This window comes from Colossoma macropomum, unplaced genomic scaffold, assembly GCF_904425465.1.
Source record: "Colossoma macropomum unplaced genomic scaffold, Colossoma_macropomum, whole genome shotgun sequence".
In the NCBI taxonomy this organism is placed as follows: domain Eukaryota; kingdom Metazoa; phylum Chordata; class Actinopteri; order Characiformes; family Serrasalmidae; genus Colossoma; species Colossoma macropomum.
The window spans coordinates 23,726,546-24,014,903 of record NW_023494802.1 but is presented as its reverse complement, the minus strand read 5'-3'; the positions used below and the strand labels follow the sequence as shown (position 1 = coordinate 24,014,903).

Below are 288,358 nucleotides of genomic sequence, written 5' to 3'. Positions count from 1 at the left end.
GGGGTTTCTGGTTGCTGTGGTTGTGCTGGTCTCCACAAGTAGTGAATTTTCTGGCTAGTGGCTCAAGCTTCAAACCGATTGGCTCTTTTATTGAATAATGAGGAAAACTCCAGCCAACAATCTGTCCAATCATCTAATCACACTGTTGGATAAAGATCTCTGAGCTGAAGACGAGAAGCTCATCTAAACTGACTAGATGTCATTCACATTCACACAGCTGTGTAACTTTCACACTCTTTTCAGTTTATTTCAGCTGTTTTTGATCTGTTTGTACTGAAGAGTTTCTGGATTTTCAGTTATATTATCAATGCCTACACATTCCTTTTGTTGTGTTTACAGTGATTAGCTGTTTGTAAATAAAGTGCTGAAACGACTGTTTCCATTTTTTTGGGGGGTTTTTAAAGAGTAGTGTAGAAGTAAATTAATGAGTAGTGAGATGGGACTGACAACTACCTGGAAGACCTGGTAGACACCAAAACTGTCCCCATCAGATAAACAGCAAGTAAAGCTTTCATCTTTGAGAGAGGAGGAAATCAATCTGCTTCAGATCTGAAAACATCCACAGGTGTTTCTGTCCATTCTTCCACTGTGAGAAGACAACTCAGCGCTATGGGTCTGAAAGGATGTATAGCTGTCAAGAAGCCTCACTGAGAAAAGGAGACCGACTCATCAAACTAAGAAGCTGAACAATGGACTGACCACCCCAGAGTCCAGACCTCAACATCACTGAATGTGTTTGATTACTTCAGAAAATGACCAACCAACTTCTAAGACTAAACTTTGGAGGTGTGTCTGCAGATTTCTTTGAGAAACTGAAAGTGAGTCTCTTGAAAAGAATGGAAGCTGGAATGAAGGCCTGTGTGTGAAATCACCCCTGGTGTTCAGGGGGTCCCATGTTATAGTTTCTAGGCTATGAAGGACCGACTGGGTGAACCAGTCTGTTACAGCGCCACCCTGAGGCAGAGCAGTGCTGCAGCTCTAGTTAATTAAGAACACCAAAGACAGAAGCTAATTGTGGGTAAAACAAATAAACAATAGGCTTCACTCAATCTATACTTCAGCACCTGTATCTTCCAAATGGACATCATAACGTCATAAGGAGTTTATTTTCAGGGACCTCCAGAATTTAGATTTTGAGACATTCAGGGGGTCCAAGAAGTTAATTAGGAAGTCCTGGACCCTAAAGTGTGAATACACTACATACTGAAACATCTGATGTTATATTTATCTGTTAAGGATTCTTGACAGCTAAATATGATCCTGTGTCAATTTCTATATAGTATGTATATCTGCTTTTTTCCTAATGCTGATAAACCAGTAAATTTACTGTATCTGAGATACATTTGTAGAGTAACCGGTAGCTTAGCTTTGCTAACTATTTTAAATATCACAGTCCTGTAATGATTTTACATTAACACCCCACACCATTAAACACCCGTCAGCCACTCACACTCCACGTGTAATTGCTTTTTCCTCTCATAACACACACACACACACACACACACACACACACACACACTCACACAAACACTCACACACAGACACGATCAGTACAAAATCAATTAAGCAGAAGGTTTTCACTCCCCACAGAGAGCGAGGCATGGGGGGGGGGCTGGGTGGGGCTAGAGGGGGGTGTAGAGACCCTACAGCAAGGAAATTCACATACACAGCTGGAGGACAGCACACTCAGACAGGTTACACATACAGCAGAACCTGGGGAACAGTTTAGAATGAACTGCTGACACGTTATAGTGTCAACAGCACTGACATAACAGGAGAACGATATAGAACTGATTAACTGTAACTGTGTATAACAATACTGTTGATCATTCTCCCTCTCTCTCTCTCTCTCTCTCTCTTTCTTACTCTCTCTCTCTTTCTTACCGAGCTGTAATACAGTCAGGGATGATGCTGTGATCATCCACTGAGATCTACAGGTTTATTATACATTTATTACACATGCTATTAATTAATTACTTTATTGTTTTGTATTGATGTAAGAGATTTTAGATGTTCTTATTACACCATGAGAGAGAGAGAAATAAAAGAAAGTGAAAGAGAGAGAGAAAGACAAAAAGTGAAAAGAAAGAGGAGAGAGTGAGGAGAAAGTGAAAAGTGAGAGAGAAAATTAGTGAGAGAGAACGAAAAGAGAGTGCAAAGAAAGATGAAAGAATGTATGTCAGACAGACAGACGGGTGTGGCAGCAGACAGGGCGGGTGCTGTGTGTGTGTGCTGTGTGTGTGTGTGTGTGTGTGTGTGAGGTGTGTGTGGGGGCGGTTGGGGGTGTTTTGTGTTTTGACTGCAGTAAAAACACACTCAAAGTGTGTGTGTGTGTGTGTGTGTGTGTGTATGTTAACCTGGTGTTTGCAAACATACAAGAAACACATCACATTCAGTTAATGAGAGCGGTTACCATGGTTACGGCATCCCGCTGAGACACAGTCTACAGCACAGAGAGAGAGAGAGAGACAGAGAGAGAGAGAGGGCAGTCAGGGAACTGTGTGTATATATGTGCCTGAGCATTATTACAATAAATATATTACAATACCAACTCATATTAACATTTAAATAAATAAATTATATTAATAGAACAGTCTGATTTATTGTAATAATAATTTGTAATAAAAGTATTATAACACAGGTACATATGGGGTATCTGTCGAGCACATGGCTGATGGACTGGAGGAGAACCACATTCTTTGAAGTGATGAATCAGCTCCACCCTCTGACGGTCTGACAGGAGAACCTGTGTTTGGTGATGCAGGGGAACACGAGCTCCTTGAGTGCAGAGTTCTGTAAAGTTTGATGGAGGTGGAAGGATGGGCCTGGCTGATCTTTAGGATTCCAGTGCAGGGAAATCTTAATGCTGCAGCGTACAGTCACAATCTAGAGAACTGTGTTCTTCCAGCTCAGGGAAGACCCAAGACCCTTCCCTATTCCAGCAGGACAATGATCCTGCCCCCCCCCCCACCACCACCACCAAAACAAGAAATGGTTTGGTGAGTTTGGTGTGGAAGAACTTAACTGACCTTCACATAGTAGATAAGCAATGAGCTTCAATGAATCTGGATTTGAGTGTCTGTTTTTCTCTAACAAACAGCATTCAGGGGGTCCAAGAAATTAATTAGGAGGTCCTGGACACCCCTATATTTTGCACTTTGAATGTAATGCTTATGTCTGATGATCCCATGTTTGGTAAAGTGATGCCATTTGTAAGAGTGTATTAATGAATTACATGACATTTCTCTGAACACAAAGAAAACAGAGGGATCATTTCACAAGCACAGGAATGGGCAAGCTGGCACATAAAGAAAGCCCCCTCTCTCTCTTTCTCTCTAACACCTTTTATATTTTGTACGCTCTGGGATGATCAGTGTGCGTGTGGTTTGTTGTTTGTACGTTAATAAACCCACTGATAGTGTGAAACAGCTCTGTCGTTAATTACAGACTAATATCACAAACATCAAACCCACATCAGAGATTCTCCCGACCATAAACAGCAGCTGCCACTCAGCGGGAGCTGCTTTGTTAAAAACATGCAGGAAGTCATGAATTATGTGTGTTTATGATGAGGTGGAGTGCTCACACTCAGGATCTGTGCAGTAAAGAGAGAAACACCTGCAGGCAGAAGCTCTGCAGCATGAACACGGCCTTCACTACTTCAACTCTGAGTTCAATGCTGTTCAATTCAGATTTATTTGTGCAGAGCTTTTTAGAACAGGTCCAAGATCTTCTGAGTAGAACAAAGACTTAAAAGGAGAGACTACAAAAAAGCATGAGGAGAACCACTAATAGGAACTGTGTCACAAACAAAGAAAGTCACTAAGACCATGAGAAGAAAGCACTGAGAGGAACCAAGACTTAAAAGGAGAACCTCCCGAAGAGCATGAGGAAGAACCACTGAGAGGAACCAAGACTTAAAAGAACAACCTCTATAAGTGCAAGAGGAAGAACCACTGAGAGTAAACAAGACTCAAATGGAGAACCTCCCGAAGTGCATGAGTAAGAACCACTGAGAGGAACCAAGACTCAAATGGAGAACCTCCTGATGAGCATGAGGAAGAACCACTGAGAGGAACCATGACTCAATCAGAGAAATTCCTACATTTCTCCTGAAAAGAATGGAAGCTGTCACAAGGGTTCAGAGTGACATTGAACACTCAAACAGCTGAGATTAGATTTGACTGTTGTGCAATTTTCTGTGAAATACGAGTTTTCTGCTTTTTTCAGATGCTCAAAAATTAAAAAAAAAAAGCTTATTCTTATTAGCCGTTTGACTGGAAATTAAATAATGAAGGGGGTCTCTGACTTTTGCACAGCTCAGTCCAACATAATATATACAGTTTTGTCCTTGGCCATGAAAACAGAACAGAATTAAATTTTTGTCTCATTTATGTTTCTTTTCTGCCACTGTGTTGGACTTTTTCCATCCTGCAGGATTCCTGATGTCCACCTTTTCCACTCCTGCTCCATGAAGCGCAGAAATCAATTATCGTTGCTGTCTAAGAGCAGGCAGGTCATCTCGCTGCCCATACATCCCTCTGCTGCTTCTTATCTGCCTGCTTCTGCTCTTTTCTTATCTGCTCTTTCTATTCACTGTATATTTTTGTCCTCAGGATTCGGGGCGACTTACCCCTCCACTTGTCCCTCCGCCTCTCCATTCCAGCCTGTGTGTGTGTGTGTGTGTGTGTATTCGTTCGATTAAACACTTTTATTATTCTGTCCACATCAGCGGCTCTGCAGCAGCTTTCACCCTTAAATTAGATAATCATACAGCAGGAGAGACACACTTCAGCAGAGCTGCTGCTGAAACAGTAACCGTGGCAACTCTTCTAGCCATCAATGTCCAAACCCAAAATATCACCCACCCCTCAGCCTGTCTTTCTCTTGCTTAAAGACACATATCCAGTGATTAGTTCAATACACTCCATCAATAAATGCTCAGATACTGTAGAATAGGAGATATTAGTCCTTAAATTACTTCAATAAATACTCATATATGCTATTAAAGGAGATGCCAATCCATAAATGATCTTAATAAGTGCTCCTTTATGCCACAAAGGCGATATTAGTCCATAAGCAACCTTAATAAGCGCCCCTCTATAGTATAAAAGGAGATATTAGTCCATAAACTAACTTAATAAACACTCCTCTATGGTATAAAAGGAGATATTAGTCTATAAACAAAATTAATAAGCACACTTCTTTGGTATAAAAGGAGATATCAGTCCATAAATAACCTCAAAAAATGCTCCTACAGACTATAAAAGGAGATATCTGTCCCTAAATGACCTCAACAAAGGTTCCTCTGTGCTAGAACAGGAGATATTAGTCCATAAGGGACATTAATAAATGCTCCTACAGCTAATATTGGATATATTAGTCCATAAATGACATTAAGAAACACTCCTGTGCACTAGAGTAGAAGATATTTGTCCATAAACAACTTCAAAAAACACTCCTATACGGTAGAATAGGAGATATTTTACCAAAAACAACCTTGAAAAACGCTCCTATACACTAGAATAGGAGATATTAGTCCATAAACAACTCAATAAATGCTCATATATGCTACAAAGAGATATTAGTCCATAAACAACCTCAATAAATGCTCCTATATGCTTGAATAGGAGATATTAATCCCTAAACAACCTCAATAAATGCTCCTATATGGTAGAATAGGAGATATTAGTCCATAAACAACCTCAATAAACACTCCTGCATGCTACAATAGGAGATATTAGTCCATAAACTACCTCAATAAATGCTCCTCTATGCTAAAATAGGAGACATTAGTCCATAAACAACCTCAATAAATGCTCCTATACGCTAGAATATGAGATATTGGTCCATGAACAAACTCAATAAACACTCCTATGCTAGAATAGGAGATACTAGTTCAAAAACAACCTCAAGAAAAGCTCCTATACACTAAAATAGGAAATATTAGCCATAATTGACCTCAATATATGCTCCCACATACCAGAATAATAGATATGAATCCATAAACAACTCTAATAGACATTCCTATATGCTAGAATAGACCATAGACAACCTCAATAAACATTCCTACATGCTAGAATAGGAGATATTAGTTCATAAAGAACGTCAATAAACACTCCTATACTCTAGAATCTCCAAGTGAAATGTTGCTGAGAGTGATGTTTGCACTTGTGATCATCTCACTCAAACAGCTATAATGTGGTCCAAACACTGGAAGACAGAAGACTGAAGATAGAGAAGCATCTCTTACCTGGAACATGACTCTGCAGTGCTCCTCAGGCTTCTGCACTACACACATGTTACACCCCATCCTGAAAGTTCACCTTCAGCCTCACACAGTCCAAACGTCTCCCTGTGTCTCTCTGTCTGCCCTCCTCTCTCACAGGGCTGATTATAGGGGTTAATTCCGTGGATAAAAACCAACAATCAAAAATCTCCACAAGCACAAAATGAGGTCACAATGTCTCAGGAGAATCCATCTCAGCACTAAAGCTTCTCATAGGTCTGGAATTACATCATCTGTTCAGTCCGGCATCCAGCCAAAGGAGCTCCAACCTGCAGGAAAGTTCACCTGCAGCTGAAGTTTGTAAATCCATCTGATTTTTGTTCTGGAGCAGTTTGGTACAGTCTGCAGTTATGTTCACAGTTTGCTTATCTTCTTCTGCTTCTCACGTCCAGCTGATGTATATGTGGTTTACGCTGCAGGTAAGAAAACGTTCAGAATGTTCCTGAGCCTGTTTGAGAATGTGGATGGAGGAGCAGCTCTGGTAACTCTGGTGGACTTAGGAATGATTCCAGACTTGTCGAAGCATTTGGTCTCCAAAAGATCTCAGCACTGCTTAAACTGTCAAAACCTGTTCTCCTAAAGAAAGTCTCGTGTGGTGATGTTGCTCATTTTTCACTTTATTTTGTTTTTAGTTTTACGGAATATTTTTAGTTTACCGATCTTTTATGATTTTGTTTTTATATGTGCTTAATCTTTGAGCTGGATTTTAATATCCTAAAGGTGCTGTATAAATAAATAATTAACTAATTAATTATGCAGCAAGTAAAGGCCACATTTCATGCACATAATCCCCTTAAAGTGAACATTTTTCCCACTTTTCACATTCTGATCTTCTCTTGAGCAAATTAAAAATCTGTTCTCTCAGTCATCCTTTAAATCCCCGTCTTATGTCCTAAGCAGGTCTGGCACTAGAACTAAATCATGATTGGACCATCCGAAAAACCAGAACAAATCAACAGGAGAGCCACATTAACACCAAATTACAAAAAAAAACCCCACCCCTTTAGGACCTCCTTCGACTGATTTTGCTTGAGGCTTGTAGTAGAAGTTTGGACCTGCCAGCACCTCCTGGCCAATTAAAGGGTTATTTTTAAGGGGTTAATTTCTCCTAATTAACACTCACACTAGTTGAGTCCAAAGACTCCTTTTTCTACCTTCCCTTTATCTCTCTATCTCTACCTTTCTGTTTCTCTTTCCAATGTCTTTTTTCTCAGTGTCTGGACTTTCTCAGTGTCTGGACTAATGCACCCAAATAAGCAGAATAAATCATAAACTTAACGTGAGCTGCTGATTCACTGTCTGTCTGTGGTCATCACCTTTCCAGGCTACAAATAACAGACAAACATGTTGTTTACTGCACTAACTGTGCTAAAGCTAAGTTTCAAGTGCAGTTAGCTTATTAGCTTAGCTCGTCTTTCACAGTTCTAATCGGATTAGAGATGATTTGTAATGAAGTTTGTGCTTCGTTGGTTATTATTGATCTGTTTCAGAAGCTGTGGATCATAATTAAATTACACCATTAGCACTGACTAGGATGTTCATGCTCTGCTGAAACAGATCAATAACTAATTCAATACACGTTCAATAAGCAGCATGTAGCCCCATGTGTGCATAGATCGAATACTTGCGTCAAAATAAACCGAAAATGTCGCCTCCACATGAAATAAGTTGCGATTTGTTGTTTTGTTTGTGCTCGACATCCTGTAGCTATGCTAATCTCAAAGAACTTTGTAATTGCCTAATCAATAAGAATAATCTTTATATATTTATACAGCACTTTAGATTAGCAAAAGATAAACACAGCCAAGCTGCAAATTAACAAGTTTTGTTGTGCTAATGCTAAATATTCAGTGCATTCGCTTATTAGCTTATTAGCTTTTCACAGTTATAACCAGTTTTGCAGTGAAGTTACTGTATCGTTAATATCATTAGTGGTTATGCTGTTTACCCAATTAGTTATTATAATATTTATTTACATAGCGCCTTTCTTTAATTAGAAAATACAATTAGCAAAGCTAGCTACCATTTTTATCAGAATGTATAAAACAGCACAGTTATGAAACACACAGTACAAAGTAAAAGAGGCTTGCTAAACTTAGTATTATGCTAGACTGAACAAATATGTTTTAATCTGGATTTATAAACATCACTCATTGCTAATGTTTTCTGTGATGGTTTGAGAGTTTTTGTTCCAGAGTTTGGGAACCAAACTCCTCCAGTGTTTTAATTTCTTTTTAGTTCTCACATCGCAGAATGTTTACAAAGCTCTCTCTCTCTCTCTCTCTCTCTCTCTCTCTCTCTCTCTCTCTCCTTTTTCTATCACTGTAACCCCTTCTGTGGATGCTGGTTTATCTAAAGGTTATTATCTGGTGAAGATGCTCTTTTTTCTGGTTTTATTTTTTCAGTGTTGGTTTTGTTCTCTTTATCTCAACCTCCTCTTTCTTTCTCTCCCTCTTTCTTCTCTCTCTCTTTCTTATTTATCTCTACTTATCTTTTTCCTCTTTTTCTCTATCTCACTTTCTTTTCCCTGTTTTTCTTTCTTTGTTTTTCCTCCTCCTTTTCCTTCTCTTTTTTTATCTTTACTTCGTTCTCTTCTCTTTCACTTTCACTCTTTCTGTTCCCTCCTTTTCTTTCTTTCTTTCTTTCTTTCTTTCTTTCTTTCTTTCTCTCTTTTTATCTTTCTTTCTTTTGTTCTTTCTCTCTTTCTTTCTACTTTATTTCTACTTCTTTTTCCTCTCGTTTTTCTTTCTTTTTCTCTTTTTCTCACTTTTTATCTTTACTCTTCTCCTTTCTTTCTCACTTTTTTATGTCTTTCTTTCTTTCTTTCTTTCTTTCTTTCTTTCTTTCTCTTTCTTTCTTTCTACCTCTCTACTTTTTGTTTTCCCCCTCTCCCCCTACTGTCTCTCTATTTTATCTTCTTCTTCTCCTTCCTCTTCTTTCCTTTCCACTTCTCTTTCTTCTCTTTCTTGCTTCCTTCCTTTCTTTCTTTCTTTCTTTCTTTCTTTCTTTCTTTCTTTCTTTCTTTCTCTCTACCTCTCCCTCCTTCTCTGTCTCTGTTTTCTCTTCGTTTTTTTATCTCTCTCTTTTTTCCCTCTCTCTGAGATGCTGTAGTTCAGTGCAGGTGTTCAGAGGAGATGAAAGTCGAGATGTTTTGCTTTTGAGCTGCTGGTGCGACAGTTTAGTGTGAGACAGAAGCTGAAGCTGCTCTCACCGCCCTGCCCTTCAACACAAAGACCACCACACTGCAGAGAGGGGGGGAGAGAGAGAGAGAGAGAGAGAGAGAGAGAGAGAGAGAGAGAGAGCATGCTGAGAAACACTACAATTAGCATCCAAATCCTGCCAACTTCTAATCTGATCTGACTGCAAACAAACAAACAAACAAACAAACAGACAGACAGACTGAAGAGTGTTCAGACTCACAGCTCAGCCGGAGTTCAGCTCAGAGAGAAATCAGAGAAACTGAGAGAAGATCAGAAGTCAGGTGTGGAAGAGAGAAGTGTTATCCCTCCATCAGTTAGTCTTTCTGTCTTTCTCTTTCTTTCTCTCTCTCTCTCTCTCTCTCGCTCTCTCTCAGTTTAATCCGTGCAGCAGTAAAATCCATAAAACAGTGTTAATCCGACTGCAGCCTCCAGAGAACAAGTGTAATAACAGTGTAATAACACAGGTGAGGGAGTGAACCCCCCGCCGTCTGCTCTCCTCCCTCGCCCGTCTGAGTGTGTGTGAAGCTGAGCACGCTACTGCAGAGCACACACACATACACACACACACAGATGGGCGAGCAAGTCTCCTCCCTCTACTGAACACTCACAATACACCACATAATCACATCCTCTCTCTCTCTCCCTCTGTCTCTCTGTTTCCTTTTCTCTCTCTCTCCTGTTTCCTTCTCTCTTTCTTTATTTTTATGCATTCTACCTTTCCTTCATTCTTTCTCTCTCTCCTCTTTCCCACTCTCCTTTCTTACTTTCTCTCACTGCAGGGTGTGGTGGTGGTCCTCATTTTCTCCCAACACCTTCTTATCTATATACATCCCTCTCTGCCTGTCTCTCTCTCACTCTCTCTCTCTCTCTCTCTCTCTCTTTACTACACATACACAAATGATATTTCAGTGTATAAATATAAAGAGTGATTAATGTGATTAGGGCTTTAATTCTGATGCACTCAGTGTTTCTGTAAACAGTGTGAGCTCTACAGGATACAATGTGATCCAATCACTGCACTACAGAGAGAGAGAGAGAGAGAGAGAGAGAGAGAGAAGAAAGAAGAGAAAAGAGAAGAGAGAAGAAAAGAAAGAGGAGAGAAAAGGAGAGAGAGAAGAAGGGAAAGAGGAGAGACAAGGAGAGAGAGAACAAGGGAAAGAAGAGAGACAAGGGAGAAGAAAGGAAAAATGAGAGAAGAGAGAGTTGAAAGGGAAGATGAGAGAAGAAATAAAACAGGCAGGAAAGAGGAGAGAAAAAATAGAAAGGAAATAGGAGAGAGAGAAAAGATGAGAGAGAAGAAAGGAAAGAGGAGAAAGAAAAGATGAGAGAGATAGAAGAAAGAAGAGAGAAAGGAAGGAACAGAGAGAGAGAGCCAAAAGGAAAGCTGAAAAAGAGATGAGAAAGAAGAAAGGAAAGAGGAGACAGAGGGGAAAGGAGAGAGAGAGAGAGAAAAGAGGAGAGAGGGAAGAAAGGAAAGAGAAGGGTACGAAAGAGAAAGAGGTGTATGCGGATAACAGGTGTGAGACTGGGATGAAAACTGACAAAGTGCCAACACACATAATGTAATTTGTGTGCGTGTGTGTAGAAACTGAGCAGTGGTCCGGATGGGGGGTGTTCTGGTGATACAGGGAGATTTACTGTTCTCTCTCTCTCTCAGAGCTGAACAAGGAAATGAGTGTGTGGTGTGTGTGCATATGTGTGTGTGTGTGGGTGTGTGTGTGTGTGTGTGTGTGTGTGTGTAGAGGACAGAAGAAGGTGAGAACAGTGTGAAGAATTTTGCATGCACACACACACACACACACACACACACACACACACACGCACACACACACACACAGCAATCTGGGGAAGCTAAGATGGACTCTAAAGAGGGGGAGCTGAATCTGCAGAGGAAGCTGGGACAGAGAAGAACCCGGGAACCAGCAGACTGGATAGGAACTGCGACTGAGATGATAACAGGAAAAGGGATGGTTAAAGTAACTGGGACAGGGATGCAAACATACATGGTGACACTGACTGGGACCTGAACAGTAATGGGCACTGAAGCAGGACTGGGGGCAGGACATGGGATGGACACTGGAAAAGAAGAGACCAGGCTGACACCAGGGCAGGAGATGGGATGGATTTGGAGGCAAGTGTGGCAGAGAACAGGGAGGCTGGCTGAGCAAGAAACTGTATTAGGGTGGCCAAGTGAGACAGCGGGACCACTGATAGCTGGGCGGGACCTGGATAAAGGCTAGAACAAGAATGGAGTTAGACTAGGCAACAGAAGCCAATTTAATGACAACAGAAGCTGGACTCAATGGCTTCAAGTCTGGCAGGTCAGGAGACTCGGAGGTGGAATATCAGGTGACTGGGAGGAGGTAGGTCAAGAGAAAGGGAGACCGGCAGGTCATGAGACTCGGAGGCCAGCCTGTCAGGAAACTCAGAAGCTGGTAGGTCAGGAGACTCAGAGACAGCAGATCAGCAAACTTGGAGGCTGGCAGGTCAGGAGCCTCAGAGGTGGCAGGTCTGGAGACTCAGAGGCAGCAGATCAGAAGACTTGGAGGTGGTAGGTCCAGGGGCTGGGCTTGGAGGTCAGCATGACCAGCGCAACGGAGGCTGGAAGGGTAGCAAAACCATCATGAGCCAGCAGGGCAGCAAAAATGTCTAAGGCTGCTGATGGTATTTTGGGACACTGACAGGCCAGTGATGACATATTTAAGAGCAGGTGGGCCTGCAGGGAGGGTTGCACCAACGTCTTTGGGAACAGGAAAGGCTGAAGACATGGCTGCATGTATGTTGTGCAGTCACAATCAGAGGCCTTAGACAAGTAAGGTCTGCATGATGGCTGGAAAAATCTTGTTTTTAACAACTGAAAAAATCCCTCAAAAAACATTTCTATCTATAATACTTAAAGCCTCAACCCTGAGAGAAGTCTTCAAGGACAGTGTTTTAACTATATCAGGTGGTTTGGGGCTCTTTACATGCCCAATGGTAATGTCTGTACTGTGGAGAGTGGAGAGCAGGTCCATATCTCTTTCCTGGGAAAGAATCCACCTTGCTGCATCCTTGTGGGGCTTAGCATTCTGTGACAAAAGATGAGCAGGAGAGGAAGCAGGATACATGGATTGATTTTATTGAAATCCATTGAAACAAGAGAGAAAACAGACAATGAAAGTGAGAACAGGGAATCCATGAAAACAACAAAGAGAAAAAAATAATTAGACTGGGAAAATGCTAAACAAGGCAAGCTAACAGAACTAACAAACACAAAGAACAACAGTGTTCCACTGGGTGCCACACAGGCCCAAAGGATAACAGTTTGCATAGTGTTCCTTTCACCAGATGCTACTCCTTTTTTCTCCAAAAATACTTTTACTTTATCAGTCCACAGAACTTGTTTTCAGAATGCCTCTGGATGATCTAGATGTCATTTTGAAGGCTTCTGATAGTGACCTTCGTCTTGTTTGTGTGAGCAGTGCTGCTCAGTAAAATGGGGCTCCACCACTCCTGTATCAGCTAAACATTCTTTCTGTCCAACATATGAGCAGCTCTATCTAAGGTTTTCCTGGTCTTCCAGATCTCACCTTGACTTCAACAGTTCCTCTTAACTGCCATTTTTGAATGGCATGTCACACAGTGGAGACTGCAAGCTGGAAGTGCTTTGATCTCTTTATATCCTTCTCCTGCTCTGTACACTGTTAGACATAAAGGTACTGTGCAGGTGCATTTCTCGTTCATCAGGGTACAAACAATGTAAATGTCCCCTCAAAGGTACAACAGTGGTTTTAAAGTCCAATAGTGAACCTTACATAAGTTTTTCCAGGTGAAAAGTATGTATTTGTACCTTTTCATAACCTAATGTTTTAAAACAGAACAATAAGATAAAAAGCCTGGAGACGAGACAGGGTGTGTGGAGTCAATACCACTTAGAAAATATCATTTCAGTACAGTTATGTTACCTGACTAAAGGTACTGAGATGTACCCTTGAGGGTACCACCCCAGTGACAAGAGGGGTACTGCTCCAGTGACAATTTCATACCCTTATTTTCTGAGAGTGTAGGCATCAGTTAGCTTCATTTCACATCCTCATCCAGCTGCTCAGAGGAGCTCAGAGTTGTTGAGTGTCAGCAGGTTTGAAGAGTCAGAGAATTAATTAAGCTTATCAGCTGACAATTCTGAATCTGCCTTACCAGTGTACATATACCAGAGTATATCCGAAAACAGCGATATATATATAAATATATATATATATATATATATATATATATATATATAGCGATATGAGCCGAGCAGAACTCTCAGATCAATAGGAACTAGTCAGTTAGTCCTGCTGAAGGTGAAGACTAAACATGGAGGAGGAGCATTTAGCTACTATGCTGCTCTTAAATGGACACAGTTCACAGAGACATTAGAAGCCCTGACACTGGACACTTTTAAATCAGCCTGAAAACTTTCCTATTTGAGCAGCTTTCAGCTCAGTTTAAACACTGTTAGCATTTCTAAACCGTTTTCCTTGATAATGGCACTCTTTTATCCACATCTAACTTAGCTTAGATTTAGCTTAGATTTTTTAGCTATCCTAATTTAACTTCTAATTAGATTTTTAATGTAATGATTTTCTCTTTTAAATCTATCATTTTAATCATGTTTTTAATTTCTATTCTTCTTTATCTCTGTATTTTCTGACTGTATTTTCTCATCTGTAAAGCACTTTGAATGACAGCAGTGTATGAAAGGTGCTATATAAATAAACTTGACTTGCTTTGCATTAATTGTGGTAGAAAATGCGACAGGCTGTATATAATTTGCTGCAGAGGTCGTGTTTACTTATATTCACTTCAACAAAATAGATTATTTAGCCAGAAGTGCCCAAACTGTACACACACACACATAGTGAGAGTGTTTTTTGTGTGTCTGTGTGATTTAGAGAGAATGTATTATGTGTGTGTGTCTGTGTGTGATTTAGTGTGTGTGTCTGTGTGTGTGTGAGTGTGGTGTAGTGTGTGTGGTGTAGTGAAGGCTGTAACAGGATTATGAGGCTTTTCTGTGCTTTCTTGGCAGAACGATGCGGTTTACAGACAGCAGTCTAGACAGACAGATCTCACCCAGAACAGCGCTGTGTATTGTGACACAGGCCAGGAGAAATGACCTCTGTATGAACACAAAAACATCACAGCCGCACATCTGATAGACCTTTGTGTCAGTTCGAATAGTTTGTCAAATCTGAGTGCTCATGGAAGCTGTAGTCATTTACTCATTGCCAGTTTGTGGGGTGTTGTTGAGACTGAGAGCAGCAGACACCACGACAGACTGGTAGAAGCTGGTTCAGCAGCCCTGTCAGGCACTTTCAAACCAAGTGTTACATGAATGAAGTGATGTGTCCGTGCTCCAGTGGGGGAGGTGGAGGTGAGCAGAGGCTGGAGGGAGCCAGCGACTGAGTTTCTGCCAATCCTCCGGTAGGTTCTGTGCGTAGCCATGAAGGAGATGTCAGTCTGCAAGAAAAAAAAGAGGAAAAACAAACAGTATTAATGTGTACTCCGTGTGGAGCTCTAACACTCACCCCACTGAGCAGAGAGTGGTGTTTTCATTGCGACCGTAGGCAGCCGGGTGAATGCCAGTGGGATAATCACTCGACACCTGCCATACACTGTTTCCCAGCTCGGGCCTTGAGCCGTGCTGCTTCTGTTGTCCTAAAATGAAATGCCCTTGCTTGGCACCTTGACCACTACTCCGCTGGCATGGAGGCTCAGATGGTTTGAGTTTTATCTGGCAAGAGTCCCTCCACATGAATATTCCTAAGCTATTCTCACTACGTGGTGAGTGTAATATCAAACATTTCCCCACTGCCCAAACTAACTCCTTAGCTCAGTCGAGTGCAGCAATGCAGGTTCAGTTTTGGAGTGTATGGTAGTTGTAGTCCATCAGGTAATATGAACACTGGAGAACAAATCCAGACATTTGTAAACAAAGGGCCTCACAAGGTACAAAACGCTGAAAACCTGTTTAGTTTGGAGCTGTAATGTCATATTTAAAACCAGCCTCAATTTAAGGTTTTATGAGGTTTTATTAAAAAAATAAAAACAAAAAAAAACATCATCCTAAAGCGTCTCTGGAAAGCGTATATAGTATGTGTAGGGTATGTACTATCTTTAGCCTGTTTTGTAGAATAAACCGATTAAATTAAACTCCACATGTTTAATAACACTGAGCCTTACCTTTAGATGATAAACTATTTTGTTTTTTCATTTTCAAATTTATGATCACTCCCATAAGTGCATACCTGCTTTTGTGGGTTTCCTCAAACTCATAGATTCAGAAAAATGCTCTTTGAGTGCAAATAGTGCCCTCTTGTGGGGAATCTGAATCATTGTGGTGGCAGGAAATACCCTGGACAGGTCACCAGTCCATTGCTGGGCAGACAGACAAACACATACATTCACTCACATACTCACACTTAGGGGCAATTTAGCGTGTCCAATTGGCCTGACTGCATGTCTTTGGACCGTGGGAGGAAACCAGAGAACGCAGAGGAAACCCACGCAGACACAGGGAGAACATGCAAACTTCCACACAGAAAAACCCTGGTTGCCCTGGCCGGGGAATCGAACCCAGGCCTTTCTTGCTGTGAGGCGACAACACTGCTAAATAAACATTAAAATGCAAACCTTTCATGTTAACAACATGAAGGAAAACACAAACAAGTGATTTTACTGTAAAAATCTGAGCTATCATGCAAAAAAACAAAACAAAAAAAATAAATACATATTAAAATACAATTTTTTGTAAATACATATTTTTACTCAATGGAATAGTTTTGATAGACATGTGTTCGCTAGATACTTCACCCAGACTGGATTTATCAGATTTTCCTAAAGGAGCAATAAATGATGTTTACAGAAAAAAAAAACCTTATGTATGAATGTGATTTGTGATTTGTTACTTTCTTTCTTTCTTCTGCGTGTAAAGAGCAGCGATGGTCATCGGGCCAATGTGTGGACCTGTGATCATTTGTGATAAAATGCTTGACATACAAGCCTATAAAGTAATTTGGGTCTTTGTCTCAGGCGAGTCTACATTATGAATGTAGACTCGCCTGAGACAAAGACCCAAATTACTTTATAGGCTTGTATGTCAAGCATTTTATCACAAATGATCACAGGTCCACACACTGGCGATGCCATGTTTCGATCATGTGACAACAGCCAGGCAAACTTGCAGCAGAAGAAAATCGGTAAAAATGCTAAAGGTCCGCTAGTCGCTTTCTCACAGGTTGTTTAAAGCAGAACCTGACAGGTGAGCTGTGTGTTGCTGAGTATTAAATGGGAAAAATGATCATAGATGACCATCGCTGCTCTTTACACTCAGAAGAAAGAAAGAAAGTAACGTTAGGCTGTATAAATAATGAAAAATAACAGAAGGAAGAAAGAGATCAGCGTGAGCAAAGAAACAAATCCAGGGTGACCATCAGCGGTGCTGTTTTCTAATCAGAAAGCCTTCATGAAGGAGAGAGGACTTCTGAGTGATGCTGAAGCTATTTGTTTTCTGCTGACCCTGATGGGTCATATTCTGTATTTGTTGTGAAGAACGGTCAACATGACCAAAGGTTTATGCTGTTAAATATTTAAGGTATTAATATTTTACCTTTATAATAATATTATAAATATTATTTTAGTGCTAGCATACATGTTAACAGCATTTCTGCTAAATACAGAGTGAATGCAAGTAACTGATCTAAAAATGTAAGCGATTCAAATGACTCAGTGTTGATGTAATAGTGCCCGGTCTACATCAGGGAGAGTGAATAACTGGCTAAGCTGCGCTGCTGTCAATCTGATATGTGTTTGAAGTCAGAAATAGCTCAAACATTGTAAAACGCTGCTCAATGTGTTTGGTGGCTGTTGTGAGTTACTTACACAGATAACTGGTACTGTCTAAACAGTTACTGACCAGAAAAACAAACATTTCTTACAGTCTCAGTAACTGACTTCTGACCCTGACACTGATAACAAAGCCGTGACAGTTGTTCTGCTCTGTAATGAGAAGGGGCCGACTGCCTCTCCACAAAACCAGGGGGCAGTACAGACACTTTGCATCACCCACACTGACAGGTAAACAGTGTCAGTATACAGTTCCTAGAACACGGCCATACTGGTTGCTTTATAAGGCAAAGAAGAAAGTCGCTCACCTTTGAAAGTTAGTTAGCTAATGCTAGGCTCCTAGCTAAATGTATGTATGTTGGCTCAACGTACTGCTCTGCTCCCTCTCTCTCTCTCTCTCTCTCTCCTGAGAGTTTGCAGAGTGATTAAAGTAATGTGTAAGTAATTTTGTGAGTTCGGTCACTAATATTTAGATACTGTCCAAACGTGCAGTGCTGCTTTTATTTGCAGCTCGATTTACATTCAGATGTTTATGAAATTTTACATGAATTTTAAATTATGCAATGCTTTGAACTAAATCTACATTTGTCAACCCACTGTGTAAATCTCACTCTGAAAAACTCCTCACAGCGAGCAAAGTAGGAAACTACTTTTGTACATGTGTTTCCTCTCAGACAGATAAGGCCCACTGTGACATCACTGTGCAAGCTATCAGAAATAAAGGAAAATCCTCCAGGAACAGAAGTGCCCAGATTTTTGACTCTCACTATTAATAACTATAACCATTAATGACCATTCCTCAGCATCCTCACTATGAGTTGAGTCATCCCCCTGATATTAGGATGTGCTGCTCAACAAACAGAAAAATGGTCACAAACAGGCTATTTGTGGAGTTACAATAATCCCAAATATCACCCACATATTTCAGGGAAAAACAGATTCTTTAACCAAGGTTACAGTCTGGAGTCTGTTTATATTTCCTAACACTGACTGCAGAGCTGCACAAGCTGTTGATACCTCCAAATTCTTAGTTTACAACATGTTTCTTGTGCTCTCTTTCTCTTACATTTTGGTGTTTAAATGAGTAAAGATGACATAAAAAAGACAGCCTCAAATAATCACTAGATTATGAGAATGTATACTCCAATTATGAGTTTACTTGAGGTCGTATTTGAGAATCTGAGAAAAATATAGCCTCTCTAGGTGTGTGTTGCCATATCAACCATATATTTTTAGAAAAATGTCCTACATTTTGGAAGCTGCCTACCGAGTTGAATTGCAGTGAAGATGGTTCACTGCTCGAAAGTTCTTTTCTCTGAGTAACCCTCAGCTCCTGCCAAACACCTCCTCACCTGTGTACTGCATGACTAACAAGTGAAATGTGCCAAAATGCTCCTGAAGTGCTTTAAAGCTCAGTCGATTTATATTCTCTCCTTCATGCACTCAACTTCTATCCCCCCTACACTCATCCCAGAAACACATAATAACACACTGTGTCTGTTTGTCTGTATACATAGTCCTCATTACTGCATCCTGGCACGGGTAGGTGGTCTTTACACGAGGCACAAGGCAGCCACTTAGGGCCCCCATGAAAATACAAATATACTGCACATGCTGATGTTAAATAACCTATTGTAAAATATATACACATTTTCGAAATAGCTGTTAGTTGCAAATGTAGTGATTATTTCCTTTTTTTTCTTACCATTTCCTTCTTTTCGTAAACAACAGTCACATTTAACAAAAACATGGTTGCCAGATGGCAAACAGCCTACAAATTAGAATACAATACAAGTGTTCTAGGTTTATATATATATAACCTAGAACACTATATATAACCTATATATATATATATATATATATATCCAACCCCATTTCCAAAAAGTTGTGACACTGTGCAGAATGTAAATAAAAATAGGATGCAATAATATTTTTAAAGGAAAATACTACAAAGACAACGTATCAAAACTGAGAAATGTTATTGTTTTTTTTTTAACTATATGCCCATTTTGGATTTGATGCCAACAACACATTCCGAAAAAGTTGGGACGGGGGTATGTAACCACTGTGTTTCATCACCTCTTCTTTTAATGTTATTACGTACCATAGATAATGAAAAACAAAAGCTCTTTGCTATTTTACATTGAGAATCATTATTCTTGAATTGTTGCACTATTTGCCCGAGCAGTCTTTCACAGAGTGGTGAACCCCTCCTCATCTTTACTTCTGAAAGACTTTGCCTCTCTGGGATGTACCCAATCATGTTACTAATGTTTTTAGCATTACACAACTTTACTAGCCTTTTGTTGCCCCCGTCCCAACTTTTCTTGGAACGTGTTGTCGATGTCAAATTCACCCCCCCCCCCGGGTCAGGGTTTTAATGGATTGTGCCATGTTGTTACATGATGACACAGCTGTGTAAAGATGGACTAGCATGAAGAAGGTGCCAAGATATTTTTTACAGCGTTGCCCACTCAGGAGCCCAGAACCTCAACTAATTTAAAAATGTGCATCCAGGGGGCTAAGGGATAATTTTAATTTAATATAGAGGACTTTTTAAACAATTATTTTAATAAAACTATTATTTTAATCCTAATTAATAAATTATTACAATAATAATGAATCATATTATATTATATCAATATTGTATGTCTCTCTCTGTGTATGTGTGGTTTTCTACCGGTGAGAGTGTGCCAGTGTGTGACCATAAGAATGTTGCAGGTGATGAGTGATGTGTGCTAAGTAAATTTTTCCCAGGGGAGGCACACACTTGATGACACCTGCTTATTCTTTATAAGTATTAATGACACCTGCTTATTCTTTATCAGTATTAAAGACATCTGCTTATTCCTTAACAGTATTAAGATGTCTCTAAGGGGGAGAACACACATACATAGAGAGACTAAGTTGTAAGGTCAAGGCCTTGGCCTGCAGCTATTTTTAAAAATATGTTACTTTTGGGTTTAGAAATATTGGGGGGAATTTTCACGAAGATAATGGTGGCAAATCAGAAAAGAGATGACAAAACTGGGAGGGGCAAGGGGGGAGGCAGGTGCAGGGCTCCCTTGCCCAGAAGAAGTATAAAAATTGTAACTTTTTGCGAGTTGGTCAGTTGCGGCCTCGGGCAACTCAGGTTAATGTTTTCATTTGTGAGGCCTTAATCTTTAACAAGAGATTGTACTTTTCCCTGCAATTCTTGGTGTTTAACTGTTTTCTGTTTTGTATTAGCTGAAGTTTATTTTTTAAATAGAAGCATGCCGTTTTAGCCACGACAGGGCGCCATTCCTCTCTTTTGCCTAGAGCCCCAGAATCACTAACTCCGCCCCTGCAGCCTGATTTATGATGCTTTGTGAAGTCCACTATCCTGTGATGAAGAACCTGCAGGAATTCTTGCAGCATGCTAAACATGACCTCCACCTACAGACAAGAGTATTTCAAACAATCTTCATTTGGTTATTCGGATGACGAAGTGAAGGTTTCAGAAGTGTTAGCTGAAGTTCTGAGGAAGGACCTCCAGAATACAATGCCACAGTGCATCCTAAAAAAACAAAAACTCATGATATTTAGACACAGGACCCATGGGCCAGATCAGGCCTAAGACACAATCCTTTTAGTATTAACCCATTTCACAATGAGCTGCACTACAACATAATGTGCACTCCCACCCCCAAACCCAGCAACAATCTATGGGACAGCACTTGCACACAATTCTACACAATTCGACACCAGTCACATCACCAAACACACCAGCTGAGTTTCAGCTGCAGTTCAACATTATAAACACTATAAACACTATAAACACTCTGATCACAAGAATGAATAAAGTTACAGATGAAAAAAATGAAATGAAAACAGTTGTTCTCTGGCCCACTGATTTGTGGAGATTTTTTAATTTGGCCCTTTTAGTGGTTGATTTTGACACCCCTGATCTAGCTGTAGGTATTGTGATATAAACTGTCTGTTTAAATAAGTCTGTTCTACAGTTTCTCATAAGGTTGAATAAATAACTGGCTTTAAATCCCATAGGTCAAACACAAAGCCTGCTGGCCAGATTAGGCCCAAGTCACAATCCTATCTGGCCCACAAAATTATTTTAATTTCCTATTAATGTTAGCCTTTTTCAAAATGAGCTACACTACAATCCCCAGCATGCACTCCAAGGCAATATTGATGCACATTTAGTCTCAATGGTTGTGTACTGTTTTGCTACAGTTTCTGGGTAAAGCGACATGTTTTGTGGAATTTACGTGAAACAGTGTGCATGTATATGAACTTTGCTGTATCAAAAAGGCAGCATACACAGTGAAGTCTAATAAAGTCCTCTATAAATGCGGGTGCATAGTGTAACTTTTTTTAACTCTGTATTGCATGATGTTGCCTCAGGACAATAAACTAATTTTCCTCACTTTACAATAACATTTTACAAATTTAAAGACAACAGCAGGGTTAACAACAAAGGGAGGAGTTTGAGTGAGTCAATAAAAAGCACATACTTGGTCATACTATGTTTTAATGGATGCGTTTAAACCTCTTTTTTAACGTTCAGTATTCATTTTCTTTGTTATGAGAAAGGCAACACACTCCAAAAAGACCCATACACACATTATTATTATTTTGAATTTAATATTCAGGTCCATCAAGGACCATTTCATGCAAGAAAGGTGAACTGAACATTGTTTTTTTTAAATTGCTCTCATAATGTGTGCAAGTAATTTGAACTTACTGCATGGGGTATTGCATGCATAGGTTTCCACACTCTTTATTTCATTTTTTTTGAAAGCATTTTAATATATAGTTTTTTTTATATAATTAGCTTCATTCATTTACTTGAAGGTAGGAAGTCCTTTATTAATGATATTGAGCAATAACTTCACTCTCAAACATGGAGAAAAATGGAAGAAAAAGGACAGATGAGAAAGAGGACAGACTAATTTAATAATAAATCAAAATAAATTGCTAATCATTTTTGTGTTATTTAAAGGCTGTGTCAGAATATGCCAAGAAATGGGTGCTCATAAGTAGGTCAGTTGATCAATAGCTGCACTACTACACCAGATCCTAGGATTCCCCACCTGCCAAATCCCACGTTTACCACTGGTGATCGGCAGTGATAAGGGTGAAGAGATGGAGGAGATGGTGGAGAGAGTCCACCGTAAAACCTCCTCTTTAAAATGTTAATTGAAAAAATTATGTATGCATGACAGGGACATTAAAACAGAGGGCTGAGCGAGAGGAAGAAAGGGAAGAAAAGAGGGATGGAGAGAATTAAACGAGGGGAGAGGAGAGATTAAAAATGAGGGACTCCAGTTGATAAAATATTCAGCGGCCACACTGTCAGGATTTAGAGGTGTCGCTGCACACTTTCCCCAAAGGCTTCACCAGCAGGTTAACATTCAGGGTAGAGACACAGAGACCTTTAAACCTTCAACTGAGAGAGAGAGAGAGAGAAAGAGAGAGGGAGAGGGAGCAGTACCAGCAGAATTTTAACAATGTTCTCATCATTTATTTACTGCTCCAGGGGACGAGACCATCAGTAAATAATCCACTTCACACCGCAGTGAGTGTGTATGTGTGTGTGTGTGTGTGTGTGTGTGTGTGAGTGTGTGAGTGTATGTGTGTGTGTGTGTGTGTGTGTACACCTGGTTGTTAGATAAAGCTGTAATATCTGATTTTGCAGTTGCCAGCATTAAAGCTGCACTGCGTAATAATTTTTGTTAACAAAATCCTACATATTGTTGCTTTAACAGGCTGTTGAAAAAGATGGTTCTTCAATGATTATTTAGTAAGAAAAAAGGGTCTATATAGAACCACGAACACTCATAGAACCCCATTTACATGATTAAAGGGTTATTTGCATCGTGAAGTGTTCTTCAGATTGATGGAAAATATGCTGTATATGGTTTTATATAGTATTTTATTGTATTACTGAGTTTGGAGAAAAAAGAACACACTGAAATATGGTGAGCGTGCACCGGTGTGAGTCACCCTGTAAAGCCTGAAATAAACATTTAAAAGTCAGAGGTACTGGGATGCAGGAAGTGGGGGTGCCACACCTCTAGATTTCAGGACTGCAACTGCTAATCCTTTATACAGGATTTTGGAGTGTGTGTGTGGGAATTTGTGCCCATTCATCCCGAAGAGCATTTGTGAGGTCAGACACCGATGTTGGACGGGAGGGCCTGGCTCACAATCTCCATTCTAGTTCATCTCAAAGATGTTTGATGGGGTTGAGGTCAGGTCTCTGTGAGGGCCAGTCAAGTTCTTCCACACCAACCTCACCCATGACTTTATGGACCTTGCTTTGTGCACTCAGTCACAGTCATGCTGGAACAGAAAAGGGTCTTCCCCAAACTGTTCCCACAAAGTTGGAAGCATACAATTGTCCAAAATGTCTTGATATGCTGAAGCATTAAGGTTTCCCTTCACTCGAACTAAGGGGCTTAGGCCAACCCCTGAAAAACAACCTAATAGCATTATTCCTCCTCCACCAAACTTCACAGTTGGCACAATGCAGTCAGGCAGGTAACGTTCTGGCATTTGCCAAACCCAGACTCATCCATCAGACTGCCAGATAGAGATGTTGTATGCCATAAGAGGTTTGAACTCTGCAGTTATTGCAGTCAGCAGAGTGTTGGCGACTTTTAGGCACTATGCTCTGTAACTTTACATGGTCTGATACTTCGTGGCTGGGTTGCTGTGGTTCCTAAACGCCTCATCTTTTCAATAATACCACCCACAGTTGAGGGTAAATGCTAATATCCATGGCATGTTGTCCCGGAAGGTCCCCAGTTTGACATGCTTGGATTATAGCAAAAAGTTGTTTAAAATTTAAGTTAAAAAATAGGTATTCTCTGGCCCACAGATCTGTTGAGATTTTTTTAATATGGCCCTTTTAGTGGTTGAGTTTGACACTCCTGGTTTAAATTAATGAGCCAAATCATTTCCTTTGCCAACTGCTATCCCCTTTTGGGGGCGTGTTGCTAAATTTTACACAATTTGCATTGCAAAAAGTGAGAGTGTGTGCAGAGTTAGAGGCCAGTTCTAAACCCCAAAGCAGGTTAGCAGGTTAGCATTGCTTTTAAAACAAATAATCTAATGTTCCAGTCCAGTTCCAGTCGATTGACTGTGAGTGTGACACGATCGGTTACTGTATCACAGATCAACAATCTAATCAGAACGAGAGAGCAGAGAAGTGATGTGCGTCAGTTATATGTGTATATTGCTATAGTGTCTCTCGCCTCATTATAGCATCTTATGACATGCTCTGTTTGATGTAATTTAGCAAAAGAATTCACTTAAAAACAGGCAAATAATTTTATTTGACGTCAGCGCTTACATCACATTTACACTGCTTAAAATTTTTGCAACCTCAGCTTAAAACAACTCAATAAATAAAATAAAAGGAAAAGTCTGTCTCCCCACCCTGCTCGCACTGTCCTCATTCTGAGACAACTAACCAGCAGCACACCAAGCTTACCCAAAACCTAACCCTAAACCTGGCCCTAACCCTAACCCTAATCTTAACCTCAGCTCAAAACCTAATCCTTAACCCTCAATCTGGCCCTAATCCTGACCCCAACATTAACATTAACCTCAACCCAAAATTTAATCCTAACCCTCACCCTGGCCCTAATCTCAACCGTAACCTTAACATCAACTCAAAATTTAATCCTAAACCTTAACCTGGCCCTCATCTTAACCGTAGCCTCACCCCAAAAACCCATTCCTAAATCCTCATCCTGGTCCTAATCCTAACCCTAACTTTACCTTATCTCAAAACCTAATCCTAACCCTCATCCTGACCCTAATCCTAATGCTAAGCATACAGTGAAGCTCCAGGTACAGAATGGTGTCAGTAGGTCTATAACAGCTTGTTGACGATGTTGATGGTCTGCCTGTTACATGTTCAGGTCCTCTCAGGTTAAACATATATAGATCTGAAATTCGACCCAAAATAAAGTGAGAAACAGCTGAATTCAGCAGATTATAAACACATTTTATTTATGCAGTTAATTAAAGGTCTCTTGATCACCTACTGAATGTATTTACTGCTGCTACATTATTGATGTGTTGTTGATGGTACTGAGAGTCTGTGTTTATTTAATCTAAAAAAGGATCTCTCAAAATAAATTGCCAACCTGTTTAAGGTACACTTAAAGACCTTAAACCCATACAGTTCCTTCGCTGCATATAGAGGTTCCCCTCTTTCGAAACAGTCCGTTTCCTGAAACAAGCCCAATATCAGCAAACCTTGGCATCATAATCAATGTCAAAATAGTCATCTCCCAAATAATATTGGGACAGATCTGTGCGGTGGGGGTGGGGGAGCTGGTAAACTGTACAATAACAGATTGGCTAATCTGTGGCTAGAGTTACCACCTGTCCAGGATTTCCCTAGATCGTCCAGGGAACGGACTTTGGACTTTGTTTGTCTGTCCAGTAAAAATGTATTCCACCCAACAGGGTGGTCAACATTCCCAGTCCTGGTCTGGAAGTGGGTGTGCTGGCCGCAGAGAAAACAGGTTACAGTCCTGTGTATTCTCACTCAGCTAAAACAGCATTAGCATTAGCAGAAAGCTAAGCAGTACAGCAGTAAAGGCCGTTGCCAATTACCGAGACATTGATCCACCATCCAGTTAACAGTGTCTGTATTGGTCAGTCGGGGCGAACCGAGGGTCATTATCTGCTCTGGAGGAAAACAAATTACCGCTGACAATGTTTATATCTGTATCATTTCCACAATAAACAGGACATACAGAGAAATTACAGATAGAGAGAGTGAGAGAGAAAAAGAATAAAGGGAGAGAGAGAGAGAGAAAGGATAAAAGTAAAGAGATTAAAAAGAGAGAAATAGGATAAAGGGAGAGAGAGAAAGTGAAACAGAAAGAGAGTAAAGGGAGAGAGATAAAAAAAGAAAAAGAGAGAATAAAGGGGGAGCGAGAAAAAGAATAAAGGGTAAGAGAGTATAAGGGGAGAAAGAGAGAGAGAATAAAGAGAATATGAAAGGAAAAAGGGAGAGTGAGAGAACAAAGGTGGAGAGAGTATAAGAAGAGAGAGAGAGAGAGAGAGAGAGAGAGAGAGAGAGAGACAGAGGTTAATTGGGTTTGAAATGCAGTCCTTGATGGTTAAAGGTGTGAAGCTGGTGAGTTGATGAAGGAAAGAGGGTTTATTGAAGGTGAACATGGTAAGATGGTATTGACCTACACAGGAGAGGAGATGCAGGTCCAGAGAGGAGCGAGAGAGTACAAATGCCACTGGTTGAGCACTGCTAGGCCATGCATGCCCTAGTCTGGTCATGGAGGAACTCCTCACGTTATACAGAGCCCCAGCTACTGCGAAGGGCAGGCTGTTTGGTGTGGCGAGCTGCACATGAGATCCCCAGTGTTAACCCCTCCTGTACCGACTTCTCGAACACCAAATATGCCCACCGAACCTTCACACTCTGCACTGCTGCAGCTCCCCTGTCTGCTCTTCAGGAAGCAGCCAATCACGCTGCTCTGTCTGCAGGTCCTCGCAGCCACACAGAAAAACCTGGTGGAGCACAATAAACTGTAGCGCAGCAGCTTACTCGTCAATGAAACTGCACTCACACAAACCTGATCCAAACACAAACGCACTCCTTCAATGAAATCACACATTCACAGATTAACGTCACATGGTGCAGGAGTTAGTGGAAGTGGAGACAGGAATATGAGTGATGAGATAACGATTTTAGATCTCACAAAACCTTGTTTTACAGCATTGCATTAGAAATTCACAGTTATCTAGCAGTGTACGATCATTGTGGTCTGCAACTACATATCCAAACAACATATCAGATCAGGGGCATTAGGAATAACGTGCCTTCTAATAATGCAGAATGACTCACCAGTAGAGATGAAACGGTTACCGGTTTCACGGTAAACCGCGGTAAAATTAATGACGGTTAGTAGTACCGTTTGAACTTTACAGTATCGTTAAAACCGCGGTCGATTACCGCGGTGTGAAAAACTCGGAGATTCGGAGATATTTCAGCCTTCTAAGAAGACCATCTGACGTTTGGTCATATTTTGGGTTTTATAAGAATGCAGAAGGAAAGTTGATTGAAAATGACCACCCTGTCTGCAGAACAGGCCGAAAGAAAATAGCGGCGAAAGGGGGCAACACATCAAACCTTACGAGTCATTTCGCGACCACCACCCGCTACTTTTTAGAGAAGGCAAGGTTAACTTTAACGTAGAAGTCTGTGGGGACTTCGAAATAGAAGAAATGTCACGGTTTGTGTGGTTTAACTTTTGCTTATGGTTCGTTAATAATGTTAAATGAAGCTTTTAGCGTCAAAAAAAGAAAAAAAAGAAAAAAACAATCGGCGACTCAGCTGTGAATCGAAACTAAGGCTTGTAACACACATTTCTGTGGAGCAGAGTCTCCGAAATGAGCTCTGAGTTAACAGTCACACAAGCTCCGGAACGAGACGCTGCAAAAGTTCTGCACAGCTCCCCTTTCTCGTCTCGCGTGCAGTGTTTACTGTCTGAGAGGAGAATAACACCGTCTCAAATCACTCAATGTCCCCTACGTAGTGCGCTACTTTTCAAACAAACACGATCATCATTAACAAGCAGCTGAGTTTTAAATAGGGAGTTTGTAACCTGTTGTTAATGTTGATTATAGATGACTGACTCGAACATTTCCTGCACTCGTTGGGTGAAGGATTTGCTATTTCATGATCCACGAAGTGCACTGCGTAGGGAACATAGTGTGCTTTGAGACGGGACCTCGCGAGTAAACGCTGTGTGCCGCTTTTAGGAAAAGCAGAGTTTCAGAGATTAAACTTTAGGAGTGTTGCTGCCGCAGCTCAGATGCGCGTTAATTTTAAGTTATGTTTTAGTTTTAAAATGCTTTTAGAGAAGCAGCTCCACAGGTGAAGACACGCTGTGTGAGTTCTACACTGTCTGCAGCTCACAGCGCGGTCACGCAATTCCTCTGTGATTTTGGCTGTTTTTCCTGGTGCACTGTGTTGATTAGGGGTACAGCGCCACAACGGCACAATAATGCTGCAAATGCAGTTCGGACATCCCCCGAGTGCAACACTTCTTAGAAGTAGTCATTTTCCATTAAGACCCATCTCAGAGTTGGTCGAGATTTAATTCTCTATGCAGGGAAATCCCTAATTATTGTAATTATTACTACTACTACTACTACTACTACTACTACTAATAATAATAATAATAATTACAACAGTAATAATAATAAGAATAAGAATAAGAATAGTAATAATAATAATAACAGTAATAATAATACATTTGCTATTCTTTTGTTTACAGAGTATTACAAGTATTGTAAGTAATACAAAAGTAATACTAAAATTGTATTGACCTTATTTTTTAATGTTTATGCAAACAAAAAGTGCATATTGCTGCCAATTCTATTTGTGTTAATATAAAAGTTGGTTAAACGAGTTTCAGTTTGTGTATCAGTATTTATTTTTTATTTATTTTACTTTTCAACACGTGAACAATATCGCGATAATACAGATAATCGTGATAATTTTGGTCATGATAATCGTGATATGAAATTTTAATATCGTTTCATCTCTACTCACCAGAGACGTTCACTGCTCGAAAAGAAAAGATGCATGACGATCTTTCATGTGGGCAAACTTGTCAAAAACTTTTCTTTTTTTCCTCTCAAAGTTCACCAATCCATGAATAAATTCAAGTGATACTATAGCAAGGGCAGGCAAGGAAAGCAGAAGAGTGTTTTTTAGATACACTCGCAGTTCGCCATGTTTTTCTCTTGAACCTCTCTGGACTGAATGAGCAGGTTTTATCCTTGTCCAGATTGAATGATGTTGAAGTCGTCTGGCTCCTAATGTTTAATTTCTAATTTCTGCTCTAATGGCAGGGTATCTAATTTAACTTATATGACATTTTTGACTTGACTCATTATATTGCCTTGCTATTATGAGTGTCAGCTACAACTGATGGGGAACAATAGCTAGCTGTGTATCAACGCCCATACCTACATTTACTAAACATCTGGACATATGTGAATTTATTATGTTTGATTGGCTGCTTTCAGCATGGGGCCAACGTGATCATGCCCCACAACTGGTTATCACTGCTCACTTGGTTAGACAAACGCTGACAGGCCGCCCCCACGCTCACCAAACGAAGACTGCTAGGAGAAGTAGGTAGCCTACTGGCATTTACACAACAGGTACAGGAACATACTTGGAATGTATCAGACAGCCCTACCACTGTCATAAGTAATAAATGCACTGCAGTGTTAGGTATGAAAATATATATATATATATATATATATATATATATATATATATATATATATATATATATTAGTTATCCTGAATTATTGATTGTGTAGTGCACTGCTCCACAGAGACATCTGGTAGGGCCGGGCCCCTAATGTGGAGACGCCACTGGTAATACTAGATTAATGATATTCTATAAAAGAGAAAATGGATCACAAACCAGACAGTTAGCATCTGTAACACACTCAGAGAACAGAACAGCACACATACATTACGTAAAACAAGTAAAACTGTAAAGAAACAGGCAGATTTATCCTATTCTTACAACAACTTCATAATGAGAAATATTAGATATATTGGCTACATTTAAGATGTTTATACTGGCTAAGATTTATTTTTTTTTTTTGCAGTGTGCTCACTAAAGGAAAAGGAGAACAGTGGAATTAAAAGGGGATAAAGGAAAGGGGAGCGAGAGAATAAAGAGAATGTAGCATGAGAGAAAAAGAAAGACACAAAGAGATTGAGAGAAAGATGCAGAATAAAGAGTGTAAAAAAGAAAGAGACAGAGAGCAGAGAGAGAGAGAGAGCAGTAGTAGCTGAGAGTAGTTGCGGTGATGATACGTGCTATGTGTGATTACAGGGTTCAGATTCTGAGGACATGAACAGTCGAGTGAAGATTTACAGAGCAGCAGATACTCATGGCTCATGGGTCAATTTCTTCATATAACTGCACTGACCAGACAGAGAGAGAGAGAGGGAGAGAAAGAGGGAAATAAAGAGGTTTGACGAGTTTGGTGTGGAAGAACACGACTGGCCCACACAGAGCCCTGACCACAACTCCATCAAACACCTTTGGGATGAACTAGAATGGAGATTGTGAGTCAGGCCCTCTCGTCCAACATCAGTGTCTGACCTCACAAATGCTCTTCTGAATGACTGAGCACAAAATTACAGAATTAAAAAAATGCCAACTGACCTTTACAATGCGACAAAATTTCATGATAAACGGACCAACAGAAATGCTCCAGAAGTACTTGGAAAAAAATCTAGTAACATCGAATTAACTGTCATTCAAACTTAAGAACGTTTTTTCTTTCTCCTGTAAAGTTAACGTTTTGGAGATACAAGGTTTATGAATAATCAGTATTAGAGGGCTGAAATCTGACTGTGTGCAGTGTGTTGGTGATTCTGTACAGGACTCTGTCTCTGATGTGGTGGTGTTTCTGGTATCGATGCACTCCTCTTTAATATGCCTGCTCCATTTCCATTTCTCCAGAGAGTGCAGGATGAGACGCTCTTTGATAACACTGAGAGCAGCTCATGTAATCCTGCACACAGACCACATAAAGACTGCAAATGGCCTTTCAGACAGAAATGAAAGTCTCTGTCTGCTTCTTTATGCTGCTGTGTCTCCGCTGATCAGCATCTCGTGTGTGTAAGAAACTCAGACTCAACTAAAGCCAGTTATGTAATTATAATATTCACTTATCTTAGTGCATTACGATTCTGCAATGTGTGTGTGTGGTGTTTACATTTCCTCATGCTTAGATTTATTTTGTGATCGATGTTGGAGTGGAGGTGGGGGGTTATAGGGGATCATTCCTGATAAATGGACAGAGGACTCAGGACTGTTTGGTAGTCTGATGGTGTTTGGGCCAACATGCAGTATAGATCTTTTCATCCCTATATGCCCATCTACCCCATTACTGCTTTAAACGCTTATTCAGGAGGAAGACCCCCAGGGGCTGCGGCATCAACAGGTTCTAACTAAGACTGTCTTAACTATGAAGTCGGTTGTAGCTTAGACTAGTTTTCAGAGAGGACTTTAGGCTGTTGCACCAACCAAAGTTAGCTGCTACTAATGCTGCCTTCACATGTTAGCGGTTGATGTATGATGGCAAATTGAATTTTTATTTGTTTTTAATGAAGCCACAATGGGAATTTCTGCCAGTGGTAATCTGAGAGTTCTGTCAGTTCAACTTTCCCAAATTTTGCCATCAGCCGTGAAGATGTAATGAAGCGGATGTTGTTGTTTTTTTGTAGCCATGGATGCATGGCAAACATCTCACTGTTGAAATCGACGATTACCCAGTACTGAAAAATAAAAAAAATCAATAAAATAATAAAAATAAATAAAATATACATGAAAAATAAATAAAAATACAGATAAAAGAAATAAATAAAACAAATAAATAAGTAAATAAGAGCATTTGTCTTAATTTTATTTTACCTTAAATAAAGAATTAACACTGCTAAACTCTCATCTTATTGGCCAGTAACACTGTCACCATGGCAACGTTTCCATTCCTATGTGGTGCCGTCAGTCGCCTGAGGCACAGAGCAACAGTCTTTTCAATGGCAACATGTGAATGTAGCATAGGACCAGCCTTATGCTGCATTCACATTTGCATTGAAAAGCACGTTGTAAAAATAACGGCATGAAGCCACCAAATGTCAGCATGGTGATAGATTACCAGCAAAAATGGCCAAGCAGTGTTGCTGATTTATTTAAGAAAGGCAGGAGGACGTTCTGTACTCTTTAATTTTGTGTTGTGTATTGCTGGCTCCACCTGGAGTTCAACATCAAGGCATTTGGCATCCACAGCCTACAAAAAAATCTGTTATTGCTAAATAGCATTAACAGCTGTTTACTTACCAGTCTAGAAGAAATGTTGCGAGTTCAGCATCAAACTTCCTCCCTTTACTCGCCAAGAGCTCCATTCTCCAGCAGTGGAAAGCAGTGCCAATGTTAACTCTCGTTTTGCTTCTATTTATGTTGCTTTTTTCTTTGCTGCTGAACGTGGTTTCTTGCCATGAGTGGCCGGCAGCATTGGTGTAAAGGTCGCCTGCCGAGGTACTATCACCTCTTGAAGTACAAAGTGGAATAACGAGACAGGATGGGCTGGGGCTAGCTGGTTAGCATGCTAACTTATATATCTCTGTAATACGATATAAAGACATCTTTGACAATGTCAAATTCTGTAGATAATTTTAGTTAATTTTGGAATGTTTCAAACTAAAGCACCTTTAAAGTCGCATGGATCAATAATAATCTTAACAGCTTAAATTAAAAAAGAAAAAAAAAACAGTATCAGAATCAGATTTAGTTTAAGGATCAGTACCAGAATCAGTATTAGAATCAGTGGCAAAAGCACAATTAGAATCAGTATCAGTATTAGAGTCAGTAGCGGAATCAGTAATAGTATTAGAATCAGTAGTAGAAGCAGAAGCAGTGTCAGAATCAGTATCAATATTAAAATCAGTATCAGAATCAATATTAGAATCAGTATCAGTACCACATTTAGAATCTGCAGCAAAAGCAGAATCAGTATTAGAATCAATATTAGAATCAATATCATTATCAGAAATAGTATTAGAATGAGTAGGAGATTCAGAATCAGTATTAGAATCAGTATCAGTATTAGAATCAGTATCAGAATCAGCACCAGAATCAGATTCAGTATCAGCACCAGAATCAGTAGCAGAAGCAGAATCAGTATTAGAATCAGTATCTGAATACGTTCTGAGTCAGAGACGGAATCAGATATCAGCTAGAAGCTGTGGAGGAGCTGAGCTCAGTCTGAATATAGTGCAGGTTCACCATAAATCAAAGCCTCATTAATCAAAGCCTCTCACATAATGAGATCCTCATTCATTCATTCATTCTGTCGTCCCACTGCCACAGGAAGTGTTTATATTGACATCACACACACATTAAATACATTTACACACATACCCACACACACACACACACGCACGCACACACACACAAATACACTCACACAACCAGACCACATTCTGCTTCCAGCCTGGAGGATACACACCTTACATACAAATACAGTCTCATACACACATACCTCTCTTGCTCTCTCTCTCTCTGTCTGTTTTTCTCTCACACTCTCTCCCTCAGTGTGAGCAGAATTTGCCCTGGGGCTGCATCAGATCAATATGTTGTTAGCCCCTCTCTCTCTCTCTCTCTCTCTCTCTCTCTCTCTCTCTCTCTCTCTCCATCCATCTCTTCAGCAGTTCCCTGCCTAGATCAGCACTATTAACTCTCCCCACCCCCACAGCACAGGCTTTATGCTTTATTGTACAGATATTGGTGTGTAGTTGTGAAATTAGTGTGTATTAATATGTCATAGCAACACAGGTACATTGTAGTGATATAAACATGTAGTAGTGATGAATGTGTAATAATAGGGATATGAGCATGTAGCAGTGATATGAGTGTGTAATAGGGATATGAGCATGTAGTAGTGTGTAGTAGTGATATGAATGTGTACAATTAATTTGTAATAGTAATATGAGTGTGTAATAATAAAATGAGTGTGTATTAGTGATATAAGTGTGCAATAGTGCTGTAAGTATTTGAATCTGCGTGTGTAATGATGATAGGAGTGTGTAATAGTGGTATGTGTATAAAACTAATTAGTGTGTAAGTAGTGATATGAGTGTGTATAATAATTGAGTGTGTAATATTGATATGTGTGTTTACAATGCATATGTAATAGTAATATAAGTATAAAATGTTGCAGTGATATGAGTGTGTAATAGTGACATTAGCATGTAAAATAAGTGAACCTGCACTGTTTACCCATTTCACACACAACCCCTACAAAGATGTGTGGTGATAAAGTGTGGAGATGATGCTGTACGGATGTTTACAGTGTTACAGTGTTACAGTGAGCAGTGCAGTGACTCAGAAGCTGGATATCCTGCTGTTAGTCCGCCAGTTTTCCCGCTGAACTGTGTCTCTGTGTGGAAGCTGTAGTGATTCAGCAGCGTCTGGTTCTCTCTCTGCTGGAGGCCACGCCCATCACACATGCTGATCAATAACTTGCTCACGCCTCCCTGCAGGAAAACACACAGCAACCAAAAACCCTCTCTCTTTCTTTCTCTCTCTCGCTCTCTCTCTCTCTCTCTCTCTCACTCTCTCTCTCTCTCTCTCAGTCTGTTCAGTGTTCAGCAGATCTTCAGTGTGGTTGGTGGTTAATGGTGAGGTTCTGTAAAGTGGAATAAATGGATGTTTTAATTAGTCAGAGCAGATCAGAGCCGTTTGTCTTTGGTGTGATTTTAATCATCAGGTGATTATAAACACATTCAAATCTTTCTCCAGAATGTTCCAGAATCCAGAATGAGATATGCCGTGGCGTACTTTAGTCCATGTTTGAAGATAACAGAATGTCAGAAACCACACAATCAAGCCTATTAGAGATACTGATCCAACCTCCTGATCCTGGTTTTTTAAATAATTAACTACTCCTGATGTCAAGCTTGAACCCTTTTTTGGTGCAATATAGAACCATATACAACACATTCTCCATCAATTTGAAGAACCATTTCAACCATTTAATCATAATTCTTGATTCTTGATGATTCATGATGATTCTTTGAGTGTTCACGGTTCAGTATAGAACCATTGTCTTTGCTAAAGAACCCCTGGAGAACTGTCTTTTTTAAAAGTGTACTTTAACACCTCCACATGGTTTGAGGCCATAATGTGATCGTTCAGATCTCTGTGTTATTAAAAAAATTAAATAATGTATTATATGTTATTATTGTTTTTATTATTGTGTATAGAAATTGCTTTCTTGAATTCAGCCCCCCCCCCCCACTTTCCACATCCCACATCCCACTTCCCTGGTTAGCACCGTGCTAATTGGTGAGGCTCCCATTGATCATTAGCTACATTAGCCTAATAGCTTCAGTGCTAAACCACACGTCTCTGCTTTTATTCTCTCTCTCTCTCTCGCTCTTGCTCTCTCTTTCTCTCTCTATTCTCTTTCTCCTTTCCCTTATTCTTATAAAGTAAGACAGGGGAGGTCATGATTTCACCATGAGAAATGCTTTTATTAAACACCAGGGCAAAAAGACACATACAGAAACCTAGCGCCAGCCAGTAGCAGGTTGCCACAATTAGATAATATTACTCAAACAAGTACAAATGTCTAGAGATAAGAAATAATCTCATAATATTCTTAACTATCTCAAAATTAGAAATATTAGTTATATTCACTCAATTTAAGTTGTTTTTCGCTTTCTAATTTGTAATTTTTTGCAGTGTGTAATGAAATTTCTTTGAACAGGTAAAAAAAGTTGCAAGCGTAGCAGCACAGAATAAAAACTGTAGCACTGAGATAAAAAATGGCATAATAAAACATCTAGAAAGTGTTAATTGCAAGAGATGGATCAATCTGTCATTTTACCTGTGGAAAAACACAGAAGCAGCATGTAAAAGATTGCAAACATGGTGGTTCTATTAGCACTCAAATAGTGTTTTTGTTGAATTTATAAGCCCTTTTCACACATAAAACCCTGGGATATTATCAGGACATCTTTATGCTGAGAATGTTTGGATTTTGTGTGATGCAAATGCAGTTTTTGTTGTGTTTAATCATTCTTACCTGTCATAAAAAAACTTAGTCAACAGGAGGAGACAATCTCAGCATTAACAGCTCCATCGTTTCTAAATCGTGTATAGAATAGCAGCCATGCAAGCACACAGTGTACACTTCTACTGCTTCTCTCTAGAATCATAAACTCCTGAGATGTTTTCACTCTCAAAACTATACTAATAAACTGAAGCATCACTGAGACAGTTTTGTTGGCTGTAATCTAGATGGCTGGGTATTTCATGGTTCTGTATCAGCGTCTGTTCATATGCGCCCTCTCGGTAAGTTGTGCTGATTAACTGTCATGTCAACTTTAATGAGATTTTGACTCTGGCTGACGCTGAACCTCTCCCTGTTTAAATATGGTTAGATTCCCGAATAAAAGTGCATGTGTGAACTTGCACCCACAGCAACTGGAGCTCACCAATGCATATATGGTTGAAGGCACAACATTCGAGTGATCCTAAAAAAGTCATATCTTCTTCTCAAAATTTCCTTTTCTAGTTATAAGGTGTTATTAGGTGAATCTGCCTAGACAACTTCGTTCATCAACTATCCATCCCCCTAAGTATTTATACAGTCTGTTCTGCAACAATTGAGGGGTATTCCACAAACGCACGCACACACACACTCAGAGGTCAGTGTGCGGTGAGTCGGAGCTGAACAGTCGAGTTAAATTCTTAGCTGATTTCATGCAGAGCTTCAGCCGCATTCACCGTATAATACAGCAAAGAGAGAAAAATACAACCATTAAACTCCCTCTCTCCTTTTATTCTCCCTCTCTCCTTTTATTCTCTCTCTATCCCTTTATTCGCTCTCTCCTTTTATTCTCTCTCCCTTTATTCTTTCTTTAATCTCACTCTCCCTTTATTCTCTCTCCTTTTCATTCTGTCTCTTCCTTTATTCTCTCCGTTTTATTGTTTCTTTCTCCCTTTATTCTCTCTCCTTTTATCCTCTCATTTTTTCCTTTTTATTCTCTCTCTCTTTTGCTATCTCTCTCTCTTTATTCTTTCTCTCTCTTCATTTATTCTCTCTCTCCTTTTTTGCTATCTCTCTCTGTAACGATCTGACAGAAACCAGACGCTCGCAGATTGAAAAGATCACAGCAGTTTTAGTCACACAAGGCAAAAACGTGGTTGAGTAACAGGCGTGGGTTGAATCCAAAAAACAAAAGAAAGGTGATCATAACACCAAGCGAACAAACCAACAGGCCAAAGGGTTCAAAAACACAGATCAGTCGAGACGGGCAAAAGTACAAAAAGGGTTAGGCAAAAAGCCAGAATCCAAATACACAAAGCAGTGGTCAAAAACAGAGTACCGGTAATCAGAATGTAAACGCTCAGTAGTTCACCGGGAAACAATACCTCACAACTATTCTACCTAAAGCCTGGGCTTTTAAACTGAACAACACGAGTCATATGACAACATACGAAGGTGCGACATATTAGTATTCAGAGGATTGAGATCTCTGATAGGAACGCATCCGAGAGTCGGAGGTCACATGAGTTCCCCTAGAACTCTGGGTAATGGAGTCCGTGTCGGCCTCCGGCTCTGACGGAAGTTGTGCAGTGACGTGATCTCTGATAGGAACGCGTCCGAGAGTCGGAGGTCACATGAGTTCCCCTAGGACTCTGGGAGATGGAGTCCGTTTCCTTTTGACAGCTTGCCAAATGCGCGACACTCTCCCTTTATTTTCTCTCTCTCTTCCTTTATTCTCTCTCTCCTTTTATTCTATCTCTCTACCTTTATCCTTTCTCTCTCTTCCTTTATTCTCTCATTCCATTCTCTCTCCTTTTATTCTCTATCCCCCTTTCTTTCGTTCTATTTTTCTTATCCCTCCCTATCTCTCTTTATTTTCTCTCTACCCTTATTCTCCCTTTCTCTCTCTCTTTCTCTCTCCCTTTATTCTATCCCTCTCTATTTTACTCTCTCGCTTTATTCTCTCTAGTTCAAGTTCAAGTTTGCTTTATTGACAAATGTACATTTGTATTGTCAAAGCACTACAAAAATGATCTATATATAGTTTATAAAAATAATACAAAAACAAGATTAATATATAACAATACAACCATTAAGAAGAGGAAATGTTAATCAATTAATAATATAAAAGTATATGCAACAATTAAACAAAATCTATTTAGTGTGTGTATGTAGTATATGGGAAAAGAAGAAAAGAAAAAGAAAAAAAAACACATCTATATTATATATATATGCATATAGAACAGAGAGTAAAAGAGAGGGTTGAGGTGTGGTGGTCACTCACTGTCCCGGAGTGTATGACACTCGTCCAGTGGAGTAGACACTGATGGACCCTGTCCTAATATAATTACTAATTTATCTTTATCTCTCAAATTCCTGAAGTTACTCTCTCTCTTTATACTCTCTCTCTATCTTTTTCTCTCACTTTATACTCTCCCTTCTCTCTCTCTCTCTCTCTGCAGAGTGAGAATACTAATATAAAGCCATTCCTCTGATGTGTGTTTAGTTCTGAGTGGTTGAGTGTCAGTGAGTGTCAAAGCTCTGATTTCTCTCCTGTTGTGAGATAAACAGTCTGAGTGTGTTTACAGCTTTGTTATCGTGTCTGATGTCTGGATTTTTTGCTTTATTCCATTTACACTGCAGTGTCTCCAGTGTGAGCGGATGATGCTGATGAGTAAAAGCACATTAACACATCTGTTGCTTCTGTTTCAGTTCTACTTACTTTTCCTGCTGCTGCTGTACGAATTCACAATCTTAGCTTGGACTCCTTCATCATTCAACTGGGTAACTGTATGCTGATATGGAGAACGCTGTGAATGTGGCTGAGATCTGTCTCTGTTTACCTATGTAAATATATACATATATGCGGTACAGTCAGAGAGCTCACTCTCATATATTTAGCAATTAGTAAAAACAGTAAAATGATCCGTTTTCCAGCATCTGAAAAAATCTACAAAACATATTTACCAGAAAATCACAGAAAAGCCTCAACAGCTAAATCTAATCTCAGCTGTTTGAGTGATCAGTGTGTCATTCTTTACCTTTATTACAGCTTCCATTCTTTTCAGGGGACTCACTTTCAGGTTCTCAAAGAAATCTGCAGACATGGTTCATTCCTAATCAAACACATTCAGTGATGTTGAGGTCTGGACTCAACGAGGTCTGGATGGTGGTCAGTCCATTGTTCAGCTTCTTTGTTTGATGTCTCCTTTTCTCAGAGAGGCTTCTTGACAGCTACACATCCTTTCAGACCCATAGCGCTGAGTTGTCTTCTCACAGTGGAAGGATGGACAGAAACACCTGTGGATGTTTTTCGGATCTGAAGCAGCTTGAGCATCTCCTCTCTCTCAAAGACGAAAGGTTTAAGTGCTGTTTATCTGATGGGAGCAATTTTGGTTTCTTCCAGGTGGTTGTTAGGAGTTTAATTTTCTCTGTAGCTTTCAACTGCTGCTTTGGAACTCACTTTTTTTTCACTGTCTTATATTTAACCTGCTCATCAACATCTCCTGAAAAATCAGTAACTTCTACTTAATGGCTGTTTTGACTGGAAATGAAATAAATGAAGGTGCTCTCTGACTTTCACTCAGAAATGTAATTAGTTTTACAGAAGTAAGAAAAGTGCCTTGATTATTTTTAAAAAGGTCGGACATTTTTGTTGTGGGGGTGTATCTGCTGTATCGTGGTTAACTTTACCAACTGGAGTGTGTTGATGGAGTGAAGCTTATTTTGTCTGCGCTCCCTCAGAGACTGTCTAACAGCGGCTTATCAGCCGACTGCACTCACCCACAAACCCACTGTTTTAATGGCATTATCTTTCAGCTGCAGAATTCCTGCCAAATAAACCCAGCTGTGTTTATAAACTATGATTTTATTATTGACGGTACACTCACCCACACCCCCTCCACAATACCACATGGCCTCATTAGGATCAGCGCTGAAGGGTAAAATTAGCAGAGGGAGGGGTGAGGGCGTGTGCAGCAGGTCAGGGGTATTATGGGTAAAGTTAATGCGTGTCTGAAGGTCTCTCAGCGGGAGGTGTACATTATCACACTACACAGATTAATTAGTAAAGCACTACAGCTTCCCTTTGTGCAGTCATTATAGACCTGATCTCCTCACAGCGCTCTGTTACAGAGGCGCTGCAGATGGTCATTCTTCATTCTGGATTCTTTACAGAAAAACTGTCCCATGAGTGATTTTTATTAGCATGTATTTTTTAATCTGAATTACACACAATGTGGGCAAACATAATTAAAAAAACGAATAATCATAATATTAATAATAGTAATAATAATTAGAGGTGGGAAGAAGTCACAAAGCTGCAAGTAACAAGTCTCAAGCCTTCACACTCGTGTCCCGAGTCAAGATAGTCAAGTCCCGAGTCAGTGAACGCGAGTCTATAGTCGAGCCCCAAGTCAACAGTCCTGATCTTCGAGTCCTAAACAGCTAATTTAAGGCCACAACACTGAATAATGATAACAGTACTATAGCCTTCTAATAACAGCATGGCAGTAGTGTATGGCTGTATATTAATTTTTTTTTTTACCCCTGTAACTAAAATACAAAATCCATGGTACACAAATAACCATGAGATGCATTCTGTATACACACAGAATAGTGCAACTACACATAAAAAGAATTTTAAAAGTACTACTGGACATATATATATATATATATATATAGTAAAATGATGGTGAATGTATGAAATGTATGAAGCTGAAGTTGACTTTTTTCGCCGGATTCTTATTTGAATTTTCCTTTACACTTTGAATAGTGCAGCAATCTGGCGCCAGAATGTAACTGCTATACCACTTAACGTGGAACGGCAAATTCCAAAATGAAGCTGGTGAATAAAAAGTCAACTTCAGCCTTGCGGCGAGTGCTGCACTTGTTTTACCTGCAAAAGCTGTTAAAATTGGTCGAATAGAGAGAGCTGTGTTTCTTTTGTTTTGCTATCATGAGGAAAATGGTCAGGTTGCCTGGTGAGTTTCTCCAGTCAGACTGCATGAGTTTAGTGCCGAGTGAGGGCGCATTGATGCGGTTGATGCTTTGCTTGTTTCCAGCTTATGGAGGCGAACTTGACCTCTAACACTACACTTGTCTTCCGAAATAAAATAAACTGAGTATAAGCACAGTGATGGACATTTGACAACATTGCTGTTTATTCAATTTACGGCAGGAAACAAATCCATTCACATGAAAAGTAAGCAGCTGTGTAGAGTCCCGTCTGCAGTCAAGACTCTCAAAATCTCTTCCACTTTGGGTCTCGATTCTTTCTGAGTCATGGCGCTTAAGAGTCAGAGTCACTGGTCAAGTCAAAGTTGAGTCCCAAGTCTTTCTTGATTTTCTCAAAAATCAATAAAAAGTCATCAAATTCGTGACTCGAGTCGCACTAGGGTCCAAGTCATAAGACTCAAGCCCACACATCTAATAATAATAATCTAGCACCCAGGTACTGGCTGGCGCTGGCCTCCACGGAGAACTTTGTCATCTTCTAGACGTTCATGACGAAGAAGATGATGCTGCATGGCTCCATGGAGAAGACAGCCTGGTGAGGGTTGATGGTGAGACCAGCGCAGTATGGCTTGAGCCAGGGGCTCAAAGGTGGCACCATCGAAGGCCCCAGCACAGGAGTGCTATGGTGACCAGAGGAGCAGTTGGAGAGCCGGCATTGTGGAGACAGGGGGGACCCTGCACTGTGCAGCACCACCGAGAGCTTCAGTGGCAGCTGCAGGCTATGGTTTGTTTGCAGTGTGCAGAGCAGACGGCTCATGGCCCTCACCATCGCGGCTTGCCGATAACCGCACTGTGACCAGCAATGCTTGTGGACACTGAGAGAGGCACAGCAAATGGCTCCCAGCTCAGTTCAGTCCCATTCATGTCAGCTTTGATGGCACAGTGGGCAGCAGAGAAAGTGGATGTTGGTGGTTATACCACTACTGCTATATTCCCTACACACTTGAGGACAAGATGAGGGTTTATTGGGTGTGTTCTTTCACCTTCCCTTGTGTCGCCTAAATTTCTCAACTTTTGTGGTTCAAACAGATCAGTACTGATCTAAAATCAGTGATGAAAGAAATGAGTTACTAAATTTTTTTATGCTAGGTCTGTTTTTTGCTGTGGCTTAATGCTGTAGAGGCTACATCTGTATTCTTGACTATACTGTCAAGTATAGTGTGGTGGTCTGTCGTGATATTAAGGTGGACAAGACCTTGATACAAAAGTCTATGATTATATCTTTGCAAAACAATAAATTACAACATGAATTTATCAAAGTAATAACCTAGTAAAGAATTTAATTTACAATTACTTGATTATATTGAGTTAGAACAGCTTAAACCTAAGTCCACAGTACTCAATCGTTTTAATATCAACAAAACAAATGGAGTTAGTACAGTTTACTCAATTTACTTACGTGTAAATGGGTTATTGAACTTAAAACATTAAACATCAGTTTCCTCAAATCATTTGAGTTGACGTAACTCATCAGGTTTTACAGTGTAGTTTTGAAAGTGAAAATGTTTTTTATTCTTGCTTGATACAGGATTTCAGCTGCTCAACAGTTCAGAGTCTCCTTTGTCATATTTTTTTGTTTCATATTGCGTCAAATGTCAGGTCTGGACTGCAGGCAAGTGAGTTTAGCACCGAGACTCTTTTACTACAGAGCCATGCTTTTGAAATACACGCAGAATGTGGTTTGACATCGTCTTGCTGAAATAAGCAAGGCCTTTCCTAAAGAATACGGATTTTGATTCATTGGACCACAGAATACTTTTCCAGTTCACCTCAGTCCATTTTAAATGAGCTCTGGCCCAGAGAAAGGCAGCAGTGTTTCTGAATCCTGTTTATATATAGTTTCATCTGTGCATGGTAGATTTTTAACTTGTATTTGTGGATGCAGCGACAAACTGTGTTAACAGGCAATGGTTTTCAGTGATTTCCACTACAGAATCATGTCTGTTTTTAATGCAGTGCCATCTGAGGGCCTAAAGATCACAGCCAGGCAGTATTGGTTTTTGGCATTGTCCCTTGCATTTTCTGAATCTTTCAATGATAATATGTACTGCAGATGATGAAATCTCCAAGCTCTTTGCTATTTTATGTTGAGAAATGTTTTTCTTGAATTGTTGCACTATTTGCCCGCGTAGGTTTCACAGAGTGGTTAACCCCTCCCCATCTTGAGACTAAGCCTCTCTGGGATGCTCTTTATACCCAATCATGTTACTGACCTGTTGTCAGTTAACCACCAGGTGTTTTTAGCATTTAACAACTTTACCAGTTTTTGCTGCCCCTGTCCTAACTTTTTCTTAAATGTTTTGCTGGCATCAATTAATCATCATTTTTCAAAAACAACACATTTTCTCAGTTTCAACCTTTAGATATTGTCTCTGTACTACTTCCAATTAAACATAGAGTTTACATGATTTGCATATCATTGCATTCTGTTTTAAAACTCAAGTGTGCTTATTTTGTGGTAAGAAAAAACTCAAATAAACCAGTACTGAGAGTAAGGGGGTGGAGTCACCCAGAATTCCTATGAGGTTCACTGAAAAAATGACTTCATGTGGTAACAAGTTAATTAACTAGTTTTAGCCAATCTAAATGAATACTACAAGTGAATGATTTTTATAATCAAAGTAATTTGTTGAGTTGAGGAAAATTTGTTTAACTGCTTGTTACCACATGAAGTCATTTTTAAAATTGGATTATGAAACACTTTTACCATGCAGTTTTTCTTTCAGATGTTGTTTTCAAACAAACAACATATTCACATGTGTATGGGTTAAATTTAAATTTGGATGCACTTTACATGTTTTTGGATCCTATTCATGAGTGTGTTAGTGTCTCTGCTGTGTCATCAGTTTGGACTTTTTTCCAAAGCATTACAGTATGTAACTTCAAAAATACTCTTTGGAAGAATTGTTTTGAACATCTCAGTTTGTGATCATTATCAATTTGTCAGTGATGTAAAAATGAACAAACTAAACAACACAATAGTTACTGCAACTATAAATCTCAAGAATTTAAACCATTTAAAAAACTTTATTAATTTGAGGCATCTGGTTTCCTCTAAAAGTTTGAGTAAATTGAAGCTTTTAAGGTTTACAGTGGACGGTTAGTGTATTTTAATGTGTATGTTGTTAAAATGTGATGAGTCACCCTAACCACGTTTTAATTATGAAATCATATAAACTGCATTGACATTCAAATGACAGCAGTTTTAGGTATGTGGTTAGTGCCCTCTGCTGGCTAAGCATCTTTACTGCAGCCTTTCCTCTCCTTTCAGAGCTTTTATTTCAAATATAAAACTAAATTGTTAAAAACTTTCCTTCTTAAATTAGATACAACAAAATTTCAAATTCCATGTTGAAACAAAGCCTGGTATGCAAAAACCTGGGGTAAAGCACAATCAATTCTGTATGCTGCATTCATGAATATCCAGCGTCTTGTAGAGATCCAGGTCAAGTGAACTTACGATTTTCTGGGGAACAAAGGAGGCACAAAATGCTGATAAAACCTGTAAATCAGTAATGCAGTGTTAACACTGACATTATGACAGAGATTAAAACAAAAGGGAGAACAGAGTTCTCTTAAAAAGAAGAAAAAAATTTAAACAAATGCAATCTGTGACATCACCATAACTCTACCCCTCCAATATCTTCGTATTTCCATACACCAAACCCACTACTGCAAATTTATCAAATTTCTTTTATATGACTCCAACTTTCCTCAATAACAACAACTTCATAAGGATGACTAACACAATCAAATTGTCCTATGGATCTCCAGTCTTGTTAGGCAGTTTACTAATCTCCTTCCACACTTTTATCCAATTCAGATTACTCTCCTTCCGCACTTTTACTCATTTCAGACTGCTTTCTACACTTTTACGCAACATGGATTACTCTTCCACACTTTCACTCATTTCAGACTGCTCTCCTTCCACACTTTTACTCAGTTCAGATCATTTTCCTTCCACATTTAACTCCATTCACACCACTCTCCTTCCACATTTTACTCCATTCAGACCACTCTCCTTCCACACTTTTGTCCAATTCAGATCACTCTCCTTCCACACCGTTACACAGTTCAGATCACTCTCCTTCCACACTTTTGTCCAATTCAGATCACTCTCCTTCCACACTTTTGTCCAATTCAGATCACTCTCCTTCCACACCGTTACACAGTTCAGATCACTCTCCTTCCACACTTTTATCAAACTCAGATTGTTTACCTATCTTGCATTAGTCAAATACACATTTTACACAAATCAAATTACACTCCTTCCACACTTTTACCCCATTCAGATCATTTTCCTTTCACACTTTTACAGCATTCAGATCACTTTCCTTCCACACTTTTATCCAATTCAGATTACTCTCCTTCCGCACTTTTACTCATTTCAGACTGCTTTCTACACTTTTACGCAACATGGATTACTCTTCCACACTTTCACTCATTTCAGACTGCTCTCCTTCCACACTTTTACTCAGTTCAGATCATTTTCCTTCCACATTTAACTCCATTCACACCACTCTCCTTCCACATTTTACTCCATTCAGACCACTCTCCTTCCACACTTTTGTCCAATTCAGATCACTCTCCTTCCACACCGTTACACAGTTCAGATCACTCTCCTTCCACACTTTTGTCCAATTCAGATCACTCTCCTTCCACACTTTTGTCCAATTCAGATCACTCTCCTTCCACACCGTTACACAGTTCAGATCACTCTCCTTCCACACTTTTATCAAACTCAGATTGTTTACCTATCTTGCATTAGTCAAATACACATTTTACACAAATCAAATTACACTCCTTCCACACTTTTACCCCATTCAGATCATTTTCCTTTCACACTTTTACAGCATTCAGATCACTTTCCTTCCACACTTTTACCCCATTCAGATCACTTTCCTTCCACACTTTTAACCAATTCGGGTTGTTCTCCTATCTTGCTTTACTAAATTACACACTTTTACGCAATGAAAATTACTGTCCCTCCATGCCTTTAACCACCTCGGATTACACTCTTTCCATGCTTTTAACCATCTCAGATTACTCTCCTTCCAAACTTTTGCTGGATTCAGTCTGCTCTCCTCTCTCAGAAATTTTTTCATGGTACAATATTCAAGCACATCTACCACCTTGTAGATTGCAGAACAATTGAATTTCTGATTTTCTGGGGGCCAAAGTAGGCAAATATCACCACTAGATACCTCATAGTCAAAGTCAGAATTCATTAATATAGAACTTTTTACAACATTGTCAAAGCAGCTAATAAATGAGCAATGAACTACAATAACATGACCAAGAAGCAAATGCGGTCTGTGACATCACCATGACCCCACCTCTCCAAAGCCTTCACATCACCATATACCACACCCACTACTGCAAAGTCATAAGATTTTCTTTTGTGTGACTCTTCCTTTCCCGAATAGTGCCATCACAACAACTTTGTAAGGATGACTAACACAATCAAATTGTCCCAAGGATCACAAGTCTTGTTAGGCAGTTTTTGTGCCGAAAATAAAATTAACCATGACTTAGTCAGGCAGAGCGGATATCGTGAGATTTAAGCTCTTGGTCAGACTCCTTATAAGCAGTGGGAGGAAGCTCACTCCAGAGGTCACACACTGAGTGTTAATCACTCCACCCTGAACCTTGGGGAAGGTCTGAGACAGGAGCCAATCGCTGTCCTTGCAGGGCATCACCTGATCCAGGTGAGTGAGTACCCAGAGAAGCTGGGCCTCAGTGGAGTGTCTTCATAAGAGAAGTCAGTTAGTGTGATTAAGCAGCACAGCTGATGGATATGACTCCACTGGCTTGGAAATGCTCATGGCTGGCAGCAGAGTTCAATGTGTGAGCTGGAGTTCGGCTCCAGAACCCAATTCAGACTACTCTCCTTCCACTCTTTTACTCAGTTCAGATTTCTCTACTTCCACACTTTTACCCAATTCAGACTGCTCCCTTTCCACTCTTTATCCATTTCAGATTACTGTACTTCCATGCTTTTACCCAATTCAGTTCACTCTCCTTCTACACTTTTACTAGAATACGACCGTTTTCCTTTCACACTTTTACTCGATAAGACCCATCTTCTGCCACACTTTTACTCGATTCAGACTACTCTCTGTCCACACTTTAACCCAATTCAGCTTACTCTACTTTCATATGTTCAACTTATTCAAATTGCTGCCTTTCTACACTTTTACGCAATATGGATTACTCTCCTTCCACACCTTTACTTCATTTAGAGCTATGAATCTTTTTACTCCATTCAGACTACTCTCCTTTCACACTTTTTTTTTAATCAGTGTGATCACCTATTAATTGCAGTGTTACTGAGCTCTGCTAAAGCCTGAGTAGATTGATAAATCAATGTGATCAGTTATCAACCTAAGTATCACTGAGCTCTGCTAAAGCCTGAGTAGACTGCTCCAGAACCCAATTCAGGCTACTCTCCTTCCACACTTTTATCCAATTCAGATTACTCTCCTTCCGCACTTTTACTCATTTCAGACTGCTCTCCTTCCACACTTTTACTCAGTTCAGATCATTTTCCTTCCACATTTTACTCCATTCAGATCACTCTCCTTCCACATTTTTGTCCAATTCAGATCACTCTCCTTCCACACATTTACACAGTTCAGATCACTCTCCTTCCACACTTTTATCAAACTCGGATTGTTTATCTATCTTGCATTAGTCAATTACACATTTTTACACAAATCAAATTACACTCCTTCCCTGCTTTTAACCAACTCTATTTACTTTTCTTCCATGCTTTTACCCAATTCAGATCACTCTCCTTCCACACTTTTACCCCATTCAGATCATTTTCCTTTCACACTTTTACAGCATTCAGATCACTTTCCTTCCACACTTTTACAGCATTCAGATCACTTTCCTTCCACACTTTTAACCAATTCGGGTTGTTCTCCTATCTTGCTTTACTAAATTACACACTTTTACGCAATGAAAATTACTGTCCCTCCATGCCTTTAACCACCTCGGATTACACTCTTTCCATGCTTTTAACCATCTCAGATTACTCTCCTTCCAAACTTTTGCTGGATTCAGTCTGCTCTCCTCTCTCAGAAATTTTTTCATGGTACAATATTCAAGCACATCTACCACCTTGTAGATTGCAGAACAATTGAATTTCTGATTTTCTGGGGGCCAAAGTAGGCAAATATCACCACTAGATACCTCATAGTCAAAGTCAGAATTCATTAATATAGAACTTTTTACAACATTGTCAAAGCAGCTAATAAATGAGCAATGAACTACAATAACATGACCAAGAAGCAAATGCGGTCTGTGACATCACCATGACCCCACCTCTCCAAAGCCTTCACATCACCATATACCACACCCACTACTGCAAAGTCATAAGATTTTCTTTTGTGTGACTCTTCCTTTCCCGAATAGTGCCATCACAACAACTTTGTAAGGATGACTAACACAATCAAATTGTCCCAAGGATCACAAGTCTTGTTAGGCAGTTTTTGTGCCGAAAATAAAATTAACCATGACTTAGTCAGGCAGAGCGGATATCGTGAGATTTAAGCTCTTGGTCAGACTCCTTATAAGCAGTGGGAGGAAGCTCACTCCAGAGGTCACACACTGAGTGTTAATCACTCCACCCTGAACCTTGGGGAAGGTCTGAGACAGGAGCCAATCACTGTCCTTGCAGAGCATCACCTGATCCAGGTGAGTGAGTACCCAGAGAAGCTGGGCCTCAGTGGAGTGTCTTCATAAGAGAAGTCAGTTAGTGTGATTAAGCAGCACAGCTGATGGATATGACTCCACTGGCTTGGAAATGCTCATGGCTGGCAGCAGAGTTCAATGTGTGAGCTGGAGTTCGGCTCCAGAACCCAATTCAGACTACTCTCCTTCCACTCTTTTACTCAGTTCAGATTTCTCTACTTCCACACTTTTACCCAATTCAGACTGCTCCCTTTCCACTCTTTATCCATTTCAGATTACTGTACTTCCATGCTTTTACCCAATTCAGTTCACTCTCCTTCTACACTTTTACTAAAATATGACCGTTTTCCTTTCACACTTTTACTCGATAAGACCCATCTTCTGCCACACTTTTACTCGATTCAGACTACTCTCTGTCCACACTTTAACCCAATTCAGCTTACTCTACTTTCATATGTTCAACTTATTCAAATTGCTGCCTTTCTACACTTTTACGCAATATGGATTACTCTCCTTCCACACCTTTACTTCATTTAGAGCTATGAATCTTTTTACTCCATTCAGACTACCCTCCTTTCACACTTTTTTTTTTTAATCAGTGTGATCACCTATTAATTGCAGTGTTACTGAGCTCTGCTAAAGCCTGAGTAGATTGATAAATCAATGTGATCAGTTATCAACCTAAGTATCACTGAGCTCTGCTAAAGCCTGAGTAGACTGCTCCAGAACCCAATTCAGGCTACTCTCCTTCCACACTTTTATCCAATTCAGATTACTCTCCTTCCGCACTTTTACTCATTTCAGACTGCTCTCCTTCCACACTTTTACTCAGTTCAGATCATTTTCCTTCCACATTTTACTCCATTCAGATCACTCTCCTTCCACATTTTTGTCCAATTCAGATCACTCTCCTTCCACACATTTACACAGTTCAGATCACTCTCCTTCCACACTTTTATCAAACTCGGATTGTTTATCTATCTTGCATTAGTCAATTACACATTTTTACACAAATCAAATTACACTCCTTCCCTGCTTTTAACCAACTCTATTTACTTTTCTTCCATGCTTTTACCCAATTCAGATCACTTTCCTTCCACACTTTTACCCCATTCAGATCATCTTTCACACTTTTACCCCATTCAGATCACTTTCCTTTTACACTTTTACAGCATTCAGATCACTTTCCTTCCACACTTTTAACCAATTCGGGTTGTTCTCCTATCTATTGCTTTACTAAATTACACACTTTTACGCAATGAAAATTACTGTCCCTCCATGCCTTTAACCACCTCGGATTACACTCTTTCCATGCTTTTAACCATCTCAGATTACTCTCCTTCCAAACTTTTGCTGGATTCAGTCTGCTCTCCTCTCTCAGAAATTTTTTCATGGTACAATATTCAAGCACATCTACCACCTTGTAGATTGCAGAACAATTGAATTTCTGATTTTCTGGGGGCCAAAGTAGGCAAATATCACCACTAGATACCTCATAGTCAAAGTCAGAATTCATTAATATAGAACTTTTTACAACATTGTCAAAGCAGCTAATAAATGAGCAATGAACTACAATAACATGACCAAGAAGCAAATGCGGTCTGTGACATCACCATGACCCCACCTCTCCAAAGCCTTCACATCACCATATACCACACCCACTACTGCAAAGTCATAAGATTTTCTTTTGTGTGACTCTTCCTTTCCCGAATAGTGCCATCACAACAACTTTGTAAGGATGACTAACACAATCAAATTGTCCCAAGGATCACAAGTCTTGTTAGGCAGTTTTTGTGCCGAAAATAAAATTAACCATGACTTAGTCAGGCAGAGCGGATATCGTGAGATTTAAGCTCTTGGTCAGACTCCTTATAAGCAGTGGGAGGAAGCTCACTCCAGAGGTCACACACTGAGTGTTAATCACTCCACCCTGAACCTTGGGGAAGGTCTGAGACAGGAGCCAATCACTGTCCTTGCAGGGCATCACCTGATCCAGGTGAGTGAGTACCCAGAGAAGCTGGGCCTCAGTGGAGTGTCTTCATAAGAGAAGTCAGTTAGTGTGATTAAGCAGCACAGCTGATGGATATGACTCCACTGGCTTGGAAATGCTCATGGCTGGCAGCAGAGTTCAATGTGTGAGCTGGAGTTCAGCTCCAGAACCCAATTCAGACTACTCTCCTTCTACTCTTTTTTTTTCAATTCAGATTACGCTCCTTACACTTTTTTTTTTTCAAATTCAGACTACTCACTGTTCACACCTTTACTCATTTCAGACTGCTCTGCTTCCTCATGTCAGTCCAATTCGGATTACTGTCTTTCTGCAGTTTAACCCCAATTCTGTTCACTCTCCTCCCACAATTTTACTCGAATATGACTGTTTTCCCTCCCCACTTTTACTCAATAAGACTGATTTTTTGCCACACTTTTACTCGATTCAGACTGTTCTCTGTCCACACTTTAACCCAATTCAGATTACTCCACTTTCACGTGTTTAATTTTGTCAATTGCTGCCTTTTGTTCGGTTTTACGCAGTACGAATGACTCTTCCACACCTTTACTACATTTAGACTTATGAAAATGTTTTACTCGATGTAAATAACCAATTCAGACTATTTTCCTTCACCTATATTTACACACTAAATAAATTATAAATCTTTTAAATAAAAAGAAGCCTGAGTAGACTGATTAATCAGTGTGATCATTTATTAATCTCAGCATTACTGAGCTCTGCTAAACCCTGAGTAGACTGATAAATCCATGTGACCATTTTTTTAATCTCAGTGTTACTGAGCTCTTTTGAGGGATGATCAAGTTAATAATCTCAGTAGTATACACGTTTCTGAGTGAACATCTGTGATGTACTGAACTTCCTTTACATGGTAAGTGAATTTTTCATGAAACCTATTAAAAATTTAAGAAATTTTACGAAAACTCCCAACCGCTAATAGCAAGGAACATTGTGAAGTTTAAAAAGTTTTTGCCATTTGTTTTCTAAATGTATTCTAAATGTTTTCTGAATTTAGTCAACGTCCAATGAAAAAAAGGATCTCTGATTTTTTTTTTTTATTTTTACATAGTTTGAACACAGCAGTTGTCCTTTACATTGTGTGAAACTTTTTTGAAGAATGGGCCAACAAAAATAATCCAAATGTAGCCCGTGTGTACGAGTTACTATGTTTGGGACTCAGTAAAGAAGGATAATGCTTGTCCTAGGTTCGTGGGAGGGGTTTGAATCACTCACAATAATACAGGACTTAATATAGGCTTAACTTGCACATTTGCCAAGATAGCACTATGGACATAAAAGTAATGGGTTCAACGACTAACAATAAACAAACAAAAGGCAACTGGAAATCAAAGAATAATCTTGCATGAAAAACACAGCTCCGATTGGTCTACATGAGTCCTCTCATGTGATTATACAACCTGAACTATGTTTCTCTTATTTGGCTGGTAATCAAATTCATTAAGAGTATTTATTGCTGTATTAAACCCTTCAAATAGGACTTGGGCAAAGGAGATCAGTGGCTTTCCTAATAATGGATAATGAAAACTCCTGGGAGCTTGTCTAGATCGTTCAGATCTCCTTACATTATTGTATGCCCCTTCTGACTGATTCAGTCCATCTGGCATTTCTTCTGCTTGAGCAGGGTCCATTTCATCTAGATCACTCAAGTCTAACAAGGGGACATAATCATCACTTGAGACTTCTCCATCAGGTTTCTTGAGCACTCCTTCCTCCTCCATGGCTTCATCCAATATCTCACTAACTCTTTGTGCTTGATCTTTTTCCTCTACAGGTTTCCCAATAGACGTTCCCTCATCAAGATTGGATTCAGGGAGTAGGCCCTCAGCAGGTAGGTTAGGTTCATCAGGTAGGTTCAGGTCTTGATTCTTATTACTAGGGACGTGATAGATTTGGGTAAATCTCTCTTCAACAGCAGGGACAGTGTTGCCATCAGTGAATACAGGACAATCATCCTCAGACTCTGAATTCTCATCTTCACTTCGGGGAATGGGGTTCTGTCTTGTTTGAGGTCTGGGGTTGGACCTGGGCGTGGTAGAAGCTTGTTCATCCTCTGCAGACAAGAACCCACAGGGCAGCAGTAGATCTCTATGCAGAGTCCTTACCGGGCCATCTTCAGTCTCAGGCTTTACGCTGTAAACTGGTAAGTCTCCCATTTTCTTAACTACTACATAGACAATTCCCTCCAAGCGATCAGCTAGCTTGTGCTTACTTCCTAACCTGAGGTTCCTCACTAGAACTCTATCACCGATGTCTAATGTAGACTCTCTGACCTTTTCATCTAATCTCTTCTTATTCCGAGCCATTATTTTCTGAGCATTTTCATTGGCTATCTGGTAGCTTTCTTCTAAATGAGCTTTTAAGTTACGCACATACTGAGAATGAGACTGGAATTGTTTGTTTCTGACTGGCAGTCCAAAAGCAATGTCTACAAGTAGCCTAGGCTGCATACCAAACATCAATTCATAAGGAGAAAACCGTGTGACTTCATTTCTCGTACAGTCATATGCATGTGTTAAGGGCTTGACATAGTTACGCTGCTGGCTCTTTTCTTTATTCCTCAAGGTGCCTAACATGCTTAAAAGAGTACGGTTAAATCTCTCTACTGGGTTCCCTCTGGGGTGGTATGGACTGGTTCTCCCTTTGCGAATGCCAGCAATGCCACAGAGTTCTTTAATTATCTGAGCTTCAAAATCCCATCCCTGATCGCTATGTAAACGTTCCGGAAAGCCATAATGGACTAGAAAGTGTTCCCATAAACACTTAGCCACAGTGATAGCCTTTTGATCCTAGGTCAGTACAGCCACAGCATATTTTGTGAAATGATCAGTAATTACAAGGATGTCTTTAGTATTATGATCATCAGGCTCCAAAGACAAGAAATCCATACAAATTAATTCCATTGGCCTGGTAGTCTGAATATTGACTAATGGCGCTGCTTTTTCTGGTTGAGCTATTCGTCGGACAGAGCGCCCACAGCTCTCAATCTTCTGCTCAACATCTACCATCATCCTTGGCCAATAAAACCTGGATCTGATTAAATCGAGTGTATGATCAAATCCCATATGTCCCATATCATCACGAAGGGATTTCAGGGCTGTAGACTTCAAGGACTCAGGCAATACCAACTGATAGACTATCTGATCATCACACTGTCGCTTGCGGAAGAGGAGACCATCCTTCAATTCTAATCGATTCCACTCTTTTAGCATGAGCTTGAAGTTGAGACATACGCCTTTCAGATTGCGTAAGGGTGGTTCTTCAGCATTCATCTGGGCTAAGACTTTGCTGATAACTGGATCAGCATGCTGTTGCTGCATCAATTCAGTTGCAGTGTAAATCGGAACTGTGAGGTGCCCATCACTTTGTTCCTCTGCCTCAAAGATGGTTGACACTCCTTCTGATTGGAGAGATAATGATTCAACCAGGACAAGAGAGGGAGAATCTTTACTGGCATAAACTAACTGGTGTCTCTGGCACACAGCAGTGACAACATCAGAACTGAGAAATTTGGAATCGTCACAGGAAGGTGATGGGAAGTGAACTGGCTAAAATGCTCACTCTCTCCTTGTGATTCAATGTCATTAAGCAAAGGACTATGAGGGCGTCTAGACAACCCATCCGCATCCTGATTTTCTTTACCAGCTCTATACTTAATGCTGAAAGTGAAAGTAGACAACGCAGCTAACCAGCGATAGCCGGCAGCATCTAACTTGGCGGAGGTGAGAATATAGGTAAGTGGGTTGTTGTCAGTTACCACTTCGAAAGTAATACCATACAGGTAGTCATGAAACTTATCAACAATGGCCCATTTTAGGGCTAGGAATTTTAATTTGTGGGCTGGGTATCTAGACTCACTGCGGGATAGACCTCGACTTGCATAAGCAATAACCCGGTTCTTTCCATCTTGGACTTGGTATAATGCAGCTCCAAGTCCAGTTGTGCTGGCATCCGTGTGCAGCGTGTAAGGTGACTTGGGGTCTGCAAAACCTAATACTGGAGCTGTTGTCAGCCTCTCTATGATGGTGTCAAAGGCTTGCTGGCATGTTGGGGTCCATCGATCTGCAAAAGGCTCTTTCAAGTTGTAATATTTACCTGGACTTGCTGTCACTTTAGCTCCTTTCCTGAGAGGAGGATAGCCTGCTGTTAAGTCATTTAGCGGCTTAACAATTTTAGAATAGTTTTTTACAAAGCGCCTATAATAACCTGAAAATCCTAAAAAGGCCCCGAGTTCTTTCAGGTTTTGTGGCTTTGGCCAGGTTTTCAGGGCACGAATCTTTTCAGGATCAGTCTGGACTCCTTCTCAGGACACGACATGCCCAAGGTACTGCACCGATGTCTGGAAGAAAGTACACTTCTGAGGGGATAATTTGAGGCCATATTCTCTGAGGCGAGTGAGTACATGCAAGAGCCTTGCTTCATGTTCCTCCAGGGTCTGTGAAAATACTATTAAATTATCAAGGAACACAAGTACCTCCTTCAAAATTATATCACCCATGCACTTCTCCATCAAACGTTGAAAAGTACTTGGGGCATTCGTTACTCCCTGAGGCATCCGCTTAAATTCCCAGAACCCTAGAGGTGTCACAAAGGCTGTTTTGGGTTTATCTTCCTCTTCCATCTCTGTTTGATAATATCCAGACTTTAAGTCCATCACCAAAAAACATTGTGAGCCAGTGAGAGCAGTGAATGACTCCTCTAGATAAGGTAATGCATATGCATCTCTGACTGTTTGCAAGTTCAATTTCCTATAATCCACACACAATCTTACATCTCCGTTCTTCTTCCTAACAACTACTATAGGAGAAGAGAAAGGTGACTCAGACTCACGTATAACGCCTGCCTCGAGTAATGTCTGAAGATGCTTCCGGACAGCTTCATAATCACTGGGGTGAATAGGCCTTGCTCTTTGTTTAAAAGGAGTCTCATTTTTCAGTTTTATGTGATGTTTAACCTTTGTGGCATGTCCAAAGTCGAGATTATGTTGTGCAAATACATCAGCAAAGGATCTTAACTTCTCAGTGATTCTGGTTTTCCATTTCTCTGGCAAAGGAGAACTCCCAGAATGGAAACTAAGGCCTTCACTCTCAGTACTGTTTGTCTGACTAGTTGATGTGCTACCACAGTGAACTGCGTGTGAGGAAATGCCTTCTTTCTCTGAGCTACTAAGAACTTGCTGAGGGACACTGAGCTCAGCAATGATACAGCAAGTAGGTAAAGTTATATCTTGGTCAGTCTCATTTCGCATCGTTACAAAGATTTTGTGTGCATACTGCCTTGGCAAAGTTACCAGACAAGAATCAACAAAGATTCCACCAGGCATGACTGAAGTGCTTGGCTGCTCTAGTAGGGCCCATTCCGAAGCAATGACAGAAGTGACATTCACAAAGCCTTCAGTAAGACTCTTCTGGCCTGCAGGAATAACTTCAGGCTGTTTACTCCTCAGCCTTACAAGACCAATCTTCCCACTTTTCATTTGCTTACTTCTCAGCTTCAGAGTTTTCAGAATCTGACTATAACCATAGACAGATGTATTGTGAGGGGAAATTTCTTGTTCACAGTACTGGTCATAAAGCACATCAAGAGCGTTAGTACCTATAAGAAGAGGCAAATGACTATTGCAAGGGGTGTCAGGTACTACTAAGGCGAGGGTAGTGATTTCTGGCTTGGTATTAACAAGGTTTTCTGGGAAAGTAATACTAACCTCTACGTAATCTAAATATGGGACTGATAGACCATTGGCTCCTTCCACTTCCAATAACTGACTGACAGCGTTGATAGGCTGGTTAGACAAATGATCTTGATAAAACTTCCATGACACTGTTGTGACTTGTGAACCGGTATCAAGCAAGCAGTTACAGTCTATGCCTGATACAGTTACATTGGATGTACATTTCTGACCAATTAAGCCTTTGGGTAATTTCATGTGACTTTCTCCTTCCTGCTTGAGGTTTACTGTTTTTGACCAAGAGCTCAGCATGGGGCATGTCTTATTGTCTTCAGTTCCCATTAGCCCCGCAATGGGAACATTTTTCGGTTTAAAGAAGAATCAGTGGCATTCTGTTCATCCCAAATGCGTTGTTTCTTTCGCAACTCTCCTTTCTTAGCATTCACAAGAACAGAATTTGGCTCGCTACTGCAGGAGGACGCTATGTGCCCGTCTTCTCCACAGTTAAAACAGTACCACGGCTTAGGTCTCTGCCTGTTGCTTTTTCCTGCATTAGGCTGTGACTGATTGTTACTAGCATCTTTTGGTTTGCTTTTCCTCTCTTGGCTTTTGCTCACCTTATTGATGACTTGAGCTGGAGGTGGTTTCTCAGAGGCTTTGAGGTCAGCTAACTGAGCTTGAAGGGCTGCAATTTGCTTCATCATCATTTTGGTTTCTGAGGACAGCTCTTTAGTTTCAACCAAAAGTGCCTGGGACCCATGCAAACTTCCCTCTGAATCATACACCGCTTGAAAGTGACTGTGGACTTTAGACTTGGGAATGCCAAGATGATGCTTCATATGATCTGACTTTGAAGCTTGTTTGTCTTCTTGTGTACGGAGAAGCAACAGAAACTCAGGAAATGAAGGGGGCTTGTCTTTCTTTTGTTCCAGCTGAAGAGAAGAAATAAGACTATTGTTCCAACAGCCTCCGCAGAACTGCTTCAACAACTGGTTGTCAAAATCTCCAGCAGGTACGCCACCTCTCCTCACCACACTGTTTAAAGCAGACTGGAGCCTGTGCAAGTAAGACGAAGCCTTCTCGTCCGCATTTTGAGATTTAAGAAATTTGGCGAATAATTCATCCGTCTTCCAGAGTGCCATATGCAGAATCAAGCACATTTAAATATGCACTGGGTGCTGAATGAGGCCCTAGATACTTGATAAGATCAGCTGCAGGCGGCAGCAAACTCTCAACAATTCTGCGAACAGCTTGTTGGTTGGAGAGACCAGGATCAGCAAGATAAAATTCAATACTGCTTTGCCATATGTCGTAATCAACCTCATGACCTGGGCACGGGGACCTGCCTGAGAATGGTCGCAGCTTAGCACCAGAATGTGATGGAGAGACTATTTCACTACTTTTTACAATGTGTACCACCACCACCCGATGCACTTCTGGACTGCAGAGTTGATCAGGAGGTAATGGGTAAGTAGGATTCTTCTTGTGAAATCCTGCTCTAGGCTCAGTGGACATTGTTGAGCATGATCATCTGCAGCGGGGCAATTCGGAGCTTCCCCTGCTGTGGGTGAAGGACAACAATCATCTTTATCTGTTCCTACAGGAGCTCTTTCACACTGGAGTGAAGTCTTTGCCACTTAATTTTGCCACATCTTGAAGCTCAGCAAGGTTAGATTTTGTTGCACTACTGCCCACCCAACTGCTATAGACACCTGCTAAGGTTTGAATATAATGACTCATATGTGGTTTCGAGCTGGTCCTGCAGTAAGGTAAGCAGCTCTGCATGGCTTGGAAAATAAAAATAAAAATAAAGAGTAAAATAAAGGTTGAGAGTTCACTATATCAAAATAAAGGAATCAAACATTTTTTTCCTTTGTGTGTGTGTGTATCCAAGTCCATCTACCCGGGTAGTTTGTTATGAATGTATATCTTATCTGGTTCCAAAAAGTCTTGGATGCACTGAAGATGAAGTTCAGTCCGCTCGTATCGCAAGGTTCCAGGTCTCTTCGTTCAAGTCCAGGGCTAGGCTCACCATCCAAAATCGTCAGTACAAAAACCAATCTGCGCTCGATAATGCAAACAATTACAAATTTCAACACAAAAAGAGAGGTGAAACTCAAATCTCGCTATGAGAATTCAGCAAAACCAACTACTGGCACAGTTCCAAGTAGCCTACATGCACAACTGCACATGCATTTTAGCTCAATTAAAATTTCTGCATTCTCTACTTACAAAAGCAATCAAAGTTTCCACAATTGTTCACTTAAACGTATCTACATGAATTAACCTGCAGCTGAAATAGACAGCTTACCAAGAATACAATTAAAATATTGTGTTTTTAACCACTCAATAGGCTTAACTTGCACATTTGCCAAGATAGCACTATGGACATAAAAGTAATGGGTTCAACGACTAACAATAAACAAACAAAAGGCAACTGGAAATCAAAGAATAATCTTGCATGAAAAACACAGCTCCGATTGGTTTTCTTAGCTTCCATTATCCTGAACTTAGGGTAACAACTGAATTCGTGAGTTAGCCATAGAAACAACATAAGGAAATCAACTCACCGGAGTTCTCGTGTTCAATGGAATAATTCAGAAGTACATTCGAAAGCTTGATAAAATAGAAAGGGTACTATTCACTTCAGGTGCATAAATAACTCAAAATGTGTAAATTATTCCAGTATTTCACAGTTAACATTGGTTTTCTTTCCAGTTAACTCAACAGCCGGTTCTTAACACGTTGTTGGAAAATGGAGACTCTCTCTTCTTTAGGCGGAGCCTTGTTTACTTAGCTGGTGATGCAAGAGCGCACCGTACTGGTTAGTTAGGATAAAAAAACTTTATTAAATAACCAAAATAATGTATAGGGGTTACACAAAGTTACATGAAATAAAATTTGTTTGCACTGCATTACTTTGAGTGTTTACATGCACCTAATAATCCAATACCTGCAGAAAATCAGATTGTGTTAGTAACTGGTTCCATGTATTTACACTTAACAATCTGATAACTGCATTAAATCAGATTATGTGAGTAACTGTAACCAGTGTGTGTACACTTAATATCTGATAACTACAGAAAATCAGATTGTTTCAGTAACTGGTTCAGTATATTTACAATTAATAATCTGAGAAAATCAGATTGTGTCAGTGATTGGTTCAGTGTGTTTACTTGCTTTTAATAATCAGATGACTGCAGAAAATCAGATTGTGTCAGTTACTGGTTCAGTGTGTTTACACTTAATAATCTGATAACTGCAGAGAATCAGATCATGTCAGTAACTGGTTCAGATAATGGGGAAACTCCAGGTCCACATGAATCAGGCAGTAATCGGACTTCTGCTTTACAACCGGCCACAAACTCACAGAATAAGACGTGACGTACGGTTAACATAAAACTTGTTTTCCAGTCACTTTAGCAGGAAATATGAACATACATCATGTATGTATTGTATTGTACTATGTATTGTAATGAAATATGTTATTGAAAACATTTAGGGCAGTTTGTTCAGTATTCAGCCATTGTAACACTGCACAAGCACAAGAAGACGCTCGTGGATCTTAAAAACAAAAGTTGCACGTGATTGGAGGAATTGGTGACATCATAGGGACTGGAATTATGGGAAATGGAGTCCTGGAGCGTGCTAAGCAAGGAAGGAGAACCCGGAAGCGTGACAGTACTCCCCCCCCCAAAAAGTCTGAGACAGCTCGCGAATGAGGACGACCACGATGACCAGCCCCCACCCGGATGGGAACCCCAGCAGGAGGGCCACCCGAGCTGCCACGACTCCGGACAGATCCACTGGAGCGCCTGTGACCTTGAGAAGTACCTAGGGACCGGAGCTTGGGACGGCCTCGCCGACGACCACTGGGAGGACTGGAAGACCACGGGGATGACCACGGGGACGCGGTACGGGGCGTGATGGATGACTCCGATGGAATTCCTCCAACAAAGCCGGATCCAACACATCCTCCGCCGGTACCCAACTCCTCTCCTCCGGTCCGAACCCCTTCCAGTCTACAAGGTACTGCAAGCCTCCTCCGCGCCGCCGAGAGTCCAAGAGCCGGCAAACAGCGTAGATGGGTGCACCCCCCACGATCACAGGTGGCAGGGAGCTGGCGTCAGGCGTGACCTCATCCAGCGGACCAGACACCACGGGCTTAAACAAAGACACATGGAAAGTATTACAAACACGATACTGAGCAGGTAAATCCAACTTGTAGGTAACATCATTAACTTTCTTTAAAATCTTGAAAGGACCTATATACTTGGGCAACAGTTTTTTACTTCCCTCAGAAACCTGAAAGTCTCTGGTCGAGAGCCATACTCTGTCTCCGATGGCATAAGTCCACGTCGCCGATCAGCGTGACGCTTCTGTCTCTGGAGTATGGCTTCAATCTGTTGGTGGGTCTCCTCCCAAACCCGTTCGCTGCGAGACATCCAGGCCTCCACAGCAGGGATATCTGAAGGATTAGCTGTCCATGGCATAAGAGGGAGTTGGTAACCATACATACACTGAAAAGGTGTGAGATTAGTAGTTGAACTGATGAGAGAATTTTGTGTGATCTCAGCCCATGGTAAGTATCTGTGCCAGTCATGCTGATTGTTATAACAATAAAGTCTCAGAAACTTGACTAGTTCTTGGTTTGCTCTCTCACATTGACCATTAGACTAGGGATGGTAACCAGAAGTTAGACTAACTGTGACCCCCAGTCTCTCCATGAATGCTCTCCACACCTGAGAAGTGAATTGAGCGCCTCTATCAGAAACAATGTCTTCAGGGATACCAAACAGGCGAAATACACGATTGAACACACATTCAGCGGTTTGTAAAGCATTAGGTAATTGGGTGAAAGGAACAAAACGTACACCTTTGGAAAATCTATCAACCACAGTCAGAATAACAGTGTATCCAACAGATACAGGCAAATCAGTGACAAAATCCAAAGCAATATGCGACCAGGGGCGAGAAGGTATGGGCAAAGGCATTGTGCATTGTGAACAAATAGAACAGGATGCTACAAACTGATGAATATCAGCGACCATACTTTCCCACCAGTATTTTGACGACAATAACTGGTGAGTACGAGTCTCCCCCGGATGCCCCGAGGTGAGTGAGGAATGAGCCCAGGTAATAAGACGGTCTCAAAATGGAGTAGACACAAACCTTTTATCACTGGGGCATGAGGGGGGCGGAGCATTGCGGTTATTGTACTCATCGATATCAGAATCTATTTCCCAACGGATAGGAGCGAGTATTATTTTGGGTTCTAAAACTGATTCTGGTGCACCAGATTCTGTAACCTCACTATCATAGATAAGAGATAAAGCATCTGCTTTCGTATTGCGTGAGCCTGGACGATAAGTGATTGTGAACTGGAACCTAGAGAAAAACAGTGACCACCGCGCCTGCCGTGAGTTTAAGTGTTTGACGGAGCGCAGGTATTCAAGGTTTTTATGGTCAGTTAGCACCAGGACCGGATGTTGAGCGCCCTCTAGCCAATGCCGCCATTCTTCAAAAGCCAATTTCATGGCCAATAATTCCCCGATCTCTATGAACCTGCGATAAAAGTTAGCGAAACCAAGAAATCTTTGCAGTTCTTTCACAGTGGTAGGTACAGGGCAGTCAACCACCGCAGCCACCTTCTTGTCGTCCATGAAGACACCCTCGGCGCTTATGACATAACTTAGGAAGGAAGTTTCTAACAGATGAAATTCACATTTTTCACCTTTAACATATAACTGATTCTCCAGCAGACCTGGCAAACCTGTTGGACATGGGTAGTGAAGTCAGGCGAATAGATCAAAATGTCATCAATATAGGCAATCACAAATTTTCCCAACATGTCTCTGATTACATCATTAATAAAAGATTGGAACACAGAGGGGGCGTTTCAGAGGCCGAACGGCATAACAAGGTACTCATAGTGCCCCCTAGTGGTGAGAAAAGCCGTCTTCCACTCATCACCCATTTTAATCCTAACCAGATTGTAGGCACTGCGTAAATCCAGTTTGGTAAAAATCTTGGCCCCCCGCAACTGCTCAAGGGCGACAGGTACTAAAGGAAGTGGATAAGGATAGGCTTTAGTGATGTTATTCAACCCTCTATAGTCAATACAAGGACGAAGCCCTCCATCCTTCTTTTGCACAAAGAAAAATCCTGCAGCTGCCGGGGATGTGGAGGGACGAATGAACCCTTGGTCCAGGGCTTCTTGTACATACTCCTCCATGGCTGCCTCTTCAGCTTGAGTAAGAGGATAGACACGAGACTTGGGGGTAATTGATTATCAATGAGTTCAATAGCACAGTCATAGTCTCTATGAGGTGGCAATTTCATGGCATTAACCTTGTTAAAAACCTCAGCGAGATCAACATATTCAGGTGGAATGTTAACTGGGGTGTCCACAACAGGACTCTCCACAGAAGTTGAATTTGCACTAATGGTGGGGATTTGCAAACAGTTCTCAAAACAATAGGAGGACCAAGACAAGATTTCTCTGTGGGACCAGGAGCTATTAGGATCGTGTGTTTTCAACCAGGAGAGACCTAAAATCACAGCATAGTCAGTAGTATCGACCACAAAAAAACAAATGTCCTCAGCATGGAGAGCACTAATGTTCATTTTAACAGGTCGTGTTTTGTGAGTCACACTTCCTGGTCCGATAGGTCCACCATCCACAGCCGAAAGACGTAACGGTGTTGTCAGTGTCCATCTCTATTCCCAGCTTGTTCATCAGATCTGCTTGGATGAAACTGCCTTGGGCCCCTGAGTTGATTAAGGCTGAAACGACAATAGAAGAATCGCGACAGAACAAGGTAACAGGAATCAAAAAGGATTTACTAATCATGGTAAGTTTATGACCACTCACTGCATTAGCATGCTGGGACTGGCGCCTGAGGTCTGTTCAGACGGTGGCGACAATCACGTAGCACATGACCCGCTTCTCCGCAAGCACAGACCCCCAGAAAGCCTGCGTAAGCGTTCCTCCTTGGACAGACGGGAGGTGTCCACCTGCATAGGCTCAGCAACTGGGACATCGCGTTTCACAGGTTTGGGTGATGGGCCAGTTCGTTGAGCGGTATGAAGTGAGGTGAGACGATGTACTTTGGGTTTTGAACTCTGCTTTAACTGATCCAAACGAATAGCAAGAGCAATGAGATCATCCAATGACAGTCCATCATCCTTACAGGCCAGTTCAGTCAAAATCTCAGAATTAAGTCCATTTCGGAATGTCACAATCAGCGCTGGCTCATTCCAGCCACTTCCGGCTGCTAATGTTCTAAATTCTACAGAATAATCCGCTACAGATCGTGCACCCTGGCGAATGTGTGATAACAATTCACCTTGAGAACGACCCTCATGACGGTGATCAAAAACAGCCCTAAAGCTCTTTAAAAATTCTGCATAAGTGCTCTGTTCAATGGATGGCCATACTGCTGTAGCCCAATCTAGGGCTTTACCAGTAAGTCTGGAAATCAGAAATGCAATACACCTGCTGTCAGAACTAGCTGGGGAATTAGAAAAATATAACGAGCACTACAACAGAAATCCCTTGCACAATTTAGGACTCCCGTCATATTTATCCGGTTTGCTTACCGAGAAATGTTCATCACGGTTGGGAGCCGGTGCAGGTGCTGTGCATTTCCTACAGGAGTTGAGGGAGTCAAGGGTTTAACAACTAACTGACTCAACTGGGCAGACAGAGATTTGATGTCAGAAGCAATTTGTAGAAGCTGATTGTGTTGTTCCAGTTGTTGATGAGTGAGTGTCCCCACAGTCCCAGACAGTGAATCAAAAAGCTGGTTATGTTGTGCCAACAACTGACCTTGATTGGTGACAGTACCGTGGAGCTCTCTCAGATCCGCCATCTTGGTTGTGGCAAGGTATTCTGTAACACTGCACAAGCACAAGAAGACACTCACGGATCTTAAAAACAAAAGGCTGTTTAATGAGAGAGGTAAAGATGGAAAGGCAGTTTCAGGGCAAATCCAAAATCAAGATCCAAAAACCAGGCAAGAGTCAAAAACCAGAAAAGACAAAAAACATACAGGCAACCAGATCAGAAGGGCAAATACAAAAAGCAAAATCCACAAAACAGGCAAAGAGTTCAAAACACAAGTCAAAAGATCAGAATAACAATGCTCAGTAAACCAGGGAAATGGCAATACCTCGCAATGAGGGGAGCAAACCAAAGACTATTTAAAGTCTGAAACAAACAGACACAGGTGAATCGCATTAAAACTCAGGTGACTGAGAACGAGGCAGTTGCACGTGATTGGAGGAATTGGTGACATCATAGGGACTGGAATTATGGGAAATGGAGTCCTGGAGCGTGCTAGGCAAGGAAGGAGAACCCGGAAGGGTGACAGCCATCACTACTTTTTCAATGTATTCTGCCCAACGCTGTGAAAATATGAACGTGTTCAAATGAAGTGATTACAAATATCTAAACAAAAAAGCATTTTTAAAAAAGAGGCAACATCAGTAGCTTTCAGTCGAATGGACATCAGATACACATGTAAGTTAACTAGTTTCAATTCTGCAGATAATCCAGACTTTTTATGATGATGGAACAATGGATTTTTTAATGCTATGATATGAACTGATCAAGCTGCCGCTTTGTTGATTTCCGGGCCTCATTATTCTGTTTTTCTCAGCCCTGATTGGCTGAAGCATTTCACAAATTAAATAGGGAATTAATGTAAATGTAGGTGCCAGTTTACAATGTGTTAAACTGGTCATTGTGTTTCATAATCTGGGGGAACCTTTTCAGCATCAGGTGAGTTAAAAGATTTCTGCAATCAAAAAGCTGTTAACCACAAATCAGCAAAACATTTTTATTCATATTTTTCAGTACAGTCATTCACAAATAAATTATCGAAAATGTTGCAATACAGACACCTGATTTCCTTGACAGAAAGTGTTTTAAGCATGAATAAACTTTGTGATTAATAAAAGGAAAGTTTCAGTCTTAATCAGAAGAGATGTGTAATTCTCAAAGTGTTTATATATGTACCAGAAAAGAAAAGTAAAAAAAAATTAAATCTTGTATATCTTGACAGTATAAATGAAATGGTATATGAATAACCAAACTAAAAGTTTCTTAGCCACTTGTTTCTTTGTTTACAGAACTAGCTCACACATATGCGTATGGTCTGGTCTACACACTAATTAATTATTATATAGCACCACTTCAGGCATGTGGTGGTCACGCTCTCTACACTTTAGCCAAGATGCAACAAAGTCTTAATTACATGAATGCAAATATAGTTTCACATTTTATGAAAAACCTGAATTTTTTGAAGTGCTCATCTGAGCCACACACATGCTAATGCTAACACCACCATGCCTCAGTTATTACTTTAAACTCCACAGTTATTACGACGCTCCAGAATTAAATGTCTCTGTTAAACAAATATCAACAGCTGCATTAAAAGCCAATGTTGCTGTGAGATCATTTTTTTCTCCTTAAAGCAACTCTTGACTATAAAATTCAAAACCGTCCAAAGTAGTCAGAGGAGCTGAAGGCTCAGGCACGGGCGCGAAGGGCAGGAAATGTGGGGTGGATATTAATCCAGTGGTATTTGGCAGTTTCTGGGATTATGGAATTTTGAAGACTAGGACATTTTAGGAATAAGGCATTTTAGGCATTAGAATATTTTTGACATTATGGTATTTCGCAGATTAGGGCATTTTGGAATTACAGCATTTTATGGATTAGGGCATTTTGGGATCAGGGCATTTTGTGGATTAGTGTGCATTGTGGATGAATATGTTTTGTAAATTAGGTCATTCTGGAGATTACAGTGTAGATTAGGATATTTTGTAGATTAGAGCAGGATTAGGATATTTTTGCATTATAGTATTTTGGGCATTGTGCATTTTAAGGAATGAGCCATTTTGTGGATTAGGGTATTTTGGGGATGCAGATGTTGCATATTAAGGTATTTTTAGAAATAGGATATTTTGTGGATTAAAGCAGTCTGAGATTAGGGCAATTTGGGATTAGGGCATCTTGGAATTAGGGCATGTTGTGGATTAGGGAATTTCATCATTAGGGTGTTTTGGGATTAGGGCATTTTGAGAATAAAACAGTTTGTGACTAGAGCACTTTGGGATTAAAGCAGTTTGGGATTAGGGCATTTTGTGATTAGGGCAGAGGGGACACACTGAGTCTGTGGTGAGATCTGGGGCTGGAGGGCTCAGGCGTTGAGGCGGGTGAGACTTCCAAGACGTCTTCTCTGAATAAAGGGGAGGACGGACTCTCTGGAGACTCCGGGGGTTCAGAGCGATCAGATCTGGCCTGGATTATCTCCTCTGGGGTCTTCAGAAACCTACCAGAGAGAAAGAGACAGAGAGAGAGAGAGATAGAAAGAGAGAGAGAGAGAGAGAGAGAGAGAGAGAGAATCGAACATTTGATTCAGTGATTCACTGATTCACATTCATTTATTCATTTGATTCATCTGAGTGATTCTCTTTTTTCTCCTCTAGATAAAGAGGCTGCATGTTATTTTCTATAGAAAGAACATATAAACGTATTCAAAGAGGTCATTCTTAATGGCTACAAAGTGGTGTTTTGTGATTTTTATTACATGGACATAAACATTGCGCAGATGCTACGAAAAAAGTTTTAGTTGTACTTTAGACCGATGACCCAAAAGTAACTGATTCAAATGACGTAGTAGTGAATGAGTGTAATAGGGCTGCTCTGACTTAGAGAATCGGGTTTCGGTTGGTCCCCCACCTGAAGAGCAGTCTCTGTCCGGACTCTTTTTTGATGATGTTGAGTTTGTAGTAGTGACGCAGCGCTCGTGACATTTTCTCATACGTCATATTGGCTCTGTTCTGAAAAGCAGAGGAGGAACGTTATTGAAATGATGAAAGAATCAGACAATAAATCATGAACCGCCCCACCTCTGTGCCCCCCCCCCACTGACCTTATGGTTCCCCCACAGCCGTGCCAGTCCGTTAGGATCCACCACTCTGAACACCATGGAGTCTGGATCCTCCCAGCGGATGTAGGACTCGTACCGGCGGTCCAGCAGCAGGTGGTACACATAGTCCCACAGCAGCCTGCAGTCTAGAGAGAATAAACACACGGTTACTCAGAAGAACCCACAAATTTAACACGTAAAAAAGACAGCACAGGTGCTGTCACCAGGCTTACTGAATTTGTGTTGCCAGGTCTACTGTACTGCTCATGGGAGGTGCGCACCCTCTGGAAAAGGGAGTTTTTATTGTTGTTAATGTGGTGTTCTGTTAGTTTAAAATGTGTGTACATGTTATCTGTGTAACTGTGTGTTGGGCAGTTTGCTTAGGTAGGCTGAAAGTTTGCGTAGGTGGGCTGAAAGTTTACTGTGAAGCAGAGATGTACGACTGGTGATGAACTCCTCACTATTCGTGCTGTTATTATTTGCCTTTGTGCCTAGGTCAGCACTTTCACACAGGCTGCACATGCAAAGTGAAAGAGTCCCAGACTTTGCACTGAAGCGCTGCGGTGTTTATAGAATAGACCAGAAGCTGTTTTTTTCCATGCGCTGCGTACATTGCGTGGCAAAATACACTGAAATAAGCCATGAAAATCAATAAAAATTAAACAAAAGACTGTATACAAACTTAAAACACAATTTTTAAATTCAATTTAATTCATTATGAAGTGCTAGGTAAGGGGGGGTTGCATTAGCAAGTTAAATGTCTCTTACAGCCCACCAAATGTTCAGAAACAGCCCTGAAACCACAATATAACCATCTCTACATCTGTTCTCTAGCTGTAGATATAATACTACCCTCTAATAATAATAATAATAATAATAATAATAACCTCTACAAATCATTCACATACAGACAAATCATAGACGTAAAAGGCCAATATTTGAGAATTTTTTACAATCAAATCATTAGACTGTTTCCTTAGCGAGCAGCAGCAGTAATATGACAGACACTGTGTTGTCTTTATAATAACCAAGACTCCTTCATGTTCACACTAGAGAACTGACACGAGCAAATTCAGCATTTAGCCTTTTGGAGCTTTGAGATGAAGCATCATCATTGTTGTACCTGCAATCTTTCCATCAGCCTCAGAGGTTTCTGTGGAGTTCCTGGTCGCTTCTGGTCTGTTGGACAAGTTCAGCGGCTCGTCTTTACTGCTGAGGAGCGAGGGCCGGATGAGGGCTGGAGGGCTCACCTCTTCAGAACCAAACAAAGAAGAACCAAGAGTTTCAATTGTGCTTGGGGTAACATTTTGACTTTAGTGTACAAGAATCAAACTCTAACATTGTTTCAAAATGACTAATGAGCATTTGAGATACTTTGATAAAAATAATTACGCAGTTCTGTTTATCCAGTATTGGCAGCAAAAACTTAAACAGTTGCCACTTCTGTGCACTAGGTGTCAGTGTTTCCCCTTTGCTTTCTAGACTGAGAGGGGTAAGAAGTGTAGCTGTTTCAAATACCACTTTTTTGCTTTAAAGAAACAAATGGCTTTTATTTCTACAAGTTTCAAAGTATCCCAAACCTAATTCAAATACTACTCCTAATACTATGCTAATTTGAAGACATTACCCTGCTAGTAAAACCAGCGTAGACTAGCTTGGCTGGTCACTAGAAAAACTAGCATATGTTGTGTTTTGTTGCTGGTATGCGGGTGAACCAGCATGACTATGCTGGGGTGACCAGCTACACTAAAACCAGACCATCATGAAATTCTTGCTGGTCTGTGCTGTGTTTTTCAGCAGGGTTGGAAATTATACCTCAATAAATGCAGTTAATAGTAACAGATAATTACTGATATTAAATCAAATGGAAATCTAAACTGTGTCCTCCAATAAAAATTGCAGTCACTGTTATGCAGATGTATTTCTGGTAGCCCTGTTTGGTTGCTGACCTGAGTGTGTGTGCAGTGTGAGACTGGAGTGTTCTCTGGTTTCCAGGTTGTGGTCAGTATCCGGCACAACTGAAGTTCGAGCATTCGGATTCACTGGACAGATGGGGACGGATCTGTTAGCAGCAACACAGGGACCTGCAACAATCAGATAAGCTCAGACAGCTCAGAGGAACGTTCAGTAATGAGGGTGGTAAAGGTTCTGCAGAGAGCCATTAGCATTAGCATTAGCTCTGTTCATTTCAGTGGGATTAGCTCAGTGTGGCATGGACCATCATGGGGGCTTCCTTCTGGCACCAAAATCTGAACTAACTAAACTAACTAAAATCCGACACAAGTTGTAGGTATAATGACTGACCACATTATCAGCCTTAATACACTCACAAAAATGAAATGTTGAACTTACTCAAAAATATTATGTCAAAAGCTTCCACAAAACTGTGATAACACCTTCATTCTGTTGTCATCACCTACATGGATGAAGGTGTACCTGTACCTGTACTTAACATTGATTGATTTGTAGAAGAGTGAGCATCTGACTTCAGTTTTTACGGCAAGCCGTTTTAGCTTTAATTCTACTTTTCTTGATATTAGGAATTCAATTCACGTGTGAACATTGAATTTATACTAGTAAAAATTGAATTCTTGATATCAATTTTTTTCACCAGTACAAATTGATAGTAACAATTTAATTTGTACTAGTAAAAATGTGTTTTTTGAGATCAAGAATCCAATTTTTACTAGTAAAAATTACATTTTTGATGTCATGAAATTAATTTCTGCTAGTAAAAATTTTTCTAGTAAAATTGTATTTTCTACTAGTAAAAATGACATTTTTGATATCAACAATTGAATTCTGCTGCTGTAGAGTTACAACTCTCACTCACAGCCAAAGTGGCTCAGCAGTTCACTGTGGAGCTTAAGAAAGATGCACACCAAAGGAAAAGTAGGGCAGCAGAAAAGACAACATGAAGAGGATGAATAGATAGCAGGAGCCAACAGGAAAGATGCTGAGTTTTACTCACCAAAATTACACTGACCAAAAAAACACTTATGAAATAACTTACTGAAGTTCACTGAAAGAACACAACTGAACAGTCACATAAAAGTGAAGTGTCTAAACACACATAGCATCACAAAGCACTAAAAAGGGTTCTGCTATTGTTATGATGTCAGTCTTGTAAACAATAGAAGAACCCTTTTTGGTGCTTAATAAAACCCTTTTTCATAACACTTTACTTGGAGTGGTCCTTTGCAGATGATTAATAAACTCTTAACAGATTATCAGTAACACATTAACAACATATCAATGAAGTAGCAGTAGTGCAGCATCTGAATACACTGTAGTAAATATCTTGTAGATATCTTGTAGATACATTACTTACGTTAAGTAGAAGTATTGTTAATACATTACTTCCATTATGCAAAACCTAATCTTACCCAACCTTACCAAAACCTAACCCTAACCCTGGCCATAATCCTAACCCTAACCTTGACCTCAACCCAAAAACTAATCCAAACCCTCACCCTGGCCCTAATCTTAACCCCAACCTTAACCTCAACGCAAAACCTAATCCTAACCCTCGTATGTTTTTGACATGTTACTGAGAGTCCGTTGAGTGTGTGTTTCATTTAAAAGGACCACTCAAAATAAAGTGTCACCCCCTGTTCAAACTGGTTCTATGTAGAACCATATGTGACAGATTCTCCATTAACTACCATGCAAAGAAAATTTAATTATGCAAAGGGTTCTTTGAGTCTTCATGGTTCTATATCGATCCATTGTCTTCACAAAAAAACTTTGAAGAACCATCTTTAAAGTCCTGTTACTGCTGTAAGTGAAAGCAAAGTTTATAAAAAAAACCTTAAATCTGTGTAATTTATCTAAATTTGAGGCATATGATTTCAGTATGTTGGCAAATAATTTGCCTTGTTGTGTTCTGCCAGTTAGAAATCATTTCACCCAATAAAATAATTTTAAACACGCAAACAGCATCTACAAATGAGAACAATAACCTCATAATATTAGCACAGCCATCTAAAAATGAGAGATTTAGATTAGATTTAAGATGATTTCTCTTGTTAAGATGTCATTTTTTGCAGTGTGGGGTGTGAAGAGAACACTGATTGGCTGATGGCTTTGTTTTTAGCTTTAACAGCCTGTTACTTTGAGCTCCTGCATGAGTGATAAGAGTCAAAAACAATATGCAGTTTTTTAAAGTGTCATTAAAACAAACTGTAACTGGAAAAAGAAGTAGTGTAAGAAACCAGAGACAAGGACACTGAAAAATCACTTGTAAAAAAAACAGATAATGTCACAAAAAGAAGGTCATTTTGAACGGAAGTCTATAGAGAAACATACTTTGTTACTGCAGGCAGGAATTCTACTATTTGGCCACGAGGAGGAGCCGGGTACATAAGACCATATTTCATTTAGTTTCATTTTATTTTAACGCAATTCTATTATTGTTTTTATTCATTTATTTTTATTACTCTTTATGATCCTTTTACTTGACTGTGTTAAATTTTAGTTTGCTTATTTATCCTTTTATGTTGAAAACGTATTCATTGGTTTATTATCTTGGTTTTATTTTAGATTTCTCCTTCTTAATCAAATCTTAATTGTTCTCTTTATTCTTATGCCATTTATCTTCTCTTTTTCAGTTCATTTGTTTATGTTGGTTTAATCTAATTAAATTCCATTTTAATTTCTTTTTCAATCCTTTTAATGTTGTAAATCACTGCTGTCAGAAGAAAACCTTGTATCTCCATTTTTGATGTTTTTCACCTTTTGACAGAATTTGTTGCCCTTTACATTGTATGTAAATTTTATGATGAATGGACTAAAAGAAATGACCCAAAATGACTTGGAAAAAAGTCTGTTTCCATTGACTTACATTTAAAGTAAAGTAGAGTTTTTCCTTCTCCTGTAAAGTTATCATTTTGGAGCTACAAACTTTTTTTTTCCGACAACAGCGAAATGCTCAGCTGTACTGAATGAGGATCACTTTTAATGTATTTCTGAGTGAAAATAAGTTGATTGATAATTCAGCTTTCATTATCCATGTAAATATGCATATATAATGTTTTTTTAAGAAACAGCTCAGATGAAGTGCTCTGGACTGGAGAGACTTGCTAACACTTCCTAAGAACACTGTATTAATGCATTTATAATATGCTATATGGTGTACAACGCAGCTGATTTTCTAGCACTACTTACTCTTGCCGTAATCCTGCACAAGTAAGTAGTTACAAGTAGTTATTTTAATAGGCATAACAAATGGAGAGTGTATGACCTTCTACATTCAGGTTTCATAACACATTATAACCTCATAAGAACCAAAGGCCTCTGGTTCAGTTGCAGTAAATACGGTTCAATGTTTAACAAAGCGCTTTTTTTTTTTTTCAGAGAACACAGAAAGGTGAGTTTCTACTGGACGTGTCGGGGAAGCACCTGGACCTGAGAGTGAAAGGCTGCATTCAACACTCATTTACCAGGAGCAGATAAACCACACCTACTGGCAACGACTCAACACCAAACCAACCAGCAGGTCACAGTGAAGAGCGTTTAGACACCAAACTGCAGAAGTTTCTCAACAGAAAGTTCACAAAACAGCCGAATGTGAAAAGTATTTTGAAAGGTGAATCGACACTCTGCCATGCAGTGACCCTGGCTTTATAGGTGCCCACTGTTTCCTTTCAGCTCCTTTGAAGGAAGATTACGTTAATAACCGCAGCGCAGAAGGAAGAGTTTTATTTCCTTTCTCTCTTAGGCACGGTGAGATCATTACCTGCCCATACATGCCTCAAACTTGCTGTTCATCAAAATTCTGGCATCTGTACAACTAGGAAGCTTTCAATAAACCAGCAGACAAGGAAATAAATGAGATTCGACTGTACTGAAAATCCTCACAGCATCTAACCTCACTCTGCATCCTTTAACTATTGGACAAGTCAAATATCCATCCATCCATCATCTAAACCGCTTATCCTTCTGGGTCGCGGTGACAAGTCAAATATATCATATATATATTTCTGCAGTGTATGAAAATGGCCAAAAAATGTATTTGTTAAATATATTTTAAAAAGCATTTATTTATATTGGTTATTATATTTGTTCAGTTGTGTGTAGTTGTTACAAATGCTACAGATGTAACTAAACGGTACTGACTTCTGTTACGCTGCAATAACATGTGGCTCAAATGCGTCTCAGTTCACCTCCTGAAGTGGTCTGAGTGATCAGATTTTTATCTGTCTTAAATTCATCTTTGGTGCGTTAACACTTGCATGTTTATGTGTCTTGGCCTCATCCAGATATAATCCTGATACTCAAAACGCATGAAGTGACCAGGCGTAAACAGGGTCTATGTGTAGATCAGGAAGAACTGAGAAAGAGTCTGACGGCTGAGAGACGTCGTGAGGCTAGAGCGAACTGTTAGAAAAGATGTATACATACAGAAGAACAGATATAAAGGCAAATGCAAATGAAAAGCCATTATTATACCAAAAACATCACTGCCAAAAGCACAAGGGCGCAGGCTGTTACTGAAACCACAATAGCAACAAAATGAAGTGCAATATAAACAGCCTCAGCTTGGCTAGGGCTGGACCTGAATCTTAGACTACTTGGAACTGCAGAACACTATACTGTTCAGGATTCTCGGGAGAAACTCAGATGACTCATGGTTTCGGTCCATAACACAGATTTATGTGCTTTCAACTTGAGTATTGGACACAGATTCTCTTTAGACTTTCACTGTATGCCCCCCCCGCATAACACATCTACATGCAAAGTGCATCCGCTACACCACGAATACCTGTAACTGAGTAAAAAGAGCACACCTGTGGTTCCAGTCTCACCTGCAGCGCTGACCGAGGTGTGTATGTGCTGGCTGAGGGGGGGTGCTGAGGACGTGCAGGCCAGACTGCGTCTCTGCTGCTTCACATGCTGTAGGAGCTCATAGAGGACATCTCCTAAACATCAAACATGACATCAGTACACAGATCCAGGTCATCTGTAAGCTACACTCTCCAAACATATCCCTACTTTCAGATATTACTGCTGAAAAAACAACAACAGAGAAACCATTAAGTGTGTCTGTTGGTTTCTGATGATTTCAAAATTACAGTCTGAGAAAAAATTACAAATTTACAAAATTATACAGCTTATATGTCTGAGAAAGGCTTCTGCTGACTGAATCATGACTCACACTGTTATCTGTAAACATGGACTACAGTACCTACAAAATGCTACTACTGTGTTTAGCTATGCTAACATACTTCAGTCCATGTTTATAGATTACAGTGAGTCAGAAAACATAATCAAATCTATTAGAGATACTGAACACCTCCACACGCTTTGAGATGAGTGTAGTTACAGTTAGCATGCTAACTGGTGGGGTATAAGTTTCTATTACTCATAGCTCCAGTGCTAAAAGTAAAGAAGCAAACTTCAGACACTGAATATGTTTGGATGATTGAATACATTTGGGAAAAATTGGGAAAATCTGTTTTTTGGCTGAACTATCAGTTTAAATGGTGTTTATTTGTGTGTAATGTTGAACCTGAGCCCGGACAGCGGAGTCTGAAGTCCTCTTTGGTCAGCAGACACAGCGCTTTACCATTCATCTCAAACTTTTCATGATCAGCACGGCGTAAGGAGAACTCCCTCTGAGCCCAGCGCAGCCACAGATTAACATCATCCTTATCCCACAGAGATGGGTTAATACCTACAAAACAACACCAGCACAGGCAAAGTCAAATATAAAACTGCAGTAGATAACAAATCTAACAAATACATACACCCTGTCTGTCTGAAAGTTTATAGACACCTGCTGATCCAACGTTTCTTCTAAAATCAAGGGTATTAATCCTCTGAGGTCATTCTCTCGATTTGTGCATATCCTTTTAAATTCTCCTTTAAAGGCTTTTCATAGAACATGACACTCATATGTTTCATATCAAAATGCTCCGTTATCTTCATCACTACTTTCCAAAACTGCAACTTTAGCAACTGTAAACTGCACACCACTTCACATGTGTCTCCGATGTGGACTGAATGAAGAATGAAGGGTTTTTGACATGATGGGTCAGTCCTTAGTGATTTCCAGAGTGTCCGTTGGTCAGTTTCACACAGAATGTAGACGGACACACGAATCCACCAGTTCCACATGGTGAGAGGCAGATGACGTCTGTCTCAGCCCCTCTTCATAGCCTCATAACTCCGTATGTGAGTCACGTACAATCTCGTGATAAAATGGAATTGAAAGGGCGACTCTACAGATTCAGGAAATATTTGTACTGTATTTCTGTGCTGGATTATCACAAAAAGAGAAACAGATATAGAAACAGAGAATTTGATGCACAGATGAGTTTGTAGATCCCAGAGGATTAATAGGGAGTTTGTTTCACCTTTGCTGCAGTCTTTTCACTTTGTACTTATAAAGATGAACAAAAAAGTATGTATTTATAAGCACAAACAAAGACGAGTTTAAAAACAGCAAAGTAAAGAAGTCACAAATTAATGACATTAGTACTTTGTTACAAAGCCATTGGCAATTACAGCTTTAAACATCTGTAATTTGCTTTTTGCAGTGCTGTGGTTCAGTTTTGGTCTGTTCTTTATGGCAAACCTTCAAATCTTCAGTTCCCCTGAAGGTTGTGAGGGTCTGATTGTGATTTGTCTATAAACTGTTCATAAATTTTCAGTGAGATTAAAGTCGGAAGACTGGCTAGACCGTGCAGCACCTTCACCTTCTTTAGAAACTAGAGTTGAGTTATTCTGGCTGCATGACTGAGGTCGTAGTCTTGTTGAAATGTCCATCTTCTCCCCAGATTCATTTTCCTGGCTGATAAGATTAAATTCTTCTCTAATATCTCCCGCTACATTCATGTTTCCTTTGATGGCGTGTGATCTTACAGTGTTTACAGAGAAGCAGCTCTAGATCATGTTGCTCCTACCACCATACTTCACTGGGGGAGCTTTCAGGCTTTGTTCCTTCTGATCAGAGAACATTGTTCCAGAAGAGTTCAGATTTGTCTCAGTGCTTGTTTGCAAACTTTGGATGATCATCTCTTAGCTTGTTTTTTAGCAAAGTAGTTTAGCAGGATATAATTCCTGTGCTTATTGTTCTCGGTGTGGCTTTTCTGCTGCTTTCAGGTCCTGCAGCTCTTTTCTATTGATTGCTGAAATTTGATCTGTTTGGGGACAATCAGTTGTGGTTCCATGAATTTTCCACTTGCATATTATCTAACCAGTTGTATGGACAGAGATGTTTAAGATCTTTGCTAAGATTCTGTACCTTTTACATTCGAGTGCTGTTAAATAATGTTTCTTCAGAGAACTTAGGAAGAGCCTTCATCTTCACCGTGACTGCAAATGGCAACCAATGGCAGGGTCTTTTGTGATGACTCCAGGTGCAATTTGAATGAGAACATTTATATTTTTTTATACACACAAAAATGTCTGAATACTTTTTTTCTCATTGTATATTAAGTTTCTCAGCAGCTTTAGTGTGCCTCCACACTAGAAGCTGATGTTGCCTCCAAAAGATGCAGCTCATTCAGTGTATTTCAGTCCAGATGCTGCCGGCATAGAAACCAAAATTGAAAATGTTCAAACCATTTCAGCTTTTGCTGCAACAGTTGTTGACAGTGGAACCACCATGATTCCTGCTTGAATTTGGACAATGCAAACCCCATCCCTGCCCCACATTGCATAGATGGATGAGATCTGCATGTATTTTCATCTGCTGTCTTGCTTTGTCTGGTGTGTAAGAACTTTAGTCTTCTCCTGCAGCACTGCTGATAATGCCATTACAGTGAAATCACTGTAACGCACAGCTCAATGGATTACCGCTTTATGAGACACTAACAATATACAATTTGATAAAATACACAAATAGATAATTTGATGTTAATAAGTAGTCCTCTTAATTATACTCAATGATATATTAGTTAAATCACGTACGTAATCTTCCTGGGAGTTTACAGAGCTCATCTGGAGGTTCAGGGTAGACGGAGGGCAGGGGGGCCGGAGCTGCTGAACACACAGGGGTCCGAACTTCACTGGAGTCCTGCACACACACACGCACACACACACACACACACACAAACACACGCACACACACACACACACGCACACATCATAAAATTAAATTCATGAATATAATCACATTAACCCCTTAAACTCTAAATGTTTGTATGTGAGTCCACATAGCTCTCGGTCATAATAGATACTGAATAGTTCACAGTAGATACTGAATAGTTCATAGTAGCTACTGAATAATTCATAGTGGATACTGAATAAGTCATAGTCGTCACTGAATAATTCATAGTGGATACTGAATAATTCATAGTAGTTACTGAATAAGTCATAGTCGTCACTGAATAATTCATAGTGGATACTGAATAATTCATAGTAGTTACTGAGTAATTCATAGTAGTCACTGAATAATTCATAGTGGATACTGAATAATTCATAGTAGTTACTGAATGATTCATAGCAGATACTGAATGATTCAAAGTAGATACTGAATGATTCACAGTAGATGCTGAATGATTCATAGTGGACACTGAATGATTCATAGCGGACCCTGAATAGTTCATAGTAGATACTGAATAATTCATAGCAGTCACTGAATAATTCATAGCAGATACTGAATAATTCATAGTAGTCACTGAATAATTCATAGTGGATACTGAATGATTCATAGTATTCACTGAATAATTCATAGTGGATACTGAATGATTCATAGTAGATACTGAATAATTCATAGTAGTCACTGAATAATTCATAGTGGATACTGAATGATTCATAGTAGATACTGAATAATTCATAGTAGTCACTGAATAATTCATAGTGGATACTGAATAATTCATAGTATTCACTGAATAATTCATAGTGGATACTGAATGATTCATAGTAGATGCTGAATAGTTCATAGTAGATACTAAATGATTCATAGTAGATACTGAATAATTCATAGTAGATGCTGATTCATAGTAGATGCTGAATGATTCATAGTAGCTACTGAATAATTCATGATTCATAGTGGACACTGAATGATTCATAGCGGACACTGAATAATTCATAGTAGATACTGAATGATTCATAGCAGTCACTGAATGATTCATAGCAGATACTGAATAATTCATAGTAGTCACTGAATAATTCATAGTGGATACTGAATAATTCATAGCATTCACTGAATAATTCATAGTGGATACTGAATGATTCATAGTAGATACTGAATAATTCATAGTAGTCACTGAATAATTCATAGTGGATACTGAATAATTCATAGTATTCACTGAATAATTCATAGTGGATACTGAATGATTCATAGTAGATACTGAATGATTCATAGTAGATGCTGATTTATAGTAGATGCTGAATGATTCATAGTAGCTACCGAATAATTCATAGTAGTCACTGAATAATTCATAGTGGATACGGAATAATTCATAGCATTCACTGAATAATTCATAGTGGATACTGAATGATTCATAGTAGATACTGAATAATTCATAGTAGTCACTGAATAATTCATAGTGGATACTGAATAATTCATAGTATTCACTGAATAGTTCAAAGTGGATACTAAATGATTCATAGCAGATACTGAATGATTCATAGTAGATGCTGATTTATAGTAGATGCTGAATGATTCATAGTAGCTACCGAATAATTCATAGTAGATACTGAATAATTCATAGTAGAAACCGAATGATTCATAGTAGTAGATACTAAATGATTCATAGCAGATACTGAATGATTCATAGTAGAGGCGGAATGATTCAGAGTAGCTATTGAATAATTCATAGTAGATACTGAATAATTCATAGTAGATACGGAATAATTCATAGTACATACTGGATAATTTGTAGTGGATCAGAAATCATTTAACATTACAGTTCTCAAATTTCTTTTACATTGTGATTATTGATATAAAGATGATATAAAGGTTGATTCACTGTGAAGAATGAAGTTATTTATCTATGATATTATCAATGCAAAGTTGTGAGTGAGTGTGTGTGTGTGTGTGTGTGTGTGTGTGTGTGTGAGTGTGTGAAGCTCTGCTGGCTGTGTGTTTTCCTGCACTGTTTCAAACCGAAAGAATCCTGAAGACAAAAGTGAAAGCAAAATATGGCATGAAGCTGTTGGGCAATGTTTACTTTTAAATTTAATTTTGAAACAGTCAGTAAACTCAATTTGTTTTATTGTGATCGAAAGCTCGATTTTCTCCTGGTAACGCGGTCTGAGATTGAGCTGGACACTGAGGTCCACTGTGAGCGGATGGAGAAGTGAACGCAGTGGTAGCTGCAGTTCAGTGAGATATGAAGCGCATTCAGTGAGTGTCAGTCTGAGTTTACAGTGAAGGAGGTTAAAGGGTGATTAGCTCAGTAGAGTTAGTGGTCAGTATTGAGAAAGCTCACCTGCATCTCAGCTGGGCCGGACGTGTTGGTCATTATTCTGTCCAGACTGTTTTACTGTGACATTTCCTCTTCAGTTACTGAGACGATGGCGCAGCGAGTCTCACACACACACACACACACACACAAACACACGCACACACACACACACACAATCCTTCCGGGAAGCGAAAGTGAAAGGATCTTCAGGAAAGAGCAGCACATTAAACAGTCTAAACTTAAAAGGCCAGTTTACTGAGTCGAGAGCTGCCCAAAGTGTCACCCTCCCAAAAAAGACTGCCACCCCCCCCCACCCCCACCCCACACCGAAAGAACAAACACATTTTATACTCTACTGCACTTTTAAACTCTTCTTTTGTCTTTTAAATTGTTATTTTGAAGTGTTATAACTATTAAATGTAGTTCAATGGTATACAACACAGTTTTAAAACTCCACCCTCTTTCTTTATTGTTCTGTCTTTTTGGCCCTTTGCCCCTCAAAAACTCTGTACTTCAAACCCTCAAAACCAGTATGTTAAAGATCACACTGAGGCAGAGCAGAGCTGCAGCTCTAGTTAGTTAAGAACACCAAAGACAGAAGCTGATTGTAGGTGAAGCCGATAAACAATGATCTTCACTCAATCTGGATTTAAGTGTCAACAGATAGCAGAACATCATATTTTATTTTCAGGGACCCCCAGACATTTAGGGGGTCCATGAGGTTAATTATGGGGTCCTGGACCCCCCAGGACCTCCTGTGTTTTGCACAGACAAAAAGTCTGAGGACCCGAGCCTAGACTTAAAATCCTTTCAATCAAGAATCAGCATTAGCACTGCAGTTCAGTCTAAGACCAAGTTTAATCCCAGTTTGTTACAATAATAATAATAATAATAATAATAATAATAATAATATATGTATATTATATATATTATTATTGTAACAGACATTAGTGTCATTAGTTTAGTTTATTAGTGTGTGTATTAGTATGTGTATTAATTTATTGTGTATTAATGTATATTAGCATGTGTTAGTGTTTAATTGTGTGCATTAGTGTGTGTTAGAGTGCAGCGCTGCCCCCTGCTGGCTGCTGAAGTATGATCAGCTTTTTAAGCTTTCAATTCAGTTTCCTGAAATGTTATTGTTATTATGTTATTAACCCTTGTTAACTTATTTTAAAAAATAAATTATATATATATATATATATATATATATATATATATATATATATATATATATATATTTCACTTTGTAAATCTATTTCTGACATGTTAAATTGTACCTTTTACTAGTAATTATGTTTCAGCATGTAAGATTTTAGTTGTCCACAAAAACACAATTAATATTTGCTTAGTTAATATCAATGAGACAAACAGTTTTTCAGGTATGAATTCAATTTAAAGATATGGAAAACTCTTTACTGTTAAGAGTGCAGTCGAGGCTTTACGTCCTTGTTGCCAGTGATAGAAACAAACGAATGTACCTTTTACCTTTCATTCATCTCTCACATCTTTAGGTCGGCCCTGTTCCAAATAAGGACCACTGTTACTTCTGATGGCTCTTGGCTCCTGTGGTGGGCTGAACCCTGTTGAGTGTTCAGGTGTGGGAACCAGTCCACTGGCAGGCTCATGCTCCTGGACCCAGGTGTGGACATCATGTGGCAGGACCTGTAGCAGCTACGATAATCCCTCTGATCTGCTCCATACTGTCCAATTCCAGCTTCATCCAGCGGCAGTAAAGTCCTTCCAACTTGTGAAAGGTCTCTTTTGGTGTCTCCTCAGTTGATCTTCCTGAGACAGCTTAAGAACTTCAACCTGCCACAGAGCCTGATGGCCCAGTTCTACACAGCGATCATCGAGTACATCCTCACATCATCCATAACCATCTGGTTTGGTTCCTAAGCCTCACAAGAATGAGCAAAACTCCAGCGCATAATCAGGACAGAGGAGAGGATCATTGGATGTATATGCCACACTTTGAGACATGTACAACAGCAGAGCGCCGGCAAAATTACAGCTGACTCCTTTCATCTTGGACATCACCTCTTCCAGACTCTCCCCTCTGGTAGAAGATTCAGGACCATCAAAACCAGCACAGCCAGACATGCTAAAAGCTTTTTTCCCAGAGCTGTAGATCATTAACCAGAGTGGACACCTCAGACTTTACACTTAAACTGACTATCAAACCTCCTCACTGTACTACAGTAACTCCTCTGGAACAGAACGATTATTTACTTGTGAGGAGTATATAAGTATGTGGGCTGTATTTTGTTCTTTTCTGTGATTTGCCCTCTGCGGGAGTCAGGTCTGTGGGGTGGTGGGTATTATTGTAGTGGTAACCAATCGGATGCGTTGTTAACTCTGCGAGACGAAGCTACAGAACAAGAGAAAAGAGGTGCCGATGTAGTTCGGAGAGCAGCACAATTACACAGGTTTTTTTTTGTTTCCTTACTAACCTAGCTCGCTGATTTTAAGCTGCAAAAAGCCTTTTAACTTTAAGCATACATCTGGGAAGGGAGTTGAGGTGTTCTAGGAACTCGTTTGAGCAATTTCGCGGGAGATTCGAGTGAAAGAACCGGCTCCAAAGACGGCTGCGTGGAGTATGTGAAATGGCGGACATGATAAACTTTGTCATGGACTGAGAAAAAGTTCAGAGCTCCGTCAGTGCAGTGAACCGAGCTGAGGACATTCAGTATTACTGTTATGCAAACCCCGCTACAAAAGTGGCGTCACGAACAGGATTTTACTAGGTGTATTTGTGGTAGATTGCAGCTGTCGGTCATAGGTCTTTTAGTTCCAAGATGTCGGAGCTGGAAGAATTGAAGAGAGAGTTTGCAGAGATGCAGCAGAGGTTTGCAGAGCAGTCTGGAGCTTTGCAGCGGGCTCAAACAGAACAAAGGGAGGCCCTTTCTCTAGCAAAAGCTGTTACAGAGCAACAGGTGGCTGCTCAGAGAACCCCAGCTGCTGTGTATATCCCCTGGGACCGCAAACTTCCAGAGTTTGGTGGGTGTTCCACAAAACCAGGTGAATTGAGCATTGAAGAGTGGGTTACAGCAATGAAATCTGCCTTTAAAGTCATGAAAGTAACAGATGAAGACCGTATTAAACTGGTCAGGCAGCAATTAAAGGACGAAGCTAAGATGACTGTAAAATTATTGCTAAAAGGAAAGGAAAAGAGTGTGGATAAAATATTCTCTGTCCTTTTGCAAACTTATGGAGATAAAGTGCCTATAGGTACAAGGTTAAAGGAGTTTTATGAGAGAAAACAGATGTCTGGTGAGACAATACACTCCTATGCGTATGATTTGCAGGAGAAACTGAACCGGGTCCTGAATAGGGATGCTGACCGCGTTCCGGACGCTGATGCTGTGCTTAAAGAGCAACTGGTCCTGGGCTTAAGAGATGACTTTTTGAGACGTGAAATGAAGAGAAGGGTCAAGGATGAAAAGGATTTGAGTTTTGCTCAGCTGATGCAGGCTGCCATCACCTGGTCTGAGGAAGAGGAGGTGCCAGCAACATGCAGTATGAGAAGTACCCGCTCTAGAGGTGTTGTAAATGCTGCTGCAGCTATGACAGACACTCCTACCAAGCTGACCCTTGAGACACTTCACGAGGCTAAACAGAAGATAGCTGCTCGCCAGGAAGAGTTGTATCAGGTTGTTCACGGTCAAGATAAAGCAAAGCTTCAGCATAGGAAACCAAGAAAAACACCCCTAAAGGACAGTGAAGGGAGATATGTTTGCTACATATGTAGAGAGCCAGGGCACACCAGTCATCACTGCCCACATAATGAAGAAGGAAAGAGCCCAGACGTTTCACCCAAGTGTGATGAAGCAAGCGGAATGGTCAAGACTCCTCTGTGATCTGGAGCAGAACAGCCGAGACCATTTCACAGGAAGTATCTGGCACTCTTAGAGAGAATGCATTTGGAGACTGCCTTACCATTGAAGTTAAGACAGCTGGCGTAAAAACAAACTGTCTTTTAGACACTGGATCAGAGGTTACCACAATAACCGAGTCTCACTTTAAGAAGCACTTTGGAGAAAGAGAGCTGACACTATCATCGGCTGATTGGGTGAGGCTTACAGCTGCAAATGGCTTGGACATCCCTGTGCTTGGGTGTCTAGCAGCGGACATTGAGTGCATGGGAAGGACACTTCACAAGCGGTGCGTGTTTGTGTTAACTGACGCCAATCCAGATGTTAAAGACATGAAAGGACTTCCCGGTATCATTGGGATGAATGTGATCAGTGGACGGGATCTTTTCATGGCTGGAGAAGGAGTGAGGCCGATGAATAGGTATAACCAACACGCAGGGGAGGCTAGTGTACGACGTGTGCTTGCCAAAGTAGAGAAAGAGTCCCAGTTTTTTGGCCCTGGTGGGAAGATTGGTTTTGTTAGAGTGGCAGGAAAAGGACCAGTCACTATTCCCCCATTTACTGAAAAAGTGCTGGAAGGCCGCTGCACAGTGCCACCCAAAGTGAAGTACCAAGTCCTGGTTGAGGCTACACCTAAAGCGAGTATTCCAAGGGGGCTCATGGTTGCGAATGTGCTAACAAAGACAGTAGGTGGCAGAGTGCCAGTGAGGGTGCTGAACGCGAGCGAGAGGCCCATTACATTAAAGCCTAGGTCCATGGTGGCATCAGTGCATAAGCCACAGGAAGTGCTGCTAAGGAAGATTGTGGAGCTGGAGGAGAGCGAAGGGGTCCTGCATGTGAGAGCAGTTGAACAAGATGATAGCCACCCTAAGGGATGTGATGCAGGTCAGCTCCCTGTCCCAGTTCAAGTGAACTCTGATGGCCTTACTCCATCACAGTACAAAGCACTAACCAGTCTGCTTGAAAAGCATAAGGATGTTTTCTCAAAAGGTGATCATGATTATGGCTACATTGGCTGTGCTCAGCCAAAAGCAAGGGGGATCCGAACGTGTAATAGCCTATGCAAGTCGGGGGCTGCGAGGATCCGAAAAAATTGACAAGAACTACAGTGCATTTAAGCTAGAGTTGTTGGCACTTAAATGGGTTGTAACAGAAAAATTCAGAGACTACCTGATGTTTGCGAAGTTCACTGTCATTACAGACCACAACCCCCTGCGCTATTTGGGAACAGCTAACCTAGGGGCAGTCGAACAAAGGTGGGTGGCCCAGTTGGCAGAGTACAATTATGATGTCTACTACAAGCCAGGGAGGCAAAACACCAATGCTGACACCCTGTCGAGAATTCCTTCCCTGGAAGAGCCTGAGTGATGTGGGCAAAGATTTCATACTGATAGAAACTGAAGAAGTGCGTGCATGCTTGTGGCCGGCTGCAGACAAGAAAAGAGAAAAGTCTGCTATACAGGCTGCTGTCAAGGCCTCAGTCAAAAGAGAAGTCTGTGGGTACAGTTGGAATGAGATTATGGAACAGCAAAGATGTGATTATACCATCCAGTCAATTTACAACGCTGTGCGGAGTGAGAGAAAACCTAGCCCTGTTGAACAACGTGCTATGGATTTGAAACAGAAGAAGCTTTACAGACAGTTTGACTGCTTAAAGCTACGCCAAGGGGTGTTATTCCGCTGTATATGTCATCCAAGAGATGGGGAGGATGTATGGCAGCTTGTTGTGCCAGAATCTCTGCAGCGCAGGGTCTTTGAGAGTCAGCATGAGCATGGTGTTTTGGAGAAAGAAGTACCCTTGAGATGATGAGGCAGGGTTACTATTGGCCGACTATGGCTAGAGATGTCCAGAGTTGGATTAAGCTGTGCAGACGGTGTGCACTTGCAAAAGATGTACTTCCACGGATTCGTGCCCCCATGACCTGTAGTAAAGTTAGTGCCCCATTGGAAGTCCTTGCGATGGATTATACTCTGCTGGAGAGATCCTCAGGAGGTTACGAGAATGTGCTAGTCCTCACAGATATGTTTACCAGATTTACCATCGCTGTACCAACTAAAAACCAGACAGCTCATACAACAGCTAAAGCTCTTCTGAAGTATTGGTTTGTTCATTACGGTTGTCCAGCCCGATTGCATTCAGACCAGGGTTGAAACTTTGAATCTAGCGTAATCAAAGAGCTTTGTAAGATTTGTGGTATAGCCAAGAGCCGCACAAGCCCGTATCATCCACAAGGAAATTGACAGTGCGAAAGATTTAACAGGACAATGCATGACATGTTACGGACTTTGCCTCCTGAAAAGAAGAGAGACTGGAAGGAATACCTTCCTGAACTGGTGATGGCATACAACAGTCATGCACATTCCTCCACGGGCTATTCACCTTTTTATCTCATGTTCGGAAGAGCTGCAAGGTTGCCTCTGGATGTGCTTGGAGGAAAGGACTTAGAGAACAGTGACATCGATAATCTAGATGACTGGGTAAGGAATCACCGTGAAAGGCTGAAAACTGCCGTAAACATTGTGAGGGCGGCCACACAAGAAGCTTCCAAGAGACGAAAAAGGGCCTATGATCGTAAATCTTTTGGGGCTCTTGTCAGACCTGGTGACCGCGTGCTGCTGCGCAATCACAAAACTCGGGGCAGAAACAAAATACAAGACAAGTGGGAATCACAGCCATACATTGTACTAAAGCAAAATCACACAGACATACCAGTATTCACCATACATCATGGATGTTGGCTTTTAAATTGCATGCTGATCTTTAGCCCAGAGGATGCAGCGTCCATGATTTCCAAAAAGAGTTTCAAATTTCAAAGATATTCCAATGGTTTCTTCTTTGCATGGTGGAGTTTAACTTGCATTTGTGGATGCAGCGCCAAACTGTTTTCACAGACAGTGGTTTTCAGAAGTGTTTCTGAGCCCATGCAGTGATTTCCACTACAGAATTGTGTCTGTTTTTAATGCAGTGCCGCCTGAGGGCTGAGAGATCACGGCCAGCCAGTATTGTTTTTTTTTGGCCTTCTCTCTTACACACAGAGATTTCTCTAGATTCTGGTTTCTCCTTCATGATGAAATCCCCAAGTTTGTCTTGAATTGTTGCACTATTGCCCACTCAGTCTTTCACAGAGTGGTGAATCCTCCCCATCTTTACTTCTGAAAGACTCAGCCTCTCTGAGATGCTCTTTTATACCCAATCATGTTATTGACCTGTTACCAGTTAACCTATTTATAAGTAAGATGCTCCACCACGTGTTTTTAGCAAAAACAATTTCTTGTTTCTTTATTCGTTTTTGATTCTGATACCAAAAAACAACTCAACAATTTGTGTTTTGTAGTTTTGATTTTATGCTCAAACTGAATTCCCCTATCAGTAAATAGTTTAGTGAAAGCTCTAACATGTTCTTTGAAATTTGCTCTACACACCCCCCTCACTCCTGTCTGTATTGATCCGCCCTTTCAGTGTATGCTTGCCAATTTTCACCACCTGTCAGTCGCAAATAGTTTCATGCACAGACGTGTCCAGACTGCGGCTAACAGAGAGTTAAACCACCTGCAGCACATTTCATAAGGTAAATTGTCTTTCTGTGCATGTGTATCTTTGCTTTGTCTATATGTTGTAAAGCTTTAAACTCTACTGTTGGAAGGTAGAGGCTAAAGTAGCATGTTCAACTGTCTAATTCAGTAGTTCTGTCTGAGAGGTGTAGCTGCTGAAGGCTGGTAGTGGTGGTTAAAGTGGACCTAAATGAAGGGGCTGCTTATGCTAACTATACACTAGAAGTAGAGGTAGGATTAGGGTTAGGGTTAGGTTAGCATTATGTGACAACCTCCTAGAATCCTCCTAAACTCTGTTATGTTGTGAATGGAATGGAGATTTGCTAAGTTGCCAACAGGTAGTCACAACACCGTATGGCAACGTTACACAACATTGTAAAAAGGGAGACAATGTTGTGACAGTGTTGTGTGTATGCTGGGGGTCTCACACCATCCAGCTGGGTTCTGAAGATGTTTTTGGGCAAGTGAAATATTGGGGATCACACACTGCACAACTAAGTTGCTGCTGAATCAAACAGAACTTACTGAACTCAAGCACGTGTTCTCCTGTTACTATACACTTAAAAAAGATGGTTCTTCAGGGGTTCTTTAGTACAGAGAATGCTTCTATACTTTACAGTTTCATGAACAAAACATAAAATCAAATAACAAACTAACAACAACAGATTAAAGGTTCTGTGAATGACTGTACTGCTGAGTTGTATGTTACTATATTCAGTATTGTGTGTGTATATGTGATGTAATTGTACCGAGAACATTCTGTTCTGCCTATTTCTGTCCATCCCTACATAGTCATGTCTGACACAACTGTCACTTGTAACATAAAGGCTGGGTCTAATCTTGGCATTAGTCCAGCCTATAAAATTGTGACTGTCCACTGTTTAAAGGACTGCCTAAATGTTTGGAAAACAAGCTAGTGAGACTAGTGAAGCTCTCATATTCTCAATACGTCCTACTGCATCTACATTCCAGATAATTATGAAGACACTGAGTATGTTTACATGCACTCACTAATCCGATCATAATCAGATTAAGGTCTATAAATTGCGAATGTGCCACCACTCTAACCTCTAAACGTGACTAATATTTCAATCAATCAATCAATCAATCAACCTATTTAGCCTCGGAAGTACACTGAGGGGGGAACCTCTTTTACAATATAGCCAGTAAATTACAAGGGACTGAAAAAGTTTAAATGTAATTTAACAACTAAAACAAATGAAAATCATCAGGACCAAAGATTTATAAAAAAAAAACAGCTCAAATAAAAAGCAGGCATAAAATATCAATAAAATGAAAACACATTAAAATGCAGTAAAAGAACCAACTTAGATGTTATTATTCTTATTATTATTGTTGTTATTATCATTGGGTGGCACGGTGGCGCAGTGGGTGGTGCTGTCGCCCCCAACCCCCCAACCCCCCCAAAAAGGACCTGGGTTCGGCTCTCTGGCTGGGCAAACGGGTTACTCTCTGTGTGGAGTTTGCATGTTTTCTGAGTGAGTTTCCTCTGGGTGTTCAGGTGAGACCAGTGAGACGAGTTTTAGAGACTCCTGTAGTGAATTCCAGCTCACTGGTGCTCTGAGCTAAAAGCAGCTTTTCCCAGTTCAGTAAAAACTCTCGGTACCTGACAGGTCTCTCAGGTTTAAGGTAAGAAATTTTAGTAAATGGCGATGTCATTCATTCATTTGGGATAATTCACAAAAGCAGAGAATACTGTATTTCATGTGGCCAATCGGTTTAAAATGACCAAGCCATGTGCTGCACCAAAGGATTCAGAGGCGTATCGCCTGTGATCAACTGTTGTTAGAGCAAAAACAAACACACCCCTCAGGTTTTATAGTTAATACAACTACAAGTCAACTCGGTGAACACTGGCTGGCTGTTTTGATTTTGCTGGGTGGAAAAGTTTTTGATTCCGCCTGACTTTGAATTTTTTCCCAGTTACATCATGTTTTTTCTAAAAAACTATTCACAATGTAATCTCCAATTTGCAAGAAAAAGATTGTACCATGTGCAAAGATGTGCTTCACACACATTCACTACATTTAAGATGTTTACACTGGCTAAGATTAAATTTTTTGCGGTGTACAGCAAGTGGGAGATACAAAAAGTGCAAGCTGTGCAACTGACCTACAGGAAGTTGAATCCACGAAACAAAACAAAAGTAATAAACTGAGTTGAACTACAACAAAAGATAATTATTAAAAAGGCATTCTGTATAATATTATAATTTTGGTTTAATTCGCATTAATCAGATTCTTTCTAACTGTAAATGGAAATGTCCAGAAATGTTTGAAATATCTTCAATCTCTCTGAATGATCAGCACTGATTGGTCATTATGAACGAAGAATTTTGTGATCATTATTGATCTTTCCTGTTGACCCATCCTCTGGCCCTGTCCTGAAGAATGCTGGGTTGGTTCGGTAAGCAGCTCGCTCGGCCCACTCAGTCCCTCTCCGGGTGGCTGACTACCAGGTTCTTCAAATTCCACAACCACCTGCTGGAGGAGAACTCAGTGAAGCTCTGCGACCTGCAGCCTGATGAGACGGTGCTGGAGATTGGACACGGACCGGGGCTCGGCCTGCAGCATGCGATCCAGAAACTGACCGGTACGGCTGCGCGAGACGCACTCATGTTCATAACCAGATAATAACAATATATTATCAACATATTCAAAATAACAGCAAGAGCAAGGCTGATGTAATAGGTACAGTTCATAAAGAATCTGAGAGGGAAGACATTTCCTTTTGCTGTCTAAAATAAGAAGCAAACTGTAACTGACCATTTTAAAGCAGTCAACATCACTGCTGGACTGCATTCAGTAACATTGCAGAGCAGCAGATTTACACTATTTGAAGAATATTTCAAGAAAGTGTGATAGAATTAAATAACGGGGAGAATGAAGCGATCCACACACCTCTGTGTGATATTTATTGTTTGTATGATGTTTACTGTTTATTGTTTGTGTGATGTTTACTGTTTGGATATGACCATGTGGTTGGTGAAGCACAGAGAACCTGCTGGTGTGATTGTTTTTCCAACACACCATCTCACGCACACCATCACAGTTATTAAATAGTAATAAAAGTTGCTGAGAGTTGTCAGTGCAGCCTGGATTAATCTGTGTCTGAGGATTATAACAAAACAAATTTGGTGAAAATCAGTGGAGCAATAAGGAAGTTGTGGCTGATTTAATCCTGAGAACTCATATCGCAATACAGTGTATTTGTTTACAAGCGAATCTTGACCTCTCCAACATGGCGGACGCACAGATGTATCGCCTCAGATAGAACAACAGACAATGCGGCATCTGTGTGTTTATATCTATGTGTAACTGCTGGACCATTTAGGGTGGAACAGAATATTCAAATAAGGTGCTAAAATCAGCTTTGTATTAGCCAGAACAGTTATGTTAAATTATATTATTTTATATTATATTATATTTTATTATGTTATATTATATTACATACAGTTATATTAACTATAACTATTATGTTGGTGAATGTTATTATATTTTATTATATTGTGTTTTATTGTGCTATATTATCTTATATTGTGTTATATTTTGTTATATCATAATATTATACTGTGTTTTATTATATTGTGTTGTGTTGTGGTGAGTGCAGGGCCACAGGGGAGGCTGCTGGGGGTGGATTACTCTGAGTATATGCACCTTATGGCCTCGGAGCTGATGAAGGAGCAGATCTCTGCTGGTAAAGTGAAGCTGTTCCTCAGTGATGTTGCAAAGATGCCCATAGAAGATAACAGTGTGGATAAAGTGTTCCACTGTAACTGCTACTACTTCTGGCCTGATCTGAAGAGAGGAGCTGCAGAGATACACCGAGTCATGAAACCAGGTGAAGCTCTTCTTCAGGATGACTGCTTTTTTTATTGGCCAGCTTTGATATAAAATATAGACCTCAGATCTTTAGAAGTAATGAAAGGATATTAACATTTAGCAGAAATAGAGCGTTGCTAAAAGGAATATCTGAAAAGTCAAACTTTATTTCAGTGTGCACAGCAAAGCTAACTAACAGGGATAACAGGGATGTTGACTGATTTTGATGTTCCAGTGTCTGCCTTCCTCTGCAGAGGGAGATAATGAGGACTCATCATCTTCTAGACAAGGTTTTTCTTCTCAGTGGACAATGAACCTCCAACACGTTAGTCTGTTGAGGGAACACTGAGAACAAAGTAATGCTACCTAGCTAACAGCAAGAAAGTACAGAGTTGTGTCACAATGTGGGTGGGGTTGGTTGGCACATTAACTTTGGGGTTGGGTGGTACATTGGTTTTGTGGTTGGTTGGCACATGGACATTAGGGTTGATTGGCACATTGACTTTAGGGTTGATTGGCATATAGATATTGTGCATGATTGGTACATTGATTTGGGGTTGGTTGGCACATTGAATTTGGGGTTGGTTGGTACATTGAATTTGGGGTTGGTTGGTACATTGACTTTGGGGTTGGTTGGCACATTAACTTTGGGGTTGGTTGGCACATTGACTTTGGGGTTAATTGGTGCAATGACTTTATATAGATATTGTGCATGATTGGTACATTGATTTGGGGTTGGTTGGCATTGGTATTGTGGTTAGTAGGCATGTTGACTTTAGGCTTGGTTGGCACATCGACTTTGGGGTTGGTTGGCATATCAGTATTGTGGATTATAGGCACGTTGACATTTGGATTGGTTGGTACTTTAACTTTGGGGTTGATTGGCACATCAATATTGTGGATAATTGGTACATTGACTTTGGGGTTGGTTGGCACATTGACTTTGGGGTTTTTTGGCACAGGTGTCAGCGTGTCCAAGTGCTGAGCTATTCCCACAAACATACATTGTTTTATATATAGGCTGCAGTCATAATAATCTGCACACTTACTCAACATAAGTTCAATATAACACTGTTTATATTAACCTTACATTAAATATGCTACAAGTTGTTCTTGTCTCTGATCTTTAAGCCATTTGATGAGAGAGTCTGTCTCAAGACCAAAATAACATAAATTTGAACATAAACTTTTTATGTGAAAAAGATTTTTATTAAAAAAAATGATTTAAAAGAAACAAATATTGTATCATAACAATGAAATTGCTAAATGGCAAAAATATAATGATTTGTGGTGTTTTAATACAGACTAAGAGGAATGAAAAAAACATAAAATAATTGTTAAAGAGACCCAGTTTTATTTGTCTTATTGTAGTTGTTGTTCAACACAAGCCCATAAAATACATAAACCATTTTAACTTAGACGACCACTGGTTTAGTCTATATTAAAAGGTCAGCTTTTTTGTTTGTTTGTATCTTAATTGATTGAAACTACTTTTAAGACTGTGCCAACTGTCCCCATTGCATGCCGATGTTGAGGCTGGCAAGTTCACAACAGGAATTTAGACATGAATGAAGTTTGAAGTTTCTACCTAAATCTGAATTGTTGTTTTTTCCATGTTTACAGGATAATGTTTGTTTCTGTTGGGTGTCCTCAGGTGGGCTGATGGTGACGACTCTCCGACTGGACAGAGTAATTTTATTTGCCTCTAAGAAAATAATGACCGCAGAGAACTGGCGTCCAAAGGACTATATGGAGGCTCTGGAGAGCGCTAGGTTCATAAACGTCAGGATGGAGAACAGAAAACCCTCAGAGCTTCAGCTACAGTGTCAACTCACTGTCAATCACACTGACATCACACTGAACACTGAGCCCTTTACTCTGAGAGGACACCCCCAGACACATAAGCCCCACCCACTTTATGCAGACAGAACACGCCCAGACATGTAAACCCCGCCTACTTTGCTCTGACATGACCAACCAGATACATAAGCCCCCTCCCATTTTACTTTGATAGAACACGCCCAGATGAACAAGCCCCACTCACTTTATCCCATAGGACACAACCAGAAGCATAAGCCCCGCACACTTTACTCTGATAGGAAGCACACAGATTAATAAACTCCACCTGCTTTACTCTGATAGGATGCGCCCGGATTAATAACCCACATACTTGACTCTGATATGACATGCCCAGACGAATAAGCCCCGCTCTGATAGGACACACCCAGATACATAAGACGCGCCCACTTTAACTACATAAATGCAGATATTTCAGTGAAGTCACTCATTGTCACCTGAAGACTCTGCTCTTCAATAAACATCATCATTATTAACAGCAGATGTATTTTTATCGAGTTAAACTAAATGTTGTCAGTAGGGGCCGCTGCAGCTCCTTCTGCGGTCCTGTCTGTGTATTTCAGTGCTGCTCGCTCTAAATCAGGCTTTTATTTTCACCTATTTGTTTGTTTTATTTGAGTTTGTGCTGTTATTTTTCAGACTGAGCCAAGTGTAAATCCTGAATGTGATTGTGGATGAAAGCAGTGGAGTCTGACCAGATATGTATAGATTTATTGTTTTATTATATAGGTTATTATTGATCAGCTGTATGAAATTTTCTCAATTTTGATCAGCTGTATGAAAGCCAAACAGCATAATCACACACTAAATTTAATTTATAGCTGAATTTCACATTCATACATTTTCAAACTCATATCTTTTATTCTTTCATAAGAAACCTGATTAGCTCATCTGACAGAAAACAAAGCTGTTAAACTGTTTGGAATTATTTCATCTGTTACTCGTTTATTTTAATTACTTTGTTTGTTGTGTGTGCCTTTTTCTTTCTCTACCTCTCTGTGTTCTTCTACTTCATTCATATACTGTATTCTCTTTATTCTGATATACAATTTTCAATAAAAATAATAATAATAATGATAATAAAAAAAGCATTTTGAGTTTGGTGGTCTGAAAACAAAATGAACAATTGATGTTTTACTATTAATAATAATACTTGCTAAGATTGAACTTGTGATAAAATTAGGGGTTAAAAGCTGAAAGTTAATGTAGAGCAGGAAGCCCCGCCTCTTCCGGTCAGACGAGAATCTGGTTTCCTGCCTAAGTGACCAAATTCAGGTAATCAGATCAGATCGTTTGGTTTTTACAGCCGTTTTTAAAACAGATAGAAACACTTTATTATATTTATTGACTGATTGATTGTTCGACTTATTAGAATCTCAGTCGTTTGAACTCTCTTTGATCTTTCTGATGGTCAGCGCTGATGAGTTGGTAGAAATGAAGAAGACTGGGATCATTGGGAGTTTTATTATTGATCTCTTATTATTCTAATATTCTATCATTATTGATCTTTCTTGTTGACCCCCACTCCGGTCCTGTCCTGCAGAATGCTGCTCCGGTTCGGTAAGCAGCTCGCTCGGCCCACTCAGTCCCTCTCCGGCTGGCTGGTCAGTAAGTTCTTCAAACTCCACAACCACCTCCTGGAGGAGAACGCAGTGAAGCTCTGCGACCTGCAGCCTGATGAGACGGTGCTGGAGCTCGGACACGGACCGGGGCTCGGCCTGCAGCGCGCGCTCCACGGGCTGACCGGTACGGCTGCGCGAGACGCACTCAGATTGTAATAAACACCAGCAACCCAACCGTTACAGTTAATAATTAAGTTTAATCTCAGACAGAATTACACGGAGCTTAAACTCATTTCTCACTCCAATCCTCCGGTCCACCTTAAATAGCGCTGCAGATACACTCTGGAGCCTCGAAAGTTAGAAGGTAATCGCTGCGCCATTTAAGGTGGAACGAGGAGTTCCAGTGAGAAGCCAACTTAGAACCAGCAGAATGTCACTGTTACACCTCTTAAGGTGGACCGGTGTTGCATCGCATTCAATTCCCCGCAAATTCAGGCTCCCTTATACACGTCAGGTTCTCGTGTGCACATTCACTGAACAGAAGCCACGCCGAGCAGCGGTGTAACTACGGAGAGCCAAAAGGTTCAAACAAAGTTGGTACGACTGTGAGTGTTTATCCAATCAGAGACCAGCAGCCCTGCTGACTAAACCATAGAAACCATTAAATGTGTCTGTTGGTTTCTGATGGCTTTGTAATGTGTTTTGTCTTTTTAATGGCTTGATATCACAGTGTAAAGGATCCTAATGGTTTAACAGGTGACCACTGGCTGATTCTAAATGCATTCGGATCTAAAGATGCTCTACAGGCAGGGTTGGGATAGCTACTGAAAAATTAGTAGTTAGCTACTTTGTAGCTACTTTCCCAAAATTTGTAGCTGCTGCAATTTAGCTACTTTTCCAGAAAAAGTAGTGGCTACTTTTTAGCTACTATCACCAAAAAGTAAGTGTAACCAACAATCAAAATTACACAACCAAAGGCGTGATATCCAACAAATAATTTGACTAAGTAAGGCAAGTATAGGCCTAAATAATTTCTCCACTGCTGCAGAGCTGTTGCAGCTCCACAGCAGAACTAGATTTTTAGGTAAAATAACATAATCCTTTTTTGCTGTAAAATCGTTATAACACACAGTTCCAACACAGTTTTCACAATAAATGGTCTTAAACACTGGAGGTAACGCACAACTGCTAATTTATCAACCTTTAATGCTGAAGTGTCCTGATACGTTTAATCTGCAACAACTCGCGAAACTGAAGTCAGCTTCTCATTCGCCAGCTTCTCGTTCTAATTTTCCCGCAGCAGTCCAATCTGGCACCTCGGGCACCATTTAAGGTGGAACGGGACAATTCGAATGAGAAGCGACTTCAGCCTTGTAAAAAGTTGAACATTGAGAGACATTTTACAAGAAACTCGGGGAAAAGTTTCCTGAGATGCGAGAGAAGCGGCTACAGCTGACCTAAAGCTTAAAGCAGAGCAAAGTATGTCTGCGTTTCGTTTATATTATATTTTTAGCCTATATTAGAACATAAGCACATACTGAGGCATATTTACAGCCAAGATGGTAAAATGGACATAAAATGTTGTGGCTCCCAAGGTGGTTTCATTTTTGTTGAAAGGACAAAATGGCTCTTCTTAACATTTCGGTTGCCGACCCCTGAGCTAAGCCTACTAGTAAGGGGTGATCAGCGCATGAGGCCAGTGCGTGACCATTTGCTCAAACTGTTCGCGGCTCAGTCAGGATTGCACAATTGCCACCAGCCCAGTTAACGACCGTAGTCTATGGTTAACATTTTTCGCAGGTTGCCTGAATCCTATAGTGAAATTGTAGTGAAAATTATCGCTATAGTCACACAAAAATTTGTAGGCGTTACAGCTATTAGCTACATTTCATAAAACTGTAGTAGCTACAGCTATTAGCTACAACAATTTGTAGTTAGCTACAAAATGTAGCATGCTAATTAGCTACACCCCCATCCCTGTGTACATGAAACTAGCCAATTCTCATTAGAAAGCAAAACCATTATCCTAATGGTTTCTGATGGTCCTTTTTCAGCAGTGCAAACAGCATTAACACGACTTTTTACCATTTACTGTTTATTCAGATTAAAAATATCGGCATCACACGGCACACAACATAAAACTTTTCATCTTTTTACCTTTAATTCGATTTTGGTATGTTTTGGTTATTGCATAAATCCGATTAGTGTCTGACTCATGTAGACCTGGAATTTCTTCATTATCTGATTACTCAAGTGCATGCAAATGCATTAATCAATGCAGTTATCTGATTATTAAGTGCATGTAAACACACTCATTGTTGCACTTTTAATGTTTTATTGATTTTTAACCTTTTATACTATTAAATTTACTATTATGATTATTATTTTTTTTTAGAATTTGTTTGTTTTACAATCTAATTTTTTCAATCCCTTTTTGACTTTGTTCTGTATAGGTTAGGCTACACTGTAAATCAGGGCTCCCTCAGTGTAGCCTGAGTTTAAATAAAGGTTTATTGATTGATTGATTGATTGATTGAAATAATAAATGATAAATAATAAATAAAACAGCATGATTGATTTCTGATTAAGAGTGATTACACTGATAATAAACACTGCTTTACTGACCAACATAAACACATTTTTATTGGATCTGTTGTTAACACAATTTTTAGAAACACAGAGAAGCTCAGTGACACACTAAACATCTCTGCTGAAAAAAATCATAGAAACCATTAGTTTCTGCTGGTTCCTGATGATGTCTTATAGGTGCTAATGGTGTTCTGTGTTTTTCTGATGGGTTGATGTCACAGTGTAAAAGACTTGTCTAACAGGTGTTCTGAGGCTGATTATAGATGTATTTGATGGTCTCCTAATGGGATCTAAAGGTGTTCTACAGGAAACCTGTGTTCTCTGTTGGTAACCATTAAGCCAATTTCCATTAGAAAGCAAGAAAGCATGAAGTTTTAATCCTAATGGTTCTAATGGTCCTTTCTCATAAGGGGTGTGGATGAAATATATAGTTATATTAATCTGATATACACCAACAGATGTTTTGGAACTCAGAACAGTGTTTAGTTACGGGCAGCATTAGGAGTAAAAAGCCTGGCCTCGTCCTGTTCTCAGAGTAATAATCCAAGTTTATCAATGTTTAAAATGACCAGAGATTTTGTCCAAACAAATGATGTTCACTTAAAAAATGAACTTGGCCTTTAGTAAATTTTACATAATAAAATTGTGCATGTTTTTCTCAATTTAAATGTGTTTTTGCTTCAACTAACTAATAATAAGCAATGTTGAAAACCAGTAAACTAAACATATGAAACATGCTTAAAGTGAATTAGAAATAATTATGTTGTGTCAGGGGGTAGAACCTGCGCATGCGCATGCACAACTTTTCCGGCAGCCATTTTCTACACCTCGTCTCTGGGAAGATTTGGATTACCTGAGAAGATTCTGTCATCTCACATTCACAAGGTAGGATATTGTATATTGTCTATTGTTTGTCATTATGGACATATAACATGTTCATGACATTTACGCAGAAAAATATTGGCAAAAACGTAAGGTTAAGGGAGGACTTAGCATGGCTTAAAATTCGCTATCTTAGCTAACCTAGCTAGCCAGTTTAGTTTAAACCGACACATATTCAAAGAACACATAACAATACTCTGTCAAATAATCACTGAACTTACTAAAGCTGATCGCAGTGTTTTAATTGTAAAGGTCAGTGTTTTAATTTAATGTGTCCTTCATAAGTATCTGTCTATGTTGAGGTCACTTGAGGTCCTCACTAAGTATGCGCACGAACACAACCGTTAGCTAACGGTACTGTGGACCTAGCCTGCTAGCTAGCTAAGTAACGGCGCCATTTTCTAAAGTTCACTGCAGACGAGTGCGTTTAACTGCTGTGTCATCGTACAAATACACGGTAAAATATTGTTTAGATGGTTGTAGACGCACACACAACGCAGCGTTGGGTATAACAGATGAAAACGTACAGTTAAGGTACGACTAGCATAGCATAAGTTTGTGAGGGGCTCAATTCAAAGCATATTCGAAGTAAACAGACCTAGTTGTGTGTCCTTGACATGATCTGTAGGTTAATAATTTTTCCCATGGAGGAGGCTGTGCTCGCTTTGCCTGTGATTTCAGATATGATATTTGGGTAATAGGTGTCCACAAATCTGTGTAATTTCAGCCTTTGTTAGCTAGCTAAGCTAGGTTAGCTAGCTGGCTCCACCGAGCCTGGAGTTTGGATATGGAGCCAGAGCCGGTTTCTGATGGAGCCTGCAAACGCTATTGTAGCTAGCGTTAGCTTAGCAAGCATAGCGTTAGCAGCTAGTAGGTTACAGACATCAGGTAACTACCTGGTTTAATTTCAGCGTTTGTCCATTTAAGACTTAATGTTCTGTTCAGTGAACCCAGTTTGCAATGTGTTGTTCCAACATGGACTCCGATACCGTTAGCGCAGCTTGCTAGCGTTAGTTAGCTAAGCAAACGTTAGAGTTAGCAGCTAGCTGGCTAACTTAGCTAGTAGGCTACAAGCACCATGAAGCAGGTTTAACATTAATTTCAGCATTCTGTTCCTTCAACACCAATCGCTCGACTTTGCTCTAACAGAATTGTCAGTGGAGATTTAGTTTGGCATAATAGAATCCATTATCTTGTTAACTATCAAGCTAATGATAACTGTTCAGCCCTATAGTGGAAAAGAGGTTTATGTTTGCCCATATAACAGCAGAGTGTCACTGGTCATTATTATAATCAGAATATCATTTTGTATATAAGATGGTGCATGCACACACACTCACAAATGTATTTTGCTCATGTAACTCCCCTGTCATTGTTACCAAGATGTGGTTTACCTAATGTTTAGTCAAACTGCATTTATGTTAAACGTTATGGACTTCAAGTGCCAAGTGGTATAATAATTACTTCTACATTGATTTTGATGCTCAATAATGCACAAACCCTAGACAGGGAATACTGATAGCCATATTGATTAAAAGAACCATGATGTGACATCATGTCATAGTTGGTAGTAAATGTCATAGTTGGTTTCAAACTAAAATAATGCTCAAAGGATTAAAACAAATAGCTAAATATGAGTAAAGTAATATATATTATTGTAAGACTTTTAAATTTCAGCCAAAATAATGCACTGTTGTGTCCTTCCACATGGTGAGATAAAACATTAAGGTAAAGCGATAAAACATTAAAGTAAAGCTTATGTTTAAGAGAAAATGTTAGCATGGTTTTTCATTTAATTTTATTTAAATGCCCTCTTTGTTTATAGGTTAAGGCTTACCAAGGTTGTTGAGTGCCATGTTTTAAAGGATTCTCTGGCATGTTCTAAGTCTCTGGTAAGTGCATTTTTATGACCCAGATTTGATATTTGTATTGAACTCTGTACTTTTTTATGTATTTCTTTTATTGTTCAAATTAGTATCATTTTTCAGTGTCTAAGATGATCAGGATTTTGATGTTCATATGTTTCTTTTATCTGTTCCTTGTATGCTTGTCAAGTTAATGTACCAATTTTTTTTTTTAAACAGTTGAAGGTATATTCGAACAAGTGCATTCAATATGTGCAGGCAGAGGATGTCCACCGTAAAACAGAAGCCATCATAAAAGCTCTTTGTCCGCGCCTGAATGATGATGATGGATTTTTTAATCAAGGAGTACATGGTAAGTCAGTATGTGACCTAAGCACATCACCATCATTCTAGTTCAATTCTAATTTCTAACTAAGGTAAATTCATTTTATTTCATATTTGAGCTCTTTAAAATACTGTGTGTCTTCCAGGCACCTCAGTTCTTATCAAGTGCTTATAACATTTGCTTAATAAAATCAGCCCCCTCCCATCTGTATAGTAAATCCAAATCGAAATGCGGCATTGGTGTTTTAGTATGTTAGCACCAACCATAGATTGTAGGTGCTAGTGTGAGAAGGGTGAGCTAGAACTATCCATTTTGTAATGTGTATTTTACCATTGAATGGAGTTTTGTGAAGATGGGGGCTGATTTTATGTAGATTCATCATAAAATAAGTATTTGATATTGAAAAAACTGTCTTTAGAAGAGCTCAAATGAGAAATAAACTGAACTTACTGTTTATGGAGCAAGAGTACAATGCAGTTTATCATTAATAACAAGATTTAATTTGTAGGACATTCATGGTGAAGGCATCTTGAGAGACCAGCACAGCACTGAAATGGGCATTTATGTCATCAGAAGAGGGTGGAGCTCTAGGAGAATATGAAGACGTTGACGCTGATGGAAACATTATTGTAGGAAACATCAAATCAGTCGCACCGGACTGCAGTAATGCTTGGAGTAATCTATGCACTGAATATGGCTCACCACAATGGGCGGAAATGCTGCTATGAATTTGTACATTCCTCATGCCAAAGGATGGTGCAAAGCTCTCCCCTAATATTCTTGGTTTGGAGAACAAAATCTTGGGATAGTCAAAGTAGGCTGTCCATTCTGGAAATATATGGAACTTTTCACACCAGCTTCTACTTTGATTGAAAAGCAATGGACTTTTGAACAACGCTTAATAAGAAATAAGAATGAATTTTAAGAGATGTTGACAAATACAGCCAGTGACATTTCAATGATTTTCTATACAGTATGTCAAGATCCTGGTCATGTTTAAGAACAATATGTCTTAAACAGCATGCAGTTAAATTTTAGAATCTTTTTTGCTAAAATTGTACAAAGTAGCCTTTTGAACAATTTGAGCTCTATAAATTTTCACCTGCAATTTGCATTGTCTCACAAGCAAAATAAGGTTGTGCTACAGGCAGTGCTTTGACAAGAAGGTTGTACTCTGTAGGCACTATTCCTGGGGCATTATTTTGATCATTGATGACAATTGGATGTTGTATAAAGTCATATAACATTAATACTGTGTTATTGTGCTGTTCTGTTTTAAATATCTGCTGTTGTAAAGTTGCACTTAAGGTTGGTGTTATCATTACATAATTACTGAATGTTACTTCATTGTTTCACAAATTCTGGGCCATTACTTAAGACTTAATTAATTGTGATGAGGCACACACATTTAGGTGAATGTGTTTATAATTGCAGTGTTCTGTTTGAAGCTTATTGTTGTATGTAAAGTTGCATTTTAGCTTGTGTTGCCTGCAAGACAAGCAATAATTGATTGATACCTGTGCACTTTTAGAGAAGTATTTAGTCTATTTTTTACTACTCTGCTTTATTTTGTCTATAGTCTAGTTTTATTACTTAATATTCAGTGTTATTCTAGGGTGATAAAGCAAATGTGTATTTTAGTTGATCCTAATATGCATGTGTATTTGATGTACCTTAATAAAGTCACTGTAATTTTTTTATTGTCATGAGTCATTGTCTTGACCATGTGTTTAAATAGATGGAACATTAATAAGTGTAGCTGAAGTTAAATATGTGAAAATTAACATTTAAACATTGTACATTAATAAATGCTCTGTGATATAATTAAGCTGTTGTATCTAATAAACAATGAGTAACTATTTGGAAATACAAAAGAATTGAGTAGTTTTACTAAAAAGTTATTTAACATTCTACATAATTTAATGAAATAGCATGAACATGATTAAATTTAGTTAAAATTACACTTCAAGAAAAAAAAAAGTATTCATAATCTACATAATTTGCTTAAGTAGAAAGAACATGATTCATTTTAGTTAAAATTACACTATTGAAGTAAATCCTGCAAAATATAGTTAAGTTGACATTACTTATAGGTAATAAGTAAATGTTACTCAAATTATATCTCTGAATGTAGATAATTTAATTTCGTGCAACACTGATGAAAAAAAATTAAGTAAATTCAAAGAGTCATTTTTTTTGATGATGTTCCTCTAGAAATATTCTAGAACATTAATCCTTTTTGAAAAGGGTTCTACATAGCACCAAAAGGATTCTTCTATAGTAACAAGCTTGACATCGCAACAATAGCAGAACCCTTTGGGTGCTATATAGAACCTTTTTCAAAAACAACACATTCTCCATCAATCTGAAGAACCATTTCACAATGTAAACCACCGTTTAATCATGCAAAGGGTTCTTTGAGTGTTCATGGTTCTTTATAGAACCATTTGCTTTACTGAACAACCCTTGGAGAACCATCTTTTTTTAGAGTGTAGCATTGATTATTATCATTAGATATTCCATCAGCATGTGTGATGTCCAATATGGAGCTTATGTAGCTGTATTATTGTGTTTGGGAGGAGAAACAAATTTAGGGCTTTTACATGTCTGTAATTAAACTGATCTTCTAAGTTTCAAAGTAACCAACGCTACCGTATTGTAAATTAATATGATTATATATTTCATCCACATGCATATTGTCCATTATGGAGCTTCTCTCAGCTGTATTTGTGAGGAAAAACAGAACTGGATGTTTCTGTGAGGTAAAACTGTTTACCTCTAAACGGTCTGTGCTTCTGGATGATTATGTAGAGCAGTGTTTCTCAGCGCTGGTCCTGAAGGCCACTGCTCTGCTCTCTTTAGTGTTCTCCAGCTCCCAACACATCTGATCCACATAATAAGCTCATTAACAGCTCGTTATTGGGTTAAAGTGGGTGTGTTAAAGTAGAGAAAGTGCTAAAATGTGCAGGACAGTAGGCCTCCAGGACCAGCATTGAGAAACAGTGAGTGTGTTTACATGCACTTAAGAATCTGATAATTATCATATTTCTGCAGTTATTTGATTATGAAGTGATTGTGTAAACAGCACACTCTGATTTCTTAGATCAGATTAACGTCTATAAATCTGATTAAGAAATCTGATAAAGAGGCTGGATTTGAGCTCAGTAATGTTTTTTTTCAGTGCATGTAAACCCTCACTCTGATTTCTTTTGTTTCTCTCAGTCTGCGCATGTGTGAAAACAGAGGGCTGTCCCAGTAATAGCAAGCAGCATTTAACACAGCATATCTCTATGCTGGTGCCATTTAAGGTGGCATTTTCCATACCACCTTAAATAGTGCTGCAGTTACATTGCAAGAACCTGATTAGTCAAAGGGAACATGAATTTGGGGCGGGGGGGACTGAATCGGATGCGGATCACCACAAAAGAAGTTTACAAATAAAATAAGTTGGTGAATAAGAATCCACCAACAGTTAAAGAGAAAAAAATGATTCTTTTATTTTTTATGAAGAATTATTTGAGCTGATGTGTATTGGAGGGCTGTTTGTAGTCATATCCACAATATATTATATTACATTATATTGTATTTTATTGTGTTATGTTGTGTTGTGGTGAGTGCAGGGCTGCAGGGGAGGCTGCTGGGTGTGGATTACTCTGAGTATATGCACCTTATGGCTTCAGAGCTGATGAAGGAGCAGATCTCTACGGGTAAAGTGAAGCTGTTCCTCAGTGATGTTGCAAAGATGCCCATAGAAGATAACAGTGTGGATAAAGTGTTCCACTGTAACTGCTACTACTTCTGGCCTGATCTGAAGAGAGGAGCCGCAGAGATACACCGAGTCATGAAACCAGGTAAAACTCTTTTTCACAGTTTACTGGTGCACTTTGCTATAATGTACAGTCTTTAGGTCTGTGGTCTCCAACTCTGGTCCTGGAGATCTACCTTCTTGCACAGTTTAGTTCCAAACTGTATCCTATAAGCTGCCCCGTCCCCTTACTCAGCTCTAGTACACTTAATTCCCGTTTGCGGACTGAAAAAACAAACTGATCCAGTTTAGAAAGAGGAATATGTTGCCACTCTTCTGACATACAAGCTTTCAGCTGTAGAATAGGCCTTAATTGTTGTATTTTGACCTTAATCAGATGCATCTTTTCAGTGTGAGACAGTTCTGGACTGCATGCAGGTCAGTCTATCACCTGCATGTTTCTTAGTGTGTCATGTTGAAATAAACGTGGACGTCCCAGAAAAAGACGGCATCTAAAAGGCAGCATATGTTGCTCCAAAATGTGTTGAGTGTTTTTGGAGCACAGATGTGCCGGTTATCCAGTAATACAGGCGCAAGATTTAGAACTCTACACTGGTAACAAACTTGATGGTCCTTTTCTACTTTGGCCTGGAGAACACAACATCCATTATTTCCATAAACAATCTGAAAGGTTGACTCGTTAGACCACAATACACGTTTCCACTGAGCATCAGTCCATTTCAGATGAGCTTGAGCCCAGAGAAGTCGGCAGCATTGTTGAAATATGACTTCCACTGTGCAGAGTACAATCTTAACTTGGTGATGATCTTCATCACAGAAACATGTCAGTTTCTGACAAAGTGCAGTTTGATAAAAATAATTATTTGTAACTTTTACTTGATTGAAAATTATTTGATTTCTATTCGACTGAAGAGAAATAGATGAGTTGAGGTGAGATCTTTCTGACCGGTCCTGTGGTTTTAAAACCGTTAAAACTGTTATTGTTGTTTTTTCCATGTTTATGTTTATGTTTCTGTTGGATATTATCAGGTGGGCTGATGGTGACGACCCTCCGCCTGGACCGAGTGGCTTTACTTGCGTCTAAAAAGATGCTGCCTGCAGAGAACTGGCGACCGGAAGCGTATATGGAGGCTCTGGAGAGCACTGGATTCAAAAACGTCAGGATGGAGAACAGAAAACACAAACTGATTCAGTATGAAGCGATTTACGCCACCGCTGCCAAATAAAAGCCCTCAGAGCTTCAGCTGCAGAGTCAGCCCTGAGATAGGACACACCCACAATAATAAGCCACACCCACTGCTGATTGGCTGCGCCCAGATGAGCAGTTTTGATCATTAACAGGTTTCAGAGAAAGTTTGTAAATTAGAAGGTCTTAGATTCTGTTTCTGCAGCTCCTTCAGCACTTATGTCTCTCTGTGTGTATCAGAGAGTAAATCAGGCTTTTATTTTCACCTGTTTACTTCACCTGTTTTATTTGAGTTTATGCTGCTGATTTTTAGACTGAGCCGACTGCAAAATCTTACCACACACGAACAGATGTTTTAAAGAGGAAGTTCACATTCACTGAGTCACTCACACACTTAACTACAGATCTGCTCAGAAACAGAAATAAAGAGAATAAACAGAATAATAAACAGAATTGCAGTAAAACACCACGTCTGGTTCAATGTGATGGGAAACACTCCGTTCTAGAGAAACCTACAGAGTCAGAATTGTTCACAGTGGTGGTGATAGGAACCAGACGTCAACCTCTAAAAGCTCCCTCACAAAAAGGTATTACATGAAATGGTTATGAATACACTGCCTTATGTCTGAGACGTTTTTTTATTATTGTTTTGAGAACTTAAAACTCCATTCATGGTGGAGGGATACATAGTATAATGTTCCAAAATAGTTCCCAAAGAAAACAAATAATTTCAGATTTTCCACTATTTTCCCATCATCAACATTCCATATAAACCTCAGAAGACACATGTAGGTTCACTGGAGGTTTTGGATGGTAAATAAAATGTCTATATTTATGCTGTAGTCATGGCGACCCCTGGTTCTTATCACCACCACTGTAAAGAAATCTGAATCACCACTCTGAATCACTCTGATCACTCCTCTCACTTTGGAGCTTTAGGGTTCTATTTTCAGACCAAAAGGATCCAAAAAAGAGAAGAACATAGTCTAACAAGGCACACAGCTACACCATTTGAGTTTCAGTTTACCATAAAGCTCCAGACAGCTCACTTGTTATTAGTGTAAATTACATTAATTGATCATTACAGCAGGGGCGTGGCCTGGCCTGGGCTTCTGGGGCCCAATATACAGCCTCAAATATTTTTGAACCAGCCCCGAACCTTCACCCTCTCCTCGAGAGACAGAGAGAGAGAGAGAGAATATGTGTGTGCACCGTGAGCATGAGTGTCTGAACTTTCTGTAAAAAAAGGCAAATCTACTACAGAATGACCAACACTGACCACTTTGTTTTACTGTGAGCTTTTACATTTAAAATAGAAAGATAAGTCTCACTGAGTGACAATTCAGCTCCTAAAACATTTAAAAAGTGTAGATAAAATGTCTAGCAGGATGTTAGAAAGGTGACAAGTAGAGGAGAAAATGTGCAAAGGACTTTAGTAATGGTGTTATTGGGAAAAATTTGTTTATTAATATTTAAAGACCCAAATTATCTTTCAGATTTTGCCAAAGAATACACTGACCAAACTCTTCTTTAGTTTTTATTTTCCTTTCCCCCCTTTTTTTCTACAATGTTGTCTTTAGACTACAGTCTTAAAAATGATAGTTCTTCCAGGGTTCTTTAGTGAAGATTCTATATTGTCCCGTGAACTCTGAAAGAACTGTTTGCATGATTTGTGTAATGAAGTTCTTGGCATCCTTAAATGGTTCTTCAGATTGAAGAAGAATGTGCTGTAGATGGTTCTATATAGCACCAAAAGCGGTTCTTCTATTGTTACCATGTCAAGCCTGTAAACATAGAAGAACTTTTTTGGTGCAGTATAGAACCCATTTCAAAAAGGTTCAATATAGAACCACAAAAAACATTCTTCATCAATCGGAAGAACCATGTAACAATGCAAAGAACCATATAGTCATACAGAGAGTTCTTTCAGTGTTCATGGTGCAATATAGAAGCTTTTTCTTTACTGAACAACCCTGGAGAACAAACAACAAGTAGGGCTCAAAAAAATTCAGAAAAAACAGCTTTATGACTGATTTGGGCTTTTCTAGTGAAAAAAAAATGTTTATAAAATTCTTTAAAAATATATCAAATATTTAAATGTATAAAATTGAATTGTTTGCATTGGATTATAAAAGTTTACAAGTAAGTTATGAGATTTGAAAATTGGTGAAAATTAATGATGAAAATTAGCAATTTTTTTTTTTACTTTCTGTCACAAATTGTGTTTTCACTCCTTTTTCTTTTGCTTTTTTATGACATCATTGCTGAATCTATGCATTTTTCTGACGTGTAAATCCTCACAGTAATTAAAAACTAGCAGCTACACACGGTTAATTAAAAATATATCCCAAAACAATCCAGCAGCGCTTTATTTTAAACTCAGGCGAAAATACAAATAAATCAGTGCTGAAGCAGCTCCGAAGTGTTTGATAGGAGAGTCTGTGCTGCCCCCTACAGCACAGAGAAGGTATTACAGTCTGATTTACATTTAGACGAGCCGAGCGTCTAAACACTATTTTCCCTTCTCGGATATAAACACCAGCGAACGACTTTTTTCTTTACAATGAGTTTTTGGCATTAAATTCAGTCTGATTTATAAATAAACGACAGAAAATCAGAAATTACTACTGTCTATCCAAAGTACAATTACACAAACTTTCATCACTTTACACCAATCGAAACCAGCCCTGTGACATTTTATCACATAAATATACATAAAAATCATTTTACAGGAGTCTTTATTATTAACAAAGAGGCACCTTTCAAAACAAAGTGTTTCGTATCCCATACCAAATGTCGTTTTTACACTTGAATACGGTATATATGAGAACTACAACTCCCACGATGCACCGCGTGGACGCTCGTATGACGCCGTACGTTTTAGCGGGAGAATCGAAGCGAGAGAAGGAAAAACAAACGGGTAAGCTGAAATAAAATCTAAATCACATTAAAATAACTTAAGAAATAGCCTTAACAAGAGTTTACGCGGCAATTTTAGCGGAAAAGTCAGCGATTTGGCGCTGAAAGAGTGACAGTTCGTGACGAAACTGAAGTTAGCTTTGTTAGCCTCACCTTAAATGGTGCAGTAGTCGCCAGAATGTAAATGCTGCACCATTTAAGGTGGAAAGGAAGATACGTAGAGTCAGCGGTTTAAGCAGAAATCTGTGTTTACTAACTGATTAAACTTACTTTTTGCACTTTTAATGTTGTTGTTGTTGTTATTATTTATATTTTTGAACTGTATGAATTCACATTGTTGTTAACTATTTAACGATTACAGAGTTTGTCTTTTGTTATTGAGTCTATAGTGGTGGTGGTGGTGGTGGTGGTGGTGGTTGTTGTTGTTGTTTATTGACTCAGTTTGACTATTTAGCATTAGGATGCAGAGAATCAGCCGGTTAAAGCGAGAACTTAAGCTTCTGAACACAGAACCACCTCCTGGAATCCAGTGCAACTTCAGTGAGGAGAACCTGGATAACATACAGGCCCGTTAGTACACAAATACACAAAGAGCATTCATGTTCACCAGCTCCTTCACTGCTTTAACTGCTGTACCTGGTCTGCTGATCAGTGATGTTGTGTTCTCTCTCGTACAGAGATCATTGGAGGTTCTAACACGCCGTATGAAGGTGGAGTTTTCCAGCTGGAGATAAAGATACCTGACAGGTGAAGCTCCTTGGATACATCACTAGAATTCCTTCCAAAGATTTATAAATAGTTTATTGATTTAAGCTGTGTAAACGGCAATTGACAGTAATATTATGACGTTGACTAAACTTTAGTTTATTGATACCTGAAATTTTGCATACTTTTTTAAAGGTATTGTCACTTTATTTTTGTATTTTTTATTGACACTCTTCAGTCACTCTTAAGCCCTTTATGTTTATTTTTCCTTTTGAATTTATTTTTGTTTTGCTTTTATGTATGTAAAGCTCATTAAATTGCCTTCATGTACTATAAATAAACTTGCTTGTTAATAGCATTATCAATGTTTATTGTTGAGTTTTGCAGGTATCCATTCGAACCTCCTCAGATTCGCTTCCTGACGCCCATCTATCACCCAAACATTGACACGGCTGGACGCATCTGCCTGGATGCTCTAAAAATGCCACCCAAGGTAAGAACACGATCACTTATAGCTAAAACGCTGAGTCAGCTAATCAGTCACACAGGGAAACAGAGAAACACATTTGTGGCAGAAAACCTAAACCTAAACAATAAATAAACACTAAAGGTGGGCGATATGGCAGAAATATTACAATATCTTGTGATATTTATATATTCAGACATCTGATCAGTTGGAATAGAGGAAAAAAAGAGCCAGCAGAGCTACATTCTAAAATACTATCAGAAACTGTGAACACAGTAGTTAATTTTTTTTTTTCTTCAGTATTTGTCACTAAATCCAGGTAAACGGACTAATTTTAAAATAACTTTATTTTTAAAATAAAACGTGCAGTTGGTCAGTGTCTGCAAGCATATACATGATATGTTCAGAAAAACATAGTGTATTTTGACGGTTTCTATAATACAATATTGATATATATTGTCTCATTGCCCAGCTCTAATAAACATTGGTGAGCTGCACTTTTGATATAGCACATAGAATGATAATAAATGTGACAAATCCAGCAGTCCTGTTTAAAAACCCAGTGAACATAAATATTTTTTTCAGGTTAATCTTGTTCATGCAGGTAAACATTTAGCATATACTAAGTTTATCCTATGAGTAATGTTCCAGTGACCAATAAGTGATCCATATATTTCACCATGTTTCTCTCCTCTCATTGTAAACTGGGCGGTCCTTATCTTGGGTAATCCTTCCGTAAACATTCCCCTGACCAATCCCAAGCCTGCGCCTCTTGGCCCACCTTTCATGTGTTGCTTCGACCGTTCGTCTATGACTTTTTTGTTTAGTTACCATCACATAAAAGCTGGATAATGATTTTAGTTCTATATGAGGGGTGGAGCAGGCTAGGAGTGTTGGACAGAGAGCTGTCAATCAAGCTGCTCACCGATAAGTCTGATTAGTTTTAAGCCATGTCTTATCATATTAATATCTTATATTTTTTGTTCAAGCTTTGCTGGATGTTTAATAGAACACTGAGGTTTACCTGTTTAAATATTTTACATGTTAATGTTTATATGTTTTACTCTGAGACTCTAACGGCTCAGACTGTGACTGTTTGTTCTGCTACAGTATTACTGTCTAACCGTAGTCTTCATCAGGGTGCCTGGAGACCTTCTCTGAACATCTCCACTGTGCTGAGCTCCATCCAGCTCCTCATGGCTGAACCCAACCCAGACGACCCGCTGATGGCTGATATTGTGAGTCTTTTCATTCTTTTCATTAGAATCCCACGGTTCCTCATGTCTCTGATGCCATTCAGTCTTCATCTGGTTATTATTTTTCTCTTTCCCTTTTATTTCTTTCAGTCGTCTGAGTTTAAATACAACAAAGCAGTTTATTTGGAAAAGGCTCGAAAATGGACATCAAAGTACGCAACACAGAAGAACAAGGTAAGGATTTTGTTATGCTTATGTTTTTTCAGCTAACAGTAAAGCAGCGTATTTTGATGTTTCTGGGTTGAACTGGAACTGTTCTGTATTTACAGTTACATATTTAGCTGGTGCTCTTATTTACATGGATCTTATTTGCAAAATTTTGAACAAATTCCATGTTGTTGATTTTCTATATGTGAGAATTAGTTGACCAATTCTCTACAGAGAACACACTTAATTTAGCAAAAATTGACACATTTTACTGCATTTTACTTCTATTTTAACATATTTGGAAAAAAATATTATGATGCTATAATATATATATGCTATTCATTTATTAGGTACAAAGCAAAGTGGAAATCTGCTCTGTTTCAGTCCTCTCCGCTTTATCTGCACTTTATTCTTACTATTACACAGTGACCTGACCTGAAGAAAACACTAAAAATCTGTGATTTTAATCCTGCTGTGAGCATAACTTTACTTTTTTAACAGCCTTGTATATCTTTCTACTGTTTACTTCTACTCCAAAGTTAATATTCTATGATGATAGTATGAGTTACTACAGAGTTGTTTTTTTAACAAGCTGATATTTTACTCAAAAAATTTAAGGATTCGGAAAAGAAATGTAACTAAAAAGCAAGTATTACTCATGAATATCATTACTACTTATAAACATGAACTTTCTGACTGCTTTAGAATTGAATTTACTACAGTTTAAAATAAATCCGTTAGTAGACTTAATATGAGAAGAGTTTGCTGGACTTTTTAAAATGAAATTAACAATTAGTTAACTTTTAATAAAAAGTAAACTGGAGTAAACTTTATAGAAAATTCTTGTAGTTCATATGAGGAATGTTGAAAAAAGCCTCCTTCAAATTTAAGTTGCAGTAAAGGTTCAAATGTTGAAGAATATTTATGACAAAAAGGCTCCCTATGACACGGTAAACACTAATTTTGTGCTTTTAAAACAGATATGTAGGGCTGGCAGGATGACAAATATCATTATTGGGATAAATCACAGTACAGTCTGCTTTTCTGAACATTTCGTGTATATCGTCAGTGCTTGTAGACACTGACCAACTGCATGTTTCATTATAAAGACAGCAAAATTAGTCCTGTTTAACTGGATTTAGTGCCAAATTCTAAATAAAAATCAGTGTTCACAGTTTTTGATACTATTTTAAAATGTAGCACTACTGACTTCCCCCAGCTATAGTTTCATATTTATCAGGTCAGTTTATTTGTATGTTCTTATATTTGCTCAGCAGGGGGCACCATTGCCATTTTCACAGCCTTTACTGTTTATACGTTCCTCTTGGTTTTGAAGGGCAATGTGGAGGCAGAGCAGAAGATTCCTGAAGATGGAGGCAGTAAAACTTCACGGAAGAGAGAAGCACTTTCTGCTCAGGAGAATCTGGAGCAGCCAAAGAAAGTTTGTCTGTAGTTTGATTTATAAATGTCTGGTTTGATTGCTGTAGATTGTCATCTGTTGTTCATGTACATATGTCATTTGTTTTAAGCTGAAAATGTTAATAAAATTCCAGAGTTAAAAAGGATTACTCTGTGCTCAAAAGACGTTCAGCAGTCAGCAGGACGTGTATGAAACTAATAATTTTATTAAATCATTCTTTATCACATGTATACAGAAATATGAAAATATATACATCCAAAATATGTCTGGTTTGCAAATTAAGGGCTTCAGATTTCAATATAAAAATTATATTTTTCATATAAATTTTATATAAAAAAGAGCAGAAACAAACTGCACTCTGGGTAAAAAAGAAAAAGAAATTAGCATGCTAGTTTCAGAGGTAGTTATAGTTTATACATAATAGCTAGCTACTTTACAATTCTGAAAAGGAGATCCCCAAGCTGTATCACAACCTAAGCAAAGCCCACTCCATGGCTTATTCTTTTACAACATTTACACATGAAAAATGTCAAAAATGATTTCTAATCATGAGGATTTTATGAATCTGCCTATAAAACTGTTGCACCTTAAGCTTTGATAGACTGATTTTAAGTTAGATCACTGCTGAATGTGAATGTTTATTTTCCTGTAGAATATCTTAAGTTGTCTACAAAAACAAAGCAAGTTGAGACCTGCAAATCTTTAATGAGCTATAATTATGAGCCAGAAATACATACAGTCTTGGAAATGAATGGTATATGATTTGGAGTGAGCGTTTGACACGGTTGATATCACTTTATGGATGAGTGTTATTCAAAACACCTATAATGAGCAGGTGTGCCAGAGAAAACATTTTCACATTTAGACACATTTCTTCCCTGCACACTGCCGAACACCCTGTTTTAGTTTCTCACTGTTTTTTACGTGACTTTGCACTGCCAGTTGATTGTACACAATTATGAGTGATTGATATATAAATTAACCTGTGACTCGGTATATCATGTCACAGTATTATATTAGGCAACTTTCTTTGTATCCATGCTACGAGTCGCTGGTGGTGTTAGGAATAGTTCTCTTCTACAAAAGTCGTCCTCTTAGGAGAATCGTCCGTTATCTGATGGTTAGGTACCGTGTCCCGTGAGAACTTGTCTGTCTTTCTCAGAATCAGAAGGTTCCTGAGAGCTGAAGATCTTGCAGCAAAACTTACGAATGGCATGAGGAGTGGAAGACCCCAGCAAAGAAAGTGGTGTTTCCTTTCTGAACGTCCATCCTTTTGCTCTTTGTGTCCTCCTCCTCCTTGTTAGCCCCTAACCCTGATGTTGTCAAGCCGACCATGTTCTCTTTTATGTTTTCTCTGGGAGCAGTCGTCTGCAGTTGGCATGGGATGAGTGGCACAGAGGGCTGACTGCCCAAATCCGAACCCTCAAACATCACGTCCACTTCTGAAGCGAAGGATACCAGGGCCTGTGTTGAATCGTATGAACTCTTCTCTGTGTCCACTGAACCGAAGGAGTCAAGGGTTTGGTCTTGGTCCAGTCGAGTTCTGTTCAGGAGGAGTCTTGCGTCCTCACGGAAGTGAGGGTTGAACAGGAGGTATAGCAAGGGGTTAATGCAAGCAGGAAGGGGAAGCAGTACCAAAAGGACCGACTTGACCACTTCCTCACTCACTGGGAAGAGTCCCATAAGGGAAGAGAAGGTTAGGAAGGCCACCGGGCAGTACAGGATACAGTTGGTGAAAATCAGCCAGGCTATGTGCTTGATCATGGCGCAATCCCAGACACTGTCGAAGTTCCCCTTCATCAGGTCCCAGTAGAGCTTGATGTAGGTGGTGGTGATCAGCAAGAAGCACAGAGAATTCATCATGATTACCGCCACCATGAAGCCCAGGGTGGACGGCTGGGCCTCAGGCAGAGGTGAAGGCAGGCAGAGTGGTGTTGTTCCATATTCACCAACCCCAACCATTGGGAGGCTGGCAGCTGCTAGGGAAAGAACCAAACACACAAATGCGGCCACCCTCACACTACCATGAGACGGAGACTTTCCGTAAGCTCGGACACAAGATACAGAAATGCTGCACTGCACTGCTGCTAGCGTGAGGAGGAGGATGGAGGCCTCTGAGGCCAGGACAGAGATGAAACCTGTCGCTTGGCACCCAGCACCTGTTTCCCAACGAGCCCCGTACACAGCAAACTCCCCAAATGTCAGAGCATCCACCACCATCAGGGTGCCCGAGCAGATGCCCATGAGCAGGTTGGCACCGCTAATGGCGCCAACTATGAACTTGACCGGTGAGAGATAACTTGGGGAGGTGAAAACGGTCAGGATGAGGAGAATGTTGCCCAGCAGAGAGACCAGAGAAATGAGCCACATGCCCAGACGTACCACCCAGCTATCAAAGAGGTTATCACAGGGCTTGAAGGGACCTGCAGGAGTGGAACAGCAGCATACATTCAGATTACCGATGTTCACAACGGTCAAAATGCATGAAGTTGTCTTTAAAATTTTGCCTTCAAGTTTCGCTTGCTGTATATGCATAGAAGATCAAATTAAATCATTTCATATTTGGAATAGACCAAGATAATAATTGAATAGTCTAGTTAAAAAGAATGTTGGTCAAATGTAACTTAAATTCAAAATTCACCTTCTGTCTGATTAAATAATTTCTAGAATCTAAAAAGGAATCAGCATGGCTTTGGTTTAGTGTTAAAGTAACAGTGATGACTCTCTCATGAAAACATGTCCAGTCATGGAAATATTTTTATTTTGAGTACCTGGGATGGGGGTGCACTGGATGCTAGTTTGGAGTTTGGACTCTTCAATGGCCAACTGGAATTCCTCCAGATCAGGGTCATCTGCAAATAAAAACACCACAAGACGTAGAAGGCCTTACTGCACTTCAGCTACCACCACACTTAACTTTTTAAGCATGAAACGATGATGAGATTGTCTGTGAACTGATGTGTTTCATCTAGAAGAAAACATAAATAAGAATCTGACATTATCACTTCAACATGAAAACAGATTTTGTAATCTTTCCAGAGGCTTCGGCTCCAGGGAATATCCAGTAAATCTCACATGCAATTCTCAAACTCACTTTACCTTCTCGTTCGGAGAACAGTTAACCCTAATCGTACTTTGTTTTCTTTGCTTTCAAAGGGCTAAATGGAGCTTTTAGATCTTAACTCGTCAATCTCACTCTCATTCCCTGTAAAGCATAATTACTGAGCTCCTTTCAAGTCAGAAACCTGATCAGATTGCTTACAGTGGAATGCATGAAGAGAAGACATGCTTTTATTTCATCTCTTGAGTACCTGCGGTTACTGTACAGCCCCGACATGTTTTTACTGTTCTAATTAAAGATGAACAGACAGGTAGAGGAGACAAAAATAGACAAAGACGCTCAACCTGTTCCCAGAATTACAGTGTTAGAAAACGCTACAAGAAAGGCTTTCTTTGAGTTCTTTCACATAAAGAATGAACACGGTTTCAAGGAATGTCAGCTTGATTGTGGACTTGCTGGTGTTTTGTACGATTTTAGATCACATTTGCATCACAAGAATTAGAAACTATCAGGAGACAATTGTTGTAAAATACAGCTGCATCTAATTACAAACCTGCAATTAGCAAGTAATCATTTTTAGAGGTGTAATTAGAGATGTAAAGAATTAAAGGTGTAATTAGGTGTAAATAGAGGCTTTCTGCCAAATTGTCTTTTAATAGTTTAATAACAGTGGATGTATTTTAACACGCATCCAGAGGTGCAGTCTGATAGAGGGAACTTATTTTGGAAATACTATTTTTGGAAAAATCATATTTTGGTGATTTTGCTCCCAAAATATATGGAATACATATCAATAATGGAAGAAAGCATGAAACCAATGAAACAGGTGCAGTAACGCCTTTAGAGGGCGGCGATGAGTTTTTTAATAAAGTGGTGGAGACATTTGTGTATTTGATGTTCATTAATGACGCCTTTAGAGGGTGGTGATGAGTGACACTTGTTTACAACAAAAAAAGTTGGGATGCTGCAAAATGTAAATAAAAACAATGCAATGAGGTGTAAATAATGTAAACCTTATATTTAATTTAAAATAGTACAAAGACAACATATCAAATGTTCAAAGTGAGAAATTGTACTGGTTTTTGAAAAATATTTGCCCATTTTGAATTTGATGTCGACAACAGGTTTTTAAAAAGCTGGGACAGGGTCATGTTTACCGCTGTGCTGCATCGCCTCTTCTTTTAACAAAACTAGCATTTGGGAACTGATGAGACCAACTGCTGTAGTTTTACAAGGAAATGTTTCCTATTCTTGCTTGATACAGGATTTCAGTTGCTCAGCAGGGTCTCCTTTGTCATATTTTTCATTTCATAATGTACCCAATGTTTTCAGTGGTGACAGATCTGGACTGCAGGCAGGTCAGCTTAACACCTGGATTCTTTTACTACAGAGCCATGCTGCTGTAATACGCGCAGAATGCGGTTTGACATTGTCTTGCTGAAAGAAACAAAATCTGTATATATCATTCAAAATTAATGGTGCCTTCACAGTCAGCCTTCACTTCATACACAAGTCACCCATGCCATGTGCACTAATGCCCCCCCATACCATCTTGGATGCTGGCTTTTGAACAGTGGGCTGATAACAAGCTGGATGGTCCATGATTTCCAAAAAAAATTTCAAATGTTGATTTGTCGTAGCACAGGACACTTTTCCACTTCACCTCAGTCCGTCTTAAATGAGTTCGCCCAGAGAAGGCGGCGGCATTTCTGAATACTGGTTATATATATAGTTTCTTCGGTGCATGAATTTTAACTTGTATTTGTGGATTCAGCGATGAACTGTGTTCACAGACAGTGGTTTTCAGAAGTGTTCCTGAGCCCATGCAGTGATTGTGTGTTTTTATGCAGTGCTGCCTGAGGACCCAAAGATCACAGCCAGCCAATATTGGTTTTCAGCCTTATCTTTTGCCTACAGAGATTCCTCTGAATTCTCTGAATCTTTTAAAGATATTATGTACTGTAGATGATGAAAGTTCTTTTTTTATTTTACGTTGAGAAATGTTATTCTTGGATTGTTGACTATTTGCCTGTGTAGTCTTTCACAGAGTGGTCAATCCCTCCACATCTTTACTTCTGAAAGAGCCTCCCTGTGATGCTCTTTTTATACCCAATCATGTTACTGACCTGTTGCCAACTAACCTAATTAGTTGTGAGATGTTTCACCACATCTTTTTTTTGGAATAACATAACTTTACCAGTCTTTTGTTGCCCCGAACCAACTTTTTTGTAATGTGTATCCCCAGTTACAAAATGAGCTACACCCTTGTGCACATCTGTATACTACATTAACGGTTATTTGTGTGCCATTCTGACTGGACACTGATAAACACGCCAACATGTGCGCCAACTAGTAGCCGTGATTTGATCAGGAGGTCTCCAGTTAAGTAATCTGAGCTAAAGTTTGAGATGCTGATGGAGCTGTGCACTTACAGTCGGTCTGGACGGGGAACAGGGCTAACGTTCTCTTCTGGAGTTCGTCCTCCTCACTGCCCATCACTTCCTCCCACTGGTTGGCTGCTCTGTAGCTGCTGCAGGCTCCAAACACACAACACTGATAGGCGTGGGGCATCTCAATGACCCTGCAGGACAGCAGTGGACATTCAGGAGAAGACACAATGCTCCAGCTGCTGAGAACATGAACGATGGTCTAATTGGAGAACTGTCTCCGAGGCCAAAAGAATCAGTGATTCATAAAGAAGTTCTGGGAATAAAATAAGGATTTACATGCTTAAACAAGTAATAAAGCTTTATAGCTCTTGGCATTCAATTATAAAGACCTACTGCAGGTCTCAAGCTTTGACATGAGCAGGCCTGAGAAGAGCAAACTCTTAACCCTGAACACTCAGACTTTCAGCTGGGATGCCACTTTATTTGGGTCACAACTCTAACCACATGTTTTTTTCCTTCTTTAATCAGAGCTTTTCTGAGAATAACACCATTTGGATTCTCTCCTCTTAACCTCAGCAGCTCTCCAGGCGCTAATCAACCAGTTCGAGCCAGAAAGTCTCAGCTTCTGGAGGTTTTCCATCCCCCTGAGCTGTGGGTGAAGGAGATATTTATATCAATCTCTTTATTTTTAGATTGTGTTGGCGAGAAAAAGGGGCTCCAAACTGCCTGTTCTGGCTAGAAGCAGGCAAATGTCAAAAAGATTAACCCCAAAAATTAATTAACGGAAATAATACGGTTGTATTGAAATGTTCCTTAAACCACAGAGAGCTGCAGCTCTACTGAGTCACCGAGTTAGAAAACTGTATACCACTGCAACTTTTAGTGTTATTGATCTCTTTGAAATGCACTGAGCACGACACTTTTACAGCAGGAGAGTCCGTGAGTGAATGATGAATGAGTGGATGGAGTCAATGAGTGACTGAGTGAGGAAATGGAGAGTCAATGAGTGAGTGAGCGAATGGAGATTTGGTGAGTCAGTGAATGGAGAGTTGGTGAATGAGTGTTTGGTGAGTGGTGAATGAGTGACTGGAGACCTGATGAGTGAGTGAGTGAATGAGTAAATGGAGAGCTGATGAATGGTGAATGAGCGAGTGGAGACCTGATGTTGGGGAAGTCCTCATGTGTGAAGGAGCTGGACAGAGCCGTGTTTCCTCTCAGTTTGAGGTGAGTGAGGCTGCTCAGCCCAGCCAGTGGCAGAGCACTCAGCCGGTTACCAGTCAGATCCCTGCAGAGAGAGAGAGACAGACAGACAGAAAGACATGGGGTGTAATAGGTAATGGTAAATTAATGGTGAGAAAGTAAAGGATGATGCTGTAGATGCTGTTGAAGCTGTAATGTTGTGACGTCTGCATTAAACACATCCTTTAACCCTCAATGTATCGAGTTTGAGTCCTAAACGTTTAGTACTCACACTTAAATCAGAGTGAGTGAATGAGTGAGTGACTGACTCAGTGAGTGAGTGAATGAGTGAGCGCTCACAGTTTACTGAGGGACTGCAGTGATCTGAAGGCGTCGGGGTGAATCGTCTCGATCCTGTTCCAGCTCAGATCCCTGAATCATCCAGAAAGAAAAAGAATCAGTTCCACCTCCAGCAGCTCAGTCTGATCTGTTTAAATTCCATTAATCTTACTATTATTAATCTTAAGCCTTATTACTCAGTACCTACTATGAAATGAGTTGGTAGAGATGAGAGACTCAGACAGTGAAGTTTGTGTGTTTAGTCTGAATAAAGTGATTTTAATGTTTTGTGATAATTAAATGTGAGTGCAACTCACAGTGAGCGCAGAGAGCTGAGCTGCTGGAACGTGTTCATATCGATCCATCTGATCAGATTGTGCTGGAGTCCACTGAACACACACACACACACACACAAACACTGCTATTACCTCAGCAATGCACAGTCACACAGGTACACGCATTATGTGCAGAAGTTTGTGCACCTCTGGTCAAGTTACATGTTGAATAAGTTACACCTCCTCTACAGGGACACACTTCTTAATACACAATTACTGTTTATTTACTGAAGTTATTTATTTACATAGACGGGTGGGGGTGGTGAGGGGTCCTACTGTGAGAAAAGGAGCAAAACTAGGTTTCATGTCATATAATAGATAAAAGCTCAGACTCACATCTCCTGCAGTGAGGTGCAGTGGAAAAAACTGGGCAGCTCCTCGACTGCGTTGTGGGATAGTTCACTGTAAAAATACACACACACACATGATTACATGATTAAATGTTTTTTTGCATGGTGAAATGGCTCTTTAGATTGATAAAGAATGTGTTGTATATGGTTTTATACAGCACCAAAAAGGGTTCTGCTATTGTTACAATAACACCGCAACAATTGCAGAACAGTTTTTGGTGCTATATAGGAGCACTGTCTCTATTAAAGAACTTTTGAAGAACCTTTTTTTCACTGAAGTTACTACAGTTACTCATTCATGCTAATGGATCATCATTATGAGCTTCTAACAGTCTGCCGTTCATGGTTCTCTGAGATTCACGCCTGACAGCGGTTACCGGTTTTCACTTGTAACACTGACTGATTCTCACAGACCCGGCCCCATATTACAGAAATCTGAACTCTGATCTGTTTAGTCTCCATGACGACTTCAGTATGGACTGAATTTAGGACAGTAGCTATTACAGGATATCAGTTTCTAAATTCACAAACTTATCATTATCTCCAGATAAGAAAACAGTATGACACAAACATCCTAACTAAATCTCCTAAATACTATCCTAACTTTAGGATAAACAGTGTCCTAACTTCTGTTTAAGCATCCGTTTGTATCGTTTTTAGGCAGCTGTGTCAGGCAGCATAGTTCACTACTAGCATAATGACATTTATTTATATTGTAAAACGCTACTTTACTTGTGAAATGTTTTTCTTTTCTAACTCTGCATTTTAAAAATCTCAGACACTGCAGACTCAATCTCCACTGTCCCCTCTTATTACCTTTGAATGTTGATGATAAAATATTACAGTGATGGTGGTGAATAATGAGTAGACAGAGCTGAATGTGCATCTGTCTTTTTAGAAGGAATAACGTAAGTGCGCTTGGCTAAAACGTTTGGGAAATAGAAACTGGGGAGCGTCACTCTGATAAATAGCAGGGGCGCTTTACAGTATTCATGACTTTTTATCACACTTTAGTTTAGTTTGACCTTTTGTACATCAGTAACAGCAGCTGTAACTTACATTTTAACATTATTTTGATTGTGTGTTTCCGTTTTAACTGTGCGCAGATTGTTTTTTTTGTTTGTTTATTGTTGTGTTATAGTTTTGCTATCCGGTGTGGACTAGAGGACGACGGGTTCCCCTTTTGAGTCTTGGTTCCTCTCAAGGTTCCTTGTTTTACTTTGTGGGAGGTTTCCGTGGCAACACTCATGGGGGCTTGGACTCTGATTCTCTGTAAATCAGCTTTGTGAGAACGTCTACTGTAAAAAGCACCGTATAAATAAACTCTGACACGTCTAACAGTATAGGTAAGGGATTTCTGATAAAGTGGCCACAGTGTGAAAGCTGCGCTTGACATACTTGTACCGGAATGGTCCACCACCTGAATAATAATCTGTTCAGTGGTGGTACCGCAGTGGTCTCTGTCCACTGATGAATGGTGTAGGGGGGGCTGGTGAACCGCTGAGCCTCAGTCTGTAACTTTTGTCAGTTTATGCACTTTGTTCTTCCTTTTAATGATCTGTTTTATCACTTTCTTTTCCTCACAAAGCCGGAGAACGTGAGCCCAAAGTAAAGTCCTGTTCAGTTTTTACTGTGTTTGATCATAAATCGGGCTTCCGGCCGCAGCTACACATTCTCTTCATAAACGTGACAGCAGCACTGCATCTCTGTTTAATACGCTGCGGCTGCCAGATGTGTCACCGTAACAGCTGCATCACAACAAATGACGTCAGCGTGAGCAAAAAACAGATTCATTAACAGAGTGTACAACAGCTCAGACGCAGCGATCCAGCCTGAACCGTCATACACGCTGAGAGTGAGAGAGAGAGAGAGGGGGAGAGAATGAGAAAGTGTGTGTCAGAGAGAGATTGAGAGAGAAAAAAGGAGTGTGTTGGATAGAAAAGAGAGAGAGAGAGAGTACTCATTAGTGTGTAGTTTTCCTCGCTGCTCTAATTAATCTATAAATAGCTCTGTGTGTTTCTTCTGCTGCTGGATTTTCTACACGTTTTCTTCAGGAATTCTGAGGCTGGACTTCCACGAAACTCCTCAGTCATGACAGAGAGGCTTACAGAGAGAATTCTGAGAAAAACCCAATTCACTCACTCACCCATACTACCCCTCGTCCCCCCCTTTACTCCAACAGTCGATCAGCCCAGCAGGTGTGGTGACCTGTCTGAGGAAAGCTGCTCTGAATGATTAAAGGCCAGCGGCTCTCTCGACCCGTGTGACAAAGACCCTGGAAAAGCTGGTTTTAGGCCACCTCAGACCTGTGACTTGCCCATATCTAGACTCCCTGCAGTTTGCCTGTCAACAGCTTGTAGGTGTTGAGGCCACAATCATCTCCCTGCTGCAGAGCGTCCACTCTGACCTGGACAAAGCAGCTAACCGTGTGAGGGTCAAGTTCTTCATCTTCTCCAGTGCTGTGCAGCCTTCCGTACGAGGTGAGAAGCGAAGGTGGAGACCACCATTACCACATGGACCACTGACACCCTGGACATCCAGACCTCACCTGTCTGGCCAGGTGGTGAGCGGTCCAGAACTTTGGACTTTTAACTTTTGGTCACCTTTTTTTCATGTTTTTGCCTGAAACAGCATTTCCAAACTAAAGGGGGCACTGTTCCCACATGCTTTGGGCAGGAGTCATGATCTTGGTCTCGTTTGAAAGCAACACTCTGAACAGTCGGAATAACTGTCTGATTTACTGAAAAAGAGGAACAGAGTCTAGAATGGAGGAGTCAGAGATCTGCAAACTGATCAATGTCTGTTCCTTTCGGCTTGCTAGCCTACAATCTTAAAAATGATGGTTCTACACAGAACCATAAACACTCAAAGAACTCTTTGCATGATTAAAGGGATCTTTGCCTGTTGAAACAGTTCTTCAGATTGATGGAGGATGTGCTGTAGATGGTTCTAAATTTTGGAAATGGTTCTATAGAGCACACAAAAACACAAAAACGAGGTAACGAGGGTTATGATGTCAAGCTTGTAATAATAGAAGAATCCTTTTTGGTGCTAAATAGAACCATATACAACACATTCTCCATCAGTCTGAAGAACGATTTCACCACACAAAAAACACCTAATCATGGAAATGGTTCTTTGAGTGCTCATGGTTCTATGTAGCCCCCTTTTTTTTACTAAAGAACCCTTTAAGATCCATAATTTTAAGTGTGTACTTCACTGTACAAACATAACTGAGACACAGCTTAACCAGTATCTTGTAGCTTTGCTCATTCGCTGCTTATGTTACGAATGAGACGATGGTTACTGCTGTGAATAACAGATCATAAAATGTTTTGCAGGAATCAAATCCAGAGATTTGGAGCTTTCTAACGGTGTACTGCATCACTGCGTTGCTAGACGATTTGATGCAATAAATGATTTATAAAAAATGGAAGTACAGCGATTTAGAAAAAGTTAAAACCTAAACATGCCCGTGAAGTCTCGCTGCTTTAGTGTGCTTTAGTGCTCCTCCTGGTGGAATGAACTGGCCCCCGAACTCTAAGCTGCAGTCACTCAGTTTCGGTAACACCTTTTTTGCTCTTATTCACCTTCATTTCTGAATCACTGTCATCTCTCTTCAGTTAAACTTTGTGTTTTGTTACTTTATTAAACAGAAAACACTAGGTGATGCTATGCTAAACCTCGGGTCTCTTGTAGATTCTCGTACTTACAGAACTCTGAGACTCGGCAGCTGCTGACAGAGATCAGCTGGAAGAGTGGACAGTCCTGCTCTGGTCAGCGTCCTGTAAAAACACAGAAAACAGACACAATTTGAACACTGAGTGTGTTTACACGCACTTAATAATCTGATACTTGCAGAAATCTGATAATGATAGGGTCATTAAGCACATGTAGACACACTCAGTGTTAGCAGTGTATATAGAGTAGTGGTCAGCAGCACCCCCTCTTGGAGATTTACAGTAGTTCATTACTAGCAGTAGTTATCTCACCTGTGCAGGACGATTTCACGATTATTAAACTGCAGCTACTAAAAGAAACGACAGAACTATAGACCAGTGCAGTAAAGAGCCGCAGAGCTGCAGGTCAGTTCTAATATTGAGTCTAATATTGTTTATTAACCTTTTTAAAAATGTAATAACATCACACATTTTGAGTTCATGATTTTTGTCCAGTCAAGTGTTGAATCTCAGCGACACAATCAGTTACAGCGCCACACAATTAGTAATCTGATTGGTCCCTGATCAGAAAAAGAATCTTCTAAGACTCTTTAAAATTTCAGCACCTCAACTCAAAACATCTCCCCCACTTTAGTGTGCAAAATATCATATATAAAAATAATGTTGTATAATATGATTCTGTATTTTTTCTGTCCTCTCTCCATTTCTCCACATTTCTGTTTGTACTTCACAGTAAACCTTTTTTTTCTATATTTGAGAGTTTTTAAAGTGAATTTCTATAAAGGTTATTAATTCGAAGCTGATCTGGAATTACAGTCACTCTAATACTGAACTTGAACTGAATTCGGTGTTAGTGTCACTATACTTGTGAGGACCTCCATAGACTTCTGTATTACTGTAATACTGCACCTGCACCTAATCTCCACCTTAACCTCAACCTTAACATCAACATCCAAAAAGTCAGTCTGCTCTTTTAGTTCTTTTAGTTTTTCTCAAAAAAATTTGTGATGAAAACAGCACTTTTTTTGTGGAAAAGCAAACAGGTCCTCACTTGTACCAAATTTCAAGGTTTTCTATTATTGTAAGGGCATTTAGTCCTCATAGTGTTAGCAAGACAAGTGCACACAAACACACACACACACACACATTGAGTTGTTGTGTAGAAGCTGAAACACTAATTAACTAATAAACACTAATTAACATTGCTGACCGTAAACCGCTCTAATTTTAGCATCCGGCCCAGATTACACTTTCAGGAAGACCAACAAACATACACTTACACACACACACACACACACACACACACACACACACACACACACACATTCACATTTACCGTAACAGTGTGTGAGTGTTATTGAGGCTCTAATGAGAATGAATGATGAGCCTTGTTATACTCTGTGTGTTTGTGTTTTTATTCTTTGTTAATGATGTGAAACTCTCAGCGAGTCGAGCTCAAAGGAAAAGAGCCTTAATGTGAACGAAACCTAAATTAATTTACAGGATGTTGCACTTTTAGAGAATGTCTGAAGGAAAGTGAAGCCTTACAGTGTGCTGATCACTCTGTGCTGATCACACTGAGCTGATCACTCTGTGCGGATCACAGTGCAACACATTTCACCTGTTGATCTTACTGTCATCGTAGCGACGTGAACACAATCACAGATGAGACTCAAACACTATAACACCTGGAGAGATCCGAGACTACACACACCTGATCACACACACTATTACACTGTCACATACTCTCACACTCTTACACACTCACACACACCTGATCAAACACTCTTTCATACATATATATATATATATATATATATATATATATATATATATATATATATATTGTATCTGTGATCAGTGTACCGGCTGAGACAGTGTGAGTCTCTGGGTGGAGCTAAATTTACACATATTTAAGTTAAGTGTAACTCTGTACTTACAGAATCTGCAGGCTGGTGGTTCCCTTCAGATCCGGGAACTCCCGAATTTCAGTGGCGCCATTCAGGGAGCTAGAGCAGAGTTACAAACTCATTACTCATCTCATATGTTCATTACTACAGTACATAATCAATATTAAATCAATATTAAAGTCCATTAGTAAAGTTTAATATTAAAGTTAAACATGAAAGTTCATCGGGCGGCACAGTGGCGCAGTGGGTAGCGCTGTCGCCTCACAGCAAGAATGGCCTGGGTTCGATTCCCGGCCAGGCGACCAGGGTCATTTCTGTGTGGAGTTTGCATGTTCTCCCCGTGTCTGCGTGGGTTTCCTCCCACAGTCCAAAGACATGCCGTCAGGCCAATTGGACATGCTGAATTGCCCCTAGGTGTGAATGTGTATGTCTGTCTGTCTGCCCTGCGATGGACTGGTGCAGATTAGGAGATTAATGAGATTACTGAGCTAATCTGTATGAAGTTTATGATGAACTGAAATGTGAAGTATAGATGTTTTCATGGTTCTTCTAAGTCTGTAAATATTGTTCTTGGCATGTAGAAATGTAAACAGTGTGACTGACACCTGATGGCTGTACTTACAGAGTGTGTAACTTCGGTAAGAACTGGAAAGCAGATCTTCCAACGAACTGGATTGGATTCTCATAGAAATGACTGCAGAGAGACGGAGAGAGTCCCATGCTGGAGATGATTATCAGAGTTCATACGGCACAGCGATCACGTTATGCAGAACTTTTTTATTTTTAAATTGGTGGAATTCGATTATTAAGAGGGGTATACACGTGTGAAATGTAGAATGATGTATTCACAACATTAATCTTTATTCTTTGAGCAGATTTGAGAGCAGAACTGAGATAATAGAGAGCAATCGCATTCCCATCACTCATGCAGGATTAGCGCAAGCGCGAGTAAAATACTCACATGGTCTGCAGCAGTGGGTTCCCCACAAATGCTCTCTCAGGTATGGCTCTGATATTGTTGTTGTGGAACCCCCTGATAAACAGACAGAAAGAAACATAACAGTTCCTAACTTCATAATCTTATCATTAACTCCAGATATTGTATTTTGGGGGTATAGATAGATAGATTTACAGCTTCAATGTTCCAAAAATACATTATGTTCCTCATACTGTTCATCTCTATTCACTCTCAGTCTGAAACACTCTGTTAGAGCTCCTGTGTCTTTAAGCCCCGCCTTCAATAGAGCCCAGCGTGCTCTGATTGGTCAGCTCTCTGCAGACAGACCCTTCTCTCCTGAGCAGCTGTAAACTCGGCTGTGGCTGTTTCTCCAGCAGCATCGGTTCTGCCATATCATTTTGATCCAGAGTGGATCCTGAAAGTCCAGTCAGTGTCTCTCCACATGGCTACAACACTGAACACACTCTTCCTCCTCCAGTAGCTGCTGTGCGCTGTGTGAGGGTGTGCCAAGCTCGCCGGTAGGTGGGCAGTAAGGACTGTGTTATGAGATTGTGTCATCTTGTAACAAAGGAAAACGGCTGGAATACCAACGAGGTGTTTCAGGCAGCTGAGAAAAGTGGTTTCTGTGGGAGACAATTTCTGCCATTTCTGTGAATTTGCAGAACATTTACATGCACAAAAAGCTACAACACACCAGAAAGCATAATAGGTCCCCTTTAAATACTTCACTTTAGGATAAACCCCAACAGAATCCTAACGTCTGTTTTAACCTCCAGTTTCTACTGTTAGGTGTTCTAAGGAAAAGATAATGCTATTGTTTTTACAAGCAGCATAACAAGTTCACTATAACTGTCATAATGGCTGTACAATTATTCATATTGCAAAACGTTGGTTTCAGTTGTGAGAGTGATGTTTATCTCTGACTCCCCAGACAGACGCCTTCAGTCCAACTCCTCTCATTACCTGTACAGGTTAATGAGGGTGAAACATCGCCAAATAAAACACTGCAGTGATGGTGGTGAATAAAGAGACACAAAGCTCAGCATGTAGCGTTTGATTGGGCAGAATAACAGTCGTGCTGCTCGCACTTGAGAAATGGATCTGCAACTGAGAAGCAGCTACAGGAAGTGTAGGGGGTGATATGGCTTCTATTGTTTCATTTAAAAAGTGCTCTATAATGTTCATATGATCCACACAGTCATTCTGACAGACTGTAATACACTACAGGAAGTGTAGGGAAGACAGAACATTGAATGATGGTGGCAGTAAAGAGAGGAATTGCCAAAGACAGAATAGTTAAATTAGTTGATGAATGAAATAATATTAAATGAATGTAGTTTTTCTTATTGATTAACATCTAGACTATTTAAAAATCTTAACTGGATCTTGAAGATCTGAGTGATGTGTTTTTGCTGTGAGATGTTGAGTAAAGCAGGTCAGCTAGTTCCTCCCCCAGCGGCTGTTTTTTACTCGCTGGGCTGCGTAGCTGCTCGTGGTCACTCTGTTGCTGTTTGCAGAGATGTTTGTCTCTGCAGATGCACAGCGAGGCTTTAGGGAACACGTGTTGTCCGGAGGATCCGCTGATGTAAACACGCTCGGTATGGTGCAGGAGCACCTGTCAGGGGGCCAGAGCTCAGACCCTGAACGCTTCAGGACACTTGAGACGGAAGGACTTACGCACTCGTCCCACTAAACATCTGCTGTGGCTGCCAGAGGTACGGAGATACGATCTGACCGCCGCTTTTCTCTGCTCTCGCCGAGCTCGCGGAGGGTTAACAGGCCGGATGGCGCTCATAGAGGGGACTCCGTGAACAGATGCATGCTGGGTAAAGTTACTGTGGGTTACTCACAGCTCCTGGAGCTTGGCCAGCGCTCGGATCGCCACGGGAAACTCCTGCAGGGCGTTAAAGTTCAGCTCACTGCAGAGAGAGAGAGAGAGAGAGAGAGAGAGAGAGAGAGAGAGAGAGAGAGAGAGAGAGAGCAAGAGAGAGAGAGAGAAGAGTCAACAAAGGGTGGAGGAACACTGCAGCTCCAGCAGTTGTTTTTTTTTTTTTTGTTTGAGGGACACTGTAGGTCTGTAGTTTTTATTCATTTGTCTGTTTATTTATTTTTAAGGGACATTTAAGTTCTGATGGTTGATGTTTTGGTTTTTGTTTTTTTTTTTTTACTTTATGTCCACTGGTTGATTTGTTTTTTGGGAGAATCTGTAGGTCCAGTGCTTAATGTTTTGGTTTTTGAGGGGAATCTCAGCAAGTGAAAACATCTTAAATGGTTCGTCAAGGGTTTTTTAGTAAAGACAATGGTTCTATATAGACCCATGAACCTTCAAAGAACCCTTTGCATGATTAAATGGTTCTCTGCATGGTGAAATCGTTCTTCAGATTGATGGAGAATGTGTTGTATATGGTTCTATATAGCAGCAAAAAGGGTTCTCCCACTGTTACAAGATTGACATTATAACAATAGAAGAACCCTTTTTAAACACATTCTCCATCAATCTGAAGAACCATTTCACCATACAGAGAACCAGTTAATGCATGCTTATGCTTCTTTGAGTGTTCATGGTTCTATATAGAATGACTGTCTTTACTAAAGAACCCTTGCAGAACCATCTTTTTTTTTGAGAATGTAGTCAATATATCTTTCTCATTATGAGATTGCTGTTAGAATATTATAAGATTATTTCACTTATTTCTAGACGATTTTTCTAGTTTTGAGTAATCTTATGAAAGTCTCTTATTTCATTGGCAGATCATTTTACTTGTGTTAAGCATTATTTCATTAATTGGCAAAATTATGCAGAAATAGGTGGAATAATCTTATAATATTCTTACAACAGACTCATAATGATAAATATTAGAAATATTTAACTACATTTAAGATGTTTTCACTTACTAAGATATGATTTTATTGCAGTGCAACAGTTTTTTTTAAAGACTCTGTAGGTCAAGTGCTTGTTTTGGAGGTACACAGTGTTTTCATGTTTAACCTTTCGTTTTTTAAGGGTTACATTAGGTCCAATAGAAGATTAGTTTTGTTTTTTGAAAGGCTCTGTAGGTGAAAGTGGTTGATGTTCTGGCTTTTGAAGGTGACTGTAGACCTGATGATTGATTGCTTTGGTTCCTGAAGGGTCTCTGAACCTCAACTGGTTGATTTTGTTTTCTCTGTCATTCAGAACATCGTCCACAGTGACGCTCTTACGCTCTAATTCCATCGTTCAGACTTCATGTCCATAAAATAAGCGAACAGCTGGAGAGCGTTGAGATCGCCAGGGCCTCGGCGGCTTTACGGCGGGTTCTCCCGAGAGACGGAGACAGCTGTTCTTAGCTCTGCGTGACGTGACCTTCCCAGCACGCGCGTTATTTTTGTTGTATCGTTTCATTAGCCTTCCAGGAGAGCCCGGTCCGAACAGCGAGACAGAACCAAAACAAGGGCGGTCACTAAGGTCCGGTTCTCCACGGCACAGGTGCCTTCTCTCTTCTGTTGGTTTAGTTTGGTTCTGTTTGATCTCTGCGTCCAGCAGCAAGTCTACAGTGAGTGATTACGAAGAAACTCCTGCAGTGGAACCCGAGACCATTTCAGAAAAATCTGGTAAAGAAGCCTTTAGAGGGAAAATAAGGTAAACAGAGCCGAATTTGGCCCTGATTTGTCTGTTCTTAGTCACAAGGCCTAAAGTCTGCACTCAGAGCCCCTCATCAAACCCGTAATTACGCGCTTTAGCCTCAGCGCTAAGTGTGAGCTTTCAAAGCTTTCTAAACGTTTATATAGTTCAGCTCTTTCAAGGAGAAGGAGGCGGCTGGCAGGCGTTCAGAGTTCTGAAGTGATTTTTGAGAGCGGAGAACACATACTCACTCGGCTTCATCCGTGTGTGTGTGTACTGCTGTACTTGTGAGGACTTTATTGCAGTAAAATGTCATAAAAACAATGTGTGAGTTTTTCTGGAGCTCTGGTTTTGCACACATTTACACTAAGACTGTTTATGAAGAACTTTCAGCTCCAGACTAAACCATGCCCACTCTCAGCTTGACCGTAATGCATAATTAATGTCTAAAACATGAATATTCATTTACCTTAAGTTGAGAAACTGCAGGTGAATACGGCAATTTTTCAAAACAACAGAGCTGAAAGTGAATCTTTTACGGTCTCAGAAGTTTATCTAAGACATTATCTACTTAAATATTGATGAGCGGCATATTTTTCAAAAATGTGTTAAACGAGTTAAAATGTTTCTTTCACTGTGAAGAGAAACTTCAGAGAGTATTTAACAGAAGAGCTCACTGAGGATGTTTTATTGTTTAATCAAGATTTATTACAAAATGTTTTTAGGCTATTTTGTATAAAAATAAAGATATGAACACCGCAATCCCGCATTTTGTTTTAACTCAAATAAATGAAGTCAGTTGTACATAAAACTCAGTATATCCCACACATTGCTCAACAATTTTAAGTTAAGGGAACGTTTTTGATGATTTTGTACACCCAAATGGCATTTTTAAGTTGAATTAACTTATTGCTATTTAGTTTAGTCTGTTGCTATGGCAAACCCCACATTCAAAAATTGACGACATTTCTGTTGGTTTTAATTGTTTCTTTCTCATTAAAGTTGCTGAACAAATGTGTGAAACTGAGTGAAACTAAGTATACTGTGAAATACAATTATATGTTTGTTTTGTTAACACGATTTTATTAGATAAAATGTATATTTCTTTCCCACTGGCTCCTGGCTCCATATATTTGCATATTGAGTGTTTCTTACCCTTTGTTTTACTCACCGTCAGTGTGCTTTCATTCCACCCAGGCTGTCTTTCCTCAGGCAAATGTTTTTTATATATGCTTCAATCAACTGCCTGGCATTGTATTGTGGGCCAAGAATGAAGATTATCGTTTTCATAGTTGATGGGTGGGTATTTGTATTCACATTAAAGTGGTATATGTTCACATTAAAGGTTAACCTTTCGGCGTGTAGCTAAGTGGATAATATCACTTAAAAGAAAAAAAAAATCTCAATGGCTAATGAAACATATAGTTAAATTGCAATTTCAAGATGTTAAATTAAAATAATTAGAATTTACGAGTTGTGCAAACTTATGTTTGTGTTAGCCTAACTCAAAAATTATAGTTATTCTAACTCAAGTTTTCATTACACATTACTTAATCTTTTTAAGGCAACCGGTTTCCTCAATTTTTTTAAGTAAATTCAACTTATCCGGGCTTACAGTGAAGATAAAATCCAGAATGACACTCTAATAACATTAATATTCATTCTTAATGTTCTAATAAATTATGTAAAATTAATATCCAGAGTGAAGTTCAATAAAACTAATATATCTGAAATCTCAGGCAGATACATTATCAAGGAAATACTACAAATAGACAAATACAGCATATTATTTATCATTTCATAACTTTTTGATGTTTCACACAACTTGAAATATTGAATAAAATACCTTAAAATACAGGTGTTTGGCTTTTATATTTTAATCTGCACGGTTTGAGTTATTACTGATTATTAAAAAGATAAGTAATTCCAAACTTCTGAACAGTACACTCTTAAAAAAGATGGTTCTTCAAGGGTTCTTTAGTGAAGATAATGGTTCCATATAGAAGCATGAGCACTCAAATAACACTTTGCATGATTAAATGGTTATTTGCTTGGTGAAATGGTTCTATATAGCTCCAAATAGGGCTCTTCTACTGTTACAAGACTGTCGCAACAGCAGACCCCTTTTTACACCCTCATTAATGTGCACACTCTCTTATTAATTATTGATTTTTAGTATATTAGTATATAGTTTTATACTTTCCTGTGTTTCACTTTAGGGATCAGTAAAAATGATCTTATCTTCCGTTTAGGGAAATAAAAGTTAGCATTTGCTGTTTAAGCTGCTTGTCTTATTTTGAACTCCTGGCTGCAGGTTTTAGTTCACTGATTAAAGCTGTAATAAAGTCTGACCGCAGCAGGGTCACTCAGGTTCAGCCCTCCTGTTTACACTACAGAGACTGAAAGTGGATCCTGACCTGTTTTGAGTTTCGTTAATGACAGGTGTGCGTCTGTAATCTTCCTGCATGCATTACAGATCGATTATTACGCCATCAGCTCTGCTGTTTAACCGCTGAAGAGTCTCTATTAATTTCACATCATCGCATTAAAGCTGCCGTCGGCGCCGGTGCGCTGGAGCTGCAGTGGAATTACAGAGAGACGCGCTGATAGTAAACGCAGGAAACGCTTTAATCTCCGATCTTTCATCTTTACACTCACAGGGTCTCCAGACTGCGCAGCCCCTCAAAGCTGTTCTGCCCCAAACTGAAGATCTGATTATTATGAAGATGCCTGAACACACAAAAAACACAAAAACATCATTAAATCACACAAAGTTCATTACAGAGCAAACACAGTTCATATGAACAGTAAACAGATCAGGAAAATATATATAACATGAAATTACTCTGTTCAGTTCAGCAGTTTAACACCCATGTATGCAAAAGTTTGGGCACCCCGGCCAACACATCATGTTGTTTTTGCATAATGTTAATGCACAAATTATTTGAAAATTTGGAAAAATAAAAACATTACTGTGGCATGTGCAAATGTTTGGGCATCTACTAAAGCTCAGAGCTTCACTGTATTTAGCAGATAACATAGTTTGTAAATGGTTCAGCCAGCTACGACTTTTTCTGTTCTTGCTTTACGAATTTTCACCCTCTCAGAATGTTTTTAGTTCTGTAATATTCTTGCATTCACAGCATGTTTAAGATCTACCCACAGATTCTCAGTGATGTTCAGGTCAGCTGACTGTAAGGGCCACTCCAAAAGCTTTAGCTTCCTTTTGTGAATTAGTTTATGGTGGATTTTGAGGTATGTTTTGGATCATTGTCCTGTAGAAGCCTCTTTTCAGCTTCAGTTTCTTGACTGAGTCACATTTGCTGATATTTAGTTAAATCAATTATTAATGTGTTAAAAGCATAACAGATCCACCACCATAATTAACAGTCAGCACAGTGTTCCTTTCATCAGATGCTGCTCCTTTTTCCCAAACACACCTTTGGTGAATGTGGTTCCACAGTTTTTACTTCATTAGTCCAAATCACAGGCTGATCTAAATGTTGTTTACACATGTTGACTTTTGTGAAGAGGTCACAGATAAGGTATCCTCCTGATGCAGATCATGTTTGTGAGCGGCACTGCTCAGTAGAACGGTGCTCCACCACTTCTGTATCAGTTAAACCTTCTCCTGCTCTGTCGGTATCAGCTAGCTTCATTTTCAAATCCTCATCCAGCTGCTCAGAGGAGCTCAGAGTTGTTGAGTGTCAGCAGGTTTAAATATTTAAATATATTACTCTTATCAGCTGACAATTCTGGACTGGCCTAACCCAGCCCTAATGAGTCAATTAAGGCCTAATGATTTAAATGAGAGATTTTACAACTGGAATAGTCCCCAAATGTGCACTATTACTAATATTATTTTATTTTTTTATGAATTAAGTACAAAGTAACTGTGCAATAACACTTCAAGAAAAATGTTTAAAAGGTTCACAGCAGAGGTTGTGTTCACTTCTTTTCATGTCAAAAATCAAATATGTAATCTGCCCAAACCTTCACATGCATCTGTAACTTCACTAGCAGTACTGCTAGCTACCTGGTTTTCTTCTGTATTCACTATCTAACGAATAAAAACATTTAAAAACATCCCCAAAAATTCACCCTAAAGTGCTAGTTGTTTATAAATGCACCTCCCACCTTTAAGATACATCATCAGAAGGTGGTTTCCTAGTCTGTACACTGAATATAGTGTAGCACTGCTATAGGAGCCCATATGGAGAACACTATACTCCAAATATATTTACCAAGTATATTTTTCCAATGTAAGAAAATAGCCAAAAATGTATTTGTTAAATATACTTTAAAATGCATTTATTTGTATTTGTTATTAGATGTCAGCATTTCAGTGGTGTGTAGTTGTAATAAAGGTTACAGATGTAACTAAACGGGACTGACTTCTGTATCTGCATTGTACTTTACATTAACCATGTATGTATGCAGTAAGACAATCACACAATGTATTTCAAACAAACAAGATATCAAATTATAAATGCATTTTCACAGAGTATCAATACATTTACGGCATTTGGCAGACGCTCTTATCCAGAGCGACTTACAATTTTTAATAATTTTTTGTTACACAGGTAGGCGAAGGTAGTGTTAGGAGTCTTGCCCAAGGTCTCCTATTGGTATAGTGTAGGGTGCTTACCCAGACAGGGGATTGAACAGAGGCAGAGGTGTTACCCACTACACTATACCAACAACACTTGCTTTTGTCAAATTAAAGGTTCATTTGCTAATATTTAAAATGAAGATACTGGAATACAAATTCATGTCAAAAGGTATCAGACAGTAAAGTGCATTAGACAGGATTTTGGCTATTTTCATACATTTTCAAATGGATGTGATAACCACATTTACATACATTTATTTTTGTATGGTACATTTCTATGTGTAATATTTCCCCATAGGCATGCAATGCATTTTAAAATATAGTTGGTTAATATGGCTATATATTCTGAAATACATTTTAGTGTTTGAATGTATTTCAGTGTAGACTGCCTTGTGTTTGAAATGTATCTCAAATATATAAACATACATGCTCATTTTTTTTTCCATATGGGAGGAGATTAGAGGAGATTGTGTTTACAGTGGATGTGGTGATTGTTTTCGTTTTGGTCTGAGTGTCCCTTGAAAGCTTTGGAATATACTTTTGTATTTTATACTTTTGTGCCTGATTGGATAAACAGTTACAGATTGTAACACATTTGAGTGATGATAAAGTCATGCAGTTAGCACTATGCTAACTGGTGGGCTATAAGCTTCCATTACTTGTTAGCTACATTAGTCTCGTAGCTCCAGAGCTAAAACTAAAGAGGCCAAACTTCAGACATTGAACAAGTCTCAGCTGATCTTCTACATTTGGGGTAAATTTAGGGAATAATGTATAAAATTTAGAACAGATGTGTAGGTATGTGTGTACATACAGGACAACGAGGTTGGAGAGGTTTCTGAAGGCATGGTCAGGGATGTGAGTGATGCGGTTGAGGGCGAGCGTCATGGCCTGCAGGGCCGAGAGCTCACTGAGCGCGCTCACTGGGACCTCCGTCAGTGCGTTATCGTCCAACCACAGGTGGCGCAATGACCGCATACCGGAGAACGTCTGGGCCAGAACCTCGACGATCAGGTTGGCGTCCAGACGGCTAAACACAGACCAACAAAACAAACTTTAACAATGTAGCATGTTAGCATGTGCTAGCATGGGCTCTTCTTCTATTTCTGTGTATTTGGCACTTTTGCAGAAATCATCACTCAAATGTTTCTAAAGCACGTTAATAAAAAACCTGCTGAAAAGAAGATGCCCCCTGCTCACCCACCTTCTGGACCAGACTGACCACCACGGAGCTTCGTGCTGTACAAAGCTGTGCAAACCTCACCTGTCCCCCCTAAGACCCTCCTGATGATGCTGCTGCTGCTGCACAGACTCGAACTATTTAATCATAGCCATTGCTTCCCCTGTTTTTTCTCATTTCTGTATTTAAATATTTTATACTAACATTAAAATCTTATTCTCTGTTCGTTTTGCTCCTGTGTTATTGTTTTCTATCCGGTGTGGACCAGAGGAAGATAAGTCTTGGTTCCTCTCAAGTATTTTTTCCTCTTGCTTTTAGGGAGTTTTTCTTGGTGACGTTCATGCGGGCTCAGAGCTAGATTTTTTGTAAAGCTGCTTTGTGACAACGCCTGTTGTAAAAAGCACTATATAAATAAACTTTGACTTGACTTCGTCTATCACAAACATTCTTTAGTAAAGACGCCAGATTTGGCTCATGTCCAGGTTGTAGTTAGCATTTAAGCTAGCAAATAAAATGCAGCCTCTGAAAGCTGCAAGCTAACGTTAGCTAGCTGTGTCTGCAAGTAGCCAGTATGCAGTACGAGAGTCACTCATATGGGTGGTGATTATTAATGTGGTAAACCAAGATGCCACAAGTATAAATGTTCAAGTCAATAGGGTAAAAAGTGGTACAGTTCCCGTCTGCTTTGGTCATGCCTTGTCTCCTCCACCCCTCCCTGTCTCCCAGGGCAACAGCCACAGATCCGAAACAAACCTGAAAAACTAAGAGACTGTAAGACTGAAAGAATAAGAGACTGTAAGACTAAATGACAGAAAGACAGAGAATGAAAGACTAAGATCATGTGAGACTAAGAGACTGAAAGACTGAGAGATTATAAGACTGAGAGACTGAAGGACTGAGAGACTGTAAGACTGAGAGACAGAAAGACTGGAAGACTGATTCTGAAAGACTGAGAGACTGTAAGACTGAGAGATTGTAAGACTGAAAGAATGAGAGACTATAAGACTAAGAGACTGAAAGACTGACAGACAGACTGAAAGATTGTACGACTGAGAGACTGAAAAACTGACAGGCTGAAAGACTGACTGACAGACTGAGAGACTGTAAGACTGAGAGACTGAAAGACTACAAGACTGTGAGACTGAGAGACTGTAAGACTGAGAGACTGAAAAACTAAGAGACTGTAAGACTGAAAGACTGAGAGACTGAAAGACTATAAGACTGTAAGACTGAGACTGTAAGACAGAGATTGTAAGACTGAGAGACTGTAAGACTGAGAGATTGAAAGACTGAGAGACTAAGACTCAGAGACTGCAATATTGTCTGTTGTGGATCAGTAAGTAGGCTGTTTCTGTTCTTGTGGTTGGTGTGTATTACATCTGCTTTTGTGGAAAGCATAATTAACCCAATTAAACTCTCCCTCTCTTTCTCTCTCACTCTCTCTCTCTCTCACTCTATTTCTCTCTCTTTCTCTTACTCTCTCTCCCTCTCTCTCTCTTCTTTTGTGTTCTCTGGTCTGGCATTGATCCAAACAGAGAGAGATTGTGTGTGTGTGTGTGTGTGTGTGTGTGTGTGTGTGTGTGTGTGTGTGTGTGTGTGTGTGTGTGTGTTCAGATGCTCGAGCTCAGACCTGTTTAATAGAGCTGGGAGAGAGAGAGAGAGAGAGAGACAGAGAGAGAGAGGAGAACAATGTGAAGTCTGTAGTTAACTGTGTTTAGATGATATAAACACAAGTATTACTTTATGATCATTAATTGTTTAAACAATGTTAATATTTGTTCCAGTTCATTATTTTATTCTTTTGTTTTATAGTTTCATTCCTTTGTAGCTCTCTCTTTGAACCCCACTGTAAATACAGATAGACTGAACGAATGAACACAACCATCAAATCTTCTTCTCTACCTCTCTTCTTATCTTTTTCTCTTCTCTTCTCTTCTCTTCTCTTCTCTTCTCTTCTCTTCCTGTCCTCTGTTGTTTTTTCTTTTCTTTTTCTTCCTGCATGTTCAGGTCTTGATGTTTCCTCAGCTCAGATGAATGTTCTCTTTCTGTCAGTTTAGCTTTGATCTAATGGATGATGTTTCCTCTGGATTGTGGAGAGCGGTGATGTATGACGGTGAAGAACTGACCGCCAGCGTTTCCTCCACATTCCTCTCACCACTGACCCTGCTCACTAACCCCCCCACCTCCCACCCACTCATACTCATTCATTCAGTCCCCACCCTACACCACCCTCCCCTACTGCTCATGGTAGTGTATGCAGAGCATTATTAGGACTTGAAGAGAAAGCTGGACAATCAGCTAAACATGTGGAGCAGCCCAACCACAGCTGAACTTTATTACATTTATTATTATACATTAATTACACTACATTAATTACGCTACATTAATTATTCAACATTCAGCATGAGCTTCCATTAGCTACATCAGCATCATAGCTCCAGAGCCAAAACTAAAGAAGCACATTTCAGACACTGAACATGTCTGAGCTCATCAGCTACATTCAGAGTAATCAGGGAATTTTTTTGGTTGTATAGCTTCAAATGTGAAAATATTCTGACTCTGCAGCGCATTTTATATTAATAGTAGTGCATGTAATTAGTGCTAGTAAGAATGGGAGCCTTACAGTGTGCAGTACAGGTGTTTAACTGTACAAGTGATTTTTAAACTTACAGGTGTTTTGACTCTACAGGTGTTTTAACAGTACAGGTGTTTTTACTGTACAGGTGTTTAACTGTACAGGTGTTTGACTGTTATCTCTACAGGTGTTTTAACCTTACATGTGTTAAACTGTTCAGGTATTTTTACTGTACAGGTGTTTTAACTGTACAGGTGTTTTGACTGTACACATATTTAACAGTACAGGTGTTTAACTGTACAGGTGTTTTGACTGTACATGTGTTTTAACCTTGCACATGTTTAACTGTACAGGTGTTTAAATTGTGCAGGTGTTTTCACTGTATGGGTATTTAAGTATACAGTTGTCTTGACTGTACAGGTGCTTTAACTGTACAGGTGTTTTGACTGTATATGTTTTTAAGTGTACAGCTGTTTGACTGTTATCTCTACAGGTGTTTTAACCTTACATGTGTTAAACTGTTCAAGCATTTTTACTGTACAGGTGTTTTAACTGTACAGGTGTTTTGACTGTACACATATTTAACAGTACAGGTGTTTAATTGTACAGGTGTTTTGACTGTACATGTGTTTTAACCTTATACATGTTTAACTGTACAGGTGTTTAAATTGTGCAGGTGTTTTAACTGTACAGGTGTTTTACTGTACAGGTGTTTTAACTGTACAGGCGTTTTAATCATACAGTTTTTTTACTGTACAGGTGCTTTAACTGTACAGGTGTTTTGACTGTATATGTGTTTAAGTGTACAGCTGTTTTAACTGTACAGGTGTTTTAACTGTACAGGTGTTTAAAGTGTACAGGTGTTTTAACTGTACAGGTGTTTTAACCGTACAGGAGTTTTAATTGTACAGGTGTTTTAACTGTGCAGGTGTTTAAAGTGCACAGGTGTTTTTACTGTACAGGTGTTCTCAGGTAAAGGTATTTTTACCCTACTGTGCTCTGTACTGAGTCTCAGTGTGAGAGGGTTTTATCTGTTGTACATTCTGAGGTCAGTGTCTAAAATTGAAAAGCTACAGACTTGCGTGAGTAGATCTGACGCTTTCAGTGCTTCAAAAGTGCTTCCTTCGTTCTTTTTGTCTGCAGCAGCAGGCGCCAGAGCCCCCCCACCTTCCCCACCCCCTTACCCTCCCTCACTCCCCCACCTGTGATTAACCCGTCCTCCTCGGAGCTTCAGACTAAATTACATGTTTGTGGAGTATCAGATGCTGCTGTTTGTGATCCACCTCGCTGAATCAGCTCTGAGCACTGAGTGTGTGTGTGTGTGTGTGTGTGTGAGCTGGCAGTGTTCCAGCTCTGTTCTGCTCTGCTGGAAGGTCTGGAAGCTTCTCTGGACTGCAGGCATGCCGTCCATACGGAAAAATCCCGGTTGGTGGTAAAAGAATTAAAAGTGAACGCCATGACTCTAATGAAAACATCCTCAGAAAGGTGGAAGGAAATGAGCGAACGGATATTTACATGGAATTATTCATTGGGATAAAAGCAGCTCTGAGGGTGGGCTCTGGACGCTTCAGCCAGAGGAACTAAAACGAGAATTGTTAGAAATGTTCAATAACACTATCTCTTTAAATTTCCAATCCAGGTACGACGTGTTCTGTTTAAACTGCTCTTCAGCAATAGTGACATTTCAGGGCTGATGTTTTTATCTGTTGTAAAGAATGTAATCTAACAAAGCTGGGAAGTTATAGATTTTTAGTTTGAACAAGATATCAGTCACACATCAGTAGTGTAATGAAGGAGCCTCGTGCATCTTTTACACAGAGATAGGAAACACCGTGTCTGATTCTGCATGCTGATACGTTTCACTGCCAAAGGGAACTATAATGCCTCTGACAGCAGAGCTAAAGGAGCCCTCGCCAAATGCTCAGGGTGGACCATCAGCGAGACGCACAGTTCCACATAGTTAAAGCAATTCAGTTACAGATAAATGTGTGAAATTATTCTAATATGTGAGACCTGTGTGACTTTATGGTTTCAAATCATTAGTAAGAAGCTGTGAAATGTTAATTGTTTAAGCAAAAACCTCATAAAAATTTCATCAATTATCATACAAGCAGAGCTATAATTAGTTTTATAATGATGAATGTTTAAAGTTTCCTCTATCAGGTTCAAAAACACACTTTAAAAAACACTAACGATAATATTTCACTTTAAATCCACTGATTTCATCTTCATAAATTCACTTATCGGGTTACTTTATTAGAGAATGTACTGTTTATATCAGAGAGTGAAGTCCTTGAAATTTAATCTTTTAGTTCATTTTCAAAATCACTTTTGCTAAATGTAGGTTTCAGTATGCATTATTAATGAATTATTAATTTCTTCATGTTATAATTAGAGCTACATAGAACTAAAAATCTATTAAATATATGCTTTCAAACCTAAATTTCCTTGAAATGGACCAATCGTGTTTCCTTTAACCTTTTCCTGAATAATCGCAGTAAAGTCTGATTAACATGTAAAAATGTAGATGTACTTTGACTCCATTATGGATGAATAATTTTATGAACATGAGGTATTTAACTAACAATCATTCTATTATTCACACAAACTCACAGATGCAGCTGCAGCAACTTATTTCATCAGATTTTAAATGATCTCCGAAAGTCTTCTGTGAATTAGATCATTATGTTTGTGCTTGTTATTAATTAAGCTACAAACACTGGAATAAATATGAATAAACATTTTTTTTAAAACACTAGATTAAAACGTATCCTGTACATATACACACAGATGGGTGACAAACTAAAGGAGAGGCCTGAATAAATGTGGTAAAACATAAACATAAAATATATGCATAAACTGCTCATTACAAAGATCAGTGACCAGTGGAGAGGTCATTGGTGTAAAAACCATCAGCACTGGCCTACAAAGATGTGGAGAATAGTGACACAGTCAGATGAGTCATCCTCTACCATGTTCTCCACTAGTGGGAGAGAGCATGTGCACCATACACCAAGAGAACTTTACAGGCCTGAATGCTGGCTCCCTACAGTGAGGGGACCAGGGGGCTCTGTTAAGCTGTAGGGGCAACATGTTAGCCTGCATTCTCTCTTACCACTAACAAAACACCAACTGAAGGAATATATTTTGGAAGAATGGTATTCCATCTCGGCATTCCATCTCGGCGGCACGGTGGCGCAGTGGGTAGCGCTGTCGCCTCACAGCAAGAAGGGCCTGGGTTCGATTCCCGAGCCCTTTCTGTGTGGAGTTTGCATGTTGTCTGCGTGGGTTTCCTCCGGGTACTCCGGTTTCCTCCCACGGTCCAAAGACATGCTGTCAGGCCAATTGGACATGCTGAATTGCCCCTAGGTGTGAATGTGTGTGTGACTGTATATGTATGTCTGTCTGTCTGCCCTGCGATGGACTGACGACCTGTCCAGGGTGTATCCTGCCTTCTGCCCAATGACAGCTGGGATAGGCTCCAGCACCCCACCGCGACCCAGAAGGATAAGCGGTTTAGATGATGTATGTATTCCATCTCTCCACTGCAGTTCCACAGACGCACATATCAGCGAATGCTCTTTTATTTTGAACAGGCACTTCAACAGACAGCAAGTAATTCCTGGCCCCGCATTAACCTAAATACGAAACCCAACTCAGGAGGACATGACATCAGGTGGTGGAAGGTGTAAACCCACCCGCTTCAGTCACAACCCCTCCGAACAGCACACAGCTACACTTATAACATCATCATCAACAGCAGCAGCTGCAGTACCTTTTTAACCCAACAGTGTGGTGCCTCCTAAAAGCTGCTTTGCATGGCGACGCCTCCATGGCCATGCTCCTTACGGCAGTGTGGACTGTGGCAGATGCCACAAAACTTTGTGTTGGATTTTTACTTTAATTTTTAACCACCTTTATGTATAGGAGGTTGTGAGGTTGGAGTGAGGATATTGTGGTGTGTTGATGTGAGCAGGAGTGAAGGCAGGAGTGGAAGAGAGTGAGAAGGGAGGAGAGGAAGAGAGGAAAATTGGCTTCCTTCACACATCATTGAGTGTGGCTGTGCTGGTTGGGGTTTGGTTACTACCGGTGTGGTCAGCAGACTCATGGCTTCCAGATGGATCAGAACAACCCATCGGCTTCAGACATGCTGATTATATAATAGCTTTGACATCAGCACATGTCCAATACATGATCTTAACACTGTATCAGATTAAAGTCGGTCATTATATCAGCTTTAACACCACATTAGCTTCAACACTACATCAGCTTCAAACACTACATCAGCTTCAACAATACATCAGCTTCAAGACTACATCAGCTTCAACACTACATCAGCTTCAACACTACATCAGCTTCAAGACTACATTAGCTTCAACACTACATCAGCTTCAAACACTACATCAGCTTCAACACTACATCAGCTTCAAACACTACATCAGCTTCAACACTACATCAGCTTCAAGACTACATTAGCTTCACATTACACCAGCTTCAACACTACACAAGCTTCAACACTGCATCAGCTTCACTCTAGATCAGCTTCAAACACACTGCCAGCTTCAACTTTACACTAGCTTCAACACTACATTAGCTTCAACATTATATCAATGTCACTCCACACCAGGTTCTCTCTACATCAGCTTTAAATCTATGTCATCTGCAACACTAAATTAGCTTTAACACTACATTAGCTTCAAACACAACAACAGCTCTAACACTGCATCAGCTTCAACACTACATCAGCTTCAAAACTTCATCAGCTTCGATACAAAACCTGCTTCAACTCTATGCCAGCATCAACATTACATCAGCTTCAACATGACATCAGCTTCAACTCTATGACAGGTTCAAACACTATATCTGCTTCAACACTACATCAGTTTCAACTCTATGACAGGTTCAGACACTATTTTCTTCAACACTACATCAGCGTAAACTCTATGACAGGTTCAAACACGTTGTTTTCTTCAACACTACATCAGCTTCAACTCTATGACAGGTTCAAACACCATATCTGCTTCAATACGACATCAGCTTCAACTCTATGACAGGTTCAAACACTAAATCAGCTTAAAAAATAATGGCAGCTTCAAAACTTCATCAGCTTCAATACAAAACCTGCTTCAACACTACACCAGCTTTAACTGTACATCAGGTCCAAACACTATCAGCTTCAACTCTATGTCAGCATCAACATTATATCAGCTTCAACATGACATCAGCTTCAACACTATATAGGCTTCAACGCTATGACAGGTTCAAACACTATATCAGCTTCAACACTACATCAGCTTCAACTCTATGACAGGTTCAAACACCATATCTGCTTCAATATGACATCAGCTTCAACTCTATGACAGGTTCAAGCACTAAATCTGCTTCAAACACTACATTGACTTCAACTCTATGACAGGTTCAAACACTATATCAGCTTCAACTCTATGACAACTTTAAACACTATATCTGCTTCAACACTACATTGGCTTCAACTCTATGACAGGTTCAAACACTATATCTGCTTCAACACCACCTCAGCTTCAACTCTATGACAGATTCAAACACCATATCTACTTCAATACGACATCAGCTTCACCTCTATGACAGGTTCAAGCACTAAATCTGCTTCAAACACTACATCGGCTTCAACTCTATGACAGGTTCAAACACTATATCTGCTTCAACACTACATTGGCTTCAACTCTATGACAAGTTCAAACACTATATCTGCTTCAACACTACATCAGCTGCAACTTTATGACAGGTTCAAACACTGTCTGCTTCAACACTACATCAGCTTCAACTCTGTGACAGGTTCAAACACTGACAGGTTCAAACACTATATCTGCTTCAACACTACATCAGCTTCAACTCTATGATAGGTTCAAACATTATTATTATTATTATTATTATTATTATTATTATTACTATTATTATTATTGTTGTTGTAGTTGTTGTTGTTGTTGTTGTTTTACATAGTATTTGCAGTTTGATGGTCCGGCAGCTCTCTTTGCTGAATGTAGCATCAATGAAGTGATTCATAAGACAGTAAAGATGTTAACGTTGATCCTGAGAAGTTTAATTTCTGCATATTTAAATCTAAATTACAGAGACTGGAGTTAGAGGTCAGCTTTGTTACTCACAGTGACAGAAGATTGGGCAGATCCCATGGGTCAGCACTGTCCAGCCTCTCCAACTGGTTATTCTGCAGCATTCTTAAAAAAAGAGAAAAAGATCAGAATGCTAAAGTTGTAAACTTAAGTACTCAATCAATCCACAAACCAAATCAGACTCTTTCTGTTACTCACTGAACAGTGTCGTATTCACTGCACAACAGATCAGAATCTTCAAGTAAAAACTTTTCTCTAAATGTGTCATTTCTAAAATGGAGTAACCCGGCCTTCTGACCACCTCCTGGCGACGCTCATGGGGGCTCAGGCCCGGATTTTCTGTAAAGCTGCTTTGTGGCGATGCCTGTTGTAAAAAACTCTGATTTGACCTGAACACTGGTCAGAATATTACCATTGTTCTCATTCATTTTGCTAAAGGAAGCAGCAGATATTGGATTTCTACAGTTAAAATCCCTTAAATAAATATCAGTATTATAAATATCTATGTCAATAGCAATATTAGCTTCACACAGAGCAGTTTTTACACACTGTGCTCCGTGTAGCTGCGTTGAAGATTTTAAAAACGTTCAGCTGAGATTTGAAATGGCACAAAACTAGACGAACAATGTTTTGGTCCAACACAGTTTAGCGAAGAATCTAATCTATCCAAAAGTAGTAGATCAGCTGAGCAGCGTCTTAAGTTTGCTTCTTTCATTTTAGCACTGGAGCTACAAGGCTAATGTAGCTAACATGTTATAGAAGATTATCCAACATTAATTAGCATGCTGCTAACTGCAGGCCTAAATCATAATTGGTCTCAAACTGTGTGTAGGTGTTCAGTATCTCTAATAGACTTGATTATGTAGTTTCTGACTTACTGTTATCTATAAACATAGACTAAAGTGAAAAGTTGTTCATTTTTACGGGAAGCAAAGCAAACATGTTTCGGCAGATCCTGGAAAAATATATAAATTAGATCTTTAACTGAACTATCGCTTTAATCAAATGCCTTAAACAGAATGTAAGGCATCCTCTTGTAGCAGAACACCACGTTCAGCTGCAGCTTCCAAAACAGTGTGAAAAGCAGAACCGAGCTTCTGAAATCAGGTAGAATTTGAGCCACTGCGTTCTGGACTATTCAGCGGAGGAAACCAGAACTCACAAAAAAGAGAGAAACTCTGAAGAATGAGAGAGGAAGAGAGAGAGAAAAAGGCGGAGGAGCTCCTTGGGTGGGCCGCTGATGTCATGCTTGTAGAACTCTCAGAATAAAAGAGGGAAAGTGCGGGAGGAACCGGCAGAACAATGGAGCTCAAAGCAAATGATTCCAACGTGAGAGAGCAGCTTTAATTCAGCAGCAGACAGCTTTATCACGGCCAATCGACTAAAACCCCTGACATCTGAGCGCGCAGCAGAGAGCGGCCTGTGTTCGGGCAAATAAACGAGCCTTTGTGGCTGAGACGTCTTTATCGAGCAGATCGTGGTGCCACAACAGGCATTGTGAAGCCAGACTTCAAACAGTCGCCTCTGACATGAAGAACAGGCCTGTGTTCTCCAGGACTCATTAGAATACAACCCAGTTTTTATTCTCCTCTTCCTTCTCCTCTCCCTCTCTCTCTCTCTCTTCATTCTTTTGACTAGAAGGTTCTCTTTGCATGAGATGGTGACCAGCGTGGTCTGTTTGTGGTTCCGAGCAGGTTTGTGAATGTGTAAATCACTTTGGCTCCTGAAGTGACGTTTTAAAGCCCACCACCTCGTTCAGGCCAGCGTTCAAGTATTTAGGTAAACAGAGCCGCTAACAGCATGCTAGAGGGAAGGAGGTGCTGAGAGAAAGAACATTTATGTACTTACAGGACTTTGAGGTTTTTCAGGCCGTGGAGGGCGGAGCCACTGATGGTCCTCAGCTGGTTCCCAGAGAGCCTCCTACAGAAGAACATCTTTTGGTCATTTACAAACACAAACAAAGAGCAGTATGTAAAGTTTACAGGCAGATAGCAGTGCTGCTAGCAAAGCTGCGTAGATGTGTTGTAGAACTAAATAAAATATAAAACATGGGATAAAAACGCCATAAAAATACTTCTAAATGTGTTGACTTCAAAATGTTGAACAATCCTTCATTTAAGAGATTTGAACGTCAATGTTACGAATTATGTAGATAATTGATTTTCTCTGTGATAGTTCAGTTTCCACACATAGGGGGCACTGTTAGCATTAGAGAAAGGAAACCCAGACCAGCATGAGCTGCACATATGATTTCAAAATGGGAAGTGAAATAGTTTATTATCTAAATCTAAAGGCTCAATGTTGTTTAATATGTATTTTAACATAATCAGTTAATTCTGAAGATAACAGAGACAGCGGGAACAGCAGGGGGCACCGCAGCCTCTGAATACAGAGACGTCTTTGAGCTGACTTTCTTTTTCAGCACGCAAACGATAAAATCCTAAATCATAGCTGGCTTTACATACAATATTCACATTATTATTGTTCTTTCCATTTAAAATTTTACTAGTAAAATATTCCTAATGATTTCCACAGATTACGTTTCCTTTCAGAAGAAATTCTGTAAAAAAGTCCTTCAGAGGAAATAAAGCTATTTAAAGGCTTTTGAAGGTGAAAGTGTGAGTGATGGGGGTCACTGGGGGTCGTACAGCTGAAGTTGGAGGAGTGAACAATGTGCTGATGAACACAGAGCTTACACACACACACACACTAATCTGTTTTACTGCAGGAGTTTAACGAGTCCCCCATTCAGTCAGATGATGAGGTGTGAGGCCTTTCTCTGCTTTTACCACCAACACTGTGATGAAATGACTTTGATGATAAAACTGAAACTGAAAACAGCTGCCAAACAGCAAATCAGGCTAAACAGCCCATTTCATGGGAAACTCAATTTTCTTCACCTTTTTAAAAATAACAGTTCTTAAATTCGTTCACTGTCCAGCATATACAAAGAAACCAAACAGCAAAAACAGCCTGTTTTGAATTCACTGCTTTTGTGATGTCACAAAAACCAAAACATTTACATATGCACCTGTTCAGCCTACCCCAGTTTAGCCCCACCCATTCAGCCTACAGCAATTTAGCCCCGCCTATTCAGCCTACAGCAGTTTAGGCCCCTCATTCCGCCTACAGCAGTTTAGCCCCGCCCATTCAGCCTACAGCAGTCTAGCCCCACCCATTCAGCCTACAGCAGTTTAGTCCCACCCTTTCAGCCTACAGCAGTTTAGAGCCCCACTCAGCCCACAGCAGTTTAGCCCCGCCCATTTAGCCTACAGCAATGTAGCCTCGTCCACTTAGTCTACATAAGTTTAGCCCCACTCATTCAGCCTACAGCAGTTTAGAACCCCCCATTCAGCCTATAGCAGTTTAGACCCCCCCATTCACACTTAAGTTATAAGGGGTGTTTCAGACTGCTTTTTGAATGAGGCACAATACAGGACAGTCAGAACAGAACTCATCATATCAGTCTTAAAGGTGCAGTAACATGAACAGTCTGTTTAATTGTAAGGGATAAAGAAAGGCTGGAAAACAATTATGTAGAAATTAACTATGACTGGTTTTGGTACATAAAACCTCACAAATGTTTGAAGCGGAGCTCAGAGGGATAATAAGATGAAAATGAGGCTTTTTTAAAGTCCAACTAAAACTTATTACAGTATTAACAACATGTTTATGAGCTGGACTTTAGGGGGCTTTTCATGGTGGAAAGTAAAGTCTGCACGACTGTAAATGTTAACTAGTAAAAAGGCAGTGACGGTGTTTTATTATTCGATTTAGAGGTGGCTATAAGAACCGGAGCGTTTCTGCTGAATTTCAGTCACGACTTGCCGTCGGTTTAGTTAAGTATTTCCAGAGTGGTGAAGTGTGCTGATCTTGGTGTTTAGCAGCTTTCTGGACTGTCCTCAGTGCTTCATCACTAAAAGGCCCCTGACCAGTACAGTGGATGTGTTATTGGAGTGGTCCAATGCAGCCACTAACAGCGAGTATCCAGTTGGAGGCCGGAGGTTTTGCTGACATTAGACAGAAGAAGTCAGCGCCTGCAGGATGGCTGGTTAGCATTAGCCCCCCATGCTACCCATCTGTCTTCTCTTAGACGCCTCATTGGGGGCCAAAATACCGTAAAACTTTAATCATGGCCTCTTTTTTTAGTTTTAATTTGGGTTTGTTTGTGGAGAGATAATTGCAGTCGTAACTGAGGAGACTATTGTGAGCAGTAAGAAAGAAAAATAGAACCTGATAGGCATTCTGCGCACTGCGATATCCTCGGTTTCCCTCAATGCTTGGCTGCAGTGCAGCAGGATCTGAGTGAGGAATGAATTTTTTCCACACAGGCTCAGATCCATGTGTATGGCACTTGTCATCTGATCATAACACTGATCTTTATTTATGTACCTCATTGCACTGTTTGTTGACTAATTCTGCAGTCCAGCTATGAAGAAAAGATTTGTTTTGCCTCGTGTTCTTTCTCTCCCTTCAAAACCGAAGCGTCAGCTGCAGAGGGAAATGGATTAACCTTGAACTGTCTTTTCTGTTTTAATTTTCAGAACAATAGCACACACACGCACATTAATGGAGCCAGTGAGTGGCTGCACTGACGTTGAACACAGCTCGTTCACTGATGTGCAGCTCAGTCCATCTTATGCTGGATGGCTGTGCTTCTACAAGCTTTGTTTAAACAGCGTTAATCACTCAGAGAGCAGCCGCTGCGTCTCCTCCAGATATATTCATGAATAATGTCAAATAGACATTTATCATCAACTAATTGATCATCAGAAATATTATTTTTTCCACAGCCAGTGAGAGAAAAGTGGTGAGTTAGTAGCACAATGTGTAAATTCACACTGGACATAACAATAATACATATATTTAACAATTTCAACATTCTACACCAGTAGTGCTTTAATCCTCCTGGGTCCATGAACATCAAATTCAATTGTTCTCGATGTTTCTATATCTCTTTCTCTCTCTTTGTGATAATCCAGCACAGAAATACAGTTCAAACATTTCTGTAGAGTCGCCCCTTCTATTCCATCTTATCACAAGATCATATGTGACTGGAGTTATGAGGCTATGAAGAGGGGCTGAGATACACGTCATCTGCCTTTCACTGGGTGGAACTGGTGAATTCATGTATCCCTCTACATTTTGTGTGAAGCTGACCAATGGACATTCAGGATATCACTAAGGATTGACCCATCACGTCGGAAACCCTTCATTCTTCATTCAGTCCACATTGGAGACACATGTAAAATGACATGCAGAGAGTTTACAGCTGCTGAAATTGCTGCAGGGGTTTTGGAAAGTAGTGATGAAGATAACGGAGCATTTTGATATGAAACATATGAGTATCATGTTATATGAAGAGCCTTTAGAGGAGAATTTAAGAGGAGATGTACAAATTGAGAGAATAACTTCAGACCCTAGAGGGCTAAGTACTTACCTCAGGTTAAACGCTTAAAAGAGAAATTTAAAGCTGTAAAGCTAAAGGATAATTTTGTAACTGTCAAAAACTGAAGAGCTGAAACTGATTCAATCAGAGCGTCCGCTGGAGAATAAAGTGTTTCTCGTACTGTCCACAGCTATGTCCACTGTTACACTTTGTTCCTCTCAGTGGTGATTTTGCTGGCAGGCCATTTGGCTCCTATGTTGCAGCATCATGTCTCAAATAGGAAGACAAGTGGAAAACCAACGGTCATTCAAGTGTGTTACTGGTCAGGTAGCCGCTGTAAGTCAGACCTATTGTATAAAAATCACCAGCTCCACTCTTTAGCTCTTCAACCAGCGCAGAGCAGAAAGCTATTAGCTCAAAACTGACAAACGTCTGGAGATCTGGACATGGTGCTTACGAATATGCAAAGCATCCATCAAATGGTCTTCATTATCTGATGAGGTCATGATTCTTTGGAATCTGATTATTTTCAACTTTGATTGGAGAAAAGAGAAGCTCTCCTGAGGTCAGATGGTTCAGAGTCTCCTGTGAAAGATCTGGAGTGGAATAATTATGGAAGCTGATTTTTACAGACAGAGGTATCATCATATGAGGCTGCTGATGTGAGAATAGCAGTAGAAACATCACCAACATCATCATCATTACCATCATTACTATCTCCATAATCACCACATCACCACCAACATCACCATCATCACATTGTCACTACCATCATCACAATCACCACGATCATCACCACTGTCATCACCATAATCTTTATCGCCACCATCACCATTATCATCACCATCATTACAATCATCATAATCACCACCCTATCACTGCGATCACCATCATCAACTTCCATAATCACCATCACATCACCACAATCATCACCGGCATCATAACCATCTTCACCGTCACCACAATCATTACCACCATCATAACTATCATTACAGTCACTATAATCACCACCGCATCATCATAACCACTATCATCGTCATCATCTCTATAATCACTACTACCATCATCTCCATCACTACTATCACTATTGGGTTCTATTTCCAGAGAAGAACCCAAATGATATGAAATCAGTACAGCCCACATTAGTGTCTGTGAGTAGGAGATATTTAATGATGATTTGAATCTGATGAAATAATATTGTTGTGTTTACAGTATTGTTTTGAATAAAAAAAAAACATTTTTTGCATGTCTGTTGTTTTTGACATTTTTTGGCAGTGTAGGCTGGAAACTCTCACTCAGAACAACCTCTAATGTAGATGTGATTCACTATGTAACTTTGCACTCCTGAGGGTTAATTCACTCCTCAATTCTGTTTCTGCTGCTGAGCTGGATAAACATATGCAGTGTGTTGTTGCTCTTGTTGTTGTTGTAGTTGTTTCCATCATTGTGAGAATTTTATCTGAGTTTCGTGCCTCTTTCATCTTCTGTGTTTGATCAGATCTGCTGTGTGTGTTTGATGTTGTGAGTGTGTCAAGGTGTGTATAAGGGTGTGTGTGATATCATGCTCGGCTCTCAGAAGACACTGAAATCAGACTTGTGGATAAAATCAGGTTTTAGTGGAGAATGTGGACGGGCTGAGTTTCAGACAGACGTTCTGCTCTGACTGATCTACAAAGAGAAGAGGAGCAGAGTGAGGAGATACTGCAGTGACCTCAGGAACACTCTGGCTCCTCAACACTGTGTCCACTCACTGTCCACTCTACTAGAAACTCCTACCTTCTTTGTCCACTTTAAAGGTGTAAAGTCAGAGATGATAGCTCATCTGTTGCTGCACAGTTTGTGTTGGTCATCCCCTAGTCCTTCATCAGTGGTCACAGGACGCTGCCCATAGGACGCTGTTGGATGGATGTTTTTGGCTCTCAGTCCAGCAGCGACACTGAGGGGTTTAAAAACTCCAGCAGCACCTCTGTGTCTGATCCACTCGCACCAACGCAACACATACTAACACACCACGTCAATGTCACTGCAGTGTTGAGAATGGTCCACCACCCAAATTATACCTGCTCTGTGGGGGTCCTGTGAGGGTTCTGACCACTGACGAACAGGGTAACAAAGTATGCAGAGAAACAGATGGACTACAGTCTGTAACTGTAGAACTATAAAGTGCTCTTCTATCGTCGATGGAGCTGATAAAGTGGACAATGAGTGTAGAAAGAAGGAGGTGGACTCAATGAAGTGACCACTGAGCATATTAAGCAGTGATTTATAAATCTACTTTGACCTGTGTTTAAACAATAAGAAGTTATGTCACACAAATCTTATTTTCACCAATGTTTTCTTATTTGGGATTTGTTCTTAGGTATGAACACGTCATAAACGTGTCATGAATCTTTCATCAACGAGCAACTGCAAGGATTTTAGGCATTTCAACCTCTACTGGGCAAAGCCAAAAACCACAACTGAATTCCAATGATATTGACCCCTCGGATGGCACTGCATTAAACTCCAAGATGCTTCTGATGCTTGTGATGGACACTGTGGTGACTTCTCTGGACTCACGCTCATCGAAATTGGACTGACACTCAGTGAAAACATGTATTGTGGTCTAAAGAAACAACCTTTCAGTTGTTTATGGAAGTACTGGACATCATGTTCTCCACGCCAAAGAAGAAAAGGACCATCTAGATTGTTACCAGTGTAAAGTTCAAAATCCAGCATCTGTCATGGTATGTGGTGGGGTATTAGTGGGTAACCTGCACATCTGTGAAAGCTCCATTACCAATGAACACATTTTGGAGCAACATATGAGGCCTTTTAGATGCCGTCTTTTTCAGGGACATCCATGCACTCTAGAACAGTCTCCCATTGAAAACGTGTCTTATTAAGCTCAGAATATGGTCCTGTACAGTCACACAGCTGCCTGTATAACAGAAGAATCGCAAAATATTCCTCTTTCTAAACTGGATCAGTTTGTGTCTTCAGTCCCCAAATGGGTATTAGGTGCTGTTAAAGGAAAGCTGATCTAACACAGTGTAAACATGCTCCTGTTCCAAGATGTTGGGAATGTGTTTCATATTTTCAACAAAACAATGAAGTTCATAAAGATCATAAACATCAAAGATCATGTTTCTGTAATGTTTTCAGTTTAATACAGATCAATACTGCAGGATTTACTGTTTCCTGTCACTTTAATTTCTGCAGAATCACTCTGGGTTATTCTGAATTCAGACACTTACTTTCTGAAGTCAAATATTACACTTTTCCCAGCACTGTTTTACCCATAATTCTATTCAGCGTACCTGCTTATTAACGTGAGCAGTGAAAGGGTTTTGGCTGCTGTGCACAAAGACTGTTTATGAGAGAAGGTTAGCGTTAGCGTTTTGCATATAAGGCTAATCATAACCTTCTACAGTAAACGGTCTTTATTCTCAGCAGCAGTAAAAGGTTTAATGATTAGTTTTAATCCACCTGCAATGCTGACTCAGCTCTGCGGCACTCGTGGTGTAATTACAGGCCGTAAAGGAGAGGATGTGAGATGAAGTGGAGTGAGTGAAGCTCCGGCTGAAGCGCTGAGGTCATTAATAACAGATAGAGTTCAAAAGGAAAAGAAAAGCAGAAACGCTGAGAGCGAAATTCAGAGTCTGTGATCTACACACAATCCTAAAGCTGGTCCACAGCCGAGGAGCTAAACGAGGATCCTCAGCAGGACTGTCCTCTGAAAACTGTAAAACAGAACAATCTGTGCTTCATCATGTCTTTAGAATCAAGCCAGAGCACAAAAAGTGATTTAGAAAATATTATTAGAGTAAATAAAATATTCATGTGTTTATAAATGTGAAAGCAGATTCAGTTTACGTCAACACTTTACGTAAACACTTAAAAAGACTCTGAAACACCTTAAACATCTTAAACACCTTAAACACATTAAACATCTTGAACACTTTAAACACCTTAAATACCTGAAACTGAAACGCATTAAACATCTTTAAACACTTTTAAACACTTTTAAACACATTAAACACCAGAAACACCTTACACACCTGAAACACCTTACACACCTGAAACACCTTAAAACACTTTAAACACCTGAAACACCAAAAACATCTTAACACCTTAACACCTTAAACACTCAAAACACATGAACCACTGTACTGTAAATTTTACCGCATGTAGCTGTATATTTTGCTGCATATTATACAGTATGTGTTACTGTATATTTTACTGGCCTTTTCAACAATATGTAATAGTTAATTTTATCAAAAACACACCGTAAACTAATCAATGTAAAAATAATATTAATCATTACGACTTACAGTTAAATAATCTTTGTTGAGAAACTGAAAGTGAGTCTCCTGAAAAGAATGGAAGCTGTAAGACAGGTACAGAGTGACACACTGAACACTCAAACAGCTGAGATCAGATTTAGTTGTTGAGGATTCCAGATAATTTTCTGAAAATGTTAAATGTAAATTATTATTTTGTAAAATATTTTTTATTTCTATTATTTTAATCTCTGTATCAGACTGAATATCGACAAGTTTCTCCTCTCAGATCTGATCCGAGGAACGCGTCACCTCACACGCTCACTAATTCACTCCATATGAGCACAGCTGTGGGTTTATTATTGTGTGGCGGGGGAAGGCATGGAGGGGCACTGCGGTAGGTTCGGACACACAGACATGCACACACACACACATACTCTCTGATGGCTGTCAATCAAACTGATCCACTAACAGCAGCCAGCAGAACGTACACTGTGACATTTGACCTTTTACCTAAATAATCCACACTACAGTTAATCTTATTAATTAAGGAAAACAGACGAGCTTTTCTTAATTACACACATTTACAACTCAGTATTATTATTATATGCTAATTAAAGATGATTAATCACACATACAGTCCACATATAGAAACCGAACCACAAAAGCAGATCATTTTGTATTCCTTTTTTCCATGATGTCATAAAAAATATTTACAAATGACCACCCATTCAGCCTACAGCAGTTTAGCCCCGCCTGTTCAGCCTACAGCAGTTTAGCCCCACCCATTCACCCTACATCAATTTAGCCCCACCCATTCATCCTACAGCAGCTTAGCCCCACCCATTCATCCAACAGCAGTTTAGCCCCAACCATTCAGTCTAGAGCAGTTTAGTTCCACCCATTCATCCTACTGCAGTTTAGCCCAGCCCATTCAGCCTACAGCTATTTAGCTCCAACCATTCATGCTGAAGTTATAAGGAGTCTTTAAGCTAGACTGTTTATTAAATGAGGCACTGCCAATCAGAACAGAGCTCATTTACACATATCAGTCTCAAAGCACAGTAACATTAACAGACTGTTTAACTGTATAGGATAAAGAGTGGCTAGAAAATGATGATGTAAAAAATAATTGATTTTGGCAAATAAAAGCTAATAAACAATATAACTGGGAAAATTAAACATAATAAAAATACAGCATATGGGCTCTTTAATGTGAAGCTGCACTAAATGATTTATCCTTCGCGCTGCTCTCTCACTGCGGCTCCAACTGTAAACACAGTTTTTGTGTGAAAATACACAAATTACACATGTAAACACACTCGGAGCAGATGTGGACTCTCGCGCGGTCAGACCCTCAGTCAGTGAGTGTGTGTGTGTGTGTGATTTTCCCTGCCAGTTAAAATGGGCTGTGATTTGCCTCCTGTCACTGCAGAGCTCAGCGCAGCTTCTTTCAGAGTTTAGAAGGTTTTTCTGCTTTGTGTCCTCTGAAACATTAGACCATCAAACTTTACAAAAACAATTAAAAACTTTACAGCCGAGCTTTCAAATTAAATCTAAACACTGTGTAACGGGGATGGTACAGAGCAGCGGTCACCAACCTAGAGATCTACTGTCCTGCAGGATTCACCTCCAACCCAGATCCAGCACTCCTCATTCAGCTCAGGAAGATCTTCTTAAGAAAGAATCTTTCTCTCCTTAAATATTTAAAATACACCTCCATTACAACCAATCAGAACTGAGGACTGGCCTGAAGACTGCATATGAGTTGGAGTGGCGTGTGGTTATGGGGCAGGGCATAGAGAGTGGCTAGATCTTCAGGAGGTGTGACCTGTCCAAAAGACTTGTCACTGTCAGCTGCACTGTTTGTGTTCATTTGTAGGTTAATTGTAAATGAATTGCAGGTTTACAGCACTGCTGCCACCGTCAAGTGAAAGGAACAGTTGCAGTGTACGGCAATCCAGGGGCCACATTCAGCCCTGGGGCCAGACTTTGGCCATCTCTGCTCTACTGGTACAACATGCTGGTGCACTAAGACTACAATGCACATATTTAAGCTGCTCTTTCACTGTACGGTACCAACTTGACTCGACTCGCCTTTCTTGGTTTTACACTTGGCAAATCTGGTACCTGGTACTCTCTTTGGTACCACCTACATCGAGGTTCCAAGCGAGTTGAGCCGATACCAAAGGGTGAGGTAAAAACACTGCAGGCTGCTGATTGATCGGACAGAATTGCTAAACACTTATGCTTACGTTGACTACCGGGTTAGCGTAGCCTCTTGCGTCACCTTTGAGCACCAGAATTGTCTCATCTTCTGAACTCTGCTGTAGTTTTTTCCAAACTCTCCTGTTTTTTCAGTCAGCAGTCTTTTGTCTTGCTGCCTCTTCTGAAGAAAACTTGTCTCTTTCACATCACAGTAGTTTCATTTAGCATTGCTATGATGACCAGCTACATTGAGGAGGTGCTATTTCTGCAGTGGAAACGAAGTAGCTGCTACTAAAATTGAGTCAGTTGAGTTGAGCCGTACCATGCAGTGGAAAAGCATCTTTACAGTGTCCAGATTGTTCATGCTGCTTTTGAGGGACACATTTAAGGGTTCGTGTGGACAGATGTTCTGTCTGATCAAATGAAGCACTGATGGAGCCAAAAAAACAGAGTGACTGTTACTGAAGGCTATGTTTTATTTCACAACAGCTTTATTTTACCAGCTCTCAGTGGTACTTACAGTTCCGTGAGGAAGGGCAGGTTCTGGAAGGTGTTGGGTTGAATGCTGCTGATGTTGTTCATGCTCAGATCCCTGCAGAAGCACAAACAGAAGAAGGTCACAACCGCAGAAACGGCCTACATTCATTAGGACCATCAAAGGCAGTAGATTCCACAGCTGATGGAACAGTTCCCCTGTTCTCCTGTTCTGTCTGAGCTTTGAGTGAAGCTTCATAAAACTGACTGTCATCTGATGCACAGTGAATTATATTTACATGTGTATATAAGAGCTAAAAGGTTCTTTAACAATGGAGGAAGCATACAGGTTCCCCTTCATGGAAAAGAACCATTTAACAAGGCTAGGAACAATTTAAGCATTCAAAGGGTTCCTTGAGTCATCATGATCATATATACAATCACTGTCTTTACTGAGGAGAACCAGAAGAACACCTTTTAAAGGCTGTACAGATCAGTCCAGTTCCGTAAGAGCATGTACAAAAACCACTGATAGGAACCAAGACTTAAAATGAGAAACTCTTTAAGAGCATGAGGAAGAATAACTTACAGGAGCCAAGACTCAAAGCAAAAACCTCATTAAAAGCATGAGGAAGAATCACTGAGAAGAACCAAGCCTTAAAAGAAGAACCTCTCTAAGATGGAAACAAAGGCTGTGAGATGAGAGTGAAGAAAGTTCTGCAAAGCTGAAGGAGAAAAGCAGTTTCTGAATCTCCATCAGTGCATATGGAGCCTTTCACACATGATTTACTGTATGTCTGAGTAATGCTCTCTCTTTCTCTCTCTCTCTTTCTCTCTCTCTCTCTCTCTCTCTCTCTCAGTATTGATGATCTCTGTGTGTGATTAAGGTGGTCTGCTGTGTGTGTCTGTGATCAGGTCTGAGAGAGCTGATTGGCTCAGTTCTCTGATTGGAGCTGTAATCAGAGCGTCTGTTATTCTCTCATTACTTCTGTCTCTCTCTGTTTCTGCTCTCGTTCATCACCGCAGAGTGACCCGGCTCGGCCCGGACCGGATGAGGAAGCCCAGCAGCGCACCGAGTATCAAGTTACCAGACGGCCAATCATGGCCCGGTATTGATCAGTCCAGCACCTGGACAGTGACCTGGAGAGCGTCTGAGAGAATCTGGCCAAAACCACCTTTTCTGAACCAGGCCAAACCGCACAGAGAAAACACTGTACTCAGATATCAAACACACACACCTGCAGTACTACCACAGAACCGCTCAGAGAAACGGAACCACACAGATGCAGAACTGCTCAGAGAAACAGAACCACTCAGAGAAACTGAACCATACAGAGAAACAGAACCACTCAAACGCAGAACCATTCAGAGAAACAGAACCGCTCAGACTGCAGAACTGCTCAGAGAAACAGAATCACTCAGAGAAACAGAATCACTCAGAGAAACAGATCCACTCAGAGAAACAGATCCACTCAGAGAAACAGAATCACTCAGACACAGAACCGCTCAGAGAAACAGACCCGCCCAAATGCAGAACTGCTCAGAGAAACAGAACCGCTCAGACACAGAACTGCTCCGAAAAGCAGAACCTCAGAGAGAAAAGGTTCTATCCTGAATGAGCGGCTGTAGGTTCCTCTGTGTTCTAACTGTTTGTATCTGATGCTGCTTCGCAGATGTTTCCGCTTCACTCAGATCAGACCTGTTTTTCTCTTGTGAGGTCACACACTTTACCCACAATGCTGTTTTGAACTGATTGCTGCAGTGACATACCTGTCCAGGTGAGCACTGACCTTCTCATCGTCCACATTTACAGACAGATTCAGATGTTCTCCTCCTCTGAGGTGTTTGATTTTCTCCCTTTTTTTAATACAGTATCAAATTCTCTCTTTTCCAGTTCTGCTGATCGTAAATCGTTTCTGCGCTGATGTTCTGTGTGTGTTCATCTTCATCTCTCAGCTTCCTCAGAACATCCTCCATCCTGAGAAGAGTAGCTTCAAATGATGATTTTACAATTTTCTTTTCTGAACTGTTGTAAAGCTCACACTGAGGTCATCAGTGCTCACCTGGACAGGTAAGTTATTGCAGTGCTCAGCTCAGAAAGGCATTCTGGGTAAATCAGGGACCTCAAAAGAGAGAAAAACTGGTTTGATTTGTGTGTGTATGTATATATATATATATATATATATATATATATATATATATAATGTGTGAGTATACATATATATATACATACATTATATATATATATATATATATATATATATATATATATATATATATATATATATATATATATAATGAGTCAGTGTAGATTTTAATGATTTAAAGGTTTAAAGGTTTAATGTGTTAATTATTTAAGGTGTTTGATAATTTACCCTTTTGAAGTTTTAATGTTTCATGATTTAATGTTTGAATGATTCAAAGTTCAAATGTATTAATCTTTTGAAGTTTTAATGTTCTAACGATTTAAGGTGTTTGATGTGAAGCTGCAGTGCATGTCAGAGGGTGTGAGGAGTGTGTGTTGGTGTGTGCACCCGCGAGTGAAACCAAACCAAACAGCATCATTACTTCATCGTGTTCTCCCCGGGGGGCCGGACTGAGCAGATCATAACCCGGACCACCAGGCTCGACAGGATAAACGGAGCGGTCTGAAAATATTCATCGCCCGCTCCGATTCACTGCTGCTTATTTGTTTTGTCGGAGTGTCGGACACGGAGAAGTGAAAAGCTCATTTACTGTTCAGAGGTCTGGAGAACGTCTGAGGAACAGCGGCAGCGTGAGCCCACCATGACACACACACACTACACACACACAAATCTACTACACCACACAAACATACACACACAAAGGGCCGTAACTAGGATAAAAATTTTAGTCCAGAGTGTCTGTTATTTTAGTCCAATTTTAGACCATTTTCAGGTCCATTCTGTAGAAATGTGACCTACATCTCATGGTAAATAAACAAAGTGCCAAATATGAGTATTACACCAACTGTAAGTTTTTCCTTTAGAGTGCCAAATCATTGCTCCTTTTTTACCCATCCATAACTGTTATGCACCTGTTCCTTTTATTTGTTCCTTCCCCATCCTTCCATTCTTCCATGAACTGCTATTACTTTTACATAAACTGATTTGACTCCACTTGCCCTGTTTAAGTTTATTTAATTAATCAAACTATTTTTATGTTTATTTTCAGTTGAAAATACATGTTAAAACCCTCACTAAATCAAGTGATTGTTTCAAATTGATTTTTTCCATTTACCTCTTTCTCTCTCTCTCTCTCTCTCTCTCTCTCTCTCTCTCTCTCTCCCTCTGCCTGTCTCTTTTGCATCTCTGTCCTCACTGATTACTGTAAAAGCTCACATTAAACATCTTTTATAAAAGGCTGTCTCTATCAAACCCCAGCTAACAGGAAAAGTAGCTACTCATACAGTTAATGAGGCAAAATACAGCCTAACATACCTTCTGATTTCTTAATTTAGTAACATGATACTATACTATATACTAAATATATACTATATATCAATATGTTAGTTGAACTTTCTCATGCTAGCTGTGGTATATTATGAGTAGGTAACACAGTACAGCTTTAATTTCTTATCTAATCACTAATATTGCCGACTACAGAGCCTGTAGCCTAACCTGAGCAGATACTGGAGCTAGACTAAAGCGTGCTGATTTAGCCAGCAACATTACGGGCAGTCCAAACAAAAAATGAAACATAGGATTTGCATTTTACAATCTTAATGTGTTAATTGTGCTCATAAACTATAAGCTAAGCATTTTTACTATTGTGATTTTATATGTTAGGCTATAGCATGTGTGCTGCATACCTGAACAGTTACTCTGGGACTCAGGTCAGAGTACCAGCTCAAACAGAGATGAACAGAGCGGGCAGTTAAGTTTGTGGCCGAGCCGCAGCTTTTCTTAGGTTAGCTGAGAACCAGTCACTGCCAATTCTGTATTTTTGTCACTTTTTTCCCACACTGAATCTCTTGAAACCCTTCCGAATCCTCCAGAAACTAAAGAGGTCTGGAACTCGCTGTCCTCATAGCGAATTACGGCCAAGCACACACACACAAATAAAGGGTTCAAGGTTCACCTGATAGAAACATAAATACCATTAAAGCAGGACGTTCAGTCATCATGACATCATCAACCCACCGCACACACACACATTGATGATGTCATGATGACTGAACGTCCTGCTTTAATGGTATTTATGTTTCTATCAGGTGAACCTTGAACCCTTTATTTACAGACCCCCAATTCAAGGAACCAAAACGTACACACTATACAGTGTTACTGTGACTTTAAGACTGATATATGTAAATGAGCTCTGTTCTCATTGGCTGTACCTTATTCTAAAAGCAGTAATGGTGCAAACACTTCTTATAACTTAGGTTGAATGGGTGGGGCTAAACTGCTGTAGGCTGATTGGTTGGGGCTAAACTGCTTTAGGATGAATAGGCAGGGCTAAACTGCTGTAGGCTGAATGGGCGGGGCTAAACTGCTGTAGGCTGAAACTCTCCTTAAACAGTAAATGCGTGATGAATTTCTTCTTATGTGCTGTTTGATTGTTTCTCTCTCTGAGCTTGACTACAATCTGAACAACAGATTATAAACACTCCCAGCTGACAGCAGCGACGTTCCTGATGAACTGGAAACAGAAGGAAGGAACGATGGCGTATAAAATCATTTAGACAAACTGCATAAAAATGATCCTCCGCAGATTTAGGATCACTGTGGTCGCACATTAATCAAAATGTTCAGAGAGAAAGAGAGAATAAAAAACCACAACAACACAAAGTTTAGAAAAAACAACCCGCATTTTTCCACAGAGAGTCATTCATATCCATCAAAGCATTCGGCGGATTATTTTATTTCACTGAACTCTCTGCTGTGAATTCATATTTCATTTACTCTCTCGAGCTCCATCTGCTGCTGTTTTTATTGGAGTCATCACAGCTTCAACCAGAGCAGCTTTATTTTCTCACTCAAACAGGAAAATCTGCATCAGATGCTGAGAAAAACTCCACTGCAGTGTCCAGTTTCTCTGTGTTTGTGTGTGTGTCAGCCTCCAGACTGGACCAGGTCTAGTCTTGGACTAAACTGCAGTAGTACAGGATTAGGTTTAGGCCTTGTCCACACGTACCCAGGTATGTTTTCTCTGTTTTGGCCTCCAGTCCACACAAAAACTCACAGAACTTCATGAAAAAGGTGTAGATTCCTGAAAAGTTTCTGTGTTTCTTTTTTGTGGACGTGCAAAACACAGTTTTTTGAAAATGCTGAAATCAAACTGTTAACTGTCGATTTGTTACTGTTTTTATTTATTAATCAGAACTGTCTGAAACACAGCTGACCAAACACACAGAGAGTTTTAATGAGGCGCTGAGTTAAAGAGCTGCATTTTCAGCTGTTCATTAAAAGTGAGCTCTGAGCTTGACTGTCTAATAAAAGGTGAACTGAGCTCCACAATTTAGAAGCAGAATAACAGAAAGAGTCTCTCCACCTTTTCTGTATTTTATGGAAGGTGTTTGCAGATGGTCAGTATCTGCAGACCTAAGATAAACAGACAGACATTCAGGAGCTTTAAGTCTAATCTAGATAACTATTATCCAAATTATTCATCAAATGTTTTGGGACCCTTGGTGTTTTTAAAAATCATATTTTCTTTGAAGGCTTTACAGTAATTTACCAAATTAAACAGGAAGATTTTGCAAAAAAATCTCCATAACTTACGGAGCACATCTTCACTGTCCAAAGCCATTTTTCAGATTTTTATTTCCTCTACATCATTAGAGCTCATGTCTGTTCTTCACCCTGTGTTAACACTTCACGACAAATGGACCAACAGAAATGCTTCAAAAATTATAATCAGATTAAAATTTCTTTACAGTAACCCACTTTAAAAGTAAAGACCACTGTTACACTCCACTGTAAAGTCACTGTTTTGGAGATGCTTGTTTTTCTTTAGACGGCGATGATCTGACGCGAGCGTTTAACAGCAGTATGGAGAAGAGTCAGAACATTATTCAGACACACACACACATACACACACACACACACACAGCTGATCTCTAATGATCACAGCGCAAACTTTACAGCCACTTTATCAGTTTTTTTCTGAAGTTTTAGAGTTTCTGTTTTTTTTAAGTTTAGAGTTTTTGGTGTTTTTTTTTCTAAAGTTAGAATTGTTGGTGTTTTTTTCTGAAGTTTAAGAGTTTTTGCTGGTTTTTTTTTCTAAACTCTTAGAGTTTAGTTTTTTGTATGAATTATCTCCTCTGCTGAGATCCTTACTGAGTCACAGCTATCGCATTACTGTAAAGCCCTGAGAAGATACAGCATGGCTGAAAAGAGCGGAAGCTTTAGCTTTGTGCAGAACTGAAAGTGCTTGAAGAAAAAAGAAACTGCATTCACACTTCGCCCTAAAGAATGTTTGTGAAGAAGAAAGGAGAGGAAGTTGCTATAGAAAGCTGAATAGATGATGATCCTGTTTGGGGGAAGTTGATACAGTCTCCATGGAGAGAAACTTCGGCCTCTTTTTGGGTGAAGTAAAGTGTGGAGGAAGAAACGGCTCATCAGTTCATCATTCACTTCCATTCATAAAGGCCTCGAATGAGAACAGAGGAACTCAAAACAATGAAGCCTCTGCTCTTTAGCTTTTCTCAGACATTCCTCGCTAAGCTAAGCTGTGTGTGCTAACAGAGAGAGGACTGAACATCAGAGGTAACCTAAAATCTAGAACCTCAGTTGTTTCGGGGTTCCTCCTTTCATCTTCTGTGTTTTCTTCTTCAAACACTTCAAACACAAACTGATAAGCTAACACAAACACTGTTGTTTCTCTCAGAGAGCTGATAAGAACTTTAGGAGGAGTTTTATTGTAGAACAGATTCTTCTGACTCACTCAGCCCATTGATGACAGAACCTTCATTCATCATCACTAGTGGAACAATCTGAACATTGTTGGCACGCATCCTGTTTTCTGCCTTTCTTCTGTGAACGCGCTCACAGGTCAGCAGACCCACTTCTTTAATGTTTCTTTGTTCCAGCTCGGAAAAGACCACCCTGGAGATATTGGGAGGAGGATTGAAGGCTCAGCCTCAAAAAGAGTGAGATAAAGACGAACAATACGTAGTTACACTTTAAAAAGCGCCGAACACATACAGGCTTTCATAATACGCTATGCCTGAACACACACCCAAACACCCTACAGTGTGGAGGACCTTCATGGGTTCTGGTTCCAAACATCTACAACAACAGAACAACGTTTTGTATTCTCCAGTTACACACCAGCCACTTTATTCGAAACACTCACCTTGTGCTTCCACTAGCAGGCCACTTTATTAGAAACACCCACTTGTGTTTCCACTAACTGGCCACTTTATTAGAAATACCCACTTGTGTTTTCACTAACTGGCCACTTTATTAGAAACACCCACTTGTGTTTTCACTAATTGGCCACTTTATTAGAAATACCTACCTCGTGTTTCCACTAACTGGCCACTTTATTAGAAACACCCACTAGTGTTTTCGCTAACTGGCCACTTTATTAGAAACACCCACCTTGTGCTTCCACTAACTGGCCACTTTATTAGAAACACTCACTTTTTGCTTCCACTAACTGGCTACTTTTTTAGAAACACCTAGATTGTGCTTCCACTAACTGGCCACTTCATTAGAAACACCTAGTTTGTGCTTCCACTAACTGGCCACTTTTTTAGAAGCACCTAGATTGTGCTTCCACTAACTGACCACTTTATTAGAAACACCTAGTTTGTGCTTCCACTAACTGACCACTTTATTAGAAACACCTAGTTTGTGCTTCCACTAACTGGCTACTTTTAGAAACACCTCCTTTACTGTACAGATGTTTAAGGTGGACAGAGGGGCCTAAACACACCCTGAAGTGTTTGTATGAGTGAAACACTGAAGAGAGCTAACAGAAACATAGTGCGTCAACAACCCGACTACAAATTATCGCCCCCTACTTAACATATTTTGTTCTGCATTAGGATCATACTATAAAATTATGATAAATTCTGAAACGGAAATATTATTATTTTAAAGGATGATTTTGAGAAAAATGAGAATGAGTATTCAAAGCCTGTAATATTCTATGAATGTGTGTGTAGTGGTTACAGGTGTGGTTGCCGTGACAATTTCAGAACAAACACTCAGTTTAAAGGAAAAACAGAGAACAGTCGTCTGCACACTCTGCCTGTCGTATGTCAGCGCTCGGCTGAAAGAAAGGAGGAACAAAAGAGAGAGAGAAAAGGAGGAGACAGACGGACAGCGTGTCGGAGAACCAAGGCTTTAGTTAAACAGAATCAGGGAGACGCCTGTTCTCTCCTCCTTCCTGCACTATTGTGCTTTTCACCGCCAGAGGAAAAGCCAAACAATGTTGTTCTTTTCTTTTCACCTGTTTTTCTTCTTCGTTTTTTGTCACAGTTTATCCCTCCATTCAGCCCGAACAGAAGATCCTCTTTCAGGCTCTGAGTGTTCTTCTGCCTCCGTTGCCTTCATCAGCTCACTAATTACGCAACATAGAAACACTCTGGAGCTTCAGCATTTAATTTAGACCAAAAGAATTTCACTTCCTGCCTGGAACCTTATTTACCTCAGACACAAGAACCTAACCGCTGCACTGTTTAAGGTGGAACAGAAAATTACAGCATAGAGAATATTTCAGCCTTCAGTGTTTCAGGGTGTGTTTAGGCCCCTCTGTCCACATTAAACATCTATACAGTAAAGGAGGTGCTTCTAATAAATTGGCCAGTGAGTGGAAGCACAAGTTAGGTGTTTCTAATAAAGTGGCCAGTGAGCTACACTCTGTCTGCATGTCACCTCACTGCTGCATCCTATCATAAAAAGTTGGTGAACTAGCCAAATAAAATAACCCAATAAACAAATAAAAGCAGTTCTCCAAAAAGAACAAGAACTAAATCAGTTATGGTGGTACATAAAATGGTAATTCTAATTCGTTACACTCTTTTGGAACAATTTGGAATACAGAGCTCGGTCCAGCCTAACAGGTTGCTGATTAGGGTGAACTTCATCCCCACGCCAGACACCCAACAACAGCATTGCCAATGCCAATCATTCATGGCTAGAACTCACCAGAATACACGAGTCTGAAGCTCTGAGATTCTCGGCCTCCTTTAGCAGAACCACCAAACTCTCTCACAGCCATCAGAACAAGGGCAGCCGAGCTATATACCTAACTGACATATTCATCAAACTTGTGTCTCTGTGGTCATCAGCCTCTTATCACTGACTCAAAGAAAGTATTCAGGCCAGCAATAAGAAAATAATAATGAAAAATGTGAAAGTTTAGAATCTGTGGAATTCTTCTCCTCTTGCATCCGTCAGAAATGATTAGCATAAAATTATGGCATGATTTTATCATCAACAAAACTTTGCATCTTGCTTTTTAGTCATTCATGTGTTTACAGAATTTAAAAACTGCACTGTCACAAATTCATTATGAATTGAAAAATCCAAAATCAGCTCTGAATAAAATCTTCTTTCATTGAAAGAATGTTTTTTGTCTCTTTTAAAGCTCCCAGTTTAGAGATTTAATTGTTGATATGATTACCTGGGAAACTGCATCTCACACACACACAGAGCTCTGATTTACACACTGTTGAAAGAGGATGTGGTTTGGGCTGAGTGTGAGAGGTCAAGGGGCACTAAGTGTGAAAATACTTACAGGAAGTGAACTGAGTGTGTAGCTGCACATGAATGTATCTGTGTTGCACCACAGTGAAGAGGATTATGGATTAGTGTAGCTCACAGAGACTATGACACCGCCACAATCTCAACTACACACTCTGAGAATCTGATTGGCTAAGCATACATACAATCAGCTACTAACTACTGGTTATTATTGTTAACGGGTTCTCTATAAATGGTCTTAATGTCTCTCTCTCTCTCTCTCTCTCTCTCTCGTTCTCTCTCTCTCACACAAACACACACACACACACACGCACACAGCAGAGCTTCTCTGTGTTTCTAATGAAGACATTCGGAGGGCCTTAGCCCAGCTGCCCCGCCCCATCATACTCCACACATTCCTCCACGTCTCTCCTCCGTCTTTTTGTTGTCACTAAGTGTGTCTGTGAGCTCAGCCTTTTCTTCCTGCTCACTGCATCCCATCCAAACTCCTTTTCTCTTTCTTCTCCAGCGCCTAATCCCCCTCCTTTTCTACCGACGGCCATTAGTGCCGGGGCTCTTAGCGTCTTTGATGCCTCTGTGGGGATTTGAGGAGGCATTAAGTGTCATTAATGGCGGCCCCATTTATCACCTGCCTGCCAGAGGAACGCTCAGCGGGCTTTATCTGCTCAACCTGGACAAACATCTGAGCCAGCAGAGGGATGAATGGATGGATGAGTGGATGGATGGATAAATGGATGGATGGATGGATGGATGGATGGATGGATGAATGGATTGGTGAATGGATGGATGTATGAGTGGATAGATGGATATATATGAGTGGATGGATGGATAAAGGGATGAATGGATAGATGAAAGGACGGAAGGATGGGTGAATAGATGGACAGCTAGATGGATGGAATGATGGATGATTGCATGGATGGATGAGTGGATAGATGGATGAATGGATGGATGGTGGATGGATGGATGGATGCATGGATGGATGGATGGATGAACAGACGGATGGAAGGACGGGAGGATGGGTGAAAGGATGGATGATGGGTGGATTTACTGATAGTTTTTGAATGCATAGATTTATATCATTCTTTAATCATTAGAAATCTACAGATATTCAATAAATGTATCTATACATTCACTTCACATTATGTATTATGTAATTAGTCAATGATATTGCATTTACATTTGATTTGCATCTGTAAACACGCTCTTATTACTTCTTTTGCTTGTTTCAATAAAATACAAGTAAAAATAATTTAAAAAAACAAAAGACATTGAGGGTGTAAACAGCTTGCGGGGGGTGGGAGGTTCTGTCAGCCTCAGTAATGTACAGTATGAGAACGCAACGTTTTCCATTTTCTAGTGATTTCTGGCTGCTTGTGGATGGAGACGGAGAACGGTTATGGAGGAAAAGGTCATCATGTATTAATTTGTTATCACTTTGTCAGCAAACAGACGTGCTGTGTGAATTCATGGCCTGAGCAGCATGCTGCTGTAATATCTGCATCGCTGCGTCCAGCTGAATTTGGGCAGCATCTCAGCAGAGACATTAAGTGAGTTCCTGTCCACATCATCTTTTCATCGCCTGCTGCCCGGCCTTCCTGTTAATCCCTCAGTACTAATGGGGCTCACTTTGCCAAACACGATTGCTCTGAGGACAGTCCAGCCTGGCCAGGCCTTTACATAATGCCCCCTTTGTGGTCCTGAAGAATGGGGGCTGATGACAGCGCCGGGGTCCAGTGGATTCCCATGGATGACGAGGAATCTGGACAATGCAAGCATGCACGGCCTGACCAGGAGGAGTGACCCTGACATGCACTCGAGCTGGACAAGGAATTCAGCTGTACAGTATGTGCTCACATGGGCTCGTTAGAATTAGAGACGCGTGTGGATTTGAGATTGGGGTTATGAAAGGATACCGATGTTTCCGTTCAGTCAACTTGAAGGACCAGAAATGGTGGAGAGGATTCTTGTAACTTTGTTACAGACGGGTTCAAGCAGAGATGAGGCTGAGGGACGTACTTTACCCCTCTGTGGTCTGAGGTCATTTTCTCGATTTGTTCATATCTTCTTAAATTCTTCTTCAAAGTCTCTTCATATAACATGATACTCATATGTTTCATATCAAAATGTTCTTCATCACTACTTTCCAAAACCGCTGCAGCAACTTCAGCAGCTGTAAACTCTCTGCAAGCCATTTCACATGTGTCTCCAATGTGGGCTGAATGAAGAATGAAGAATTTCAGGCATGATGGGTCAGTCCTTAGTGATTTCCTGAGTGTCCATTGGTCAGCTGCACACATAATTCAGACACACGAATCCACCAGTTCCACACGTTGAGAGGCAGATGACGTGTATCTCAGCCCCTCTTCATAGCCTCATAACTCCAGTTGTGAGTCATGTACGATCTTGTGACAAGATGGAATGGAAAGGGTGACTCTACAGATTCAGGAAATGTTTGAACTGTATTTCTAAACTGGATCATCACAAAGCTACAGAAACAGATTTAGAAACATCAAATTTGACGCTTTGGTGGGTTTGTGGACCCTAGAGGATTACATACATACAATACAAACGTAGCAGCACAGAGTGGACCAACACAGAACAACGACAAAGAAGCTCCAGCTTTCCGGTCCTCCATGAACTCTGTCAACCTTACAGACTCCATTTCCCAGAATGCACCCGCTAATCACATGACACAGCCAGCCAGTTGGCATCCAGTTTCCAGATCAATGTCACCTAAAGTCTAACTCATTTCACCTCTACTAGAATTTATACTTGTCTGTTTGTTGTGAAGTATTGCCTCTGTGGGTTCCAGTGCGTACCGAGCGTTTCTCTTTTTATCAGTCTCTCTGTTATGACCTTACTTTGTCTCCCGTTACTGCTTTTTGGATTTTGCCCCCTGTCTGGCTTGCTGTCTGGCTTAGAGCCTCGCTTGTTTCCTCACCACCTTTTTTTTCTAAGTATCGTGTTTTGCTTATCCCGTTTTTTACCTGACACTCTTCTTTTGGATCTTCCCCTTAAATGAACCTCACGGTTTATTTTACATTCTTTGGCGTCTGGTTTATTCACCCAGCGTTACAGACTTGGTTAAATTTTTCTTTTCCTACAAAATGTACATCTGATATGATGTCAGTTGATTGCTTAGCTAATAATAAGTAGAACTCTGTGATCTGTAGCCAGAGTGCAAAATACCTCCTGGTATTTTGGGTGTCCCACGTTGACTGGCTACTTCAATGTTAGCAATTTTCTACAGCACCACCCTGAGGCAGTGCTGCATCACTAGTTGATTAACAATATCAAAGACAGAAGCTTGTTGTTTTGTGCGTAAAGCAAGCTAAACAATGACCTTTCACTGCATTGGTATTTTAAAATAATGAATAGCATAACATCATATTAAGTTTATTTTCACTTAAACCTGTATGGACATCCTGGCTCCCTTTTTCGACGAGAACAGGAAGTCAGTTCTTTACACCCTTTGTCTCCCTCCCCCTCCCATCTGGAAGCCATTGTTGTGTGCTGCCCTGAGCTAGCGCACCTGTAAAGGTGGGGCAGGTAGATCTCCATTCTCTGCCTGCTTGTATCTGTCTGTAGGCTGAGTGGATGACCTGTCCACGAATCAGAAAACTGGCAGTAGACGGCTGAAGGCGCATTCCATGTGGTCATTTTCTGAATTATACTGCATTATGAGGAAATTATAATTTAGGCAAATGGTTGTTGTATGTTATGCACCATCTATCCATTGTCATGTATAGCAGAGGAAACACGAGCAGCCAAAACCAGACCCGACTGCACATGGAAATCATTCCTGATTACTGTAATTACTGAAGCCCAAACACACATTGGGAGTCTCTCTTAATATGAAATATAATTTGAGAAGCCGTCAACAAACTTGACACTGCACAACCGCCCTTATTTTCAGAGCCAACAGTCGTCCACTGACACAGTGATCATGAGTGGGGGGTCAACACCAATGAAAAGTCAGACTGCTGCAGCATTAGTTCAGCAAGATGCTAGAAATATACCTGAGAGGAATGATCAGCTAGGGCAAAATGCTAATCTCTGAGAGCTCCCTTAGTTGATAGCATTTCTATAAGACTACCTAAAGCAGGAAAGTCCAGCTCTGGTCCTGAAGGCTGGAGTCCAACACAGTTTTCTCTACTCTAACGCAGCTGATCTGAGGCCCTCCAGGACCAAAGCTAAACACCAAGCCTTGACCAAGTTTTCTGGTGGCATATATAAGTAATATATATATTTCTCTGGTACTGATGTTTTACAGCAGAGAACACATTGTCAATGCTTTTGAACACTGTACAGGGATTTTTGAGCTGAACTCACTTGCTAGATGTGTTCTTCACATCTGTCCTTTGTAAGGAGTGTCCAATTTAAGATACAAAGTTTTCTTGCTGTGTAATGGTAAGAGGGCATTTCCCATGATGCAGTAGAATATTTTCAACTAATGCCAGCTTGGCTTGACACCATACAGCTTCCTACGTTAGAGATATCACAAGCTATTCTGGTACTGATGTCTTACTTTAGATAATACATTGTCTACTCTAGCAATATCAATGTCATGCAGAACCCATAGAAGCCTCCGCTGGAACACTTTACTGGGATTCCAGAAGTTGAAGTGACTTGCGAGGTGGGATCTTCCACATCTGCCCTTTGTGAGGAACGTGCATTTCAAGACCACTGACACCAGGATTTGTGAGGATCAGCCATGAGGGACAACAAAAGCCAGGACAACGAAACATTTGGCACAGGACTTCCTCTCTACAGTCAGGAGTCAACATTCCATGGAGGCCAGCGTGGTGCAATCTGCACTGCAGTTTTATGGTTCCAGCCAAGCCTTGAGTCTTAAACACACCCATGAATGACTTCTTGAAGGCAATGCTAGGTTTGCCTTCACTGTCTTTGTGGATCTGTTCTAGCACGGAGGCACAGGCCAAAGACTGTTTACTCTCTGTGAACCCTGGATGGTGTAGCAATTTAATGTGGAGTCGGGCTTTGGCAGGTAATTAGCTGGTTTGGTTCTTGCATCACCCACTTTGTAGTCTTGTAGATAATGTGGGTGGTGCTGATGCACCTTCATCCAGAATTAATCTGCTCTGTGGCTGGAACTGCTAGAAATGTTTAGTTTTGATGGGTTCAGTGTAGTCTGTGTAACGTGTACATGCCAGAGCTCACATCCATCATAGCAACAAAATCTATTTCACTGCACTATTACCATAAACAGTGCTGCAGATGAGTACGTAAATAGAAAACCAGCAACTCACTTCCACCACAAGCTAAACTATGTTTATCATGTGACAAGTAATATAAGCACAGATATACAGTGAACAGACTGCGTATGTGTTTGAACATTTAGTAAAATGTATTTACTTTCATTTAACAACATAAAACAAAAAGGGAACGTCTCTCTGACCACAGGTTTCATAGAATGCTCAACACAAGAAGGATCCAGAAGGAAACGCCTTCATCTCCAACTCAGCCTTTCACACACTGTCCGTTAGTCGTTCTCACTAGATATTTAGATCATTTTTGGAGTAGAGTTTGGACAGTGATAATGCTATAATTAAATGATAATAACTGTGCTATTATGGGGTAACTATTTCGTAACCTTGTCCGACAGTTTTACTGCAGCTCAGTAACAGTTATTCTGCCCCTAATCTAGACGACATGTAGACTTAGTAAGTGTCTGTGAAATGACACCTGATGTGAAATGAAATCTCGGCTGCAAGTTGAAATGAAGTTCAGGCAGAGCTGTAATGGGTTCTTATGATTCTTTGTGTTATGACTCCTTAGCTGACTGGCTCTCAAGTAATTACAGGCATCTATCTTTCATTCAGTGCTGATCCCCACCAACACCATGCTGGCTTGCAGCCAGTCACACTCTCAGCCCCACCCAGCTCACGATCTGCACACTACAGGTGAATGAAGGAACTGAAGTAACGCTAAACTTATACCTATATTTCCTCTCAGGTCAATGATGTCGTATGCAACATCAAAGGACATCCTAGAGAAAAGATTAAATATTTTGTGAATGCTGCATGCAAGAAATGTACTTTCATTTTGCCCAAAAGGGCAGTATTGTTCCAGCGACAAGTCAGGAACACAGCCTCTGAATGGTCAATGAGTCAGGAACACAGCCTCTGATTGGTTGATGAGTCAGGAACACAGCCTCTGATTGGGCAACAAGTCAGGAACACAGTTTCTGATTGGTCGACGACTCAAGAACACAGCCTCTGATTGGTCGACAGACTCGACCAAAGGCATCAGTGGTATCAGCTAACAGCCATGCTAACAACAACAATAACTCTTTTCAACACGGAGAAACAGATAAATAGTGTAGCGAACAAGTTTTGGAAGCTCATACTCATAGCATGGTGTTGTCCGCTTGCCTAAATCATCACACACTCTCCTCAAACCATGAGGAGCTGAAGAAGCAAACTTCAGATACTAAACACATCTCGGCTGATCGACTACATTTGGGGTAAATTTGGCAAACTATCACTTTAGATCAAAAAACAAGAATAATTGTTTGCTGAGTCATACTACCCAAATGTAGCATGACTCAACATTTCCCAGGGCTGAAAGAATGAAAGACTAAAAGAGAAAGAGAGAGTTACAGAGAGAGAAAGAGAGAGAGAGAGAGCAGTCTGGAGCCAGCACGTTGATTCTGGGGGCTGATAGTGTCCGTCCCGTCGGCCGGCCTTAGTAGTGCTCCCTCTCTCAGCCTGCCTGAGTCTGAACAGCCATGTTTACATCCACCCTGACCCAGGTCACTCCTGATAGCCATCGCTCCACTAACATAATAAGCAAAGCAACACAGAATATGCTTTAAAAGCTTAAACTCTAAGGGTCTGTACGGGTCCACACTTCAGTTCCTCACCATCGTACAGAGCTGGGTAACCTGTCCTCCAGAAAAAGAAGAATTTCTACAAGTTAAGTTACGGCTAAAGTAGAAGTAAAAGTAGTTCTCAAAAACTAATGTTGAGTAAAAAGGGCTGAGGCTAAGTGTCTCTACAGAACTGCAGTGAAATTTGTTTGTGCATTTATCATCTGTCAAGGTGAGAACTGCAGAAGAGAGAGATGAAATGAAAAAAGGACAACTGTTGAGTCAGAATAGAACAGAAAAGAATAGAATTGCCTGAGGGGGAAAACCAGACAGAGATGGAATCATGTTCAGGCTCCAGATTGAAGCTGCTGCTGCTTGTGGTCTCTACTTTTTGTTGGTTGGTGGTGTGTGGGTGGTCCACACACAGACATACACATACATATACACATACACACACACACGCTCTCTTAATTGGCTTGTCGTGGTTTCCTCCGCAAGCCAGACTGGTTCGCCATCACCACTACACTTCTCAATTAACCACAGAAAAAGGGAGAGGAAAAGAGAGACTCTTTCCTTTCATAGGAAACACAGACACTAAGGGGATTTGAATGACTGTGACCCATCCTGAGCTGGAACTGGTTGAGCCCTGTGGCTTAAACTGAAAATTCTTCTTCCACAAAATTCTGTCTGAACTCAACTGTAGCCCCACAAAATTCTGTCTGAACTCAACTGTAGCCGACAAACTTCTATTGGAACTCAACTGAAGCCGACAAAATTCTGTCCGAACTCGACTGTAGCCCCACAAAATTCTATCAAAACCCGACTGAAGTCCCACTAAATTCTGTCCGAACCCGACTGTAGCCCCACAAAATTCTGTCTGAACAACTGTAGCCGATAAAATTCTGTCTGAACTTGACTGTAGTCCCACAAAATTCTCTGATCCTGACTGTAGCCTCATAAAATTCTGCCTGAACTCAACCTTAGCCGACAAAATTCTCAACCGTAGCCGACAAAATTCTCAACTGTAGCCAAAAAAATTCTAAAAGTCTGAACCCGACTGTAGCCCACCAAATTCTCTGAACCTGACTGTAGCCTCACAAAATTCTGTCTGAACCCAACTGTAGCCCCAAAAAGTTCTGTCTGAACTCGTCTGTAAGGCAACAAAATTCTCTGAACCCAACTGTAGCCCCACAAAATTGTGTCTGAACCCGACTATAGGTGACAAAATTGAAATGAACAATGAACAAATGAGTTTCATTTACTGCACGTTTTGTAGTTGTGTAGAATATGGTGGTGAGCCTTTGTCTGACGTGTGAATGGGGTTATTTTAACTTAGACTATACAGAACAAGCACATCACATCAGAGGAATAAATGAACGCAGGCGAACAGTAAAACTCCACGAACGACTGATCAGCAGCGTGTTTGCAGAAGTGCAATGAGTTTTCTTGTTTCTGCCTGGATCTTTGAGTTCAGGGATGATGACTGAAGCAGCGAGGTCACAGAGCATCTCTCTCTCTCTCTCTCTCTCTCTCTCTCTCTCTCTCTCTCTCTCTCTCTCTCTCTCTCTCTCTCTCTCTCTCTCTCTCTCTCTCTCTCTCTCTCTCTCTCTCTCTGATACACACTCTCAGGGTTTATGGGCCCCCAGCTGGCCTCTTCCTCAAATACGATGCTGACACCTGCACTCCTTTTTAATGAATAGTCCCTCGGTTTGCGTTTAGTTGTCTGATGCTGACAGTGATGTATTTCAGGCCGTGTAAAAGCTGTAAGTTTGTGAGTTATGTGGCAGATACACTCCAGACTTCATTCCTTACAAGAAACAATTTGTGCTCCCCGTGAGATTTTAGTTAAAGCTATGTGCATGTGTTTTCATTTTTGTTCTGTATTCTAAATGTTTTACTGGCGCTGCTTCTGGAACTCCTGATAAATCACTGGACAGGTTTTGTTTGGTCCACAGTCGGGATAAAACTCTTGACAGGTGCAGGTTTACTCTCTGGATCTCTCACTGTAAAGCCTTCACATAAGGCTTCAGTTGGAGGTGGACAGTGTTTTTATAGAGTGGACATGGTCATATAAAGAGGCTTGACACACATAAAAGCCAACAAGGAGAAGCCTCACAATCTAGCAGTAAGCTACTGGGCAATGTAGTTAACTCAGCTGTTTGAGTGCTAATCTTTTAATGCACATCCTGAAACTCTCCTGTTATGGGTAACAGTTCCTATATTCTGTTTGCTTCCATTTGAATGTGTATCATATCTTTGGAAGTATAAAAAAAAGTTTTCACCCTCTCCGAGTAACGAATGATGACACATTTGTGCATAAAGCAATGAGTAAAAAGTAGGATACTTTACTATACTTTTCACAAACTTTAATCACTTTAATAAAGTTCAGATACTTGAATATACTTGAATACTTGAAAGTACTTAAATATAAAATTGAGGTATTGAAATATTGATTACTCTGATTACAATGCTTCACAAATGATAAAAATTGTTAATAAATTAATCAATAAATTAGCAAAAACTGTCCTCATTACTGTACAGTCTCTATTCTGGCTGATTTCTCAGAATAACGCAGAGTAAGTCAGGACTTGTAGATTGCGTTTTTTTTTCTTTTTCTTTTTCACTCTGGGCCTGAGATTCATCTCCGTCTGGGACACCAAACTCCGGAAGCACATACAAAACATAAAAAATAAAGAGACAATTGATCCAACATCTTTACACACGTTAAAGAGTGTTCCAGTCAGCCCCTCCCTGACCTGCTCTCTCTAATCAACTATCAAAGCAAATATTTCTCAAAGCCTTTTCAAAGGAACAGAGCGATTTAATGTGTTGCCTAGAGAAACCATTATTGCAATAAATTTGCGCGTGTCCCCGGTGGCTGCGTTTGCAGCTGCAGATTGGGTCGGGAGACGCCCTACCATGCTTCTCCTTCACCGGCCGTCTGCAGCCTCTCATGAAGATGGACGAGACGCTCCGGCGAACTTTGTGAGACATGAGTCCTGGGAAACAGCACTTGAAGACGAAGGTTGAGCAATCGAGGAATTATAGAGAGATTTCTGTCAGAATATTTGCTTTCATTTCCCTACTGCGAGGCTGAGTAACCTAATCTGCATGTCAAAGCCAAGATGGAAACGCAGTAAAACTGTGTTCTGCCAGTGAGAGTTTAGGATGATATCTTTAACGGCTCTTTCGTTTTTTTCTTTGGTTCTACATAAGTCTGTTTAGTGATCCGTTCTCAAAGGCACCGTAAACTGTCCATATTCCAAACTTCAGATCATCTGCAGGGCTTTTTTTTCACCCATGACTTTGATGTTCGCCAAGAGTTTAGCGAGTAAGAACATGCAGGAGTTTTCCTCATTAAGGCCCGTTCCTCTGGAGGCCTAAAGGATCCGCCTGAAGCGGAGGAAAGCAGTCTCTTCATGCCGTCACTGGAATGTGATCAAGGGAGACTTCCTCCGCTCTGTTCGCTTTTCACATTCTGTTATCAGCATTACTCACTCAGAGATTACGCTGTCAGAAAAGAAAAAGCCTCACTAACGTGAGCAAGGGCCATAATATGAACTTCATATAACCTTGCACACCATGACCGACAGGATGAGCCATCATTTTTGAGCTTGATATTCCAATAAAGCTTCGATTTCAATCAGACTAGCAGAGGCTCTCTCAAACGTTAGCTGTTTTCTTTGAAATCGCACGTATCTGTAGCCAAGTCATTTCACTCCAGGACTTTATTTACAACGTTTTTGACAACAGACGAGGGACTCCGTTCACACTGTGGTGCGAGAGAAATGTAAAGTTGTTTGGGTAAGAGATGACGGCTTAAGTTATTGGTTTACGGTGGAGTGCAACTCGAGCGTTAAATGGGTTTGTTTGGACTGAAACTCTTTACAGATGGGACGTGTTGTGAGCAGAGTTGTGAATACCTCACCGCTTACTTGTTAAACAACCGGCCTCTGATCTCCTCCCTCAGACACAGCGGCCACCGTGGCCCAGATCCATCCCCAGAAAACCCCAAACCTGGGTGGCTTGGAGACGAACGAGCGCTAGAAATCGCTCACTGTGTAGACGTTAGACGCAGAGGAAAAGCATTACTGGGTCCATACGTGAGCATTCAAACGCTGAGAAATGTTTGCAGTTCCAGTTGCACCGTCATGATTGGTGAAGGTTCTGTGATCACCTTTTCTGGCCTGATAAGAATGCGACTGAGTGACGTACCGGCGGCTGATCTACTATTCACTGATAAACAGTGTTTTGGAATAAGAGCTGATAATTTGGTGCCCTGTTATTCTTCGTGTTGGCTATAAAAAGTGTTCAGTGTTATACTGTTACATCCCTAAATGAGAGCCTTTATTCACTCATTCACCCACTCATCATACTCAGTTATTCATTACTCATTCATTCATCACACTCCTTCATTCATCCCTTATTCATTCATCACACTCACTTATCACACCCACTTATTCACCACTTATTCATCACACTCACTCATTCATCACACTCATTAATTAATCACACATACTCATTCATTCACCACATTCACTCATTCATCACGCTTATTTATCACACTCGTTCATTCCCCACACTCATTCTTGACACTCCTTAATCACTCTCATTCATCATACTGCTTCTTTCGTCTCTCATTCATTCATCACACACACACTCATTCACACACTCATTCATGCTTTAATCACTCACTCATTCATCACACTCACTCATTCACCACACTTGTTCATTTATACTCATTCATTCATCACTCACTCATTAATCACACTTATTCATTAATTACACTCATTCATTCACCACATGCTTTAATCACTCACTCATTCATCACACTCATTTATTGACCACACTCACTCTTTCATCACACTCACTCACTTACCACATTCACGCATTAATCATACTCATTCACTGACCACCCTCAGAACATTACCATCATTATTATCTTAATCAGCCTGCCAGTTTTCTCATTATATTATTGACCCTAAATTGATATTTAATTGTAGACGAAGCTCAGAGGGAGCATGTGAGAAAGAGAAGCTCTTCTGGGTTTCTTGTATTTCAGCTTGAGACTGAGCTGGATTCCCGAGGCTGCAGATTCCACGCTGTGAGCCGAGTGCACTGCTTTAGCTCTGGATCTGTTTAAGGATGGCCTAGAGACGCATCAGTCTGCGGTAGGTCCCCCGTTTATTTATCCTGCACGGACTCCGACTATTTTTGGGTCGACTTCACAGGACACTAATTGCTCTCATTTCACTGTTAGGTAATGGGAACGAGAGGAAATGAACAATTACTCCCATGTTTGTTTGAGGGTGAGGTTGAGTCTGCATCTCTGTGGGTGTGCATGTGTGTGTTCAGATATACATGCAGTGTGTTGTTAATAAAGCGATGTTTGGAGGGCATGTATGTGTGTTACTCATTCAGCAGTGTTTTCCACCATGAAGGTTCTACATCTGCCTTTAAACTCACGTTCCTGTTGAGGATTTGTTTCACTTTTTGAGGTGGTCAAATGCTTTAAATTGATTTTAAGACTTCATCTGTTCACTCAGGCTTTTTCTCTCTCTGCTTTTTCTCTGTTCTCTTCGGTATTATATCAGATCTGTCATCTGTATATTCAGCATATCTGTTCATTAATTACTGAGCTTTATGTTGTCTGCAACTAGATTTTTCCTGCTCTTACAGGTGCTGTTGGTTTATAGAAATGTGTTAAACACATATACTGTATTATTGTGTTTCTGATGGCTTAGGAGACAATAGGTGCGTTTCCACCAAAGCTTCATCACCTTTTGAGGAACTAAAGATTCCACAACTAAAGGATGACCACACAGTTCCTGAACATGTTCTTCTGTTCCTGTGATTTTAATAGCTGGTGATCATTTCTTGCTTGCTGACAGTCTGTATCTACTTTGGAAAAGAAACATTTCTTAGCAGTACGACCCATAAACAAAAACTCCAGAGCTGAAAATGCAACTAAAGTTTTTTTTTTTTTTTAAGTTCCTGGTTCCTGCTGAGGTCACCAATCTTGTCCACAAAGGGCCAATGTGGCTGCAGAAGAACTTCTCATATAACCAGTCAGTTGAAGACTAAGACCAACTGATTAAACAGGTGGAACCAGGTGAACTTCTGCTTGTTTGGGAGGAAAGCCTGCAGCCACACTGGCCCTTCAAGGATAAGACTGATGACCACTGTCCTATACCTTAAATACCTTCAACATCATCAATACTCTCAATACCTTAATACAATCAATACCCTCAATACCTTAAAAAACATCAATATTCTTTAAAGCCATCAATACCCTCAATACCATCAATACCCACAAAACAATCAATACCTTCAGTACCCTCAATCCTATCAATACATTAAATGTCATCAATACCATCAACATCATCAATATCCTCAAAACTATTAATGCCATCAATACCCTCAAGACCCTCAGTACCACCAATACCCTCTATATAATCAACATCATCAATGACCCCAAAATCATCAATACCATCAATACACTCAATCCTATCAATACCATCAATTCACTCCATACCATAAATACCCTCAATACTATCAATACCATCAATACCCTCAATTTACTCTCAGTAAATTCAGGAGGAATCAGTTTGTCTGTTCTGCCTGTTTCTCTCACAGGTGTTTGTACCTCAGAAATCTGATTTCTTGAAACTGAATTCTTCTACAGAAACTGCAAGAGTTTACAGAACTGCGGATAGATTTCAGAAACATCTCTTCCTTTTCTCTCTCACTGTCTGTCTCTTTCTCTCATTATCTCTCTCTTTCTTTCTTTTGCTCTGTCTTTCACTCTCTCTCTCTCTTTCTCTTTCTCTCTCTCTCTCTCTCTCTCTCTCTCACTGTCGTTCCTGAACTCATTCTGAAACAGAAAGCAGGCAAGAGGCTGCAGAGTGTCAGTCTGCGGTTCTTCAGAATCAGTCTGAGCTTCTTTCTCTGCCACACACACTTCATTAACTTTCACCTGCATCTGCTTTTAGTCACACTGAAGCTTTGGCCACCGATCGTGCTCAGCTTTTCTCGCAGCGCAGACCAGGTTTATTAAACACACCAGCGCAGACAGATAGAGCTCCAGCTCAGACCTTTCTGAAATAATATATGCAGTTTGAACAGGACTGTGTTCTCCTCCTCCCCCTCAAAGACCCTACCCCGCCCCTGAGCAATAAATCTTGGGCTTCAGAGCTCGGCCAAAATTAATAACTCCATTATCACCCTGGTTTCTCAGCAGAGCCGCTGTGGTTGAAGAGAGAACAGCAGAGCTCTCAGGGCTTTAATGCTGCAGCACTTCAGCCCAGAACACTTAAGACCTGCTCACATATTCACACTGCAGATCTGAGCAGCTTTATCTGACTTCACACAACACTCTGCCCTTTAACCCACTGCTCCACAGTCCGGGACACTCGGCACATTTCTGCTTTTCCTTCATCAGGTGTGTTAGAGAAGATTTGGGAAATGGTGAGTGTGTTTACATGCACTTAATACTCCAATCATTATCATATTGCTGCAGTTATCTGATTATTAAGAGATTTTGAAAACACACACTCTGATTTCTTAAATCAGATTAAGGTCTATAAATCTGATTGTGTTAAAACAGAGCGCTGTCCCGGTAACAGCAAGCAGTGTTTAACACAGCACCCACGAGACAGAACACAACACTTTTGGAGCAATGCTGAAACCAACTACATGCTCGACAAAATGAAGGATTTGAATATTCTTCATCTTCTAGATGATATATGGTCGTATTTCCCACTAAAGTAACTCAATGTTTGCAAAAGCTGCTTGACGTTTGATTTTTATGTTACGTTTACGTCACGTCTTATTCTGTGAATTTATTTGCTGGTTGTAAAGCATAAATCCGATTACTGCCTCACTCATGTAGACCCAAAGTTTCTCCATTATCTGATTACCCAAGAGCATGAAAACACACTGAATCAGTTACTGACACAATCTGATTTTCTGCAGTTATCAGATTATTAAGTGTAAACACACTGAACAAGTTACTGACACAATCTGATTTTCTGCAGTTATCAGATTATTAAGTGTAAACACACTGAACCAGTTACTTACACAATCTGACTTTCTTCAGTTATCAGATTATTACATGTAAAAACACTGAACCAGTTACTTACACAATCTGGTTTTCTGCAGTTATCAGATTATTACATGTAAACACACTGAACCAGTTACTTACATGATCTGATTTTCTGCAGTTATCAGATTATTAAGTGTAAACACACTGAACCAGTTAATTACAATCAGATTTTCTGCAGTTATCAGATTATCAAGTTTAAACGCACTGAACCAGTTACTGACACAATCTGATTTTCTGCAGTTATTGGTTTATTAAGAGTATGTAAACACACTTACTGCTCTAATCTGTTAGGGTCCTGATATGCCAAGCCATTAAAGACAGTTCACTGTCACTTTCGCTGTTAAAATCTGTGCTGTGACTTCAGTGGACAGACAGAATTAGAGGACATAACTTTCCAGATCAGGAGGGGGCAGCAGTCTGTGTTTGCAACTGAAGAAAGAAAGCTAGACGACTTGCAAAAGTCCTGGCTAACCAGCTTGGCAGAAAACTATGAGCTAGCAGGCTAGCAGGCTAGCAGGTTTCTTCTGTGATGTTACATTTTTCTATGCAAAGATTCAAATGTCAAATGTCCGTGTTTATGCTTTATCTACCATGTGAATGTTAAAGTAAAGAACCGTTTGTTTGGTGCTAAGACAACACAGAAACCCAGCAAAAATTAGCATCTCTTTAATCAAATAAAAATGCTGCTCATGAAAAAAAGGTTTCATCAATCTGAGAAATCAGTAGCTGGCACATGTTCACAACTGTATGATACAAAAATTAATTAAAGAAGAGCATCTTGTTGTTTTGTGTTCGTGTTATCAGAGCACCTTCAGAGCTCTCATGTGTCTGTGTTTATTTATAATAACATTCAGCTTTGTTGAGAAGAAGTTTAAAACTTTGGATGTTCCAATAGCAAAAATGGTTAAATTGCCTGTTGGTAGATAAACCTTTGCTTTTGCAGATTAAAGACTGCAAAATATGATATTTTAGCCAGTGTAAACATCTTAAATGTAGTAAATATATCTGGTATTTCTCATTATGAGGTTGTTGTAAGAATATTATAAGATTATTCCATCTGTTTCTATATTTTTTACTTTTTTTTGAGTAATTTTATCTTATGAAAGTGTCTTATTCCACTGGCACATCATTTTACAAGAAATAACACTTAAGATGTAAAATGGTCTGCCAGTGGAATAAGACACTTTAAATTATTATTATAATTATAATTTAATTATTATTAAAATTATTCAAAACAAGTAAAAAAGTGTCTATAAATAAATTATTCATAATATTCTTACAAAAATGTTATAATGAGGAATATTGAACAATTTCACTACATTTAAGATGCTTACATTTGCTAAGATTTAATTTTTTAAATTTATTCAGTCGCTGTGTGTACCTGCTCTGCTCTCTTTTGCTTTTATGTGTGTGGGAGGGGGGTCTGTAGACGTTCCACAATCGACACATTAACAACCCGTTTGATTGCATAAAATGGCAAATCATATTGAATGACATCATCAGTCATGTCACACTGCTTAAAATTTCAGCACCCCCAACTTGGAACATCTTCCTGCATCTCTGTCCTCAACACTGACCTGCTGGACTCAACAGCCAATTAAAAGAATCACTTTCATCAGCGACGCTGATTTAAATTCAGCAATTAATTGACCAAAATAAAGATAAAGACTGACTGCAGTCAACGATGCACTAATCACAGGTAACACGCCTTATCGTACACAATAATATTCAAACAAAACTAAATCTGATCTGGTAGAGGAATGTCTGTTTCCTGTCTTTAAGGGAGATTCACTGCTGGGAGTTTAATTTGAATTTACTTTGGCTTTTTATTAGGTCAGAGTAGTTTACAGTAGATCATCTTTACAGTAGGGCTGCAACAAAAGACTAATTTCATAGTCGAATAATCTATCGATTACTGAAACGAATAATCGATTATTCGGATTATTAATCACTACATTACCAAATAACTTTTATGTAGCTATTAGCTTTTAAATTTAGATTGAGGTTGTTTTATGCATTTGCCAACTAACAATGAAGACAATAAAGATGAATACCATTCAAGAATTCACTGTTTTAATGAATTTTCCTGCTAATACAAAAGATAAATAAAACGCCAATGTATTTTTCCTGTCAGAATTTATAACCAAGGATGTGCAAAGTAGCAGCAATAAAATATAACAAAACTAAATCATTTTTTAATCAAGTAAATAAAAAAATCTAAAATTAAATTTAAATTTTAAACAGTGCGGTCTGTGCTCTGTGCATTCTGCTGTCTGTCTAAACTCTGCTGCAGCTAAATTCTACAGTCACAGGTCTTTACTGAAACGGAGGAAAGTCAGTATCTCTCCGTGCTCTTGTGACAGACTTGCTCTCCTCTGAGAGCAGATATTCCCAGTTGACGCGCTCTATTGGAGCAGACAGGAAAGTGGCGAAGGTTTGTGGCAAACTTGCTCTCTATGAACAGTTAAACTTGAACGATTTTGTGTAAACGCTTCGTTTCAATGGTAACCCTTGCTAGTGCTAGCTCGCTAGCGCAACTATCGCCGCGTCCCAAACCACACACTTCTGTGCTTCACACACTACACTAATGAATGCACTTCTAATGGTATATGCGCTATTTTTACACACTATTTAGTGAGCTAGTATGCGGTTTGGGACGGGGCATATCTTACCGAGCTGAATCTTCTTTATCCAGTGAGCCGACAAGTTTCCTCTTCAGATGCTCCAACATGGAGGTTGTGCTCCCATGCCAGCTAAGGTCAGATTTACAAATAGCACAACTGACAACCTTTTTCTAAGTTTAGCTCCCACACTTTTGAGGATTTTGTTCTTGAGGCTGCTATCATGCTGTTGTTAACTCTTCAGTGAGCAGTAATGTCAAAACGTTCCTAGTGTTGCCAACTAATTTGGTCGTCGATTTTAGTCGACTAAGTCGAATAATCGTTGCACCCCTACTTTACAGTGGAAATTTCTCCACAGCAGTAAACATACGAAATACCTGATGATGTCACCACTACTCATTATGTCACTGTAGAAATTAATACACTGAAACGAAACTGTTAACAGGTTCTCTGTCAACTAATGATTAATATGTCATTGACTAGTCAGTGATTTTGGTGCTATGTTTCTTTACTGATCTGTCAGCGGTTAATGAGGAGCTTCAACATATTTACATACGGCTGCTCATTCAGCCAATAGCATTTTCTCTCTCTCTCTCTCTCTCTCCTCTCTCTCTCTCTCTCTTTAGGTTTTTTCAGAGCCTCAGGGCACCTGTTCATGTCCAGTTGGTCCAGAGGCTTCTGGAAACTTCCTCCAATTTCAATAACTCATTCACACACACTCACACACCTCCATAAACATTAATCTTTTTTACCCACTCGTACTCTTTTATACTTACTCATTTCTGTTTGTTGTGCTCTGCTGATTTCACCCACTTGTTCACTCCATGTTCTATATGTTTTATTATATTTTATTACTCCTCTGAGGTCCACTTATAACTTTTGTGTGGTTTTATGTACCAAACATTAGCATTCAAAACATTCAAAAATTACTTATGTAATTAATTTTTACTTGACCATTGTCCAGCCTTTCTTTATGTCTTAGATTTAAACTTTTTCTGTTATTGTGCTTTTAAGACTGATATATGTAAATAGCACTGTTCTGATAGCTGTCCAGTATTGTGCAATCAAAAAGCAGTTGGGAAGCACTCCTCATAACTTCAGCATGAATGGGTGGGGCTAGACTGCTGTAGGATGAATGGGTGGGGCTGAACTGCTGTAGGCTGACTGGGTGGGGCTAAACTGCGGCTGAATGGGTGGGGCCAAACTGCTGTAGGATGAATGGGCGGGGCTAAATGCTGCAGGCTGAATGGCATCTATATAAAATGTGTTTATAGTGGTGACATCACAACCATGATGAATTGAAAACAGGCTGTTTTTTTACAGATTAGTTTGCATGTACAGACTGTATGTATTGAAGAGTGAACAGTACATTTTAAATCAGTTTACAGCAACAGTTGGTTTTTCTATGATTTGGGAACTCTAACACATCTCAGGGATGCGTGATTATACAATATGTGCAGTGTGTGACGTTCTCCTTTGAGCGTGAAAGCAGCCGTCCTTTGGCACAACATCTAAGTTTGAAGTGAAAAGTGTTATCAAAGGCTTCATGGAGCAGGCAGGACTTCTCCCAAACATTCTGACACCTTCACAATGACACACACATCAAAGCCGAATCAATATTTACACACGTTCACTCTCCAAACAGCAGAGCGGCTAATGCTGCACATTTCCATTTCAAACAGATCCGCTGATGGAAAAAGCTACAAGAGAAAGCAGCAGCAACCCATCAAGTGAAAATAAACCGCACTGAACAAATTCTTTTACATGAAATGTCAATACTGCCGAGAGCAGACAGTTCTGACAGCAGTGTGGAGCTCACAATCAGCCACTTTACTCACCAAGTACAGAACACAAATAAATAAACACTATTACTCACTGCTACGTACTACAGCAGTCACTACTGCTCACTACTTCTACACAACTACACACTATTGCTCACTCCCATCTACTACTACTCATTCTACCAGCATTTAGCTGGATTAACAGGAGGAACCAGTACACAGAAGCAAGGACAGTTGTGAGAATTGGAGATTTTTGAGTGTAGTGAGCATCAGACTGTCCATGTAAGTCTATGAGTAGAGCGTCAGGGTCTGGAATGCAACAAGATTTTTTCTGCGATGTAAAAAACGCAGTGTCTGCTGTTAATTTAGTGGCATGTGACTAACAAAATACTTTACACTGACATCCAGACTGATAACCATGCAACTCCTAACACTACTACGCACTACAACTCACGACTAATCACCACTGCTTACTACACATTACTACACACTACTACAAACTGCTACACACTGCTTCACACTGCTGCTCACTAATACATTACTACACACTGCTACACACTGCTGCTCACTAGCGCCAATATGTACTACCACACACTGTTGCTCACTACTCCACACTGCAGCTCACTACTTCATACTGCGGCTCACTATTACACACTGCTGCTCACTGCTTCATACTACTGCTCATTACTGCTCATTAGTACACACTGTTGCTCACTACTCCACACTGCTGCTCACTACTTCACACTGCTGCTCACTACTTCATACTGCTGCTGACTACTATGCAATACTACATACTGCTGCTCACTACTACACTCTGCTGCTCACTACTCCACATTGCTGCTTTCTACTACACACTGTTGGCCACTACTACACATTACTACACACTGCTGCTTACTACTATACACTGCTGCTTACTACTGCTCACTACTACACATTTCTATGCACTACTACAAATTTCTACTCACTGCTCACTACGACATATAATAAATATAACACAAAATAATATACATTTAATATCTTTTGTTAATAATGTGGCAATATTATAATATAATTATAATTATAATATAAATATCATGAATGCTAGAAATTCCAGAAAAAAATTTAAGCTCTGGTAATACAATTCAATATTCTGTATTGGTGATATGTTTCAGTGTATTTACAGTAGAGGATAGTCACCGTATTTACTGTCCAGCCCAAATATCCGGCCCCCGGCCCCCTCACACCCCCCAGCGGGAGCTCAGTTATCACTTCACGTGCTGAATGAGTTTTTATGAGATTTTTTATGAGGAACACTTGAGTCCTCCTGCGTCAGCGCCCACAATCAGCGGCCATCTGGCGCGACTTAGCGCTTCACATGGCTCTGACCCCACATACGTCCAGCTGACACCAGGAAACTCAATACAGTACAGAGCTCCCCACTACTTCACTACACACTGACACACTCACACACACACACACACTCAGAGCGGCAACAGAATGCAGTGAAAACATGGGTTCTGCTTTATAATATGCTAATTTATAATCAATCACTGAGCAAAAACTAAATCCCACTAAATCAACTCCAACACCATCACAACTACATTAAGCATGATGATTAAAGTTTGTATAGTTATATTTTGAATGAACATCTAACAGGATCCATCTGAGTTTTATATTATGTGTCATTTTAATTTTTATTCACAATCAAATATGGATTTTCTGTTGTTTTGGTAAAAACCAGCTGTGACCAAAATACTCAATTTAATGATAATTTAAGTGAAAAAACTCGCTTTTAGCCACATGGCTTGTTCAGTTTGAAGCATTTCTTCAGGTTTGTGCTCAGACAGAACATACGGACCAAATCATATTTAAATATTTAGGGCTGAACAACATGGGGGAAATAGCCAATTGCAAATTTTCTGACTAATATTGCAACTACAATTTAATTTGCAATTACTTTCTATAAATTAAAGACTTGTTTTTTTGCCAAGAAGACCAGAATATCCACTTTTTCTGGCTTGAGGCTTGACCCCTGAATGTAGTGTGCCAAACAGCCAGCAAGTTGTGATGTTACAACACATGGAGGTTTGCCTCTGATTGGTCTAACTCATCTAGAAGCAGTTCACAAGCTCTGTGTTATTTGACTAAATGTCCCCTCTTAAAACCTCAGGCAACACTTTTGATAAAATAGGCAATAAAATAAAAAACTGCAGCTCTTGTGATTTGAAAAATGTGATTTTGATATATAAAAAAAACATCATTTTTTCAGCCCTATCAGATGTGGACTTAAGAAATTAACTGCAATCAGCCACCAGCGTCTAACCACAGCTATTTACAACCATCAAGTCTGCAAATAAATCACATTTTAGACTGATTAGCCTTGTTGCACTGTGCTGGACGGCAGTCAGAGCGACTAAAACACCACCACGTGCTCACACTCACTCACTCACTCACTCACTCACTCACTCACTCACTGGCACAGAGGGAGGTGTGTACTCACAGGTACGAGGTGAAGGGGCTGATGTCGCTCGGCACGGCCGATAGTCCGAGTTCAGAACAGTCCACCATCATCAGCAGCCCGTCCTCCGCACACGAACACACCGCCGGACACGCTCCACCGGACCATACGCTCCGCAGCACACACACCAGCAGCAGCAGCAGCTCACGCAGCATGACCACTTACTGACCACAACACACACACACACACGTGAGAGATTGTCCAAGTGCGTCCAGAGTGTGAAACTCTGCAGAATCACGATTCCTCCTTTAAATCTTTGAATATCTGATCCCTCTCCTCATTTATTCTGTCACTTCAGACTCTCAGGGGTGAGTGAGTCACTGAGAGAGACGCACAGGTTACACACTCTCTCTCTCTCTCTCTCTCTCTCTCTCTCTCTCTCTCTCTGTCCATCTCACTTAGAAGATATTCACCTATTGTAGTGGAAATGTGCATGCCTTTTCTGATTGGCTGGAACTCTGGGGGTGGGAGGAGCTTGAACACTCCCCCCGGGCTCTCTCTCTCTTTCTCACTCTGTCTGTTCTACTATAGCAGACAGGCTGGAGGAAAGAGGAGAAAAATACACCACACACTACTACAGATTAAACCTCACTATTACTCACTACTGCACACTACAACTCACTCTTGCACATGACAACTCTATTATATATTAAAACTCACTACTTATACTACTTATACTACTTCATACTGCTACATTCACTGCTACACAGGACAACATACTACTATTTCTCACTACAACTCACTACTATTCATTACAACTCACTACTGCACACTACACCTCAATGCTACATGACACACTCATTAATATGCACTACTGCAAACTACAATTAACTGCTTCTCACTACAGTTCACTACCGCTCACTAAAACTCACTACTATTCATTGCAACTCACTACACCACAACACCACAGCACATCACAAACTACTCACTATTACTGACCACAACGCACTACACTACAGCACATCACACACTGCTCACTACTACTGACCTCAACACACCATAACACTACAGTACATCACACACTGCTAACTACTACTAACTGCAATGCACTACACTACAGCACATCACACACTGCTTATTATTACTGTCCACAACGCACCATAACACCACAGCACATCACACAGTTCTCACTATTACTGACCACAACGCACCATAGCACTACAGAACACCACGCTCTGCTCACTAGTACTGACCACAATGCACTACACTACAGCACATCACACACTGCTCATTATTACTGACCACAATGCGCCATAGCACTACAGTACATCACACACTGCTCACTACTACTGACCACAACACACCATAATACTACAGCACATCACACACTACTTACTACTACTGACCACAATGCGCCATAACACCACAGCACATCACACACTGCTTACTACAACTGACCACACTGCACCATAACACCACAGCACATCACACACTGCTTACTACAACTGACCACAATGCACCATAACACCACAGCACATCACACACTGCTTACTACTACTGACCACTAATGCACTTTTTTACTATAGAAAGGTTAAAGCTCTAGCTGGTGAAGTTCTTCACTTCCACAATGCTGCATTAGCTCAGTCTGGAGCGAGCGGCACTTTATGATGATTTTTATGTTTGATCGCATTAAGATGTTCAGGTCACGCATAGTGGGAATCTAACGTGGATCATTAACTTCAGCCTAAGTGAAAAATCATAATAACATTAATTCTTTAACAGTCCTCATGTTTTTGCAGAGTCTTTATTATGTTACAAAAAACCCTGCAGAAGCGCAGTCACGCCAGATTCACTGCCAGCACCTGCAGCCTAATCATCACATCAAACACCATCATAGCTCAGTGCTCAGGCTAATGTAGCTGTGCTGCCTGAGGACACCACTGTCTTATTTACATAAACTCTGGCATTTCTAAAACAAACCTAAGTTCATCTTTTTGCACTGAAAAATGGACGAAGGACGGTGTTTTCTGATGTTCCTCTTTTGCTCCTGCTGCCTGCTGAAAGAGAAAGGCGAGACCGGCAGAAGGGAAGAAAATCCACATTGCTGAAAAGAAGGGATTTAAGAACAATGCTGCCGCGGTAGAGGAAAGAAGTTGAAAGTTGGAGCTGATGTCACCAAACACAGCTCTGCAAACAGACCCACCTTCGGCCATCTGCTGCGGAAGCCGGGGTTGGGTTACCTGCTGTAGTGGAGCTACAGGAACTGCAGGAACCCTTCACTCTGGATCAAAGGCCCCACGGCGCTCTCCAAGCAGCGGCATCTTTAAATACACAAAAGAGAAGCTACCTGGGTCTCACCTGTCGGAATTGACCACGGGCTATTTGAGCTCCATGAAGCAGGAAGTCCACTGAATAGACAGCTGGAGATAACGGGGTGGTGAGGGTGGGGTTGGTATAGGGGGATACGGTGTAATTGGAGAAGTGAGTCCAACCAACCCAGAGTCTTGGAGGGTCAGGGTCAGGTTATTACACCACTACACCTTCACCTACCCCCCACACCCAGGCACAGCTAAAGTCTGTTTACACTGCACCATTTCTACACTGATTTTAGCTCAGACTCTCTGTCAGGCAGAGTTGAGGCTGGTGGGCTTTAGTCTGCAGATGATGAGCCAGTCAGAGTCAAATGTTTGTAAAGAAAATCAAATAATGTCTGATGGTTAGTAGGAGTTTAAGATGAGTTGAAGTGTTTTATTTTTAGTAATTCTTTGTTTGGACAGTTCACTGTAGATGCTTACCTTGCATGTAACTTACATTTAAATCCTGAATTTAAGTAATCTAACACTGGTACTAATCCTAACCCTGTTAGTTATCCTAACACTGGTATTAAACCTAACCCCAGTACTAATCATAAGCCTGGTACTAATCCTAACACTGGTATTAAACCTAACCCTGGTACTAATCCTAACCCTGGTAGTAATCCTAACACTGGTATTAAACCTAATCCTGGTACTAATCTTACTCCTAACACTGCTATTAATCCTAACACAGATGTTAAACCTAACCCTGGTATTAAACCTAACCCTGGTACTAATCCTAACTCTAGTAGTACTCCTAACACTGGTATTAAACCTAATTCTGGAACTTATCCTAACACTGATAGTAATCCCAACACTGGTATTGAACCTAATCCTGGTACTAATCCTAACCCTGATAGTAATCCCAACACTGGTATTAAACATAATCCTGGTACTAATCCTAACCCTAGATTTAATTAGTAATCTGAGCCTGTGCAGTTAACTCCCCTAAAATCACCCAAATGTGTTTGTCTGTACAGCCATGAGCTGCTAAACATGCAGGTTTGATTTGTTGTCTGTGTGTCCAAACAACGACAGTGTGTAGGTTTTCATGTTGGTTTGGTGAGTTTGGTTCAGTTCAGGGTGGCGATTGAAATGGTATCTTGGTAAATGAAATCATCCTCAATCTAGTATGTAATATGTCTAACAGTTCAATTTTGAGTTTGTTTTAAGAATATCATACGGTTCTTTGCTTTATTACTGCACATTTTTTATTGTTTTTAGATATTTTATCTATTGAATTTGTTTCATTCCAGAAACTGGCAGAGCATTTTTTCTTTATAAGCAATTAGCAAAATGATTTGCTAAAGGAATGAGAACTTTACTGGATACAAATACTGGATAAATCTAGAAATAATTAAAACTAGAAAGGAAAAGTTCATGAACAAACTTCATGAAAAAACGTCAAAACAGTAAAAGACTGTTGGTGGTTGCTAAAGTGTTGATTAGATGTTGGTAGGTGGTTGCTATGGTATCCCAGGTTGCTTCTAAGGTGTTGCTAGGTGGTTGCTATGTTATTAAATCGACTGGTACCTTAAATCCACTGCTTCCTTAAATTCACTGCTACCTTTAATCTATTTCATAATTTAAATTCAATGGCATCTTAAATCCACTTATATCTTAAATCCACTTGCTATCTCAAATCTCCTGCTACCTTAAATTCACTGGCACGTTAAATCCACTGTCACTTTAAGCACACTGCTACCTTAAATTTCCTGCTACCTTAAATCACTTGAACGTTAAATCCACTGCTACTTTAATCCATTGTTTGGGCTGATATTGTGCATTAGGCTGTATGTGTGTGAGTCTGTGTATACTGTGTATGAGTGTCTGTGTGAGAGATGTGCATTGTGACATCTCTTGTAGCAGTTAGACTTGAATGTGCCGAAGATTCTGCCATTCATTTCCTATGGGAAAAAAAACGTCTTAAAGTGAGCTCTATAAAAAACGTACATCGAACTGGTTTAAAAATCAGAAGCCACGTTATCAGGTATAGGTCCTATGATCCTGCAAAGTTTTGTGGTTCTAGCCCAAAAACTGTGGGACAAGAAACATTTTATTTTTTGAGCATAGATTAAAAATAAGAAGATGACAAAGAACAGTATGTTCGCTTTTCCAAGCCAACTGTATTATTTTCTAATATTATAATCGTTGAGAAAGTGCGAGATAATCAGTCTTTATAATCTGTTATTAATATATAATCTGTGTATAAAGTTGTATAGTGTCTCTGAGGCTTTACATTTTTCAGCTGTTTTCTGTAAATGTTTGTTTTTGTAACTAAAATACAGACAACACATTAAAAAACTAAACAACTTATTTCAACTGAGAGGTTCTGATATCAGTCACACTGCCCAGGGACAATTCTGGTAGCTGGACAAATGGGTGAAGTTCTGGTCATATATTGATGTTAATATTCTGTGTAAAAGGTACTATTTCAGTAAGTACATTACATTAGAAGCTGGTGACTCATCAGTGAACTTCCCCTAATAGAGTTTCTCTCTGTGAAATCCAGCATTTCACACAAAGCCTTCAGCATTAAAGGATTCTAAAACTCACATTAAACAGCTGAATATTGCGTATGTTTGACTTCAGAAATGCTGTAAACTCTGAGCTATGAAGAACAGTTATGAAGCTGTAAAATCTGAGCAGCTGAGCTAATTTTGCCTCTTAGTGAGAAACTGACAGTATAAAATACAGTCAATTCATACAACATACAAAAATATGCCGACTAACGTGAGGACACGCCAGAGCCTGCAGGCTGCAGCAGCAGAGAGACAAGGACGCTCTTCTTTTTGATGCTTTTTTCACTCTTTTGCCACTGGCTCTCCAATTACTCAGGCTGAGCTACGACAGGAGTTCAACAGCAATAAATAAAGATGATAAGTGTCTGATTTCCTCAAATAAGGTTCCTTTAATCGCCCCATCAGAAAAGGCAGGGTGTCATTTAAGGATCCCATGTGGAAAAAAAAATTTTTCATAAATTTTAAATGTGTCGATCAAGAATATTTTTGCAATGTATGAAAATGGCCAAAAACTATATTCATTAAATATATTGTTAAAATTAATTTATTTGTATTAGTTATTACATTTGTTCAGTTGTGTGTAGTTGTAATAAAGGTTATAGATGTAACTAAACAGTACTGACTTCTGTGATCTACATTGTGCTTTACATTAGCCATGTACATTTGCAGTACGAAACTCACACACAATGTATTTTAAATGAACAAGATATCAAATCATAACTGCATTTTCACAGAGTATTAATACCTACAACTCTTGCTTCTATCATGTTGAAGGTTCATTTGCTAATATTTAAAATGAAGATAGTGCAATACAAATTAATTTCAAAAGGCATCAGACAGTAAAGTGCATTAGACAGGATTTTGGATATTTTCATACATTTCCAAATGGATTTGATAAACACATTTACATACATTTATTTTTGTATGGTACATTTCTTTGTGTAATATTTCCCCATACATTTTAAAATAAATGCATTTTTAAATATATTTGGTTAATACGGCAATATATTCTGAAATACAGTTTAGTGTTTGAATGTATTTCAGTATAGACTGCAACGTGTTTAAAATGTATTTCAAATATATAAAAATACATGTCCATATGTGTTTTTTCCACAGGAGGACAGGGCTTTATTTTCTAAATATGAACTCTTCTCACTGGCACACAGCACAGTTTGTTTATGTTTAGCATCCAGATATTCACAAAGACCGATGTTCTAAAGTCGGACGCAGACTTTTCGTTCCGTAGTTATATCTAAAGGCCAAAACATGTCTGATATCTGATGCTTGCTTGTTTACTTTTAAACTATAGTACGTTAGCACAGCTAATACAATAGCAGCCATCTACAAGCCTACATTTTGTCCATGATTCTGTCCACAGACTCCACCATGCTGGCCTGTTAGCTACATTAGCCTCGGAGCTGCAGACAGAGGTGAAGGTGTGTTGGGCTCGGTCATGCTGAGAGAGCGCGAGAGAAAGATAAAGAGCGTGTACGATGGTATCTGTCCCGCGAGTGGTGATTACAGCTGGGCTGGAATGTTAACACGCCGTGATAATATTTTACTGTCTCCATTTCAGTTCAGTCAAGCGGAACATCTGAGAAAAGATGGATCTGAAACTGCTGGAATGGATGGAATACGGAGGAGCTTTCAGACAGCAAGTCCCGCCAACTGTTTACAAGCTAAGAGCTAGCTTAGCAGACAAAGGCTAGTTAACAGCTGTGTTCGAGCTTGGTTAGCTTGGGTAGCAAAAATCTGTCCATTTTCTTCTTCATTTCCTTCAACAGAATCAGAGAACCAACCTGAGCAGCTAGTGTTAAAATGAAACCTGGAAAAAGTCTTTCATCTTAAACGTGACATCATCATGACAGTTCATAGTGCTAGATAACACAGCCGAGGCCAGCATCGAGTCTGAGCACGTGATGTTACCTCTCCACTGCTCTTCACTGCTGTAGCGCTTTCATAGGACGACAAGAACAACAAACAAACTTGTACAAAAGCGCAGCAGTGAGAATATTAACATGGACTAGAAAACAGGATCATATTAGAGCAGTTTTATAGCATATAGAACACATATATATGGACATATATTTTATACATTTGAAATACATTTCATGCCAAAGTACATTCCAAACACTATAATATATTTCAGAATATATTGCCATATTAACCAAATATATTTTAAAATAATTTTTAAAATGTATGGGGAAATATTGCACATAGAAATGTACTATACAAAAATAAATGTATGTAATGTATGAAAATAGCCAAAATCCTGTCTAATGTACTTTACTGTTTGATACCTTTTGAAATTAATTTGTATTCCACTATCTTCATTTTAAATATTAGCAAATGAAACCTTTCAACATGACAAAAGCAAGTATTGATACTCTGTAAAAATGCAGTAATGATTTAATATCTTTGAAATACATTAGAAATACATTGCGTGTGAGTGTCTTACTGCATACGTACATGGTTAATGTAAAGTACAATGCAGATCACAGAAGTCAGTACCATTTAGTTACATCTGTAACCTTTATTACAACTACACATCACTGAAAACATCTAATAACAAATACAAATAAATGCACAGAATGCATTTGTTTTGCCATTTTTATACACTGTATAAATATATTTAATAAATATGCATTGAATATACATATTTCTCTTATGAGTTTAGAATTCACTTTATAATTTTACTATATAATGCACTATATAATATTGTTCTTTTTTGTTAGTTATTGAACTTTTTGTATTGTATTGCATTTTTTATTTAAATGTATATTTATAATTTTATCTTGTGCATTTTAATTTAAATTATTACTAATATATCCTGCTTTTATTTGTTGCATTTTTATTAGTTTGCTTTATTTCTTTATTAAGGTTTTTCCCAGTTGTTTTTCATTTTGTATTGTAAAGCACTTTCATCTTCATTTTTAATGCATTAAAGATAAAACTATACAAAATAGGATTTTATTTATTATTATTATTGTTATTATTATTATTAAAAGTATCACACAATCTTATGGCTGGAAAATCAACGCAGACAAGATCCAGCCCTGACAGCTGATGAATCCCAGACCATCATCTACCTCGATGGAGTTCAAATGGAGGTCAAGGTGTTTAAGTCTCTGGGGTCAGTGTTGAAGAAGAAAACAGCATCCACAGCTGAGATTTACAGCAGGATCATTCAGGCCACCGCGTCCGTCGCCTCAGTCAAATGGTGCCTGTGAAAGAAAATACAACCATCAGGTTTAAAACGTGCTTCTTCTGAACCCTAAATCACCAGCACTGCTCTATAGACAGAAGACATGGATGCTGCTCAGATATGAAAACGCTTGAGGTCTTCCAAACATGTTGGCTGTGATACATTCTGGGAGTCACCTTTGAAATAAAACCATCAAACCACGATCAAGGAGGAAACCCAGAGACTGTGTTGGTTTGGCCATGTGTGCAGGATGAACACCTTCCTGCGACCATACAGAAGAGTAGCTAACTATGGTCCTGTTACCATCTCTCACTGCTCAGATATATCCCATATTTCTGAACATTTCACTGCATCTTACTTAAGTGCTGCTTCTTCCTTCCGAGCGCACTCTGGGTTTTTGCTCTTTGTCATGCTGTCCATCTTCAAATGGTTCATGTGTAGAAACCTCTGCATTGGTAAGCAACGCTGAACGTAAAGCCCTGTGGAAAACTGCCTGTTCTGTCAACCAGCCTCAAAGCTGTAGCACAGCGCAACGTTATGTAGAGGCAGGTAGCGCCACGATAGAACGCCGACAGGAAGAGCCAATAAATGCCAGGTTCAAGCTCATTTTTACATTGTACTCATATAAATTGAATGAAATAAATTGTTCAGTGTCTCACAACATTTCATATCAGTTTACGGCCTCTTCTCAGACTGGCTGTTTTGCTAGCTGAAAGATATGAGCTGAAAAAGGCTGGGCTAGTAATGTTAGCTGGGCTAACTAACTCACCGTTAGCATCTGTCTGTTTGTCTAAAAGACTGGCTTCCTTTTTCTGTGTAAATTTATGGCCATATGTGATCTACTGTGGCTCTCTCTGGTCTTAATATGGCTTTGATTTAATATAGTAATGGTTAAATGCTGAGTTACGCTCCGAGAAGCTGAACAGTGTTCGAGCTTTAGAGCCGATGTGTGTACCTCCATTAAAAACAACGGTTTCAAATTTGTGGACACTACGCAGCACTGGTGTGCAATGACCTTCAGATTCATATTGACGACAACGTACCAACTCTACGAGACTCATTAGCTGACCATTTAAAATCGTCAAACCAGGGTGGTACCAGCTAAGGGGGGGCCACTGATTTAACCGCTAAATTACTACAAATATAGACTTGCTTGTAATGTTTACAGTTTGTGTTTAATTTACCAGTCTACTGGACATTCTCCCAACTCTCCCGATTACGCTCTCTGGCATTGACAGGGAGAGTGTGTGTCTGTAAACCTTGGCTGTAAATGAAATTATCTGGACTTTTTAGAGTTTAAAATTAATTTTAAATTTGCAATTTGCGAGTTCGGGCCACAGCTTCAATATATGATTGTAGTATGAGAAGAGACTGAACGACTGTAAGAGGAAAGAGAACTCTGAGAACCTGGGGTGAAGTTCTAGGGGCTTCTGCTTTAAGCTACAAGCTCAGAGTCTCCCTTGATGAACATAGGGAGGACTGAGAGATGAGACTGAGGAACAGCGAGGAGATGGGCTGCTCAAACTTTACAGTAGTATTAGATAGGGAGGAGGAGGGGCTTCAGGTGTGGTGCTCCTCTAAAACTACAGTTTCATTATATTACAACTTCAAGCACTGTCCTCTCTTCAGAAAACCTCAGTCTCCTCAGCGAATCACAATCATTCAGAGGACCAGTGGCTTCAGAACAACATTCTATCAAAGAAGATCTAAAAGAATGAGAATTAAAGCCATCGATTGCCATTTAACCTGTTAGTATGAAGTTAATGTAAGGCAGATGTACAATGTCAAATTTCCTTTGCAGGATTTCCTTGTAAATTTAGAAAGCCAACAATAAACTGAGCGGCCACCATTGGATCCATCTGACATTCCTCCATAAAAGGGTTCGAGTTTGGTGGCAAACAAGCAGGTTTTTTTTGTGAAAAACCCGACAGTTTCTTTAACTGCCCATTGGATCTGCTGCTTTTTGGGGTTGCCTTTTTGTGGGTGTTGATGTTTTCCAGCAGAGCTGAATGGCTACATTTTTCTTCACAAACTTCCACCCATCAGTTTGGAGAGACTGAAAAGGGAAATACTCACCAACTTTCCAATTGCAATTGTAGGTGTGCTCTGAAAGTGCTCCACAAGACTTCCAAATTTACACTTGAATCTCTTTCTCCTTTTCAAAATATTACATCTACAGCATTCCCAGGTTCAGCAGGTCTGGTAGGCTGGGCTCAGCTACTGAAAAATCACAAGAAACCCAACGTGGTTGGAGCATCCACAAAGGAGGTACCAAGTGGCTTCACTGCTTGAGTTTGACTGAGCAATTCTGAGGTACTTAACCATCTCCTGTAACTCACTCCAGGACCAAACAACCAAATCTAGCTGTTCTGTGTGGGGCCGTGACCATAAAGGAGCTCTACTCCCTCGTTACTGCTGTGCTGTTTAGGGGGAAGCTGTTCAGTAAAAACATAACCAAATAAATAAATAAATAAACCAACTCAAATTCTTTCTCTTCATCACTGACAGTGTTTACAGTGCTCTCTACGTAGAAACAGACATAATGTTTTGAAAAGTGCAGGTGATTAGAACTCATTTGGCTGCTCATTTAATTCTTGGTCCATGATTGCAGTTGCCTACAGTTAGCGTTCAGTGTTGTTGCTCATGATGATCAGCAGATAAACGAGTTCAGGTCTTTGTTTTTATTTGTACAATAATGCCATTTAAGAGTCTGCTAAATTTTGCTTTCATTGGCCACCATTAACATTAGCTAGCATTCCTCTGTTTGTTGTGGACTCGCAATGCGATTTGGTCCACATTTAACGGATCTAAAGTGTTGACTAGAGCATTGTGGGATACTGTAGTGCTCTCAAAATCACTCTGCTATTCCACTTTATGATTTGCAAACTAAGATAAAAATATATAGCGTATGTAATAGTGCCCTAAAACACACATTTATTTTGCAGCCTGGGTCACTTCAGGCACTCAGCGAATGAAATTCGGAAACTGACTTAACGGTTTCCAATAGAGGCCACTAGTTCCCTGCAGAACAACTTTAGATTCTATTAGAAAACCATCAAATGCATTTAGAATCAGTCACTGGTAACCTGTTAAACCATTAGGATCCTTTACACTGTGATATCATCATTAAAAAGCCAAAACACATTACAGGAACCAACAGACACACTTAATGGTTTCTACAGGTTTTTTGTCAGCAGAGAGTTGATCCGCAGTTTCCAACATTAACATATGCTAGTCAGCTAACGTTAGTCACTGAGCCAGCTGAAGGTCTGATTATGAGGCCAATCTTCAGCAGGCTTCTCGAGCAGGTTCTGGGGGTCCATTCTCTACTCTGATCCACCTTCCGCAGTGGAATGATCTCATACTGGGTCACGTGGACCTGCACAGGAAATAAAACAGAGCATCCACTCTTAGTGTTGATCCGCCGGAGACTGGACACACCAACATCGGTATTTGTTTGTTGTTAAATCTCAAACACTGCCTGTTTTTTAGATCGCTCAGTCTTCAAAGTGGCGCTCTGATTGCAGATCTAATGAGCTACAGCGCCTCCCAGAGGCAGCAGAGGGGGCCGCAGGGCTGTGCAGTCAGAGGTTATTTCTTCAGCAAGAGAACTGGAATCTGAAAACCTGTGAAAATTTGAGTAATTAAACCAAAACTAATAGATTTTGTCCGTTTTCTGAACAGAATCCAAAATTTGACTGTATGAATCGCTAAACTCACTGATAGTCTCGTCTTTGCTTGTGTCTGTTTTAAACTGTCTTAAAAAAATTTCATCTGTATGTCTGTTATGTCTGTCTTCACAGTTGTGAGTACAAAATTACATCTTCAAAATGTTTAATGTTCTATTATAAAGCTGATAGGTCCGGTCCTGTCTGATTGGCTGAGCCGCGTTCGAAGCAGTTGTAAATTCCACGACATACCCACACCTATGACCGCCTCACAACTTGTATTACTACGCCACGGCACGAAAAAAAACCCTTGTGCCGTTAATGGAATAATCTTTGACTCTCATGCTGCTCACATGAACCACCAAGTGTACTGATGAAGTAAGAACCCGTTTTTGTTTAAACTGAGGGGCTGGTGACTTATGTTCTTAACTAGAACTAGGCTGGTTAGCTAGCAAACAGGCTAAAAATAGCCAGCAGCCTAAACAGCTCCATCATTAATACTAGAGATTCGAATTAAAGTACTTACTGTATGATTAACTGTAAAACAGCGGTGTAAAAGTCTAAAAAATGTCACGAATCGATTACGCGCTTCAAACGTTCGCGTTTCGGTCAGAAGTCGCGCCAAACCTAGGCTGAATCCCAAACGGCTCTGCACTCCCTAAATAGTGTGCTAGCTATGAAAGCCTAGAAATTCTAGCCTCTATAGCCAAAAAGTGCACCATTTATCGAGCACGGATGTGGCCGAGTCCCAAATGAGTATTTGTTAGCTGTATTTTGCACCCTTGGGGTGCCGGATCCAGTATTTAAATTTCTACGTAGTGCACTTTGTAGGGCTCAGGGAGCCATTTGAGATACAGCCCCAGCACAAGAAGAGGGCACGGTTGGATTGGTGCTAAATGAGTGTCGCGGTGGTAATCTGGTGACCAAAAATACTTCTAAAGCAAAGGTTTTTGCACTAAACAGTGCTGTCTTACCATATGTTCATTTTTATAAGACAAAATCATAAAATTTCATAAAATGGCCGCTATATACAGCGATGAGCGACCGAACGTTCTCTTCACTCAGCAGTCCATGGTTGCTTGGCAACGATACCACACTCTAAGGGAACTAGCTACATTTCTTGGCGGAATACTTATGTCGATTATTTTTTATCATTTTTATTATTAACAAGAACTTAAATTATTTTCTGAAAAGTCGTGTATTTTATCATATTTTATGGTGGGTGCCGTTTTAGTGGCATTACTGCGATTTTATCATGGGAAGGGTGTTCTTAGGCACGGCGCAAAGCGGAGTGGCTTATTGCTTTAATGTAACGTTCATGTGTCATTTGAGAGGATCCTTTGCAGCTGGACGGGAATTTTCTGTCTGAAAAGTGAAATATTTATTATATGACTCGAAACGGAGCGCTTGGCTTAATAGAAATAGTTTAATGATCTCTGTTCTAATTCTCTACAGACGCACAAACGCAATAAAAATTAAGTAAGCTATATTCATAAAGAACGAGAGCAATGAGGCATCACTGCTGAAAAAACACACAGAAACCATTAAGCGGTCCTAATGATTTTATAGTGTGTTTTGGCTTTTTTAATGGGTTGATATCACAGTGTAAAGGATCCTAATGGTTTAAAAGTTGACCAATGGGTGATTCTAAATGCATTTGATGGTTTCCTAATGTGATCTACAGGTGTTCTTCAGGAAACTAGTGGTCTCTATTGGAAACCATTAAGCCAATTCCGATTAGAAAGCAAAACTATTGGGTCTTAATCCGAATGATTTCTAATGGTCTTTTACCAGCAGGGGTATTTGTTACAAACATAGTATAACATTTAGGTTATTATTTATTTATTTATTTGTTTGTTTGTTTTTTGTATGTATGTTTTTCTTTTAGAACTTCAACTGGTCAACCTAGCAGTTTTTTAACGTTTGGTAAACTGAAGTTTAAGCTGTTGCTGCCACCTTGTGTTCAGGAGGCAGTTTATCTTAAAATAATGGAGAGCATTTACAGCAGTTTCATTTATTGTCATGACTGCAGGGTGGAGGTCAGACTTAGGCGGGTTGACATCATTTCTACCACAGATACACACACGCCGCATTGTCTGTCGTTCTCTGTCTGAGTCTGTACCCAAGCGATTTTCACCAAATTTGTTTTGTTATGATCTTCAGACATACATTAACCGAGGCTGTTCAGGCTGCTCTCGGTAGCTTTTATTTCCATTGAATAACTGTGATTGTGCTGGTTAGCCGTCCGGAGCGGCAGGAAAGTATCGGAGTTTAGCGCGAGCTCCGTTAGAAACACAATCACTCACACATCAGCAAATCCATCACAGTGTGGATCACTTCTAATTTTAATGCACATAAACATAAAATAAACCCTCCAAACACAGTACAAACGACGAGGCTAAAGTTGGCTTCCTGTCCGCTAACTTCTTGTTCGAATTTTGCGGTTCCGCCTTAAATGGTGCAGCAGTTACATTCAGTTGCCTTAGGCTGCATTATTTAAGGTGGAACGGGGAAATCCGAACAAGAAGCTGGCGAAAAAGCAATCGCCGACCTCAGTTTTGTATAAGAAGGTACGGTTGCGAAAATCTATACGGATTAAGTAACGCTGTAACTTACCTTGCTTATTCAGCATTAAAATTCATTGTAAATAAATGGATTAAGATCTCCTGTATATGCCATTAAATGAAATAAGCTTAACATAAACCCAGTGGAAAAATAAACACATCAGCAGGTTCTTTGTGCTTCACCAAGCACACGGTCATATGTACACACAAAAAAACATCACATAAAACAATAAACATGAGTGTGGATCGCTGTATTCTCTTTTATATAATCACTGTTATATAAACACAATTTCTGAGTGGAAATATTCTTGAAATAGTGTAATTTTGGACAGTACCTTTATTTATCTGTCATTCTGTAATGGTACTGAATGCGGTCCAGCAGCGATGTTGACCGCCCCAAAATGGCGACGTTGTTTGACGTGCCTGCTTAAACCCAACGCAGCATCTATGTATGTATATGTACGCTTTCTACCTCTGTACACAGGCTTTATGCAAACTCAGTAATCTAGCTGTGGGCTACACTAGCCGTAGGTTCATTCTTCACTAGCCACAGGCCAAAAATAGCTGTAGGCTAAATCTTTATACTAGCTAGTTTAATTCTTCACTAGCTGTAGGCTGTTTCTTCACTAGCTGTAGGCTAATTCCTCACTAGCTTTAGGCATGGACATGCATACCTTGATGCCGCGTTGAGTCCAGCCAGGCACGTCAACGGCGCCGTCATTTTAGGGTGGTCAACATTGTTGCTGGACTGTATTCAGTAATATTACAGAGCGGCAGTTTGAGAAAGATACGGTCCAAAATTTAACTATTTCAAGAATATTGCACTCAGAAAGTGGGATAGGATTATATAACAGAGGGGACACAGTGATCCACACTCCTGTTTGTGTGATGCTTATTGTTTGTGTGATGTGTAGATATGGTCGTGTGGTTGGTGATGCACAGAGAACCTGTTGATGTGTTCGTTTTTCCTCTGGTTTTATATTAAGCTTATTTCATTTAACAATCTATTCAGGGGATCTTAACTTTATGAAGTAGTTATTTCTTTACAATTGTGGTTAATGCATTTAACTGGGTAAGTTATAGCATTCCTTAATCCTTGTAGATATTCATAATAGATTAATGTTAGCACCTCCTTACACAAAGCTTAAGTCAACATCTTATTTGCCAGCATCTTGTTCAGATTTTCCCGTTCCACCTTAAATGGTCCATCAGCCAGCTCCTTGTTCGAATGTTCCTGTTCCACCTTAAATGGTGCAGCTTCAGGCACCAGAAAGTAACTGCTGCACCATTTAAGATGGAACGGGAAAACTCAAACAAGCTGGCGAATAGGAAGCCAACTTCAGCTTCGTCCTTCTTACTGTGTTTCGGGGGTTTGTTTTATTTCTATGGGTGTTAAGATTAGAAGTGATTCGGATTGATTGGCTGATGTGTGTGAGATTATGTTTCTACCGGAACTCATGCTAAACTCGGTTTTTAACATCAGGTGCAGCAGACTGAATCCCTTTCTACTGGTGCGGATGGCTAATTAGCAGGATCATTTATTAAAGAAATAAACTGCTACTGTGAGCAGTCCGTGCAACCTAGATTAATCTATGTCTGAGGATTATAACAAAACAAATTTGGTGAAGATCGGTTGAGTAATAAGGACGCTGTGGCTGATTTATTCCTGAGAACTCATCATCTCTCAATACAAGTGAATTTGTTCACAAGCGGATCTTGATTGCTCCAACATGGCGGACGCGCAGACGTATCGCCTCAGATAGAGAACAACAGGCAACGTGGCATCTAGGTATGTATATCTATGGCTATAGGCTATTTCTTAACTAGCTGTAGGTTCATTCTTCACTGGCTGTAGGCTAATTCCATACCTGCTGTAGGCTAAGTCTGCAGACCCGCTGTAGGTTCATTCTTCACTAGCTGTAGGCTAATTCTGTACACTGGCTAGTTTCATTCTTCAATAGCTTTAGGCTAAATTGGTACAGTAGTTGTAGGCTAATTCTTCACTAGCTGAAGGTTCATTCTTCACTAGCTGTAGGCTAATTATTCACTAACTGTACGTTCATTCTTCACTAGCTCTAGGTTCATTCTTTACTAGCTGTAGGATAATTCTGTACACTAGCTGTAGACTAATTCTGTACAATAGCTGTATGGAAATTCTTCACTTGCTGTAGGTTTATTCTTCACTAGCTGTTGGCTAATTCTTCACTAGCTGTAGCAGAGCTGGTTTATGAGGAGCCTGGCCACTTCCTGTTTCCCCATAATATCAACAACATGACTGCAAAACGCTAGAGGGATGGACCTTAACGGCTAATCACTCACCCAGAACCTTCCTTTAATATTGGAAAGTAGAAGGATGTATTTCACTAAAAAAGCAAAGAAAACTCACCTGTATATTTACTTTTTTCTACAGCTAATGGGTTTTGGGCAGTAGCCATAGATATACATACCTAGATGATGCATTGCCTGTTGTTCTCTATCTTTTGAACATTTTCGCTTGTATTGAGAGGTGATGAGTTCTCAGGATTAAATTGGCCACAACTTCCTTATTACTCAACTGATTTTCACCAAATTTGTTTTCTTTATAATCCTCAGACAGATTAATCTAGGTTGCACGTACTTCTCTCGGTAACTTTTACTTCTTTAATTACTGATCGTGCTAATTAGCCGTCCAGACCAGCAGAAAAGTATTCAGTCTGCACCTGACATTAAAAACCATGTTTAGCGCGAGCTCTGGTAGAAAAATAATCTCACACACACATCAGCAAATCCATCAATGCCGAAAGGGCATCTTAGTACACAGAAAAATAAAATAAACCCCCCCAAAACACAGTAAGAAGGACGAAGCTAAAGTTGGCTTCCTATTTGCCAGCTTCTTGTTTGAGTTTTCCCGTTCCACCTTAAATGGCGCAGCAGTCACTTTCTGGTGCCTTAAGCTGCACCATTAAGGTGGAACGGGAACAAGAAGCTGTCTGATGCACCATTTAAGGTGGAACAGGAAAATTCATACAAGAAGCTGGCACATAAGAATCTAACTTTAGCTTTGTGTTAGAAGGTGCTAACGTTAATCTATTATGAATATCTACACGGATTAAGGAATGCTATAACTTACCCAGCTACAAAGCATTAACGATCACTGTAAATAAATAACTATTACATAAAGTTAAGATCCCCTGAATAGACTATTCAATGAAATAAGCTTAATATAAAACCAGAGGAAAAATAATCACATCAACAGGTTCTCTGTGCCTCACCAACCACACGACCATATCTACCCACTTTCTGAGTGTAATGTTCTTGAAACACTATAATTTTGGACAGTATCTTTCTTAAAGTGCCGCTCTGTAATGGTACTGAATGCAGTCCAGCAGCAATGTTGACCACCCCAAAATGGCGGCTCCGTTGACGTGCCTAGCTGGACCCTCTAGGTATGGCATCTAGGTATGTATATCTATGGCAGTAGCACACTAGCATTACTGCTACTGAGTGCTGATTGGTTAGCATTACTGCTACTGAGTGCTAAATGGTTAGCATTACTACAACTGAGTGCTGATTGGTGGGCGAGCGGAGCAGCTCATTGGCTGTTCACACTCACTGACATCATGGACGCACATGAAGCGCCGTTTTAAACGCCGTTCTAAACTCAAGTTTAAAAACTCTCAAAAATATAACAGCAGTGTTAAAATGTTTTATGCTGTTCTGTGAAATCTTGTGTTATGTTCAGGAAATTACTGTATTCTTTTATATTAAAATGTTTAAGGATTTATAAACTATGTTTTTGTTCAAATGCTCCATCTTAACCCATTCATTTTGGACTCACTTGGGAGCGCCCTCTAGTGTTTGACCTGGAAGACATTAAAAAGAGTTCATTCTCCTCTCTACAAGTTCTCTGGCTGTAGTCTAGTTCTTCACTAGCTGTAGATTCATTGTTCAGTAGCTGTAAGTTAATTCTGTACAGTAGCTAGGTTCATTCTTCAATACCTTTAGGCTAATTCTGTACACTAGATGTAAGCTAATTCTTCACTAGCTGTAGGTTAATTCTGTACACTCACTGTTCATTCTTCACTAGCTGTAGGCTAACTCTGTACACTAGTTGTGGGTTAATTCTGTACACTAGCTGTAGACTAATTCTGCACACTCCCAGAGCCGGTTTATGATGAGCCTGAATACTCCCTATTCCTCCTGTTATAACAAAAACAGGACTGCTAACCAGCAGAGGGCGCTCTGCTGAATGTTCTTTACTAGCTGTAGGTTCATTCCTCACTAGGTTAATTCTGTATAGTAGCTGTAGGTTCATAATTCACTAGCTGTAGGCTAATTCTGTACATGAGCTAGATTTACTCTTTACAGGCTGTAGGCTAATTCTACACCAGCTTTAAGCTAATTCTCTTCACTTGCTGTTGGCTGAGTCAGGTAATTTGTTTGCTGATAAATGATTTCTCTCTGGTGCTCCTGTGAAGCTAAGCTAACAGATTTGTGCTCTTTACCTTTCAGTTTTACCATCAAAATGCTGATCTGAAATCTGTGGAAATGGATTTGTTTGGTTAAAAAAATCTCTCACTGTTTTGATGTGTTTTGAGTTAATTTTATGTTTTTGACATCATTTGGTGTTTAAAACAAAGCAAATGTTGATTAAAGCATAGATAAGAGAGAGAGAGAGAGAGAGAGAGAGAGGGAGAGAGAGAGATTAGAGACAGGCAGAGAGTTAGAGAAAGAGAGTTAGAGTGATAGAGATTTAGAGAGAGAGGGAGAGATGGGTGTGTAAATGACATTTGCAGGCTGATTGATTTTCATAAAGCGTTTATTGTCTGAGTTCACTAAGAGAATAAAGAGTTATTGTGTTCTGAGAGCAGCAGCTGCAGAATGAGTTCAACAACCTCTCACACTGATATATACACTTTGAGTGTATGTGTGTGCGTGTGTGTGTGTGTTATCTGCTTGTCTGGAAAACAGATGATTTACACATTCATGTACTTTATGTGCTGCTGAAGATAATAAAGAAAAAACAATGGGATTGTTTGTTTAGGGAATTTTATTGATTCTGGAAAGCTGAATCCCATAGCAGGAAAACTCCAACACTAATGTTAACACTGTAATATTATGAGTGGAACATTAACAATGTAATATTAAGACTGGAACATTAACGCTGTAATATTGAGACTGGAACATTAACAACGTAATATTAAGACTGGAAAACTAACGCTGTAATATTAAGACTGGAACACTAACGCTGTAATGTTATGACTAGAACATTAACACAGTAATATTGAGACTGGAACATTAACAATGTAATATTAAGACTGGAACACTAACGCTGTAATATTAAGACTAGAACATTAACAATGTAATATTAAGACTGGAACACTAACGCTGTAATGTTAAGACTAGAACATTAACACAGTAATATTGAGACTGGAACATTAACAATGTAATATTAAGACTGGAACACTAACGCTGTAATGTTATGACTGGAATATTAACACAGTAATATTAAGACTGGAAAAATAATGCTGTAATATTAAGACTGGAACACTAACAATGTAATATTAAGACTGGAACACTAACGCTGTAATATTAAGACTGGAACACTAACACTGTAATATTAAGACTGGAAAACTAATGCTGTAATATTAAGACTGGAACACTAACAATGTAATATTAAGACTGGAACACTAATGCTGTAATATTAAGACTGGAACACTAACAATGTAAAATTAACACCGTAACACTAAAAGTGTAACTAATTCTATAGCACCATATTTATTTGTTGTTTATTTGTCTAATAATACAAGCTTATTTCTACAGCATCTTTCATAAAATATAATGCAACACAAAGAGCTTCACAGAAAAAAGAGAAAATAAAATTAATCATATAATCATAAATGTAGAAACAATATAGTGAAATAGCATAAAAAAAGAAACACAAAACAATAAAATAAACAACATCCACTGAGGAACATCACTGTCACCAGAAGCTCTCAAAGCTGTCGTGAGAGGGACCTCTGCAGATGAGGAGGCGCATCAGTACAGCACCATCAGCAGGTCTAAAATACAAACACTGTGTTTACTGTAGCATTCGCTGCTATTAAAGAAGACGCACAGCTGATGCACCACATTTCTCAGTTAAGATGCATTTAGAGACATGAGGTTTTTATGACTAAATTGATTTTAATAATTCTAGTCCATCTCACATAAAGCCACACAGGCTTGTGCTAATAAAATCAAGCCAAATTTTCTATTTTCTGTAAAATTCATAAGTTTTGTTCCAGTTAGAATTTTTAGTTATTCTGTTTAAAGTTTTCTCAGTTAGATTCCAAATTGATGAATAGGGGAATTCCACCAATCTTTCAAAATTCCAGCATAATTATATGTAAACAGACTCACTTAGAGTAGTTTGTTGTAAAATGCTCTGTTCTAGAGAACTTGCTCACAGTGGTGGTGATAGGAACCAGACGTCCACCTCTAAAAGCTCCCTCACAGAAAGTTATTACATGAAATAGTTATGAATACACTGCCTGCTGTCTGAGATATTGGTTGATGATAGTTTTGAGAACTTAAAATCAATTCATGATGGAAGGATACAAGCAGGGTGCTGTGAGGCAAAATAATCCCCAAAGAAAACTTATTATTTCAGATGTTCCACTATCTTCTCATCATCAACATTCCACATCAAACTGAAAAGACATGTGTAGGTTCACTGGTGGTTTTGGATAGTAAATAAAATATCTATATATGTGTTGTAGTCATGGCGACCCCTGGTTCCTATCACCACCACTGGTGACGTCTGAACCATTTCACACCAAATCACTCTGAATCTCAAGTCTCAAACACTCAAATTATGGAAGAATTTAGGGAAATCAGTGGAATACCACTTTAAATATTGAGGTAACTCTTCACACACTGACTAATCTGAACTGAAATATGAACTGAATACTAATTAGTATAATAACTATGATTTTTATTCATTAAAAGCTCTGAAGAAATTAGAATTAGTCTCTTTAGAAAAAGACTTATTTCATGAATTTTTAGTTGATGTAGCTTCAAATATTACATGCAAAAATTACTAATTCATAAATTTGATAGAAATGTGAGAGTATTACATAAAACCTAAAATTTTAAAAATTTACTTACAGATTAAATTTTAGATTAAATAAAGATGAATATTTTTTTCAGTTTCAAATTTTTGTAAACTGTTAAGCTCAATATTTAAACATCCATGGCAATAAAACTAAGTTGGACTCAGCTTTGACATTTTAAACAGTTGAGTGAATCAAATAGAAGTTTGTTCTTGAATAATATCCACCTACATCAGTGATGATCTTATCAGTTATCAGGAGCTTACGACTGTTATAAACAAATTAAGTTCGTCCACATGTGATCTTGATGCTGTTCATAATTGTCTCCTTCAGATGGTTTTTGTATTCAAAATTATATTTTAACTATTGTAAGTTGTTCTCTGTCAACAGGTGTTTTTACAGGCACTTTTAAAACTGCCCTGGTGAAGCCTCTGCTAAAAAAGAGCAGCATGGATCCTTCTGGCCTAAATCATTTTCATTTTCAAATTCAAAATTTCATCTTTTAAGTAGTCAGTTAGAAAAAGTTGTTTTTAAATGTGTATCTAATATCTAACAGGTTATATGAGAAGTTTCAGTCAGTTGTTTTAAACCACTGCACTGAGACAGCATTGGTACCCTCGTGAATGATCTCAGGCTCAGTGCTGATACACAAAATTCTTCTGTTCTGGTCTTATTGGATCTTAGTGCAGCTTTTGATACCGTAGATCAGAAGATTCTAATACACCCTCTTGAATTCTGGGTGGGCCTCTCAGGCACAGTTTTAGAATGGTTTAAATCATGATTAATGCATAGACAATTATTGGTTTCACTGGGGAACCATTCATCAAAGAGATTAAACATTTTTCTGTGGAGTCCCCCAAGGTTCAGTTTTAGGGCCCTTGCTCTTCTCTTTTTACATGTTACCCATGTTACATCATTAGGAAACATAGCAGTGCTAATGACACACAATTGTACATTTCCATTCCTTATGATGATCAAGACTTTGTAGACAGACTAACCAGCTGTGTGTCAGATATTTCTCACACCAATTTCTACAACTAAATCACGAAAAATCTGAAATACTGATCGTTGGTACTAAAACTCAGAGGAAGCTGTTTTATGAGAAGCTCGGCTCTTGAACTTCATATACCAAACCTGCAGTAGGAAACCCGAGTGCGATCTTAGACTCAGAGCTCTGTTTTATCTGCATGTAAACGCAGTCACTAAAGCAGCTTTTTATCATGTGAGAAATTTCTCCAAAGTTCAGCCTTTTCTCTCTCAGAGCGACGCAGAGAAACTTGTTGCTGTGTTTTTTCAGCAGAGTTGATCACTGAAATGATCTTCTCACTGGAGAAAACAATCCATCCTCTATAACTCATACAGAACACAGCAGCACGGATCTTCACAACACCAACAGAGAGAGCTCATATCACCTGCGTTTACACACTGCACTGACCGCCTGGATTTTTTAGAATAGATTTTAAAGTTCTGCTGCTGGTTTTTAAAGCTCTAAATGACCTTAAAGCTCCTAAATGTCTGCCTCTTTATAATCTTAGATCTGCAGATACTGACCTTCTGCAAACACCTTCCGTAAATTACAGAAAACGTGGAGAGACTCTTTCTGTTATTTTGCTTCTAAACTGCAGAACTCAGTTCACCTTTTATTTGACAGTCAAGCTCAGAGCTCACTTTTAATAAACATCTGAAAATGCAGCTCTTTAACTCAGCGCTCCATTAAAACTCTGTCTCTTTGTTCTTTATCTTTTTAATCTGATCTGTGTTATTGTCTTATATGATTATGAATTAATACTCATAGTTTCTTCTATTACTGTTATGCTGCATCAGCTGACTGTAAAGCACTTTGAGCTGCAACCGGCACACTGTTTTCACTACCTCAGTAACTGTTTTACTACCTCAGTAACTGCTGTGTATATGTATGTTATCTGACATAACTTACAGATCACATCATTTTAAATATGTCTACCTTATTCCACTACTTCATGTCCAGAAATCTGTGCTGTGTCAGTGCTACACTGTCCGGTCTGTTTACTGTGTCTAATGTCTGTTTAATTTATCGTATTTATTGTATTGTTTCTAGCTTAATTTTTGTTTGCACACTGTCTGCATGTTTGCACTTTGTAATTTTGTACTTTTGTACTTTTTGTTCCTTTTGTTTCCTGTTGTTGTTTGCACCTTGTTCCTGGAGGAACTTAATTTTGCTCCACTGTGTACTTGTACATAGATGGAATGACAATAAAAGCCTCTTGACTCTTGATTAAAGTGCTCTAGAAATAGAGATATTTATTTATTTGTTTACTTTAAATCTGAAGCAACGCTGGACAGAGGCGAGGATGAACAACATGAGTGTTGTTGCTGTTGCAACAAAACCTGTAGAAGTTGCAGAAGTTTATTAGGGAAGATAGAGTGCGTGTATCGGTTGAGTGAGTGTGTGTGGTTTATGGAGGTTTTTGGGGGAATCCCCTCTAAACCCTCCCAACAACCTTCTCCCTGTCCCACCCTACATTCCCTCCCAACCCCCTCCCCACACACACACACCTTCTTGCAGAGTTTTCCTGATTTGTTTATGGATGATTTTCTGTAAGTTCAGTTGGGGATTCCTTATAAACTGTAAACGCTCACACCTGCACACACACACACACACACACACACACACACACACACACACACACACACACACACACACACTCTGCAGAATGGTAGATTGTTTGTATATTAGTATTATAAAGAACACATTTGCATGCTGCGGCTTCTAACCGCTGTGTAACAGCCTGCTGAGGAACACTGAGTGTGTGTTGTGAACTGAGAACTGACGCACATAATAAAAGCTTTTGAATGCTAATTTAACAGCAGGTGCACTAATGATCGTACAGCACTGTGGAACCTAAGCACATTGTTTAAAATGAGCAGTAATTGTGTTTGTGCTAATAAAATCACTGTAAAGCACAATTACAGCAAATACACTAAAGCATAAATACAGCAAAAATGTATATATATTTTCTTATTTTGAAAAAAAAAATAAGATCTTCTGAGCTAGTTTGAAATTTGGTTCCAGATTTCTCCTCCAGCATCACAGCGATTTATTAAACTCCATCAGCAGCTCATGGTTTAACAGAATGAACTACTGATTACATATAGCAGCTAATGGATGATTAACTGCAGTTTATACTGATCTTCCTCAAGGAGACAGAAAACGCATAAATAAACACATTAACACTCAGCAAATTGCTACTTACTTTACTAATGTCACTTATACTGATTGTGATATAAGTAATAATGTATAAGTATAATGTTTTTGTGGGAAAATAAGTGCTTTCTGCTCAGATATACAGCTTTTAAATATCACTGGGGTGCCATCACCTCTGCACAGTAAGTTCAGTGTTACTGATGCAGATTCAGAGCGACTCAGTGAAAAGCAGCATGCCGGCATGTTTCTGCTTCTTTCAGAATCTATTAATGGAACCTGCAGCTATTTTTATGGGTTCTCATGTTCTGACTTTACTGTCAAATAAAGCAAAGTTTCCAAATGTGCAGCTTCACACCAGTAAATCAAAAACCTCTGCCCTGAAACGGCGTTCCTGAGAGTCTCGCTCACTTCATCTGGTTTTAAAGTGAGTTAGAACAATCAGGTCTGTCGGGTTTGATATTAAATATGCATTAATGATAAGAATCGGCTCCTGTATTTGTGGAGACCCTGCAGCTCCAGCACAGCACTCACACTCCCCGTCGCTGTAATTGCTGGGAGCAGGTGCAGCACTCCGTAAACTAACTGCCAAATCCTCCCATCAGGGGGTTTTCCAGACTCGTCCTGAGGCTCCTGAGAAACGTCTGAGGCTGAGAGTTTCCTGAGCTGCAATCTTGCACGTGCAGAATCGTGTGGAATTTACAGAACTGCTCAGTGACATCAGCTTCATTCAGCTTCAGCAGAGAAGAGAAAGAAAAATATTCAGTTTGACTTTCACTCTGCTGATGTCACTGACTGTTACTGTAATACTGACTCGCTGATTCACTGACTCCTCACTGACTCCAAATTGACTCACTGATTCACTGACTCCACATTGACTCACTGATTCACTGACTCCACATTGACTCACTGATTCTCTGACTCCTCACTGACTCCACATTGGCTCACTGACTTCTCACTGATTCACTAACGACTCACTGACTCCATATTGACTCACTGCTTCACTGATTCCTCACTGAAACGCTGACTCCACATTGACTTACTGATTCACTGACTCCTCACTGATTCACTGACTTCTCACTGACTCCACATTGACTGGATTGTTCACTGTAAATTGTGTAAACTGCATTGTTTATGGTGTGTAATACGTGTAAACTGAATTGTATACTATGTGCAAAGCATGTAAACTGGATTGTTCACTGTAAAAGTTGTAGACTGCATTGTGTATTGTGTGTAACGCGGGTAAACTAGATTGTTTTCTCAGTGTAAAGCATGTAAACTGGACTTTTTACTGTGTGTAAAGTGTGTGAACTGGATTGATTATTGTGTGTAAAGTGTGTAAACTGATTTTTTTTTACTGTGAAGCATGTAAACTGGATTGCTTACTGTGAAGCATGTAAACTGGATTGTTTATTTAAAGCATGTAAACCGCACTGTTTACTGTGTGTAAACTGGATTAAGAAATGCTGCTCTGAATGCTGAACTCCTTAAGCTGGTCCATCCATTCTGACCATCATGAATGTCTGAGCAGGTGAAAGCGAGCAGGATCCCACGGGACAAGATGTGCTCAGGGATTTGGAGCCCAGTGAAGTGTTTACAGAGCAAACAGTCCGTCCCTCAGGTGGGACCGTGTGATAGTGTGGCTCGGCGGAGTTGGCTCTGTGAAACAGGTTCATAAAAAGGTGCCATATTCCAGATGGTGGGCGTTATCAGTCTCAGCAGTGCAAATCAGACAGGTGTCCCAGCTGCTGCTGGAATTATTGATCTCCTCTCAGCGCCAGCAGTTAAACACAACGTCACTGATCCATGAGCTCATCACTTCACAGCAAAACTGCAATTTAGTCATTGCTTAAAGGGAAATACCAGCAAAATTGCTGACCTGCTGACCTCTGTGAGCAACTTACACTCCCTATAGTCTCAGGTTAACTGGTGAAAGGCAACCAAGCAAAAGAAGTTTCTATTTTTTTTTAATAATCTATATTTCTGATACTGTCCCTTTCATGGTCCAACACTCTGACTGAAGTTAAGTTACTTTAATTAAAATAAGTTAATGTGAAATGAATGTTAGTCACATTGTGAACAGAAAGTAAGTATTAAATTTATTTTGTGCATATAAGGTAAATATTAAAGTTATTTCCTGAATACATCACAAAGGCATGTTTATTTATATAGCACCTTTAATTCACTGCTGTCATTTAAAGTGCTTTACAAATGAGAAAATACAGAGTTATTTAAAAAATAAAGGAGAATAGAAATTAAAAACATGATTAAAAACATTTTAATCATGGAATTAATTTTAAAGAAACTTTCTTAAATAAAAAAAATAAAATTAAATTTAATGTAGGATAATAAGGTACTATTAAGACATTCATAGAGCAGTAACAGCACCTTAACAGCAGTCTATTCTGGAGCAGACTGGTGTTCAGTGTAAGGATTTAAGAATGAATAGGGGATGTGTTCCTTCTTTTACTCCTAGTGAAACTCTGGCAGCTGCATTCTGAATCAGCTGAAGCTGTTTGTCGTTTTTAGGAGTCTAGTCAGGAGACCATTACAGTGATCAATCCTGATAGAAATAAAGGTGTGGATGAAAGTTCAAAGTTCTTTAGATTTTAGGGCTCTTGAATCCAGATATACAGCTAGTCTGTGCCTTTCAGTGCTATTAAATAAAATAATCATGTTTAATCTTAATTCAACTGCAGAAGGTTTTGTTCCATCCAATTAGTGATGAGCTCAAGACATTTACAAAGTGAGTCAAGGGGGCCATAGTTGTTTGGGGAGAGGGCCAAGTAGATGTAAGTATCTGATCTGCATAGCTGTGGTAAGATATCCCATAGTCTTGTCGCATTTGGCCAAGAATAAGTGTGTATAAATAAAATAAGATTGGCCCAAACACCACAGGTCACTGGCAATCTCTCAGAAATATTATTTTCAATTTCCACAAAGTAGTGCCTTTCTTGCAGGTATGAACTGAACCATTTTAGGTCAGTTCCTGAGAGTCCAACTCATGTGCTCATGTCTATCTAGAAGAATTTATGGTCAATGGTATCAAGGGCAGCGCTGAGATTGAGCAATAGCAGAACAGAAGTTTTTCAATAATCTGTATTTAAATGTTATTAATCACTTTAATTAGAGCTGTCTCAGTATTATGATTAAAATTTGTATAGACAAAAAAACAGTAAGTTGCTTTAAGATGTTTTTCTTCAATAATTTTTCCAATGAAAGGTAGAATTGAAATCTGTGTGTAATTATGTAATAGAGTTGCTTCTAGATTTTTTTAGAGAGGCTTCAGAACAGCACTTTTTAATGTCTTAGGAAAAATGCCCAACATGACTGTGGTGTTTAGTACCTGAAGTGAGTTTTTACTGCTATTGAGTGAAACCTGTTTAAAAAGTTGGTTGGTAAGATGTCAAGACTACAGGTGGATGTGAGATGACTCACTGTATCGATTAAAATTTCATTATTAATAGCACTAAAATGGGATATTTTAACAATGATATGTTTAGGGGGTGATGGAGAGGACATGAGCTCTTTGGTGGGTATAGATGTATTTATGGCTTCCCTGATATTATGGATTTCTCTGGCATTATCAGCAGTAATATTAACGAAAGTAGAATACCCTTCGTCATAGTTGACTAAATCACCTACATATATGGGCCCTGAATTAGTAATCTCATCCATAACACTGACAATTGGCAACTGACACTGAAAATAAAAGTTAACATATCTGTATATTGTGTAACCACATTACTGTTAAAAGCAGAAAAAAACCCATGGTCTGTAATAAAATCATTAATCAAATAGGATTTATTTGACTTGTTTGTGAGAGATTTAATCTCTCTGAGAGAGCTAACTTAGTAACCTGTGTACTTTGACCCAGAAGCTGTGAGTGAGTTAATATTAAAATTATTTTGTGTATATAAAGTAAATATTAAAGTTATTTTCTGTGTATAAAGTAAATATTAAAGTTATTTTCTGAGTATAAAGTAATCATCGCAGTTATTTTCTGAGTGTAAGGCCACAGTGACCTTGAGTTCCAGGCACTGACAGAATTATAACCTTATTGCTTTGTTCACTTATTCAGCCGCTCCCTTGTCAGAGTTTACTGAGCTTTAATTCATTTTTATCCACACACACACACACACACACACACACACACACAGAACTGCAGCTCTAAATCACAGGAGCAAATGAGGGAATGATTTTTACACCTCTGTCTGGCAGAAGTGAAAGAAGTTCTAATGATTCTCTGATGTGATTCTCTCACAGAAATATAGTAAACACTTCAGTGTGTAAAGATGAACACAAACAGGAAAAATGATTAGATTAAAGAACAGTTCAGATGAACACTGAGCAACAGAACTTTATACTGGCCAAGAGGCTGTGGCTCTGCTGTAGTTCTGCAGTAGCTCTGCTGTAGTTCTGCAGTAGCTCAGCTGTAGATCTACATTAGCTCTGCTGTAGTTCTGCAGTAGCTCTGCTTTAGTTCTACTGTAGTTCTGCAGTAGCTCTGCTGTAGTTCTGCTATAGTTCTGCTGTTGCTCTGTTGGAGCTTTGCTGTAGTTCTGCTGTTCTGCTGTCAGAACAAGCTTTTAAGCTTTTATTCCCAGAATATCACAGACTGTTTTTAGAGTAACTGAAATGTGCTGAATTCTTTGAGGTTTTAGGATTTCTGTTAATGAACTTCAGCTGAGCTAAACTGTAATTGTACTAGATATTTCTCTCTGTATTTTCTCTCTGTAGTTCTACTGTAGTTCTGCAGTAGCTCTGCTGTCGTTCTGCTGTAGTTCTTCTGTAGCTCTGCTGTAGTTCTACTGCAGTTCTGCTGTAGTTCTGCAGTAGATCTGCTGTAGTTCTGCAGTAGCTCTGCTGTAGTTCTGTTGTAGCTCTGCTGTAGCTGTGCTGTAGTTCTACTGTAGCTCTCTTGTAGTTCTCCTGTAGTTCTGCTGTAGCTCTGCTGTAGCTCTGTTGTTGTTCTGCAGTTGCTTTGCTGTAGCTCTGCTGTAGTTCTACTTTAGCTCTGCTGCACCTCTGCTGTAGCTCTCCTGTAGTTCTGCTGTAGTTCTGCAGTAGCTCTGCTGCAGGTCTGCTGTAGCTCTGCTATAGTTCTGCTGTAGCTCTGTTGTAGCTCTGCTGTAGTTCTGCTGTTCTGCTGTAGTTCTGCAGTAGTTCTGCTGTAGCTCTGCTGTAGTTGTAAAGATTCAAGCTTTTAAGCATTTATTCTTAGAATATCACAGACTGTTTTTAGAGTAACTAAAATGTGCTCAATTCGTTGAGGTGTTAGGATTTCTGTTAATGAACTTCACATGAGCTAAACTGTAATTGTACTAGATATTTCTCTCTGTATTTGACATTTTGTAGAGAATCTATGAAGTTGAAGCAGTTTATCACTGAATTAAGCCATCACATGAAAATGAAGATTAAGCTAAGCTCACTCTGACTGCAAATCTTCATAACTATCAAACTCTGACTCCTAAACTTCTGCACATTACTGTGATTTATAATTACTAAACTTTGCTATCTGCAAAAAAAAAAAATAAAGATAATTTCTCTGATTATTGTAGCAGAATTTCTGTTATTCAGATCTAACTGTGGTTGTGTGAGTGATTATTTTGACAGAAATGAATGAGTAATGACGTTAATACAGACAGAAGGAGAGCAGTGGAGCCAGAGGGCCTTCAGACTGTTACCCGGGGGTGGGGCTGGGGGGGGCGATTTGCATATAGAGATTGGCACAGAGACATGGGGAATCCAGGGTGTGTGTGTGTGTGTGTGTGTGTGTGTATGTGTGTGTATAGGGTATAAAAGGTTGTTATCTGGCAGCAGGTGAAGTTTACAGGTGACTCTCCAGCTTTTCTTCATCAGACGGATTTTAACTCCATGTGCTTGAGTTCATTTACAGAAACATCTAAAACTGTCTACACTGGGAGCTTTGCCAAGGTAACCAGCACACACTCAACATCAACATTTACACATTAACATGTAGTATGTAAAAAAACAAATAAATTATATATTAGAGAGAGAGAGAGAGAGATTTAATATTAGAGTATATTCAGTATTAGCACATTGTGGCTGTTATCAAAACCATGCGTCACTGTTTTTACACCATTTAAGTGCAGCCGCATCTCGTTACATTGCCTGAATATTTGATGAGAAGTGGTCCAAAATATTAATTGGAATAAAATCTTTATTACATTAATTTACATCAAAAGTTAAGAATGTTTTGTTTACTGCTGTAAAGCTATTATTTCAGAGACAAAAATATTTGTTCAATATCATAATAACATAAATTGTACAACAATATCCAATAAAATATATTAAATATTAACACATATCCAGTATGAATGTGTGTTCGGCATTAGAATATTGTGTAAACTAAATGGCTGTATTGTGTATTGTGTGTTGTATGTTATGTCATGTGTGTTGGTTGATGTGTGTTGTGAGTGTAATGTGTGTTGTGTGTGTGTGTGTTTGTGTTGTGTGATGTGTGTTGTGTGATGTGTGTGTTTGTGTTATGTGATGTGTGTTGTGTGTTGTGTGTGTGTGTTGTGTGTCGTATGTGAGATGTGTGTTGTGTATGCATGTTTGTGTTTGTGTTTGTGTGATATGTACTCATGTTTGTTTGTATTTATGTCATGTATTTGTGTGTGTGTGTGTGTGTGTGTGTGTGTGTGTGTGTGTTTCAGAGAGTACACAATGCTGACCAGCCTTGAACCGGTGAGTCTCAGTTTAGTCTTTTATTGTTTGTTTATTTGTTTACTTTAGAATTTAGCAACAAAACAAACTTAGAGTTACTGAAGGAGAGACAAACAGGATTCACACTGAGATATTACTGAAAAATACTGCGGTATTACTGAGAAATTACTGAGCTATTTCAGGGAAATTATGAAATTATGAAGTCTTAAATTACAGAAAAATTCTGAAGAAACACCACACACACATTTACACAGCAGGTAAACACACACTCTCTCAACATGTGTTGAGTTGTTTAAACACTGAAACTGCTGTTGTGTTCGATCTGCAGATATTCTGTCAGAAATGCAAATTATTTCATGGAATGATGCTGTAACTACACACACACACATCATGCAAATTTACAGCGTTAATCAGTCTGTACACATGCTCACACTGTATACACACACAAATACACACTGCAACATTTCATTCTCAACATCACCATTCAGACACACACTGTACACACACACACACACACACACACTACACACACAGTACACAAATACTCTGTACACACATACTACACACTACGCATACTGTACACACACACACATTACACACACAAAATATGATATAATAGAATACTATGTAACAGGTTTAAAAAGAATTTCATGTAATATAACAGAATACTAAATATGTTATAATAATTTACCATATAAAACATTAGTATATTATTAATATGTTGCAATAGATTACTATACAATACATTAGAACACCATATAATATAATAGATTATTATGTAATACATTAGTATGCTATTAGTATGTCATAATAGATTACTATATTATACATTAGAACACTATATAATGTGTTATAATAGATTGCTATATAATACATTAGAATGCTATATAATATGTTATGATAGAGTACTACATAATACATTAGAATACTATATAATATGTTGCAATACAATCTTATACACTAAGCTGTGATACAGTGAGCTGTTACAGTGGCGCTGCAGTGAGATCAGTGCAGGTCTGAATGATGAACATCAGAATTGTCACTTCAGCTTTGCTTTAGCATCTCTGTCTGTCTGTTCCTCTGGGTTACTCCATGTTCTTCTGCTTGGTTGTTTGCTGCATTCTTCAGCTCCAGTACCTGCAGGAGCTCCATCCTTGTGGGCCATCGGCTGGAGAGATGGAGCTGGAGGTCATTGAGGAGTATCTGCAGGAGCACTCAGGAGAAGAACCCAGAGCACAGAGCCGGACTGATGGGGAGATCATCATCGCAGGTCAGCGAGAGAAAACAGTGGTCAGGGGACAAGGACAGTAAAAGGTCAAAGGACAGTACTGGGTGGACGGGGTCAGTTCACCGAAAGCTGCTGATATTTTGGATGAGGGCTGTGAACAGATGCTCAAGGACTGGGTTAGATGTTCACTTTTCAGGTGTTCGATACACTGCATCTCAGAAAATCTGAGAGAAAATGAGGAGTTTATTTGCAAAAACAGATCTCTGCTTTAACTGTCATAAATCATGTTTTTTATTGTGCATTCCAGATAATGTCAATCAAAGTGCAGTTGGGTTGTTTTGATTAAGTAAAAAAAAAAAAAAATTTCAAAAATTTAACGATTTTTAATTTTTTTTCAATTTTGTTTTTTTGTCAAAGCAGATAACTCCAATAGTCATTTCATTTTTCAGAGTTAAAGCCATTTAATGCATACAAGTTTCTTTAAGGTCAATATTTAACATCTTTACCATAAAACAAGCAGGTAAAGAGCTGAAAACTGAACACAGACAGCCCATTAAACAGTCCACGAACCCAGTCCATTGGTTAATATTAAACATCCATAAGTTCAGAGCTCTGAAAATCCTAAGGCTGAATCTCAAACGGCTCACTGCTCCCTGTATAGTGCACTATGTGAGTTATGAAATTTTGTCTTTTCCACCCAAATATTGCGCTTTATGTCCAGTAAGAATTGTGCTCACATGGCTGAATTCAAAGTGGTTATCTGTTCGACACACTGAGCTCTGTTTAGATGCGGTAGCCATTATTTTAAGACCTCTTTGTAAGGAGAAGGGAGTCTTTTGAGATTCTGCCTGAAACAGTTGGCGGCAGTGCTGCCTCACCGGACCCGAATACTGTGCACTGATTGGCTGACTGATTTATCGGGTTCTGCTGGAGAACCGCTCTGCTGTTCTGCTGTAACATGTAAACTTGTGATGCCTTGATAATGAACAATAACGGCTTTAGTGACTAAACCTGTTTAGGGTTTAGAATGTGCTGAGTGTTAGAATAACTCACCACACTCAGCTCTTCATATACTGACCAACATTTCAGCAGCTCAGTCTGACCTCTGTACATTATTCTGGAGGTCTTCAGCCCAGTTTAGAATGGACTAGTTTACTGAGGGGACGTCCATCGTGACAATTTACTCGTATCCTCTTGTGCACAGACAGCAATAAAATGGGTGCAGGATGAGTGACTTTCTAGTGAGTTATATTTTCTACAAACTTAGAACTTGGATGTTGTCATCTAATCATAGAAAACTAAACACTCATAATGTCGGAATATGAAGTACTGCTATAATCAGCCTGCATGAGTGTAGAGAGGATGGAGATGAAGTCCTGCCACTCAAGTTAATGGTTCCAAAAAGCATCCATTTTTTCCAAAATTCACTCTGAATTAATTTGTCCAAAAACTCACTCTTTTGTTTAATATGGATTTGTTTAATATTACTTAATAATTTATGTTAAGGTTATTCAAAATTAATATTAACTAACTGCTCATAATTAAGTTTAATTAATAATGTATCCAAAATTCTTTTTGAATTAAGAATTTGTCCAAAAATTCACTCAGAATTGTTGTTTAATATGGACATGAGCTCTAAGAGAATAAATATGGCAAGTAGCAGCGGTTATAAAAATCTCCCCTTTTTAATATCTGTCTGTAAAATATCAGCGATGTGAATCCAGGCAGGACTAAAGTGATAAGAGTGCTGAGTTCAGTGAGAAGCAGGAGGTAAAGTTTAACTCGCTACTTAGTTTATTATGTGATTAAGTCAAAAGAAAGATCTCTGAACATGTTAGGGAGGTTTTAGAATCTTCAGCTGGTTATTGATAACTGAGGGTCTTACTGCAGTCTGTGATTGTGTTCAGAGAACAGCTGGTGGGGGCGGTTTGCGTATGAGTGGCAGTACGGCAGCGCAGCCAGAGCAGAGGACAGAACCACCGGGCAGCAGCAGTGGCCCAGCCAGTACAGCACCAATGAGTGGGTAAGGGCACCCAAAGAAACGTCAGCACAGCTAAACACAGCCTGAATTTTGTCTGTACTTTTGTCAGTTTAGGTTTGAGGCATGTGTGAGACAATGTATGCATGCAGTTAGCATCATGTTAATCGGTGTGTATAAGCTTCCGTTACTTGTTAGGTAACAAGAAATAAACTTAAGACACCGAAAACGTCTCGGCTGATTGGGCGGGGAGGTATTTTGGTGGAACAGTTGACCTTAACTTCATGCTGCGTGTGTGTTTTAGGGCGGGCATTGTGTGTATGAAGCTCCGCCCCTCAGTGACTCTGACTCCCACTGCAGCTCTGTCTGCCCAGAGTTTCCCCCATCGCCCCCTACAGGTGGCCGGAGAACTGCAGCCTGGGAGACGCTGCCCATCGCCCCACTGGCGGGTACCGGGCCTTTATTCACCTTTACTGTAGAAACACTGTCAGAGACAGACAGACAGATACAGAGACAGATACAAGACTGACAGTCACACAAACAGACAGACAGATATACAGCAGATGAACAGACAGACAGATAGTTAAACAGACAGACAAACACTGACAGAGACAAGCAGACAGTTACACAGACAGACAGATAAACAGACAGATAGACAGGCTGATGGATGGATAGATCGATAGACAGGAACAGACACATGGGTAAAAATCAGACAGAGGGTGTGAGACAGACAGATGCTCAGAATGAATTGTGGTCTGTTTATTTATTTTTCAGCAAGAAAGAGAAGAACAGTGTTTGAAATGAACAGACGTTCTTTCTCTGGTTCTCTGCAGGTAAAAGAAAAGAGCGTTTATTTCAGTTTCTGTATGAGATGCTGCAGAGTCCCGACATGCGCAGCTGCATCTGGTGGGTTCAGTCAGCAAACGGAACCTTCCAGTTCTCCTCACAGAACAAAGAGAAACTGGCGGAAATGTGGGGGAAACGCAAAGGAAACCGCAAAACCATGACCTACCAGAAAATGGCTCGAGCTCTACGGAATTACTCACGCACCGGAGAAATCTGCAAAGTCAAACGCAAACTCACCTACCAGTTCAATGAAAGAACTCTGAGGGGCCTCCAGAGCAGCTCCCAAAAATTCAGCTAATAATGCCCCCAGAATTCACACTGAATTAATAATTCATCCAAAATTTCACTCTGAATTAATCAATTATCCAAAATTTCACTCTGAATTAATCAATTATCCAAAATTTCACTCTGAATTAATCAATTATCCAAAATTTCACTCATCATTTATCAAAACAATGCACTAGAAATGAATAGTTAAACCAAAATTCATTCTGAATTCATAATTTATTTTAAAACATTTATTAGAAATTAATAGTTTATCCAAAACTTTACCCTAAAAGAATAATTTACACACAATTCTTTAATTCTTTAGTTAATAATTTATCCAGAATCTCATTCTGAATTAATAATTTAACTAAAATTCACTGTGAATTAATAAATTGTCCAAAAATTAACTTGTGTTAATAATTAATCTAAAGATTCACTCTGAATTAATAATAAATCTACAAATTTACTCTTGACTTAAGAATTTATCTGAAGTTTCACTCTGAGTTAATAATTTATATCAGATTCATTCTGACTTAGTAATTTATCCAAATTCTGACTCTAAATAATTTAGCCAACAATTCATCCAAAATTTCACTCTGTATTAATAATTTATCCAAAAATGTATTCTGAGTTAGCAATTTATCTGAAAATTCTCTGAATTAATCATTTATCCAAAACTCACTCACAGTTAATAATTTATCTACTCTACCAATTGTTACTACTCTAACAATTTAAATATTCAATCTGAGTTAATAATTTATCTAAAATTCACACTACATTAATAATTTATCCAAAATTCACTCTGAGTTAGTAATTTATCCAAAATTCACTCCAAGTTAATCATTTATCCATAAATTCACTCAGAGTTAATAATTTATCTGAAAATTCACTCTGTTAAAACTTTATACAAAATTCACTCTGAGTTAATAATTTATCCGAAAATTCACTTACTAATCTATCTAAAAAATTTACCCATAGTTAACAATTCATCTAAAAATTCATTGTGTTGATAATTTCTCCAAAATTCCCTCTGCGTTAATAATTTATTCAAAATTCACTAAGTTAATAATTTATCTAAAAATTCATTCTGAGTTAATAAATTATCTAAAAATTTGCACTGACTGAATGAGCTGTCTAACCCGACTGCGTCACTCTGCTGCAGGGAATCCTGAATAAATACTGAGTATTTACTGTTTCACACCTGCATTGATTATCTAATGGATCTGATTGGCTGCCTGGATCAAATTTGATTGGAACTATTCTTCAATGTTTTAATTAACATTTTTTCTTGAAGGATCAAAAGGAAATCTTTAAAATGCTGTAAATCTGAGGATTGTTGTATCATACAAAGCTACGTTCTAAGTAGTGAAGTTCATTATGTTGTATTTTTTATGAAATGAAAATGTGTTTGTGTCTGCATCTTTTCTCTGAATCTGTTTGTTTGTGTTTATGTACAGTTGTACAGTTCAGAACACCAGACTGAATAAAATCATCTCAATATCTGTTAATATTACAGACCTGCTCACCTGCCCATCTGTTCACCTGCTCAACTGATCATCTGCACAGACATTTACTCACTCACAAATATGTTTATGAAGCTGAAGCTTTAAGCTGAAATCACAGATAGAGTGTAGGAAGTGTTAATCAGGTAGTAAAAATCTAAATTTAATTTATTATGGTGGACATCCTCACTCAAACACATTCGGTTTATATGTAGCTAAAGCGCAGATATGAACAGAAACACATTTAGTTTATGTATAGTTGCGGTGCTGAAGAGCTGATCTGTTTATCTTCATGAGTCACACACACACACACACACACACACACACACACACACACACACACACACACACACACCTATGCAAAGTATGAGTACTCTGGAAAACCGCCACTACAACAGATCTGTCAATCATTTACAACAACAAGAAAAACAAGGATGTATTTTAGAGCAAGTTATATTTGTTTGTAGTGTGTTTGGAGGATGAGTGCAAATGATGTGTTTTTCAACAGAGATGTCACTAACTTTAAACACATTAGATGAGACTTGGTTTGTGTGACATTAAGGAGCCTGAAATTTTATTCATTTAAAAAAAGAGAAAGAGTTCGATGTTGAATGTAAACAAAACATACTATTCAATCCATAAACTGCAGAAACAGCCAATTTCTAATTCATTGTATTTGTGATGTCATGAAAACCAAAACATTTACAAACATTCTCTTTTTCAGCCTACAGCAGTTTAACCCCGCCCATTCAGCCTACAGCAGTTTAGCTCCACCCATTTATTTTTCAGCAGTTTAGCTCCACTCCTTCAGCCTGCAGCAGTTTAGCTCTGCCCATTCAGCCTACAGTAGTATAGCCCCACCCATTCACCATAAAGTAGTTTAGCCCTGCCCATTCAGCCTACAACAGTTTAGCTCCACCCATTCAGCCTACAGCAGTTCAGCCCCACCCATTCGGTCTACAGCAGTTTTAGCTGGCTTGTGTTGTCATAGAGGCTCTGGAGACTCACGCACTCCATAAAACAGGACTTAAATGTTGTTTGTGTTGTTTTTTGTTAGTTTAAGTTATATGTATGTCTTATTGGGTTACATGTGTAACTGTGTTACTGCGCATCAAGCAGTGGGCTTAGGTAGGTGAGCTGAGTGTCTGAGTGTTACAGCTTAATTTGTAATGTGAGTGCTTCAATTTCTTATCTTTAAAGCCTCATAGAACTAAAGTGAAAACCAGTGTGGAATGTAAGGGTGACAGTAACAATAAGGATAACAGTGAGAGTAACATTGAGAGTAATGATGAGAATAACAGTGAGTGTAATGGTGAGAATAACAGTGAGAGTCACAGTGAGAGTAATGTTGAGAGTAATGATGTGAACAACAGTGAGAGTAACGGTGAGAGCAACGGTGAGACTGATGGTGAGAGTAACAGTGAGAGTAACGGCGAGACAAATGGTGAGACTAATGGTGAGAGTAATGGTGAGACTAATGGTGAGAGTAACGGTGAGACTAATGGTGAGAGTAATGGTGAGAATAACAATGAGAATAAGGGTGACAGTAATGGTGAGGATAACAGTGAGAGTAACAGTGAGAGTAACGGTAAGAGTAACAGTAAAAATAACGATGAGAATAAGGGTGCGAGTAACAATGAGAGTAATAGTGAGAATATCGGTGAGAGTAATGGTCAGAGTAGCAGTGAGAGTAACAGTGAGAGTAACGGTGAGAATAGCAGTGAGAATAGCGATGAGAGTAACAGTAATGTTGAGAGTAATGATGAGAATAAGAGTGAAAGTAATGGTGAGACTAATGGTGAGAGTAACGGTGAGCATAACGATGAGAATAAGGGTGACAGTAACAGTGAGAGTAACAGTGAGAATAACGGTGAGAGTAATGGTGAGAGTAACGATGAGAATAAGGGTAACAGTAACGGTGAGAGTAACAGTGAGAGTAACGGTGAGAACAAGGGTGAGAGTAACAGTGAGAGTAATGGTGAGAGTAATGATGATAATAAGGGTGAGAGTAACACTGAGAGTAACGGTGAGAGTAATGGTGAGAATAGCATTGAGAATCATGGTGAAAGTAAAGATGAAAATAATGGTAAAAAAAATGGTGAGGTCTGATATTCAGCTGATCATTACTGCACAAGGAGAATGAGGTCAGACATCTGATCCCTCTTTAAACTGTAGAGTTCAGACCTGAATTGTTATCACTTCTAAAACAACATTGTGTTTAAATAGTGCTAAGATGCTGTGAGTTTGATACACAGAGTGTCGCGGACCCCTGGACTCACTTCCATCCCACTCAGTCAGAAATGAACATTTTTGCTCAGAACTGAAAACTTAAGCAGCAACTGTCAGAAAGATTTAACAGAAAGTCTGAATATTGTAGAATCATAAACAGTAAAACTCTCGTGTTACTGTTTGTCTCTGATCTGTCTGGATCTCTGCACAACTTCGGTTTTTCTCCTTTAATGGTAATAAAAGCAGTAAATTCTCCAAATAGTCAGGTGATGGTCTCACTGATACTCAGTGACAGTGAATATAACTTTCATGACATCACTGTTAACACTGTCGGTTGTTGCCATAGTAATAATGAAGTTAAATTAAAGGAAAAAGAAAATTTCTACATGTGCAGACAGAGATCTCTGACTTAAGGATGGAAACTTCAGTTCTGTTTCTAAACCTAATGTAAGGTTTATTTTTTCTGTGACATTGTTGTTGTGTCTGTCCAGCAGAGGGCGGCACATCCTCACATCTGTCCATGTTTCTGAAGAACCTCCATTCAGCAGAATCCATTAGTGAGTTTATCTGATTTTGCTTAATGCTCTCATCACTCTGTTTTATTCAAATTCTAATTTAATCTGATAGATAATTAAGAATTAGCACTTTCACAGCAGTTGTTCTCTTAATGCTCTTCGTTCTAAAGTCTTAACGAATTACCAAAATATCAAAATGTTAAGGTTTTCACTGAGCACAGATAAAAAAAACAAAAAACTAGCATGAAGCTAGCAGGGTGGACACTGCCCGGCACCCATGGCAACAACAGTTCAGATTTAGAATAACTTAGATCCCGTGGTCTGAGTGGTCACTCATCTGAGATTATTTAACAAACATGTTTGATTGGACACAGAATTGACTGCATCCAAACAGATTTTCTTAAAATTCTTTAACTGGAACCATGGCAATAGCTAATGCGTCAGTGTAGTGACTGTGGTGGTCCTCCCGCAGAGCTGGCCCACCTCGAGTCACAGGTGTCGTTCCATTGGCTGACGTTAGCTAATTTTACTGCATGAAATACGATCTTAAATGAAATAATCTGTTAAAAAAGCTGTAATACTGAGAGTCTCTCACAGCAGCAGATAAACAGAACCTGATGTAACAACTGAGATCAGATGACGTCACCACCTTAGCTGGCGGACCACCATGGTCACCACAACAGCAGTGTTCTTATAAATGTAATGGTTTAATGGTAAATATTTCCTTTTTCACGCAACACCTGACTGCTTTTAGCATTGAAGCTTGTTTGTTAATTGTAAATACAATGTACAATAAACATGTTTCTGTTATTGTGGCCACAAATTCTTTATTTTGACCACAAGGTTGATTGGCCAGTGTACATTTTTATATCTGTCCACTCATGGCTTGCGGAGTGCTAGCAAGTGGTAGCAATGCTAACATTTAATTAGCTTTATTAAATAAATTTTAAAAAGCAGGTCCGCTACAGTGAGAATGATGTAAATGATTTCTTTATTAGAGAGACTACATCTGCAGCAGTACTTAATAACCATCATAAGCAGGTTGGTGTAACTGAACTGAAGCTCTCTAAATATTTCTGCACTGATGTGTTTTTCGATTGCAGTCAGTTTGTTGGAGCGGCGAGGAAGGCAATAGACTGTATAGTTATCAACTGATCAGGGTTTAATCCCACCAAACTATACAACCTACTACCTCACCCCAACATAGCTCCAAAAGTCTGCACAGCTTCTCTCAGAACTGCTTCTGATCTAAATCCAAAATCTACATTACCTACATAATTAAAGTGTGAAGAGTGTGGTTTGGTGTGAAACGCTCCATTCTAGAGAACCTTACCAAGCCAGAATTGTTCACAGTGGTGGTGATAGGAAGCAGACATCCACCTCTAAAAGCTCCCTCACAGAAAGTTATTACATGAAATGAAAGCATGTGAATACATTGCCTGATGTCTGAGACATTGTTTTATGATAGTTTTGAGAACTTCATTCATGGTGGAGGGATACATGCAGGGCACTTTGAGGCAAAATAGTCCTCAAAGAAAACTTACAATTTCAGATTTTCCACTATTTTCCAATCATCAACATTCCATATAAAACATATGTAGGTTCACTGGTGGTTTTGGATAGTAAATAAAATGTCTATATTTGTGTTGGTTCCTATCACCACCGCTATAAAGACATCTGAACCATTTCACACCAAACCACTTTGAATCACTCTGTTTACATCTTACACACTCAATTATGGAAAGTCACCTTTAGAGATATGAAGCATTATCAGTCCAGAGTGAGTTTATAGGGCTGTAGTTCTTCATGTGTGGGTTGTTGGTGTTATGGCGTTTTTATGATGATTTATAGATGATCTTTAGGACAGACAGTAGACTGTAGAGTTTTATCTCAGAGGGAGAATGATGAACTCCACAAAACTGCTCAGTCTACTAACATCCTAAAGACAACTTTCAGCATTTACAATCAGACCTGTAGAAAGAAAAAACTGGGTTTCAGTTTAGAGAACGATCGAAAACCTTTAATAAAATCACAATGTATTTATTACTTTTAGAAACTCAAGAACAATTTGCCTCATTCACCAAACGTTCTTCAGAACCCACTTATGCAGTTTTGACAAAGATTCTGACATTCACTAATGTTTTCTTATTAGGGATTTGTTCTTAGGTAACAACAGAATCTACACACTCAGGAGTACAAAGGTGAGAACGGTTCTGCGCTTAAAGAACACTTCATGAATCTGACATATATTTTTTCTTAGGACCTTTCTCAAGAACACATTTAAGAACAAACTTAGGAAGATACTGGAGAATGAGGACCAATGTTTTAAATGCAGAATTGGAACACAAACATCACATGATCGCCACAGAGTGAACAGTTTTCATCACCGACGTCCAATGAGAGCAACAGAGCCTGTATGTTCCAACTAATGAGCATATATATATATATATATATATATATATATATATATATATATATATATATATATATATATATATATATATATATCATATATCCAATATATATACATATATATCGCTGTTGTCAGAAGAAAAAACTCCAAAATATTACCTTTACAGCAGGAGGAGAAAACTTAGTTTACTTTTAATGTAAATCAATGGAAACAGACTTTTTTCCAAGTAATTTTGGGCCATTTCTTTTGGTCCATTCATCATGAAAGATGTAAAGAGCAACAGGCATTTTCAAATTATGTCAAAAACTGAAAAATGACAAAAATGGAGATACAAGGTTTTCTTCTGACAGCAGAATATATATATTTAGTCAATGAGCGTATATACCATATATGTAATATATACAGTAAATGTGTCAGTCTGCCTCACTTACTCTAAATGTAAATGATCAGCCAAGATGTTCTGAGGTTTGCTTCTTTAGTGTAAGCACTGGAGTTATGAGGCTAATGTAGCTAACAAGTAATGGAATGGTGCTAACTTATAAAAATGTGATAAAAATCATCAGACACTTGGCTGAAACCATGTTAAGTTGTTAATTAACTCTTTATAAAACCCTTATTAACCACATCTGTCCACCTATCGACAGATCTCCAGCACACCAGGACACTCAGATCATCACTGAATATAAAGGAACCAGCAGTTTGGAAAGATTTCACTCCTTCTCTGCTTCTCCAGGTTTGCAAGTTAGATTGTTTTGTTTCTAATCAGCACTTGAGAGATTGGGGTGTTTTCATCCTGTGCCGTAGCAGTGAGATAAAGAGAATGTGCTAATATTAACTGACAGAATGCTCAGAAAATTTGTAGATTAACACAGAACTCATCTGCCTGACCCATGTAGATTTGGCACTAAGCCCATTTCAGAATTGTTGAGCTGTTTTTGCTTTAACTTGTCTCTGTATCCGGAAGCTGCCAGCATGTCGAATTAAACCACATGGAAGCTAATGATGTTCTAGACACAGTTGCCCTGATTTGGGTGGCACTGTGACAGATGATATTAATGCAGAGTATTTAACAGGGATTGCAAGATTATCTGTGGCTTTTAATGATGAAAATGTAGGTCATATTATCTGCAAAAAGCAGATGGTGCCATCAGATATTGAGACCGTTTAGATGTTTTGATGCTCAGGATAGGTCTGTAACATCTTTCAGATTGCCTATCCAGCTCCGGCCATATCATAATTCTGTATTTGTTACAGAAAGGAAACTTTCACATACAGAACTTTCCTTCAGTACTGACCAAACATGAGCTCAATGGTGTATTAATTTTGTTCCATCCTCTTGTAAAATGTCCATAAAAATTTTGGGTTACGATCAATTCTTGGGTCACGGACTGAAGGGTGAAGGGTGGAGGAGAGAGGATTCGATGGGACATCAAATAGGGTTCTGAAATCTGCCCCCATGTTTTCATTCTAATCCCTTTCCCCTTTGATTTCAATCTAAAAGGAACACCATTTCCCATCATTCTGTACTTCTGTAACAAAGGGAAACATGTTTGCACTCACAAGAGGAATTAAAGCTACCGAACTAGCGGCTCCTTCAATACCATCAGTCATCTAGGTTAACTTATGATCCGCTGTCTTCAAGCTAAACTCATGAGAAACAACTTTTACTGCACAAATAGCCCACACCCAGAAACAGCAAGCTGGCAGGTTTGACCTGAGAAGACTCTGCTCTGCAGTCAGCCATACGAACACAGAAAAGAGCCTCATCTAAGCTAACATTCATCTGTACCATAAAATTCAGCTGTACAGAAAAAGGCTAACATTCAGCTGTAGAGAGAGGCTAACATACAGCTGTGCAGAGAGAGGCTAACATTCAGTTACACGGAGAGAAGCTAACATTTAGCTGTATAGAAAAAGGCTAACATTCAGCTATAAAGAGAGAGGCTAACATTCAGCTGTACAGAGAAAGACTAACATTCAGCTATAAAGAGAGAGGCTAACATTTAGCTGTACAGAGAAAGGCTAACATTCAGGTGTGAAGAGAGAGGCTAACACTCAGCTAAACACAGAGAGGCTAACATGCAGCTTTACAGAAAGAGGCTAATATTCAACAGTACACAGATAGGCTAACATTCAGAGAGAAGCTAACATGCATCTTTACAGAGAGAGGCTAAGGTTCAGCAGTACAAAGACAGGCTAACATTAATCTGTATAGAGAGACACTAACTTTGATCTGTACAGAGTTCAGCTGTACATAGAGAGGCTAATATTCAAAGACAGGCTAACATTCAGCTGTACAGAGAGAAGCTAAATTTCTTCTGTACAGAGAGAGGCTAAAAATTAGCTGTACAGAGAGAGACTAGTTTTCTGTTGTACAGAGAGAAGCTACCGTTCACATGTACAGAAAGAGGCTACCGTTCACCCATACAGAGAGAGGCTAATGTTCAGGTGTAGACAGAGAATCTAGCGTTCAGCAGTACCGAGAGAAGCTAATGTTCAGCTTTACAGAGCGAGGCTAACATTCAGCTGTACAGTAAATAGAGGAAGTGAACTAGAGAGGAAAAGTATGAAGCAGCATGATAAGTTCATCTAAGGAGAATGGGGGAAGACACACTCCCCTCTTCCCTCCCTCCTTTCCTTTCTCTCTCTCTCTCTCTCTCTCTCTCGTTCCCTCTCCATGAAACACACTCTTAACACACTTTTGTGCTTCTCTGCAAAACAACAAATTTGCTTTCAGTTCTCACTGATACAGCAAAGCACAAAATCAAATGCTACAGAATATATTCACTGTACATCTAACGTACACAATTATTCAGCAGCTCAGTTCAACTATTCAAACAGCGCTGGTTTTACGTTTTGGTATTTTCAGCTGCAGTTAGAAAAGAAGTGATCCAAACAGAAGATGTTTAAGTGAAAAAGAGCTTGATAATGTTTAATACAATAACAGACACAAACACAGGCAAATCTGTGCCATCTTGAACATTCAGTTTAATATATTTTAGTCATTTACAATCAACTTAACACTGAGCATTTAGTGTTTAATAATGGAAATAAACACAACCCTGCAACCCACACAAATCTGCAACAAACAAAACTACATCACAAACCTACAACACACAAAACTACGACAAACAAAACTACTATACACAAACATGTTACAAACTACAACAAACAAAACTACAACACACCAACCTGCAACACACAAAACTACAACAAACAAAACTACAACACAAACCTGCAACAAACGACAACAAACAAAACTAAAACACGTGCAACACACAAAACTACAACACATGAACCTGCAACGCACAAAACTACAACACACACGTGCAACACACAAAACTACAACAAACAACTACAACACAAACCTGCAACAAACTACAGCAAACAAAACTACAATACACAAACTTGCAATAAACTACAGCAAACAAAACTACAACACAACACACAAACCTGTGACAGACTACAGCAAACAAAACTACAACGGACAAACCTGCAACACATAAACCTACAACAAACCAAACTACAATACACAAACCTGCAACAAACTACAGCAAACAAAACTACAACACATACATGCAGCACACAAAACTACATTACACAAACCTGCAACAAACTACAACAAGCAAAACAACACAAATCTGCAACAAACAAAACATCAAGCTACAACAAACACAACAACAAACTAAAGTTCAACAAACTACAACACAAACTTGCAACACACACAAAACTACAACAAACAAAACTACAACCCCCACACACACAGCCCTGCAGCCTTGAGCAAACACGCTGCAAAAACGCCCACATCAAGCAGCTGCAGCTGAACGTTGAAGCTGGTTTTGTTTCGACTCTTTATGCAGTAAAAGTTTTGTAGAAACACTGAACTGTGAGTCGTGGCTGCGACAGTGACGCAGGCATGCTTACATGAGAAAGATGGTGAACAGAAGAGAAAGACAATAAAAACAGATACTGACGTTCAGGAGTTACAGTTAAAAAAAGATATATACAGAACAAACAGAAGGAACGAAACACTTACAGCCCTGAAAACACACAGAAATACTGAAATACCTGAACAGCAGACGCTCAAAAAATACAGAACAACCAAACAAACAGTCATCGTCACGGCATGTAGAGACACACACACACACACACACACACACACACACACACACACACCCTGCCCACTTTGGCACGGACACTGAAAGAATGAGGGGGGGGGGATTATTGATGAGAGAGGGGATAAATGAATGAGAGAGCAAGAGGGAGAAAGAAAATGAGCAAGAAAGAGAGAATAAGAAGGAAAATGAGAGAGGAAGAAAAGTGAGAGAGGTGGAGTGTAAAGTGAGTAAACACTAACAGTAGCACATGAAGAATATGTCATAACAAAAATTTCCCAATTGACATGCAAAATTCAACAAAAGAGAAAAACATGGAATAATACACAGATCTAGAACCTGGAGACAGGAGGAGCAGTGGACTGAACTAACAGCTCTAGAGTCTGGAGAGGTACAGCACTGGACTGAACTTTTGACTCTAGAGCCAGGAAACAGGAAGAGCACTTTACTGAACGAACAGGTCTAGATCCTGCAGATGGGAGGAGCACTGGACTGTGCTATCGACTCTGGAGACAGGAGACGGGAAGAGCGGTGGACTGAACTATTGACTCTAGAGATGGGAGACAGGAAAAGTGGCGGACTGAACGAACAGCTTTAGAGCCTGCAGATGGGAGGTGGGCTGGAATGAACTATCAACTCTAGAGCCGGGAAATAAGAAGAGCGGTAGACTGAACTAACAGCTCTAGAGCTGGGAGACAGGAAGAGCGGGGGACTGAACTAACAGCTCTAGAGCTGGGAGACAGGAAGAGTGGTGGACTGAACTATCGGCTCAAGAGCTGGGAGACAGGAAGAGCGCTGGACTGAACTAACGGCTCTAGAGCCTGGAGATGGGAGGAGCGCTGGACTGAACTAACAGCTCTAGAGCCTGGAGATGGGAGGAGCGCTAACAGCTCTAGAGCTGGGAGACAGGAAGAGTGGTGGACTGAACTATCGGCTCAAGAGCTGGGAGACAGGAAGAGCGCTGGACTGAACTAACGGCTCTAGAGCCTGGAGATGGGAGGAGCGCTGGACTGAACTAACAGCTCTAGAGCCTGGAGATGGGAGGAGCGCTGGACTGAACTAATAGGTCTAAAGCGTGGAGATTGGAGGAGCGCTGGACTGAACTAACAGGTCTAGAGCCTGGAGATGGGCTGGAGCAATGTACTGAACTAATGACTCTAGAGCCTGAAGACAGGAAGAGCGCTGGAGTGAGGTGCTGATTGGTCTGATTGTGTGGTGTTTAAGCAATGCAGTTGCATTAGATGTCATTAACTTTCAAACTGTTATTCTCCACATTGTCATAGTTTTTTATGCAATGTAACAACCTCACAGTGCATTGGTACACCCCTAGAACCATTCAGAAACCTTCATTTTGAAACTGTTTTCAATCTGAAGACTGATTGGAGATTTCTAATGGAAGCTCATAGTTTTCCATTTTCTATTTTCTGTAAGATCTTTCTGTTCATAGTTTTCAACTTCATGTAGTCGACAACCCCTCTACAGATAAACTGTATATAAATAAATAAATAAATAATGGAGTTGGCACAAGAAGAAGTTCCACATCCTCATGTCCCTCATACTGCTGGCCCTTCCGCTCTCCAGTCAGTCATTGTCTAACTAACAGCTAAACACTAACTGCCCCCCCCCCAAAAAAAAATTTAAGAGGTAGAGAGAGAGAGAAGAGTGAAATCGCTCACCCTAAGATGGACAGAGCTTCTGTCAGTGTTTGCACACAGTGGTCTGCTGGAGTTTTCTCTCTGTCACAGACTGAAAAGAACAAAATCAGTGAAATCTTCTTTTTAGCTTCCTTCACTTTTGTCTTGTTCAGCTCTCCTTGAAGTTGGAAGGAGCACAAATTAATAAACAAACACACTTAAATAAATGGAAAACGACTGAAAGTTCAGAGAACCTCCACAGAGCAGGCGAGAAGATCGCTAATGGTTCTAATCAAGCTCCTGTGGTTTAGTACAAAAACAGGAAGTGGCTGGAAAAAAACTTCACTTGAACTTCTTTATGAGACAGATGAATAGTCACACACTCCAGGAAGAAACACACACTAAGATTGTGTGACGTCACTTCCGCTCAGTTATGGATCAGTCTGTTATTGATGGATCTGGTATTGATGAATTTCTGAGCTGTGGTGACCCTCAGCTGACTCTTCAGTGCCTCCTGAACATTTCAAAACATGAGCGAACACAAACAAGCAGAGCGCCAAAACGAGCAAGATCTTGAAGAAAGTCCTGATGGTCGTGAACATTGCACAAGATTTATTCAAGACTGTTTATTTATTTATTTATTTATTTTCTCTGCTGTTCAGGTTTCCTCCAGGGAGCTCATTTGGTTGCGGTTCAAAATAGAGCAGGCTGCCAGGTCTGAAACACACACCCCCCCATACTGGGGGGCTATTAGAGCAGCTACTCCCCACCCTAAGATTCAGATGAGGATAATGTAGAAGAGACCGTGTGTGTGTGTATGAGCTGAGATGGGCGTGCCCTTTCTCCACTTCCTGCACCTGCCATCCAATGGCTAAAAAAGCATTCCTGGAGCACACACTTTCAGGAATAATCTTTGAAGATAACAAGTAGATGGTACTGTCCCACTATCACAAACACCTCTATTCAATTCATTTAATTAACAACAGCCAGCAGACTTAACAGCTACCATTCTAAAACAGCTTTAATCCAAAAATGCTGGTGCAGTCAGGAAAAACTCCCTCAACCATCAAGAGGAATAAAGATTCAAAAGCAGGAACTCCATAAGAGCATGAGGAAGAACCAAGTCAGAGTTTATTTATATAACGCTTTTTACAGCATGTATAAAGGAGCTTTACAGAAACATCCAGGTCCAAACTCGAATGAACATTGCCAAGAAAACCTCACAGAGAAAATCACAGAGAACCATTAACATCAGATACTGTTAGAAGCTCATACTGAAGATCTGTTGGTATTAAAATAAGAAAAGCTCAGTGTATTGTGAAGCAGGTGAAGCAATGTCTACGACTGAATAGTTTGAGTCTGTGCAGCAGCAGCATCATCAGGAGGGTCAGTTCATGCACGTGAGGCTTTCTTGCCAGCATTGTACAACAGGAAGCTCCATGGTGATCAAACTGGTCCAGAAGGTGGGCAAGCAGTGGGAACCCAATCAAGGCAGATAAAGAACAGCATCAGAACCACAGGAAGGGCAGCTGTTCAATTCGGCAAAGAAACACACAGAGTTAGTTCTGTAAAGAGTGACTGATCACAGTTTACAAGGTTAACAGAATGCAGCAGAGACACCAGCAGGTCTAGTTATTACAGCCTAACAAAAAGGGGGAGCCAGAAGTTAACAGAGACATGAGGGCTCCCTGAGATGTCAGCGCCCCTCTGCTCCACCGTCAACAAACCTGAGCAAGCACGTGAGAGCAGCGGGACAACAGCACCAACGCTCCTAGTTTACCGTAATACTCTATGTCCTTGAGCCCCCAGTTCTGCACCTTTTATCTAACGGAAAAAAACTAGTTACCAAAAGCTTGACTTAAAGACTGAGGCTTACCCTAGACCTAAAGACTGAGGCTGTGTCTGAGTCCCAAACACTGAGTGGACGGTCATTCCAAAGCTGTGGGGCTTAGTATGAGAAAGCTCTACCCCCTGATGTAACTTTTTAATTGTAGGTACTAATAGTAAGCCAGCACCTTGTGATCTAAGTAGGCGTGATGGTTCATAATAAGAGAGAAGTTCACTTGAGTACTGAGGGGCCGTTTAGAGCTTTATATGTCAGTATAAGAATTTTGTATTCAGTGCGGAATCTAACTGGCAACCACTGAAAGGAACCAAGACTCAAAAGGAGAAACTCAGCATAAAGAACCACTGAGAAGAACTAAGACTCAAATACGGTTTATCGCTTACTGTGCTGCAGGATGTTTAGGCTACCCATATGAAAGAAAAATTGTATTTATCAAATATGTTTTTGTATGAATGAATGTATGAAAATGGCCAAAATGTATTGGTTAAATATATTTTTAAAATGCATTCATTTGAATTTTTTAATTATATTTGTTCAGTTGTGTGTAGTTGTAATAAAGGTTACAGATGTAACTAACAGTACTGACTTCTTTGCACTGTACTTTACATTAACCATGTACTTGTGCAGTAAGACACTCACCCACAATGTATTCCAATTAAACAAGATATCAAATCATAACTGCATTTTCACAGAGTATCAATACCTACAACACTCACTTTTGTCATGTTAAAGGTTCATTTGCTACAAATTCATTTCAAAGGGTATCAAACAGTAAAATGCATTAGACAGGATTTGGATATTTTCATACATTTTCAAATGGTTTTGATACATACATTTACATACATTATCAAATACATAATGTATTTCAAAAATACACATTTGCAGATTTTAGAGCTTAGTTGCACTTATTTGTCTTGTTTGCCATCTAGTGGCTGAAATGGAGTACTGCACCCATTGTGAACTTTGCACCAAGAACTGAGGGTGATTTTGGTCTGGACCTTCAGACTTTTCAGTTTGGTCGAAATGAAAACAGCAGGAGTGAAAGGTGTCTCGGACCAAAGCACCAAAATGTGGTCCAACCAAAAGAGCTGGTTTTGATTTGGACCAAACTGAACAATTGATTCGTCTGCAGCGTGAAAACACTTTTCTGGATGGTTCAGACATTTGGACAGGAAGTTGAGGCAGGATATCAGCACCCATTAAACAACACAAGAAGAAAAAGAAGCAGAAGAGAAGTAAAAATGAGCCGTGGTAGCTCACAAGGAGGAGAACAAATACTTAACTGTGATTTGGTCTGATTAAAAGGTCCAATGTCAACTTGAAAAAAATGCATAAAATGCTGAATCTCCCTTATTCTCAGAGAGGATGAGAGAGAGAGAGAGAGGATGTTCATTTTTCTACAGAAAAGGCTGTCCGCCGAACTGACCACGCGTTGACGTCAGATGCTCCTTTACAAACCAATCAGTGTCCAGTACAGGGAGATGCAGCCCACACAAGTGTTGACAACAGGATGCAGGTGTGTCATACAGAGTTCTTTAATGCGCTCAGTAAATTACTACGAGGAACCAAAACTGACAGGATCAAATGCATTCAACATGGCAAAAACATGAACCTTAGTTCGGACTTTAAGGAGTGAAAACACCCTAAATTACTGCTGTTACTATTTGAATAAGCATAAAATTAATCAAATTTGAATATCTTTGATTGATTGATTGATTGAGTTGTTTTACTTACATGTTCTCAACTACTTGACAAAAATCTTAAAAGACGATAAAAAATGATGCCGTGTCTGAGTGACGTTACCCGTGGCCTCCAGTCTCTGTAATAACTACAGCAATGTACTCTGATGTTATCGTACACCAGCCAATAGGAGGCGGTCTGGAGTCACAACAGTGCTGAACAAGATAAATGAGAAACCGATCACTGTTTTTTTACCTCACATTCAGAGTGTACAGTGAACTCTAAATATCTAGAACACTTCACAATCAAGGTGTACAGTGAACTCTAAATATCTAGAACACTTCACAATCAGGGTGTACAGTGAACTCAAATGATCAAGAACACCTCACACCCATAGCTGTACACACACACACGCATAGCTGTACAGTCAACTCTAAATATCTAGAACACTTCACATCCACAGCTGTACAGTCAACTGTAATTATGTAGAACACCTCATATCCACAGGTGTACAGTCAACTCTAAATGTCTAGAACATCTGACATCCACAGCTGTACAATCAACTTTAAATATCTACAACAAATTACATCCGGAGCTGTACAGTCCACTCTAAATATCTAGAACACATCACATTTGGAGTTGTACGGTCAACTCTAAATGTGTAAAACTTCTGACATCTGCAGCTGCATCAACTCTAAATATCTAGAATACCTCATATCCAGAGGGTACAGTCAACTCTGAATATCTAGAACACATCCAGAGCTGTACAGTCAAATCTAAATATCTAGAACACATCACATTCGGGGCTGTATAGTCAACTCTATATATCTAGAACGGCTTGTGTAGCGTGGTGTAGGATTATCAGTATCTGCTGTATCATGCAGGTATTCAGACACCCAGCATGTGGCGACATCACCAAACACTCAGTGCACTCAGTACAACAGAACCATAAAACTACCTGATACTGTGTGTGTGTGTGTGAGCAGATGATCTGAATCCAATTATCACCTTCTGCTGATTCCTCTCACACTCACACTCTCTCTCTGTGCTGGAACCAAGTGGACGCTTCTGAATTCTTCTACAGAACCATGTCTGCTGAGAAGGTACATTTGCTGTGTGTGTGTGTGTGTGTGTGTGTGTGTGTGTGTGTGTGTGTGGTGTTTATGTCTGAAAGTTTTGGTGAGATATTTTTACCAAAATATGTTGAGGTACTCTATGCGTACTGATTTTCATCGTTCAGTTCTAGATAAAACTCACATTGAACTCTACAGTCTAACGAGCTTTAAAGGAGCAGTGAGTGTCAGACAGTTTAAATGACCCAGCTGTTCTAACTGGTTTTGATTTCAGATCACTGCTCTACTTGGTGTAGATTTAGTGATGATTCAGATTCTTTTCAGCTCTGATGATTCTTCACCTGTTTGGGGGTAAAAGACTGTTTTAAGACACCAAAACGCTTGTCAGAAATCCATCAGCATTTCATCTTGATTAAAGACTGATTAAAGTTTTTACAGCACATCAGATTCAGGACCTCATTGCTCATTCAGTGAGATCAGTATGAGGAGCCTGCTGAGATCACTAGAGTCACTCATGTGGATGAAGGTGTTTTAATTCTGCTGTTGAGAAATTAAAAATAAAAAAGAAAGTGTTGACAGAAGGAAAATCAGCTCTGTCAAGCAGGTCAGTGTCAAGCTTAGCTACCTGTGGTGAACTTTGACCTGGTTAACGGCTGCACATTACACAACTTACGTAACATATAATGTTTACATGAACACATTTCTGATGAGCTGTTTTAATTCAGATGTCTGCCGTGACTCAGAGTGTCTTTGATCTCTAAAGGGGGCTGTGATGTTTATCTGTTCCCTCCCCGCTCTCTTTCTGCTGCTGTTTTACAGGAATAGACAGGAGATTTGTTAGTAATGAGATTAAACCCTCAGTCCCCCCGGTAATGCGGAACCACACAGCAACAGGCTTTGACATCCGGCCTGAACTGAAGAATTAGCCTTTCGTCTCCTTAACCTGCCGTGGCCTTCCTCAGAGCTCAGCACTAACGGAACAAGTTAGAACTCCACAGGGAAATCGTCCCCACCACAGCAGGGCATATTACCTGGCCAAAACATTTCAGTTTTATTAAAACTCCACATTAATATGCCTTAAAAACAGCATTACATGGAATCAAAGACTAATTTAATGCATGATGAATTGAATATAGCTTTGGGTTTAGAAACTGTTCTTAAGACACCTAAAACTGAACCGAACCTTCCTGTGTGTGTGTGCAGTGACCTAATGTCACCACTTTGTGGAGGGATTTGTAAATTGATACCTGACCAAGACGGTAGTTGTGATTTTTTTTCTAGTCCATGAAAGGTTTCAGAAGATGTTTGAAAGAGCAATTTAAAAGAGTTTTGGAATAGGATTGGACTTTTGGAGGGGTTTTGGAAGAATTTTGGAAGAGTTTTGGGAGGGTTTTTGTTAAGGTTGAGCATAATTGAAGGTGTTGCTCTTCACCAGCTAGGTCAGTACCAAATGTTAGTGGAGCTGGAAGACATCTCTCAGATTTCTCAGAGCTGGAAATGTACGCTTGATGTAAGGACTCTGTGTGATGTCTGATGGTGGTATAAATTGTAAATGTCTATAAGGACACGCGGTAACTGCAGCTTGAACATCAGTACAGCAGCCATGTGAGCATCAGCTCGTTGGGGAATTTTCGAATCATAAAACCTACTTTTCTCAGTGCCTCAGGCATCACTGGCCTGTGAGCTGCCTCTAACTCTAACTACCATTGCCTCAGTCTTCTTCACAATTTAAATGAAATTATTGGTTTCAGAGTGCTATACAAGCTTCTTCTTTCTGAATAATAAACAGAGAGGTTTGTAAAATAAAATGAGAATTGCAGTATCATCCAAAAATTTCACAATGAAGTCACAGGAGTGCAAACTACTGAAGCATATCAGTATCATTCTTGCCTACTGCACTCATTCAGTGGCCAAATGCCTTTTAAAAAGCGTTCAACCAGGTTGCGTTTTCATTTTCGTGGTCTACCCACCTGTCAATCACTCCATCAGGGCGGGACCAAAAGTGTGGCTGGTGGAAAAGGCTTTATCTGAGCTACAGATGCGTGGGGCTATTTTCTAACTGACATAATGAACATCAGATGTGGATATGGATTGCTGTGTTCCATTTTGTTACCAAAAATGTACTCATAAAATGATTTAGTTGTACTGGTACACATAGACATGTGTAAGTCACACAGCCACCTTATAGTGGCTGAGTTGGCATCAGCCATTGTTCTCTTGTTGGTACCAAGTCATATTTCAGCCAAATTCAGCTGGGGGCTTTCTTAATGAATACATTTAGGATAGTGTATTGAGGATTCAGCCATCACTAATATCTCAAAGCATTTTGCTTTGATTTTACTTGCTTATAATATAATAAGCATTTTACTTGCTTATAATATGTTGAGTTTTACGGTTAATAGCATCTTCTGTACCCCAGACTGCTCTGTGATCATGCTGGAGTCAGTCCGGTGAAGAGTTTATATCTGCTTTAAACACCCACACCAACTATTTAACAGAGCACCGTGTTATAATCAAAGTCAAAGCCACATTTTTATAGTCATTACTCTCAACTGGAGAAACACCCTTATTTGATCTTTTCAAACAACTTTCTCTATCTGACCAAACGAGGGAGAACCAATAAAGTTAATGAGCTGAAAATGTCTTGATGTTTCTGTGAACACCAAGACACCCGATTTGCAGTACAAAGTAAACTTTGGCATACATGAGAAATTAAATTGTCTTGTTTTTCGCGACTACACACAGCTAAGGATCATGGAGGCTGCCCTAGTTGCCTCTTTGTCAAAGACGTTGCCATATTCCTCTGTTCGTATTTCTTCTCCTCCTGCATTAAACTGGTTTTACACTCACAGACCACAGGTGAGCCAGTTCCCTCAAAACTGTGATTGGTTCTCTTTTTTGGTTGAAAGACTGTAATGAAAACAGATTTCTAAAGTGTTTTAACAGTGGAAGCCAAAGTGATATGAAGTACCTGGATGTACTTTAAGAATCTTTATCCTAATAGAGAAGACAATAGCATAGCTTCACCTAGCTAGATAAATAAAAACACGTAGACATTGAGGAGAACAAACTGTTTTTTATTTGTTTAATTAAGTAATAAAACACAAAGGTAAAGTGTGCAGGGCTGAAGAGAAATGACGCAGTGATTCAAAAATTAAGTGGTAGTGGTAGTTTCTGTTGGCAATCTAAAGGCAGGTTATTTATTTGTATGGTTTATTTGTGTATAACTCTAATTGCTGACTGCACATGAAACTTTTACATAGAAAGTTGCCATTTTCTAGCCCAATATATCCCTTTTTTTAAGAAACAAAGTGTATCTTTGTTATTTAAAGTATGTTTGCAATTTATTTATTTACATATTCATTTATTTTTTTGCAATAACTTAAAAAAAGTGAAAAATCATTTCTGGATATTTTTTTTCATTTACTTTGGTTTTATTCACCAATTTCTTGTTTTTAAAACAAACAGCATTATTCATACCCTAAAAGATGTATCTCATAATATCCTGTCAGAAATAGGCATAACCCACAATAACCAGCACACTGATGGAGGTCACTGCATTCTTGTTTTGTGCAGAAGCCCAAGAAGAAGAAACCAGAGAGGGACTCAGCAAAAGCCAATGGATCAGAAACCACATCCAAAAAGAACAAAACCAAGAAGAGTGAGGATCTTCCAGAAGAGAGCAGCACTCCTGCAAAAAGTCAGTCCAGAAAGTTCTCTGTGTTTGGTAGTGTGTGTGTGTTTGTTTGGGGGGGGCAGACCATTTTCTCTTATCATCGTTAACCTCTCTTCATCCCACCCCCTCTCTCTCCATCTCCCTCTCTTTTCATCTTCACTTTCCGTGCCACCCCAGATCCTTTCTGACTGGCGCCTGCAGGTCCTCAAAGTCTTAGACGTCTGTCTCTCTTCTCAACCCCTGGCTATCAGTTGGCTCCATCACTTCCTGCATGATTATTCTAACTGCCCCTTCACCCAGCTGCCCCGCCTATCAGCACTTGACTCTTTATGCCCCCTTGAGTCTTTTCTGGCCTGCATCCATAGATCCTCCAAGACTTCACCTCTCCTCTTGCTTTGTCCTCTGTTCGACCCACCTTCCATTCTAGGCAGCGTTGATCACCAGATCTTCTCATCTCTTGGAGGCTCAACTTTAGCTACAAAACGTTTCCACCCTCCCTCCTGAAAAAACCCATAGAAACTATTAAGTGTTTCAGTTGGTTGTGTTTTGTCTTTTTTAATGGGTTGATCCTGAACCTAGAGCTGCATCATGACATTCTTATGAGTCATAGAGCCCTTCAGTAGACTCTGTGTTTTCCCCTTGGTTCTTTAGTACCTTTCACCCCTAATTTCTCAGCCTATTAATCAGCGCTGCTCACAGCACTGCTGCAGGGGATGGACCCCTCTACCTCACTGGACTTCTACACTGGCTAAGCCAAGGGGGATCACCATCTATTCTGCCTACACCCTGTGTGCTGCACTCTTTGTATTTTACCATAGAGGCTGCATCTCTCATGACCTGCCTAATTTCTTCTGCCCCAGCCCTCTGACTGTCCACCCTTCAGCTATATTCATCTTCCCCTATGATTTTACATTTTCTTCAGATATGGGCCCTTGTATTGTTCTGTTGGTGATTAAAATGGATCCCACATTTATTTTGCTTGGGATGATCACTCTCATAAAAAAACTAGCAACTAAGACAGTCAATGCAGATCATTGGCCAGGTTAAGTCATTAAATAAAAATTCAGTGGAATAATGTCAATATCAATTAATACATACAACCCATTTCCAAAGAAGTTGGGGCACAAATTGCTAAATGTAAAAAATAAAAACAGAATGCAATAATGCGCAAATCATTTAAACCCTATATTTGACTGAAAATAGTACAAAGATAACATTTCAAATGTTGCAGCTGAGAATTGTTTCTTGTTTTCTGAAATATATGCCCATTTTGAATTTGATTCAATTGCAACACATTTAAAAAATTGGGACAGGGGCAACAAAAGATAAAGTTGTGTAATGCTAAAAAACACTCACAACTAATTAGGTTACTTGGCAACAGGTCAGTAACATGATTGGGTATATAAAGAGCATCCCAGAGAGGCTGAGTCTTTCATAAGTAAAGATATGGAGGGGTTCAACACTCTGTGAAAGACTGCATAGGCCGCAAAGAACTTGGGGATTTCATTATCTACAGTACATAATATCATTAAAAGCTCAGAGAATTCAGAGAAATCTGTGCATGTAAGGGACAAGACCAAAAACCAATACTGGCTGGCTGTGATCTTCGGGCCCTCCAGCAGCACTGCTTTAAAAACAGATATGATTCTGTAGTGGAAATCACTGCATGGGCTCAGAAACACTTCTGAAAACCACTGTCTGTGAACAGTTCATCACTGCATCCACAAATGCAAGTTAATAATTTCAGAATTTTCATTATGAAACCAAAAATATGACAAAGGAGACCCTGAACTGTTGAGCAGCTAAAAACCTGTATCAAGCAAAAATGGGAAATATTTTACTTTCAAAACTACAGCAGTTGGTCTCTACAGTTCCCAAATGCTTACAGAGTGTTGTTAAAAGAAGAGGTGATGAACACAGTGATAAACATGCCCATCCCAAAATTATTTTAAAATGTTGCTGGCATCAAATTCAAAATGGGCATATATTTTTCAAAATACAAAAAAAATTCTCAGTTTCAACATTTGATATGTTGTCTTAGTACTGTTTTCAATTAAATGTAGGGTATAAATGATTTGCACATCATTGCATTCTGTTTTTATTTATATTTTGCACAGCGTCCCAACTTTTTTGCCATTGTGGTTGCATACAGTCAGAGGAATATACCACTGTTAAGGCTAACTTACTCTTGTGATTGATCAGATATAAAAGCCTCAATTAGAAAATTTAACTGCTAAGACGGCAGTGTTCAGGCTTAACTTTAAATTCTTTGAAGTGTTAGATGAAAAAGCTTATTAGTCCTCTTATCTGTTTCATTCAGTACATTTTCTTGTTGTTAATATTTTCAAGTTGTAAACCAGCAAAACACATTGTCCTTAACAGTAGATCACCCATGTTGGCTTGCTGGCTAGCATTAACACATTACAGCGAGCGAGTAGCCAGGTTTGCACAGAAAGAAAAACAGATAAACAGTTCCTTTTCAACCTTTAAAGTGTTAGATGGAAAAGCTTATTAGTCCTTTTATCTGTGTCATTCAGTACATTTTCTTGCTGTTAATATTTTCAAGTTGTAAACCAACAAGACATGCTGCCCACATTGGCTTGCTGGCTAGCATTAACACATTTAAACAGTTCCTTTCAACCACTTCATTAATATTTCAGACCACGACTGCCTGCAAAAACTGTAAACTTGAGTGTAAAAACATTGCAGAATAAGGTCACATAACCTCCTCACTGTGTGCTGAGTTAGCCAGTTCGCTAACTACAGCCCTCTAAAACCATCTGAACAGTCCACTTCACTGACGACTGCCTATTCAGCACTTCTGCTTAACTCGGCTCTGACTGTTTGAGCAATGCACTGCGGCTATGCATGCACAGTGGGTGTGCTTAGCATCTCCCAAATCAAAATCATCCACTTTACCTTTCACAATTTCCTCTCTCATCTTATAACCCTTGTTCGCAACATACTGCTTTCAAATGTCACCAGAAGGGCCAACTCAGATAGTCCATCAGTTTAACTGGTCAATTTTAACTTTTCCACTAAACCACATCCATCTCAGACACCCTAATATTCTACCATCTAACCTTTAGGCTGTGTTCAGACTGCAGGCAAATCGGGTTTGTTTCTCAGATCAGATCATTTGAGGCAACTGTCTGCTCTGTTATCTGCAAGCATTCAGATCAGATTTGTGTGTCCAGGCATCACCAGTCTATCTGCATGGGTTGCCGTGGTAAAAGCATAGGTGTCAGTAACTACGTACCAACACTGGCGACAGGGATTTCAAATGCGGATGCAGGAGAGAGGAGAGATGGTAGTGCATCATCTCACCCTCCAAACTCTTCAGAATTCTCTTCATAATCATGAATCTTTGGAGCTTTTTTTGAATGCCAGCATTTGACATCGTCACTGTTTGTCATGTTGCGAGTGACGCAAAAGACACTGAAATCTGATTTGAGTGTCCAGACTGAGACACATCTGTAAATTCAAATTTCTTTTTTTTTTACTGTCCAGACTATCAAAAATCAGTCTGGATATAATCTGAAAATACCAAAAATTTGGATTTGGGCTGGCAGTCTGAACATAGCCTTTGCTTGAATGTAGCTCTTCTGCAGCTCATGCACTCATACGGTTTTTACAACACTCCCTCAGAATCAGTTCTTGCTGGCAAAAGACTTCTGGACCACCATCTTTCTCCTCATGTAAGAGTTCCTCAGGAAGACTCCTTATACATCTGAACACAATACAGGTGTCCTCTGAAAAGTTCTCAATTTAACTCAGAGCTCTTTGGTGGAACAGCCCAGAACTCCAGGCCCAAGTTCTCTGAGTCATACAGTTTCCTCTCATAGTACAGCCACATGTTCCAAGTTGCAAACTGATTATTATTACAAATCAGAGCATGTTACATGGCATAAGCAATATACCTAATGCAGATTACTAATACATAATACAGATTACTAATGCCTAATCCAGTAAGAGTGTAAAAGATGAGATATAGGATTAATAAACAGACTTTTGTGTTGTGATTTATTAAATATGAAAACAAAAAAAAGATTTAATCAGAATTTTTTTTGAAGTCTATTATCCACTATAATAAAGATTAATTGAATGTTAAGATTGTATAAAACATAATCACATGATCATATCTATGTTTAGTCATTAAACCTGTAATGTACTTCATTTCTTATGCAACAGATGGAAAGATAGTAAAGAAAAAGAAAGCAGAGAAGGAAAAGGAAGAGCCAGAGGAGAAAGAGGTGAAGAAGAAGATGAAGAGTGCTCCTAAGAAGAAGAAAAGTAAGAGTGCATTTTCAGCTGAAACAGAAAAACCTGAAAAAAGTCACATGATCACACAACAGCAAACTAGCACAGGCAGGATTTCACACAGAAGGAAATTTGAAATGTTTTTATTTTGAACCTCAAAGTAGGGGGGTGCAGGGCACAATCTAATACAGTTTGGTTTTTGTAAAATAATTTTAAACATACTTAAGTTGGATTACTCATGTTTTTATACAAGCACCATGAACATCTCTGCTACAAACCAACACTTGAACTTTGTTTCTAGCTCCTAGCATTCAGTACAATTCCACCCAAAATGAGGGGGAGTGCAGTGTTACAGTTTAGCCCATGGGTGTGTTCATTGTAACAGACAGAGGGTCAGTTTAACACCTGCTAGAAAAGTCTGATCAATCAGTACAAACAAAGTTAATTTAGTATAATTACTTGTATAAAAACTTGTGTAGAAAATTGACTTACATGCCCTGAAAACACTCTTTAGCTCATATCTCTTTAAAATGCTGACCAATCACTTTGAATTTTGGTGGGAAACTGTGGCTAAGAAATGTTTTCAGAAGTTCACGCTGCTTGACCTTCTGTAACAACGTAAACAGTCTTTGTTAAATTCTGCCCTGTGTTAGGTTGTTCCACGCGCTCCCCTAATTCATCTAAATTTGAAATGACATTTTTTATTGTTACTTCACCTTTTTTTTGAAGAAAAATATAATGCTTTATTAATAATAATGTAGAAATTGTTTAGATAACAGTTTTTTGTCTCTAATTCAGATTCTGAAGATGAGGATGATGATGATGATGATGATGATGATGAGACGCCACAAAAAAAGACAAAGAAGAAGATCACCAAAGAGAATTCACCCACAAACAGCAAAGACAAGAAAGCCAGAGCTAAAGATAAAGGTCACCTCACAAACCAAACAGACCTCATTCCATATCGTCACCTTTCAGTTCTTTAGCAGAACCCATTATGAATTCTCTCACAATTCTCTGTTTTTACACAAACCCCCACATTTACTAAGACTAAAGTTTCAGCTCAGAATTTAAGGTTTAAAGATTCCAGAGAGAAACTGAAGAGGTTTCACTAAACAGAGAACAGATGTGCTGTCATAGTTTGAGGATCATGAATATACATGTTCTCTTTTAATTGGATGTTTTTACATGATGCTGTTTTCTGTATCACAAACTGTGAACTGATTCCAGTAAAACTCCATAAACTGTCATGTAGCTTAACATTTGATATTCTGGTAAAACACTTCAAATAGTTTATAGCTCCTCGGATGTTGTAGTAGATTTTTCTTTAAATGTTCGCTTATTTCTCTTTTCCAGAAAATAAAAGTGAATCTGAAAGCAAAGGAAAAGCAAACAAACCTAAAAATGAAGCTGCCTCCATGTTTCAGATAAATGGAGACAAACCGAACTTTGTCACCAAGAAAAAAGGTGAGAATAATTCAATTCATCCATCTAAGCTTTCATTACTGTATTTTTTTTTACTGGGTTTAACTCTGGGGTTAAAGCCAAACTAAGGTCGCAACACAAAACAAATAGACCAGCACAACAGTTTAATGCTCAAGTTTAATACCTTGTATTTTTAGACAATGCAGGTAAAAATCACAAAGATTTGGCTTTGGTCTGAGTTAGCTCCAACATAATAAACAAAACTTCTAAACCCCCATGCATAATGCTGAGGAAAATGAAGAAGCAGGATGCAAGTGAAGTTCCGTTGTTTTAATGAACATTCATGACAAAACAGTATCCAAAAAGCCGACAAAACAAACAACGAACACTACTAAGCAAATACTGAAACAAAGAAAATAAACAAGAGAAAACCAAAACAGGGCCTAACAAGCAAAAAGCAGTGTTAAAAATACACATAGAACTGATTAGAAACAACTGGGACTAATGAGAGTGCGGGGCTACAGACAACACACGTGAGATAGATAACAAGAAGGCAGGATCTGGGAAGAAACAAAGACCAGAACAACAACAAGCACATGGCCTATATGAAAAAGGCACCTGGAACAAGAAAACAAAGGCTAATACAGAGACTGATGGAGGCTTTGTTCACTCAGCAGGTAAAAGTGGCCCAAATCTGATCTTTTACTTCATGTGTAACACAGGTGTGTTATCTTTGTCAGTGTGAACAGATAAACACACTAAATCTGACATTTTCAGTTCCGACTTCAACACCTTCATATGTGGTGCTGAAATCTGATACGTATCTGATACATAGCAATGCGACTGAACATGCGTCATCATTTCACGCTGAGATGTGAAACATCTGGGCTGATGTTTCTGTACAAACAAAATTAGAAGACGCTTCTTCTAATGGCACTCAGCCCTACATGCTTGTGAACATTAGTAAAAGCTATTGCCAAACAAACATCATCCTGCAAGTATCAGACAGAAGGGAAACCTAAACAGCACAGAGTCAAACCACCAGCAGAACATCAGGTCTGGTTAGTGCTTAAAGCTGGTCCATCATTCCAGAAAAGCAGATCACAATGCCAGCAACATTCATTAAAATGAGCAGCATTATAAGCACAGCGTTTTCCAAGAGACGCTACGGGGCCACATGGTGAAACACAGTGGGCTGAACTGCATCACATCACTGTCACTTTTCAAAGTTAGCTCTTTATTCTGCAACCAATCGCAGCATGTGCTGAGATCAGCTGACATCTGTATCTCCACCTGAGAGAGACCAACAGCACCAGACCACAAATACAGCCATTTAACACAGCTATGATAAAGATAAAGAATACATGTAATCGTTCATGAACATCTTTGGATGTAACAATGCATCATAATTAATATTATGTAATGTATGAACACAATATTCAGTAAACTGTATTAATTTTATGACCACATTTGCGTTTAGTTGTGAAGTCAGACAGTGAGGAGAGCGAAGCAGAAGTTAAACTGAGTAAAAGCAGGAAAAAGCCCAGTGCCTCCAACACGGCAACCATGTTCCAGACCGGAGGAGAGAAAGAGAAGAAGAAGGAGAAAGTGAAGAACAACAAGAAAAAGGGTGAGTGATGATATTAATGAATCTGATTCATCGTTACTGTGATACTGTAATTGAGTTCACATGGAGGAATGCAGTTAGCATGCTAGCTTGAATAAAGAACAGTGCGCTGGTCTAGATAACAGGACAATAAATCAGCTGTCCTGAGAGCACAGCTTAATATCGTATCAACAGATCGCAACAGCATCATAAACAAAGAATTTAGCAAAATAAACCTGATAAACTGTCAGGGACTTTTACATTATCTATAGAATTGTGTACAGAATTACATAAAGAATTATGTATAGAACTATGGATGGATGAAGTTATGCATAGAGTTATGTATGAAGACATATAGAGAGTTATATATAGAGTTATATATGGAATTATGTATACTGTTACATATAGTTAAATATAGTTATGTATGAAGTTTTGTATAGTTATACATAGCGTTATGTATAGTTATGTATTGGATTATGTATAGAACTATGTACAGTGTTGTATATGGAGCTAACAGGGAAGGCTAATCAGAGTCACTGACGCAGAAACGGCTCTGCATCAGGTCACATTATTCGGTTGGAATTAAAATCTAACTGGCTACTTTTGGTGGAAATGCCTAATCATCATTAATTCACTCCCAGGTTCAGCAAAAGCTGATGAAAGTGAAGAGGAAAACGCCACCAAAAAGAAGAAAGGCAAAGGGAAGAAAGGCAGGAAAGTAGGTGTAACAACATTAATGGACATCTTTATTACATCCACATACAGAATAAATAGCAAGTTCACAAACACTGAGTTTAAACACAATCAAAGCATAACGTTCCGTCCTCAGGAAGAACGCCCTCCATCTCCAGAGGTGGAGTTTGATGATCTGGAGGAGTTCGTCCTGCGGCCGGCGCCGGAGGGAATGACTGTAAAATGTAAAGTGACTCGAGATAAACGTGGAATGGACCGAGGATTTTACCCGACGTACTACCTCCACCTGGACAATGACAAAAAGGTCAGAGCTCACTCGGAGTTCTGTGAACACGGATGAAGAAAACGAGCTCTGCAGTGAAAACACTCTGATGTAGTTATTAATGTAAAAGTGTGGTTTTTTAGGAAGTTTGTTTCTCTTCAGGTTTTCCTCTTGGCTGGACGAAAAAGGAAGAAAAGCACAACCTCAAATTATTTAATCTCTATAGATGCCACAGATTTATCACGAGGAGGTGACAATTTCATTGGGAAGCTGCGGTAATTACCTTCAAATCTGGAAATATACCAAATAGAAATATATTATAAAGGTGAATATAGCAGAGTGGATGCTGCCAGACAGAAGGTTTGGAACACACAATGTTCTTTTAAAAGATGTAATGTTTGATTTTCACTGTTATTTTTTCAGCTACGTAAGAAAAAACTCTGTTTCTGTCATGTTTTGAATATGGTTTTTCATTCATATTCATTTTGTTTTTGTTGCTTTTCCCTTTAGGTCGAATCTGATGGGCACTAAGTTTACTGTGTTTGATAACGGTCTGAATCCTGACCGTGCGCTCAGAGACCTGTCGAATGCCCGGCAGGAACTGGCTGCTATCATCTACGTGAGTAAGCTCCAGTCAGCTTTTGTTTTAGCTTTAATAAAAATGAACACTGCAGAATCTAACCAGGAAAGAGTTTTTTTATTTCCAGGAGACGAATGTGTTGGGCTTTAAAGGGCCGAGGAAAATGACTGTGATAATCCCGGGAATGGACGAAGACAGCGAGCGCGTTCCAATTCGTGCCCAAAGTGTAAGCTATACTATAATAATAATTATTATCACAGCACACACACACACACAGCCCCCTTTCACTCTGTACTTCAATGGTCAGGACCCCTATGGGTCCCATACAGGGCAGGTATTATCTGGGTGGTGGATCATTATCAGCACTGCAGTAACACTGACATGGTGATGTTGTGCTGGTGCGAGTGGATCAGACACAGCAGTGCTGCTGGAGTCCACTCAATGTGTCCACTCACTGTCCACTCTACTAGACACTCCTACCTTGTTGGTCCACCTTGTAGATGTAAGGTCAGAGACAATAGCTCATCTGCTGCTGCACAGTTTGTGTTGGTCATCCTCTAGTCCTTCATCAGTAGTCACAGGACACTACCCATATTATACCAGCTCTGTGGCAGGTATAAAAAAGCTGATCTAGATTTTGAATCAAGATAATCAAGAGAAAAAGATCTTATGGCTAAGAGGTTCATTATTGAAGCACAGATGGAGCTTCAGTCACAAAGGCTGCTTAGCTGTTCCAGGCTAAAGTGACCATTGCATTCAGATCTGTGGGAAAAACATCAGTAAACAGGGCTGGACATTATAGTGACATTCACATTCAGTGAGTGTAATCCTTGTGCATTAGTGTGATATGTAAAAGCAGATGTTCCTCAGGTGAGAATGTCAATTCAGGACTTGTTCAGTCAGCAAGAACTACACAGAGAGGGATATAACTGCAGAAACCCCTCATTACAAAGACCATCTGAGAGGACAGTGGAGTTAAATCCATCAGCTCTGGTCTACAGACATGTGAAGAACAGTGATATAGTCAAATGAGTCATCCTTCACTCCCCCCTTCTGATATGCTGTGGGGGGGCATTTTAATGGTCACTACAGATCAGTCCCGAGTTATTCTGACTGATCATCTTTATCCTATGATGAAACAAGATGGGGTGGTCTCAGTGCCCCCATCAACAGGACACAAGGGGTGCTTGAATGGTTTGATGAGGATGAAAATGATGTAAATAATATGCTGTGGCTTTCACAGTCACCAGACCTCAACCCAGCTGAACACCTGCAGAAGATTTTGGAGTGATATGCCTGCATTCTCCACTACCATCAACAAAACACCAACTGAGAGAAGAATTTTTAGAAAGATGTTGTTCCCTCCCTCCAAAACAGCTCCAGAGACTTGAATAACATATAACATAGAGCACTGAAGCTGTTCTGCAGCTCATGGTGGCCCAACAGCTCACTAAGATACTATATGTTGGTTTTTCCTTTGATTGTATGTATATACAATAACTAAATCAGCAGGATCCAGATTTAGGTTAGAGTCCAACTTAGACCTGCATAAAGAGCCAGCAGATTCAGACCTTACAGGGTCAAAAACCAACAGAGTCCAGGACATAAATTACACCCAATAGAGTCCAGAACTTAAACCTACAGAGTCCAGGACTTGAACTAAACCCTACAGAGTTCAGGACTTGAACTAAATCCTGCAGATTTCAGGACTTGAACTAAATCCTGCAGATTTCAGGACTTAAACTAAATTGTACTGAGTCCAGGGCTTAAACTAAACCCTACACAGTCCAGTACCTAAACTAAACCCTACAGTATTCGGTACCTAAACTAAACCCTACAGAGTCCAGTACTTAAACTAAATCCTACAGAATCCAGGACCTAAACTAAACCCTACACAGTCCAGGACATAAACTAAACCCTACAGAATCAAGAACTAAACCAGGCTGATTTACAAAATGTTTTTTTCCAATTCTTTTTTTTTTTGCAGGAAAATGATGGGTTATTGATGCGTTTTCAGAACAGACAGATGGATAATCTGATCGAGCTCCATAACAAGACACCTGTCTGGAATGACGACACAGCTTCATACGTCCTAAACTTCTCCGGACGGGTGACTCAGGCATCCATCAAGAACTTCCAGATCGTTCACAGCAAAGACAGTAAATATCCTGTTTCAGTCAGGTAGAAACTGAGACACAAATCCTGATAACCTGATCTTTACTCCGAAAGAGAGAAATACTTTATATTCAGATGAGATCAGCTGTTTAGTCCAATATTTAATCTGAGCTTTATCCTTAATCTGTGTGTAAACCAGGTCCACATAATCTACAAAAGTTAAACATGCTAAAACCACTAAAGAGATTGTTACAGCCTACAATTGCTAACAAGCGTTTTCATTCAGTAGAGTTCTCTTTCAGCATGATTCACATTTAGCAGAATAGCTTTTTTTTCATGCTTGAAAACACACTACATTCAGTAAGCACAGCGTCCAACAGAGAAGACATCAGGTGTGATTTTGAGGAGAACATGTAGACCAGAGAGTTCAGATCCAGCACACCTGGCTCAGATATTCAGATGCTCCTGAAGGCCTTCTTTACCTGGATTAGGTGTGATAGACCACAGTTTCAATTAAACTTTGCAGGGTGGAGCAGGACTGGACACATTTGATCCTAAATAGTAATAATATTCCATTCAGTGTTGAGGAACATTAATGTGATGTAATGAGTTTTAAAAAAGTCTATGCAAAAAAAAGAAAAATAAAACATAAAAACAGCTATATTATTAAAATAGCAATACTTAGAGATTTATAGATTTATTTTAAACAGTGGATGTGCTGTAACACCAGTAGTCATTAGTGTTTCTGTTGTTATTGTTTACAGACAGTTATATCCTGATGCAGTTCGGTAGAGTATCAGAAGACACCTTCACTCTGGACTATAAGTATCCGCTGTGTGCCGTCCAGGCATTCGCCATTGCGCTGTCCAGCTTCGATGGAAAACTGGCCTGTGAATGAAACCAAACACACACAGAAAACAAATGAACAACAAATAGAGAGAATAAAACAAAGAAACAGGATGGTTAAACACGCAACCTCCACGTCCAGCGCCTCCAACAGCAGCGCCTCGTCCACCTTTCCTCAGATTCCTGCATTCTTTCATTTGGTTGTTTCATTAGTGCCTGATTCTGAACCAAGCTCCCCAAGGACAGTGTGTGTGTGTGTGTGTAAGAATGTGTAATACACTGTTTTGTTCAGTAACACTTTATTTTGATGGTCCACTGTAGATGCTTAGTCTGTCTAACATTCAACTAAATGTCTATTAAATGCATCCAAACTTGAAATTGAGTGTGAAAAATTCTATTAAACTGAACCCTTAACTGCAACTTTAGCCCTAAATTTAAATCTAGTCCCAAACCCAGCCGTCACCCTAGTGCTGTTGATAATCAACTCTCACCTGAAGGCTTCTTAGTGATTTAAGTATCTATAGATCATCTATTTATAGTAATCTGGTGCCCTCATGCAAAAAGAAATTAAATGGAATTTTATCAGGTGAAAATAAAATGAACGGAACTACATAAACAAATTTGCAGTAATATCGAACAGGATAAATAGCAAAATAATTAAAGCAACCATTAAGATTTAATTAAGAAGGGGAAAAATAAAACAGAACCAAGAAAAAAAAACAATAAATAACATTTCAATGTAAAATGATGAAGTGGCAAACTAAAACAGTCAAGTAAAAGGATTATAAAAAGCAAGAAAATAAATGAATAAAAAAACACTACAAGATACATTGGACTGTGTTTTGCTTTGGCTGCCTGTATTAAAGTGTGTTACCTGTTTGGCCTGGACTGTTCCTGACTGTGGGATTTTCAAATAAAACTCTGATCTTACTGTTTTTGAGTCTCCATAGTTACACTAAGAGGTCTAGGATGATCTGCAAGGAAAACGACATAGAAGAGACATCAGAGCCAAGAAGAAAGGAGCCAAAATAATGGAAGGCCTTATGGGAGAAAGTGCCACCCTCAGTACAGCCGAGCAGAACACGATTTTTCCTCTCCTGCCTTCATCACATGCTTAAAGAACTTGACTGACAACTTCTGGCATCAACTCTAAATTACTGAATGGAATCCTGAAACCTGGAATCAAATACATTAATGTCTCTATGAACCAGCAAAACACTGTAAAGTCACTTCACATTCAGCTGAAGTAGCAGTAACTAAAAACTACCTCCTGTAAAAATCATATTGAGGTAATTGCAGACACACAAGCAAGTCTACTGCTGGATCCTCTGATGCTCCCGTCTTTGAGACGGACTGTGCAGGGCGCTGTAGCCACGCCACTGAGCTGCTGTAGCTGCAAGCGATCTTTTAGGGATCTTAGGCACTTGCATTCATGGCTCAGCAGCACACAATTCAAATGCATCTTAAAGATAGCCGTCCTAAAAATGCTCAAAAACAGAAGAGGAAGCTGTGATCATCTTACACTGCATCAAAGACAATAAGCAGCAACAGCACAAAAAGTATTATGTTAAACAACTATGTGGTGAAAATATAACCAAATATTTATGTAATGTGGATCATAATGTTGATTTATGTTTGATGTGATAATGAAGTAGCTGTCTCAGCCTTAGACGGCCACGCTCTACAGTTGGTCATCCTGCACCAGTTAAAAGGCTCTTTTACACAGACACTGGTGATCATTAAAATCTGTGTAAAAGAGTGTTAACAGGTTTGTTGTAATATATCTGTGTTGTCTCGGGTCATAATAGCAGAAAATATATTACCTGCAAAAACAACAACAGTACCAAGCAAAACATTTTACTTACTATCAGACCAGCCCTTTATGGATAAGATTGGACACCCCTGGTTTAGGGTTTAGAAGGTTAGGGGTTAGGAAGTAGAGTTTTGGGGTTAGGGGTTAAGGATTATGGTTTAGGGGTAAGGGTTTAGGATTTAGAGCCTCGGAGTCCATATTAATGACAGATTTCTCCTCTGTGTTGGAAGAAAATCCAGAAAACAGAAGAAGCTTCAGTGTTTCTGGCCAGAGCAAAGATACAACTTTTAACAGATTCTCCATCTGAAGGACGTGAAGTGTGTGAACCTCAGCAGCTAAAGGCCAGTTTAAAGATATACTGCCCCCTTGTGGCCAGTTTAGAGAAACATTGACCCCCCTCAGGGCCAGTGTAAAGGTAAAGTGCCTGTGCTGCATGGTGGTCAGTTGAAGGGTTGATTCTGTTGCCCCCTATTGGCCAGTTTAAAGGTGAGCGTTAAAGAGAAAGCTGAGTGTGGCATTTTGTCGGATCTCCATTCCTCCATTCCTTACCTTAAAAAAAACAACAAAAATCCTTCTCACCTGATGTTACTTTATCCATTCAGTGCTGGTTTCCAACATCAGGTAAACACCCTTTGAACAGGTCAGCTGTTTGTAATTCTGCTCTGACACTTTGTGAGTTTTCCTGGTGTTAGTTTAATGTTCATTAAGGTGAGTTAAATGGTTAAAGCTGGTTAGTGTTGATGAAATGCTAACATAAGCTGGAGTTAGCTGAACAGTAGCATCAGTCAGAGCTGAATAGCAATGTCAGTCAGGGTCAGTTAAAGGTAACATCAGCCGTAGTTGGTTAAAAGGTGATTTATAGTGATAGTTTAGTGAAAATTTCCCACAGTTCGTCTTTCTTTCCCTCAAACATAGTTAATCAGCCAGGACACATTTGCTGTCTTAAGTTTGTTTCTTTAGTTTTAGCTCTGGAGCTATGAGGCTAATGTAGCTAATAAGCAATGGAACCTAATAGCCCACCAGTTAGCATGGTGCTAACAGCATGTCTAAATCATCACACAGTCATTGCAAACCACATGTATATGTGAAGTATAATTTGATGTTAAAACAGGTTCCATTAAACATGATTTTTGTAATTACAGTAGTTTTTTATTATTTGCACATACTTCATGCCTCTAAATCATGTTCACAGTTCCTGATGTTAAAGGTGCAAAGGGCTTGGCAAAGACTAGAAGCAGCACGTCAATATGAAAAACTGTTTTCGTGAATAGCGTCTCAGTGCAATGAGTTTATGTGTTGTGGATTTATTTGCGTGAAGCTCGGGGTTCGGCTGATTTCTGATGGAGAAACACGCCATACTTTTATCTTCTTGATCTCCACTCTGTAGATAGTTTGGTTTACAGACTGCTGTGAGCTTTACTTTAGCTTTGCTCTGAGACACTTTAATATCACATTATTCAATTAGATTGGAATTCTTGGTCAATCAGATCACACTTTTTATCATAAAAATATGTAATTAAGCTGAAAGAAAAATAAGATTAAAAAGATTAAAATTGCTTAGCAACAGAATCTCTTCTGAACTGATTATTTGGGAAACACATCTGCTCTAATTTAAACTCCATATTACATTTTTAAATGTAAATATTGAAATATGTAAATAGAATAAAGTAGTTTAATTATAAATATATATGTACAAGGGAGTATAATTATTTTAGTTTATTTCAGCTTTTGGTCAAAATTAATTACAATCTTCTTTCCTCCTCAAAACAGCAGCAGAGAAACTGATGATAATTATGGCGGTGATGATGATGATGATGATGATAGTGACACTGCTGTATTTATTGAGCTGAATCAGGAGAATTTTTGGATTTCTCATTTAGTCCAAATGAAAAGTTAAAATCTAATAATTTTATCAAACATCTTATTTATTTATATAATTTTTTTTTATTTGTGTTTTAATCAGAAAATTAGCTGAATGATGCTCAGTGATGGTCAGTTCAGTCAGTTATGGCTCCTATTCCATTTGAAAAAGGCATTTGGATTGATTATATAGTCCTCAAAGTATAATCTTCAGCATTAAAATATGAAGCACTTTGATCCCAGTTTGTCTGTAAAGTTATGATGTTTTTGCCTCCATAAATAAATGACCGGCAGTTGATCTGTGTTCCCTCCCGTGCAGGGCTCTCAGACTGTGGGTTTAAAATGCGAGTCCCACCAAAGGTTCAGTGCCTGATATACCCTTCCAGTACTCTGACCACAAGTCACTGACCACAGCGCTGGTCCTGGAGTGCTCAGAATAGACTGACCCATGCAGGAACAGGAGCACAGATGGAACAAGTATGATATCAACTTTTAGGATTTAAGTGTGTAAATGTCCTGAAAACTATCTGGACTCCATGTGCGTTAAAATCTGACCAGATAAATGTAAACAATCTGGTCACCCAAAGCAGCAGAACGTATTGTGTGTTGTGAAACTCTTCAGGTATGGTGTGAGTGCAGTCCAACATATTAAGCTGATTTCTGAACATATGGTGTTGCATCGTTAGAGATAATGGCTCTGTAAACTGGACTACACTTAAACAGAGGGAACTTTTAACACTTTGAGTTTTGTGTAGCTGTACTGTTGTACTGTGGTCACCACTGTAAATGGAACCACGCTCTTAACTGGGCCTTCCCTCCATAATTAAAGATCTGAACGGAAATTCTTCGACACAGTAAATGGTCTGCTCTGGTCTTTGATTCTCATCAGTGATCAAAAGGTTTGGTGTTTTGTGTTTTATAGGTCTTTTATTCAAATGAGATGTAATTGTTTTTAAAAGTGAGATTTCTGCAATGACCTTCTCTCCTGACTCCTTAAAAGTATCACCATCTGAGCAGCTGGATATAACAGCTGAAGCCTGTGCAGTTGTGAAAGAAGTTTGGACCATAAGAAGGCTCTGAGGCTGAAGGCCATGCGTCTGCTGGCTGTTTGGTTTGCTCCTGCTGCTTCCATGGCTCTCCTCCCATGCTCCAGCTATTTTTCCACACTGGGGCTCCTGGGCACCGTGTGTGGGCTTTCTGCTTTCTGGAGGCCTCCTCCGTATCTTCTTCACCACACAGCTCAAAGCTCCGAGATCCAGAAAAAAAGTTTTTTTTTTAAAACATTGTGAATTAGCTGGGAATAGTGGAAGAAGCTTTTTTATTGCAGTCTGTTTATAAATGCAGACACTGGATTTCGTAAAACAGCAATGACTGAAAAAATAGCTTAACAATGAAATCTATGAAAAGGAAGAAAACAGCACCATTGTGTCATTAAACTGTAATAAATACTTAACTGTTAAACAGTTAGTAGTTTAATGCCTGGTTTATAACTCTGTCTGAACGGTCATACATAATCCCATAACTGATGGCCTGGTAGAGCTGATGGTCAGATGGAGCTCCTTCTATCAGTTTATTCTTGCCTGAAGGGACTGAGAGGCTGGAACTCTGGAAAGCTGTCTGAAGAAGTGGACACAGACCCTCTAAACCCTGAGAGTGTGGTCTGGGAATCATCTGAGCTCAGTTTCATCTGGCCTCAGTTTCTCTCAGAGCTTTGAGCTATGTGGTGAAGATGCGGAGGAGGCCTCCAGGAAGCAGAAAGCCCACGCATGGTGCCCAGGAGCCCCAGTGTGGAGAAATAACAGGAACACAGGAGGAGAGCCATGGAATATTCCAGGAGCAGCAGAAGCAAACCAGCAGTCAGCAAGCGCATGGCCTTCAGCCTCAGAGCCTCCGTGTGGACAAAACCTTCTTTTACACCTGCACAGGCTTCAGCTGTTACATCCAGCTGCTCAGATGGTGATACTTTTGAGGAGTCAGGAGAGAAGGCCATTGCAGAAATCTCACTTTTAATAAACAATTACATCTCATTTGAATAAAAGACCTATAAAAACACAAAACACCAAACCTTTTGATCACTGATGAGAATCAAAGACCAGAGCAGACCATTTACTGTGTTGAAGAATTTCCATTCAGATCTTTAATTATGGAGGGAAGCCCCAGTTAAGAGCATGGTTCCATTTACAGTGGTGACCACAGTACAACAATACAGCTACACAAAACTCAAAGTGTTAAAAGTTCCCTCTGTTTAAGTGTAGTCCAGTTTACAGAGCCATTATCTCTAACGATGCAACACCATATGTTCAGAAATCAGCTTAATGTGCTTGACTGCATACAGTACGTCCTGCTGCTTTGGGTAACCAGATTATTTACATTTACATCATACATTATTGGCATTTTATATATAAATTTTCTCGCTGAAAAGGTTATACTTCATATCTTCTTAGAATATATAATGTCAGTGTTTTGTAGTTATTAACACATTTGTGCCTACTACTGGAATAAGTGATTTTCATTTATGTTTATCGAGGCTGTAGGATTATCTGAAAAAACTGTAACAACATTAAAAGTCAGGAACCACCCCAAAATCTGTGAGACGCTTGTTAGATTGATCTCATCATTACTTTAATGTCTCACAGCAGTGTGTCTCCCTCTAGTCCTCCACCATCCTGAACACATCATTACGCATTTTGTTATTTGTCTTTGTAGTATTTTTACGATGAAATACAATGAAAATTGAGAGTGAATTGCTTGATTCACCATTAAATCATTAACAATCCAAAACCAAAAAAGTGAACTCATTTAGCTCAAGGGCTTACATTGCAATTACTAATACATATATAATATCTGTGTAGAATTGAACCCAGTGTAGGAAATTCTCATATCCTGCAAGCAGAAACCTTCTCGTCATGAGAACTGCTAATACAATAAAGGTTTCCCCATAAAGCACTGTTATATAATGACTTGTGTGACATGATCATGCTAATTATAAGACGCAGCACATTATATACCATTTTTTATGTTGGTACAGAAGAGGTTCTAGTATTATGTTTAATGCTGTATTTCATTTTAGAGCAGCTTCAAAACTCCTGGTAAAGGTCTCACTGTTCTAGGCAGGGTTCTCTAGATTGGTCTTGACCACAAACAGTCCTGTATAATAGCCATAAACGGCATCATTATGTGGACTGGTGTCACTGTTATTTTTAATGATCATTTTATTGTAAATATTACACCCATATACTGATTTGTTATTGCAATGTCAAATTGTAAACTGTGTTAAAACATTACATAATTATTGTGATATAGTTTTATTTATACCAACATATTCAGAACACTGTAAAGCAGTGCAAGGCTTTAATGACTGCTGTCTTCACACCAAGGTTGTCTAAAATAAAAGGGCAATTTAATAGCCTGAATAACCTAGGTATATATGTAGGTTACAACAACAGTAGCACACAACAGTTGCCTGTAGGCAAACTCAGCACACTAAGATTTAGACCATTTGCTATTTTATCAAGAAGCAATTTACAGGCTGTGAATTAGGGCTGCACAATATTAACAGAAAATGTGATGTTCGATAAAGGTGTCAGATATCAAGATGACAATAGGAGAACGTCTCAGAGTGTGTGTTTTGTAGTTGAATTACATTAAAGTTGATTTATGAGTACATTTTAAGGTCTCAGAGTGTGTGTTTTGTAGTTGAATTTCCATTACAGCTGAGTTATGGGGACATTTTAAGGTCTGCAAATGTATGTGTTTTGTAGTTGAATTACCATTAAAGCTGAGTTACAGGGACATTTTAAGGTCTCTGAGTGTGTGTTTTGTAGGGGTGGGGGGAAAAATTTCTTAGATGCATCGCGATGCAGACATGGACGATTCTGAATCGATTCACAAACGTCAAAAACGATTTTCTAATTTTCAATTGATAACGTAATGTTGACGGAACGCAAAAGGTGGAACTTTGCAAAGTGCGGAAGCGCAGCGCCCGGACAGTCTGTGGCATGCACACTACATTAAAAGCTAGTGCAGGGGTCGCAACCCAAATGTTAATAAGAGTCATTTTGTCTTTTCAACAAAAATCAAACCACTTTGGGAGTCCATTTTACCATGTTGGCTGTACATGTGTCTCAGTACATGCTAATATCCTAGTTTGGGCTAAAAATATAATACAAACAAAAATGCAAACTTACTTTGCTCTGCTTTAAGCTTTAGCTCAGCTGTAGCCACTTGCATCACCAAGTGAAAACAAAAGTAGAACAGTTTCATGTAAAATGTCTTTCAATGTTCTACTTTTTACGAGGCTGAAGTCAGTTTCTCGTTCGAATTTTCCCGTTCCACCTTAAATGGTGCCTGAGGCGCCAGAATGTAACTGCTGCACCATTTAAGGTGGAACGGGAAAATTTGAACAAGAAGCTGGAGAACGAGAAACTGACTTCAGTTTCACATGTTTTTTTAGTGTTTGACAGTTTCTCGTTGCAGATTAAATGCATCAGGAAACCAGCTGACTGATTATAAATACAAATAAGTCTATTCGTCTCCAAATTATCGATGTTTGTCTTTAATCTTTCTTTTTGCCTTTTTGTTAGCTACTAGCTAGGTGAACTAGCAGTTATAGGCTATATTAATTCCAGTGTTTAATTCATTTATTGTTAAAACTGTGTTTGAACGATCAGCAGAGCTTTATTTTCACTGCAAAGGAGGATTATTTTATTTTTACCTAGAAATGGAAGCACTTTGGCTTCTATGGAGTTGAGGGGGAAAACCATATTACGTTTCCATCCATTTTCCGTCCAGTTGTAGCTGCCAACCAGAGGACCATCGATCAAGCGATGTCAAAACTTCCACCCAACTCGGAAAGGACGAAGCGAACTAGAAACTCCATCATAACTTTTATTGCCAAGGATTTGCATCCGTACTCAGTCATTGAGAACCAGGGCTTCCACGCTATGCCGAGATACAGCGTCCCGCCTTGAAGATATTTTACTGACACAGCGACCCCCACTCTTTACAACGAGACCAAAACTAAAGTTATGAAATCACTGAGGAAAACGGGTAGAATAGCTGTAATCTGCTGCGTGGACACCCATTGCAACCCATCGCAGATGAGTGGCAGCCTGCGTCTCATGTGCTCCAAACAAGAGCAGTGAATGAGAGCCTTCCAGTTCACTTGCCACATCACTTCCATTTGATTTAGTAATAAAAGATATTGGAAGTAAATTCATTGTAGATCATTACAAATACTCTTTAAAAGTTGTCACACAGTGAGAAAAAAGAAATCCTGTATAGAAAAAAGATGCATCAAAATGCATCGATCATTGTTTTATAATCACATCGCAGCCCTCTGAATCGTAACAGAATCGAACCATGAGGTACCTAGAGATTCCCACCCCTAGTGTTTTGTAGCTGAATTTCCATTAAAGCTGAGTTATAGCAACATTTTAAGGTCTCATTATGTGTTTTGTAGTTGTAATGGTTTAGTTACCCAGCTCCCACGTGGGAGAGCAGGTTCAGTTGCAGCGCAGAGAAGCAGGCTTGTGACGGTTTGTGCTGGTAACATAACGACGTCTCAATGGTGCTGCATGTATGAGGTAATTAGATCTGTTCCATGATCGCCGCTCTAACCATGTGTTTATCGCAATAACGGTAAAAATGCTATTCATCGTGCAGCCCTAATATGAATGCACGATATACTAAACTTGCAAGAACAACTACCAAATTACAGGAAGAACTACCAAATCACACCAAGAACAATGTTAGCTTAAAGGTTTCTGACCAGAAACAAAAACATGATTATTTTCTCTGCTTTCTCTGATGTTACCACCAGTCAGCGTTGGCTGGGTGACACGATCGGATGGTGCTGAAGTCACAAGTCTACAGGAAAACCTTCTCAGACCAAAGGAGGACACTCCATCACACTGCATGTGTCATGTGCTTCTGGGTCCCTCTTCATGCACGTGTGTAACTTTAAAGTGTGTGAATGCCTAAAGCTCCGCCCACATTCTGAGCAGTAATACGGTTTCTCTCCAGTGTGAACGCGCTGGTGTCGTTGGAAATGACTCTGTAGAGTAAAACTCTTTCCACAAGCTGAGCAGAAATACGGTTTCTCTCCAGTGTGAACACGCTGGTGTCGTTGAAGAGTACCAGGAACACTAAAACTCTTCCCGCAGTCCGAACAGTGATAGGGTTTCTCTCCTGTGTGAGTGCGCAGGTGCAGCTGAAGAGTATTCTGTGCAGTAAACCTCCTGCCGCACTCTGAGCACTGGTGCGGTTTCTCTCCAGTGTGAATACGCTGGTGTACTCGCAGATGTATCCGTAGGGTAAAACTCTTCCCGCAATCCGAACAGTGATACGGTCTCTCTCCGGTGTGAATACGCTGGTGTGTTTTTAGATTACATCCGTTATTAAACCTCATTCCACACTCTGAGCACTGATACGGTTTCTCTCCCGTGTGAATACGCAGATGTAGCTGAAGGTGACTATGCTGATTAAACGCCTTTCCACACATGGAGCAGCGATACGGTTTCTCTCCTGTGTGAATGCGTTCGTGAGTTTTAAGGTTACACCCATCACTAAACCTCTTTCCACACTCTGAGCACTCATACGGTTTCTCTCCAGTGTGAATGCGCTGGTGTACCTGCAGATTACGTTGCTGAATAAAACTCTTCCCACATTCTGAGCAGCGATAGGGTTTATCTCCTGTGTGGATGTGCTGGTGTCTCTGGAGACTACTCTGTACACTAAACCTTCTTCCACACTCTGAACACTGATATGGCTTCTCTCCTGTGTGAACGCGCTGGTGTCGTAGGAGATGAGCACGCTGATTAAAAGTCTTTCCACACTCTGCGCAGTGATACGGTCTCTCTTTGCTTGTATCTTTCTGCATTTGTCTGAAAGATGTATTTGCGAGGAAAGAATCAGAGGATGATAGCTGAGCTGTGCTGCTTCCTCTAGAAGCCATGTTCTCACTTCTTATCTCTCCTGCTTTCTGCAGTGGGATGTTTTCCTGTATTGATGTGTTTAAACTCTGCAGGAACGTTGACACTAGCAGCAGGAGAAGACTTGCAAGAGCTGTAAAAGAGAAAAAAAAAGAAATTAAAAACTTAATATGAAAGAGGGAAATATAAAGTATTGGAAATTGTACCTAACAGGAAGTTTGATGTTTGAGATCAAATTATCACGATTAAATAATAAAAATTTGCGAACTGTAAACTACAAATTTAATCTAGTGGTTCTCAGTCCATGTTGGGGGTCAAGAGCCCGCTGTACTCCACAGTTTTGTGAGGGATGCAATGTAAAAAAAATATTTCTAAGCATGAGTTGGCTGTTTGATCTAATGCATTAGATTTAGTCATCTAGCACATGAGCTTTATCTAAGCAACTTGCAAAACATGTAAGCAGACACAAACGCTGTGTTCAGACTACAGACGAATCTGGTTTGTTTGCCAAATCAGATCTTTTGAGACAACTGTCTTCCCTGTTATCTGCAAGTGTTCAGATCAGATTTGTGTGTCCAGACATCACTAGTCTATCTGCATGCGTTGCCGTGGTAACTATGTAGGTGTCAGTAACTACGTAGCTACACTGGTGACGTGGATTTCAAACGTGGATGCAGGATAGATGGAGGTGCATCATCTTGCCCTCCAAACTCTATAGAATTTTCTGGCAAAAGTATAAATCTTTGAAACTCTTCTTAAATCCCAACATTTCTGTCACTCTGGATTTGACGTTGCTGCTGTTTGTTGTGTTGCAAGATCAAATTACTTTGAAATCCGATTTGAGCATCCAGACTGAGACGCATCAGTAAAAATCCAATTGGAGTCGCATTTTAAACCACCTCCGAATGTGGTTTGGATCTAATTTGCAAAAATCCGATTTCATGCATTTTCTACTGTCCAGAATATCAAAAATCTATTTGCATACAATCTGTATCTGACAAAAATCAGTTTTGGGCTGGCAGTCAGAACATAGCTAAAGAGATAAAGTACCCAGAGAGACTACAACAAGTGAACAAAACACAAAGTGCAGAGGCTTGAAGAGAAATTACACTGTCACGCAGGAATAAGGTGTGAATGAGTGCAGTGAAGTAGGAGTGCAACGATTATTCGACTTGGTCGACTAAAATCGACGACCAAATTAGTTGGCAACTAATTTAGTAGTCGATTAGTCGGTGACGTCATTACGCGTCTTTCTCGCGCTTACTTTTTGAACGTTTTGACATTACCGCGTACTGGAGAGTTAACAACAGCGCGACGGCAGCCTCAAGAACAAAATCCTCAAACGTGTGGGAGCTAAACTCAGAAAAAAAGGTTGTCAGTTGTGCTATTTGTAAAGCCGACCTTAGCTGGCATGGGAGCACAACCTCCATGCAGGAGTATTTGAAGAGGAAACTTGTCGGCTCACTGGATAAAGAAGATTCAGGTCGGTAAGATATGCCCCGTCCCAAACCGCATACTAGCTTACTAAATAGTGTGTAAAAATAGCGCATATACCATTAGAAGTGCATTCATTAGTGTAATGTGTGAAGTACAGAAGTGTGTGGTTTGGGACGCGGCGATAGTTGTGCTAGCGAGCTAGTTAGCTAATGTTAATGTTAAATTCCATCCTACTTCATGTTGTGAGCTGAGCTGTAACATTTTCATTTTAATAATGCAGGTTCTGTGGAATCGTTAATGGACTTGGAACAGAGGAGCAAGTAACTATTATTCACAGCGACCCAGTTCACTTTACAGATAACGTTTACACTTTTAAACACTGCATCGTTGTCTTAACGCTGAGGCCGCCGGTGCGGTCAAACTACGACGGCGAATACAGGAGAGCGTTTGCAAAGTTCTCTGTTTTCCGCTAACAGTTTAAGGAAGTAGTTCTCCGTGAACACACAGGGAAGTTGGACGAACGGTTACCGCTGAAATTAAGCGTTTACACAAAATCGTTCAAATTTAACTGTTTGCCACAAACATTCGCCACTTTCCCATCCGCTCCGTCAGAGCGTATCTTCTCTGCTGAGGGGAGTATCTGCTCTCAGAGTAAAGTGAGACTCTCACATGAGCACGGAGAGATACTGACTTTCCTCCATTTCAATAAAGACCTATGATTGTAGAATTTAGTTGCAGTAAAGCGTAGACAGACAGCAGAATGCACAGAGCACAGACCGCACTGTTTAAAATTAACATTTAAATTTACATTGATTTTTTTTATTTACTTGATTAAAGAAAAACGACTTAGTTTTGTTATATTGTATTGCTGCTACTTTGCACATCCTTGGTTATAAATTTTGACAGGAAAAATATACTGGAGTTTTTAATAATCCTTTGCATTAGCAGGAAAGTTCATTAAAACAGTGAAATTCTTGAAAAAAGCTAATAGCTACATAAAAGTTATTTGATAATGTAGTGATTCATAATCCGAATAACTGATTATTCGTTTCAGTAATCGGTCGATTATTCGACTATCAAATTAGTTGTTTGTTGCAGCCCTACAGCGAAGTATTAATCAAGGAGGTGCGTCTTTAGACAGCTAAAGGAATGAGAGCAGTGTAGAGTTCAAGGGAAGGTTTGTTCCACCACTGAGGGGTGCTAAAGCAGCAATGCCTCAAACAGTCATTATATTTTCCATGCACTAACATCTTAAATTATCATGCTCTAATTGAAACCAAATGGACTGATGCTGTGGGGGCAGAGTATTTGCCTAAAGGTAGCTGGCGGTCCCTGTGCAAAAGGTCCATTGAAAAGAGAATAGGAGACCTCCAGTGGAGGATCTTACATGGAATTTTATCTACAAAAAGGCACATGGCACGGCTTGATCCTTTAGCTGGGGAAGGGTGTCCCCTCTGTGGGATTTCTGAGACATTATTTCATGTTTTTATTCAATGTTTACATCATTGTCAGGTTTTACATCTAGTTAAGAATTGGAATTTTAGGTTCCTTTGAACTGAACATATTTATTTATAAACCAAAGTATTCTGTTCCAAAGAGGGACAAAGTTATTCTCTTAAATTTCTTTGTATGTTGCAGCGAAATTGGCGATTTGGTGTAGTAGGAAGAACAGTATTAAAGGGGGGTTATTGATCCTGTTCTGATGGTGAGGGGGTTGGTGTCAAGGCAACTCCTGTTGGAATATGATTACTATAATCTCACTGATGATGTGAACACTTTCTTTTCTGTGTGGGGAATTCACCTGTAAACCTGATGATCAGGGTGGGTTTGTAGTAACTTTGAAAGTGGGGATTCCTGCAATTTGTTTATACAGTTGTTGTTTCATTAATGATTTAGGAAAGTAGATTTTTTATTTTTTTATTCTTATTTTTGTGTCAGATGGTAAAAAAGGTGTTTTAAAAAGTATCTCTCTCAGCACCTCTTTATCTCTCTCAGCACCTCTTTATCTCTCTCTCTTTCTCTTTCGTTTTAATTCATAACTAAATAACAGATTTTATTCCACTTTTTACGACCAATGCTTCAAATTCTTTTAATTAATGACTAATTAAAACACAGAGGAGATTAGTTATATCTTTCTGGGACCAACTAAGCAAAGTCTACTCAAAAACATTCAAATCTCCATTACAGGACAGAATATAAATACACTCATTAAAAATCATCTGAATAATAAATAAAGCATCAATAATGTTCTGCACTTCAAACTAAATCAGAAAAAACACGATTGTCCACCAAAAGCAGCGCAGGAGCTGCATTAGTTTATTCTGCCAAGTCCTAATAAAGCTGTCTTATTTTATTTTTTAATAAGCGATCATCTCCAACAGATCATTCCTGCTTTAAAAACATAAATGAATAATGAAGTGAAAGCGTTTTTACCTTCTCTCTGTCTCTGTGACGACACTGTGGAGCAGAACGGGATCTTCTTCGTCTCCGCTTTACTGCGGTTGGAGAACCACAGTTACAGCGCTGGCGCCCCCGCCTGGAATGCAGCAGTAGCGACACTGGAACCGCAGAGCTGGAGGCGTCATTCTAATCCCACCCGTTTTCCGTCAAGCCCCGCCTTCAACGCTTCAATTGGGTAGTAGTTCACGCCCGCAGTCCGCTGACTGGCCAGCCGAAAAGTGGGTTATGTTAGCAGCATCAGAGAATCCACAACTGAAGATCTGCAGAGGGGGAGTTTTACCCAATTCAGCCAGATTCCTTTATTATACAGTACACATATGTAGAACCCTGCTGAAAAAGGACCATTAGAACCCATCAGGATTAAAACTTAATGGTTTGGTTTTTTAAATGGGAATTGGGTTAATGGTTTCCAGTAGAGACCACTAGTTTCCTGTAGAACAGCTTTGGATCCCATTAGGAAATCATTGAATGCATTTAGAATCAGCCACTGGTCAACTGTTAAACCATTAGAGTCATTTACACTGTGATATCAACCCATTAAAAGAGACAAAACACATTACAAAACCATCAGGAACCAACAGAAACACTAAATGTTTTTTTTTTTTCAGCAGGAGCTGAAAGAGATCAAATTAATTGCCAGCTTTGAATCCAATTACACAGTTTAAGAACAGCACAGGACTCAACAAAACAACTACAAATACAATTAACAAGGAGAAAAATATTGTTCAACAGCACTTACATATGAAAAAAAAATATTCCAGATATATTTATCAAATATATTTTTGCAATGTATGAAAATGGCCATAAATGTATTTGTTAAATATATATTTAAAATGCATTTATTAGTATTGATTATTATATTTGTTCAGTTGTGCGTAGTTGTAATAACAGATGTAACTAAACTAACTACTGACTTCTGTGATCTACATTGTATTTTACATTAACCATGTATGTATGCAGTAAGACACTCACACACAATGTATTTCAAATCAACAAGATATCAAATCTGCAAACTGCATTTTCAAGAGCATCAATACCTACTACACTCGATTTTGTCATATTAAAGGTTCATTTGCTAATATTTAAAATAAAGACACTGGAATACAAATTAATTTCAAAAGGTATCAAACAGTAAAGTACATTAGACAGGATTTTGGCTTTTAGCATACATTTTCAAATGGATTTGATAAATACATTTATGTACATTTATTTTTGTATGGTACATTTCTATGTTTAATATTCCCCATACAGTTTAAAATAAATGTATTTTAAAATACATTTGGTTAATATGTCAATGCATTCATACATTTTAGTGTTTTGAATTTATTTCAGTATTGACTGCAGTGTGTTTGAAATGTATTTTAAAAATATAAAAATGCATGTTCATATTTATTCATAAGTTTCTACTCAAAAAGGCCTAATTGCGTAAAACTATTTTTTTTGTCAAACAGACTCTAAAATACATTATTTGTTTTATTAAAACTAGTTTTCTCTGACTTCTGATGTTATTGCTTTTAGGATTTTTAACAGAACAGATATCATTTTTTTAACAGAAGCAGAATGAGCCTTACAAATTTTTTAAAGTTCTGTAATTTTTTATCACATTATGAAGTAGTGTTCCTTTGAAGAAGAAAAAACTAATTTAAGTTCAGCACTTTTGTCTTAAGTATTAGTTTTACAAAATAGTACCTTTAAAAATTAATGTATGACATAATGAAAGATATAAACATGGTTAGACACACTTTGTTTATTTTAAGTTGCATGTTGTTTTCTTTTGCTAATGCACATACATGGACAGTTCAATACATTTCTAATAAAACTGATTTTCATATGCTTTTCATGCAAATCTGAGTAATAAAAATCATCTTTAAAAATCCCACAACAATTTCTACTCATTTTTGCCTGAAACCATTACATTTGAATGTAGAAAAAAAATGTCCTGGATTCAGTGAGTAAATCTCTACAAGAAAAATATTTTAGAGGATCTGGATTGATTATTTGGTGTGACTAAGTTTACAGGATACAGAAAAACTGCACAAATTAACTCAGGATTTTAACACACTTTGTACTGGAAAGGCTAAATCAGCTTTGTCAGGTTGAGTGCTGAAGGGCTTGAATTCAGCTAAACTGGGTTTGATAATTAAAAGTCCAGGCCTGATAGTTTGCCTTTTGACTTGTACAGAACAGTTTGGAAAATTCCTTTGGGAAGTCTTGAAAGGGGTATCTGGGGGGAAACTATGACACAGGAATTGATTAGATTAATCTCAAAACTAATAAGAATAAATTCGGTTAATTGATGCCCCATAACCGGGCCTGAATCATAAATTTTCATACCCTTTTAGGTGGGCATTGGTGTGTATACTGCAACATTTTTTTTATATTTATGTTGGTGATATGAGGGCTGAGCAGCACCACAAAGTCAGCATGCAAACTTGGTAGTGAGTGAACGTCACCACCGTAACACTCCACTTTGGAGCTCAGCTGTAATTGAAATCTAAAGTTAGATTTTTCCTCAGCTGCCGATTGATGAACGCTGGTATGATGTCGACATTATTGTATGCAATAAAAGAAAAAAAGTAAAGAGCCTCATAGAATTTACAGCTGCTCATCTCTCCTCAAACTTTATATTAATGTAACATCACAGCACACTTCCTCAGAACTGGCAACAGAGGTGCACTTGTGTTGTTCAGCAGACGTCTAGCACAAAGTGTCATTGTTGATTTTTTAAGAAAATCACAGGGTAATCCGGGTTAAAGAGAGAGTGATGTTAGGTTTTGTGGTTACCGTGGGTCTTTATTTCACTGATGTCATAAAAGTTAGTGAGTGCTGAGTCAGGCCATCACCGACAAGAAAATACTCACTGTGGTGGGATGATTTTTTTATCCATGTATCCATTGTCAATACAATTGCAAGAAAATTTTCTGGGGCCTGTTATGGAGGTGGGTATCGATTCATATGAACACCACCTTATATAACCTTAAAAAACTCTATCAGCACTGCTGTGTCTGATCCACTCGTACCAGCACAACACACACTAACACACCACCACCACGTGTTACTGCAGTGCTAAGAATGATCCACCACCCAAATAGTACCTGCTCTGTGAGGGTCCATGGGGGTCCTGACCACTGAAGAACAGGGTAAAAGGGGGCTAACAAAGTATGCAGAGAAACAGATGGACTACAGTCTGTAATTGTAGAACTACAAAGTGCACCTATATAGTAAGTGGAGCTGATAAAATGGACAATGATGTAGAAACAAGGAGGTGGTCATAATGTTATGCTGGATCAGTGCATATACAACGCATGCGTTCATGTGGTCGCATGGTCATGAAGCGGATACGTATCCGATCTAGGACCACATATATAAGTGGCTCGTGGTCGGATTTGAAAAGATTAGATTTGCGTGTCCACACAGCCCTGAGAACCTCAGATCTGAGTCACGTTAGCGCAAAAAAATGGATTTGTGCCACTTCAACCTGCTAATTTGAACATAGCTTAAAATATATTCATGTCAGAGTGGTAAATCACCATTATCAACATTACACATAAAATTAAAAAGCCACGTGTAGGTCACCTGAGGCAGGTGAGATGGTAACTGAAAATGTATATGTATATTAAATTTGTAAAAACTGTATGTATACCCCCCCCCCCAAAAAAAAAATAATAATAACACACACCCACACAAACACAACCCCTACTCCCCTAAGTTTAACATGGTAATTTTATAGTTGTTGGTCTGTTACCTTTTTTTAACAAACTAACAACACCATGGCTTGACTCTTGACTATTATGGAATTATGATAGTACCATTGCTCTGAGCATTTGATTGAGTATTGGTAGCTTAGTTATTTTGTTTTGCAGATGTTAAATGTTTATTTTCTGTTCTATCCTTTGTTTAAAGGTGCAGTCAGGAGAAACTTCTTTACCTCCAAAGCAACAGTTGGAGACTTTACATATAACATACATACATGTACACGCACACACACACACACACACACACACACACACACACACACACAACGATTTCTAGTTAAAGTTTTCCGCCAGCAAGTTACCTTTAGATGTTTAATTCATTGCATTTTTATTATTGGTGAGCAGTGAGTTTGCATGCACACACACACACAGAGATGCCCACAATTTTTATATCTTGTCAGGATGTGGTATTGTACAAACAACATTTATGTATTATATATATGTAAATATGGCTATATATTAAGTGCTCATTTGCAAAAAACGATAAATGACATACTTTAAAAAGAAAACACAGCGCATTCTGAACCCTAAATATGTTTTGCCACAAAAGCTGTTATTGTCCATTTTCAAAGCAGTGAGCCGTTTGTGATTCAGCCTTAGGTATTTCTGAGGTCTGATCTTCTTGATGTTTAATATGACCATTAATGGGCTGTTTGTGTTGTGTTTTCAGCTCTTTAACTGTTTGTTGTATGTTAAAGAATGTTAAACATTGCACTTAAACAGGCATCCATTACATAGCTTTGTTTAATGACCATTGAAGTTATCCGAATTTGCCAAAAAACAAAATAAAAAAAATCAATAAAGTTTAATTCTGTAAGTTACCTGTATTTTTTGACGTTATTTTATGTAATCAGCACAACCCAAGTGCAGTTTGATTGATATTACCAGGAATTCACAATAAAACCATGATTTATGAAAATTCATTAAAATGGCTGTTTTTGCAAATTAACTCTTCATATATCTATATCAATCTGTATCTACCTATCATGTCCCATGAGTATTTTTGTAATGATAACATGCCACATGAGTACTGTATGTAAAAATGTGTCAATTTCTTAAAAGATTTTTTCTACAGTTAGAAAATTATGCTTCTGTGAATGTATGGAAAGAAGTAGGCACACACTAGTTGTTGGTTTATTAGGTACACCTACCTTGTCCCTACACTCACTTGCCATTTTATCTGAAACACTATTCTCGTGTTTCGCTTGACATCACACTGTATAGTCGCCGTCATTTTGAGGACCGAATCAGGGAGTGACTGCACTAGCATGATGCCTTCAGTTTGCTGTGCTTTGTGAATGATTCACCTGCAAGACGCGACAGAAGCCGAGAATGACGAGAGACTATGCAGACCTTTAATTCAGTGTTTCCAACTCCAGGCTTGGCGCCCCTGCACTGTATAGCTTAGTGTTTTTCTCTGCTGTACACACCTTGTTCAGCTCAAGAAGAGATAAATTAGCTGATAATATGAGGTATTTTAACCAGGTAAACCACAATTATGCAGTGCAGGAGTTGCAGGACTGGAGCTGGGGAACTCTGCACCAACTGCACTAGCAAACTAACAAAATCACGTCTGTTAAAACACTACATAGTTTTGCCAAACCAAACGACATTGTGTAAGAGCATGTTGCAGATAGTTTAATAAAAGGTCATAAAATAAACAGTTTTTCATTATTATTATTATTATTTTTTACATATTTAAGGCATATTAATTTTAATATTTTTTCTGAATTTCAAAGAAGTAGACCTAAAAATATAAGTAATAATTAAATAACAGCTGAGTGAATGAGGGCTATTTGGGTTAATTTTGATTGTTCTGGCTAGGTTCTAGTTGCCAGATCCTGGCCAATGACTTGGTCCAGCTCAAAAAAATCAAAAAATCTGATTTGAGGAACAAATCCGATTTGCATGTAGTCTGAATATAGTAAGAACGGTCAAATCGGAATTAATGTGTTGTTTTATTTTTTTTTACCGCGCGTTCACAATTATTCAGCGTTAATGTGGCAGCAACGCCGAACCTGAGTTGGTGCCAGTAAAGGAGCAAAAGCTTCTGAGACCTTTTCACCTTCGTCTCACTCTACTATTGAACAGCTGTGAGCGGTTCAGAGTGAATAATCTTTGCCGCTAATGCTCGTTTTGTTGGTTAGTATGTTGTCAATGATGCACGTGGTTTATTCACGTGACGTTATTGATTAGGATGTGCGAATGCGGTTTGTTTCAGGACACTTTTCGGTCACATTTCTTACAGATTTGAGTCACTTACCTACACGAATGTGAACCCTTAAGTTAGAAAGATAAGAGCAAAACAAAACAACTGAGCCTTGCAATGTAAATGTAGCCTATAATTTGTTACATCTAGTTTCGGAAATAGACGATTTGGAAACAATGTCCGGCATTTTGAAAAGCTGAGGAGATGACCCCAGCATGAATGAATCTCATGCGTCTATCCCAAATGCAGGCCTCAGTTTACGCACTGACGAGAGTCAACCCTAAGACTAGAACTGCCTCAGCACTGAATTACAGTCTCACCTGACAGGCTGTGCGACACTGTCGAAGGTCCCCTGAAACGGCACAAAGGAGACAGGTAGGGAGAGCTCACGTTTTCTTTGAATTAAACTGAGATCGTGACCAGCGAGATGCTACATGCAGTATCGACATGTTCTCACTCTGATGCGCAACGTTTTAGTTATTCTAGACAATGCTGAAACGGACGATATTAAAACAGTTAAGTTCTAAAACTCGAAATGTTATGTGTTCAACACTTGCTACGTTTAAGGTGTATAATCATTTGCGCTTGATTTTAGATGATTAATTATTCTTGAACTGGACAAAAGGGTACTTAAGTGTTAATCAGTGAGTTGTTGTCAGGCTAGAACGCTTAGCCTGCTAAATGCTAATTAGCTTCCATCGACTACCTAATGAGCAGCTTCCTTAAGATGATGTGATAGCTTGCATTTTTTTTATATTTGTGCACTTAAATTGTGAAATATGGTTACTGTTCCCCTGGTGACACACTAAAGTATTGAAAAATAAACACAATGAAAGGGTTTGAACCTTTTATCAGCGGCCATTGCTTCACAGCCCTCTGTTAGCCATGCGTGGCTGTACAGTTCCAGGATGTGGAGTAAAGCGGGCATTTGCCCCTTTAACCAGGGCTGAAGTTGCTGTCCCACTTCGCCATCGCCCACCGAACCCCTGCCAACGGTTCTGATAGAATGTTGTGCCAAACAAGAGACATTCCTTCACGATATGTTGTCATTGCTTATTCAGAGCTGGTTTAAGGGGAGCAGCTTATTGGCTGAGTGAAGCAGTTTGTGCTCACTGACATCATGAATGTACATTAGGTGCCCTTATAAACTTCTATAACTTCAAAAGCTTAAAAATATAACAGCAGTGTTAAAATATTTTATGCTGTTCTTTGTTCGGGAAATTAATGCATTCTTCTAAATAAAAATGTTTAAGCATTTACAAACTATTGTGTTTTGCTCAATTGCTCCATATTGACCCATTCGTTAAATCAATAAACCAAATTTTCCACCTCATCCAAGTATAAAAACTTTAGGGCTTACTTAAAATTCAGATTACAAAATATAAATATATTTTTAAAAACTGTAAAGTATATGCTCGTATTTTTTGTGTGAGGATTGGTGTAAGACATTTAAAAAAAATATTGTATCCTGCAGTGTTTATGTATGGTTGCTGAATAACTAAAATACACCAAGTTTACAAAGTTATTCTCATCAGTTACAATTTTTTCTTCTTTTTTGACACACCTCCACCTCAGAAAGTTGGAGCTCATAGAGAAATCTGAGTTTCCCTGCTAGTTAATACAACATTGTAATGATGTTCTTGTGCACTTTCAATCTCATAAATACAATACTTATGATATGACTTGAAGGCAGCAAAGGACTGGGACTGATGCATGTTGATCTTTTTACTTACTTAGATCTCTTATTGAGGAATTTTGGAATGAACTCAAAACTTAGGGTGGCTTATAACCAATCTAACATTACGTTTTTTCCCCTCCACAGGATGCGCTGGCACTTTCGCCGACTCCCTTTACTGGTCAAGCTTTTTCTGTTAGCTTTAACTCTTTTCCTGACTCTGTTAATAGTACTGCCAAAGAACATAGGAAAATGGACTTCCTCCAATCAAAACCTGTATGGTCTGTCTCTCAAAAAGAGACAGGTTATTACAACTCCTAGGAGTTCAGCTGACCCATTACCTTTTCAGATCAGAGACCCGTTTTCCCTGTCAGCAGAGGCCTCATCGGTATCCGCACATCCAAATTGTCTGTCTGGGTTCTACAGCCCTGATGAACTTAAACCTCATCTTATGAGACCACTGGAGGACCCCGATGGTCCTGGGGCTAATGGCAGAGCATTCATTCCAGGCACGATGAGCCCAGCTAAGCTGAGAGAGAAGCAGGAGGGCTTGGATAGGAACGGTTTCGACCAGTTTGCCAGTGACCACATCTCTGTGCACCGTAGCCTGGGCAATGATACCCGTCACCCAGAGTGAGTGTTGAAGGGGAAGAGGCTTGAATATGAAAGCAAAAGTTTGATGAAAATTCATACTCGCACAGTTTCCCCCTTACTCCAGAGGTAGTCGACGAACCAAGACATGTTTTCTGTCTGAGGTTTACTTCTGTAGTTTTGCATTGGAGCTAAATAACTAATGCAGCTAATATGTTACAGAAGCGTATGTACACCATTAAGCAATGTGCAGAAATGAACAAAAGGTTAGGTCAGTTTAGCACCTGCACTCTCTGATTACACAGCCATTCTGTGGTAACACATGCAGAATGCTTGGTTTGGTGGTGTCATGTTGAAATAAGAAATAAGCATCCCTGAAAAAGACGGCATTTAAAATGCAGCATTATGCTGCTCCAAAATGTGTTCACCATTAATGGCGCTTTCAGAGATGTGCAGGTTACCCATTAATTAGCCACACTGGCTTTTGAACTTTATGCTAGTCACCTTCTTGTTGCCTATAATACATCACCATTTTAAAGCATGTACATAATTTGCAGTGAGAGCTATCTAGGTTAAAATACAGCTTCCATATGGCAGGGTTAGTTTTATCACTAAGCTTCCTGGAGTAAAAAGTGAGGGAAGGCCATATGTCCTTACATAAATTCAATATTTTTAAATGTTTCTAGTTTAATGGATAGTTTAATTAAAATGTAATGAAGATGTCATTTAAATAAAATATTTCAATTTTGTGAAATTGTCTTTTGTAGTAAAGATTGTTTAAGACAGGTTGTTTGAATAGAAATATATTGATCTGGCTCAAATATTTTAAAGAGGATTTAGCCAAAACCAAAATAGGTTAGGTTGTGCCAACTCTCACCTACATAAGCTTTTATTACTTGTTTGCAATGCTAAAGAAGCAAACTTTGGGCACCTAGAATATATGACTGACCACAAGGAAATGTGAAAATGTTGCCATATTGATGCCAGAAGGAATATTCATTTGTGCACATCTTTTGTAAGGTGTGTGGAGCAGAAGTTCCGCCGTTGCCCTCGCTTGCCGGACACCAGTGTGATCATTGTGTTTCACAATGAAGCGTGGTCCACTCTCCTTCGTACCATTTACAGCATCCTGCACACCTCTCCCGCCATCCTGCTCAAAGAAATCATCCTGGTAGACGATGCAAGTACCCAAGGTAGTAAAGAGGCTGCAAGCTGGGAAATCACAGGAAAACGTGGATGTAACAACTCTTTTCTGTAGCCTTCACTGAGTATGAGGCCTTTAGCAGTCTATCTTTGTTTTGTTCTTTTGTTTTCTTACTCAGACCATCTGAAAGCTCCTCTGGATTTGCATGTGCAGCCTCAGAAGATTGTACGTGTTCTGCGGCAGAAGGAGAGGAAAGGTCTGGTTGCTGCTCGGCTGCTGGGAGCCCAAGAGGCTAAGGGAAATGTGCTAACGTTCTTGGACTCTCACTGTAAGTTACATTTGCCTAGCTCCATACTGAATGGCTGAGAACATCTGTAACACCTCCCACAGTACAGCACAGTTTGGTGATTTTCGCTAAACATGGTAACTAATTGGATGAGCAGGGAGATTGCCAAACTTTGCTGAACTTAGGCCCTTTGTGATCAGAGCTAGACACACCTGATTTATAACATTCAACATGTTTTTGTTTTTCCCACATTTAATCCATCTTTAAATCCATTTAATCTGTTTTCAGGTGAGTGTTTCCATGGTTGGCTGGAGCCTCTTTTAGCTCAATTACGTGAGCAACCCACGGCTGTTGTGAGTCCTGAAATCGCTGTCATTGATTCAAACACACTAAGGTTTACCAAGCCGCTTCCCAGTGTCCGCGCCCGAAGCCGTGGAAACTTTGACTGGGGACTGAGCTTTGGCTGGGAAAATATCCCTGAATCAGAGAGACTGAAACGAACAGATGAGACTTATCCTGTGAAGTGAGGACACTTATCTCTATTCTGTATTCATACCTGCTTTCCCCCCTCACACGTGTTGTCAGTTTATTACGTATAGCCACCTTGTACATGCACTCATCGGCCATTTTATCTGGTACACCTTCCATAGAGATGCACTTTGTAGGTTTCCAGTTACTGACTGTAGTCCATCTAATGCGGCATTTGTCAACCATCTCCTAATCTCTCCATGAAAAAGGACCACGGCTGACCAAATATTTAGGTATACCACTCTCAGCACAGCAGCAGCACTAACGTGGCCTGTTTGTGTGTTGTGCTGGTATGAGTGTATCAGGCATTTTGTTTAAACACTGTGGCCACTTTATTAGAAACATTGACCTTGTTGGTACACCCAGTAGGTGTAGATTTAGAGACAATATGGTTCATCACCCAAATAATATCTGATCAATAGTGGTCTTATGGTAGTCCAGGCACATACAAGGCGGGTGTACCTAAGACACTGAAAACTCACTTAATACTTTACATCTTTACAAGTTACTCTATAAAACTAATTCAAATCTGTACCAATTTAAAGGAATATGCAGTAGTTCTTTTTTTATTTAGAAAGAAACAGCAGTACACATAATTTAAAAGGGCATGCCACTTTCTCTGCCCTTGCTCTGAACAAGACATAACCAGTTATTCTTGATTAAAATTAGGTGAAGTTGGACTCTCTTCTTTGGCAAGTAGATTTTTATCCGTATTGTTTACATTTGCATGAATAGATACAGAAATATAGTACAGAATTTTTTTTTAATTTATTTAATCTATTTGGAGGAAATGTAGCTCTAACCAATAGAATGAACAATGACTATAGGTACATTATAAGTGTACCTAATAAACAGGCAACTCTGGGTAGTATCCACCAGAATATAATCAACAAGCAAGAGAAGAGTATTTGATGTAACCTGTTTATTCATATTCCAATTAAATTGATTTAGTTGTTCATATTTCAGAACTCCAGCTTTTGCTGGTGGTCTGTTCTCCATCTACAAAGACTTTTTCAACCACATTGGGACCTATGATGGCCAGATGGAGATTTGGGGAGGAGAGAACATTGAAATGTCTTTCAGGGTGAGTTTTATCAATTTTAAGGCTATGTTGTTGCTTAGATTGGTTTGAATAGATTTAAAAGGGGGCTTCAGAAGTTGAGGAATTGGACCAGTTCTAGCACAGGGGACTTGTGTATGAAGTGTATAGTGGGATTCAGTGACTTGAAAAAAATGCAGCCTCATGCTAACCCCATGTGGTGAGTTTTTGATACCTCCTCAGGTGTGGATGTGTGGCGGTCAGCTAGAGATTGTGCCCTGCTCTGTGGTGGGCCATATTTTCCGCACCAGGACTCCCCACTCCTTCCCTAAAGGGTTAGAAGTGATCGTGTGCAACCAGGTGCGGGCGGCTGAGGTCTGGATGGATGACTACAAGAATGTGTTCTACCGCCGGAACAAAAAGGCTGCTTCTATTGCACAGAGCGTAATAGATAAAGATACATAATAGATAATCAGACTTGTTAACCTAAATTGTAAATCAAGTATTTTTAAAACTCAAAGAACATGACCCAGTAATGTGCACTGTTCTCAAAACACTAAATCAACACTAAAAGTTCTCTGCTGTCATTTCTCAACTGACTTGGCAATGCTAATGTTGATCACTCCTCTCCTCTTTGCTCGGAGGACGGCAGAAGTCTTATGGTGACATTTCTGAGCGTTTGGAACTCAAGGAGAAGCTGCAGTGTAAAAATTTCTCTTGGTACCTGGAGAATGTTTACCCAGAGGTTTTTGTGCCAGAACTTGCCCCAGCTCTGTTCGGATCGGTAATGTTGGAACTGATGTAGCAAATGATTACATATAGTCTAAGTTGCAGGGGTTGAATGTCAGTTTGGTTGATTTAAGGCATTAATAGAGCTTTGTTTTGTTTGCTAACATCTAAATTTTACTGAACAAGCATTTAAATTGTCCCCTGAATTCACCAAACTGAACAGGCCCAGCACTGATTTACTTTAGATATTTCTCATAAGGAGTTTTTTTATTTGTTGTTGGCAATCCCAGTATCCCTTATGACTGTGTTTCCAGCTAATGAACATGGGCTCACACACCTGCCTTGATATTGGCGAGAGGAAGCCTATAAAGAGAGCTGTGATTCTATACAAATGCCACTACATGGGTGGTAATCAGGTACTGTCAATACTCAGAAAACTAAAGCCTGAGTAGACTGATAAATCAGTTGAATCATTTATTCATTACAGTGTTACTGAGCTTTGCTAAAGCCTGGGCAGACTGAAAAATCAGTGATGTGATGATCAGATATTAATCTCAGTGTTACTTAGCTCTAATAAGGCTTGAGTAGACTGATAAATCAATGTGATGATTCAGTTATTTATCACAGCGTTACAGAGCACTTTTGAGGGATGATCAAATTCCAGCTAGGGTGATTATGGGAGCAGCAGTGAACTGAAGCAGGCTGTTCAAAACTTTATTCAATTGATAAGTGAATAAAATAATGTTGGCGTGAATTCTGTGACTTATAATCACAACCCTACAGCGGTTATAATTTGCAGATGGTGTTGCTGAGAATACAAGAACATGACTATAAGCATGTTCTACCTGAATCCGTTTAACTGCATAATATCTGTTACATTTTACCCCACGTTAGTTTGTGACCTACTAACCCATAATTGCTAGATGTCTAGGCTGGTGTCTCCTGAAATATAACAACTGAAATGTCAAGTCATAATCATAACATAAAATGCCTTATAAACATACCCAAATTTTCTCTCCAATTCCACAGCATTTTGAATACACGGCGCATCAGGAGCTGCGCCACAACACCGCCATGCAGCTGTGTTTGCACGCAACGATTGAGCCAGAGCCGGTCCGCATTGAGCTGTGCAACTATAAGGGCGGCAGCACCGTCCCAGCCCCACAGCAGCAGTGGACTTTAAAGCTCCTGTCACCACTGGTACAAATACTTCACTGTGATATTCAGTATATTTATAATATTATTCACTTTTAAAAATACTTATTGATGAATAGTTGTAGTGATTAGAGTCGTGCCAATGTTTAGGGTAAAGTTACATTTTGTTGATTTTTCTAAGCAAAAATAGTTTAACACCTCCTCTACAGAGAACACACTTCTGCACATTTAATGTGCAATTGCAACATATATGTGTGTGTGTGTGTGTGTGTGTGTATGTGTGTGTATATATATATATATATATATATATATATATATATATATATATATATATATATATGTATACACACACACACACACACACACACACATATATATATATAATCTGGCCTGTGCAAAATTCTGGTACATATTATTCTGTATGTTTTTTATTTTTATATTTCCATTTTTAATATATTTTTTATTTTCCAATATGTTAAGCTCCAAATTTGCAGAAAAATACCATATTGAAGTTTTTACCCTGTAAAAGATATGCTAACTTATTTTCACTCAGAAAATCAACAAAACATGTAATTTGACTGCAGGGATTAAACCTTTTGCATATGACTGTAAATCCACTTTGTATAAGTTATTATGTATAAAATAACAAACTGCTAATATGGCAAGTGATTAAACTTTTGAACAGTAGTTTATATCTTACCCTTTTGTATATTGTTTGTTTCCAGTGTTATCTTCTGGAAAGCGAAGTGTTTAAGAAATGTCTAACAGTGGAGGGAGAAAAAGCCATCATGAAGACCTGCAACCCTGCTGATAAATACCAGCACTGGACATTTAGCCCCTGATGCATCTGTAACAATTTAGTATCTTGCTTACTCTGTATTCTAATTCATCTGTCAATGAGAGCAGAGTTTTCACAGACTGAAAAGAGGTGACTTGTCAGATGCGTGTGTATGTGGACTGCATTACTAGTTCTTGATCATAGTTATTAAAAACCTTCGAATTCACTGCGTTAAACCTGCTTGTAGATAAACGTCTTTTGTCTAATTGCAGGCAATTGCGTCTTTTTGCGTCAAGCCAACTCACTTTAGCCTATATCCTCACAAGTGCTGGTCTGTTACGTCGGGCTGTGAGGAAAAATCTTGCCATGGATTTTTCAGTACACTAGTTCGCGCTATTGAGTCGTGGGTTGTAGGAATAGAGAACTTTTGTTGTCTCTCGTGAAGTTACGCTACATACTTCTGGAGCGAATTTGACCAGCAGTCTGATACTCGGGCGTGGAAAAAAAAAATAGCGTTTCTGCTCGACCTAGTCAATCTTTACTGATTGGTCTCGGATGAGCACACGAGCCCCTCCTGTTCATTCTTGGCCCCGCCCATTCTGCGTTTTCTGTGAGAGCCTCGCCAGTGACGTCACCACGCCGAACAGGGATGGGAAGTGGAGCGAGTGCTGGTGAGTTTCTGTCTAAACCAATAATATCGCACAATTCAGCCGAGTCATTGTAGTGGGGAACGAGGAAGCGCCTTTGAACTAACGTACAGCTGGTGAGCGCTAACTTCCACAGCTTTCCTGACTCCGGCTTTTGCCTTTCCGCTCTTGTGTTTTCTTCTGTGTTTTAACCGTGAACGGATAGATGTGAGTAGCTCGTTTTTGTGCTGTGTTGTTTTTGTGTTTTGTAACTGTCACATCACCGTGATGTTCAGGGTGCACATCACATGAACGACACAGACCATCGGCAAGCTAGCTTTAAGCAATCGCTATAATCTGTACAGATTCACTTCAGCATAGCCTGGTACTTCAGTGCATAAACCTGAGGAGATGTGCGGAATTAGATGTGGCAGGATCGGCTGTAGGACCGGCAAGATTTAGCCCTTTTAAATACGGGATTTGACGGAGGCTCTTAGCTAATAACATTATAGGAGTATTAGCTCAAGGAGTTAATTGGGTTAGTAATTTTAGAGAATCTGAACTGAAGTTGACTTATTCACCTGCTTATTATTTTCCAGTGATCCGTTCCACCTTAAATGGTGCAGCGGTTCTGCCGTATGCCTCGCCATTTAAGGTGGAACGGGGAAATTCGAATAAGAAGCTGGCGACTAAGTTAACTTGTTAGCAGAGTGCACCTGAGCACGTTGTACTTGTGACGTTGTGTTTGTTTTTATTTTGCACCACAGAGGAGCCGAACCGAGTGATCCGAGGGCAGCCGGGTAGGCCTGTGTGTTTATGTGGTCTTGTGAAGTGATGTGCATGCAAGATGCTCAGATACAGCCAGACCCTCCGTGTTGTGAAGTGTGCTTGTGTGTCTGTGAAATGTTCATGTTGGCAAACAATCACTCGTTATAATATTTTACTTTAACAGATGAATAGCATGGGTAAGGAACTAAACGGCTGAATGTAACTATTATTAAGCATGTCGATTCCTCCTCTTTCTCTCTAGAATAGTTATTGGAAATTGAATCCTTGTTCATGCTTCTCAGTGGCATTTAGGCTGCGTTCTCATTATACTTCTCTTGACTTTATCGATTTCCCATTCTTTGCCCTTCGGTGTCTTAAGTGTGTTTTGGTAATCACACCATCTTGTCACGATTTGTGCATGCAAAAAAAATCTCAAAAGCTGTTTTGCCTCTTTCACTTATGAGTCTTATTGATATAGGGCTTCGCCCAAAAAGTAATCTGTAGGAACTTGATAGATATATCTGCTTCTGCTTTTCCCATCAACTGAATTAGACTTAAAAAGTGGCTTTAAGTCAAGGGTATTAAGAATTCCCTGTTCACTGCTGATCAATGTTACTGTGTAATTATGGCTTTCAAGTAGTTCAGTAATATTAAGGGTACATGTCTGAGATACTTGATACTAGTTTGCATGCCCTTGATTATATAGTTTGCCATCTAAAATCTCTGTTTATTGCCATGATAAAAATTGAAGTACACTAAGTAAACGCAGCGTAACACTTTTTATTGTTTATAATCCCTGATTTGGCTACATGATAGATGATCAGAATAGTAGTTGGATAAGCACAGGTCATATAGTTCTCATAGAATGTGGTATCAGTCAGTGAGCATGTTTACTGATATCGAATGACCCAGGAAATTTCGTGTTTACTTCCTGGAACTTCTGAGGATGAAAAAAGGCAGTGCACATAAAGCAAAAAGTATATAGGTTAGCAGAAACGTACTATAAAAGGTACCCTAGAGACAAATCTTTAACCCTTTTTAAATGCTTTTACAGAGAAGATGAGTGCCCTCCCCCTCTCTCGCTCCGAGGTGTTCGGGGAGCTGAGGAAAGAGCTGTATGAGGATGAGGAATTTCACCAGTCCGACGTGCACATCTTCATCATCATGGGGGCCTCGGTGAGTTAGAATTTGTGAGAGGAGGATGGGGATGTTCTGAAGAGTCTTTTCAAAGCTGTTTTTCCAACATAAAATCCACAGACACTGGTTTAGTGCCACTTCTGAAGAGATGGCTTGATATGACCCTATGATATCTTCATTATCTCGTGGCATATGCAGTTAGTGGCACTCTGTCTTGCCCATAAGGTGACTAGATGTTCTGGCTTTTCCTTTTTCTTTTCACAAATCAGATGATACCAGCTCTTATTTCATAGCTTCACCCAGTACAGAAGGACATGTCTCAGATATCCCTTCACAGCTTTGTCTGTCTTTGAGGGGGAAGTAAAGGTGCCGTTTCACAATTGAGGAAAGGAAAGATTACTGGACTTGAATGAGGAAATATGCTTCATGTAGACCGTATAGGGGATTGGGTAACACAGCAAATCAGTCAAGTTATGGACCATTCATGGCCTTGAATTCTGACTGGTTAGTTATGATGACAGCAGACCACTCACTGGCCGACTGTTACGAAAGCATTGTTTGGTTTGGTCTGGTAGACGGTATGCTTAAAACTGGGAACTAACTAGTAGAGGAAGATTGTAGAAGATTGCTATGACTATAGCATAAAAACTGTAGCTTAAAAACAAAACTGACCACTTTATTTAAAGGGAATTCCACAGTTTTTCAAATATTCAACATACATACAATGTTAAGATCTGAAATGTTTAATGCGTGTTTTGAAATGGAAATGTTTACGAATATGTTGATTGATGTCTGAGACACTAGCTTATGGTAATTTAGACCTAAAATATGGTTGTTTTTGTTTATCGTTTATTTCTTTTTTTCATGATGGAGAGGTACAGTACATCCAGGTTGTTGGAATATATTGCCCAAAGAAAACTTGTGCATTTAGGTTTACCATTGTGTTAACATGATTGGCATTACAATGAAGACATGTATTGATCACTCAATGTATTGATTTTCTTGCATAGTAAATATATTCATGTTGTACACATGGCAACCTCTAGTTGCCATCACCACCACCATAAAGACATCTGATTCAATATATTTGTCAACAGTGCACACAATTCTCTACAATTTCACATCAAACTACTTTGAATGACTTAATTCTGTCACTGAAAAGGAAATAATGTCAAAAATTTGAAAAGTAGGAATTGCCTTTTTTCTCTCCTTTTAAGTAGACTAACTTTAAATAGTCTGATAAAATCCTATAGCAAATGGAGAAAATGTTGGTTTTGGCATTGCCTTTCTTTTAGATTACATAACATTACTTCTCTTTAGGTAAATAAATATAAGCCAACACCCTTTTTTTCTCCGCACCTTTAAAATTAACCCAGATATCAGAAGATATATAGAAGATCTGGGGGTATAAGGCAGCACATATACTCA

General features: G+C 39.5%; 12 protein-coding genes and 1 long non-coding RNA gene across 22 annotated transcripts in view; 9 read left to right on the top strand and 4 right to left on the bottom strand.

Annotated features, from left to right (window-relative positions):
* LOC118822831 (PDZ domain-containing protein 4) overlaps nt 1-6,403 on the bottom strand; it is a 23,167-nt gene extending 16,764 nt beyond the window's left edge. Inside the window, exon 1 of the mRNA XM_036592138.1 lies at nt 6,254-6,403. Within this exon, the coding sequence (XP_036448031.1) occupies nt 6,254-6,313 (60 nt within the window). The 5' untranslated portion in view covers nt 6,314-6,403. The remainder of the gene's footprint in view (nt 1-6,253) is intronic.
* Nucleotides 6,404-65,210: 58,807 nt separating this feature from the next.
* Nucleotides 65,211-79,994, bottom strand: etv7 (ETS variant transcription factor 7). Of its 2 annotated transcripts, none has more exons than XM_036592340.1 (9): nt 79,705-79,994; nt 77,237-77,342; nt 74,832-74,996; nt 74,128-74,241; nt 69,271-69,405; nt 68,445-68,573; nt 67,325-67,467; nt 67,132-67,232; nt 65,211-66,721 (listed from the first exon to the last, which is right to left on the bottom strand). In XM_036592340.1, exons 1-9 carry the CDS (start codon nt 79,735-79,737, stop codon nt 66,538-66,540), a joined length of 1,110 nt encoding a protein of 369 aa, XP_036448233.1. In that variant the 5' UTR covers nt 79,738-79,994; the 3' UTR covers nt 65,211-66,537. The 2 variants fall into 2 exon arrangements, with proteins under 2 accessions (XP_036448233.1, XP_036448234.1); XM_036592341.1 differs by having other exon boundaries at nt 69,271-69,363.
* Nucleotides 79,995-87,040: 7,046 nt separating this feature from the next.
* Nucleotides 87,041-93,897, top strand: LOC118822450 (demethylmenaquinone methyltransferase-like). Of its 2 annotated transcripts, none has more exons than XM_036591512.1 (4): nt 87,041-87,124; nt 89,518-89,720; nt 90,738-90,968; nt 92,604-93,897. In XM_036591512.1, exons 2-4 carry the CDS (start codon nt 89,519-89,521, stop codon nt 92,894-92,896), a joined length of 726 nt encoding a protein of 241 aa, XP_036447405.1. In that variant the 5' UTR covers nt 87,041-87,124; nt 89,518; the 3' UTR covers nt 92,897-93,897. The 2 variants fall into 2 exon arrangements, with proteins under 2 accessions (XP_036447405.1, XP_036447406.1); XM_036591513.1 differs by lacking the exon at nt 87,041-87,124 and adding an exon at nt 88,650-88,757.
* Nucleotides 93,898-94,029: 132 nt separating this feature from the next.
* On the top strand, nt 94,030-105,447 carry zgc:194242 (uncharacterized protein LOC100005854 homolog). The gene is made up of 4 exons (XM_036591514.1): nt 94,030-94,081; nt 94,350-94,552; nt 103,650-103,880; nt 104,825-105,447. Exons 2-4 carry the CDS (start codon nt 94,351-94,353, stop codon nt 105,019-105,021), a joined length of 630 nt encoding a protein of 209 aa, XP_036447407.1. The 5' UTR covers nt 94,030-94,081; nt 94,350; the 3' UTR covers nt 105,022-105,447.
* Nucleotides 96,758-101,638, top strand: LOC118822452. Its single transcript, XR_005008454.1, has 3 exons — nt 96,758-99,731; nt 99,924-100,056; nt 100,538-101,638. It is a non-coding gene; the product is annotated as an uncharacterized LOC118822452 (long non-coding RNA).
* Nucleotides 105,448-106,852: 1,405 nt separating the features above from the next.
* Nucleotides 106,853-112,039, top strand: ube2t (ubiquitin-conjugating enzyme E2T (putative)). The gene is made up of 7 exons (XM_036591691.1): nt 106,853-107,901; nt 108,355-108,470; nt 108,578-108,647; nt 108,993-109,098; nt 110,211-110,309; nt 110,418-110,501; nt 111,811-112,039. Exons 2-7 carry the CDS (start codon nt 108,362-108,364, stop codon nt 111,925-111,927), a joined length of 585 nt encoding a protein of 194 aa, XP_036447584.1. The 5' UTR covers nt 106,853-107,901; nt 108,355-108,361; the 3' UTR covers nt 111,928-112,039.
* Nucleotides 112,040-112,164: 125 nt separating this feature from the next.
* On the bottom strand, nt 112,165-188,398 carry LOC118822562 (leucine-rich repeat-containing G-protein coupled receptor 6). The gene is made up of 18 exons (XM_036591689.1): nt 188,002-188,398; nt 156,554-156,625; nt 146,023-146,094; nt 144,208-144,279; nt 135,124-135,339; nt 132,356-132,427; nt 127,947-128,015; nt 126,100-126,171; nt 125,761-125,832; nt 125,169-125,237; nt 123,262-123,333; nt 119,535-119,600; nt 119,181-119,252; nt 118,885-118,956; nt 118,505-118,630; nt 117,388-117,536; nt 114,666-114,746; nt 112,165-114,317 (listed from the first exon to the last, which is right to left on the bottom strand). The coding sequence occupies exons 1-18, from the start codon at nt 188,172-188,174 to the stop codon at nt 113,098-113,100; spliced, it is 2,817 nt and encodes a 938-aa protein (XP_036447582.1). The 5' UTR covers nt 188,175-188,398; the 3' UTR covers nt 112,165-113,097.
* A 29,900-nt stretch (nt 188,399-218,298) lies between these two features.
* On the top strand, nt 218,299-224,777 carry LOC118823101 (transcription factor Spi-B). Of its 2 annotated transcripts, XM_036592497.1 has the most exons (6): nt 218,355-218,463; nt 219,210-219,240; nt 220,348-220,489; nt 222,355-222,470; nt 222,730-222,874; nt 223,259-224,777. In XM_036592497.1, the coding sequence occupies exons 2-6, from the start codon at nt 219,220-219,222 to the stop codon at nt 223,567-223,569; spliced, it is 735 nt and encodes a 244-aa protein (XP_036448390.1). In that variant the 5' UTR covers nt 218,355-218,463; nt 219,210-219,219; the 3' UTR covers nt 223,570-224,777. The 2 variants fall into 2 exon arrangements, with proteins under 2 accessions (XP_036448389.1, XP_036448390.1); XM_036592496.1 differs by lacking the exon at nt 219,210-219,240 and having other exon boundaries at nt 218,299-218,463.
* Nucleotides 224,778-225,644: 867 nt separating this feature from the next.
* On the top strand, nt 225,645-227,360 carry LOC118822370 (uncharacterized protein DDB_G0290685-like). The gene is made up of 2 exons (XM_036591387.1): nt 225,645-225,653; nt 226,241-227,360. The coding sequence occupies exons 1-2, from the start codon at nt 225,645-225,647 to the stop codon at nt 227,147-227,149; spliced, it is 918 nt and encodes a 305-aa protein (XP_036447280.1). The 3' UTR covers nt 227,150-227,360.
* A 21,127-nt stretch (nt 227,361-248,487) lies between these two features.
* Nucleotides 248,488-256,493, top strand: tulp1a (TUB like protein 1a). The gene is made up of 11 exons (XM_036591667.1): nt 248,488-248,514; nt 249,280-249,411; nt 249,838-249,948; nt 251,387-251,536; nt 252,154-252,230; nt 252,342-252,509; nt 252,630-252,742; nt 252,978-253,086; nt 253,175-253,273; nt 255,035-255,206; nt 255,927-256,493. Exons 3-11 carry the CDS (start codon nt 249,900-249,902, stop codon nt 256,058-256,060), a joined length of 1,071 nt encoding a protein of 356 aa, XP_036447560.1. The 5' UTR covers nt 248,488-248,514; nt 249,280-249,411; nt 249,838-249,899; the 3' UTR covers nt 256,061-256,493.
* An 8,442-nt stretch (nt 256,494-264,935) lies between these two features.
* LOC118822508 (zinc finger protein 239-like) lies at nt 264,936-270,525 on the bottom strand. The gene is made up of 2 exons (XM_036591597.1): nt 270,484-270,525; nt 264,936-266,746 (listed from the first exon to the last, which is right to left on the bottom strand). The coding sequence occupies exon 2, from the start codon at nt 266,634-266,636 to the stop codon at nt 265,566-265,568; it is 1,071 nt and encodes a 356-aa protein (XP_036447490.1). The 5' UTR covers nt 266,637-266,746; nt 270,484-270,525; the 3' UTR covers nt 264,936-265,565.
* A 6,229-nt stretch (nt 270,526-276,754) lies between these two features.
* Nucleotides 276,755-284,463, top strand: LOC118822369 (polypeptide N-acetylgalactosaminyltransferase 6-like). Its single transcript, XM_036591386.1, has 11 exons — nt 276,755-276,849; nt 278,297-278,782; nt 279,761-279,933; nt 280,063-280,212; nt 280,459-280,693; nt 281,665-281,782; nt 281,981-282,181; nt 282,390-282,521; nt 282,781-282,882; nt 283,496-283,666; nt 284,347-284,463. The coding sequence occupies exons 2-11, from the start codon at nt 278,298-278,300 to the stop codon at nt 284,461-284,463; spliced, it is 1,884 nt and encodes a 627-aa protein (XP_036447279.1). The 5' UTR covers nt 276,755-276,849; nt 278,297.
* A 530-nt stretch (nt 284,464-284,993) lies between these two features.
* Nucleotides 284,994-288,358, top strand: part of g6pd (glucose-6-phosphate dehydrogenase) — a 20,584-nt gene continuing 17,219 nt past the window's right edge. Inside the window, exons 1-3 of one of the 7 annotated variants that reach the window (XM_036590674.1) lie at nt 285,045-285,070; nt 285,793-285,825; nt 286,848-286,969. In XM_036590674.1, coding sequence (XP_036446567.1) covers nt 285,049-285,070; nt 285,793-285,825; nt 286,848-286,969 — 177 coding nt within the window. In that variant the 5' untranslated portion in view covers nt 285,045-285,048. The other 6 variants (XM_036590677.1, XM_036590679.1, XM_036590680.1 and 3 more) reach the window with 6 other exon arrangements.

Bases quoted from the DNA above. Each gene is read 5' to 3' on its own strand.
- etv7 (XM_036592340.1), bottom strand. From the start codon at position 79,737: ATGACCAACACGTCCGGCCCAGCTGAGATGCAG. The intron at 74,997-77,236 runs GTACGTGATTTA...GTTGTTTTGTAG, and splicing joins TAAACTCCCAGGAAGATTAC to GTATTAACCCATCTCTGTGG. The intron at 66,722-67,131 runs GTGGGGGACCAA...TCTCTCTGGTAG, and splicing joins GGACAGAGACTGCTCTTCAG to GTTTCTGAAGACCCCAGAGG.
- LOC118822369 (XM_036591386.1), top strand. From the start codon at position 278,298: ATGCGCTGGCACTTTCGCCGACTCCCTTTACTGGTCAAGCTTTTTCTG. The intron at 281,783-281,980 runs GTGAGTTTTATC...ATACCTCCTCAG, and splicing joins ACATTGAAATGTCTTTCAGG to GTGTGGATGTGTGGCGGTCA. The intron at 282,182-282,389 runs GTAATAGATAAA...GGAGGACGGCAG, and splicing joins CTGCTTCTATTGCACAGAGC to AAGTCTTATGGTGACATTTC.
- ube2t (XM_036591691.1), top strand. From the start codon at position 108,362: ATGCAGAGAATCAGCCGGTTAAAGCGAGAACTTAAGCTTCTGAACACA. The intron at 108,648-108,992 runs GTGAAGCTCCTT...TGAGTTTTGCAG, and splicing joins GAGATAAAGATACCTGACAG to GTATCCATTCGAACCTCCTC. The intron at 109,099-110,210 runs GTAAGAACACGA...AGTCTTCATCAG, and splicing joins CTCTAAAAATGCCACCCAAG to GGTGCCTGGAGACCTTCTCT.
- tulp1a (XM_036591667.1), top strand. From the start codon at position 249,900: ATGTTTCAGATAAATGGAGACAAACCGAACTTTGTCACCAAGAAAAAA. The intron at 249,949-251,386 runs GTGAGAATAATT...ATTTGCGTTTAG, and splicing joins CTTTGTCACCAAGAAAAAAG to TTGTGAAGTCAGACAGTGAG. The intron at 255,207-255,926 runs GTAAATATCCTG...TATTGTTTACAG, and splicing joins GATCGTTCACAGCAAAGACA to ACAGTTATATCCTGATGCAG.
- LOC118822562 (XM_036591689.1), bottom strand. From the start codon at position 188,174: ATGCTGCGTGAGCTGCTGCTGCTGCTGGTGTGTGTGCTGCGGAGCGTA. The intron at 117,537-118,504 runs GTCTCCACTCGC...GCTGTCCTGCAG, and splicing joins GAGGACTTCCCCAACATCAG to GGTCATTGAGATGCCCCACG. The intron at 114,747-117,387 runs GTAAGTGCACAG...TTTTATTTGCAG, and splicing joins GTTCCCCGTCCAGACCGACT to ATGACCCTGATCTGGAGGAA.
- zgc:194242 (XM_036591514.1), top strand. From the start codon at position 94,351: ATGCTGCTCCGGTTCGGTAAGCAGCTCGCTCGGCCCACTCAGTCCCTC. The intron at 94,553-103,649 runs GTACGGCTGCGC...TGGTGAGTGCAG, and splicing joins CGCGCTCCACGGGCTGACCG to GGCTGCAGGGGAGGCTGCTG. The intron at 103,881-104,824 runs GTAAAACTCTTT...GGATATTATCAG, and splicing joins ACACCGAGTCATGAAACCAG to GTGGGCTGATGGTGACGACC.
- LOC118822508 (XM_036591597.1), bottom strand. From the start codon at position 266,636: ATGGCTTCTAGAGGAAGCAGCACAGCTCAGCTATCATCCTCTGATTCT.
- LOC118823101 (XM_036592496.1), top strand. From the start codon at position 218,404: ATGTGCTTGAGTTCATTTACAGAAACATCTAAAACTGTCTACACTGGG. The intron at 222,471-222,729 runs GTAAGGGCACCC...TGTGTGTTTTAG, and splicing joins AGTACAGCACCAATGAGTGG to GGCGGGCATTGTGTGTATGA. The intron at 222,875-223,258 runs GTACCGGGCCTT...GGTTCTCTGCAG, and splicing joins GCCCATCGCCCCACTGGCGG to GTAAAAGAAAAGAGCGTTTA.
- LOC118822450 (XM_036591512.1), top strand. From the start codon at position 89,519: ATGCTGGGTTGGTTCGGTAAGCAGCTCGCTCGGCCCACTCAGTCCCTC. The intron at 89,721-90,737 runs GTACGGCTGCGC...TGGTGAGTGCAG, and splicing joins TGCGATCCAGAAACTGACCG to GGCCACAGGGGAGGCTGCTG. The intron at 90,969-92,603 runs GTGAAGCTCTTC...GGGTGTCCTCAG, and splicing joins ACACCGAGTCATGAAACCAG to GTGGGCTGATGGTGACGACT.